The 288,358-nt window shown below is 32.9% G+C and overlaps 9 protein-coding genes across 11 annotated transcripts; 5 read left to right on the top strand and 4 right to left on the bottom strand.

Annotated features, from left to right (window-relative positions):
• Positions 1 to 93,748: 93,748 nt before the first annotated feature.
• alpha-Catr (alpha-catenin related) lies at positions 93,749 to 126,562 on the top strand (the record flags this gene model as incomplete). The annotated part of the gene is made up of 10 exons (XM_088230027.1): positions 93,749 to 93,954; positions 96,764 to 96,973; positions 100,265 to 100,411; positions 106,526 to 106,834; positions 115,524 to 115,769; positions 116,917 to 117,195; positions 117,729 to 117,904; positions 118,000 to 118,153; positions 118,235 to 118,441; positions 120,856 to 126,562. Coding segments are annotated over 10 exons (2,069 nt in total), but the record flags the coding sequence as incomplete, so codon positions are not given.
• A 975-nt stretch (positions 126,563 to 127,537) lies between these two features.
• On the bottom strand, positions 127,538 to 204,859 carry pnut (septin 7-like protein pnut). 3 transcript variants are annotated; one of them, XM_088230030.1, is made up of 10 exons: positions 204,577 to 204,859; positions 149,515 to 149,784; positions 145,190 to 145,349; positions 143,144 to 143,354; positions 141,950 to 142,202; positions 140,510 to 140,720; positions 136,253 to 136,418; positions 130,391 to 130,484; positions 129,368 to 129,573; positions 127,538 to 129,285 (listed from the first exon to the last, which is right to left on the bottom strand). In XM_088230030.1, exons 1-10 carry the CDS (start codon positions 204,664 to 204,666, stop codon positions 129,234 to 129,236), a joined length of 1,713 nt encoding a protein of 570 aa, XP_088086156.1. In that variant the 5' UTR covers positions 204,667 to 204,859; the 3' UTR covers positions 127,538 to 129,233. The 3 variants fall into 3 exon arrangements, with proteins under 3 accessions (XP_088086156.1, XP_088086157.1, XP_088086155.1); XM_088230031.1 differs by lacking the exon at positions 204,577 to 204,859 and adding an exon at positions 204,364 to 204,446; XM_088230029.1 differs by lacking the exon at positions 204,577 to 204,859 and adding an exon at positions 187,097 to 187,755.
• Positions 204,860 to 234,562: 29,703 nt separating this feature from the next.
• Positions 234,563 to 239,429, top strand: LOC148279438 (regulator of microtubule dynamics protein 1-like). Its single transcript, XM_088230042.1, has 4 exons — positions 234,563 to 235,075; positions 235,170 to 235,376; positions 236,475 to 236,735; positions 237,611 to 239,429. Exons 1-4 carry the CDS (start codon positions 234,959 to 234,961, stop codon positions 237,959 to 237,961), a joined length of 936 nt encoding a protein of 311 aa, XP_088086168.1. The 5' UTR covers positions 234,563 to 234,958; the 3' UTR covers positions 237,962 to 239,429.
• Positions 239,430 to 239,968: 539 nt separating this feature from the next.
• On the bottom strand, positions 239,969 to 240,559 carry mRpL42 (mitochondrial ribosomal protein L42). The gene has a single exon (XM_088230043.1). The coding sequence runs from the start codon at positions 240,414 to 240,416 to the stop codon at positions 240,054 to 240,056; it is 363 nt and encodes a 120-aa protein (XP_088086169.1). The 5' UTR covers positions 240,417 to 240,559; the 3' UTR covers positions 239,969 to 240,053.
• Positions 240,560 to 243,346: 2,787 nt separating this feature from the next.
• TyrRS (Tyrosyl-tRNA synthetase) lies at positions 243,347 to 248,782 on the top strand. The gene is made up of 7 exons (XM_088230040.1): positions 243,347 to 243,524; positions 243,675 to 243,818; positions 244,880 to 245,022; positions 246,255 to 246,409; positions 246,498 to 246,638; positions 246,782 to 246,967; positions 248,453 to 248,782. Exons 1-7 carry the CDS (start codon positions 243,432 to 243,434, stop codon positions 248,686 to 248,688), a joined length of 1,098 nt encoding a protein of 365 aa, XP_088086166.1. The 5' UTR covers positions 243,347 to 243,431; the 3' UTR covers positions 248,689 to 248,782.
• Positions 248,783 to 252,083: 3,301 nt separating this feature from the next.
• PolZ2 (DNA polymerase zeta subunit 2) lies at positions 252,084 to 252,921 on the bottom strand. The gene has a single exon (XM_088230041.1). The coding sequence runs from the start codon at positions 252,776 to 252,778 to the stop codon at positions 252,188 to 252,190; it is 591 nt and encodes a 196-aa protein (XP_088086167.1). The 5' UTR covers positions 252,779 to 252,921; the 3' UTR covers positions 252,084 to 252,187.
• Positions 252,922 to 255,486: 2,565 nt separating this feature from the next.
• Positions 255,487 to 259,047, top strand: LOC148279434 (gamma-butyrobetaine dioxygenase). Its single transcript, XM_088229953.1, has 2 exons — positions 255,487 to 255,566; positions 257,466 to 259,047. Exons 1-2 carry the CDS (start codon positions 255,502 to 255,504, stop codon positions 258,226 to 258,228), a joined length of 828 nt encoding a protein of 275 aa, XP_088086079.1. The 5' UTR covers positions 255,487 to 255,501; the 3' UTR covers positions 258,229 to 259,047.
• Positions 259,048 to 259,802: 755 nt separating this feature from the next.
• On the bottom strand, positions 259,803 to 263,155 carry ND-MWFE (NADH dehydrogenase (ubiquinone) MWFE subunit). Its single transcript, XM_088229954.1, has 3 exons — positions 262,033 to 263,155; positions 261,749 to 261,835; positions 259,803 to 259,921 (listed from the first exon to the last, which is right to left on the bottom strand). Exons 1-3 carry the CDS (start codon positions 262,129 to 262,131, stop codon positions 259,892 to 259,894), a joined length of 216 nt encoding a protein of 71 aa, XP_088086080.1. The 5' UTR covers positions 262,132 to 263,155; the 3' UTR covers positions 259,803 to 259,891.
• On the top strand, positions 262,314 to 286,428 carry TppII (Tripeptidyl-peptidase II). The gene is made up of 20 exons (XM_088229952.1): positions 262,314 to 262,492; positions 262,604 to 262,732; positions 262,838 to 263,024; positions 264,838 to 264,982; positions 266,135 to 266,298; positions 267,956 to 268,199; positions 269,005 to 269,135; positions 270,427 to 270,660; positions 273,029 to 273,346; positions 274,952 to 275,117; positions 277,181 to 277,526; positions 279,152 to 279,366; positions 280,182 to 280,293; positions 280,371 to 280,493; positions 281,166 to 281,321; positions 281,399 to 281,487; positions 281,879 to 282,096; positions 283,355 to 283,625; positions 285,323 to 285,485; positions 285,567 to 286,428. Exons 1-20 carry the CDS (start codon positions 262,328 to 262,330, stop codon positions 285,774 to 285,776), a joined length of 3,786 nt encoding a protein of 1,261 aa, XP_088086078.1. The 5' UTR covers positions 262,314 to 262,327; the 3' UTR covers positions 285,777 to 286,428.
• Positions 286,429 to 288,358: the final 1,930 nt, after the last annotated feature.

Here is a 288,358-nt window from a genome sequence, read left to right as displayed (position 1 = left end):
TTTCAGAGAAATATAGATCTATGCGCTGTGCGTGATATTAAAATCTCAAATGTAAGAAAGAAGTAAGGAGCATAAATGTTTTATCCATCGATCTACCAGGATTGCATTCGAGGAGAATGCATTTACAAAAAAAATAGAAAGATGTTGGTTTTTTGTGTTTAAAAAAAGTTTGTTTTTGAATATTTACAAATAGCGTTAGTTTTTTTTTTAATCTCTATCAGATTCTTTCCTTAAATTCCTTATAATTTCTACCCGTTTAATTTTTGGTAATACTAAAAAATATTAAATTCAATACATTTTTAAAAATCGTATTCTTCTTCGTCTCGGAACAATATCCTGTCCTACAAATTGCTTTTTACACATGGACAATGGTCAAGTGCTGAGACAGAACACTGTTGAATTGTTTACGTGTAAACGGCTTTTAATACATATTATTTCTATCTCCACTTGTTCTACATATTATATTTTTTTATGCCAGTTAGACACCAGTATTTTCTCACATAAACGTATACATAATCAATAGATGAGGTATTACAAGCTAACTTAGAAATCTCCACCAAAAACGGAAAATTAGTTATTGATGCCAAAATAAAATATATATAAAAACCTACCTACCTGAATAATTGAGTAATTCAAAACCGTCTCTAAATCTTTCAAAAATATATTTCAACAGGTTCAGTTCCTGGTATCTAGATTAAGAAAACTGTGTCATGTCTTTAGCTCACTCAGAAACATCCTGGACGTCAGCACTCTTAAAAATGTCTACTTTGCGCTTTTTCAATCGGTGGCTGTTTATGGCATAATTGGCTGGGGAGGTTGCTCGACAGTTGTCATGACCCCTAATCAAGACGCAAAAACTTATTCTTAGAGTTATGTTTCGGTGCCCTCCGACCTACCCATCTGAACCATTATTTCAATTGTTAAAAGTTCTTGATATTCGTCAAATCTATATCAAAAATGTATTGACCGTTTTCTGGTCGGGCGACTACGGAAGGAGGTCCCAACAGAATGCCCGTACGAGGTTTTCGCGTAACCTAAACTACTTAATACCGAGAACGCGTACGATGTTTGCTCGCAGACACTTTTCATATATAGCTCCAAGAGTGTTCAACGTCTTGGATAAACATATTAAGTTCTCCAAAACAACGTCTTTATTTAAGATGAAGATCCATAATTGGATTGTATCGAGGGGTAGAGACCACTGTATGAGATTGCTTCGGGAATAAATGCATAACATCGCTGCTGTTTTCATTATTATCCATATACGTATATCGTATATGTGTATGTCATCACTGTCATACGTATTATTATATAACTTTTGATTCCATTTTCGACATGTATTATCAATTTTTATTATTTTTATTTTTCTATTATTATTTTGTATATTGTTTTGATTACCTGTATTTTGTTTTAATATATAAATAAATATTTTTGATTTATATATCGAAGAGTCCCGACTTAACACGGAATTTACCAACAAGTCGGGACATAAAAAACATATAATTGTGTCTATGTAAAATTGTGTATTTTGTGCATTAAATAAATAAATAAATTATATTACTTGACATCACAAACTAAGCATTTTCCATTGAATTGGTGAAGGATAGTTAGAAATCTCACAATTATTTTTTCATAGTTTTTTGCAAATATCTCAATATCCAATGGACATTTCTCAGTTTGCTTCTAATACTCTGAAGTATCGATTTTTCAAGAAATAAGTACTTTAAGACTCTTAGCGTGCACTTTCAGAAACAGTTCAGTATTTAAATTGTTTTCATGGAATCGCCACCAATACTCTATTCCGTTTACCTGCGCAAATTTGTTTGCACGCGACCAGGTAACACTTGGAAATTAAAAAAATATTTTATCGTCACGATTATAATAATTTTGAATGATATTGTTTTGATACTATCAATTTCTAAAAAACATTGTCAGAAGTCAAATGGTGGCGGCGAAAAATATTCTCACTATACACGCTTCATTTTTTTTTAAGCCATTTTTGTCAAGTCAGGTCGTTATTAACTGTCCTAAGAAAAGTTAATCAAATTATGGCAAAATAGGGTTTAATTCACGGACCTCTGATCTGTAAGTCTACGATACTTTCACAGAACCACAACCTGCTTCAAAATGTATTTACAACATATATTTAAAAAAAAAAAAAAAGTATTGTATATGATTAAATGTATTTAAAATAGCGTTTGTGAAAAAATGTATTTAAAATAAGGTACATAATACAATGTATTTATAATAACGTTCATTATTCAATGTATAAAAAAAACATTTGTTGCACAGTTTATTTAAAATAGCCTGTAATATACAATGTATTAAAATTTCTACATTATTATGCAATATATTAAAAGGAATGCAATGTGTTTAAAATAACGTTTATTTTATTATGTTCTTAAAAAAACGTTTACTACATAATTTATTAAAAATTAAGTGTATTTTGCAATGTTTTCAAGTTTATTACATAATCTATTTAAAATAAGGTACATAATACGATGTATTTATAATAACGTTCATTATACGATGTATTTAAAAAAACGTTTGTTGAACAGTTTATTTAAAATAGCCTGTAATATACAATGTATTAAAATTTCTACTTTATTATGCAATATATTAAAAGGAATGCAATGTGTTTAAAATAACGTTTATTTTATTATGTTCTTAAAAAAACGTTTACTACATAATTTATTAAAAATTAAGCGTATTTTGCAATGTATTCAAATTTATTACACAATGTATTTAAAAGAAGGTTAAGTTTTCATTTTTTCAATGTTTATTACACCAATGCAATGTATTGTAAAAAAAACATTGGTTTTACAATGCATTAAAAATATTGTTTGATTCTAGGTCTTATGCGACTGAAACTAAAATTATTAAGAATCATAAGCCCTGCAAATGCCTAGACTTCCATATTCCCTTCTAAAAAATGTTTTCCCTCTCTGTTCCAATCAATTAAGATCTTTATAACTTATAGTCTATAAACATTTTGACGTATTCAAAACGTCGTTCGAATTGTTTATTTTTATTTTACCTTGCTTTTTATAGCTGAATCACCAAAAACTGCTTTCAAATTTATAATTCAAATAAAAATAAAACTGATCATCATCATCGTGTCCCTATCCTCACCATGTGGTGCATAGGGTACTGCATTGGTACACCAAATGCAGCGAGTACTGGTCATCGGTTACACGGAGGTAAGGTGATCAGTCTTACGCTTCAGGTTCAAAAACTAATCATGAACCCTAAAGTATGACGTATTCCTTAAACTACTTAAAGTATAAAGTATGAGTATCTGTCTAATCACGATTTGTGTTTTATTTAAAAGCTAGTGAACAAAAATGTGTAGGTAATGTTTTTTTTAATATTTATTTATCAAATATTTATTTAAGCGTACTTTTACTGTTACAATATAATCTTTCTTAAAAAACTGAATTTATTAATTAATAAAAAAAATAAGATTGTTTTGCCAAAACAAAGTTTTCAAATTAAACGGTTAAAAAACTTAACCAATCAAAATCGTTATTGTTATTGTAAATCGTCTTAAAGCTTATTTTTGCGCTTACGTAAAATATACAAAAATAATCGAATATTTTTTTTTTTTTTTAAATAAAAACCTTTATTAGCATAAATAAACAATTAACAATACATTCAGTATAAAAATGGGACACGTAAGGTTGAACTTGCCAAAAAAGAGTCTGGCTCTTGTGTTTGGCAAGTTTACAAAATAACATAAAAAAGAAACAAAAAATGCAAAACAAAACAATAATATAATAAATAAAAAATTAAACAATTTTTTAAAAATTGAGAAAATATAACACTAAAAAATATTAAAATAAAAACACTAAATTTATTAATTTATAAACACAGGCATATATTAAACATACATCTCCATTTTCAAAATACAGTTCATGTTTATTATGTCAAGAAGCTTTTCTTTAATTTATCCTTAAATTTTCCGTAATTTATTTCTTGACGTAGATTTTGTGGTAAATTATTGAAAAGCTTCCGTCCTATGCAAGTATAATGATTTTTGGCTGTGGTAGTTTTAGTTCTCTGTAGAGCAAGGCATCCTGTTCTTAACCTTCCCGTAATACGCTCCGATGGGAGGCTCTCCTTACGCACCTGGAGCATGCAACACTTTCCGTAGATATCCTCCACTCTTAACATTAAATTTATTTAATAGTTCGGTAGTTGAGAACAAGGATGGTTTATAAAGTATTATTTTAATGATTTTTTTCTGTAGAACTTTTAAGGGTCTAAGATGAGCGTTATAAGCCCCTCCCCATCCAACTATTGCATATTGAATGATTGACTGTACGAGAGCATAATAAACTGTCTTCAATGGATTCGTCGATAAAATACCTCTAAGCTTTAAAAATATGTGGAATAATTTTCTTAGTCTTTTGCACATTGAATCTATTTGTTCTTTCCATTTAATATTTTGGTCGATTATTATTCCCAGATACTTTATCTTAGATTTTTCGGTCAGGGTAACACATTGAGAAGAACAGTTTGTATGTAAATATAATTAAAGAAGAAATTATAAGTATTCTAGTAGAACAGTTATTTTAATTAGCAACACCCGCTAGGCTTTAATCACATTTCATTTCGATTACATACAAACTCCGAAAGGGTGAAAATGGAACCCTTTCTGTAATAAATAAACGCCCACGAATCCTTTAACGCATTTTTATTTTCGCAAAACATTCCCTTTATTTCACGGCTGGGAATTTATGCGGTGTACAGACTATACGGGCTGGCTACAGCTTGCATGGAGAATGGAAAGTCATAACCTTAGTCTGACACGGGGAACGAACTATATTTATCTATCTATCTGTCTATAGGACAGGGATTGTCAAACCCGCGTTCAGAAACCGGCCATGTCTTGCTTCCGGCACTAATTTTTAAGTAAAAAAATTATTGTTACCTCAAATTGATTTTAAAATATGGCAACTATAAAAATATTTAATTGTATAAAAAAAATATTAGAATAATATTTCGACTGGATTGCTTCTCTTAGGAAAAATCGCTCTCTAGAAAAATGAAATCAAAATCCATGTATGAACATTAATAGACAGATTTTATTGAAGGAAAGAGACCACTGTTTAAAATTACTGCGAGAATAAATTTATAGTGTCGATGCCGTCTTCATCATTACTCTTATATGATATGTATAAATATGCTCATCTGGGTCATTATGCCGTTTGTCGTTCGAACTCTTTATCTACATTTTTAATCGTATTACAGCGTCCATCATCAGGGTTGTTGTTATTTGTGTAGATAGATGTGTAACGTTAAGTACTTAGGATTGTACTCTGTCGCAGTCGTTGCTGTCAATGGCTTGTATATTTAAAATCTGTGATGCTTTACAGTCTAAAATAACCAGGGTGATTTTAAACGCATCCCATCATCTCTGTTTATATTGTCGGGATGTTTGTAGATTTCGATCGTCTCTCGAGTTTGATGACTTTTAGTCTCCCTGAGATTATCTATCGGCTGGAATAAAAACTTATGCCCCGTCTCTATGTGGTGTTCAGCCAAAGCCAATTTTTCGGGGTAGCCGAGCTTGCATGCACTCATGTGTTCCTTTACTCCGGATGTAATTTTTCGTGCAGTTTGCCCGATGTACACATTGGGAAAGTTTTTACAATTCAGCTTTTAAATATCAGTTTCAAGGTGCTTTCGCTCTATTGCTGATTTTAGACAATCTCTAATTTGTGTTGATGTGCTGAAAACGGTTTTGATGCCGTGTTTTTAAAAATTTTGGAAATTCTAACTGTAATATTCTGTATATATGGCAAAAAGTTGTCATTTTTATCTATATGGGTCCTGTTTGTATTTGATATGGAAGCTATTATATTCAAAATATCATTCTTTTTATACCTGATTCCTTCTAGCGCATTCGTAAAAAAATATTTAAATTATTTTCTATGTTTTAGTCTTCACAAAGACGCGTTACCTTTTTGGTAAGTGTATTTATGAGACCCAGTTTTTGTGATGTATGGTTGTAAGAAGTAGAATGAAGATACAGATTAGTATGGGTCGGCTTTCGATGTGCTTTATGCCCCAGACTACCGTTTCCTCGTAACTTCCACATCAAGAAATTGAAGGACCCATTCCTCTTCTATTTCCTTGGTAAACTGTATAACAGGTTGCATGCAGGCTATTCAGGTGTTCTAGAAACACGTTCAGTCTCTCCGGTCTGTGGTCCCAAATCACAAATCACAGAAATATCATCGATGTACCGTCGCCAGACCTTGGAAAGTAGGAGGCAGAATACAGAGCGGTGATGTCAAAACTAAAAGTTCACATTTTCGGGCGAAGGGGGATTGAATATAGATACTGCTTCTACCAGTTTATACAACGTTACACATCTATTTACACAAATACCATCAACCCTGATGACGGAGGGTGTAATGCGATCCGAAACGTTGGTAAATAGTTCGAACAACACACGGCATAATAACCCAGTAAAACTTTTTGTGCATCTGAATAGCCGTAAAAATCTAAGAAGTTTAATGTTTATCTTTGTGAATGAACTTAATAATGGTACTTGATAATTCCTAAATATGTGCTTCAACTTTTAAGTATTGCTAATTGAAACATAAAATTATTTATTAATCTGTTTACTTGATTATTAAATGAAATGTAATATTATTATTGAATTTTTTAATTCAAAATAATTTATTAATTTGAATAATGAAATTTTTGAAGAATTCAATTACAAATTTTAGATGCATGATCCTTATTTTTCTATACCGCATTGTCCCCGTTCAGGCAAAAGTCGCTAACCCAAAAAACATCATTTTTAGAAATCACAATTCGAATACTTGGAGAACTAGGAAAAATCAGATCTTTATGTTTTAAAAGTTTTATGTATAAAACACAATTCCTTCACGTCTTTTTTTATAAATTCTTTCTTTCAGATACATTTTCATACTTATTTTTTATTTTATAAATTTATTGCAAAAAAGTAGTATCCATACTTTAACAATGAATCTATATAAAACTAATTAATGTAAAATGAAAACGGAGTGTTCTCTGTTTATGATAGTCTCCATCTAACATGGCTCAGCCTTTTCTAAGATGGAGACTTTTTATCTTTAGAGCAAAAGTAGTCCTATAAATATAAAAAAGAAAAACTAAAACAACTTACTTATAAATGCCTAGCTAATCAAATGTAAGAAATTAAAAATCGTTATTATACAAATATAAAGTATATATATATGTGCCAAGAATACATGTTACTTTACCAGGTGAATTTATCAACAATATTGGTCCATGAAGAAGTAAAGAAATTTAAAAAAAAAAAAATTTTCAGGCGTTGCCTAGTGTGTTGGTGAAATAATTCAATTAGATGAATCTCACTTGCATAAATAAAGGTTTCAGCTCTTAAACCTCACAAACATCAACAGATGAAAGAATTGAAGGAATGAAGATGTTCAGTTTCAGTGCTGCAGAGCAGCGTTTATTTTATAATAAAAAAATACATTTAAGAATTTGTTACCCACTAAGTCTAAAGACTTTTCGGTGGGAAACATTTTTTTTATTTTTTATGACAGGTTTATATTACATTTATTTTCTTTGTATTTTACAGATTTATTTATAAACAGGCACTATAAAGTATCTAGAAGATATTTCTTCAGTTCTTTTTTTTTCATTTGAAGATTTTTCATGTTAATGATAGTTTGTGGGAGATCATTGAACAATCTTGGAACAACGCAATTTAATGTTCGCTCTCCGAAGTAATTTGTAATTCAGGGAATAGACAGGGAGCCCTTAGTTTTTAATCTAGTGTTGTGAGTGTGAGAAACTCTTTTTTTATATTCCGGATCAACAAAGTGATCTACAATCAATTTGTAGTCAGAAAGTTGTTTTACTGGCAGGACATTACAGAATTTAAAATATACACTTTCGCCCATATGTTTCGCCTCACGGATTATGCTATCCGGTACATTCCCCCTCAACAGTCTCACCTGAATATCATAAATTTTACCCAGATGAGACTGGAAGGTGAGACCCCAGACATGCACTCCGTAAGATATAATGGATTCAATGAACGAGGTATATATGTATCTTAACGTTTTGAAAGGTAGTATGCTTTTTATTTTATAAATCACCCTAAGCCAGTACCTTGATCTGTCGCAGATTCCATCAATATGAACACCCCAGCTAAATTTAGAATCAATAATTAATCCTAAATATTTATGATTATTTACAACATCTATAATAGGACAATTACATTTATCTGATTCTATATTTAAATTTGAATGAAGCCAAAAATTTATATGAGCTTGTATTTCTTTTTCAAATTCACATTAAGTAATGGTGAGCATACATGAACAATTTTAGTTTTTTTAGAATTTATTACTAAGCCATAGTCATACGCCCATTTAATGAGATTTGAAAAATCTTCTTGAAGCATTTTTTGGGCAGTTTTTATATTTTAATGGCTTATTACAAGGGCAGTATCGTCTGCGAATTGGAAGCAATTCGAAAATTTTACATGGTTTTCCATTGAATTACAATATATTAAGTAATGAATCTGTGGCGGGTCGACAACGACGGCACGAGCCGAACATTGCCGAACGCCGACGTAGAGCGTACGAACGGGCCAAACCGACCAGGAGAAAACTACCGGATTCCGACCTCACCGCACGCGTCTTCGAGGCACAAAATTACCGCCAATTTAGATTTACCAACTTCATTTTATTTTGCCTAATATAGTTATTAGAATCCTTCTTTCAATGTGTTAGCTTCAGTAGTTTAGTTTCGTGAATAAATCTTGGTGTAAAACGTAAGTACCCTGTTTTACTTGCTCTCATTCTGTGCACCCACATAACTTTGTACATCACAAAATTAGGCCACCAACTAGGTGCCTACATAAAGGTGGTAACAACACAACAAAGTGGTATACCCCGACGTTTGAACACGAAAACACAACATTAAACAATCAATCACGGTGACCCCATTCAAATTCCATAAAAATTGCGCAAAATTTCAGACAGAAATATCTTCGCTTGACAAAATTGTACAACAATTACTTTTTTTCGGTCGGTACATGAAAAATTTAAAATTTCATTTTTAATTTGATTGCACTTTTAATTTATTTGTAATTAATCAAGGTTAATCTATTTCAAGGTTAACTTATTGTAAGGTTAATTAATTTAGTATAATAGAATTATATTATAATAATTATAATATATAATAGAATTAGATTTTTCAAAGACCGAGCGAATCGAGTGAATTTTTCTGTCGGTAACAATCTTCAATGTAAATGTAACTAATGTAAATGTAATTAATGTAACTAGTGAATTGATTAAACTGTGATTAATTTCTTAACAATATTACTCGGCCGGGATTAATTCAAACAGGTGATTCATAATTTAACTAAAATTATTATAAACAAACATAATATAATACGTTCGAGCGACTCGCTCACCAAAAATCGCACGCCGAGTAATACATTCCTACAACACATATAAATTTTATTTTTTTTTATTTTTCTTGAGTCGAACACACAAACAATTCACACGAACATTTACATAGGGTGCCAGATTGAGTAGAGGTACTTACAGGGTACCGGAACATAATTATTTTTGACAAATATTATATGGCGAGACAAGCGTGACGTAGGCATCCGAAAGTTTTCTCCTTGTGAACGCACTGCGGGAGTAAGTTTTTTTTTTACCAGCGAAATCTATCGGAAATATTTTTCAGCTGGCGCAGTCGTGCACAATACTTGCAATTTGTAAAATTTTATTTTTGTAAACAACTTGAAACTATCAAACAAACAGATATTCGGGCGGCTAAGCCGACGAATGTTTAACTTAGTACGTGGACATTAGTATCCATACTTTTTTTCTATATACATTATATCGTGTGACTGTACTATATATGTTTATATTTTTAACCTAGGCTATGCATGTTATTATGTGTTACAGATTTGAAGTTTTACCATAAACATTTTTAAACTTGATATATTGTACAACGGACAATCAAAAGGAATATTAATATTGAGGGGACCACTCAGGCTTGGAGAATACAAATACCTAATAGTTGGAAAATGTGTTCCGCCGTATGGTAAAATAATTATTTAAATTTTCTGTTTTTAATTTTCTTTTCTATAACTTGCACAGTACATACATAACAAATAGTGACTCTGACATTTAAAAAATAAATATTTTTGTTTGAAATTTAAATAAAAATTTAAATTTAAATCTAATAATTTAAACTTAACTTTTTAATACAACTACACTCATTATTGAATACTTTTATTTCAATATTTTAACTTATACTGTAATCATTATTACATACATTTTTCTGAATTTTTTTTTAAAAACGAATATTTTTAAACTGTAAACAATGGCTAACAAGGACAACACTGACTTGACAAATATCAACACAGCAAACAACATGTTCCACACGGATAGGATTAGCGTTAAACTACCACAGCTATGGGTGAACAACATCGAACTTTGGTTTAAACAGATAGAAGCACAATTCGAGTTGGCAAACATAGTTTCAGAAGACGCACGTTATAGTCACTTAGTGTCAAAACTTGAACAAACGCACATAGAACAAGTTTCAGATATTTTACTCATGGAACCGAACCGAGCAAAATATACGAGGCTGAAGGAAGCTATAATCCAACGCATGGGCTGTCCACAGGACAGAAGGAGAGAAAAACTGTTTTCTTCCTTACAGCTTGGGGATCGAAACCCATCCAGCCTACTTAGAGAGATGCGGACGCTAGCAATAGGTTTACAAATAGACGAAACGACGTTGCAATACTTGTGGATACAACAACTGCCCAAGACGATCCAAGCGCATTTAGCCATAAGCGAAGATGACTGGGATAGGCAAGCGACGATAGCAGATCGCCTAATACAGGTGTACACACAGGATAATGTAGCGGTAGTAGGTACCAACAATAAAAATAACATTTGTAGTTTAGAACAGTCCGTACAAGCTCTAACCCATAAGGTAGAGAGTTTATTTCACACAATCAACAAACAGCATAGTCACAACAACAATAACAATAGATTCAAACACACAACAAGTAACAGCAGTAACAATTTCAATAACAACAAATACAACAACAATTTCAACAAAACAAGCTATAGGGCCAACGGAAATAACAAGAAAACTATTCTTTGTTACTTCCACACAAAATTTGGCGATCAAGCTAAGAAATGCGTCACACCATGTGAATTTAAACCGCATCTAGCTTCAAAAAACTAGATGGTCGAATCATAGCGGAGGCGGCTGATTCAACCAACACAACACGTCTCTTTGTTAAAGATCGTGATACCGGTGTGTCATACCTCGTTGACTCCGGATCGGAAATATCATTAATTCCTAGATCTTTACACAAACGCCATGGAGAAAAGTCTAAGCTAATTCTCTATGCAGCGAACGGGACTACGATCCAGAATTTCGGAGTTACCACGGTAACACTGAATCTGGGATGTAAACAAATGTTTACATGGAAGTTTATAATAGCGGATACGACACGCCCTATTATAGGAGCAGATTTTCTCCACAACTTCCACCTGTTAGTAGATGTTAGGAACAAACGGTTAGTAGACAATACAAACGGCAAGATAGTCAGAGCATTTGACATCTCCACAAACAACAACATAACATGTTCCATATCATTAACAGACAAAACCAACATTTACCACTCACTCATATTGAAGTATCCACAACTAGTAGATATCAATAAACCATACGCAGGGCTGGATAAACACAACACAATCCACCATATAGATACCCGTGGCAAACCCGTTATGTGTAAGACTCGTCGGCTGTCCCCAGAACTACTGAGGCAGGCGAAGCAAGAGTTCGATCACATGGTGGCTCAAGGTATTTGTAGACCCTCCAAGAGTGAGTGGGCCTCTCCATTGCATATGGTGAAGAAGAGCGATGGTACTTATCGCCCTTGTGGCGATTACCGTAGCTTAAACGCACAGACGGTACCTGATCGTTATTCCTTGCCACATATCCACGATATATGCAATGACTTATTTAACTGTAAAATTTTTTCCAAAATTGACTTACAACGAGCATATCACCAAATTCCAATTAATGAAACTGACATTAAAAAGACAGCTATAACCACACCATTCGGGTTATTTGAATTTGTAAGAATGCCATTCGGACTATCATGCGCTGCACAAACATTCCAACGTCACATCAACGAAGTCACAAGAGGTCTAGAAGGAGTACACGCATATATCGACGATATATTGATCGCTTCACCAGACGAAGAAACACATGTGGAACACTTAAAAGCTTTGTTCCAGCGACTTCAAGATCATGGAATGGTGGTAAACCCATCTAAATGCGAGTTTGCCAAGAAAACACTGTTATTTCTTGGTTATGAAATTTCGGCTGAAGGCATCGGACCCTCGCCAACAAAAGTGGAAGCCATCACGAACCTCAACAAGCCAGAAACCATTAAGCAGTTGAGAAGATTCTTGGCCATGGGAAACTTCTACCGAAGATTCATACCACGAGCAGCACACAAATTGATACGACTACACGATTACCTCAAGGGAGCAAAAAAGAATGACAACAGAAAAGTAGAGTGGAACGAAGTCACTACACACGATTTCGAAGAGGTCAAGAACTCGCTGATCAACGCCACTAAGCTTAGCTACCCAGAGGAAAGCAGCAAGATGTCAGTGTGGACAGACGCCTCAGATTACGCAATCGGAGGCGTGCTACAACAAACCACAGACGGCATCAACTACAAACCGATAAGTTTCTTCTCAAAAAAGTTGAACAAGGCTCAGTGTTCATATAGTACGTACGACAGGGAACTACTAGCCATTTTTGAGACTGTAAGGTACTTTCAACATTATCTGGAGGGCAGAGAATTCTGTATATACACGGACCATAAACCACTACAATTCGTGTTTAGAAGGAAAAGTCACGACAAAGAAAGCCCCAGACAACTCAGATATCTAGACTACATCTCACAGTTCAGCACGGACATCAAATACATAAAAGGAGAAGACAACGTCGTCGCCGATACCTTATCAAGAATCGACATGATCGAACAAGAGGCAAACATATCGTTCGAAAAGATCCATAAAGAACAAAGGCAGGACAACGAACTACTCGCACTCTTGGACGACAAGAACACTGCTCTGAACCTGATCAAAACCAACATGCAGGGACAAGAAATCGTCTTCGATCTCAACAAAGGCAACATGCGACCGTACATCCCAAAAACGCTACAGAGATCTTTCTTCAACCAAGTGCATAACCTCAACCATGCAGGAGCCGACGCCACGACCAAGACCATCAGTCAAAGAGGCGTCTGGAAAAATATGAAAGCAGACTGCGCAGCTTGGACGAAGGCCTGCATACCCTGTCAGAAGAGCAAAGTCAACAAACACACGAGGACACCGATCATCAAGATCGACATGCCGAGACAGAAATTCTGCGTGGTCCATGTCGACCTCATCGGACCTTTTCCACCATCAGAGGGACTGAGGTACTGCCTCACATGTATCGACCGATACACTCGATGGGCGGAAGTAATCCCTATCGCAGATATCCAGACCCACACAATCATCAGAGCCATCTGGGACAACTGGATTGCGAGATACGGCGTACCGGAGAAAATTATAACTGATCAGGGTAGGCAATTCATGTCTACGGACTTTAACTTGTTTTGTTCCAGATCAGGCATAGCACACTCCAACACGACGCCTTACCATCCACAAAGTAATGGCATGATCGAGCGATTTCATAGAACGCTGAAGACGGCCATTAAAGCTCACCACCCTGTTCCGTGGACAAAATCGATCAGCACCATACTACTCGGACTGAGGGCCACACTGCGCACGAATGCAGAGCACTCAGTAGCAGAGATGCTGTATGGGTGCAAACTAAAGTTACCAGCAGACATCCTGGAGCAGACGAACGACTACATTGACCCGGACTCCTACACTAGGCAACTGGTAAATTTCATGCAAAACGTCAAACCAAGGCCAGTCGAGCACCACAATAAAGGTAACGTTTTCATCCACCCGGAACTAAAGAGAGCCACACACTTGTTTCTGAGGGACGACAGAGTGTACAAACCCCTGATGCCGAACTACAAGGGGCCCTACAAGGTCATCACCAGGGCGGAAAAGACGGTAACACTGGACGTGGATGGCGAACATAAAAAGGTTTCGCTGGACAGGTGCAAGCCGGCGTTCCAGACAGCGGAAGAACGAGCCAGTCCAGCAGAAACGGAAACACCAACAGAACAACCGGCATACACAACGCGTAGCGGCAGGAGGGTGATACAGCGTCAGTTTTGAAAAACAGATTTCAAAACTTGGAAGGGGGCTGTGTGGCGGGTCGACAACGACGGCACGAGCCGAACATTGCCGAACGCCGACGTAGAGCGTACGAACGGGCCAAACCGACCAGGAGAAAACTACCGGATTCCGACCTCACCGCACGCGTCTTCGAGGCACAAAATTACCGCCAATTTAGATTTACCAACTTCATTTTATTTTGCCTAATATAGTTATTAGAATCCTTCTTTCAATGTGTTAGCTTCAGTAGTTTAGTTTCGTGAATAAATCTTGGTGTAAAACGTAAGTACCCTGTTTTACTTGCTCTCATTCTGTGCACCCACATAACTTTGTACATCACAAAATTAGGCCACCAACTAGGTGCCTACATAAAGGTGGTAACAACACAACAAAAATCGGTCCGAAGACTGATCCTTGAGCTGTTCCCATAGACACAACTCTTTCATTACTGAATATGGGCAGAATGGTGAATTTTACACAGTGTATAAAGTGGCCACTTAAACCAGCCAATGACAGGTCATAAGCCCTGTAGATGCCTAGACTTCTATATTACCTTCTCTAAAATGTTCTTCATCTCTGTTGTAATGTGTTAATGTTAACAGCTCCCCAGGGAGTTGAATGCCGTCCTTGTCTACAAAAATTTGGACAAACTCAAAATATTGTTGAAAATAATAAACGTTGATTTGGTATTGTCCCACCAGGCTTCATGAAACCGTCAATGTGTCCCTAGGACCAAAAAGTTTAGAGACCCCTGGCAGACGACTCCGAACGTAGAGCCTAGGGGTGGTTCGTTCAGGGGCGTGCTAACCGCGAATTTTCTGCGCTCCGGGTAGCAGAAACCAAATTAATAAAATTAATATTAAATACATTTCACATGTTCTGAAACACGCCACCGCTCTTCCCCACTAACAAGCTAAGGGCCAGTTGCACCATAAAAAAGTTATTTAAGTTGAATAAAGTTTAAAGCTATATAATTCTGTGCCTTGCGTCTAAAAAGGCCAATGTTGGATTTCATTTTTTTCTTTCCAACATTTTGTAGAGGGCTGATGTCAATAAAAAATATATACGTATTCAACAAATTTATATGCACGCATATGCGTGATATTCGTAGTCTTTTTTGTAAATAATAGATTGAAACAGGTTATTAAAACGTCACAAAATAGGTTTAAAATTTCTCTTCTGTAATGTTTTGATTTATTGCATTGGTCCTTTTAGACCCAAGCCACAGAATGGTGGCGGTTTCCTCAAAATAGGTGAAAATGAGCTGCTTTATCTTATCACATAGCAACTCATTTCGTTCGTTTTGACGAAAACGCGAAAATTTATTTAACTTAACTGTTTATGATACAATTGGCCCTTACTCTTCTTTTAATTCTTTTTAACTTCCTGCCCTCTGATTTTTTATATAATTTCTCTAAAATACCTCTTTTTTGATAATTTGACTCTGGTCAAATATTTTAATTGTGACGCTTTTAGTGACTATCTTTAAAAATATAATTCTTCTGTACGTGTGATGCCACTGAACTCTTCCTTAACGGCATAACCGATTTACGTGTGGTTTTCAGCGAAATGTAGATCTTTGCGCTGCGCCTGTTCGTAGATATTAAAATGTTTAATCGAATCTGTAAAAAAAAGTTAGGAGCATAAATATTTTTTTCATCGACCTACCAGGGTTGCATTCGACGAGAATGCATATACAAAAAAAATGGAAGGATATTGTTTTTTTATGTTTAATAAAAGTTTGTTTTTGAATGTTTACAAACAACATTCGCTTTTTATGGATCCCAATCAGATTCTTTCCTTACATTTCTTATAATTTCTTATTTTTACTTGTATTTTGGTAATACTAAAACAATATTAACTGACAATTCGTAAATACATAAATAAATACATTACATACAACGGAATGCTATCTTTGTTTAGTCTTTTTTTATTTTACTTTTTGTGCTATTACATGTTCACTTAATTGCCATACTTACTAGTTCTTTGCTCGATGTATTATTATTATGTTTTTTAAAATTATTTTTTATTGTTGACGTTTTATATTCATTCTTATGTTGTTGAAATTCTACTCGTCGATGCGTTTTGTAGCTGCAAGACTTTTTGTAATGTTAGTTATCATATTATATTATATTTATCATATTATGTAAATGTTATCAACTATCTAAATTTGTAAATGGGGTCTAGAATTTCAACCGTCCATGCGCTCAGTAGCTGTAAGACTTGTTGCTATCTAACTTTTTTTTTTAAAATTTGCTTTTTATTTCGTTCATCACTCGTATCACTTAAACTCTAAATTTCATTGTCAAATAAAATATTTTAAAAAAAAAGTAAATAGGGGCTAGATTTCTCACTGTACATGCGCTCTGTTGCTGCAAGACGTGCTGTTATCTAGCTCCTATATATCATAATTGTTATATATCATAATTGGAGACGAGTAACTAGAATCCCAATTGTCTATGCGCCCTGTAGCTGCAAGACGTGCTGGGATATTTATGTATTGTACGGCGCCCTTGAGGTGATTTTCATATAAAATGGCTTTATATAAATTATCCAAAAATAAACATATATTAGAATATCAAACCAATGTATACCCACGAACAGGCCATGCCTTTGTGGGATTTTTTGTTTACTATTTTTCTATTAATATGTACTTCATTGATATGTAATTATGCTTTATTTTTTTAATACTCTGTTTTATTATCGTGTTTATTGTAAAAAAATATATAAAAAAAATAAAAATAAAATAAAAAAAATAATAAAAATGTATATTTTTGTTTTAAAAATCTACAAGTAGAAATATCTTTAGTTATTCAGAATTTTTAATGTTTTAAGGAACCGCTGTTCGCTTATGGAATTCCAAAAGAAATATTCCACAATATGACGTATGTAAATTCGTACTTTGAATTTAAATAAGAATAGACATTTTCCGACTGCGGCCCTGAAGTACACCTTTTTATATTTGAGATAAGGACCCGAAATGGTTTGCCGCTCTCCCGAGAGTCCACTTATAGAGATCTGTTAGTGAATATCTCGCCGAGATCTGACTGCGAATACCTGTGTGAAGATCCTGTGAAGATCCTGTGAAGATGTTCTGTTCGTGAGTAGATTAGAATAGATCATTCGAATGTAGAATATAATGCATTCTATTATTCAATTCGTTCGAATGATTGTTCAAACGCTGATTGTCATTCGAAAGAAGTAGTAGTACCTAGTAATGAATAAAAATCTCGTACATCGTGTCAACTTCGTAACAATAATTTCGAATGAAAATAGTATGTAGCTTCACGACGCCGACGAATGAATTACTTGACTGCTAATGCACTAGAAGACAAATTGCTTCCGTTTCACATCCAATGAAAACAAGTAAAATTTATCTAAATTAATCATTTGAATTTATTCGAATGCAAATTGGCCTGTCAACAATGGACAAATATTGCTCTAACTTCACAATCGTATTAAAATAAGTAGAATTTGTCTAATTTGACTTGATAAGTATATTTGAATGCAAATATACCAATCAAAATCAAACGTTGTTCTAACTTCAAGCCGAATAATTTCATAAGATTATATATATTTTCAAATAAAAATTTGGGTTTTATGATTGATCCAAACATATAAATTTTTAGAGCATTTTATTTTAGTCGTATATAACCGTGTTAGAAAATGGGAAGCCAGTTGTGGTAGAGTGGTATTCGAACCTCAGACATGCTGATCCGGAGTCCACGAAACTACCCACGGGACCAGAACCCGTCTGTTAAAATTTGGCTAGCAAAAAATTCGAATACTATTCGATTAGAATATTTATTCGATTATTATTTCATTATAATTGGATATAGTGCCTCGGGTCTTGTAAAATGGAGTGTTTAAATCAGCTTCGTGCGACGCTTTACGATTCTCTACGCAAGCAAAAACGACCGTCAATACCGAGAACTTTTCCAAATAATAACAAACATTCTTTTGTTGTGCTATCAGGATTTTTATTATTATTTATGTATAAAATAAAAAATCAAGAATAAGCTAAAACATTATCGTGATTTGAAAAAGCTTATTATGTGTTTCTTTGGCCATATTGAGTCGTTTTGGACTCAAATCGTAAACTGTAACTAACTGTAATTAAAAAATATATTCTGGATAATCTTCCAACGGAACTTATTCCAACAGTGGTGATCTCGTACTTTTGTATAGGCATCTTTAATCATTTACATAATGAAGAACTTCAGCCGTATGGGAAATTGGATACAAAAAATGTTTTCTTGCGCGCGGTTAAAATTAGAGCATTTAATTGTACAGCAAAGTTTCTTGAAAATGTACGATTTTTTTTTTTTTAAAACGCACTTCTTTGATCGACGTCACTGGTTCATGTGAACCAACCAATGTGATATAAGAGCTGTGAAGGATATCCGGTTGGCTTACCGTAAACGAACCAATCGGAAGAACTGACAGATAATAACCTCTGACGTCACACGCGGAATAATTTCAGAAATACAAAAATTTAAAAATCATAGCGCTGATAATACGATATATGAAAAAAAAACATTTTTAGCTTAGTTTAATAGTCTATTAACAAATAAAATATATAAAAAAGACACTGAACATCCTCATTGCAGTTCAATAAAGAGAGAAATTCACGTTACCTAACCTAGTGTCAAGAAATATATTCTTCCATCGGGATAATCTTTCAATGGATCGTATCCCAACACCTCTATAGTAATATGTCATTGATAGACTTAATACAAGTAATAGATAATTTTATATCCCATATCGAAATTTAAAATATTATATTCTGTTTTGTTCCTTACACGCACACTGTAATAGTTATTCAAATTCTTTTTTTTTCTTATAATGTTTGTTCCAAAATTTATGTAAGATTTTAATTTTGCGCCATTTGTGCGGTAAAATGTTGCCAACCAAAAAAAAAAAAGCTTGATAGCTGACAGTTCAGGGTTATTAAAAATGGAGTACCAAACGAAAGAACGAGGCGTTTTCACTGTTGAGCAATATTTATTAAAAAAACAGGTTTGGCAGTTACAGTCGGTAATTTTCGTAGTAAATATGGTCGGAATAGTGATTTAACTTCATCAATTGTGAAAAGATTAATTTAAAAACTCGCCTTTAACTACTCGTTCAATACAAAATATCAAAGCATCTTTTGAGACTGTTGCTTAGAGTCCAGGAACATCAATTCGGCAACGTGGGCATGAATTGGGCATTCCGAGAAGCTCTCTGGCGTGTTCTCACGAAAGATTGGCATCTTCATGCTTACAAAATTTAATTTACTTAAGAACTGAAGCCTACTGACCACGCACCGCGAAGAGCGTTCTTTGAATGGATTATGGAAGAACGTGGATGCTGATTTTTTTAACAAACTCATTTTCAGCGATGAGACTCATTTTAATATTGATGGCTTCGTTAATCGTCAAATTAGTCGCATTTGGGGTTCATAAAACCCACGAGTGATTATTGAAAAACAAATGTATCCACAATGTATCGCGTTTGGTGCGGATTAAAGGCTAAAGACATTATTAGACCATTCTTCGGAAATGGTCAGGCAATAACAGTTAATGGCGCTTGCTGTCGCGATGTGATAATCCAGCTTTTTGTGGATGACATGTGGTTTCAACAAGACGGGGCCACATGCCATACAGCCGGAAAAGCAATTCAATTGGTGTATGAATTATTTCCTGAACGTGTAATTTTCGTTTTTGGTGATAGAATTAGCCGCCCAAATCATGCGATTTAACGCCGTTAGACGCCATCTTTGGAGTTTTTTTAATTCTAAGGTTTATGCCAACAAACTTACGACCACCTATGCTTTGAAGGAGGAAATTTCTGTCAAAGTGTGCGTATGTTCCAGCAAAGCCGTGAAGGCTATTTATTCGATATGCTATTCCAAACATAACTCGATAATTTACCAAACAATAAAAAAAATGTTTTGAGTATGTCCAAATGCCTGCAGACTGGCTGAATTTTCTCCCTAGGGAGTTGTTCATATTTAAATTTGTTGCAACAGAGAGATAAAACATTTTTGAGAAGTAAATATGGTAGTCTAGGCATTTACGGGGCTTACCTTTGTTTTCAGGCGTTGCCTAGTAGGTGAATTGGTTCAGCCGGATAAATCTCACCCACATGATAAAGGTTTCAGCTTTTCTACTTCACAAAAGTCAACAGATGGAAGAGTTGAGGAAATGTGGATGTTCAAACATAGGCAGAATGGTGAATGTTACACAGTATGTAAAGTGGCCACTTAAACCAGCCAATGACAGGTCATAAGTCCTATAAATGCCTAGACTCCCATATTTCATTCTCAAAAATGTTTCCCTCTCTGTTGCAACAAATTTAAATATAAAAAAACAATGTTTAATTAAAACCAATGTTTTCTATCAAAATTACTTCTCGCGTGAAATTTGGGACACATTTAGTTATTTCATGAAAAAAATAAAACAATGTAGATATAAATAAAATAGTATTTTGTGTGAACCCACTTTTTTGACTTTTTATTTTTCGGTACATAATTTTGTTTGTGGTCGTTTCATCGAATAAGTTGAAACAATAAAAGAAAGCTGTAAGTAGCTGGCAAAATTGTGGCCAATTACGTTTATTGAAAACATAAAACTTCTCACCGAGCGAAGAAATATGGTCATATCCTTAGAATCTTAATTTAGAAAATATGTAAAATCGTAAAAATTCTCTCGTAAAGTTTTATGCTTCATTTCAAAGTTTGAATAAAACATTTTTCGGTGTAAAATGTACGTGCGTATATACGCTTTTAAAAATTTCAACATTCTTCCGTGTATTTATATTTTTACCAAACGGCTTTTCATTTTTAAATTGTTACATTAATAAAATGTTCATTGAATCGGAATATTTTGTTTGTACATATTTACGATGCACGACGTCTTAAGGATCGGTATTTCGAAGTTCTAATGCGTTGAAATATTTATTTATCCATCCAATTTTCAGCTACGTTTTTTGCCTGTTGAGATAAAGCGATTCGGAACACAGATAATTGTCTTACAGTTAACGACGCCGACGGCCGCAAGAAATCAATGGCGCATGAAATAATTACCTATTTATAACTAAGGACCCCTGGGTACTCATAAATTTCAAAAGTACTCTGATTACCTTTTTGCTTAAGTAAACTGAGTACCTTCAGCTCGAATGTTTAATGAGTCTATGTTAATGTGCTAATTCCTGTTGGTTAACCAAGTAAACATACAATTTTTGCTTGTGTAAGCGCGCACATTTGAATGATTTTAAGAATAGTGTTAATAATCATGGTTTATTAACAAATGGAAAGACAGGATATTAAAGATGGATGTAAATTTTTATGTGTTTTGAACTAATAAATTCACATGATGTACATTTCTGTTTAATTAAAATTGACATAATGACTATACTTTTTATTTTATTTACTTAACTTTTCGTACATAATGTTAATTGTACATTGACGAACGTATTGTCTAATGGCATTTTCTTCCGACCAACAAACAAAAACGTTTTTTTTTATAATTCAAATTACAAAACATATTCAATAGAAATTAAAAATGAAATAGCTTAAGACAAACAAATATAGAAATAACTGTATTTGTACATAAATTACCTTAAATCAATACTATTACTCCACGGAAAAAAGGAATAAAGAGGAATGAGGGAAGGAGGAGAGATTAAGGAAGAGAAAAGAGATGTTTCTTCAGGCGTGATTTAAACAGAGATACTGTAGTAACATCTTTGATAGTGGATGGGAGATGATCCCACAGTCGAGCCGCATGAACACTATACGAGTTAGCAAAGAAAGAGAAATTGTGGATAGGTATTAAAAGGGTGCTTTGAAAATTAGAATTACCTACTTTTCAAAATAATTTAACAAGAACAAAAATGGATACAGGGGACAAATTCAATTTATGACTGGGAAAGGGGCGATAATTTAATTTTAATGGAAACCATTTTAGGTTATATTAAACAACAAGTATAGGCCATTTATGTTAAGCGCGTTCCTTTATATTTATAAGTTCATTTTAATGTCCAAGAGGTTTTAAAACTTTCAAATCTCCAAAATTTCTTTTTTGAAATTCAATCATTGTACCTTTTAAATATAACAATTTATTTATCTGCTACATGTCTTCGATAAAAGACGTCTCTGGCTTATGCGAATTTTGACTAATTAGGTACAAGCATTTTTAGGGCCTTTTTAAATAAACAAAACACGACTATCTACAAATTAATTCAATTTGCATTGATAAGAAAACTTTTTGTTACAGACATATAAGCAAATTTTAATATATATTTTAATGGACTAGCAGGTTTGTTTGACTTCCTCAAAATATAAACGTTCAATTCTAGTCATTTAATTCTTATTTGCTCAACATAAATCCTTTACGCTTAACGTAAATACGTAATGTTTTAAACTGTCTGAACATTTTGTTATTTCTGTACATTAAGTCTTCTTTGTGTATTCTCACATGTAAAAATGTTTTTAAAAAGCATAGTGTTAAGTGTCCTCGGCACGGGTAGCCCCAGTGAGGTCACATTATTTTTTTTATTAATCATTGTTTATGATGCGAAAAAAATCTCTAGGAGTCCTAACGCGCGCGCCTTTATTTTTTCGTCATTTATTTATATATTGATTTTTGTAAGCAATAATAAATATGTATATTTATTGGTTTATTTATTAATATACATGGCACGCAGTGCCTTTTACCTTAAAAAGATACATATTAAAAAAAAAAAAAACATTTCAATATAACGTGAAAAACTTAAAAATTTAACATATAAGTATTATTTTACATAAATACTATATATACAACACAGCAGTTTTGTATGAAGAACATATTTAGATATAAAAAAATAATTAAACAATGTGCGCAGATAAAATTTTAAAAGGAAAATAATTTATATATATTTTTCTTTTAAAGGTACAAAATATAAGTATATTAAATGCAGTAAAATTATTTTGTAAAAAAAAAATTAAATTAAAAAATAGTTATAATAATGACAATTAAAGTAATTTAAAAAATAAGTATACAAGTAAATATGGTACACAATAGTACGCTTACAAAAGTAAACATAGAAAGCACTATAATCTAAAAAATGTAAATTACCGTTCATCATCTTTGAAATGATTAAATAGAGTTAATTTATATAAGCTATACTTTAAGTGAAAAATATCAGCAACGTCGGAATAGTTATTGCCGAGAACATGGAGTGGATTCAGAATAGCATTATACGAGTATACGGTACGTGAATTGTTGCAACTAAACGAAAGTACTTGACGAGTCATTCGTCCAGGTACCTTGAAGTTAATGAGCGCTAAAATATTTGGGCAGTCCCATGTAAAGTTGACAATCTTAAAAAAATTCAATAAATCTATAATTTGTCTTCTCTCAGCTAGTTTTAACAAGTTCAAAGTATTTAATAGGAAATCATAGTTAGTAAATTCACATCTAATTCCGAGTTTACAATTAACGTATCTAAGGGAGGCTAAAGGGAGTAGTCAGATGTAATATGACAAAAAAGTAGTGATGGCTGAAAAATGGTTAAAGGTTTCAGACGTATCTTGAAAACCTGTATTTAATGTGCGTCTTTCAGATTTAAAATTACATGATTCCTAACGTAGTCTTTCAACCTGAACAGTCAACGAGTTTATGAAAAACGAAGTGTGCTGATGTCAAATGCATAGTTAATTGTTTTCTTTGGTATAGTAAACTTTTAACTGTAAAATAAAGTGATGTCTTTTAAAGGAGGCGAGACTCTCTGAAGGCATTTGTAGCCCAGCGAACCGAATAGACTCCTTTAATGATAGTCAATTGTCACGGGAGGTTTCTTCGTTCGCTATATACGTCCCTTATTGAGTTTAACCACCGCACCACACTACATAAATGGATGAAACATATTGTTTTACTTGAATTTATGGACCTATGGCAAATTAAACTGTATTTAATAAAATGCTCGAAAAATATAAACGGTAAATGGGGCATATAAAAAATCTAAATATAACATTCTTAAACCTACATAGTTTTCAAGAAAAAAAAGGAACCCGAACCGCCCTAATAAATTTAATAAATCAAACAAACATGAATGCTGGAATTCCAATTACGGGAGTAATCTTAGATTTTAAAAAAGCCTTCGATGCGGTGCTTGTTGAGACCATGATAAAAAAATTCAATGACATTGGAGTAAAATTTTAAGAACCTTAACTACTGAAATCATACTAAACAAATCAAAAGACTCGGACAACATTTATAAAAGATGTTTCAAACATCATCATTAACAGTAGAATACGAATTTAAAAAGTAAAAAATATTTTGTTGAATGTATTTGACTCGTGATAGTATAAAAAAATTATAAAAAATAATAATAGGTTAATTTTACAAATTGGGAATAACGCTGAAAACACAAAAAATGTGCAAAGCAGATTTTTACGATTTTAATGATATTGCTATCACTGCATAAAAAACATGTTTTCATTCATGGTTTTTAGGTTTGAAAACGAGCATATACAAAAAGGCTCGAAGTTGGCGTCACGTCACTTTGACGTCACATCGCATGCGTACCAAGTTCGCTTATTACAAACATTGCGTACAAGCATGAACATGCACAGTAACGCGCGAAACGTCTCCTTTTCAGGTGATTCAAAATATGCGTATTTTAAACCACCGTAGAAAATTTATCCAACAACTTCGCGCGGACAAAACCATAATTAAACTATCATCGTACTTTTTTTTCTTATTTGAAACTTATAAAAAAGAATTGAAGGGGCCCTATTGAGTAATTTGTAATATATTAGCGCTACTCAACATATTGTTACATTTATTCCCTATTTTAAAACCTTATGATAACGCCGTTTTAATATTTCAGCAGATGTTTTTTTTACGAACTAAAACATTCTGATACTGGTGCAAATATACTTTCTCTTGCTTTAAGATTCTTTCAAAGGGTTATTCTTTCAAATAAGAATATTAAGGTAATGTTATCCTTGATCTATTATAAAATTATTTTCTTGTTGTTTTCTCTGCTCTTCGTCTGCTTTTTTTTGTTCTTGAGCCATCTGTTTGGACTCAATAAAGAACCGGAAATATTACCATACTTAAACGAACGAAAAACATTTTTGCGAAAAATTCGTTCCGGTAGTAATCTCTAATGTTTATCAACTTCAACAAAAAACTCAGCTCTTTTTTTGAATATGATGTACGTTAAACCTTATATGATATTTGTATGCAAAAAATGTTCTGTATTCGTAAAATAAATGTCACATCATTATTAACGTTTTTGTTTGACCCTAATAAGCTCGGCGGATTTGCAGAAAGTACTAAACCATGTTTTTACCATTTTTTTTAATGGACTTAATTTTTTTTCTTCCGCAATTTACAAATATTATAATTTTTTTCTAAAATAATATATGTTATCATGAGTGATTTAAAATTTGACGTAATTTAAATGAAAAATCAGTTAAAATTCACATAAATATAACACATGCCTTCGTGTATGCATATAATGAGAAGAAAACAAGGTTATTAAGTGATTTCAGAACAGTCAGAAGAAAATTATTTTCAGGCAACTTCTCTTAGTTTTGTTTTTTATTCAAAGGTATTCTGATGAAAAATAAACACACGCTAATTTCAATAAAAAATCTAAAAATGTATGGAAAGCCTGATATTTATTTTTTTATCTTTACTTTATCCACATAAACAGAAAAATAAATGTAAAATAATTAAGGATAAATAGACTAAAGATATGTAGCCCGTGAATAATTACTGATTTATATAAATATTCATAAATATTCAACAATAGAAAAATATCACATACTACGAATACCGATAAAAATATATGAAATGGATTTGGAATAATTAATTGTATTTTCAAAATCGATACGGATATCGTGGAGAAATGTTTTCATACATAAATTTTAGATTTTTTTTAATACGTGACTAGAAAAAAGTGACATGTTTGGCTTTGATGGTTGTGACGTCAAGATTTGTGAAAATGTTCTGAACAAATTTGAATGGTCAGGAAAAAATAAACATGAATCGTGACGTATTAGGGGCGTGGCCAATGGAATGGCCGTTTTTGCGGGAATTTAAAGTAAACAAATTTTTTTTTTTTTACTGGACAGTATTTCTTGGACCTTTATTACTTTAAAAATGATAAAAAACGTAATGTTTACCTATTAAAATAACTAGCTAATTTATCATAAAATTATGTAAATAATTCCTTTTTTAGAGCATAAACTTCAATCACTGTATTAAACCTAGCTGCTCTAAACCTTTAACTGCATTTCTTTAGCTTATTTTTTTAAAAAATGCTTTTTTATTATTTTAAACCAACTAAACTTCTAAACACAGTTCTATATTTTATAACTTTATATTGTATTTTTTTACATTTATGTTGTTAATGCACTCATCTTTTTATTTTTATACCAACTATACTTAACACTGATCCTATCTTTTATTTCTTTATATTGTATTTTTCTTAAATTTATGTTGTTTATATACTCATCTTCTTTTTATTATACCAATTTTACTTCTAAACACTGTTGTATCTTTTATTGCTTTATATGGTATTTTTTATATTTTATGTTGTTTATATCCTTATATTTTATATAACTTTCATGTATTTAAAAGCCTTATAGGCGTGAAAAATTGATAAATTTAAAAAATTTAAAAAATTTAAAAAATTACAACACAGGACATCCATACAGGAGAGTTATCGCATAATAAACTAACGTATACAGAATACTAAATGATAAAAATAGATATGTAAGTTAAATAAGTGAAAATATTAGTTTATATACCATGTATTGTAATAAAAGCTAACTTAAGAAATAAATAAAAAAGAAATATGTACTTCAAGTTTAAAATAATTTTCATTTTTGTTTAAAATTTCAGAATTGCTTTATCTACATTTAGAATGAAAAGTCTTAGTTTAAATTGCTCTTTATTTCAAGAAGTTCTAAGCGACTTTACGTGTTTGAAAACAATTGAAAACGGTGTAGAGGTTTCAGATTTCAGGCGGTGATCAGATTCCCCGTACAAATACTTTCGCTGTACTGAAATTCACTATTTAACTACTTATTGTTTGGGAGTTGTCTACATATGAACTATTTTATTACAAAGTTGTTCATTTCGTAAATAAATGTGTGTAAAGTTTGTCTGATGGGAGAACTTAAAGCTCACACGTAGACCGTGCAGAATATTAATGTTAAAAGTTAAATTAACTAATTAGGACGGAGCGGTGACCCAGTGTTATAAAAGTAAACAACGAAATTTTCAATTTCTTCAAGCCAAACAAGCCGAGGCTTTTGAATTGATAATTTCGTGTGCTCAGGCTTAGAGTAAACATTTGTGAGTTTTAATTTATACTTTAACCAACTTTACACTGAAAACAAATATATCATCTGAGAAACAGTAGTATTTTAACAATATTAATTTCAAATATTAACAGATCCTTGTAGACTAACACTGGAAATATTACCCGCTTGGGGTTATATTATATTTAAATAGACGACTTATCTTTAAAGGGTATCACATTCCCAGAAGTACACTGTGGTGTGTCTAAATCGTCAATTTTGCAGACGACCAAAAACAAACATTAAAATTTATTAATGCTCGTTTCTAAATGTACTCGTATATTGACATAACAAAGCCCAGCATTTTTTTGTATTTGGTCATTTGAGTGTTAAAATATGAGAAGAACACTGAAGAAATTATAATTTGTGATATATCTCGTTCCAAAAAAATCGTAGAGATTGTATGTAGTGTTCTCTCGGATTTTTATTATTATTCTTATATACTTCATTGTTCTTACAATTTTTTTTTTGTGTTTTGGCAAGACCTTTTTTGTAACACGCGACTTTTCATTGTGTGGTGCTTAAACAATTCTATACCACAGATTAACCACGGAATTTACATTGAACAAAATGTTCAGGAAACAAGATTTTGTAATTGTGCAATTCCCAAAACATTTAAACCAAATGAGATAATTTCAAGATATAAAGAACTTTCAATATAAAATATAATTATTTTGATAATAGTAGTACATATTAAAATAACGTATCTGGGACACTACTGATGTTTTTTTACATTTAAACAAAGTTTTCAACTTCTGATTTTTATTTCAATTTTAAAAAAGCATTTTTATGACAAAAGTGGACTTTTGTGTTCTATATACGAGTAGGGGAAGGTGGGGCATGATGGGGTAGTGGGGCAAGATGGGGCCCTGCGATAAAAGCCGAAATCTGCCAAGTAGCTCTGAGCACATAACGCCATTTGATGCTCTTCTTAGACCCCCCACCAATGATGCAATTGCAGCGGACATGCATGCACGCTCTGATACGCAGCGATACAAAACGTGTTTTTCGCAAATTTTATGTTATTTTATCGAGTTTTGCTGCTTGTGACATTAAAAGAAGCATATCGTGATTTTAACTGGCTGATGGTCGCTTTACAAGCTAAAAGTATTGTGATTTACAGTAAGTTCATTAATTTTTTCCAGAGAAATTGTATTTCGTAAACAATAAGCGTTGTTAACAAGCATAGTAAAAGGGGCAAGACAGGGTATCGGTACCCCATCTTACCTCATTGCTTGAACCCAATGTAGTAACAGTTTTTATTTTCTTTGTGTAAGCAGAATATGATCCGAAACTACGTTTGAAAGACCAAGAGGGGGAGTTGGTCAAAGGAATGCATGAATCGATATAAAGAAGACATTTTAAAAGAGAGAAAAGGATATAAACTAGCTGCAAGATTTTATTCAATTCCTCAAACTACTTTGGAGCGAAAAATTATGTTGGCCAGGCAAAATAATAACAGGATAGATAAGGTGAAGGTTTTTTTGGGTCCTAAACATACAGTTTTTAATAAAAATAAAGTAGCCATCGAAACAATCCAGACGTAACTCTTCTTCCATAAATGATGAAGATGATACAGGATGCCTGTTTTGTAGAGGGTCATACATTGAGTCAAATAAAGGCTGGATAGCGTGTCAAATGTGCCAGAGCTGGGCACACTGTTCATGCGCTAGAGTAGACGAAAAAAATCAAGACACCATCCTTGTCTGTCCTAGTTGCGAACCGCAGTAGGCGGTACCCCATCTTTCCCCACCAGTGGGGCAAGACGGGATAGTTACGACTGTTTTTAATTTATTTATTTCATTAGTTTTTTCAGCTTTTTTATATTTTTTTATAACACGTTTGTTAGATTAAAGATCAAAGTTTATAAATATAACTTTTTTTAAAGGATTTAAAAAAAGAAACGCGTTTTATTGACGTATTACCTTAAAGGCCCCATCATGCCCTGCCCTCCCCTACGTATAAAATAGCTTATTGCGATGATTTCTGCATTTTTAACTTCAATACGACAAAAATAGACTCACGTGTTTTATCCTCTAAGATACAGGATAATCAATAATAATTGAAACTTAAATAAAAATTACAAAATATACCAATAACAATGAAAATCGAAACACAAATGTAATGTAGGACATAAAGGTCCAAAGTTAGATAGCTTAGACATTTTAGAAATAAAAAGGATAAAAAATAATAAAGATAAAATTTTAATAAATTAGCAGATAGAATTCAAAAACTCACCCTTATTAGTCTTCTTAGTTGGACCCTGTACATTGTAATAAAACAATAAATATTCTCATAGAATTGAATGCTCACCTATTACGTATTGTATCTCTTTCAACTTATTTTTAAATGTACCTACACTTAAGATAATATTTGGTTTTACATAAATTATCCTTACACTGTATAATATTTACCAGTCGGAAAATGCCCATTAGAGGGTGAAAGCGCTAATTGGTCGAACAAATAAGTGGAAGTAAACCGAGCATTTTTTAAATCAGTAACTTATATGTATGTAAATATAGGTTATTTTATAAAACAACAGTTTTTACATATGTAGCATACATAAAATTTGTACATAAATATGTAAAGTAAAATTGTGAAAACCGTTAATATAAATTTTCCACAGCGATAAAAGCTATTAATGAGGTACATTAAAGGTATCAAAATAAAAGCAATTTAAAAAATTGAGAAATGTTAGGCACTTAGAAGTTGCAAATAAAAAAAATACTAAATGTAAATATATATATATATATATATATATATATATATATATATATATATATAGTAATAAAAATAAAATTAATTTAAAGAATACGAAAAAAATACAGTTTTATAAAAATAATGTAAAAGGTACAAAATATAATAATTAATAATATATTTTTTAATTATTATTACATCATAAATTTTAAAATTGCAAGAAAATAAATAGTTTGTATATTATAGGTTATAACTACCTTATTTTTGGCATTTTATTGTATGTATCACTCTTTTAATTTCAAAGAAAAAGGGATATTTCTACCGTCCGTGCTAACAAAAGACAAAAGTAAAATGAATACGAATACAAAGCTCTCATTTCCCGCCAAAGTGTGATCATTTTGTATGGCATTTTAGGGTAACGATTTCATTCACTATGTATCTCCCGCTTTCCCGTTGCGTTCCGACGCCCTACCCCCGCACAGGAAATGACGTCATCAGACCCCAATACATTCAGAGTACGCAATCTCCGCTATTGAAGGATGTTTCCATCGCGAGTACATTGTAAAAAGTAGCGGGTTGCTGTTTACAGCCGGTTTATTTATATAAGGGTGTTAAACGGGTGCGAATAGTTTCCTTTACGGCAGTTTTATTACGGACCCGTATAATCTTGATCCCTCAGGCTGCTTTTTCTAAATAGTTTTTGTGTAATTATTATTTCTCCCATAAAAAGCAAACTTAAATAAATAGAAACAATATTAAAGAAATGAATAATTAAAATCAGTTTTATTATTATTTTTATTTGCACCGCATTAGGCCAGGAGGCCCAATTACAGCACAGAACACCCAGGCATGCAAAGTATCGCATTAAATAATTGTTTTCTCACCGGAAATCGAACCTGGAACTTTCCGTATATACATGTTAGTGCGTATGTAAGTGCGCCTTAACCCCTACACCACGAAGACTGTTTATTTACATTTTAAAAGTTTAACATAATTGGATTCGAAACAAGATACTCTTAGAAACAAGAGACAAAATGATTTCTTAGAGAAGAAAATATAAAAGTCTTGGAACTTTCGGAACTTTTCACTGTATATATTTTTTATGTAAATATTGAAAATCAATTTTGGTATAAATTTATTACATCACATGGAAAAAATAACTGCCCGTTTTAACGCTCTATTCGCCTTGATTCTGATTAAAATTATATTGCTTTGAGCATTCACTGAGCTCAACAAGTCTAATACGCCTGCATTACGAGTATATCTGAAAGCATTAGTTTCGGCTACTCAATAAACGAATTTTATATTTTTTTATAAAATATAGTGCATTAAGTAATTTTTCGATGATGTACCTATCCGAATATTGCGTTTCAGATTGATTTTAATATGTTATTCCTAAGGTTTTTACTCTTAGCACTTTGAGCACCCGCCGAATACACATAGAATTTACCCTGTGCCCGGCCCATTTTTGTGAAATTTCTTGCTTCGTGAAGGGTTTCTTAAAAGTGTCATAATTATGAAAATGCTAAGTTAAATCAAGTGAAACTTCTCATTCTTATTTGAAACAATTTGATAAGTCATTTTTGTATGAAAGTTTTGCCAACATTGGCCTTTATGGAGAGTACGGAGAGCCGCATTGCAATGTTCACACATATACAGGGTCTCACTCCTTTTTTTGTGCTTTGTATCCCGGAGCCGTGTAAACATGTGATTATAATAACCACGCGTTGTGTTCCAGTCCCGTGTTTTCACTTGGTTTACCAGCAGCGAAAAAGTACTAATAAAAGTCACTAGATGTCAATAAAATGTACTTTTTTACACAGCTGGTAAACCACGTGAAAACACGGGACCGGGGCAGAACGTGTGGTTATATAACCACGTGTTTACACGGCTCCGGGATACAAAGTGTTAAAAGAGTTTGTTTAAATTAATATTTACTACCTACTTTGAACAATCTTTTTTATTTAAATATAATGAGTCGAAATAAATAAAAATAATTACGCGCTTATGCGTCAGTAAATAATCTCTAGCAACAAACGAAACGCGTGAATTTTTAAAATTTTACTCTACAATATTACTATTTTTACAATTTTTCCACCAGTTTTATCAACTAATCCTGATAGAAGGGAAAACATAAACTTTTTTGCCTTCCGTACCGTATTTCCGTATAAACTTTACTAGGCAATTAAAAAAAACGTGTTCGTGGAATAGAACAGGTAAAATCCTAAAATGGTATATTTTATTTATTTATACATCAACGGTTTAAAGAACCTTTTACAAAAAAAATGTTTTACAAAAATAATCACAACAGTGAACAATAATGATGTATACAATATGCAATGTAATAGAATAATTAAAACTAAACAATTTAGTGAACATAAAATATAAAATAAAAAAAGGTAAAAAAGAAACATAACATCTCGAAATAAAAGATAACAATTAACATGAGAAAATTTTATATTCTAAATATAAATATAAAAATATAAGATACCAATTCTCAAAACTCAGTATTTTCCTGTTTTGAGTTCTAGTGAGGTGCCACGATTTGCATCCGTAGAGGAAAATAGGTGTTATGCAGGCGTTATATAGTTGGCATTTTGTTTTCACTGAGTAAATATTCGATCTTCAGACAGCCTTCATACTGTTGTCTCAGAAGAATCTTGGGTGTGCGGTGGTTTGACTTTGTGAGGAATTAAGTAATAAGGGAGCGGACGCAGCAAACTCCGGTGACAACTGTCATCAAGCGGAGGCGATACGGTTGACTGGGCCATATACTGCGCATGCCTTGGTTTTTCGAACTTCCAATCTTTCACTGTTTCGCTGTTCAATCTTTCACTGCTCAATCTTTCATTTTCAATCTTTCACTGTTTCGCTGTCCAATCTGTCACTTTCAATCTTTCACTGTTCCTGGATTGGCGCCTGGGCTGGTATGTCAAACGTTCTCGCAACTATACTCTTTATTTACACACAAAATACACGCGATCAAGGGTTTTCTGCGGTCGCGAGAGCTGTTCAGAAAAGCATCCCTGAAACTGATCACATCGCCTTCATGTAACGAATGATCGAACTGTGCTAGATTTGGTTTACTAATACAGCGCCATATGCACTACTGAGCGCGAAACGGATGACGATGAATTCATCGTGAAAATGAAACACAACTATTTATTTTTTTGACTCTAAAGACTCAAATTTGATTTATTCTTTTAATATTTACAAATTCGTTCATTAATATACCTTTCTTCTGATATAATATTTAAATGAGCAATCCTTAATAACGTTGTGATCCGTGGAACGATTTTTCCAGTAAATACTGAATTCCCGGTATCTTAACAAATTGGTTGCAGACGTCCGTTTTCCGCCCAAACACCACCGTAAAACTCAATAAAGGCCATTTCAAACCCATCACGTAGTCATAAAGGTACCTACAACACCCTTAAGGCAAGGCCGCACGCATTCATTACTTGGAGTAGGTAGCTTACGACATTTTAATCGTATTAGGAATCTAGTCATTTTCCAAAAGCATTTACGGTAATTACAAATTGCGTTTTATTTTTTTTATCCGTGTAACAGCAAAACTACCGTCATAAGTAAAAAAGCGGTTTTTTAAAATAAAAATCACAATATGAGTTAAATCTGAGGTAAGATTTATATTTTGTATTTTTTATATATTTTGTATGCTGACATACATACATGTATATGTGCATATTTCTTGTTATTCTTATTTTTCTTTTTATACCCATGTTTTAATATTGTTTTTTAGTTTTTAATTTTTGTTCATCTAATTAACTCATTAAATTAAATCATTAAATATAAAACCAACGCCTTTAAAGCCTTTATTATTTGCATGTAAGATTTCAACTCCTGTATCATTATTAATAATATCTTTATTTTGCACATATCGCTAGCCCTAATCGAAATTTATTAACAAATCTACATGTGTATCTCAAAATCGTAAATTTTACTGTTCCTGTTCCTTTGGACTAGCGATATAGTGAATATACCGAATATAAATTCTTGAATGGAACTTATTATCTACATTGTTATAATCATGGTTTATTTATTTAAATGCTCAAATTTAATTTAATAGAATCACAACTGAATGAGATTAAAATAAGTATAATCTTGTTTTTTTGATAAATTATTTTTCGAATTAGTTTCTGTTGCCACAATATGAATAAAATAAAGTGTACATTAATAGTCGTGATAATGATTTTACTGGTTGCCAAAAATAATGAAGGGGATAAAGCTTATTCTGCAACTGTTGGCTTTATCTTCACTTGAAATATAACCTATATTGAATATAACCTATATTGTCAATTAATGAAAGCGAGTAGGTACTTTTTGTTATTCCTATAAACAAAGTACCAACGTAAAAGCCTTTTGGAGGTGTTGGATAAATAATAGATTATTAAAGAATCTTGCCAAAATATTTTCCATCAAGCTTGAATCTTTATTTCTCGGGGTGGTTAGGGTGGTCCTTATTGTACCTTCGTCCTGGGCCTAGGACCTTGCCCTATTTCCGCGCCCTATAAAGGTTGTACTGTTCGGGGCACACGATATAGCTCATGCGTAAACTCTACTCCCCCGGAATACAACCCTGGCATGAATGGAGCGCGGGCATTTTTAGGCTTGAATCACAGCGTAGGGCGGCAAAGGGTGGCTCCGGAACCTACCCCTGAATTCATTCTGTATTCCTGGCAACTGTAAGCTGTACTTGAAATTTTGCTGCTGTATTTGCATTTTTCAAATTATCGGAATACCTGACAGCTTTATCATGGCGCAAAGCTCGCTAAACCGTCTATTTTTAGTGCTTTGGAAATAAAAAGCTTTTAGCACAAAACTTCGTTTGTGAATTTGTTGAATTTTAAAAACAATTATTTCGATTTATTTTGTTCTTATCTATAGCCAGAGAGGATCAACGATCAATTATTGTAGCAGCTTTAAGCTAAAAATACGTTCAAAATCCATAATAGCGATTAACCTCAAAAACTAAAGAATTTATATAAATATAAAAACCTCGTGAGTACAATGATCGTCACTTATTTTTATTATATGGATTTATTATATTTTGTCCCAACTCAACAAAGAAAAAGATCCCCACGAAGCTGGATGATTGGTTTAATTTCAGCTTAATCAAATAATTAAGAACTAAATTTACTCAAGATTGAAATTTATTTCAACAGATATGATTTTTGTATTTATAAATTGATTGAAATCTATAGTCATATAGACAATAACAGTTAAATTATAATAGATACTTAATACTTTTTTTATATTTTATTATTTAAATAAAAGACGAGTGATACTTTAATCCACAAATTTGGAATATCCAGTGACCGGTTTCATCGCTTTCGCGACATCTTCGAGACTGGTATCTTTATTAAGGAGTTCAATGTATTTATACAAAACAGAGGAAAGGATAGATAATTCAAAATTATATGAAAGTAAATTAACTTAAACTTCTCAATAAAGATACCAGTCTCGAAGATGTCGCGAAAGCGATGAAACCGGTCTCTGGATATTCCATTTTTTGGATTAAAGTATCACTCGTCTTTTATTTCTATAATAAATTACAATAAACTTCCATCAAGAATTTTCACTTACAAACTTAAATGTTTTAGATACTTAATACTGTACTAAAAATGGTTTCAAATTTATAATGAATAACATACGTAATGTGTCATAAGTTTAAAATATACAAAAATGGAATTTGAAAAACAAAAATGTAATATTTGTTCATATTACATACATTTGTAATTTCAAATGAGAAATAGTATTTACTCATCATTACTCACCTACAAAGTTAATTAATTCCCGCATGCTGTTGCCGATTTCCTTTTTGAATGTATTATTATTGAAGTTGAATATATCGCGCGCATTGGCTCCAATAATGTTATTATACAAATTGCGAATTCTACGTATGCATGATTTTTTGTTGCATTAGTGTTTACGTCAGCACAATAAAATAATTTGGTGTGTAGGGTACGTTTAATGAAAATTAATTAAGCTAAATAAGTTAAGGCGGTCAGTAATGCCATTTAAAAGCTTGAATAAAAATATTAAGTCAGCAATCTGTCGTCTTTTATCCAAGGAGTCTATTTAAAAATATCTTCTCGCTTTTTTGTTATTTGTAAATTGGTAATTGTTTCTTTACGATATATATTTTTGGGAAGAGAATATGGATATCTAGGCATTCACAGCTCATATTAGTGGCTATACAAACTTGCTTTTTTGGCATTGTAATTGGCCTTTAATTACGGTTTATTTTTTATTTAATTTTTAGTCTCCATTTCTTTAAATTTAATTCATCGGAAAAATATTTTAAGGGCTATCGAATTACATCAACAAAATGCAATTGCAAAATAAAGATAAATGTTCACATATAATTTATGCATCCTAAAATGTGGATGCATACGAAGGAGACCAATTCACTTCTACAATTGTTTTTAAAAACAATTATAAATCCAAAGTATTTCTCGATGCATTCTTGTATTTTTAATAATCCAATATAGCTCAATCATTACAAAAATATTCCATAAAATTAAAAAATGCCTTCTGCCACATGGTTTTGTGTTTTAAAAAACGCCACAAATGTTTAAGTTTTTTTTAACGAAGAGTTTATGTCAAAATGGGATTTTTATTTAACATTTTGAAGCAACAAATTTCATCAGTTTTGACAAAAATGGAATAATTATACTTAAGCATAAATTAAAACTTTTTTGTGTGTAGCTGGCCCTCACTTGTCGTAAATTGCCTCAAAATTACATATTTATAATAAATAACGAACACGTAAAGAAGGTTACGAAGCAATTACCTTTTAATTGAATTTTATCTTTTATTTTGTGCGACTGATATTGACCTGATTAGTAACCGAAAGCACCCCTTTTCAGTTTACATAAATAAATAAATTACATTCTAATATTTGGCACTTACACTTTGAAGGGATACGGGAAATGGGTATTGGTAGGTGGGGGTAGAGGGATGAGGGTGTAAAGAGAATGTCAGGTTCACGATATTATTGACAGGTGGTTGATCCGCAAAGTCTGCTGAACGGTTAGATATAAACCATATAGTGCGACGTTACAAGACCTAATCATATATGTATATAAAATAAAACACATACACTCTCGCGCATTACGGATTACTGCACGCATTTAGAAAACATTATTAACACTAAAATCGTGAATGAGACTTATTTTTGCCGTTTGCAAAATGACATAAACTTTGCTAAATCAAATAATGATAACTCAGATTTTACCCCAGTCTACCATAATTTGATTACCATTTTCTAATGATAAGTTATTCACAAAAATAATTGTAATAATACGATATTTCGTTTAATTCCACTTTTATTTTTTATTTAAATTAAAATTAAATTATAACACAACTAGTTTCAGGTATTCTGAATTACCCATCATGAGGTGTAAAAATAAACTATTCAAAATGTTTTCCCACAAGGTAAATGCTGAATCAATAAATAATTTATTTTTAATTTTCACCAGTTAACAGTTTTTGACCAGCAGACTTATTCCGTCAAAATTTTGCTTCGTAAATTCGTTCGTTCGTCATATATCCATCTCAATCCAACTAATTCAAAATCATATTTTGCCCTTGTTCCCTCTCATATGATAAGAATGAATTTACGAAATTAATTAGTTACAGAATAAGGCCACTGGTCGGTCACGACGACTTCTGGTCAACTCGTGAAAATTATACGTGGAATAAAACTAAAATGCAGGTCCACCTATCAATAGAAAAACTCAATCTAATAAAAATATAAAAGCGTTGGTGCTTAAATTTTGCTCTTATCCCTAAATAGCGATAAGGGTATAAATAACAAAGTATTAAGGGAGTAGATAAGTTAAGTTTTCGAGGGCACTGCTTTCTAAATCCTTATAATAGGACGTAATTCTAAGCCTAGAGGCGTCCTATATAAACTTCATTAGGGGAGATAATACACCACGCGAATGATTTCGTTCTCACAAGACCTATACGCAATTTTTGTCTTTGAAGTATGAAGCGTACATAACGCAGGTACTTTATTGCATAGGGCTATAAATATTCTCTTGTCACTCTGAGCTTACATAATACATAGTATGTGTATATAAATATAAAGCCTGTTATAAATCTACCATTGTCGAGCTGTGTGAGGACAGAGCGGGTGCTTAATTGGGATTTACTTAGGATTACACTCCAACAGTTAATTATTGTTGATAATGAATTGGTGGCACATACTTACATACATACGTATGTATATTAATTATTATTATCCTACATAGATGACAAAATATAGGTAGATATCATTTACAAAAACAAGTTCGGTGATTTCGGGTAATATTACATTTTTTAAATTTTATTTTTAAAAAAATAGCCGTTCACAAAGAAATTAAACTTTCGAAATTCTAAAATGAAAAAAGAATAATCATAAATTTTTCATCAAAGCAAAGTCAAGAAATCACACGATTTTTCCATTTTAAAACGCCGTTACTTTAAAATCGTGCCTTCAAAAATTTTGAATAAAAAAACATCATCAAAAAATATTTTCTATAAAAAAATACACTTAAAACTTTAGTATAACTAAACTTTAATTACTTTTCGACCGGAAGATTACGTCTCTCGAAGTAAACTTAGGTACATTGATATTTGTATGTAAAAACAAAGTATTTGCATAAGTAAAATTTATTCTAATTGTACAAGAAAATCATCAGCAAAAAAACCTTTATTTTAGTTTTTATAAATAAATACACACATTTTTAGTGACGCAAATATTGTTTTATTTTTCTCGATTTCTTGGTTAAATTATGCCTTCAACATTTAAAAAAAAAAACAATTTATGGAAATATGTTTTTTCTCTATATTTTACAGATAATATTTTAATTGTAAATATTTCCACATGTACATAATGTTAATGTCTCCACTTTCCACTATGTTGTATCCCAACTAGACACAGGGCTCTTTGCCTCATAGAGTTAGGGATACATTTTATTTTTTTTTTTATATATATGTATTTGTATGAATAAAATTAATCAATAAATTATTACATATTATAATATACTACACGTGTAAACTTGACATCATGAATTTGGGATGTGTGAAGCTACCTTTATAATGATAAGTCACAAAGGGAAGGAACACTAATACTTATGCACGGATTAAGGCATTAAATTTATGACTGGTGCTTAATCACGTGTAAACTGGTAAAGGACTAAGGAAATTGAGAGTGGAGGAAAGGGAAAGGAATGAAAAGGATACTTTAGGAAATAATAATTATATCGGCAGAGCCAGTGCGAGAAACACGTCTCCTGGCAGTAATGTACATATTATAAGGGTCTTTCACATTCTTCTTTTTCCCACATTCACTCCCAAGTGCAGCATGAGGAAATCACCAGGCGTCTCCAGGATACTCTATCGCCAGCCATTTCACTTTTTCCGCGTCAATCCCGCGTCCGTTAGTTCTGCCAAATAAAGCCAAAAGTTCGTCTTCGACGGCCTTCCATGTCTTGCAGGTGTGGAAGAAGAGCCAACTTGTGTTAAGGCACACGTCAACTAATTCATATATTACACGCAGTATAACAAGTGTGCGAGGACTGGAACTGCGCCTCATATCCTCAGCTGAAGGGTGCTGCAGAAAATAGACGAGATGCAGGAGTTTGCTGCAAACCAATTAAATCGAGTCCCATCTGCGGATATTATTTTGTAAAATCAACATTATTTCATATCATCTCGAGAAGAAAACAATCAAGAATCTATTTCACTTGTCACTATTATTGTTGCAAATATTTATTTCTAAGATAAATTTACTGTCAACCACTCATTCATATTAGCTAGGCAGGATTCTGAACTTTTATATCAATTAATCTTGGTACATTTGTAGAAAATTGCTTCCTTTATTAAAATTTTGTATTTCACTAACGAGTTGTTTATTTCGTAAAATCCAGATCTTTAAGTCATATTTGTTCCATTTTACAGTAAGGTATTTTATAGATAACGTTTTTGATTTCATTTATAAAGTTAAATCGATACAACATAATCTTATTTTCTTGGAGAGATCTCATGTTTTTGCCGATTGAGCGAAACTGGTGAAATGGTAAGTGTTTGTAGGTACTTTATTTGGTTATCTGCATTATTCTTTTTAATCTAAAAAATTTGCTTATTGAATTTTGATAATCTATCTCTATAATGTAGCCCACTTGGGACCAAATAATTTTTATTTTCAAACTACACTGAACTTTACCGTTTACAATGGCAATAGCATTGAGATGACGAAGAAGAAATGTAGGTACTATTTAGATATTTTTTCAACAGAGTTGAACCTGTTGAATATATGGAAGTCTAGGCGTTTGGAAAACTGAGTCACATATTGAAAATAAAAAGAGTCCAATTTGTCTGAAAAGGAAAACATACGAATCCTGTGTACTGCCAGTTACTACATACGCATGAGAGACCAAGGCTTAGCAAAATTAAATGTGGAAAAGCTCAAATGCACACAGTGATCCATGGAAAGACCCATGCTTGGTATAAGCCTAAGAGACAGAGTAAGAAATGAGGAAATTAGGAACAAAACCAGTCTAGCGGATATCATGGATCGCGTAGCAAGACTGGAATAGCAATGGGCAGGACATGTTGCGAGACAAGACCCCACAAGATGGCCCCTAACATTTTAAGATGGAGACTTTGGGAGAATAAGAGAGGCGTCGGAAGCCGTCAAAAAAGATGATTCGATGACATAGCCGCTGTGGGTGGTAAAAATTGGCTGCAAGCAGTGACCAACTGAAAGAAATGGAAGGGTATGGAAGAGGCATATAACCAGCAGCGGAGGACAGAAGGCTCAAGAAGAAGAAGGCGTTTACAAAGCTTGATCTATCATCTGCCGAGTTAAATTATCATTTTTCAAACGGTAACATTCATCTTTCTGCCTATCCCTCCACTATTTGACTTCCATATTTACGATCTTGTTTTTATGATTTTTCTGTGTCCGTGCGGTTGAAGGATATTGGTTTGTGCGTGAAGAACCTGAACCTTTATGATGCTTAAGCTCTCAGATGAAAATGATTCTAAAAAATAAAATCAAGCTAAGATAAGTGTGCCTTGTAGTGTAGTGGTTGACACGTTCGTCTGCCATGCTTGGTCCTAGGTACGACTCTTGCATGTAGACGTGAAATATTTGTTTTAAAGGTGGTTCTGAACTGCAATACTTAATTGTTCCGGGCTGGTACCTGAAGCGTAAGACTGTTTTTTCTTTGTTTGATCTTTGCTGACCTTTATCCCTTGCATGCGTTTTTATTCTTGTTCAGATATCCTGGAAATTACACCCTTAATCTCAAATTTTATTGAACAGAAATATATATCATGAGAACTGCTGTCAGATGCCATTATTAGTTTAACACGCATAAAAATTGACATTGATATTTTACATTCTGTACTTTTTCATTGTAAAAGCCCGCTTAGGGCGTTTAAAATAAATAAAACAATAAAAATGTTATGCTGGGTGAAATTGATTTTTATTTTCGTATAGTCTTTTTTCGCAGTTTCTCTGATATTTTGATGATACAGCTAGTTTTTTTTATTTCAATAAATCTGTTTCTTTGATCTAAAAGGAACTATGTCGGTGTTTTTTCTTGCCAACGCGTTGAAGAGGGTTGGTGCCAATTAAAAAATATACGTATTTAATAAATAAAATAATAATAATAACCTAGAATATATAAAAGTATCTTTAATGTAGCAGATACTCTTGTTTTATAAAAATATGTAGATTGTCTCTCTCTTTGGCGTAAAGAAAACTACCTTTTCTTAAATGTTAGTAAGTGTCAAATAATTAGATTCTTTCAAAAAAGACGCATACTTTTCCTTCTTCACTCGACTGCGTTACCCTTGCTTCTGTAAAGAAAATTAAAGACCTCGCCATCATATTTAATGAAACACTTAATGTTAATTGTCATATTAATTCTATATATCTATCAATGAAGGGTATGCAAATGCTCGGATTTGTATTGAGATCAGCAAAATATTTTAAATTAATATAATCAATCAAAAAATAATATTATTCATCGGTTAGGAGTCAGTAAGAATACAATTCTTTGTATTGGTCACCTCTCTATGCTACCCATTCTAATGAAATTTAAAGAATCCAACATAAATTACTCCGGTTCGTCAACTTTAAACTGCATTTACCGCGAGAAAATATAAACTATAATCTTCTCTTATATACATTGGATTCACTTTTTTTATTTTGTTTTTCAATTAATTATTTATTTTAACAATAAAATAGTATTCATAATTGTATTGTTGTTCCCGCAAAGCCAAGACTTGTCTGTGGGTTACATTACATTTTTATTTTTTTATAAAAGGTAGGTACAAAGTTTAATAAAAAAATGAAGAAAATATTTATGTGCACACTTAAGATTCACTTGTTCTTTTGAATAAGTTTTTAATGATTTCCAAAAATGTATTTAAGTTTTATTCCTCTCGATTTTCACTACGTATTTAGTTAAACAATTTTGGTACTACACTCCCCATTGTTCTATCTCCATAGTAGTTTTTCCGTCAAGGCACCGTCAGCTGCTGTGACGATACTTGTCGGGCACGATCTGGTGGGTTACTTTGAATTTAAAACTGCAGTCGAGGAAATGATCTGTTACTATCTAAGACTGACACTATTTATTAAAAGGCAAAACGTTAACATAGTCAAATAATACTTTTCATTCTATCCTTAAAATTAGTGATAGAGGAATAAAATCTGATCCGTTTTTTTTGTTGTATTTAGTTGTAAATAATCTTTTTGGTGTTGCTGATTTGGTTAAATGTATATTTTTAAATGTATCTTATTGAATGAGGCATGATATTTATTTAAGATATATTTATATACCTCAGTCAAATTTGCACATTAATTCTCTGTTCCCGAGAATTCACTCTCTCGGGAACTAACACACAGACGACCAAAAAATACATCAATTTGCTATAATAATGTTAATAACCTCTGCATATGTAAAAGCTCTTTGAGGAAATCAATTTAGTTGTACACATATTTGGTAGTGTTTTTTATTGATTATAGTTTGATTCGCCTCAAATAGTTTATTAAAACATCACAAAATAGCTGTAAAACTACTCTCCTGTAATGTTGTGATTTAATTCATTTTTGACACAAGCCACAGAAATATTGCCGGATTTCGCATTCAGTTCCTCCCCTGATATATATAAAATAACTCATCCAAAAGTAAAAGTGAACTCTCGTGATGGGCGGGGGGTTCTAGGTGGAGGACGATGGGCGGGCTACAGCACTCATCGCTACTTCTCGCTGATTACACAAAAACAATTCCTGGCTAGTTACACAACGTGATCTTAAATGGATCGGCATAGGCGGTTACCTTAAGCGGTAGTTATACAGGACATTCTTAAATTAGTGTTATACGAGTACGAATTAGGGATGTTATGATCCATCAGTTATTCGAATGATTCGATTATTTGTAATATTATTACGAAACAAAAATATTTTTAAATAGGTGCGAAGGTTTTCACGGTCGCTGTTATTAATATGTTTCTTTTTTGGGTAATACTGTGTGTATTGGATTTGTTCCGACGTTTCGGCTACCATTGCAGGAGCCATCTTCAGGGTAAACTGAGTGGTTTACCCTGAAGATGGCTCAGGCAATGGTAGCCGAAACGTTGGAACAAATCTAACACACACGGCATCACCCAAAAAAGAAAAAAAATAATAATTTTAAAAATAAATGCACAAAGGTATTGTCGATGTTGAACGAATTATAAATACTAACATATATTCGGTGATACTGCAATACCGCATAGCTATCAATTAATTCATTTAGCAGGGGGTCCGAAAAAGCATTTTGTGAATATATTACTTACTATTTAAATCAACTAAAAATACCGCTGGAGTATCGGAAAAAAGTATCTTTTGACGAAATCTGGCAATAATTTAAAAGAAACGACTCCAGTCCCTGTAAAGAATTTATTTTGGTAAAATATTTTCGTAAAAAAAAAACAGGTTACGCGGTATTTCAGTATCACCTACGATATAGTTAGTCTATTTTTTTGCAGACAAGGACTAGATTCATCCCCCTAGGAAGCTGTTAATATTAATATATTGCAACACAGCTGAAGAACATTTTCGAAAAGATAATATTTATTTATTTATTTATTAACGGATATTGTCCATGTTTACAATTTATAAGGTTTAAATATTTCAATAAAAGAGTAGTTTAAAACATTTAAAGAAAAAAGAAAGAAGCATTGACAAACATAAGGGACATCGAGACAAGATCTGGACTATTTATTTAGTGCTCGTTGAAATCGTTGTAAACTTAAACCAAAAAAGTCCAGATCCTGTCTTGAGTTAATAATACGACAAAGGCGGGTCATTGGAGAATTTAGGCCATAGTTTGTTCTATGCTGATCGATGAACAGTACTTCATTGTTTCTCAATCTACGAGTCGGAATATTGAATTTTACTTGTCCCAGTAATGATGGAACATCGATTATACCATTTAGTATGCCGAACATATATATGGAGTCAATATTAGTTCTACGTTTTTGTAGACTAGAAATATTTAACATCGACTCTATTTCAGCATAAGAATAATTATCTCTCTCTAGTCCAAGCATCCACGCTATTTTTCGAAGCAAGCGATGTTGGACTGATTCAATGTGATTTATGCGATTGACATAGAATGGAGACCAGACCACTGAGGCATATTCAAGAAGAGGGCGAACAGTTGAGCAATAAAGAGTTTTGATTGTACGGACATTAGTAAAATCAGAGGATATTCTGTTAATGAAGCCAAGTAATTTCAGTGATTTATTTACTATATTATCTATATGCTCGTTGTATGTCAGTTTATAGTCCAAAACAACTCCTAAATCTCTGATGGACTTAACTACATCAATTTTGGAGTTTTCTAATATAGAAGTCCAAGCATGTACAGGGCTTATGACGTATAATTGGCTGGTTTAAGTGGCCACTTTACACGCAAACTCAAAATTTTGTTGATAAATCCACCTAGTCTAAGAAGTATAAAAATAGAAAAATATTTTCACGTATTGCCTGGTATTGATTAAAGAAATCATACAGTCTTTATATAAATACAAGGTACAAAAGAACAATTAAAAAAAGTAAGACCAATTACAGATTTCATATTAATTTACTATGAATGCAGGAGGAGAGGAGAACAAATAATTAAATTCTCAAAAACTTAAAATATAAATATTAAATAAAAAGTACATAAAAGGGATAAAACATTGTATAGCTCCAACTCTACTATCTTCCACTCTCTCTCTGCTTCCATGAACATTTATATTTCTTAGTAAAAATTCACAACCAACAATAATGAATTAGATGCAGGTAGTAGATGTACATATGAATAAGTATAAATTAAGAGTTGAAATTAAAAGCTAAAATTAAAATCAAAAGTAAATGTTAAAATTAAAATTAAAGGTTTAAATTAAAATTAAAAGGTAGGTGTAGGTGTAGGTGAAATAAGAACAAAATAGATGACTTTCACCCGCATCAATAAAGGTTTCAGCTCTTTAACTTCACAAACATCAAGAGATGGAAGAATTGAAAGAATATAGATATTCAAATATAGGCAGAATGGTGAATAGTATAAACACAGTATGTAAAGTGGCCACTTAAACCAGCTAACGACAGATGATAAGCCCTGTAGATGCTTGGACTTTTGTATTCACTGCTCTTAAATGTTATTTATCTTTGTTATAAGATGTTAAATAATAACTTACATCAAGCAAATAATATTTTACAGTAGCATGATATTTTTGTATAAAATTACTAATTTTGAAAAAATACAGTATTTAGTAATTTCACTCGAATCAAAAAGAGGTCACTTGAATTTGATTTTATATTTGGCACTAAAAAATATTATTAAATATTAATAACGTTAATAATATGTGTGCACTATTACAATATTTCATTTTTTTTTTAATGAAAAATAAAATAAATGAATTTCTTCCTATATGTGCAAGTACTGTATTTAGCTTATAACGATAAGACGAGGATGACCAAAAAGAACGCGACATAATCGGGTAAACCAAAATGTCATGTCCGGTCATGTCAAAAGCAAACACTACCGAAGGTAATGACAAGATGTATGAATATAATGTAGAAGAATCTAGGAATGTACGTCGGGATCGACGTGTGTGGCGGTTCATCCTCCATGCCTACGTAGAAAAAAATATTTGAGTTCTCATGATTTACTAAATTACTCAATCTGCCCATTTTCAACGACTACTACTACTACTTTTCAACGAATTAAATAACTCACTATTGAAAAATCGGATTCAAGTTGGGTTAGAGTGCAATCAAAACCTCGGACCTCTGTTCTCAGGATATTTACCTGAGCATAGCCATCGACATTAGTCGAAAACACTCGTCCAGTAGTTTTCTTGCATTTCACACCCAAAACTGTGCGAAATAAAAACAGATTTATCTACCTGGATACCGAGAGTTCAGTCGTTTTCACACAATATAAAAAATCCACCTAGCCCGATAAAATAGCAAAGAATGGATCGACTTTTATCGTATAATATACTTTTACCTACCTACACTTAAATAATAAAATACCGATATTGTATACACCATGATTGGTCCGACGCATGTTTTATAAATCCGAATTATGTTTTCAATAATCATGTGTTCATTGTACTATACGACATTTCTTAGGCATCCAGATATTTACTAACTGAGATGGATATGTTCTCATCATCACTATGGGTGCATCATCTGCATGGCATGTGATGTTAATGACCTTTTCTCCCTTAGTAGATTCACAATTTTTTTTTACTCTTAAAAGCGTTTTTTTTATATATTTATTCTGCTTGTGTAAGAAAAGGTTTTTAGCGTATATATTGTTGTGCTATATTTAGTTATAAAGGTGCTAAACTTGCTTTGTTTCTTTGATGTTCTCAATATGTGTTATTTTTTAAATGTTAATATTATTTATGTCCCGAATTGAGTTGTTGTAACTCCTGGGAATGTAATTCAACGTATAATACATGTAAAATATTTTTTGTTTTATGATTAATAAATAAATAAAACATAAAATATAAAAAAATAATGATCATAAAAATAATTTTAAAAAAATCTATTGTTTTCTTATTTATTTGCCTAAAAATTTTTGATAACATTTAATTGTGTACCTGTCTACTTTTATAAAATATTTCATTTACTTTAATATATAACATGTAAAAGCCTCCTGGGTGTATATAAAATAATTAATTAATTAATTAAATAATTATTAATTTTAGTCAATTATTTTAATTATTAAATGAGAGGTAAATGCACGATTAGGCCGACTAATCTCGATTTCCTTTAGCAAAATATTCGTCCACAAGCAGAAACTAAAGAAATGTAATCAAAAAAGAAAATAACAAATAAGTATCCACGTACCCTAATTTTACCGGGCCTGGTGGATTGCGGCGATCCATGTGAAATGGGTCTTTTTCTTAAGCAGTGATGAATTATTCGAAAACATCAATCAATCGGTTATGCACATCACTAGAACGGAGTGATCTTTAATCGCGTTCTCTTTCCCACAATAGCCTGTTGCTCTTTCCGCCTCCCCGCCCTCCTCCCTTCCTACCCACCAGCCCATCCCGCCAACAGCCGCCCTTGGCAGCCGACATTCGACGGGGTAGAGGTCTCTCTGCGAATGAATCGCTCAGTCATTAACAAAGCAGTAAGGTTATTGTCCCTGGAAAACTTAAAATCTTTTGGTATGCCACGCAATCAATAATTTAATTGTTTTTAAACTCCATTTTCGATATTATCAAAAAAGTAGGCAAAAACTCTCCTAATTTTAACTATTTTTACCATATTTTATATCAGACGAATGCAATTTTTTTCAAAGAAAAAAATAATATTTGCGTTCTTTTAATTAACTAAAATATTTCAATTTTGGAGGTCATATTACGATATTATAATCTTCAACGAGTTGTAAATAACTCACCATTAGAAAATGGTAATCATGTTGGGGTCGAGTGGGATTTGAACCTTGGATCTCTGATCCTTGAATCCACGACGCAAGTCACGGAACTACAATCCTCATCCACTTTTGTATTAAAATATACTTTTGTATTAAAATATACAGCCTTTACAAAGCAGTAAAAACTGCTATTTACTTTTTGCAAATTTTCTTTAAAATAAGCGCTTGAAAGGATTTTACATAAGTATTTCAGTCGAGGTAGGTTCACGGGCATGGGTCGTTCCTAGTTGTGTAACTATAAGCTGCGTCTCTATACTAAAAAAATGAAAATATATCAACTTAAAAACCCATAAAATCTGGTGTTAATAAATCATTTAAAAAATGTATCAATTAAGAAAGAATGTCTCTTTACTGTTAATAACAAGAATATACTCATCGACAAATTCGAAATTGAAAATCCAAATTAGCTGCAGAGAAGTACAACAGGGTTTTCGGAAAAATGGGTCAACTACAGATGCAATATTTATCACCAGATAAATTTAAGAAAAGGCAATTGAATACCATATCACTGCCTTTTATCATTCACCATTCTGCCCATGTGTTATACAGTGTGTTAAGTGGCCACCTTAACCAGCCAATGACAGGTCATAAGCCCTTTAAATGCCTAGACTTCCATATTCTCTTCTCAAAAATGTTTTCCCTCTCTGTTGCAATAAGTTTAAATATGAATAACTCCATAGGGAGAATATCCAGCTAGTCTGCAAGAATTTGGACATACTCAAACATTGTCCTCTATAATATTTTAAATCGTGATGAAAAGTTCAACTCATAATTTTATATACCAAATTCAAACTTTTTGTAGAATTTTAAACCGTTAAATTCTTCTACCAAAACAGATATCCAAGATTTGTTTTGTGAACTTCAGTTCAGTTTTCCTTTCACAACTAAAAATAGCTTTTGAATTCAAGTTCAATTCGTAGTTTTGGGCAGAATTCACCGCGCGCCGCCTATCTAAATTTAAATCAAGTAACATGAAGTTTTCAAGAGCTTTATTTCTGTCTAGTTTATCAGGGAGCCTTGGCAGGGGGGCAGGTGGGGAGGGGGGTAACGGGGGCGGACTACCATGGTCTAATAGCCCCTTAACAAGCAAACTTTGATTGGATCTGAACATAATGGCCTGGATCGGACGGACTGATGTGAAGTGAGCCGATGTTTGCCTTGGACGGAAAACAATCGATCTTACTAATGTAAACGAGATAAGCACAAATCTACTCCGTATTCACTCGACTGGGTGAGGATATGGTATTTACTGAATCCGGGTTAAAGCAGCACTAAGTACCTAAAAGTTAATTGGGGTATTTGTTTTAAAAATCACGATAACTAAGCTGAAGAACAAAATTTAAGCGTTAGACTGATCACCTTACGTACACATTTTGTATTTTGTTTAAGATTATTTTATATTTTGTTTATTACAAAACCCTCGAATAACTAAATTAAACAGTTTAAGATAATATGCAAAATAAAACGTTGACCTCCTAGCCTAACTCCTTACGTTGACCAAATCCAAGTTGAAGGACGAGGGGATATAAATATGTTTGGGTGAAATATGGCAAAATTCATGCACGATTGAATGATACCACAAGTGTCTACATTATAAACACTGAGACCGATTTAAACAAGTTTATTTAATACGTTTTTATTATTTATTTCGCTCGCATTTACTGAGATTTCTATATTTATTTTTAATGTACTCGTATTACCATCAACGATTGTTTTTAATGGGTTTATAACCCCTGTTTCCGAAAGAAAATGCTCGCTTTATTATATATTTATATACTCATATGCTTACTTACAATTCAACATTATTTATCTACGACAAATGTCTCTCCATCTTTATATCTCTTTTATTCTTATTTGCGAAATTACTCGCATATGATTACATAATGACGTGCGGCGTTTGCTTTCGAAATAATTTATAGTGTTTTTTTTCTATTTTTTTTTTCTTGTTCATTTAGATTATTGTTTATTTTATGTTTGAGAATATTTGTTTACATACTGTGGAAAACCTGTATTTGGCTTAGTTGTTATTTGTTTTGTTTTTTATATATGATAGTTGTTGCTGTTGGTTATCCGAATAAAGAATTTTTAAAAAATTTAAAAAACGTGATGATAAAATGTTTAACATGTCCGAAGAATCGGCGATGCGCTATATTACTGAGGCAAAAGAATTAATTACGCAGTTAAGTATTTTTATAAATGATCAAAATAATAAATTTAACAAAAACCATATTGCTAAATTGACGCCGAAATTTTCCAAAACCATGGGTACTTCCAAAACAAGGCACAGTCTAGGGAACCTGATCAGTTGTATTGACATTTTTCACATTATCCAAATGAAGTTTAAACTTACTATTAAAGAAATAGTTTAGAATTTTGACTGATGTTTAAGCATTTATGTTCATTTATAAAAAAAATAAAAATAAATATATAAATAAAAAAATGTCATAGATATTTTTAAATGTACGACTAGTTATTTGTTTTTTAGTTTTTAAAATTATTTTTTTTTACATATTTAAAAAAAAATATATATTTAATTTTTCAAAAGGTTTATTATTTTGTTTCTTTTTATATTTTATTTTTAAAAACGGTTGAGAACCCCTGAGCTCTTATCAGGAGACAGTTTGTATTATTCCTAGGGCATTCAATATACATTGCAACACTACCAACAAATCAATGATTTATGATTTTTGCTATTTCGAATACACCGCGTTATCTTTATTTTTATTATTTTTCTACCTAAGTATGTTAAGTATTAAAATTCCAAAGTTATTGTATAGAATATTTATGAAACAACTGTGTAATATGTATGGATATATTGTTATTATATTATTTCATAATTTTGTAATAGAACACTATATGTTAATTGTATTTATAATTATGTTTTTAAAAGGCATTTGTGCCGTGTACACTAATAAATAAATAAATCAACATAAAGTTTCAATGTAAATTATGCCAATTTTCGAGGTAATTTGTGTACACGGGTAACAATTTTAGCATTAAGATTACTCAATCATTTATTATTCTCATTGCAATTAAAAACGACAGTTAATCAACTCCAGATTCAGTCCGATACACGAGGTAATTCTACAAGTATTTAAGAATTATCATTCCCCATTACTCTTTAGGTAGGTTATTCTCTTGAGACCACCCTTTCCTGCCTGGGGATGCAAGGAAGATTTATTTCCCGTTAATCTCCCGAATCCAGGATCGTAAGGTCGTCCTGATAACCTGTTTAGGGGATCTTCCAAATTACCTCGCTTGGTAACCTGTGCACGAAAGATTTATGGACACGGAAATTAGTTACGAGTTTGTGATTTACATGCAACTATTTTTTTATAAATGAGCCACTGTATAAAAACCTTTTTTTTTGGTTTGAAAGTATGTTAAAGAATGTAAATTGATATATAGAAAATTAGAAGGTTATACTTCTAATACTAAATACATCTTTCCTTTGTGTGAAAAATAATCGAGATACGCAACAATTGTGTACCAAAACAAGTGCCTTAAGCGTGTTTAGGGCCTCGATTATGATGGAAGGATAAAGACGTCATACCTTCACCTTGACGGTATAGTTAAAGACAAATTCCCTCTAGCGCTTACAAAGATATACTACCTACCCCCCCTCCTTCAAGTTTTGGGTAGGTACATCGATATGAAACAAGGGGAAGCGTACGTCACGGTACACATATCTACGCTCTAAAATAACATAGCTTCAGTATGACGTCATAGTTGAAGATAAAAGTCTCCCGACCGACTACAAAGATATACTACCGATACCCTCACCATCAAGTTTTGATGAAAGTTCATCGGTTTATACCGACGGGTCTAGAATCCCTCGATACGTTTATCTACGCATTAAAAGTGTCAAAAATTTTGTTCCACCGAGCAATTTTTCCTTTGATTATGATTTATTAAAATTTTAAATCGTCTTGAGATTGGCACTTTTTTTCTTAAAAGCATATTAATAATACGAGAGAGAAATAAGTAAATTTTGAAGTCGAATTATATTCCGACATAATTGTCAGTTTAATAAAACGAACGCTTAGGTGCGAAAATAATGTCGTTAGGTTATGTCTTATTAACATTTAAGAGTATCTAGGCGTTAGAAAGTTACCACTGTAAAAAATAATTTTGTTAATATAATTTTTCCATCTGCTTTACTATCTTTCTTAGAGAACGTATCGAGAGTCGGCCTTGCAATCGCTCAGTACTACCTCAGTAGATAAATGCAGACGATCATTAAGCATATCGTTTTGGCTGTGGTTAAAATTCATATAAAAATCATATTTAAGCGAGCTTTTTTGCTTCAATTGGGATTTATTGAAGTTTATGATCGCTTTGAAGTGGACACTTTCTATCACAGAAGCCTATTTAAAATATCAATAAGATATATTTTAAATGTTAATGACGTAAGGAACGCGGACTAATTGTTTGCGGTCATTTGTTTCGATCATATTATGATGTCGATATGGCAAGTAGGTAGAACATACCGAGGTAAGATACAAATAGTACTGAAGTCAAGTATACCGTCTCGATATATACAGATGAAGATAGCGTTCATAATCGAGGTACAGGTGCGTATAAGAATTGAAATAAGAAGAAAAATTATATTTTTATCGGTAGTGTTTTTGAATGATTTTTTGTCTCTATCCATAACGTCTGGAGATACTATATCACGTTGATAAAGTAATCCATTTTCTATTTTAATATTCGCATCACGACCCTCCCTCTGCCAGGCCAGAAAAGCTGTGTGTCCGAAACCGAACACAGAAAATACAATAAATGCTTTATTTATTATGAATATGTGACGTAAATATTAAACTTCCGACTCTGATCGAAAAATATTTCCGACGTTTGCTTCCGGATTGTATTTGTGTGATAACATAACTTGCCTAATATTTTCTTGTGATATTGCTCGTATATCGTACCATAATACCTTATTACAGAAAATATATTGTGGTTAGGAGAAGTCATATAAGATTTTCGAAAAAACAGTGGATGTTTTTACACGTCTCGTTTAACATAATTCTATACGTAGATATTTTTTATTTTATTTATTTATTTACGATAATTCATTTTATAATTTATTTTGAGACCTACGTTCAACTCCATGGGACCAGAGTCTTGTGTTTAGTTGGGACGAATAATGAAAAAAAAATTCCAATGATTTTTTTTATTATTATTAAAAAATATTATATCCAAAACATCAAAAATTAATACAAGGCAAATTAATATAAAAAGAACGAACCAAAAAGTTTGGTTAACATTTAAAATAACGAGTAAAAAGAAATTCAAGAAATTTGAACATTTGAAAAATAATTTTGAGTTGGATTTAACCTTTCCGTTAAAAATAAATAAATGTATTATTACAATTAAATACGTATTTTATTTCTGTAATATTTATTATTCTCATATTTAATACATAAATTTATACATGTATACAGAGTTGCTTTTACTATCTAACTAGGGTTATTTACCCCATTTTAAGCTAGTCAAAAAAATATATAAAAAACAGTAATCAATACATAAAAACAATAAATAAAGGTATAAAACGTAGTGAAACACATAGTCAAATACATGGCAGAAAAATTTAGCAAAAAATGTAGTAAAAACATAGTACAAATATTTTTTTTAACCCAGTAAAATACGTAGTAAAAATAAAATAAATTGTAAAAGAAATAGTAAAAACATGTTTAAAACCCAAAAAAATCCGTAGTAAAAACAAAATATGTAATTAAAGACATAGTAAAAAAAATATGTGTGCATAGCAAAAAACGTAGTAAGATACTAAGTAATAAAAAAAATGTATCGTAAAAACAGAGTAAAAAGTAATCAGGATCTTAAAAAATTCAATCAACAAAAAATAACTAAATAAATTATGATTTTCCCATCAAAACTTTTACTAACAGAATAACATAATACTGAGATTATTTCTGTAAAACTTTTTACTGTAAAAAGTTCTTTGAACCGTTGATGTATAAATAAATAAATAAAATATAATAGAATATTTAAATCCCATGTTAAATTTGGTTGATTGGTATATTATGTACAGACAACTCTCCTATAATGCGGTATCCTTATAACGCGGTTTCCATACAACGCAAAGCTAAAATTGTGAACAACCCTCCCATAACGTGGCTTTCATATAACGCGTATTTTGAACAAGACAACATTCCAACAACGTAAATGACTTGAAAATACTATATATTGCTCGATATGGCAAAATTACAAAATCAAATTACTTTCGAAAACCAAGATGAGCATTTTTAAAGTGAACAGGATTTTCGGCCTATTAGAAAAAAAGGGTTAGGCCAATAATATATGACGGAAATGATGAATGAAAATAATCTAATATGTATGTTAATTAAGTTTTTTTGTTTTATTATCTGAATTATATGTCATATTTAATAAACCTACACTCAAATATGTAAAATGACAAATATTCATTACCATTTGTATTATGTTTATTTAATTTACTTTAATTACTAAACGTATTCTTCAAAACTTGGACTTCGATTTTTTTAGTAAATGTATGTAATGCAAAATAAATCTGTCTAATTGATGTATAATTTCATCGTTTCTATGGTGGTTTTTATATAACGCGGCAATGTTTTCTTTACAACGCAGTACGAATAATCTGAAAAGTTTTTTTTTAATTTTTATTTATTTTAACAAATAAAATAACATACATAATTGTATTTTTGTTCCCGCAAAGCCGAGGTTTGTCTGCGGGTTACATTGCATTAAAAATATACATTTACAAAAGGTAAGTACATAGTTTAGTAATAAATGAAGAATATAATTTATTGATGTGCACACTTAAGTTTTACTTGCTGTTTTAAATAAGTTTTTGACTATTTAAAACAAATGCATTTAGGTTTTTTAATTTGGGTTTCTTACAGCGCGGATCCCATATAACGCGGTACGAATTAATCGCGTCATAGGTGTGAGTAATTATCGTAGAATGCTAAATATGAATGAATTGAGAGTATTATAATTAAATAAATTGTAATGATTGCGATTCAATCTACATTGGAAAAATTAAAATAAACTTTAATATTAGAGGAAAAAAACACTTAAGATGCTTAAATAATAATCATTTTTCGGGATTCGCAAATCATCTGATAGAAAATAATCTTAACTTCAATAAAGACACTGGATTAAAAGTACTTCATGTTGAAAATAAAATATTAAAATTAGACAACTTAGAAATCAAAAAAGCGATTCATAATAAGAAAACAATAATTAATAACCAAATAAACAATACTTCTTTTAGCCCTCTCCTGTCTAACTTCTAAAATATTGATATCAAATTACCACCCGTGTAAGGAAAAAACGACTTATTTATTGAGTCCACGTGTAGTATTTAGTAAACATGATAAAAATAAAAAAGGAAACAATTCATTAGTTACGTAAACCTTGACGAAGAAACTTGTTTGCTTTGTGGAAAATAAAAATTAGTGGTTAAAAACAAAATTTATTTATTTATTTTATTATTATAAATAAAGTTTCATTAATGCACAGTCTTTATTAAAATCAACAGAAAAACGGGCATTGTCAAAACCAAGCGTAATTCTGTGAAACCATATTAAATAAATACATAGAAAATTAAAGCGCTTCCTCTGAACTGGAATCCAGAAATTAGGGAAAACGTTTATTGATATTTTCAGCAATCATTTTCACATTATCTTCAGCGTTTATTTAGTCTCAACCAGAAGCTCGGCTAAGCAAAACAAACTCTTCTGAAGTTTCTCTTCACAGAACCACCCTTAATCCAACCCCCAGCCCCACCTCCTGAGGCGGAAGGAAGTAATATCTATCCAATCTCACAGCAGTAAGTAGGGAACCGTAAGCCCGCATCTTTTTCCATCCCCTATCTCTACTCTACATTCAGTATATGGACGAGTATTTCCAGCTACACGAAAGCAAAACTTTTGAACCAACACATTTATTTCCTAATCATCATAATTTAAATTGCTCTTACATAGAAGGTTGGATGATCAGTTTTACGCTTCAGGTGTTAGTCCAGGAACAATAGGGACGAGGTTGTCAGCTTCGAGTTTAGCAATTAGCAAAAATTGACAAATCTGCTTTCCTTTCATACTTTTACATTTATTTGCTTTTTATATATTTGGATATTTTTATGTTTTTTTTTAATATGTATTTTTAGTTTTCTTATTTTGTATTTTTGTATTATTTAATATAGCACTCAATCTTATTTCGCATATTATTTATTACTCCTATTTCTTACTACAGTGTATAGTGAGTTTATAGAAACCATATCTCAATTATGTTTTTACATATATATATTTTTTTCTATTTATTTTAATGATACTATTATTTTATTTTTGATTTCAATACTACTGTTGATTTCAATGATACTGTTATTTTGTATATTTGATTACGTATGAATATAAATTTGTGTAATTTATAATTTACATTTTATTATTTGTGTCTGATTATCTTTTTTAAATTGAATTATTTGGAATTTTATTATTTATTAGTTATACCTTTTTTCTGGATTTTTAATTTATTGTATCACACGTCATTACATTTGAATCTAATTAATTTTACTATGTATTTTTTATTGTTATTTATTATGACCTGACACGGGCATAGCCTAAAAAGTCTTAATAGGTTCATTTTTAATTAAATTAGTGTAATTTTGAATGAATAAATAAATAAAATATTCCAGTCAAAAACAAATACTTCACGTTCAACTTTCTCGAAATCGAATCCATGGTAGGTGAATGTGCAAACCACTACATTCTATGACAGACTTATCTTCCCTCGGTTCGTTCCTGGCAGGGTGGACGTGAAACATTGGCTTTAAATGTGTTTCTACACCACAATATTTCATTGTTCCTGGACTGATATCGGAAGCGTAGGACTGATCCCCTTTCCTTTCATGTAGCAAAAAAGATCCACGTACGCTGCATTTGTAGTGCCAATGCAGTACCCTGTACACCACTGGGTGCGGACAGATAAATAATGGTGATGAAATGTAAAATCAATTTTATATTACTGTTGCGGTGTATTTTTTGCATCATCAATAAAAAAACAAATATTTTTTTTGTTTTTTACAATCATTTTCAGCACTGTATAAAATAACCTTTCGAATGAAACCTGAAATTTAAATTTAAAGGGGGTGGGTGCTATAATAATTAGACATGCTATAAAAATTGGACACTATATGCAATTGTCAAAAATAAGTAAACTTAAGAATTTATCTCCTCCATTATTATACATTTTTTATTGTTAACAAATTACAACAGAGATCGAGAATACCTTAAATAAGGGAATCTAGAAGGAAGTCTAGGCATTTACAGGGCTTATGACCTGTCATTGGCTGGTTTAAGTGGCCACTTTACACACTGTGTAACATTCACTATTTTGCCACATAGCGTAATACTGATCATCTTACCTTCATGTAACAAAAATAATCACGTTACGCTGCGATTAATGTACTGATTTAGTGTCCAGTGCACCATTAGGTGCGGAAAGGGAACGATAGTTATAATGAATTTACACTTCAACATTTCATTGTCTCTGGACCGGCACCTAAAGCGTAAGACTGATCACCTTACTGTTATGTAATAGATCATTAATATACGCTGTGTTTGGTGTACCAACTCAATGCCCTATGCGCCGTCGGGTCTCGACAGGGACGTGATAATGATGAGACTAAGACGTGTTTTATATTTATTGTGCTGTAGTACAAAACTAGAGACTGAATCTCTCTTACCGCAGTACGAAAACTAAGCTTGCCATACCAACTATTAGTCTTAAGTTATTCTACTTCTCTGTTGTTCACACCACCTGTCAAGGCACCAATCTACATATTATATACTTGTTAAGTAGATCACGAGTCACTCCCTGGGTGCGACTAGGGTGCCTCAGGGGTGGTTATTGGTCCTTCTCCTTTCTTCCCACATTCATTCTCTCGACAGACACTTAGATTTAGAGAAACTAATAATATATTATTTACATCCTTTTCAAATCCATTAATATTCTCATGTTTTAAATAAATTAATACATATAAAAATAATTATGCTTCTACTAGTTAAAACATCAGAATATATGGTTGCATAATAAATCATGTTTGATAGGTATCAAAATTATTTCAAAACGAAACATGCATATTTTTGGTGGTAATAATTTACATATTTATTTATTTATTATATATACGGCCTAAGCCAATTACAACAGTAACATGAAGAAACATAAATGCAAGAAACTGAACAAAAAGAACATAAAACTATTAAGCAAAGACAAACAAGGGCAAAACAATAATTGTATACGATATATTAAAAAAACAAAAGACCTAAAACTTTGAGCTAAACCATGCCAATCCAACTTCATTCCACACTGTTTAGTCGCGAAGAGATCGTATTGTATGGCTTGCATTTTATTCCTCTTATATCTTTAAGACATCTTCCTATACTCTTGACAAACAAATTATTCACTATCAAACAACATGGTATTGATGCTAGTTTACATTGTGTAATAAGGAAAACAAAAAATATATGTTTCAGCAAAAAAATATTAAACAATGAAACATCAAAATGTAGAGCACAGACAACCCGTCTGTCAGCGGCCGTCGAAGGGCCCATATGAAAATAAATATTTTCCAATAAAGATGTATTATAAATTAAATATTTACAAACAAAACGTTCTTCTTTAAAAAAATTAAAAAACACAATTACATATTAAAGATTTGAATTCAAATATTTGATCAATTTTTTTTTTTAAGGATTATGCGAGGCACGATTTAACCTAGAATATAAGGAAAACTAATGATTTTTCTTTGATATCTTTTTTATTCAAACTATTTATCTTGAAATCATTTAAACAAATTTTAATCTTATACTTAGTTTGGTATACATTTTTAGAGGCGTAATCTGCCGGTCGAAAAGTAATTATTCTTTAGTGACGTAAATCTAAGTATATTTTTAATCGAAATTCCTTAAAAAAATATTATGTCTTTATTTTTTTAAATGGCGCAATTTTAAAAAAAGCCATTTAAAATGGTGAAATCATATTATTTACTTGCATTTTACTGGTCTACATCATCAATAATTTGAGAAATTTAGATGGTTTCCTATTTTAGATAAATTTTCTTGTTTGCTCCGCATAATATCTACTCGTATATATTTTTTTGTATTTTTCTGTCTTTTTGTTGTTTTCTCATTATTGTCTAATTTAATTTCCTAAAACGCTTCTTTAACCAACTTTTAGATCTTAATTTTCAGAGTAAAATTTATCCAATTTAAAAAACCGATCATAATTTATCGTAAATATTATATTTGTACTTATAGAAAATTGACAAAATATCCTAGGTTATTGTACTTTTATTAGTAATCCAGTAATAGGTGTAACATTATGTATCGAGAAATGTAAAAGGCACGTGAAATGAAGGTGTTCCCAATAAAAAAACCATAGGAATAGTTTGAATAAAATATTTAACTTTTCATGTAAACTATAACATACAACTAACATAAATATGTGTATCGCAAGCTTTACAAACTACGCAAAATTTCTATACAGCCTATAAAATGGACCACAACATGTACCGTTTTATAGTTGTGTTTAAAAAAAACATCTTTTGACACTAATACTGGTTACAGGTGTTCTTCCCTCGAAGGAATCGTAAAAACAATTTCAACAAAAAGGAGGAAAAACATATTCCCGAAAGAATCGTCCCAGATCCAAGAAAAAATTCTAAATTTCCTTTTTACCGTCTAAATATTCTCTCTGTAGAGAAGTTTTTTATACTGTCGATATTTATTCCTTTGTTTTATTAAAATATTTATTCAGATTTATGTATTATATTTTCACTTTCGTGTTTTCTATATGAAAGCCTCAGATCCCAAATGTTCGAGAAATTTTATCCTTCAAGCGGTTATATGAATTATTGCTAATAACTAGAAATGTTTATTTCATGTTGATAACCTAACGTACTCGTATAACAACTCTTTAGACCTCCATAATATCCTTCTTGCAAAAGTTAATGTTTTTAAATAATATATCTTACGCAATGTAGATGATGTAGATTGTCAATAATTTTTAAAACGTGAAAAATCTGGGTTTACAAGGCTTTAAAGCACCTCAGAGAACCCTTAGATTTAATAGCACCACCTTGCTTGTATTTCTTTGATTGTTGAAAACTATATTATTTGTTACAATTTCACTTTGTTTACTATTTTCTCAAGCACGTGAATGTGCGTGTTTCTCGTAAAATCAATATTTATTATTTAGTTGAATGTTCGTACGTTAGCAAAGTAAGTAAATATTGATCTATGTATAACCTTTACATCTCGAGCGGAAAATAAACCAAAATAAATTATTCATAGATTAATAATATCGATGATCATGTTGTTCTGTAAGTAGATAAAAATAATAGCTAATACGGAAGTCGTATAAAGTTTCAGTAATAAGACGTCAAAATTTGGTATTCAGATTTGACGTTCTAACCCCGGGTAGCCGATATTCCTTATTTATATCCGCGTGTAACATATAACGACTGTCCCCATTAGACGGCACAGAGAAAAAAGTTTCTGTATAGAATGTCGGAGTCTCCAATCAAGCTGCGAAAATGTTTTTACTCCTTCGAATTGTCGGGATGGATAAACCCCGGGTGTATCAGAAAAGGAACAAGAATTCTAGTGTTTATTTTGACTCTCTTACTCCTGTGGATGACGTCACTGCGACCTCCCCCCTCTGCGTCCTTCCGACCCCCGCCGCAGTGGGGTTACAGGCGAGCTGAACTTTCCACTTGTGCCGCGTATAAATTTACATCTTTAGTGCTCGAATTTACGACTTTTTCATTATGTGAAGGCTCCTTCCCGGGAGCTAGAAACTTACCTTTGTGAACAATTATTATGAATTATCCCATTTAGTTCAATGCAATTAGGTACTCAATACTCATGCCAGCCAATTGGAAAATAGGTTGCAAAGAGATAACTTTTATGCCCGAATCTTTACGCTCCGCGCACCGTACTGCGCGAGTTTCTATCCGACTTTTATTACACATTTTACCTACCATATTTATATTTGTTAATTAGAAACTTTGCCCAGCTTACAAGAGTACATACCCCGTTCCGAGCTAGGCAATTACATTTTAATATATATTATCGTTTACAAGTTCGTTTATTTTAAAGAAAGAAGAGACACTTGCCATATTCACCTTTGAAAACAATTATAATGAATTATTCCATTTAGTTCAATGCAATTACAATACTCATGCCAGCCAATTGGAAAATAGGTTGCAAAGAGATACCTTTTATGTCCGTATTTTTACACTCCGCGCCTAAAGAAAGAAGAGACATATTGCAATAAAACTACAAAACATATATATAAATATATACAATTTTATCATTATCATTCCCTTTCAGCACCTAATGGTGCATAAGGTACGACATTAGTACACCAATTGCAGTATATCTTAATCATACTTTTTTTGTTACATAAAGGTAAGATGATTAATCTTACGCTTCAGGTACCAATCCAGGGACTATGAATTATTCTAGTGCAAAAACACCTTTGTTATTTCATATCAACCATGCCGAGAATCGAACCCGAGACCTCTAGCAAGGTAGGAAAACGCGCAGACACGAACACGAATTAAATTGTGTATCACACATATAGGATACACATTTTAAAAATATTTTATATAGGCGAAAGTTTTTACTAATTATTTGTTTTTTTTATATTTTATTTTCAACATCGAGTAAAAATTTTCAATCCACAGCTGCCTCTGAGCATCAAACTTTCTGACTCCCTACCAATGACCGATGTCATGAAAGAGCATGGTCAACTCCTTCAACCTGACAACACTTCTGCCTTTCCATAATGGGGAAATATCACATACTACGAACACCGATAAAAATATATTAAATGGATTTAAAATAATTCATTGTAACTTCAAAATCAATGTGGATGTTGTGGATAAATTCAATTTTTTTTTAATACGTCTAGTGACGTCAAGATTTGTGACAATGTTCTAAACAAATTTAAATGATTAGGAACAAATTAACATGAATCGTGACTAATAAGGGGCGCGGCCAATGGAATGACCGTTTTTGCGGGTATTCAAAATTACAAATTAAAAAATATTTTTTATGCTACTAATAAGTAACAAAATAGATTTTTTTTACTGGACAGTATTTCAGAGACCTTTATTACTTCAAAAATGTTTTTGCAAAAACGTGGTATTTCCCTATTCCAGTAAAATAAGCAGCTTTGCATTTTTTTAAAACTTAATAAATCAATGGATTGTAATTTTTTTCATCACACTATTTGTAAGCAAAATATTAACTTCCTAGTGTGTTTGACCAACTACAATTGGTTGCGCGAGTGGTTGATGGGATTGAGTGGTTTGTGGCTGGATGGACCACCAGCGGATGAAGGTCCACCTATCCTACCCATCTTGTGATCTCCCAACTTTCAATGTTTGTTATTCTCCTCGTCTTTTTGGCCATGGGTAGCTACGGTTGCTATGGGAACAATTTTCCATATCCATAGCAACCAACATCAACAAACACACATGTTTTTTTCTTGATAATGTCTGCCAACTACGGCATGTTCATAATTTTATCTGCCCGCATCTGCTCATCCTATAATCATCTGCCCGCATCTGAATATATTTACATCATCTGACCGCCGCTCCGTCACATTCATCTTTATATTTTCCAAATAACTATAGTGAAAGTGCCGTGTTCACCAAAAAGGAAAAAACTACCCAGAAGCCAGGACTTAGAGATATCATCCGGATTCCTGTCCCTGATTCCCTTTCCTGTCTTTCTAAAGGTAGGATTTTTGTCTACTGAAGTTTGTTTTGCCGCATACTGTTCGGTTCCACATTTTCCCCGCAAATTTTAACACAGATCAACGGATTCAGTCAAATAATATCCACACAAAATTATAATCGCCACCCCAACTATTTTAAGCAATCCTAATGTGTGTTATTTCCTCTTAAATGCCATAGTGAAACATTCTGCGAATCCATGTCCTTATTTAATTAGTGAGTTGAGTTGAAAATCTACTAATTTTCACATTTCAAGTCTGCAAATTTCGCATTAGAAATACCGAATTTCATTTATGTTCCCTTATATACGAAAACTTCAGTCGGATATAAGCTTACGCAATGCGTTTTCTTAATCTATGGTTTCCTAAGATAGCGGTGCCGTTACCTTGGGGCTGTCATGTAGGAGCGGACGACGACATTAAGACATTGACTGTACAAACCGCGGCCTGTATTACAGTGGAAAGTTAACGTTCATCTTCAATTTTATGTACAAAGTAAAATTACGTTTTCTGTACGAAAAGTAGAATATTTTTACATTTTTATTTCTTAACATATTCAATAAAGAAGTTCAGTGTTTTTTTATTCTATAAATTGTCTTTTAAAAGGAGCCGATTTAAAAAAAAAGAATTGTATAAGCGCCGTGAATTTTAAAACTTTTGTATTTCTTAAATTACTCCGCGTGTGACGTCTCATGTTCTCTTTCCCTTCTTCTCGTTGAGTTCTGCTGATTGGCCAGTTGACTAATCGTAAACCGGAAATCGATTCGGAAGAACTAGTTACATCATTCAAAGTAGTTCGTTTTTATTATTTTTTCATACATTTTCAAGATACTTCTCCGTACATTTTAATGCTCTAAGTTTTACTGTGCGTAAAAATACATTTTTTATATCCCACAATATGGCACATTTTAACCCTCTTGCAAGAATGTTAAGACTCTATAACAAAATGGAACAAAAGTTAATATTGACGTTTATCATGATAGAGCTAATAATCATAAAAAAATATTACTCTTTTTCTTAAATCAAATGTCCAATCTTTATTTTTGTGTAAGCAAATTAATTTTATTTTATTCAGTTACTTCTATTTTTTTCTTTTCTTCTCTCAATTCAATTAACTCAATTTTTTTTTAACTTGATCTTTATTCTTATCTTTAACTTTATCTTTATTATTACTCAAACTGATTTAATTTAGCTACACACTTATTTTACATGATTTATGAAAGATGGTGAAGTACTATAATTGAGGATGTATACGGAGAATGATACCGATGATTACTTACAAATTGTATGTATTTTATGCATGATTGTTGAACTTCCAAATAAAAAAACAAAATGATTTCCCGTTGGGCTGAACTTCCTCATTACAGGTTACCGACGATCAAACTTTTACAGTTGTACCGCAATGACGGCCGTCCTGCAAATAACGGCACCGCGCGCTGTTTGGCGATCTGCTCTCAATCAACCCTCTCTAGGAAATTGACGCTATCATTGGAGCAATTACGAACTCTACCTTCATCGATACATATCGAGACGGTATAAAGTAAAATCGATATTTATGTACGAAAATGTGGATATTTGTATGAAAATTTAAAGTATCTTCGTCGGTAACCTGTAATGGAACGTGTTTAGAAAAAAATGTATGCATATTCTATTTTTTATACAGAAAACTTAATTTTACTTTGTAGATGAAATTATTACTAACTTCCTATTGTAATACGGAACCTTGTCACCGTTAAAACGGCCGTCTTGTTACGCCTGCCGCATCACAACCTATCATAGCCGCTAGATAACGGCCCCGCTTTATTAAGAAGCCATAGTTTTAAATGGGCAAATTAAATACGCAGCAGCGTTGGGAAAATCATTACCGCACTTTTTCTACAGGTAAAATCACTCAAATGTTTTTTCCAACGCTGGCTGATGCAGCAAACTTCCGTCGTCATCACGAAAGTACTTTTGAAACGACCCAAATTTTTACCGGACACGGAGCTATGAGAAGTTACTTATTTGGGTTTAAATTAAGGAATGATGACTATTGTCCATGCGATGATATTTCTTCACAGGGTATCGAACATCTGTTATTTCAGTGCCCATTTTTCAATTTACAACGCTATAATCTTGAAGCAGAATGCAGGAAAGATGGGATACTTTTAACAGATATCCACACTGTTGTTAAAAGTAGTTATCACGCGCCATTGTTCTTGGACTTTGCAACAATGGCGATTGGACTCTTAAAGGTAATAAACCAAAATCAGTGATCGAACATCCCATTTCCAAGATAACAACAAAAAAAAAATCCGAGTACCTTAGCCTTGTACATGACACGTAAGGCTACTAAATACAGGGGTCCAAATATATAAAAAAAATAAAAAAATGATCAATCAAGGAATCTGAATAGTTTGATACAATTTCATAGCAATATATGAATACCCGCCTGTTTTTCGCTAAATAATATTGAAGTTCAGCAATATAATGTAACAACGCTGCAGTTTGGTCTTATTAATTTCTAATAAGTTAAGTCACGTCATCGTGTTTCGTTCAACACTAATGGCTTGGCAGCTGTTAACATAAACGCCTCTATTATTTCACAAACTTTAACTTCTCTGATTTTGTTCACAGTTCAACAGTTCGCTGTGAATAAGAAGGGTCGGCTTTTCTAAACTCCATAAACTCAAAATAGCCACCGAATATTAAGACGTTTTATTTTATCGTTTAGACAAATTCTCCCTAGTTGGAAGTGAAAATGGTTTTATTAGTCGTAAAAGCGTCTTACAACCCAAAACTTCACTTTGTTTTCGCCCATAAAGATTTACATACTCTAAATGAGTTTTTCAGTTCGTAAATTAGTAAAAGATTTTTACGCACTTGAACATAACTGCTTTAAAAATAAGTCAACATAAAATTTATCGTGTAAGGGAAACTAAAATGTCATAACCTTTAAAAAAACGAAATTGTTTTATTTTAAATATCTTTAAAACAGATGGCAGACGATAAAAGGATAAAACTATAAAAAACATCATGGCTATATTAAAAAATATTATGGTTTCCGCTTTTTTCAATTATTGTATATTACATATATGCACTTTTAGAACAGATATCTATAATATACATTGTGAAGCTACTATAAATATTTCCTTGCAATTTTACATGTCAATTTTTTTTTGTTAACTACCTACTTTATACCAAAAGCACTTATTTTTATGTAATATGATTCAATGGTAGTAAATTATATGTATTGCTAGTAAATTATATGTACCTTTTTTTTCAATGTATTTCGCACTTAAACTGAAAAATTAAATTTGATACTTAAATTACAGTTTTAATTTTTTTAATAATAGTCAACACCACCACAAATGTTTTGAGTTACAAACTTGTTTAATGTAAAATGTAAACATACATTATACGTGTATTTTTTTACTTTTCAAATATTGAACGGTTTGTTGTTAATATCTTAAAAACAGACAACATTCATTATAAATCTTAAAGTAGAAATATACAAATTTGCCTTTTTATCAGAATATTATCAAGTATAGTTTTTTTTGCAAAGGATATTCGACTATGTCTATTATTATTTAGGATAATTTATATAGCGCTATTTTCAAAGCAAAGGTGCAAAGGTGCAAAGGGTGCTTCACAAAGTCCTCTACTGTCAACGCGTTGTTTGGACGTTGCGAGTTCCACTCCCGTAAAGTGATGTTTTACTTTTTTGGATTTTTTTCAATGTTGCGTCAAGAAATTTTGTTAGCGAACCTCAGATTCAGATTCAACACCCCAAAAAACATATAGAATGGAGTAAATAACTCAATAAAATAGGAATAAAGTTGATGTAGAGCGAAGTGTAAACCTCGAACCTTTGATCCGTGAGTCTACGACACTAACTACGGGACCACAACTCTTAAAAATAGCAATTTTCGGAAATCTCCGGGCCTGCCCTTTTTGAAAGGTGGCAGCCCTAATTGTTCCACGATCAAAAAAGGTTTTGCATGAACACATATTTTGAATTGTAGGAATTGGTTTCATGAACGATTTTACATTCCATTCCGCAGTTACCTGTAAATAACGATTGCCGAATATTACCTTTGGGACACTTCCCTTCTATTTATTTATTTATTTATTTATTTATTTACGGACAAAGTCCATTATAAACATTACAATTAAAAGAAATTTTTACAAAGGAATAAAAAAATATAAGGAACAGAAATAAGCAGCAAAGACAGATGATAGATTTTTTAGATTAAGTAAAAAGCATAGGCTAACTATACAGATTCTTTAGCTGATTTGTAAAGAAAGACATCCTTACACCATAATAATCAAGATCTTGATGATCGTTCACCCGCCTGATCATTCTGGGCAAAGGCGACTGTGCACCATAATTGGTCCTGTAGTGACCGAGGAAAAGCATTTCATTATTTCTTAGTCTACGGGTGGGAACGTTAAAAAGAATCTTTTGCAAAATTTCAGGGGCATCAATGAGACAGTTCATAATTTTATACATGCAGATTATATCTGCAATGCATCTGCGTTTTTCAAGACTTGATATGCTTAAAAACCTCTCCATATCAGAATATGAATAGTCTCCTCTTTCCAATCCCATCTTCCATGCAATTTTTCTTATAAAACGATGTTGAACTGATTCAAGGCGCTTGATATGAACAGCATAATGAGGGGACCAGATTACAGATGCATATTCAAGAATAGGGCGAACTAAAGAGCAATAAAGTGTTTTAAGTGTAAGCATACTTTGGAAATCAGACGTAGTTCTATTAATAAAGCCTAAAATTTTTAAGGATCTGTTTACTATATTATCAAAGTGTTCCAGAAAAGTTAGTTTATTATCTAGGATCACTCCAAGATCTCTTATAGAGGTGACAATCGAAAGAACTTGGCCATTAAGTTTATAATCAAAAATAAAAGGATGTTTACATTTATGGTATGAAATAATTTTGCATTTATCGATGTTAAGTTCCATGTTATTAGTTTTGCACCAAGTATGAAATGCATTTATGTCTTCTTGGAGTCTGACACAGTCATCAATATTTTTAATTAGCTTAAGTATCTTGTTATCGTCAGCAAAAAGCCAGAATTTTGTAAAGAAAAAACATTAGCAGCATCATTAACAAACAGATTAAATAGAAGAGGGGCCAAGTGGGCACCCTGTGGTACACCAGAAGTTACTAGGAAGCTATTTGATATGAAGTTATTGATTTTTACACTTTGTTTTCTATGTGAGAGGTAGGATTTTAAAAACGATAAAAAGGGATCTCTAATGCCTACAGCACGAAGTTTAGCACATAAAATGTTGTGATCAACTTTGTCAAAGGCCTTGGAGAAGTCTGTATACAGTACATCAGCTTGAAGATTATTCTCGAACGCTGTAAAAATAGTATCAGTAAAAGAAAGCAAATTGGTCGTCGTTGATTTGGCTGTCCTAAATCCATGCTGCTCCTCAATCAGCACATTTTTAAATATAGGTGTTATTTTTTTGTAATAATTGATTCGAATAGTTTAGGTACAGGAGAGATATCATTGAAATGGGTCTATAGTTAGTTACGTTAGATTTATCACCAGATTTGAATATCGGTCTTATTATAGAAATTTTCCAAATATTATTTTTTATCTTCTGTTTCTTTATATTCATCCAGCGGCCCATGAAAGTGTTTTATTCCCACTCTGCATTATTCCTCATCTCCCACCCTCGTTCTTTATTCTCTGTCCACCAATACGGGGAATTGCCACAACTCTCAGCTGTTCAACGAATACTCTCACCATTATTACCATTGCATTTGATATTTGGAAAGCAGGAATGCCGGCTTTACACACACAACAATTTGGAATCCATTCTAAACTCTGATCAACGTTTTCAGCATAATTACAAAGGACCCACAAAGACTTATTTTATTTGTATTTTTCTAAATTAAACTTTCTTGGAATTAATTTATATTTCAATAACAAAAACATTATTTAAACTTATAATTTAAGAAATTACACACTGATTTGAGTCTACTAAACACTTTATTTTATTTTTACAAATATAAAAAAAAATCGTGAATTGTTTCGCCTTGTTAGGGCATTTTCAACAAATGTGAAGATTAGATGGATTGAATGTCCTCATATTTATTTTTATTTATTTATTTATTCACACTCTTTATCAAAATACAATTCCATATTCACTTTGCCCAGCTAACAAGGGTACATACCCCGTTCCAAGCTAGGCAATTACATTTTAATATATTATAATAGTTAACAAATTAATATAGAGCACAGACAAACAAAATATAAACTTATTCGGATACACATTTTGATTCATATACATACAGACATACACATATATACACACATATATATAAACATACACATATTTACACATTTACATACACACACACGTACATACACCTATGCGCATACACATACATACATTCATATAAACATAGACAATTTATTTATGCGAAACTTCATGGTTGTCATCTATAAATATATTTTCCTTATTTTTTATATTTTATTTTTGACATCCAGTAAGGTTCTCCAATCCGTGGCATGCATCAACTTTTCTGACTCCCTACGACCAATGTCATGAAAGAGCGAGGTCAACACCTTCCGTAACTTGACAACACTCCCGTCTTTCCACTATTCTGGCAAAAGGTTATGGACCTTTTTGCCTACGTAATAGTGTTGTCTCGATGCCAGAACAATGTTGACCCCTTCACTTAGTATCAGATCCCTATTAGAGTATCTTGTATTATGGTTGTGGTTGACGCTTGGGTAAATGTCTCTATTTATGTGTGTAATATATATAGTTATATAATTCAAGTTACTTAAGTAACAAATAAAAATAATCTTATGAACTATAGCATGTGCATCAAAAATAATTGCGGGGAAAACCAATAGTTAATGGCAAGGCTAAGGGCTGGTTGCATCAAAGTTGGTATAAATTTAGTTTAAAGTTCAATATTTAAACTTAGTTAAGGCCCAAAATCTGGTTATTTTAGTTAAGTTAAAGTTAAGAATGTTGCCACTGTAAAGGTTCAAGTTTCACCTTAAAAATTGTTGGGATTTTTGCGCAAGCACGTACATGTTTATTTACATGTAGCAATACACATGCCCCGCGACGCGTCTTAGGGCACAAACGTTTAAATTTCGTTCCAATTTTCAGTGTGTGCGAAAGGGCGAAGCAACACTGCGCATTCGGAGAAGAAAAGAACAAAAGGGTCATCGTATCGTCCTTTTTGAACTAGATTAAAAATTAAAAGAGCAAAAGCTAAAACAAAACGAAGAACTTTTTACTCTAGAAATAGAGCAAAAAAAATCCATTTTTTGGGCAACTATGGCAGCCTTAAATGCCCAGAAAGAGTTAGCTAAGCTCAATCTAGCTCTATTTAAAAATAAATAAACAGCATTTCAATACAGTGATGATTTAGATTTATTTTACACCACGCCGCTGATGATCAAGTCCTGTGTTTTGAAAAATAATTAACAATTAAAAATTCAAATAAATATTAGTTCTTCACTTTTTTGACATTCGAAATCTTGCGATAAAGTCGGACTCTTCCCACAAAAAATGGTCCGTTCGTGGTTTGAACAGTTTATTTTTTCGGTTTAGAATATACTCGATGATAAATTCGCCATCGGAAGACGAAATGTCAGATAAAATGGACATTTTGTGCAACTTTTCACAGATCGATCAATAGATTTCAACACTCACGACGCTTTTTTGACAGATGGCAGATCGCATTTAACTTTAAACGGTACTCTGGCGGTCGGTCAAATAAAAGTAACTTTTTTCTTAATATTTAGTTAACTTTTTTTGTTGCAACGCATTTTGACATAAAAGTAACTTTTATTTGACTTTAGCCCTGACTTTAACTTAACTTTTGTCGATGAAACCGGCCCTAAGTGTTAAATAGGTAATGGGGATTTTAGGTATTTATATTTGAATTTCGGAAAAAATTTAAAACAATGTAAGTATTTATTGACATACAATGAATGTATTGTAAGATAATAAATTAAGCTTTATAGTTTTATATCTTTAGATAATATTGTGGTAAATATATGGTAAATTATAGGTTAGTGATTTTAATATACGATTGAAATATTATGAAGAAATTAATATAAACAAAAATGTATTTATTATGATTTATGCACATGCTTATATAAGAATATTTATATTTGTTACTTAAGTACCTTGAAATATAAAACTATGCAAGGACATTCAATCCATCTGATCTTCACATTCATTTAAAAATGCCCTAGCAAGGCGAAACAATTATCACGAAATTTTTGTTTTCATATTTGTAAAAATAAAATTAAGTGTTTGGTAGACTGAAATCAGTGTTTGATTTCTCGTTTTATAAGTTTAAATATGGAGTTCTACAAAAAAAAAACAATCAATAAAACATTATTTACTTTGTGGTATGACATTTTATAATATTTAACAGATTACAAAAGAACAGTTTGAATTCTCTATCCTTACCTCTGTTTTGTATAAATACATTGAATTTCTTAATAAAGATACCAGTCTCGAAGATGTCGCGAAAGCGATGAAACCGGTCACTGGATATTCCAAATTTGTGGGTTAAAGCATCACTTGTCTTTTATTTCTATAAAATATTACGACAGAGATGGAGAACAAATTGGATCACTGGTATCGCACAGAACCACAGAAAATATAGCGATTTATAGTATATATTACTTATATTTTGTATAAATACAAATTAATGATATTTATTTCGCTACTGGAAAGAGCTCCTATGCATCTACATGCATTCATTCTTTCAGGATCACGACGAAAGTCCGTTAGAGAATGAAGGCAAAGGAGGCGATTACCCACGAATTAAATACTATCTACCACGTGCTCACAACGTGTCTATTGAATTATACATCTATGATATCTACAATTTATCTCTTTATTCAAAAGCAATCTTGGTAATGATAGTTGAGAGTAACTTCCTGAGGCCATTATGTTATTATTAGACTTAATGATTTCTTCCTAGAACTCGCTTCTCGTCCCATGTGTATCCCCATAACTGCTCCCTCTGAAATCGGAAAGGAGATCAACTTTAAATGAACTCGACGATAAATTGAGAAAACTAGATTTAACTTTCAACTGTAGGTTTTGACATACTTTAGTACCATTGAAGAAAAATCGTTGCGTTCACTTTAAAATGGCTGCAATAAGTAGCATTCAAATAATTAGCATTAATGAGTAAGGACAGACTCAGAATAAATTAACAATCGTACAATTATTGACAGCAAGAAGTTCAGTTGTTTTTTTTTTTAATATTTGTTAACAGACTATCAAACTAAGCCATTTTAAAACATAAATAAATCGTGTATCGTATTATCAGCGCTATGATTTTTAAAATTTTTGTGATCTCGAAATTATTCCGCCTCTGACGTCACAAGTTCTCTACGGTGATTTGTCCTGATTGGTTGGTTACCTTCCCGGTAACCGAAAATGTATCACAACACTCTGGCATTGGTTGATTTCGGAGAACTAGTGACGTCTTTCAAAGTAGTTGATTTTTTTCAAAATCATTTTACTAAATTTTTTCATACATTTTCGACAAACTTCGACAATTACACTCAAATATTCTATTTTTTACCGCGCATAAGAAAACATTTTTCACATCCAACTTCCGTTGGACTGATTTACTCATTCCTAAAATAGTATTAATAAGCAAAGAACTATATTTTATGAAGGAAAATTTTAATTTTTCAATTGTGTTAATTTCAACTTTTAAGGCGCAGTTTTGGACGGCCCATATTTAACCGAAATGTGGGGCAAAAAAGTTCATTGTTTATGAATATAAAGGTTTTTTAGTATAACTGTTTATGTTAAAATTTACGCCCCAAAAATGAGTTATTATTGAAAGAAATAATAATCATTAATAAATCATATTAAAGAAAAAACTTATTATTGTTCTCTGTTTAGACGGTTGATCTGTTTTTGGCTAGACTGTTATCCTGAGACGCTGAGTTCTATGTGGCTTTCCATCTCTGTGGTGATCTTCCAGGCAGAGGGTGACCAGCTAGGACTTCATGGGCCACGGTATATGAGATTTCAAAGCTGTCAATTCTATCGACGTGACCTCTCAAGAATCTTCTTCTTGTTCCGCTTCAACGTACTATGTCTTGGGTATCACAAGTCCGTCGAATTTCTTGAATCCGGATGCAGTCCCGTGGGGTTTCCCCGCTATTGCCCTTAGCACTTTTATCTCTGACGTTCTGAGCAGATTTTTTGTTCTTACCATATCTAACTTCGTCTCTACTGCATACGTCATGATTGGTCTGACACACTTTTTGTATATCCGGACCTTGCTTTTAATTCGCGTGTTTTTATTGTCATACGATGGTTTACAAGCATCCAGATGTTACCGAGGTTTTATTCGTTTGTTCCCTAACTTTGGAGTATAGGTCAAGAACATAAAAAAAAACATAATTATTATGCATCTAAAACTGTAGCTATTATAATATTGTTGTGCATCTTTCACATATTTATTTGAAAAACGTTTATTCTTAATCACAATTAATACTTTTAAATCGTTACCAAAAGGTAAAAAAACTTATATTTCGTAATTGTATGTTTTTTTATTTTTTTATTGAACAGATGAATTGCCATTTCATTCTGTTTTGCCTCTCTTTTAGTTTTAGTTCAAGGGATTCAGTACCTGCAGAAAAGAGAAATAATTAACTAGAAGAGATAAAGCATTTTACCTTTAACTATTTTGTTATTTTGCTGACCACAACTTCTACGATTAAGCATTATCCACCCAATTTACAAGCAAAGTTGATCGGCTTATCGATGAATCCTGCGAAAAGGTGAAAGAAGAGACATCAAAGTATTTTTAGCCGTCGGAATATTAAATTTCAGGGACTAAAATCTCATTAACTTGGAAGTAAATTGGCCGTATCAAATATCCTGGAAATGTGAATATCGCTAAGGAAAGTTAGGCGTGGTAATAGAACTAACTAATGTTCCTTTTGGCACACCTGCTGTCGACTTATATTCGCTTATATTATATGATCAGAAATTCCTTCCTATAACTTGTCCCAACTTTACCATTTTGAAAACTTTTCCAGTTATTTGCCGTTTCTAGGTTCCCCCGTCTTTAAGCAAACTTCCAAATTAAATGCATTGTACACAAGTATGAATAAAAGGCATTCATGTATTCCAATATGTTAAAACAATAAGCAGTAAACAGGCGAATTGTTGTTTCTTTCGGAGTACCTATATACATTCGTATTTACTGTATCAGTTTCACATTTAAACATAGAGGATTTTCAGCGATCTTTGTTAAAATTACGAATCCAATAATTTATACTAAACATGTTGCTATTAGTATATATATTATTGTTATTTTTTATAAGTAGGCTGCCTTTGCCGGTGCACGTATAACTTTTGTACTGCTTTTTGTCTACGTTTTTCATCCCTCAAAAAAAACATCCAAACGGTTTTTGAACTGGTTGACCAAAACGGAATATGGACAACTAGGTTTGGCAATTTATTCCAGTCTGAAATCACCCTGCTGGAAAGGAAATTTTTATTGGGATCAAGGTGGAATTGGGGGTGATAGAGCTTCCAGCTTTGACCCCGTAAATTGGTGTCGGGATTTAATTGATAGGTACATCTCGTGCTAGGGGCAGTCATAGTAATCATTTACTATCTTATTGGTTTCTATCAAGTCCCCTCTCTTCCGTCGTTCTAAAGCTGCCAAAGCCGCTCGCGATATTTGCGCTGGTACGGTGAAGATGTTTTGAATTATTGAAAAATTTATTGTATTTTTTTTGTTGTGTCTTCTTTTTCTCTTCATTAAAAAAAACGGACACAACTTATATTAACACCTGATATGTCAGGATAGACGTGTGTGGCGGTCCATTTTCTTTACCTACCCCTACGGAGAAACGGCGCGATGGAGTTGTAGTACAATACATTCACCTACATTTAATAAAATGCAACAATTCTCACTAACTTAAAAACTAATTATTTATGTGTTTGGACTCGCGTAGCTAACTTTTAATGTCGCATGTTCAAAAAACAAATTTTGTATGCGTGAAATATTTTTTTCTTTCTTAATTCGATTTCATTATTCACCATCCACTTCACACGCCAACTTGCTCAATCATTCTCCCTAAGCTCGTTACGTATACAATATAATTATATATTACAAAACATTAACAATACCTTTTTAAAATTTTATTTTTACGCTTGTTACCCATGCGATATTTTGGAAGTTCTAAAAATCCGATTTATGGTGTTTTAAACTATCGGAAGGTTAATAACGGCTTTCCTGCACTACTGCCAAAACTTTCTATTGAGTTTTATTTTTAAAATATGTGAACTTGACAATGAAGCGTTTCTTATTTTAATATTAATTTTTCTCGTGCTGAGCATTTTCACTGCCAAAATTAGGTTTGGATTAACAAAAACTATTTCCGGTTGGCATCCTCAATCGTGTTCAAATAAATATTTTAAAATGTCACCCAATAATTCCTTTATAAAAAAATACTAGTATGTATTTTATTCTTACATATTGTAAACGTATATTTTTACGTGGTGTAAGGGAGAAATAAGTTAATTAATTAGTTTTGTCGTTTAGCAAAAAGAATTGTCTAGATGGAATGATTCGTTTTTTTAAGATTAAAAGTAGCCTGTATCGATTGCCGGTTCTCAACTATCTGCTATAATAAAAACTACCATCTGCTAGTCTATGACGACGTGGTATCGTTATTTTGTTTTAATATTAATTTATTTTTCCACTTGGAATTTTCCCTACGGAATGATGTTTTTTTAAGATGAATTGTAATACGATTTCGCACGTTTCCCGTACAGTTATTTCTGACCCGGTCGCGCAGACTGTTTCCGGTAATCGATCTGAGAGCCTCATCTCTGACGTTTTTAACGGGTTCTTTGTTCTCGTGGTGTCTGCTCGTGTTTTTACAGAATATATCAAGATGGGTCTCACACGTGTCATATGTATTCTAACTTTGCTGTGAATTCACCATTTAATTTTTTTCATATTATCTCTTTTAAAAATCCTGAAACTTGAGAGGCTGTTGACTTGATCTCGGAGTTGTACGAATCATTATTGCTGGATATATCAATTCCTAAATAACGGAAACTTGCTACTTATTCTATTGACTCGTTGTGAATAGTCAGTTTACACCTTTTAGGTTGTCTCGCTATAACTAAACTTTTTGTTTATTAAAGATACAAAACGCTAAAAATTATGAATGAATGGTTATACATAGAAAATGGTATCTACTTTATTTATACCCCAGTGGAATCTACCATCATTAGCATTGTTTAGCAAGTTTTCGGAATTCAGACATTGATATATATTTATATACCAGAAGCGAATCACCAAAATAAGCGATTATGCACAGCTTACCATTATATTTGACTTTCGATAATAACGTTTTATAGTAAATATGTTTATGCAAAAATAAATAAAATAATTGTTATTTATTATAAATCACCACCACTATTTATCTATATACTTTTACAAAAAAATGTTTATGAAACGCGCCCACCGCCCGTTTTTAGCTAACGATGCAACTAGATGATTACCTTAGCTTATTACTCCATACACTATATTACATATTTAACTCAATTCAGCTCTTTAAGTACTAAAACAAGTTTATAGATTACAAATATTATTTGAAGATTCTCTATTTGGGAACTAGTATTTCGAACATAATTTCCGAAGGACCATTTTCCTTTGATAGGATTCCGTTGACATAATATTATGTATCACATAGGACATGTGGCGTTCGCAGTGGCCGTTTTTGGCATTATTCATTCTAAAGGGAATCAGCCAGTGCTCAGTGTTGACAGTTACTGCTGAATGATTTGTTAATAAACTTTTGTACATTAAAATAGTGTAGAATAACGCTACGTATATCGCTTGGTCAATACTAATTAACCTATAAAATAAATCAGGGCTTGCCACTGGTGTACACTAGATGCAACATTGAGCATCCGTCTTGTTTTTCATACAAGTTAAGTTCCGGAACTTAATGTGTAGTCAGTAAATGTAAAGCAGCGTAAAAGGGCGCGATATTCAGCTTTGAATTCATAGTAAACTAGCATAGACAGTCCGTCTTTTTTACTCTACTACGCGTTTTGCGCGGCAATATTGACGCGACAACGTTTATTTTTTAGAGAGCCTTCATTAATTTCAAACTATCGTTCTATGAAGCGTCATCCATTTTTAATCCATTATACCTCAGTGGATTCAGAAGAATTTTTTTCGTATTTTGTTTTTGAATGTCATTTTTCAACGTAATTACCTATTCAGTTTTTAATCCATCATCGTTCCAATCTGTCTATATCAAAGCATCAATCTTACTATGTCGGTTTTTTTTTATTCGTACACGTACAGAGTCTACGTGACAGATTACATTTCGGAAGCATATTGGTTACTACCAGTAAATTTAAGAAAACTTCCGAAGACCATTTTCTAAGTAACAATCCAACGTTGGTAATCCGTCACTAGTCGACCCTGAATTAGTGCCAGTACCATAAACTAGGAAAGTCAACAGTCAACAGCACTGTTCATTGGTTCAAATTATCTCAATCCACTAATGAACCAACAGCTCGCTGTCATGTGCAGTTTGGCTTGACGGAATGGAACATAAATTGCAGCAATGCTTGTCAAACGGTGAAATAAAGCTACGTCTGTGCCTATAAACATGTACTACAGGAAAATTTCGTGTCGTATTTTTCCGTAAGTATGTTATTTTTTCCGCTATTTATTAACGTCACATTATTGATTATTTAGTAAGTTGACAACACTGATAATTTTTATTCGACTGATATTTGGACTAAAATGACCATGCAGTGTTCAATATGTGTAAGCTCTAAAAAAAATAATGACCAACCATTTACAAGCATTAATGTATCTTTAATGTAATAGGTTCGAATCGTCTTTTTAATTAAAAGAGACAACGGTTTTACAAAACGCTTGGGAAATGAAATTAATTTTAATGCATTCATAAAAGGCTGACATTTTAGGGAAAAAAAATCGTATATTGACGTCAAAAAAAATAAAAAAACAAACAGCCAAACATTTAAAATAAGTTTTTAAATAACTTATTTTAAGCTTCTCGCTAGGCAAAAAAAATATTCTTACAAAAAGTCACGTTTCTTAAACACACAAGCGATTTCTGGCCAGATTTGGCGTTTCAACTACTATGCTGTGCGTCAGTAGGGTTGCAGTGAATCACATCTTGCTGGGAATGCCCAGCTGCATTCCACCGGCAACACTACTGACTAGTCCAACGCGTTAGCGTCTACCTCGTGAACCCTGGGCAATGGGATCACATTCATAATTGTGTGATCACAGCAGGATAGCGAGAGGATGAAAGGCGAGTTTCTGGCGCCTCCAAATCAGAACCAGCCAGCTAAGGAAAGGTAACCCCGACAGAAAAATCCACCAGAGAAGGCAGACAAGCAGTTGTCCTGGCCTCGGAGTAGCGCAGGACCGAGATGCTTTAGCTGTAGTGATCGCCAACGTCGGGGGACCTGATAAGGTCCCGCAAGAAGAAGGAGAATGTATCTACTTATTCATTTTTATGTTTATACAGCTGAAATTTTAAAACCATGAAACTATTTTAATGGGTTTTTCTGCTGTGCCTTGCGTCAACAGAACCTCGCACGTTTCAACATTGCGGCGTCTTTTATCTGAATCTGAACTAAAATTATGCACAGTGCGTTTGAATGTTTAATAACCCTATGTTAATGTGTTAGTGCCTGTCGGCGAACTAAGTAAACAAACAATTTTCGTTTGCACACTAGAATGAATTATATGAAAAATTATTGTAACGCACACATATTTGCTTTCTTGTGATTTATTTAAATATTTCAATTTTGGAGGCACTTTTAACTCACTATTAGAAATCGGGAATCAAGTTGAAGTAGAGTGGGGTTCGAACCTATGACCTCTGATCTGTGAGTACAGAACACTACACGGGACCACAACTCGATAACACTGATGCCATTGATTTAAAGCATAGTTTATCAAAGATTTGAATGGACTGTAGTCTATAGTGTATGTATTTAGTTTTATAATTTAATTTACTAATAAGTTGCACTATGCGTGCACGGTTTTATTTTAACATAATTTAAGTGAAATTTAAAAACATTTTTTTTTAATCATCCAAATATTAAGTTTATGAAAATAAATATTTTTTTCCCCCTTAATTTACCAATATTACAGCAACACAGTATGCCGTGCGAGCATTACATCAGCCGAAATGATAGAAGACGCAAAGCTATTCAAAACATCGTAACATATCGACTTATGCATAAAAAGATATCACTTAATATATAATTGAACAATTGAATATTTTCCTCACAAACATTTATTTGTATATATTCTTATAGATATTACAATTTATATATATTACGTTACCTTTCATTTTGATAATTACGCCTATACGAGTAATAAATAGTGAAAAACAAGCATTGAAGAAGTTCAGTGGTTTGTTTACATTTTTTTATTTCTTAATAGACTATCAAACTAAGATCAAATTGTTTAAATATATTTTTTTATGGACCGTATTATCAGCGCCATGATTTTTTAAAGTTTAGTGTTTTGAAATTACTCCGCCTGTGACACCGCAAGTTCTCTACGGTGAGTTGTCCCGATTGGTGTGTTGGCTTTCCGGTAACAAAAAATGTATCATAACACTCTGTCATTGGTTGATTTCGAAGAACTAGTGACGTCGTTCGAGGTAGTTCATTTTTTCAAAAATCGTTTTTATAATTATTTCACACATTTTCGAGAATCTTCGCCGTACAATTAAATGCTCTAATTTTTACCGCGCGCAAGAAAATATTTTTGTATTCAAAATTCCGTCGCACTGAACTTCCTTATTCTATAAATGTGGAATTGACACAATTTTATTCTCCTGGTTTGTCGTGGTTCAAAAAAAATGCAAAATGTAAAATAATGAATGTTGCAGTTATAAAAACTATGAATCACAATTGTGTATTGTAATTGCATATATTATATAATAAATTACAATTGTTGAATTACAAAATAAATTCATTAAATAATTGTCCTCTACCTGTCTCTTTTTTAGCATTTTCGTTCCATCATTTCTTTTTTGTAAATTATTTACAATTATAAGTAGTTTTCATGTATTGGTAATAAAAAATATGACCACTGCCAAAATTTTCAAAATCACGTAACTAAATATAGTATTAGAAATTTTAATTTTGAGAACCAGTGGATTGAAAACTCAGTACTCGGCAGCTGAATCCGCTCCATACGATTTTACGTTGAATTAAGTTAATACAAATTATTATCCACCCTTCGCGTGACCTGCAGCGGCAGATTCTAAATAGTAGGTAGGGTAGGTGCTAGGTGGGTAACTGAAAACGCTACGATTAGATATAACGTCTCACGGCAGTAATTAACAACATCTCCATTAATACAATTCCATGCAAAAGCAATTTCATTTCCTTGTCTCATAACCTTTGCGTTCGTTTGTTTTCTAAATTTGTGGTTGATAATTAATTATTATTTAGCTATTATCAATTATGATTTTGAATGTAGTTTCGTTGTTGTTGCGCTTTTAGTTTAATTTTTCTTAGTAGGTATTCATTTCTGTAAGCTTTTGGAACTAGAATCAAGTTCATTAAATATTATGTAGGTACGTACTATTTCTTTAATTTTTTTGAACACAAAATGTCTCCTTTATTTTTCAAAGACAAAAGTCGCTCTTTTTTACTTTTTTTAAATCAAAATCGATAAATTAATAATTGACAATTAACAAATGTACGACTGAAAATAAAGATAAAAATTGTCATTCAATACTGTTAGGTAAAAAAAATACTGATAACATAATTGTGTTCGAACGGTTATAAAGAATTTTTCTTCGTGTGTTTTTTGTGTGTTTATTAAAATGTACACAAAATTTAAGATTTATTTAATTTAGTTTCTTTTTTTATCAGTAAGTACGTCTCATTTTTTCTGCTTACGTTGGTAGGTGGAATAACATAGAAAAGTTTTTTTAACACATTCATAAATTTTGACCATTATTTATCAGTTTAAGCCAGTGTTTATTTAACATTAATGTAAAATAATTTATTGAGCAAAAACATGTTTTTTAAGTACCCGGAATTTTCAAGTTTTTAGTACGTACAGAAAAAAATCGAGTCTGAAAAGGTTGATTACGTTGCATATTTACGATTCACGCAATTACCCGACGCACTAAAAGGTTGAGTTTTGTTCAGTATTAGGATTACTTCTCCCCGCGCTCCTCTCGTTCTCTGGCAGTATCAGAAGTACCAGTTGCCAGTGATGGAATATAAAATACATCAACGCCTTCTATCTCCTGGATATAAATTGCACTTGACTGGGTTTCAGAGAATCCATTATTTGGGGAGAAGACAATGTTCACGACACGTAGCTTCCCGCCTACTTACGTCAGCGTCATAACGCTTTTCAATAAACCCATCGGATGGAACTTTCAAAAGAATTTGTGTCTTTTATTAGTCAAATGCTGCAGATTGCCGTTTATGGAACCATCGCTTTAGTTATATCACTCAAAGGAGCTTTTAGTGGGTACTTTTATTTAGTAAAACATACATTTTTTATTTATTTATCTGTAAGGAACATACAGTGACAATTTTATTTTAATTCCATAAAAATACCCTTATATTATACTGAACAAGTGAAGTTCCCGTGTGTTATAGGCGTGTGTGTTTTTGTGTTGGTGTATAATATTACAAACTTAATAACAATGTAAATATTTGAGAGAAGAACTAAATTGGTTTTATGTAGTAATATAAATAAATATATTTTATTTAGATAACCGACATGCCATGATTAAATTCAACAGTTATTTAATGATGGACACGTCAAAAGACGGAATAATCGTCGTGCGTGCATGAAAAGATGTATGAATGTAAAGAAAACGGGGTCCGCATGCAAAGACATAGTGATATGGAGCTTTGTAATGTATTTATTTTTAGAAAATTATACAAATAAAATTTTAACACCTTATTATACCTTATCTTATAAACAATATACACACAAAAATATTCTTTTTAAATAGACATTATTATAAAATCCAGACGCTTCCCATTGACATTCTATCTTTTTAACAAAAACCTTCGCAATCCCACGAAACTATGCGATTGACCCTGCATCCCTAATCTCTTTTGGCGACTCATGAAATATCTGAAGTCCTTTGTGGTACAGTTATCTATCTTCTCTGCCTACTTATAAGATGATGGTTTGATGTTTTTTTGTTTGTTTAGTTAATCAAAAAAAAATATATTATTTTAATCGCCGTTAAATGAGGACAATTTGGTTATTTTTCATTTATGTAACTCATTTGAATTTTCGCTTGAAAATATTTCGTGAAATTTCGCTAACTTATCTATACATATTAGTTTTGACCTAATAAAATCTGCGTAGCATAATCTGCGATGATTTTCCGACAAATTTTTAACCTTTTAGTTTCATTTTGTTTGAAAAAGTTTTAACTAAATCTAATTGGCGGAAATTTTATAACGAACTTTGGAACAATTTGTGGGGGCAAAATTTCCGGTCAGCAGTTCATCATATTTTGAAAACGTTAGAATTAATATTTTTGTTCTTGAAGCACCGACACATTTTGTACTGAAATAACTTTAAACGTACATTTTTACTTTTCCATCTAAAATCTTATTGAAAACAACCATTTAATTAAAACGTGCACAATCAAAATGTATTTATCTAGTGGTATTTTCAAACTCTATTGGTCCACGGATGGTATTCCAAACGCTCTCGTGGCCGTAGAAAAACCATTTATCTCGTGTTTTTACATACAAAATACACGAGATAAATCTCTGGTTAATTTCGTTCTTCTTTCCGTAGTGTTGACACTTTGAGTACCGCCAAATACACATAGAATTTACCCTGTGCCCGGCCCATTTTTGTGAAATTTCGTGCTTTGTGAAGGGTTTCTTAAAAGTGTCATAATTATGAAAATACTGAGTGAAATTAATTGAAACTTCTCAGATTTATTTGAGATAATTAAATAAGTCATTTTTTTATGATAGTTTTGCCAACATTGGCCTTTATGGAGAGCTATATTGCGCATTGCAATGTTCGGACATAAACAGGGCCTCACTCCTTTTTTTGTGCTTTGTATCCCGGAGCCGTGTAAACACGTGATTATAATGACCATGCGTTGTGTCCCGGTCCCGTGTTTTCACGTGGTTTACCAGCAGCAAAAAAATACTTATAAAAGTCACTAGATGTCAGTAAAATGCACTTTTTTAGACAAGTTTAAAGTTATTTCAGTAAAATGTACTTTTTTAGACAGCTGGTTATATAATCACGTGTTTACACGGTTCCGGGATACAAAGTGTTAATTTAGTTTCTAGTAGTTATTGCACGTTGACATTACTCCTCTGTTGGAACACTCATTTAACATATTATGATCCTTCGAACAGGGCGGTCAAACTGGAGATTGGGTTTCAATTCAACATCTTTCAGCAGTGTGATTAAATTGTGAACAGTGGAAGCAGTAAGAGGGTTACAATCTACAATTTCAACACTTTGGTATTGTGTATTTATGTAGCATTCTTTTAGTATTTCGTCGTCGGAAATATTTATTCATTCTAGATCTTCATTTTGTTAGAAAATCTCAGTTGGTATTATTTCTTCTTCTATCATATTACACTTCAATCCTTTAGGTATTAGACATGATTTTCTTTCTTTTATATTTTCGATAGTCACTTCGCTTCCCATATTTTTGTTGATTTCATGGACGAGTTTATCGGCATCTTATTTTTTAGCGAGTGAGTGAGTTTTTCGGCAATTTAATACATCTCCATTATGACAATTTTTAAAAGATGCGTCGATTTTTTTTAAATTTCTACTGCTTTTATATTGTTTTTCGTGGTCAACCGTAGTTTGCTCTATTACTATTTTTAAATTCAATTCCACAATAGTTTTTAGTTCAGAGTCTTTAACCGGCGTATTTTTTTTCCATTTGAACTGACCTACCCACCCAACTGGCCACGCGGAAAACAAAATTCGTTAATTTGGTACACAATACGCGACTTTTTCAATCAACTGTGCAATTTGTTTTATGTACCAAATTTCGTATGTCATCAATCTAAAGGCGTGGTGTGCATTAGATGTATTTTTACCTTTATATATTTTGACTTTATCCTTACGGATTACGAATACAGTTCTGTATTTGAAATAGATCCAGAATATATAACACTTTGTATTATGTAGACCACACACGAGTTATTATAACACAACTAGTTTCAGGTGTTCTGATTACCCGTCATCAGGCGTAACTATTAACTGTCAATATTATAACACAAATAGTTTCAGGTGTTCTGATTACCCGTCATCAGGCGTAACTATTAACTGTCAATATTATAACACAACTAGTTTCAGGTGTTCTGATTACCCGTCATCAGGCGTAACTATTAACTGTCAATATTATAACACTGGTATTCTGATTGACAGTTTAAAGTTACGCTTGATGACGGGTAATCAAAATACCTGAAACTAGTTGTGTTATAATAAAAGTGTTTTGTTTTAAATTTCACTAAGTAAATGCTGAAACAATAAATAGAACCAGATTTCCGGACGAGTGCTTTCGACTCGATGGCTGTCAATATATAAACGTAACAAATTGTCAATATTTTACTAATGTCATATGTATTGTTTGTTGACCATAATAAATCAAATAAAATAAATGGGAAACGCGATCTGACATTTCTTTATACAAACATATTCCCGTATTTTCTCCCTTGATTATGGAATTAGAGCATTGGTTTTTTTTTCACACTATAGATATTTGCCATGGGCGTCATTTTATCGTTTTGTTTTTTTTTGATAAATTTGACTAATATTATAACACAACTAGTTTAGGTATTCTGATTGACAGTTAATAGTTACACCTTATGGCGGGTAAATACCCAAAACTAGTTGTGTTATAATATTAATCTCGTGTGTAGTCTATATTTACAAAGTATTTTATTTTAAATGTTATTTTACAAAGTAAATTCTGAAACAATAAACAGAACCAGAATCCCGGACGAGTGCTTTCGACTCAATGGCTGCTCTCAGGTAAAAATCCTGATAAATAAAATCGAATGGAGATAAGTCCTCCTCATTGTGCAGTGGTTGATGCCTTCACCTACCATGCTTGAAGTCCCGGGTACAATTTCTGGGAAGATCAGTATGAAGTATTAATTGAAAGGGTGGTTCAACACTACAATATAATGATGATAATTTTTAAAATACCTAGATTGTAAAATCAATAAAACGCTTTGTACTCACAGCCAATCTACCAAACAAAATGGATTTTTTACCCTTGAAAATAGACGCACTGTATCTGAATAATGCTATTTACACAAATTATTAAATATTAATGTAGACTCTTTTAACCTACTCTCCAAAACTAATCTTAATGTCCCCTTTCGCGTGACAAGAAATAAGTATTTATTCCATCTGCCTGTAGCACTAAATATGCACAACACTCTTTCCTCTATCATTCTTGCTCTAACCATAATGTTTTTTTTTCATCCATTGATATATTTTACATGCCCTTTAATTTATTAAAAAATAAATTAAGACTTATTATTTCTGGCTGCGATACGATCCCACTTACTATTTAATGATGCACACACCTGAACTCTTACTCTTACTCTTGCTTACTCCCACACTAATACACATAAACAAATATCTACACTTACTCTCATACAAATACACATAAACACATCCTTTTGTTGTAACACAATTTAATGATGTGTATAATTTTTATTTAGAAACTTCGCTAGTATGTCTTTAAACTGTTTTTTTTTTTTAATGTTACTATATCACTGTCGACTGTTTGTTTATTTAAAATAAAATAAAAACATATTTTACGGTGGCAGTTAATAAAATAAAATGTAATTTACTCATGACGATGTGTATGTAATTTTTATTTTTTTTTTCCATTTGTAATTTTTCACTTTTCTGCGGTCGTTTTTAAGGGGAAGTGGCCTGAAAACTGCTAAAAGGTGATATTTTGATGGGATATTTAAAGTACTTGTAATGATCTTAGCCAAGTTTTAAAAATACCTTGTCCAAATTCAAACTTTCTTTTTAGGGCTAAATATCTTTTGTTTTTTATTTTTATCTTGTATGTTAGTGAAAAAAATTCTCAAAGATTATTAAATCCCTGGAAACAGTATTTTTTCGAATAGGTATTTAACGTATTTGTAAATATGGTACGACCTTATTTTTTAGTTTATCGTAATGCTTATATCTTCTTCTAAGTCTCAATGTCTCGTTTTTCTTTAAAATAAGTTTTGTTGGGTCATTATATCGTATAAACTGTAGCTATTTTAAGGGTGTAAAAATCCTGTACAAGTCAGATTACAAACGTTTATACTTCCCGAAAATATTCAAAAGTCATAATGCTTTGTTTTCTTTGTACAACTGTGTAAGAGGTCCTACCTCTATTGACCCGGCACTTGACGAGAACAATCCAAGCTACATGGGTTCATTCTATTTTCTCTTTGTTGCTAACACCTGCAATGTGCCGACTTTATACGGAATACGGACGCGGCTTTTCTTATTGCTCGGGTTTCATACTTCTGTGGCCTTATTGTATAACTAATTCTTTTTGTAAATTCATTCGTTTGGTACATAGAATTAAGAATAGTTTAGAAACCGCATACGCACATCAAACAGAAGGCGACTCATAAATGAGTAGGTTTACGTTTTGACCAATTAGTTTCATCGTAGACGTCGCTCAGTACGCAACTCCTGATTTGAATTCAACTATGCCGCGTTGTGTCCTTTTAAAGTTTAGAAATACTAATAGGATCTTAAAGAAACAGGATGCGATCACATTTCATCTGTAATTTGCAAATGAATGTGTATATAACAAATGCATTACTTAAAAATTGAATTATTTTTCCATCTGTCAGATTGTCGAAGAAACAAAATGGAAATTTCGTTAGTGTTGGCAGGGTAGAATTTTTTTTTACCCTACTTTGCTCATCTAATAAAAGAACTAATGAAAATTAGACCTCGGATTAAACAACGCCATGGGGGACATTTGAACGGCATTATCTTTAAAACATCAAATATTATTTAACATGATATAAAAATATCAGTTTTATATAAAAAAAATTGTTTTATATTTTAAGTTCAAAGTTCATTAATTCAATTACTCTTACTAAATGACCCTTTCCTTATCTAATCTGTTGTGTAAATCAATGTTTCCGCGTGCACAATGAAATTTTAGAGAATTTAACAGATTACTTTTTTTTAACCTTACATTGTGTTATGATTTTTTTTTCCCATCAAGCAACATTACCCGGCGACTTCACGAATACGCGCGGCGAAAGTAAGCTGGAGAGGGGGAATTATTGGACACAGTCCGATGTATTCAAATATGATTCTACGCTCCTTCTGGACTATTCTTAATTCTATGGTTTGGTATGAGAGGGAACGAGAAAAATACGACTTTTAATGCGTCAAAGTTAAATGAATATAATATTACGAACGAACGAACTTACGAAACAAAATTGTGACAGAAAAAGCCTGAAGTGTGTAACGAAGGGTAAAGTGCTATCAAATCTCGACATTTTATTACTACTCATATTTAATCATATTGCAATAAAAAACCGTGGATCTTTTTGGATTCTTCTTTTAACGAGTCTGTTTTTTGGTTAGCTGGAAGACATCGGCTTTAGCAATAAGTCATGTAAAGTACTTATTCTGTGTACTTGAAAGATTTAAAATAAATATAAAAAAATGGAGGTGTGGGACTAGTGAAGATTTTTTTACACACTACAGATATTTACCATTGGCGTCTCTCAACCGTTATGCTTTTTTGATACATTATTTCTTATGGGAACTAAGACCATCCAAAAACCCATAAAAGCGCCCAGTTTTATCTGCTTCTTCTTCGGACGTACGATAAACAAATACTATTAATATTTTTTTAAAATAGTAAAGGTACCGACGCAGAAAATTTCATTCTATTTATAAGAAATAAAACAAAAGAGGTTCAATTAATATATTACAACAGACAAGAAGAATACTTTATATAAGGGAATATAAAAGTCTAAACGTCCACAGGGCTAATGACCTGTAATTGGCTGGTTTAAGTGGCCACTTTACACACTGTGTACTGTAACCTGTAACAACATTCACCATTCTGCCTATATTTAACATCTTTGTTGTTTAACTTTTCCATCTGTTGACGTTTTTTAAGTTAAAGAGCTGAAACCCTTATTGTTTTCTATGAGATTTATGTGATTGAATTATTTCACCTACATACCAGGCAACTCCTGAAAATAATTTTCAATTTTTATACTTCTTCTTGGACCAAATGGATTCATCAACATTTTTTAAATAAATTTATTTACATACATAAGTTTATAGTACATTGTTTAAGACATAAGTCCCAACTCCCAACAATCATTTTAGTTTGTCAAAATTTTTGTAGACAAGGACTGGATTCAACCCCCTAGGTAGGAATTTTGTTAATAATGTGATCATTTAGTGTGTAGGCGTAAACTAGCCTAATTTATGAAATATTTACTAAAGATAATAAATACTAATTGACATTTGCCGATGTTATTTATATTTTTTTATGAGGAAGTTCAATGCTACGAGAAATTGGATGTAAATAATGTTTTCACGCACGCGGAAAAAATATAACATTCAATCGTACGGTTTATTTTTTTTTGAGAATGTATGAAAAAAATAATATGGTTTAATTGAACGACGGCAAAAGTTCTTGCGAATCAAGTAATCAAATACAGCGTTGACATGTGCTGTGATGGATTCTCAGTTCCCGGAAAGCCAATTTTTTTTAACGTTTAGAATATGTTCAATCAAATCAGCTATCCTATCCATCGAATGGCCATCCCCTCAATTCTCCCCTTAATGCGCTTCTCTACAAATCTTCACTGTATTTCCTTTTCCTTTCTTCTTTCTTTATTTAAAAAAATAATAATTACATGTTTCGTGTAATAGTCATGATTTTATTTTATGTTATTTTCTATAATGCTTTATGTACTTTTAACTGTATATTGTAAAAGCCCTCTGGGCGTTTATTAAATAAATAAATAAATGTTGACAGCTACGGGGCTATACTTTTAAATGTCACGACAACTCACCGACGAGAACGAGTGACATCACGGGTGGAGTAATTTCGAAATTACAAACCTTTAAAAAATCATAGCGATTAAAATACATAAAAATGAAAAATGTTGGCTTAGTTTGATAGTCTATTAACAAATAAAAATAGGAAAAAATACACCGAACTTTCTCATTAACTTACTAAAACCAGTCTTTTTCTTTTATTCGGCTGGTTTTAGCGATATGTTTTTCAAGATAAGCTTTACGGAATGAAAATACTCGAGTCGCGTTCATGTGAACATGTTCTTTTTACGGAGACATTGTCACGTGACGGATTTTTCCTTTTTTAAAGCTTCGGGCGGAAACAGAATAAGTGTTGGGGCAGGGGGCAGCGGGCAAGGGGGGTCAAGGTGAAGCCAATGGACCCACGGAGGGTAGGAATAGCGCCATATTGACACATTATGCTAAACATTCAATGAAAATTTTGCCTTTCGCAATCCCGTTGCAGTTATTATCAATTTTTTCGGGAGTTAAATATTGTTAGACCACCCCTTTGTATTTTGGGAGCTTTAATTTTATTGTGAACAAGTATTCCAATTATTTGCTTAATAATAACTAACGCATTTAAATGTATGTTTATTTTTAACTATGTAAAACAAAATAATAAGGAGAATAATGACTCGACCAGGGCTGCGATTGCATACGCTATCTTCATCAGTACATATCGAGACGGTATAAATTAAAATCGATATGTATTTACTAATTTGTGTATATTTGTATGAAAATTAAAAAAGGTTTCGTTAGTAATCTGTAATTGAACATGTTTAGAAAAATAATTTGAATGCATATTCTATTTTATACAGAAAACTTAATTTTACTTTGTAGATAAAATTGATGATAAATTTTAACTTCTCATTGTAATAGGAGTTCAGGGCCTCGATTATGACGGGAAGATAAAATTTATCCTCAAGTTTATCTACAAAGTAAAATTAAGTTTTCTATATGAAAAATAGAATATGTTTACAATTTTCGTTCATAAATGTCGATATTATTTTATACCGTCTCAGTATATACCGATGAAGATAGCCGCTCATAATCGCGGCACAGGGCCGTGATCACAAACGCTATGTCCGTCGGTACACGTTGAGACGGAACAAAGTAAAATCGATATTTATTTTCGAAAATGCCTATATTTGTAATGATATAATAACTTATATTTACATATAAGTTATTAATTTAAAAAATACTTGGTACACTTCCACTTATTTATTTTGACCAATTAGCGCTTTCACCTTGTGATTGGTCAAAATAAATAAGTGGAAGTGTACCTAGTATTTTTTAAATTAATAACTTATATGTAAATATAAGTTATTACATCATTACAATGGAATTCCATCAAGAATTGTCAACAAATAATTTAAATGAAATAAGCCTATATTTGTATAAAAATTTTAAGTATCTTCGTCGGTACCCTGTAATTGAACATGTTTAGAAAAAAAATGGATACGTATTCTATTTTTCATACAGAAAACTTAATTTTACTTTGTAAATAAAATAGATGATAAATATAACTTCTTCTGTTATTTTTTATTTTTTTTATTTTTTTTATTTATTTATTCACACTTATTATCAAAATACAATTCCATATTCACTTTGCCCAGCTAACAAGGGTACATACCCCGTTCCAAGCTAGGCAATTACATTTTAATATATTATAATACTTAACAAATTAATATAGAGCACAGACAAACAAAATATAAACTTATTCGGATACACATTTTGATTCATATACATACAGACATACACATATATACACACATGTATATATAAATATACACATATATACATATGTACATACACACACACGTACATACACGCATGCGCATACACATACATACATTCATAAAAACATAGACAATTTATTTATGCGAAACTTCATGGTTGTCATCTATAAATATATATTTTTAAAATTTTTCTTTATTTTTTATATTTTATTTTTGACATCCAGTAAGGTTCTCCAATCCGTGGCATGCATCAACTTTTCTGACTCCCTACGACCAATGTCATGAAAGAGCGAGGTCAACACCTTCCGTAACTTGACAACACTCCCACATTTCAAGACGCATTTTCGACAAAAAGCGATAATTTGATATTTATTATTTTTTTACTGTAATTTTCTACTTTAAAATTAATAATGTTAACACTATTTACTTTAAATTAATGTAGTTATACAGAAAACAGCCAGCAATAAAAAGGTGAAACTTAGATAAAAGCACCTTTGTGAAAAGAGTGGATGATCAAATCTACACAACAGTTGGAATGTTTTTGACTTTGACAAATGATAAACAATAAACACATTAGTTTTTGTATATATTACAAACAATAATCTTGTTATTCATTTGACTAGGTTTAGTGATTTTTGAAGGGACTTAAGATTTTTCTCTCGCTTTGAGTGTTTTCTGCTAATTGAGAAATACCTTTTTTGTCATTAACACCATTTTCAGTAGGTGATTAATACAGTTTTTTGTATCAAAAAGGTCTGGCTGTTTTTAGCAGAACATAGAATTGACCTGACTGCACCCGATAACATTAATATCTAAATTGTTCGAAATTGTGGACTGGCTGCTTTCTGCATAACTAAATACAATGTACATTTCGAGGGTCCCTACGTATATTATCGAAACGCATTTTTCAAAGTTAACATGAGAGAAAAAACAAACCTTGGGATTTTTTTAAGCTATTAGATACTGTGGAATTGCCAAAAACGTATCTATCGTATTTCAATAGCTTTGTTTTTGCTCTACTGTAAACCTTGCAAAATACAAATTCGATAGTATACGTCGGGACCGTCGATTTGTCTTGGGTCCTGACGAATGATATAATACAAACCAATCAAAAAAGTCCTCTGTACACTTTGTATGACTTGTCACAGTTTTTATAGGTTATATGGCTTCCTCAATACATACACATTAATTTAGTTGTACCTACTCGGGCGCCTATAACAATGTTTTTCTGTAGCGATGGAAAAAATATGTCAGAATCATCGAATAATTTCAGTAACCGTTTATGATTTACTAATCACAATCGATTATAATATGGGTTATAAATTTGTTCAATGCTGTCCATTTTTTTTGCACAACAGGCCAGGAAGCCCAATCACAGTGGTGAATTACACCACAAAACATCCAGGCTTGAGAAAAATCACATTTGATTTTTGTGTTCTCACCGGGAATCTAACCCGGTACCTCCCGTGTGTAAGTCAAGCGTCTTAATTACTACACCACGGAGGCCGCCACTTTTCGAATGATCGTGTTATTTACCGGTCGATGTTCAGTGTTTTTTTTATTTATTTTTTATTTGTTAAAGCATTGTCATAGACGCGCCCTTTAGAGTAAAAGATTTCAAAAAGTAGTGACACGAAAATGTACCCAAGTATTTTTATTTATACCAGCGCTGCATTCAGCGAGTATGCATACGCTACAAAAATTGGAGGATACTCATTTTTTCAAAAAATGTTTTAATTCTACCGTTAACAATAAAAATACGTTTTTGGTGGATCCCAATCAGATTCTTTCCTTAAATTCCTTTATAATTTCGAACCATTTATTTCTTTTCACTGGATTTTGAGAAAGCAAAAATAATATTAAATCACATTTATTATATTTAAAAAACGTATTCTAATCAGTTTATCACTGTAACTAAGAAAAGTTTCGCAATTGCGCCGCTAGGCTTAGTTTGACGTTTACAATAAATAATATTTATATTTGAATATTAATTGTTTTAAGCTTTGTTAATCACTCGTGAACAAGTATTTACCAATGAAAACACACAACCCTTTTTACAATGTTTATCCGAAAGGTTTTTTTGCATATTTTCACGACACAAGTAGGCATTTTTGTTTTGATTCTAAACGTCACGCATGGCTGGCGGTCGTAAAACGACTAAATACGCGTTGGGCATGATTGAGCAATTGGACATGAGTTCAGTGTCATCATTTTTGACAAGCTCAGGGCATATCTATATGTGTTAATATGTCAATAGTCAATATAATATTTAACTAAGCAAGATTATTTATATTTTTAGTGTATCGTATTATTACCGCTGCGATTGTTTAAAGTTTTGTAATTTTAAAACTACTTCGCCCGTGACGTCATTGCAAAATGGCAAAATCGTGTGATTTCCTTACTTTTATAAGACTTCAACGTTGAATGTATGTTGTAAATTTTTGTTTAAAGATATAGCTGAAATTTTATTTTCATGCATTTAGGTACAAACTAACTAACACAGGGAAAACCTTAAAACTTTTGTTAGATTTAAATCTCATATTGTTGTAGATTAATACAGAGGAAACGTAGTAAAAAAAAAATTCAGTCGTACGAAATTTATAAAAAAGATGCATTTTAACTTTTATTATTGGCCTCATATTCAAATGTATAATGATGTGTTGTTTGATTGCAGGGGGCAGTATAGAGCGGTTGTGCGTGGCAGCCAGCGCCGTAGGCGCGGGGGCGCCGTGCCCGGTGGGCGGAGGCGGGGGCGCGCCAGACTGCAGCGAGCGCGCGGCCATGGTGCGCGCGGCACGCGGCCTGCTGGCCTCCGTGACGCGCGTGCTTTTGTTGGCCGACATCGTGGTCGTCAAGCAGCTGCTCCTGGCCAAGGACAAGGTAACTATCACACAGATAAAGTACCCCCCACACCCCACAAAGGATAAAAACTCGATAGGGTCAAGTGGGGAACAGTGTAACACGGGGTACACTATAACAGAAATAATACAATGGAACCTCGTTTTACACTTTTTCGAAATAACACGGTACAAACATTATTGAATTATTTTCATTAATATTTATTTAATAATGCCTAATAAAAAAATAACTAGCAGCTTAGAAAATTCGACCCCTCGAGCTTCATGTAATCGGCCCTCCGGGCCCCACATGATCGGCCCTTCTGGCCTTGGTTGATTAGGATCTCGGGCACCTAGAAATGTCTCTCCTTTGGGCCGCACAATTTATTTTTTGTTGTTCGGAGCATTCTTAATCTGATAAAGAAGAATTTGTCACTCAAAATAATGCTACCAAAACCACACAAAATGAACATTTACATTTCAATATGTTGATTTTGTTCAAACGTTTATACATATATAGACAAAAGACTGGATTTTACCTTATTTCACCCCTTTCACTTAAACCAGCCAATGACAGGTCATAAGCCCTGTAAATGCCTAGACTTCCATATTCCCTCCTCTAAAGTGTTTCCTATCCCTGTAGTAATTTATTAAAGAAAAATATATGTAATATCTACGCAAAAAGGTCGGCTTGTAGGCGATGAAAATGAAATAATTAAGAATCTGTTATTTATAATAATAACCGTCAGCTGTTGGCGACTGTTACATGCTAGTACAGTAAAACTCCAATCATCCGAATTAATGAGTGCCAGATTGTATTGCTTTTGAAATAATACAGCGAATTAGAATCGCATTAAAAACTTACTAAAACATATTCAGCAAACTTAATTGCACAATTAAATTAAAGTTAAAATCTTTTACTTTTTTTTATTTCCTTATAACAATCTGAATATTTGGCAATCCGGATGACTGGAGTTCGGATAAACGGAGTTCTACTGTAGTAATATAATTTACTATTCGTTATTGGAATGCCCTACATCGCTCTTTTACTTACTTGGCGTATTATATTATATTATAATATTATGATGTGATAGTGTTTAGTGATAGTTTATATTTAACTGCAACTAGAGAACTTTTTAAACAAACTAAGCAATTAAATATAACTGAACTCTTTAAACTAGAATCATTAAAATTTATCCATAAATTAGCCACTCATGTAATTGTAGACGAAGAACTAAAACTAATAAAAAATTGTAGTCAACATGGACATAATACGAGAATATCAGACAAATACCATATACAACTTTCTAAAACAAGACAAGGACAATCAAGACTAATGAACCAGGGACTGAAATTATACAATAAACTACCAGACAAAACTAAACAAAAGACTCAGACAAACTTTACAAAAGATGTAAAAAATATTATTTTGAACAACAGAGTATAAATGAAAAATGTATATATTATTTTATGTAAAATGAATGTTATAATCCGTAAGGGTTTATAAATAAATTTTCAAATAAAAAAAATATCACATCTGAAGAAACTTCTGCTTTCTCTTCCTTAATCTCTCCTCCTTTTCTCTTTTTTCTTTTTTTCCCATTAAGTAATAGTATTGATTTAAGGTAATTTATAAACAAATACGTTTATTTCTATTTTTATGTAACTTCATTATCTTTTATTGAATATGTTTTGTAACTTGAATTATAAAAATAAAACTATTATTTTATTGGTTGGTTGGAAGAAATTGCCGTTTGGCAATAAGCCCGCTAATGTATAAATTACATTATGTATAAAAAGTTAAATAAATCAAATAGTAAATGACTTTTGCTGCGATTTTTTTATTTAGTTACTCATAAAATGTTGTGTGTCCCCATTGACATATTAATACATATACATACCCTGAGCCTTCAAAAATGATGACACCAAACCCATACTCAAACTCTACGTCATGCCCAACGCGTTATTTAGTCGTTCTTCGACCGCCAGCCAAGCGTGACGTTTAGAATCGAAACAAAAATGTACATATATAAATATAAACATTGTAAAAAGGATTGTTTAAATTTTGTTTAGAAAATATTTGTTCATGAGTGATTAACAAAGCTTAAAACAATTCATATTCAAATATAAATATTTTTCTTGTAAACGTCAAACTACGATTAGAGGCGGAATTGCGAAGCTCTTCTTAGTTACAGTGATGCACTAATAGGAATGCATTTTTAAAATATAATAAACGTGAGTTAATTTTATCTTTGAATTCCTAAAATTCCAGTGAAAAGAAATCAGTGGGTTGAAATTATAAGGAATTTAAGGAAAGATCCTTATTGGAATTCACAAAAAACATATGTTGATTGTTAACGTTAAAATATAAACTTTTTATGTACCAAAAATGAGTATCCTCCAACTTTTGTTAACATATGCATGCTCGTTGAATGCAGCCCTGGCTAAATAAACAAAATTACTAACTATGGGTGCGTTTTCGTGTCTATGTAGTATATGTCAATGTATGTCCCAAAATAAAATACTCTCAATATATATCTCCCAAAAACCTTGTAAAAAAATATTATGAGAGTTGAAAATGTTTTAAACAATTTACCAGTCCTAAGATGCCTACTTAGGTGAAAGCGCTTGTCTGTTAAATGAAACAAAGTAAAATTTAACCGAGGAATATTGCTGATATTTTTACCAAAATCGTTGATGTATTTTTTGCTAACAGATCAACATAATATAAGTCATTTGACTCAAGTCTTTTCAACACCACGACGACGGTATAATAATTTTGGACATATACATAGTTCACCGCGTTAAGTTAAAACGTCAAATTACTTTGCCTTTTTGAATTTGTTCCTCAGGTTGCTCGAAGCCTCGGCCGCCTGGAGTCCGTGTCCAACTTCACGGAGTTCGTGAAAGCGTTCTCCATGTTCGGGGCTGAGATGGTAGAGCTGGCCCACGTGACTGGCGAGAGGCAGAACGACCTCAAGGACGAGAGGAGGCGAGCCCAGATGGCTGCTGCCAGGCAGGTGCTGGAGAGGTCCACCATGATGCTGCTCACTTCCTCCAAGGTATACTTGGCATTCTCAAAAATCAGGTTATGTTGGCATTCGGGAAAGAAACGAATGCGAGTGAACATGTTCCTGGACAAGGCCAGAGACCTTTTTACAGAACCTAAATCTAATGAAATAAATACGAATTCCTCAAATTATAAATCGAACGGCAGTTTCCGAGGAACACATACGGCGCCTTATCATTTTTTTGCAAGGGGTCCGTTTTATTTCTCGAGAATTATTTTCCACGTTTCGTATCAAAGATATAATCTGTATTAATCGTAATCTGTATTAAATTATATCGAGATATAATTTAATACAGATTACGCGTCATATAACGCGAATTTGAAATCGTGTTGTAAAAAATATCCAGTGACGTGCAAAGGCGGCCTCCGTGGCGTAGTGGTTAAAACGCTTGACTCACTCACAGGAGGTTCCGGGTTCGATTCCCTGTGAGGACAGAAAAATTAATGAGATTTTTCTCAAGCCTGGGTATTCTGTGTTGTAATTTACCACTGTAATTGGGCCTCCTGGCCTGTTGTGGTGCAAATAATAAAATCAAAAAATTGAAAAAATATTTTTTTTAAATATGTATTTTTTTTAAAGTCGCGCCCTTTCACACTGCTTCACATTTGCTTAGCGTATACAAATAATAGTACTATTTCCCACCAAATACAAGATAAGCTCCGGAACCTATGTTAAATGGAACACAAGTTGGGTGCTTAGTGCCGCATCTAGTGTAAACACATTTTTTTTATTTCAATTTTTTGTTTTTTTTACAATACACATAAGAGGTAAAACAGAGTATTCAAAAAATAAAAGATAATTACATAGCAATGAAATACATATTAACAGTAAAAATAGTAAACAAAAATCCCAAAAAGGGATGGCCAGTTCGTGGGTATACAAGAAATGTATCATATTTAAATGCTTTAAATAGAAAAACGTAAATATACCGCACCCCCTAGAAGTACACTGTCGTAAGTTTAAATTCGGTTATTTTGAGTTATGAATGCAGTTAAACCATTTTTTTTCTTTCTTAGGAGATCTCACGTATCTCTACGATTATTGTTTTGAGCGAGATATGCTACAAACGTTGGTATGGAAGAACACTGCAGTAATTAAGATGCTACAGTGTTATTTTGAAAGTCAAATGAGCAAATACTACCAAAAATACCGGGCATTATAATAAGTCAATATATTGGATGTGCCCGTGTTTCTTTTTATTTTTTAAATGAACACCACAAATAAAAAAAAATGTTAGAGGGCGTATAAACGTCGTTCGAAAGAAAATTTTCCGTTCTACAAGATGTTGTGTTTGCTTTTACGTTACACAAATTATGTTATTTTATTACAAGCATTCTAAATGGAATGCTAAGCGGACGAAAGTGAGCATTTTCGACACCTCCTTTTGTCGTATTCAGTCGAGGGAAAAAAGGAGAAAACAAATAAAAAGAATACATTATTGACTAATTTGGTGTAAAATAATGAAGGAGAATTATAAGGGTCGGTATTAAATAAGAACGCCTTCCTCGCAATCCGTCATGAAAGTTTTATTTTAAAACTTTTACATTAAGTTAACATAAGTTTTGTCCATTTTTTTAAAAACATTTACCAAAAACACTGATACAACTTATGTTAACTCTTATTAAGTTAAGTTTCGAACATTAACAAATTTTAAAAAGTTGGTTTTTGATCTTCTGCGAAATGGCCAAATTGGCCAAATTAAATTGTTTAAATTAAACATATGACAGTTTACTTCTGGGGGTGCGATGTAGGTATATAAAATAATCAAAACAAAAGATCAAAATAACAAAATGAAGCGATTATTAAAATAATCAAAATGTTCTTACGATAAAAACTTACTAATTTCAAATATATAACTTTGATATTAATGTAAAATATTAATATATTAATGTTAAAAATTTCAATCAAAGAGATATAGCTTTTTCAAGGTTTACCTACCTACAACAATCAGGGTCTTAGGTCATGCAGGGACCCTTGGGCGAACAGAGTTTGGGGTTTCTAAAAAGAAAGGGGCCATTTTAAAATTTCGAAGCCTCACCAGGCCGAGGGCCCTGGGTCCCACATGCCCTGACAACAATCTTTAATTTTCTAACTTTTCCAACAACCTTTAAATGATAACTAATTATGTTTCTTATGCTCACACGGGTCGTAGCCAGAGGTACGCCAAGGCAAGCTTTGTATATCCTGGGCTGATATTCTGAACGCAAAAGCGCGCGTAGAAAACGTATTTTTAACGCGTATTTACGTACTAATTACACGCTAACAGAACGATTTCTTTGCGCGCAGTCCATTCAGAATACCAACCCTGGAAGAATTTGTGCCTGCCCTAGCCGCTAGCTAAAACTTGATATTTATCGAAATATTATTATCAGAAATTATCCGATGAATTTACTTATTTAATTATTGACGTCAACGTTTCGAAGATATTACGTGAAATCGGTCGCACAATCAATTAAATTTTTGGTTGTTAATAAACTAGCATTTTGCGGTATATATATAGCAAAACATCACGAAAATTAATTATTTGACAGTATTTTTTAATATATAAAATAAAACTTGCGGATCGCTCGAAATTCATACCCGGGCCGCTATTCCAAACGCTCTGGCGGCCGCAGAAAAAGCTTTTATAGCGCGTGTTTACATACTAAATATATAAAAGCGCTATAAAAGTGTTTTCTACGGCCGCGAGAGCGTTTGGAATAGCCGCGCAGCTAGTGCTACCATTGAAATATTGATTAAACGTAGTTTTTAACTGCAATATTTCATGTTCTTGGACTGGCATCTGAAGCGTATGGCTGATCACCTTACCTTCATTTAACAGATTATCGATATATTCTGCATTTAGTGTACCTATGCAGCGTCTTATGCACCATTAGTTGCGGATGAATGATAATAATGATATTTTCCAATACGTACGTACTTATATGCGTATAAAATGGCAAAAATTCAGCCTGCCTTGATATTTTTTGAACCTGCCCTGGGCCTCGATTACAATGGGATGTTAACAGTTATCTTCGACTTTATATAAAGAAAACCCGATAACTGAGTACGAAAATGAGTATATTTGCATGAACATTAAAAATATCTTCGTCAGTAACCTATAATTGAGCATGTTTAGAAGAAAAAATTGTATGCATATTCTGCTTTTCATACAGAAAACTTAACTTTACTTTGTAGATAAAATTGAAGATAAATGTTAAACTCCCATTGTAATCGGGGCCATGATTGCAAAGTCCGGCTACGGCGCTGATCACACGACATGTTCTCGCTTGCGATTTCCAGGTCTGCCTGCGACACCCCGAGTGCCCGAGCTCACGAGAGAACAGAGACACGGTGTTCTGCCAGATGCGGAGAGCCATGGACCTCATCCACTACGTAGTCAAGGATGGAGTGCTGGACTGTCAAGCTGCTCTCTCTCCCAGAACTCAGGTAGCCTACTCTTCAATCAAGAAACCCTGAAAATAGCTAATTCTTATCCTTATCCTTGTCCTTATATTATTGACACTTACCCTCTAAAACCTACAGGAATGAAGTTATAAATAAAAAATCTATTTCAAACACTGTTTTTGTGGTGTATTGTTCGGTAACTTCCTTCCACGTCCTCTCTTTACTATCCGGGGTGTTATTCTGAATCTTTTTCGTGGGAGTAGAGAGTGTTTCATTTGTAGTTTTTATTTTTTGCATGCGACCGAATGCGCTTCATATACGGCCGAAATGATTATACGTCAAATTACGTAAAATAAATATGAACACTTGAAACCAAACATGATTTTTATTTAGAACATTATTGCGACCATGCCAAAACACTTATTCTTCCAAGTAGGTCCCTCAATGCTGAGGATCGTGATCACCATGAACACCTTTAATTAGTCTGTTCCACTCCAATCTGCCCGACGAACTGACTCATCAAATTTTAGCCCCGTAGCCACCTTTATTTGGTCAGTCCATCTATATGGGATTCGACCCCGGCTTCTCCTACCTTCAACTTGGCCAGACATTATTGCTTTTTCTAGATTGTCTGGCTCACGTCTAGCAATATGTCCAAAGAAAGTCAGTATCCTTCTCAAACACACCACTGATATACGAGTTGTAATATGGAGCTTTTCTAGTATCGATGTATTCATCCTTTTGGCTGTCCAAAGCACAGGCTGCAGCCTTCTCCAGCACCACATCTCGAATGCATCGATCCTCTTCCTCTCGTAGGCACGCATTGTCTTTATTGATGTTACACGCTATTTTGTGTTTATTGATATACCTCGATCTCGCCAAATCTTCTCCAAACGGTTTATTGCTTCTTTGGCCATTTGAATCCTGCGACCAATATCAGGCCTGCAACTGCCGTCGTTGGAAATAAGCGAGCCGAGGTGCACAAAGTCATCTATCAGTTCAAGGTCTTGCATCTGTCTTATCCTTAATAATAATAATATTTGGCTGATTTAAATAGCGCCATTTTTGTAAAAAATCACCTCAAGGGCGCTTTACAATTGTACATCTAAACTTACATTCTAACTAAACTTAAGTGAAACATTCTATTTCCAGATTTAAAATTGAGGGTATGATAGTTTAAAGAAGTGGGATTTTAGTTGGGATCTGAACTGACTGGGACTGTCGATGTTTCGTAAGTTTGAAGGCAATTGGTTCCAGGCAGAGGGGCCGGCGGCGGCAAAAGCACGATCTCCAAATCTAGTGTTTGGGGAGCGCCGGATTTCAACAAGTTTTCCTCTTCCTGAATCAAATGCTAACCTAAGAGTAGATTTTTTTTGACATGTATTTTCTCTAATACAAACGTCCGATAGGTATTTTGGAGCCATTTCATGAAGGGATTTGAATACTGTCCAGCACAGCTTGTATTTTATTCTCTCTGGGCTTTTTAACCAGTGCAAATCTCGAAGGTGTTGTGAGATGTGAGAATATTTTTTTACATAGATGGCGCTCCAACACGCTTGTGAATGGTTTCTCATTTAATAACATTTATACAAAAATCAAAAAAATGTTACCTGTGTCGATATTCGCTAATAAGCGGAATGGGGAATGTTGTAAAACGTAAAGTGGCCACTTAACCCAGCCAATGACAGGTCATAAGCCCTGTAAACGCTCGAATATCCATAATCCTGAATTTGAAAAAAATCTACCTCATCTCTGTAGGGATATTAATAAAAAATATTTTTTTACTCCCGTAATAAGCCTTGCTGCTGCATTGAAACTGCAGGAGACTGCCATCTCTGCCTATAATCATTAGTTTGTCTTAAAACAACACTTAATTTTTAAAAAAACACTCAATTAGGTTGAATTGACCAAACCGTACATATTTTTACAATGTCGAACTATTAAATGTTAATTTTAAAACCGTTTATTTTACGTAATTTGACGTTTAATCATCAGGGTGGCTATTTATAAAGCAAACTTTAGTAGGGAAAAATAATGAAAAAAAAGTTTTTTTTTGCAGTTTTAATTTCATATTTTATTTGTGGAAAATATGCTACATCGGGGATTAAAAGGTTAAGAAATCCAATAATGTAAGGAATACAAGAAATAACGATTCTTTTGAACATCTTTTTATATAATAATGAAAGTTGCGGAAACAATTATAGCTTCAAATCTTTAAAAAAAAAACAAAGAAATCACCCCTTGAATTTTAGCTAAATTCCCCTTTGACAGAATACCCAACTTTTTGTTTAAAATTTTTTCGAAAGTTTCTCCTGGTGTCGACTTTTTAAAATAAATTATGATGGCTAGTATGTATACAACAAAGAATTAAGAATAGTCCAGAAACCGCATACGCGCATCAAACAGAAGGCGACTAAACTACTCATAAATGAGTAGATTTACGTTTTGACCCATTAGTTTCTTTGTGGACGTCGCTCAGTGCGCAACTCCTGATTTGAATTCAACTATGCCGTGTTGTGTCCTTTTAAAGTGTTGAAATACTGCTAGGATCTTAAAGAAACAGGATGATATCACATTTCACGTGTAATAAGCAAACGAATGTTTAAGTAGCAAATGCATTACTTAAAAATTGAATTATTTTTCCATCTGTCAGATTGCCAAAAAAACAAAATTGAAATTTCGTTAGTGTTGCCAGGGTAGTATTTTTTTTTACCCTACTTTGCTCTAATGAAAGAACTAATGAAAATTAGACCTCGGATTAAACAACGCCGTGGGGGACATTTGAACGACATTATCTTTAAAACATCAAATATTATTTAACATGAAATAAAAATATCCGTTTTCATTTTTTTCATTTTTCATTTTCATTTATTTTTGCACCACTACAGGCCAGTAGGCCCAATTACAGTGGTGAATTACATCACAGAACACCCAGGCTTGAGAAAAATTCATTTTGATTTTTGTTTTCTCAACGGGAATCGAACCCGGAACCTTCCGAGCGTGAGTCAAGCGTCTTGACCACTACACCACGGAGGCCGCCATTTTTATGTCAAATTAAATTTGTTTTATATTTTATGTTCAAAGTTCATGAATTCAATTACTCTTATTAAATGACCCTTTACTTATCTCCCATCGCCGAGTGATAAAGATGTGTGAAATCACTTTTATACACCGATTATCGGTATGCAGCAGATCGTCTAGGGTGGGCATTGTTGATTGTTGGGTTAGTGATAAATTAACAACGGCATATCGAAGCTAAATACTATTATAAACATCCTCAAGATAGAAATAAGATACCATGGGGGAGACTGAATAAAAATTAATTTATTTCAGCTTGATCGTTTATCATGATAACATATTAATTTATCCCGTTGGTTAAGATTTTTTTATCAATTAATTTGTTTATTTAACGCTCATGTTGTGCACGCAGATTTTATACATTATATATACTTACAATATTACCATATACAAAAAAATATTACAAAAAACATTGACTAAATGTTATTAAATATTTGTATATAACCACTTACCGACTTTTCTATGTCTACCGGTTTCGAGACGTACCCGTCTCTTCGTCAGGACACCAATTAAACCAACATGCAAAACCCTCTATACACCTTCACCATAGTTGTTGCACAACAATATAAAACCAACACGACGTGCATTTTATTAAGCTTACCCCCTCCCTCCATCCCCTCTACTTTTTTCATTAATTCTCAAAAAACAGAATATTTTCATGATTTAATTAGTGCATGTGCTTATTAAAATGCATGTCGTGTTGGTTTTATATTTTTGTGCAACAACTATGGTAAAGGTGTATAGTGGGTTTTGCATGTTGGTTTGCATGTTGGTTTAATTGGTTTCCTGACGATGAGACGGGTACGTCTCGAAACCGGTAGACATAGAAAAGTCGGTAAGTGGTTATATACAAATATTTAATAACATTTAGTAAAATTTTTGATCACAATGTAATGCTTTAAGTATTAATAAAAACATTGACTTGACTCATCATCAATTGCGTACACAACACAATATACCTACAATACAAATTTTTAATAAGGACAAGATGAATGAGAATATAGATAATTATTATTTATTTTATTTATTATTAACTTATTTTATGATCACATGTTTTTTTACAAAAATTTACATTTTTTTGTTATAATATACAGTAGATTTATTGCGTAGTAAGTATACATACATATTTTTTGGTTTTCACAGGCGATTCTGATTCCCCGATCTAAGACATTAATTTAAAAAACCTTTTTTTTATCAAAACTCCACATAAAAAAAATATTGTGTTTGATGTGTGGTGTGGTGTGTGTTTGTTATGGGAGTAGATTCAACTTTAAAACAGGCTAATTATATTTTTTAAATCTCTATAGGAAATCAAGATTTTATATCAGCAAGGAATACAAACTGAGAGTCAAAACATTTTTGAGAAGGAAATATTGTTAGCCCAAAGCAACAGTGAGATATCTCTCAAGAATATATTCTGAGATAATCGAAATTTGAGGTTCTGACTGAATTAAATTATTTGAAGTACCGTATTTTTGGATCATAAGACTCACTTTTTTTGTTTAAAAAATCCACCGAAAATTAGGTGTGTCTTATGGTCCGAAAAGTCTTATCGTCCAAAATAATATTTTTTTCAAAAAATTTAAAGATTAATTTTGGGGTGCGTCTTATGAACCGATGCGTCTTAACGTTCGCAAAATACGGTAGATTATGAACACTGTATTCTTACATAGGTTAATAATAATCAATAATCTAACTTCTTTTTGGAAATTTATTATTTTGAAACGTTAATTTATTTATTGTGTATGCAGATAATTGGTAGAATTCTATATTAAAAGTTGGTAAGGTATCTAAAATACTAGTATTTTTTTATTATTTTAATATTTGTCCCAACAAGAAGAAACGCGTCACATTTGTTTTTTGATTGCTCAATTAAATCCAATAAAAGTGTTTTATTTTGGATACCTTACCAAACATAAATTGCCTTAATTTACTAACATATCTGCATGTGTATCTCAAACGGGTTTATATCACTGTTGCTTTGAGCTAGCGGTATGGAAGTCTAGGCAGTTACAGGGCCTACCTGTCATTGGCTGGTTTAAGTGGCTACTTTACACACTGTAACCTCTCCGAGCTTGAACGTGAAAAAAATCCCCGTGTTCTTGAGGAGGGTACTAAGAATACCCCAGCTAAAATGCTATAAATACGGCTTTAAAATAATAAAAATTAAGTCATTATTATTGTCATGATAGTGTTTATAAATCTGTTTCATAATATTTCGAGTTTTCTGCGAAATTCATACACTTTTTCATAAACTACTATTGCGAGAGGATGCTATATAGTATCGTGCTGTTCTCGCTGTGCAAGTAAAATGTAAAACACGAAATCCGGATTTTTGTAGTTGTGTCTGGAAAAAAGCAACTAAATAGCAAAAACCACACGTACCAGCTAAATAACATATCAATGATTATTAAACTGTAGAGCGATAAATTGTAATTTTTGTTGTTCGCAGGTGAGGAAAGCAAAGCCTAATGTGATTTTTTATTGATAGAATTGGGCAGAAAAACATTTGAATAATTTTGATGCATTTTTAACATGCAAAATTTATGCAAAAAAATTAATCAATGTAAATATATTTTTTTTTAATATGGCAAAAATATGCTACCGGGGGACCCTAGATACCTCCTTTAGCCGAGGAAGAGTTTAAACATTCACATTTATTTATTTTCAATAAATTTATTTCTATAATATAAGTATACATATTTAATAACAGGGAATCTATATAAAACTAGTGAATAGAAAATGAAAACGGAGCGTTTTCTGTTTAAGATAGTCTCCATCTAACCCAAGATGGAGGTTTTTTAGGTTTTAAAGTATAAATATTTCTATACTAATACAACAATAACAATAAAAAATTAAAACTGCTTAATTATAAATGCCTAGCTAATCAAATGCAAGAAATTAATAATCGTTATTATACAAATATAAAGTATATAATTGTATATGTGACAAGAATACATGTTACTTAAACATAAATAATATTGTATAATATATAATATACATTACCTCAACTCTTCCATCTGTTGACATTTGCTGAGTAAACCAAAACTTGTATTAATATTGCACGGTCAATCGCAGGGTTGGGATTGCGAGGAGGCGCTGGGCGGCGGGGGCGGCGGCGGGAGCGGCGGCGGCGGCGGCGCGGAGCGGGGCACCGTGATGGGGGCGCTGCGGCGGCTGGGCCAGCTGGTGGGGCGCGCGCGCGCCGCGCACGCCGGGCCCGCGCAGCGTGCGCAACTGGCGCGCTCGCTGGAGCAGCTGATCGAGCGCACGCACGACTTCACAGACTCGGCCTACACGGGCCACTCATGCCGCCAGAACATCCTGCTGCTGTGCGACCGCACCAAGCTGGAGCTCAACCAGCTACTCAGAGTGGCCGTCAACATGGTAAGCCACAACTGGAGACAACATCTTCTCATGTTCAGTAATATTCCGCATAGTAAAGAAATTCAGGTGAATGTTTCAGACTTCCAAAAACGAAAATCAAGGCAACTCGGAACTATCTTTAACTAACCAACGAACTTCCGTCATCAATTAGAGTTATAAAACCACTACAGAGGTTATCAAGAGCTGTGGCGATGTGGCTGTTAGACAAGGCACAATGCCCTTAAAACAAAGTATTTTATTTATGTATATTTTTTTTATTTGTTTAAATTTAATGTTGTGCACACAGTGCTATGTTAATATAAATCTAGACAATATTACAAACAAAAACTAAACCTAACACAGCACCAATTACGTACACAACACAATATATGAAATAACTATCTAACAATACAACAAGATGTAAGAAGAATTTGTGTAACTTTAAACTTTGAAGTAGGGCACACATAAGCAAATTCCCTTATGTGCTCCAATAATAACAATAATAATATTAGTGATACTAAACATTAAAGTCTATAAGACTCAGTTTCCGTTTGTAGCAGAGAGCTGAGTCGTTAAAGATGTCTAAATTGTACATCTTCTCAATTTTAGAAAAATTACAAACTGCTCTTCCTAAGAGCGAATTTTGAGCTGCTCTGGTGTTACATTTGTTGTAGCTCAGTAATACAGTATGTCGAGTGCGACGAATAGGAGTATTAAAGTTTATTTCAGACAGCAAATCGGCACAATCAATCCGATTATTTAGCAAATTATAAATAAATAATTGATCCGCAATCATACGCCGTTTATGAAGACAAGGTAACTTTAAATTACTGACATTAGGGAATTTACATTGGATGTACTTATGAAATTTATTTTGTACTTTGTCTATTAAATTTATATAAATGTTGTATTGGGGATTCCAAATGCAGGAAGCGTATTCTAAGTGACTTCTGACTAATGAGGTGTATAGTACCAAGGTCGTGCTTGGATTTTTGAATGGTTTACAAACTCTCATTAGGAAGCCTAACATTTTACATGATTTAGATAGAATAGCCTCTATATGAGTATTAAAATTAAGTTTTGTGTCCAAAATTACTCCCAAATCCCTGCAGCTGTTTTTTTTTTGGATATTAATATTGTTAAAATTATAGGGAAAAGTTATTGTTTTTTTGTTTCTAGTAAATGTCATTTTATGGCATTTCGAAACGTTTAAAGCTAGGTCGTTCTCTTGGCAGTAAGTTGAAAACCGGTTTAAATCGTTTTGCATGGCATCACAATCAGAAATAGAATTAATAGAACAGTATATTTTCATATCATCGGCATATACACTAAATTTACAGTGAAGAAAGCATTTGGAAATATCATTGATATAATAAATAAACAGTAAAGGGCGCAGATGGGATCCTTGTGGCACTCCTGAAATTACCTCGACAGGGTTAGACTTAACACCATTTACAATAGTAATTTGGTTGCGGTTACTTATGTAAGATTTTATCCATCTTTTCAAGTCACCGTGTATTCCCAACGAAGAAAGTTTATTGATCAGGATGTTATGATTAACGCGGTCAAATGCTTTTGAATAATCAGTGTAAATTGTGTCGATTTGCTGTCTTTTATCCATATTTTTATGCAGGAAGTCAGTAAATACTGCAAGATTTGATGTTGTTGATCTACAACGAACAAAACCGTGCTGGTAAGGGACAATTAGTGAACTTGTAACTGAGTATAATTGGTCGTAGACGATCCTTTCTAGAACTTTGCTTAATATTGGCAATTTAGTTATCGGTCGATAGTTAGTGACGTCGTGTTTATCTCCACTCTTAAAGATTGGAGAAATAAAGGCTGTCTTCCACCTATCTGGGAAACAACTTTGTTTTATAGATTTTTTAAATATTGCACAAACGGGTGGAGTCAAATTATGAGCACAGTTACGTATGAAAATACCCGGCAGACAATCTATACCAGGTCCCTTTTTTGGGTCTATGCTTAGTAGATATTTAAGCGTGTTACTTTTGTTAATATTGATTGTAGAGATTTCAATAGATGCAGAATCAATAAAATTGTTACGAAAATGTGTTGCCGTTGGATTTGAAAATACCGATCCGAAATAGTCCGAGAAAAGATTCGCTACCCCAGTGTTATCTTGTGCTGTTATAGAATTATATGTCATGTGATCGGGAATTGTTGGGGTTTTTCTTTTTGATTTCACGTAGGACCAGAATTTTTTAATATCCATTTGGATACCGAGTTCAATTGAATCAATATATTTTTTATAATCTGACTTTGATATTTTTTTCTGCCTATTTCGTAACAGAGAAAATGATTGATAATCTAATGGGTTACGGGAAAGCTTCCATTTTCTATGAAACTTTAGCTTTTCTTTTGTGACGTTTTTTAAGGCGGGAGAATACCAATCAGGAAATTTTCCTGTTAATATTTCTTTTGTTGGGATATAATTTTCTATGACATCCTCAATGATTTGGTAAAAATTATCGACAGCTGCGTTAACATTTGGGGCATTTATAACTAGTGACCAATCAGAATCTTTAAGAGACTGATTGATAGCTTGATAGTCTGCTTTGTGGTAAAGTTTTACAATTTTTTTATTGGTTTTGGTTTGATTAGGTTTGGAAACTCGATGTTTATAAGGATGGCGCTATGATAAGCGTCTTCGGGAACGAGAGGAAAATCCGATGTTTCAATTGAGACAGGAAAGTTACTAATGACGAGATCGAGTATGTTTCCGTGTGAGTTCTTGATATCATGAAACTGTTTGAGGTTAGAGAAGGATAGACAATCAGTCAACGCTCTTGCGCATAGATCATTACGCGCGAGTGGTTGACTGAAAGAGTCGTCGGTATGACATGGGCCATCAGTAATTATATTCCATTGGATATGAGGTACATTATAGTCACCGACTATTAGGAATAAATCGTTTTGGAATTTAGAGGTAAGTTCGCAGATTTGGTTTGTGTGGCTTGAGAATATTGCAAGTCTTTCAGACGCAGTTAGTTTGGGGCCAGTACCCGGTAAGTAAACACAACACAAGTTTAGTCGAAAGTTAGATTGGTTGAGTTTTTTTAAGTTTATAGAAATCCATACATCCTCTGCATCCGAATTCCAGGATGAGTGTGATTGAACATTGAGATTTTTAAGGATCCCAATTAATGCTCCACCTCCTTTTTTTTTACCTTGTTTATTATTAATGTCACGATCAGTTCTATATACATGGTAACGGGAGTCAAATAGCTCTTCGTCGGCTATTCCTTCGACTAACCAAGTTTCTGTTATTAAAATAAAATCAAAGTTGTTGATTAGAACATTGGATAGGAACTCATGCGTTTTAGATCTGAGTCCCCTAGCGTTTTGGTAGTAGACTGTAAGTAACTCAGGCATAAGTAATATTTGGATACAATAAGATAAACAATGTCTGAAGTAAAAATACGAAAATGAGCAGTATTAAAATATTGAAATTCGAATGAGAAGTATTTAACTCAGATTCAAACACACATATAATATTAGAACGTATAACACATGTGTATCTAAATTCTGTAAAATAATGAAAATCAATGATATAAGTGGAATCAGTTGACGATAAAAATATTGGTAAGTAAAATTCCTTATGACTAAAACATATGAGCATGTAATACTGTAATAAAGTACTATAATATAGGCGGTGTATACTTATTAAAAGAAAATAAAAAATAACTAAGACAGGTAATATTATGCCCGTTAGAAAAAATGAGATCGAATTTATAAATCGACAAAGAATAAAGAAAATAAAAACCTCAGCCATAAACATATTCAAGTTGGAAGAGTGTTTTATGTTACAGTAGAAAAAGAAATTGGTAGTGTAGTGTATAATAATGTGTATTTGAGTATCAAATGACAGTGAGTTACAATCGGTGACACAAGCGCCGGCTAAAACGCCAATAAGTTTATAAGTAAATTTGAGAAAGTTAAAAATAATTACAACCTTTCGGTGAGGTTTTTTAACACTGTTGTGCAGTAAACGTAAATCGCTTCTGAAGTCTCGTTTTTTCGTAAGTAAATTTTTGAGTTTTTCACCCACAAAAAATTGAATTTATGTTTAATTTTAATTTCTTTAGCGGACCTCAGAAGTGATTTACTTTTCCTTGTTAGGTGATCGTTAACATAAAACTTCTCTGCACCCGACAGTCCGATTTCTTCCAGCGATACATCCTTCTTCTTCCTGATGGCTCCAAGTAGCTCGTCTTTTTTAGTTCTCGACACGAGTTTCACGATAATGTTTCTGGGGAAAGATTTCGATATATTCCGTTTTTCTACAGGTCTACGAGTCACGCGATGGGCATTAATAATATCTTCTTTTTTTATTGTACATCCGGATGCCGCTCCGATCTTACTGACGAGGTCAGAAAGTATTTCATTGCCGGACTCCGGTAACCCGCTTATCTCAATGTTTTCATATTGCAGCTGTTGTTCCCTCTCTAAGCTGTCCCTTTCTAGATGCATGAGATTTATTTTTAAATTTTCCACTTCTGTTTCCAGGGAATCAATTTTTTTCAATTTGGTCTCAAAGTCTACAATCTTTGAGGAAAGTTCCTCTATTGTTTTGCAATTAAATGCAATGGTTTGTTCAAACGCATCTAACCGCAGATTAGTAGTATGAAGTTGGAAGGTTAATTTTTTCATTTCCTTTAACAACGTTAATTGAGAAGATTCCAGGTCATTTGAAAAATCGTTATTCACTGTATTTTGTGCCGAATCTTTGCATTGGTCGCATTTCCAGTTAGCTTTTCGATCAGTTGACATTTTTTTGAAACTATTCTCCGAAATTTTCATGCAAGAGAAATGAAATGTTTTTGTGCACTTTGAGCACTTGAGATGCTCACTGCTTCGAAGCGGCTTAATGCATACGCTGCAGTTTGTATCCATAGTATCCCGGATAGTTTAGTTAGCACCAAAGGGTCAGTGTGAAAGAGATAACACCAGTAGTGTTAGTAAGTGGCGCGGCGTGAGTACTGAATATTAAAAACTATATGAATACACAATAGGTTGAGCAGCCCTGAATTTGTCGCTCCTGCCGTATGAAGTATGTAGTGCGTAGTGAGTATCTACGCACCTAGCGTTGCACGGGTATATGGTGGGTGCAAAGTCCAATTCCTCAGTAATATGAAGCGGATTGGTTGTTGGCGAACACAAGACTATCACCAACCAATCACGAACACACAACAAGTTTACAACGATCTAAGAATATTGGTTGAGTATTGTAATTAATAAAATTTTCAAAATAGGTTTAACAATTGTTCGTTAGAAATCTGAATTTAATTTATTATTCTTCTGTTCACGCTGGTAGTTATTGTTCAGTTAAAGTTTAGTTTATAATGAAAAACGTAGTAAATATCACTGTTTTTGCTATTATTTTGTGACAGCTAAACGAGTTAGTATACACTTCGAACACTGATGTGGATATGTGTATTTAATGCGGATATGTGTATATGATTATATACTCGTGGGAGGTATAGTGAGCGGTGATAGCGGGGTGATCCGCTGTCATTCGGGTGAAAATAAAAATATTTGAGCGAGTGACCGTGGGTCGCATTGCTGTCGCTTCTTGCTGTGCTGCCTGCGGGTGCGATAACCTACCGTCACCACACCATAATGATACAACTTGCATCTATCTTGGCGTACCAAGCGTAAACCCGTAGGTTTACCTACATAGATAGATGTAACAAAAAAAATATATTGGAAATATACAAAGAACATTGTAGTCTTAGGGATTACATATAAATATTTTTGAATGTAAGTATGCGTTGTATTAATATTATTTTCAAAATGTAAATGTGTTTTTTTTTCTTAATGCCCAATAAATATTACTATTATTGATATAACGTTTTCTTCATATTTTTGTTTATTATTCTGCACACAGTGCTATGTTGGTATAATACAATGATATTATAACAAAAAAAACATAACACAGCACCAATGAGGAACTTCAGCGGGAAATTGGATGCGAAAATGTTTTCTTGCGCGCGGTAAAAATTAGAGCATTAAATTGTACGGCAAAGTTTCTTGAAAATATACGAAAAAAATAATAATAACGCACTACTTTGAACGGCGTCACTGGTTCATATGAACCAACCAATGAAATGAGAGCCATGAAGGATATCTGGTTAGCTTACCGTAAACCAATCGGAAGAACTGACAGAGAAGAACCTCTGATGACACACGCGGAGTTATTTTAGAAATACAAAACTTTAAAAAATCATAGCGCTGATAAACACGATATATACAAAAAAAATAAAATCTAAGTTTATTAGTCTATTACCATTTTTTTTTAAAGACACTAAACTTCCTCATTACGTGCACAACACAATATATAATACAATTTCTGAACAGGACAGCAACATTTAACGAGAATATATATAACATGGGAACTAGGACTATCCAAAACCCCATAAAAGCGCCCTGCAGGCTTATTCTGTCACAATTTCGTTTCGTAAGTTCGTTCGTTCGTCATATAGTCATCTCAATCTAACGCATTTAAAATCATATTTCGCCCTCGTTCCCTCTCATACGATACGGATTAATTGACAAAACGAATTGGTTACAGAATAAGCAGTGGTGTAGTCCTAAATAAAACAGTACCGGAGCGCACCGCCACCACTTTGATGAAGTTGCAGGGAAGTGGGACGGGGGAGGGGGGGGCATATATTTTGGCTTTTTGCCAGTTATCGGCAATAAATATTTTTGTTGTTATTTCGAATTGTTTGAAGCGACTAAAGTAGACATATTTTTGGAAATTAATATTTGTTCCTGACCAGAGCCGGAGCGCGGCTCCGCTCAGATAAAAAGTGTCGGAAAAGTGTCTAGTGCTGGCGCGTTCGCAAAACTTACACAAACACATTTTTAATGTACAGAATATCGCTTTACAAACCCTTAATATTAAATTTAACTCAAATGTGCGATGTTCTTTAAAATCTCTTTTTGATTAGAGCAAAACAAAAACAATCAGTTAAGAAAATGCCATATATTATTTTTTTTTTTTTTTTACATTTTTTTTGCACCACAACAGGCCAGGAGGCCTAATTACAGTGGTGAATTACATCACAGAGCACCCAGGCTTGAGAAAAATCACATTTTAATTTTTGTGTTCTCACCGGGAATCGAACCCGGAACCTTCCGTGCGTGAATCAAGCGTCTTGACCACTACACCACGGAGGCCGCCATTATGTGATAATGTGCCGCTCCCAAAAAAAAATTCTACTGGAAATGGCGGCAGAAAACTAGCCTTTTTATTTTTTAGTTCGTCGAAAATGATGAACACAAAATATTATTATAAAAACAAATAAACTCGTGTAAAAATAAATTATATTACATTTTCTTAACCCATTTTTTATATTTTTATACAAAACCCTCTGATCCAAAACAGTTTTTTTTTTAAGATAGCATATTTGTTTTAACTTAATACAACCTTTTTTAAATCAACATCCTGTTGATTTTAAATGTGTCTGTGTAAGTTTTGCGAACACACCCGCTCTAATTAATCGACCAGTAGCTAGAGTGTCATCAGAAAGCGTCTGAATAAATGAAAATGTTTTTTAAACCATTTATTTAGAGATTACCGGTTGTTAAAATTTATTTAGTACAGCTATCTAAATAAATTACATTACATTACATTTATTTTTTCTCAGTTCCAGGGAGTCAGTGTCGAGTTTCAATTTACATTAATATTTAGAGGATTTATTTATCGTGATCGTAGAACAACGATGTATGCGATTTTATTCAACTTAACATCATTAACATTCCCTTTCCGCACCTAATGGTGCATATGGCACTGCGTTGGTACACCAATCGCAGCGTATCTTGATCATTTTTGTTACATGAAGGTAAGATAATCAGTCTTACGCTTCAGGTACCAGTCCATGGACTATGAGACATTTTAGTGTGAAAACACCCTTACATGAGAGCGGGTTAAATCATTTTATGTCACAACTCTTAATGTGCAAAAGTACATTTTTTGATACTTGGGTTAGTTACATTTTTTTAAAACCAGTCCAGCGGGGCAGTTATAATCGCAAGTTAATCTTCAAGTATCTATAAATTAAAATCGATATTTGTGTACGAAAATGTTTATATTTTTATGTATCTTTGTCAGTAACCTGTAATTGAACATGTTTAGAAAAAAATGTATGCTTATACTAGGTATTTTTCATACAGAAAACTTAATTTTACTTTGCAGATAAAATTGAAGATAAATGTTAAGGCTGTAGTCTGGTAAAACGAACGCAAAATGAGGAAATCATACGATTTTGCCATTTTAAAACGAAAAAAAAAAATTATATTCCCATTTTAATACGGGTCGGAATATTCTTTATAAAACATTTTCAAGATCAAATATAAATGTCGCATTTTTCGCATATCCGTCGTTGTTCTACGATCACGAGGATATTATTTATTAATAGATATATTATTACAACACAGATGAAGAACTTAGAGAACGGAATATGGAAGTCTAGGCATTTACAGGGCTTATCTGTTTAAGTGACTATTCTTCCATCTGTTAATTTTTTATGAAGTTAAAGAGCCTACCTAGGGTGTGAAATGTGGAACGCTAACTTTACTCAATCAATTCTTCCTATGAATCCTTTTCATCTTCAATGAAAATAAGACCTATCCTAAACCAACTTGTTTCAAGTATTGAATAATTTGCTTCTGAAAATTTCAGGACGACGTCCTGCACGAGGGATTACCTGAATACGGTCACGAGATGGAGGCGGAGCTGGAGGCGGCGTGCGGGGGCGCTCTGGAGGCGCTGCGGGCGCTGTGGGCGGCGCTGGTGGGGGCCGCGAGGGCGCAGGCCGCCGAGCTCGGAGGCGCCGCCGCGGGTGCCGCCGAGCACGCCGCAGAGCTGCGCCATCGCCTGCATCCGCATGCCGATTTGCTACTGGAGCATATAGACCACATATTGGAGGTTTGTCGCGGCTACAAATATTGCATTTCTTCTAATTTTAATACTCTTTATTTTATCTCGCCGATCTTATTTATACAATATAAGATATTATGCTATTATAGCTGATACTGCTAGTCATCCGCAGCAACTTTTTGACAAGGTAAATAATGCAGGAAAGCATTATTAGGAAAACTATAGTGGCCAGTAAATGGAGAGGTATTAACATCCATCTCACTATAGACTGTACCTGGTGAGATAGAATAGGTTACGCGTTTTAAAAATTTAGGATGCTGGCTAAATATTTAGGATGCTGGTTAAGTAAAAAGTAGCCGGCTGTAGCCGCATACTTTGGTCACGTATTGCGCAATGAGAAATGTACTTTTCTCCGACTTATTGTGGAAGGAAAGATAGATGACAGGCAGGGTATGGGACGAAAAAAAACATCATAGCTCAGAAATCTCAAACAGTGGTTCAGTGTACCAGATGCAACAGCGCTGATCAGACTGGCCCTGGATCGTGATGAGTTCAGGGTGATGGTTGCCAATCTCCGGTAGGAACGGCACATGAAAAACTCTTTGTTAGGAAAAAAAATTGCATGATAGTTGTTACATACATTTTTTAATTTCAATCCATTCTACAGTACCTAAAAGAAAAAACAATAATTGGGGACGCTTAGAGTAATAATTCTCTCCCGCTTAAAAGGAAGTCCTTTAGCCTTATTGCTTGGAACAAAAGCGGTCCAAATTTTTGGTTTGGTTTTTAGTTTGACAACAAACATGTAACTGATGGTTTCGGTTTGCGCTTGCAATTCTCAACCTGAGTACATACGGCCCGTTGTATTTCTGTAAACTAAAGCTAACTTCTTAATTGATAATCAAAGAATGGTTTTTGTCCATATGGGTGACTCTATTAGCCAGTGGCGTATTATTACTGTAAGAGGGGACGTCTTACAATGATATTTATTTATTTGTTTACTGACTATACAGTCCATTTAGTAACATACTGGAATTCAACCTTCTTGGATTTTCATTTGTTTCAGCTAACGATAGGCCATGTTAATGCCTTTCCCAAACAATTCCTTTATCTTAGTATAGATATCCATCGTATTATTTCCATTAACTCTGTTAAGATATCGGTCTTTTTAAATAATTTATGTATTTATTTTTAGGTATGCAAACTGCTGCGACATATTGCCTTATCAGAAACATTACAAGTGACCGCCAAATTCACAGAGATAAACCTTCGGATTTACGGACCTCAAGTGGTGACAGCAGCTAAGACCCTCAACCTTTACCCCGGTAGCAAGATTGCTAAAGAAAACCTCGAGGTGTTTGTGGATATGTGGCAGTGGCTTTTATCTGATGTTACTGCCGTGGCTAAGGAAGTTCTAGAGTTAGCGCAAGGAAAGCCCGAGAAACAGGTGTACATGTCGCTTCCAAGACCAGGAGTAAGTTAATTGTCTAATAAATAATCAAAACTTTAGGTTATAGAATCTTTTTAAATATATTTACATCTTTCTTTGACACTATATTTATATTAGAAGGGTCCTTAAATTTGCAGATACAATATTTTTTCTTGTAAATGGTGGTTAGTGCCAAACAAGCTCCTGATGTCACTACAACATGTGTAGATCTATTTTGACGGGTCCCCATAAATTAATTCTCACCCTCCAAGCCTAAGTTATTGAAAATCGTGGCTACTGAATGGAGGGCGAGTGCTCTCATATCTATTCCTAAATCCCCTGCTCCAAGCCCAAGTCCCTAAAATAACAGGCTATTAGATAGGGGGCGAGTACTCTCACACCCTCAGGTCTAACCAATGGTCCACCGAGAATGTAGCTTCTTTGGTGACATCCAAAAAAAAACTTCTTATTACATGTAAAGATGTTAAGTGTATTCGGGCATTGTCTTCATCTGCACTGCAGAAGTGGAAATTTCAGAGAGGTCACGTGATATAATATATATATTTTATTCATTTTAGAAACACGGAACAACAAGTAAACCTTTAAAAGCTGTTAGATTAGACTCAGAAGAACAAGCGAAAATTGCAAAATCTGGATTAGAAATGAAAATGATGTCTTCAGAAATGGATGCAGAAACTGACAAGTGGCAAGAAAGTGGTGCAGCTCTCGAAGAAAACAATGATATTGTAAAAAGGTAGAATCAAAATATACATACTTTCCAACATACTTTAATCACTAAAAGTTGCATGACTTGTAATTCATTTATTAATTTAAATTGTACATTTTTAGAGCGAAGAACATGTCTTCCATGGCATTTGCTATGTACCAATTCACAAAAGGAGAGGGACAACTGAAGACTACACAAGACCTGTTCACACAAGCGGAATATTTTGCAGAGGAAGCCAATAGATTATATAAAGTTGTACGGCAATTTTCCTATCAGGTAATTATTTTACAAAAAGTGATTTTATCTAAATGTTTGGAAAATGATGGTTAATTGAACTAATATTTATTTGGTGTGTAGGTTCCAGCAGGCAGTAGTAAGAAGTTACTTCTAGAGCACCTAGACAAGGTTCCAACCTACGTCCAACAGTTGCAGTTCACTGTGAAGGACCCAACCGTTGGAAGAGCGGCTACCTTTAGTAAAGTTGATAATGTCATTCAGGAAACCAAGAACTTAATGAACATCATTAGTAAGCTTGTGACGACATGCTTTGACTGCGCTAGCAAGGTAAATAAATGTATTATATATTTTTTTATCAAAAGAAATATATTATATAAATTTTTGGTGATACTGCAATGCCCCTTAACCTCATTTTCTTAAAGAAAATGTTTTTACTGCATAAATTCATTCTAGCGACTAAGAACTGTTAGTTTAAAATTATTTACATTTTTACTCTAAATAATGTGAATTGTATTCATTAATTGTATTCATTAATTGTACTCAGACGGTATTTTTGGTTGATTAAAATCATATCAGTTAAATATTTGAGCTGTACTAATAATATAATGTTGTTTTCTTTTTTTTTTCTTTTTTTTTCTTTTTTTTTCCCCTCTTACTATTATATATGTATATACATCTGTGTGGATTTAAATGTGAATATGTAATATTTTATATGTATTTCATATTTATTTTTATATTAAATCATGTAAATGAATGCCTCGACACGGGTTGTGCCCAGTGAGGTATTCATATTTTTTTTTAAAAGTTTTATGGAAAATGTGAAATAATAAATAAATAGGTAATAAATAAATAAAAATAAAAAATAAAGTGGATAGTTACACGATATTTTAGTATCACCGAAAATATTCTTTCTTATGATTTACCCAAACATTTGAATTTTTGGGATCGTTTTCAATCAGTTGTAAATAGCTCATTATTAGAAAATGGCTTCGTGGTGAGGTGATCAGCCAGGTCAGTTTGCCTACCATGCAAGACGTCTCAGGTTCGATTCCCGAGATGGTCGATATGAAATATTTATTCAAAAAGGTATTTTCACACTAAAATATTTTATAGTCCCTGGATCATATTTCTTTCATGTAACAAAAAAGATCAAGATAGCAGTAATGCAGTATCACCAACGATATGAATTTAAATTTGCACACAACCCACTCACTCACTCCCTTCCTTACTGTTATTTTTTGTGCTCTTTGTTTATTTTGTTTAATTACTATTTCAGTTTGGTTTACATATGCCTCTGAGAATTGATTTAAGTTGGACGCCAAGTTTGACAAAAGCGGATATTCATAAAAGCTGCAATGCCATTTCAAATTAAGTATGATTAAAATTGCATAAAATTTCAGACCTTAAAGTATTAATCCAATAACCTGTGTTTTTATTAATACCTTACATTCAATAATAATAAAATACCTATCTCTGATGTATTTAATGCATTTTAATGTTTTCACTAACTTATTAATGAGGAAGTTCAGAGGTCTTTATAATTTTGTAGTATTTATCAATAGACTATAGAAGCTAAAATATGTATTTTTATGCATCGTATTATCAGCGCTGATATTTTAAAGTTTTGTGATTTTTAAATTACTCATTCTCTTCGGTGAGTTCTGCTGATCGGTCAGTTGGCTTTCTGTAAACCAGAAATCTATCACAAAACTTCTATCGTTAGTTGATTCGGAAGAACTAGTGACTTCATTCGAAGTAGTTCATTTTTATTCATTTTTTATAAGTTTTCAAGAAACATTGCCGTACAATTTATTGCTCTAATTTTTACAGCACGTAAGAAAACAGTTTTATTTCCAATTTCCCTTAGCACTGAACTTCCTGTTATTCAAAATGAAGTTCCAAAAAATAATAATACTGATTTTAAGAAACTTCTGTACATAATATTACGAATTACAATAAGGATGGTTACTAATTGTATTTTATAAATATTAATTCTGCGTCATAAGAAATTGCTACATTTTCTAAAATTCATAAAACATCATTTTGCATTTCTAACAATAATAATAATCTAACAAAATATTATGAAGATAAAATGTTTGTTTTTTTCTTAGTACCTATGACAGACAACAAAGTTACCAAGGCAACAAAATAAAATCATTAAAGTAATATACAACTTACCCTACTTGACCCTACGACTGAATTGTATGAAAAAACATGCAAGTTTGATATAAAATGGTTGACGAAAGTTGAGACGGTAAAAATTAAATACGAAATTTCATTGGGACATATACGACGACATGCGCATACATACACATACAATACGATGACATAACAGTAACCAAAAATGCAGACATACACAAATATGTAATATAATAACATTATTGGTGCTGTTAGGTTTATGTTTTTTTAGTAATAATGTTACTGTATTATACCAATATAGCACTGTGTGCACAACATTAAACTGGAATAAATAAATACCAGACAAAAACAACACTATCATAATAAAAAGTAAAAACAATGCAGGACAGTAAAAAATACTATACAATGGACTTCACTACAATGACTTTAAATTTATAAAAAAAATAAAACGCACATGATGACTTCATAACATGTTTTGACCTTAAATTATGTTTATCAACCAGGTTTTAAAATTGTATATAAATAAAATATGTAGGTAGGTACATATATCATTTCAGTTTATTTCTTGTACCTACTGTGGTTAATGATGAGTCTAATTTTAGTATAAGCTGGACTTCAGTGGACTGTCAGGACGAGGGGGCGGAGGCTCAGGCAGTGGGGGGCGCGAGGACGAGGGGGGAGGGGGTTGCGGAGGCGACAGCAAGGGAGGGGGGTCAGGCCCGGACACGAGCATGTGACAATTCGGCATGGGCCGCCGGGGCAAAGGCGACTCCCGGCGGACCAGGGTCAGCTTCCTCCTCTTCTAAGCTCGCCTAATCCACCACCTCCGGCACTGACACCGCCCGAGAAACTTTTCACTAACAACAGTCCACAGATATTTACTGCGCCATATTGCCACTTTAAGCACAGAAAGGGTGTCTCATTTAAGGGTATCTCAGGGTGCTTTAGCGACCCCCCAAGCATGGCCTTGCGACCCCCCTGGGGGTCGCTATCCATCAATTAAAAAACAACACATTAAAGAGTTGATCAAATGCGATATTATAAATTTATGCAAACTTTCGAGCATTATTAGCCGTACGTGTCAGTTACCTCTAACATGCCTTAGAAATTTTCGGCTATTGTTTAATCGCTAAATATTATGTAATATTTACAATTTTATGTCAAAAAAAAAAAAAATTATAACCGTTAAAAATTCCTATCAGTATCGAAAAGCATTAAAACTTAAAACACTAAACCCATCCACATACCCTCTTTGTGCTTAGCAAGGCAGTAATAAAGGTTTAACTCCACATATAGATTATTTGAGAGAAATTTGAATGTGAACTACATATATAATAACTGTGATTTTGATATGCTCGATTGCTATAATAAATACTTTTATTTAGTGATGGGTTGTTAAAACATTTAGATATTAAAAATACTACTCTTGCCTTCATATAGTGTAACAAATAAAAAACAAATGAATCTAGTAATACTTTTGTTATTAGATTATTTAGAACAATCACTCAATAATAATTTAAATGATAAATAGTATTTGAATACGTCATCATTACCGCAATATTAAGTAACGCCACTGCCTGTAGTAGTATAATACAATGTGTTACTAAAGAAAAGTTCTCCTAAAAAGAGTATAATAATTTGTACTCTATGCAATATATTTTACTATATAGATAGATTCTAAACTTCGGCAGCATGCTCTGCAGAAAACTCTTTCTTGCATCACAAATGCTCCGAAGTTAGTACTCTAGCTGTAATGAAAATAATTATTTCATCTATTATTCGCGCCATTTTAAGATCTGCAAATGTCTTTTAGGACATGCGTAATATACATAATATGTAATATGATCCACTGTTTTACTATGTAAAATAGTGAAGTTGAAAGCGAGAAGCCATTGCATTACGAATTGCATGTCTTGTGTTGGCTAATCACCCAATATAAAGATTGGGAATGCATGATAAATCTCGTCACGAGACAGAAGGAATATTCGACTCCAATGTTGTGATTTACTACTATTGTTTGATTAGAAAAAGTGTTGATGTTCGATTAAAAATTAAAGTACTTTACGAAATGATTAATTGTTAGAGGTAGCATCGCCTAGATAGAAGATACTTTATAAAACATTTTGTCTACATTTGTTGATAAAGTAATATTATCATTCTGAATGTAAATAAGAATTTTGTACTGGAAACTATAATAATGTATGTAGAGGTTGACGACTAATATTAATGCCATGGCCCGTATTTTTTTTGTACTTCTGTCTGTAAACATTATATAAGTCATATATATATTATATCTATGTATGTGTAATCTAATAAATAAAGTTAAATCTGAGGGCCAATGATATGGAAATTGATGGGTAAACAAATGACACGTATATGTAGTAGGGTATATGGAATCTTTTCATATCAATTCATTGAGTGAGTGGAACTGAGTGATGTGGATGATAAATATGCTAATATATTTCATTTTGATTTTATACTAAGATAATATTAAATTTACAATTATTCCTATTTTATGTTCATAGTTAAGGACATTTACAGAATGAAAACAATAATTTTCTCAAAACTGGTGAATCAATACACTATTTTGAATATTATGTTCAGAACTTGTTTTTACTGAAGGGTTTTTTTACCAGTTCTTGAACAATATACCTATAATAGTCGAGGGTCTACGTCTAAGGTGCACGGAAGGAAGTGTTTCAAAAATTAGCTGGTTAGCTAAAGGCGCCAATATTTATCGAAACTCAACCGGGCAGCGTCAAAACACATTGCATTCCTTCCGTGCGCCTTTAACGTAGACCCCCGTAGGATAAGCCCTATCTACCAATATGTACGTACCTATCAAAAAAGGATTGTATAATTTTCTAATGCTCAATGAATACTTTGTTTTACTTGTCAAAAAATGAGCATTTTATGCCCTATGGTCAGCTTAACTTTATCAAACAATTTTTTTTTGTATGAATTGTCCAGAACAAAAAAAAAATTGTACCAATACACATTTTTCAATAAAATTAGTACAATTTAATCGTTTGTTGATGATATTTACCTACGTATTGTTTATTTTTACCATTATTAAAATTTCCACAAATTGTACATTATGAAAATTGGGCTAACATTAATATGAGATGTCTCGTGCTAAGAAACTGCAATATAAATTATGTTTTTTGTGTTGATTTTTCATATCATAATTAGTAATGTGGATGCCGGGGTTGTATATAATATTTGTATCAGGATATTATTAGTAAATATACGAGTATGAATGTATGGTCAGGGCTTGCCAAGATTGGGTACACAATATCCATTGTATAGAAAATAATGTAGATACAGTTTCTATAAATTTGTCAGTGAAGCGGGTCATGTCATAGGCAAGTATTATACGTGTGGATTTTCCATTTTTTATCATATTCGGGTAAGAGACTGACAATCATCTTCAATAATTCAGGAATGTTCTCAAATCGTTCAGTCTAATACACCCATTCTGACTACTTGAGTATTGTATAAATAAATTATTTATGTTTATACATAGGTTATTTGCTTTAGTTTTAATTTTTTTAGTGACTGGGGTTTGAATTCTCTAGAATTAATTAAAACTATCCATTATTTTATCGTAACATTATGTATTGGAGTTCTGAATTCCATAACTAACATCAAATACATATGTGTACCTAACTGTTTTCAATTGTTTCCTGAACCTTATATTATATAATTTTATAGTCTCTGCCAACTTTGTACTTTGATTTAATATTTCATTATCAAAAATAATTTCTAGTGATTCATTTAATATCACATTAAAAGCCAATTTCTTAAAGATACCAACACAATAATAATGTGTATCAATTTTGCTGATAAAAAAACTGTAACGTTAAAGTTTTCTAATCATTATGTGATAATTAATTACAAATTATTTTCATTAATTATGATGCCCATCAATAACAAAATATGGCTAAAACATTCTTACCTTGTTATTGTGCTGATGTCTTCTGATGTCCTTATTCGGGAATTCTAATGAAAACTTGATAGTTTGATATTCAAACAGTAATATTACAGCGAACTATAAATATTGTGAGTGTATTTTAGTTGAAAATGATTTACTAAGGTAAAAGTCCCTGAAAATAGACCTATAAAATAATATTAATTGAAGGATATGGTTTGATTTATTTAATTGAAATAAATTGCCGATAATAATCTCAAATTCTCGGGGTTTGTTAGTCTAAGAATAAATTATCCTGGTATGCGAATTTTGCACCTTATCAATTTGTTATACATACTATAGAAATATGGAAATTTTTGCAATGATTTGATTAAAAAATAATGCCAATATGTTAACACCAATAATAGACGAATTTAATATATTTTTATGATGTAAGCCATACATATTATATTTTATCTTGAAATCTTATAGAGTTGAATAAAAGAATCCCTAGAAATCTTATGATACAGAATCGGTACTTGCTGTCTCAAGTGCATCTTAAATATTAAAATTCAAAAGTAATAATCACTGTTATTGTTATGTAACTATAATTTATTCTAAAAATCTAAAGTCTATTACATCGCAACAATAAGAGTTTAAATGTATATTTAAACATGTATTACTATGTGTCTCACAAGAGGTTGACGTAATATTTAGTATGGAATAGATCTATCCACATTGATAAACAAATCTAGATGTGTAAGAGAGCCATCCCTTAAAGACTTATTGAATAGTCTCTCGCAAATCCAATAATCTTCTTAAGAAAAGGCTTAAGGCCTAACACAAACACTTATTACACATGAGCACTTCACATTCACTTTTTATTCTTCCAAATTTTGTATAATGATAATAATTATTGTACCGCAATATTTTTAATAACTAATTTAATACGGCATATTTCATAATGAACTAAACTGATAATCACGCTTAATAGTCATGAGAACTAAACTAAGGACTAGAATATTAACTAATAAAATATTTTGTATTATCAAAGCTACTTTGTGCAGAACAATATTACAGTTCAAATAATAATATACTTATGTGTTCTAGAATACTGGATGGATCGTGCCTGTTTAATATACTTACATTACATAATATGACTTAATATCCAACGTGGAGGGACTGTAGACTTATCTGTTAGTGTCCACACTTGTGAATCCCTGGCCCCCGTATAGTACTCTGCTAGAGATCCCGGACCGTGTTACACATTACTTCCCTTCAGGACTCTCCCGCAATTTCTTGATAAAACTTGTGTCAATGTAATATTACTGTTATTTCTATGTGTGTTTGTATCACTATTGTAATGTATGGAAAGTTCTAAAATATCTCTTTTCAATGTTTCACTTATCAACCAAGAGTTATTAAATCTCTCAAAATTTTCTTAATAGAGTAGCTACTTTTATTATGCATTGTCTTCATGTTTTCAAAATATTTCATTAAATAATCTAGAGTTATCTTCAAATGTAAAAGGTTTTGCAAAATTGATCGCTTTAGATGGTCACCAGGGTCAAAATTATCCGATTGTGAACATAATATTTAGTTATATTCTATGAGCTTCCTTAAAGTAGAGACACATCTGTGTGTGCGTAGCCAAAAGTTAGAGGATTATTGTATCGGTGTATCTCCCCATCTGTTCTCATTTTCCCAACCTTTACTTGTAAAGCCCGTCATTAATACAATAATATACTGCGCTACCTGAAACAACGTTTTGCCTTAAGATCTATGGAAAACTAATGTAGTAATGGTTAATATAAATTTATTTACACATTATTATAGAATGAACTGCAGCTCGAATAATGTTATGTCGAAAGGAGAAGGCAATACATATAAAAATATTTGGTTAATATTCTTATCAATCAGAGAAAATTCTACTTAAGAATTTAATCATTTTGACTTTTTTTATCAAAATGTAAGAGATAACTTACAAATATGTTTATGTTTGATCCGTATTAGGAAAGAGGGCATAACATTTTAAAAATACATACACATTTAGTTGACAAATACAAATAATTATCTTTTAGCTTTTGGAAACAGATAAATGTATTTTGAGTTACTATTGAATTGAAAAATTCAAGTTGTAGTATAAATCGAAACAGTTGTTAATATATTTTTACTATGTAAAACTTAGAAATGATATAATTATGTTACCAAAATGTATCAATCGTTACAGATAGAGGTAAATAATAGTAATATTTTTCCAATAGTGCTGCCAAATTATTCTTAATACTTAGGTCGTAGTTAAGACTTGGAATAAATTTCATTTGTATTTTTTAATTCGTAATAGAATAGTATAATTTTTATGTAATCTATTTAAATATATAAAGGATCTGATCCCGAAACGTCTTTTTTTTATCATCATCCAAATTCCTATAAACAATGAGAAACTTTTAAGATGGTGCAATTTTGTGGATCAGCATTTTTATTGCTGTCTAGGTATCTTTTAAAATTAATAATATGTTAAAGAGGTGTGTACAAAAAAAACAATTATTTCAAATAATAAGTACAGACACAAAGCGTTCTTTGGAAAACTTCTTGAAATATTCATCAGTATTAAAAAGAAAAAAGATCTCTGGTTGATATTATTGAATCAGGGCCTAGATTTTTGGTATAAGGTTATTTTTTTTTATACCAATTAAAAACATATCACTGAATAGGTATTAAAATTGTTTTCACTGTTGATCTTGATCTAATGGATCAGTTTACCATATTATTATATCCTTTTTCTATTTTTTAAAAAAATACTCTTATTATTTTGGAAAGACTTATTCTGTAAATTCCACATTATGTACTTTAGTCATTAATAAAAAAACACATAAACAAAAACATATCTCTTATAAAATTAATGTTAATTTTTCTTCCTTGTGATACACAAATTAATAATGAGGAAACTCAGTGCTAAGGGAAATTGGATATAAAAAATCTTTTCTTACAGGAGCTAAAAATAAGAGCATTTAATTGTATGGCGAAGTTTCCTCAAAAATTTATGAGTAAAATAAATAAAAATGAACTACTTTGAAACGTCACAAGTTCTTCTGAACAATAACCAATCAATTATAAGCGTTGTTATATGTTGTGATCGATTTCCAGTTTCCGGTAACCATTTTTTTCAATGTAGTGTATTTTGATTCTTTGTTCTACTTTTGAATATCAGCACAACTCGCCAACGACAAATCGTGACATCATGGGCATGACAAAACTTTAAAAAATCATAACAATAATAAAACGATACATATTTTTTTAAAAATATTTTTGGCTTAGTATGTAGTCTTAACTTGATAGTCTATTAATCAGTAAAAAAGATTAAAAAAACACCATCAAGTTTTAAAATATTTTAATAAAAGATACTGTTTATATTACATCACTTCAGATAAGCAGTAATTAAAATTTTGGGGTTTACATTTTATACTTGTATAAAAGAATTACATACACAAGTACAAACTAAATAAAATAAGTCTATAAAACTTAATTAATGCCACAATACAAAGATACAAAAACATTTTTACAGGATAGTTGAGCCTTGGAATGAGAACGTTGTGCACCTGTCAAAATACAAGGAATTTATTTTACATCCGCTATTGAGTCAATATGGAGGCACTACATCCAGACTATAGGTACGGTGGTTCTGTATCTCCCTTCCCACCTACAGCTTTTGTGGGGTTTAGCAGGAATTAGACTTAACAACTACTTGATACTTCATCTCAAATGCTCACAATATTGTATATAAGAAAATGCGCACAATAAATAATGTCAAGTGATACCAGAAAGAACCCCACATAAGGAAACAATCTTTTTTAATACTGTTTAAGCGATAAATATAGTTTCCAATCAAGAAATATTGTAATAATATTAAAATCTTATATTGATTTAGAAAATCGATTCAAATAAATTATTTTACATAGCATTATAATTCTTACGTACATGAGGAAATATAAAAATGATCAACTTGCGATAGTGGAAAACAATAACTGGACTATTCCATTAGTATTAAGGTTCGTTGTTTTAAGTATCAACTCATTCCCATACGGCAGCTATAGATAAAGATTCTTATAAGAATAAATACATTCCAAGGTGAATGACTATAAACTATGGAGATTTACACAACAAACGGTTCGGACTCATAATCAACAACTATGGTAGATAAAAGATCTGAGGAAGGATCAGTCTACTTAATCAAAGCTAAATTATTGAGGAGAAAATTACTTTACATTGAATATGGTTGTTAAACCACTTTCTATCTCCGATACCTTAATCATAAATGGAATCCTCTCCTTAAAACACGGGGATAGCGCATAGTTATGTCTATGACGCTAAAGAATGTCAATCGTTTTAACCGAAGAGTTTAAACAACTCTTTTTTCGATACATAAATAATAATAATATTTATTTATACCAATCAATATTACATAGAAAAATTGTAGATAACATTAGTAATCTACTTTAATAAATACAATGGTGTTCATATATTATCCGACTACAACTATCAGAACAACATTCTAAGGAAAATGATTTTGCAAAGAGAAATGGAAATATTTTGAATGACATTGAAATATATAAATGTTAGTTATGAATTTGCGAGGCATACAATTCCAATTACAATGCTCTTCTACATTAATAAATGTTATGAAATGAGTTATGTTCCTTAGAATGCTTTTTTGCGTAATGCAAAGCCGAATTTAGTGTTTAAATAAAAATACAATTTACTTCTAAATACTTAAATATTCATATTGGCATTACCATCAATGACCATCACAAGGAATAAAGACCACGCTGCTTAGATATAATACTACGTAAGATAATATTTACCAACAGAGTCATGGTCCGTCAAATAAGAACATCTAATGGCACACACTTTTTACATACATATTTATTTTACCATTTGAACTGCGATGCTCAAACACGCAAAATGGATGTCAATAAGAAATGATTTGAGCAGTTTTAATCACTTTACCGATCAAACATATATGAAGTGAATACACATGCAACCAAAATAAATCTATTTCTATTTTAAATCTTAGAATAAGCCCTTCTTCTTTTTGTCCTTTTTCTCTTTTCCATCGACAGTTCTGAAAAGAAAACCAATGTTTAGTACGAGTGCCGCTCGATATTTCCATCAGTAGCCTATATGAGTAGTCTGCGGGTACTTACTCCTTGCTGTTGGCCTCCAACGACCTTCTCCTGAGGTCGTCCAGCGACACGCCGGCCTGCTGCTCCCAGGAAGCCACCTCGGCCTCGAAGGCCTTGCGCCTCTCCTCGAGCTCTCGCGCTTGTTGTTCCAGCGAACGACGCGTGGCAGAGTGCCGCCTCACTAGCTCCGCTTCACTGTCCTTCAACTTCTGTCTTTTTTCTCGCACCTGATACATTCATTTACATTACAACTCTCTTCCCTCATTTAACTTTTAAGAGAAAAATTAGTTGCTGTAATTTAGTTAAAAAAATTTAAAATATAAATTTTTCTTTTAAATATTAACACCAATCATCGACAGATGACATTGCCATGTCCTTTTTATGAATAAATACAATTAAAGATTTTTGACAGGCGACGCCGTACAATACTATTGGGCATAAATTATTTGAGACTTACACGGTAGGGCCATACTCGCTTTAAGGTACAGCGAGTATAACAGGTGTATTCTTGCATAATAATCCTAGTTTGATAGTAGTTTAATTTATTAATTAAGAAATTGGTACCCGGAACTTTTTTTTTTCTCCATCAAAATTAGTCTATATTTTAATGAAAAAAAATTGTGACATGATATTGAATATATTATTTGAAATACAAATCGCTTGGTTATTGAATTTTGTAAATCATGTTTACTTCTTAATTCAGAGCAGTAGTGGAAAAAAATACAAGTTTAAATTGAGAAAATCCTTAAGTTGCTAGAAGATTTATTACAACAAATTTCACATTTGTCTTCCAGGTAAATGTCATCATTCAAATATTTGGACTCAGATTTAAATGATCCTCGTAATATACTTTGTCACTCCTCATTATTGTTTAAAGAACTTTTTTTTTACTTTTACGTATGGTAAACATTAATTTGTATAAATTGTATTTTCATGTAGGTACCTAATTATTTGTTATGAATAGAGATTACCAGAAAAAAAATACAAATGATAATTAAATGAGCCAAAATTTTAAAAGATGCTAAATATAGCATAATAATGTACCTTCATCTCAAAGACTTGTTCCATTTCACTCTCCATTTTCTTCATTTTGTTATCATGCTCGCGTTTCTCTTCTTCCATCTGAGCTAGAGGATTCCTAGAAAGAGAAGAACAAATGGAAATATTCATGATATATAATATCCAATAACAACTTTTCATAGTTTGAATTGCAAATAAACGGTAGATTGCCTTAAGAAGTTATGTTACATAAAAATAATTCAGTTCAGTTTAAATCAGAAAAAAACCACAAATGGCTTAAGAGATTTTTTACTAACTGAACTTTATGTAAACTCCTCAAAGTATTCTTTTAACTCAATATTATTTAGCAAACACATTTTTAAAAGAAAACATCTTTGATGATTATAATCATCTTATTTTTACAATATGAAGGAAAAAAACATTGATCTGCAGTTTGAAAAATGTAATAAATATAATGTCATGGGCTACATTCACATAATTTATTTTTTTACATTTAGTTGTAAATAAAAAAATAACCATTTTTGCATTTATGAGAGAAAAAGTGTGCAACATTTTTTTTCATAAAAGTTAAAAAAGAATACAGAATTCCTTGATCAAGCATTCAAATCATAGTAGTAGTTTATTATGTTATTTATTGACAATTCTTGGTGGAATTTCATTGTAATTATGTAATAACTTATATTTTCATATAGGTTATTAATTAAAATATTTGGTACACTTCTGTTTATTTATTTGACCAATTAGTGTTTTAACTCTCTGACGGGCATCTATAGAGACTAGTAAATTTCTTTACCTAATTTCAATAGTAATCAATACTTCATCATATTTTCAATGTTCTCAAATATTTTTAAGTTAGTGACTTTAAACAGAATACAAGACATAAGTGATTTTTTTTTTAATTCACTAAATTTCTGATGTAAATCAAATATATTATTTACTAGGGTAACAATCTCCTAACAGCATCGGCATGCACAAACATATTCTGGTTTTTAATTTTATTTCACAAACTCGTCTTCTAATTTCTATTATTAATCAAAAAAACAGTTCTGTAACCCATCTAAGAAAATATGTTATTAGCAAACATATTGACAGCAAAAAATAAAATGGAGAAAACAGCTATATTTGTGAAATAAAATATAAAATTATTATAAAAATATGTCTAGACAAAACAAATAGTGAGCATAATTGAGGACCTTAGTATGAGAGTGGGACAATAGCCATTTTTATATTTTTTCTGTTTCGGATATACAAATAAATGGGTAGAGATTAAAATATCTATAATAAGTATTATTTAAATTTAAATTTGAAAATGTCTTTGTCAGATTTTGAGACCAAAACATGCAACTGTCCATTTTTAAAACCAATAGAACTGCAAGTGTCCGTTTTTGAAAGGATGTTTACTGTGGTCAAGATTCATAAAAAAATGATAATGAGGGGTTTATGTTCAGTGTACAGAAATACACTTTTGTTTTATACTTTTACTACATAGTCACTCTCTAAACTCTACAAATGACAAAGACACCCTCGCTTCGGCGGTCGATTTTAACTGTCAAAAGAAGATGAAATTACAGCCGCCATGTCACTTCAGGGCCCATAATGTATGGAAGAGGAAAAGATGGTGAAAAAATGTCCGTTTATGATATGCATCTTTAGTTTTTTTGTTAACGAAATCGATTTTTCTATCATAACCATTTTGAAAAATAGTGATTATCCGACTTTGATACTAGGGTCCTCAGTTATCTGAATATCTAAAACCAGACACCATTTTACCAAGACATATTTAAAAAAAATTAAAGTAGAATTAAATCCAATAGAAGTGTTTTATTTACCAAAGCAGAAACCATATTTACATTCTGATCAGGAATCGAACCCAGAACCCCTAGTTAAGTATCTGATTATTTTTTTATTGCTTTATTTTCAAATGAATTTGTATAAGTGTGCATAGTAAAAAAAAAATGCGTACTGATTTTTATTTAAAATAAAATATTAGTCAAGATCATTGAATAAAACATTTTTTTAAGTAAAACAAATACCTTATTATACATATTGATACTAAACTTCATAAAAAAATATTCAAACTATTTGATTAGGTAAATAAATCATATATATAAATACATAACTAGAAGAGACATTACTTTTTGTTTTCTAAACAATTCTATCAAGCCATAACATGCACATTATAAACTGTATCTGGTTCGAAAAGTGTGATGGATAGTGTAAATCCAATTGTTATTTTTAATGCGTGTATGAAAATATATTTATCTAATTAATATTACGAATACCATGATTTACCTGATGGATTTACTATGAATATTTTTTTTTTTAAATTGACTTTCCCCAAAATTATTTAGTATACATTTAGTGAATTTCAATAAATTGCACTATAAAAATAAATATCCCTTAGGGCCGGTTGCATCGACAAAAGTTAAGTTAAAGTCAGGGCTAAAGTCAAATAAAAGTTACTTTTATGTCAAAATGCGTTGCATCAAAAAAAGTTAACTAAATATTAACAAAAAAGTTACTTTTATTTGACCGGCCGCCAGGGGACCGTTTAAAGTTAAATGCGATCTACCATCTGTCAAAAAAGCGTCGTGAGTGTTGAAATCTATTGATCGATCTGTGAAAAGTTGCACAAAATGTCAATTTTATCTGATTTTTCGTCTTCCGATGACGAATTTATTATCGAGTATATTCTAAACCGAAAAAAAAAACTGTTCAAACCACGAACGGACCATTTTTTGTGGGAAGAGTCTGACTTTATCGCAAGACTTCGAATGTCAAAAAAGTGAAGAACTAATAATTATTTGAATTTTTAATTGTTAATTATTTTTCAAAACACAGGACTTGATCATCAGCGACGTGGTGTAAAAAAAATCTAAATCATGACTGTATTGAAATGCTGTTTATTTATTTTTAAATAGAGCTAGATTGGGCTCAGCTAACTCTTTCTGGGCATTTAAGGCTGCCATAGTTGCCCGAAAAATGTCATTTTTTTGCTCTACTTCTAGAGTAAAAAGTTCTTCATTTTGTTTTAGCTTTTGCTCTTTTAATTTTTTATCTAGTTCAAAAAGGACGATGTCCCTTTTGTTCTTTTCTTCTCCGAATGCGCAGTGTTGCTTCGCCCTCCCGCACACACTGAAAATTGGAACGAAATTTAAACGTTTGTGCCCAAAGACGCGTCGCGGGGCATGTGTATTGCTACATGTAAATAAACAAGTACGTGCTTGCGCGAAAATCCCAACAATTTTTAGGGTGAAACGTGAACCTTTACAGTGGCAACATTCTTAACTTTAACTTAACTAAAATAATGTTGATGCAATGGAATTTTTCAGTTACGCAGATTTTGAGCCTTAACCAAGTTTAAATATTTAACTTTAAACTAAATTTATACCAACTTTGATGCAACCGGCCCTTAGAAGCGTAAGCACAAAACAGATTAAAATTTCGGTTTGAACACATTTAAACTTTACTTTATTATGATAGAAAATCTAATTATTTTGGCAGTAACAAAACACAAATTGAATCAGATTGTGGTTCTGTGGCTAGTGTTGCGGACTCATGGATCAAAGGTCTGAGGTTCGAGCCTAACTCTACCCTAACTTGAAAAGCATTTTCTAGTAGCGAGTTATTTACAACTCGTTGAAAATGGCCCCAAAATTTCAATATTTGTGTAGATCACAAGAATGCAAATATTTCTTTTTCATTGTTTTTTTTTTTATCAATATTAAAAAAATATATATTTACATAACATACGGCTAATATTTTTTAGAAGTTAAGATTATTAAAATGATCAATTAAAAGCTGACAGCAGATTAAATGCTGTAAATGCTGTAATGAAAATTAAATGCTGTAAAACATTTTTTTTCCTAATGACACATGCGCTCCTTTAATCAAGTCCCTTAAAAAGTCAATATGTATCATGATATAATTATCAATATTATCTCTTAAAAAAAATGTTATAAAAAGTTTTCAATTAATTCTCTGACTTGCGTTAAATGCATATTTTTACTAAGTAAGACAGTATATTAGGATAGTTGTGTACCTTTAGATCACAAAATCTACACATGTAATACATACTAGAACTAGACAATAGCACTTGGAAGCAATGGTGAATAACAAACAATACAATGTTGAATGTTAATCAAAGTCACATGCTGGTATGCATCAAGTGATGTGCCTGTAACTTTGGCTAACATATTTGGCATCTAATACTAAAATGGTGATGTGTGAGTTTCTATAGACATGCGGATATAATACGGCTCGTTGTAAATACCTGATAATTTTGTCTACATAAGTTTTAACTGTCACCAAACAAGTACATAAACAAATTTACTTTTTAGAAAGAATACAAATAGCGTAAGAGTTAGAAACAAATATCCCAATTTCTCGGTACAAGCCTCGCGGATATTCGGCATACAAAAATGATGGCTCACGGGGATTTAGAATCACTACGACAGATTAAAACACAGAGAGAAAATTTAGATTTTTTTGTTTCGTTTTGGAGAACTTACCATACTGTCATGAAACTGTTCATGACTCCTTGAGGGCATAAACTGAACACCAAACTACCATTACTGATGGAATAAAGTAAATAACTACATTGTTTTGAGAGGGTGGATAATGAGGCTTTGTTGAGGACATCATTTTTGCATGCCCGCGTTTTATTGCTATGGGCAGATGCACAAAAATACTAGACTATTCAACTTCCAAAATAAAAATAACAAATCTTTACATTTACTATAGCATAAACTCGTTATAGTATTGTATATGGATAGCCAATCAATTTCTTGCATAAAAAATATTCTTTTATAAATATAGCAATATTCAAATACATTTTATAGTATCATCGGTGTAAAATAGTGTATGTAACCATTAACCCTAAATTCGAGAGATGGTGTATCAGGTAAAAAAGTGTTTCCAAAAAATAATCCGAATCCCAGGACTCAATTACTGAATAAAATGATAAGGGTCGTATGTAATGTTAAAAACAAATAAATGAATAACAAATGAGGAACATTCACAAACAGATGACAACTAGTATAATGGAATGTAAGGGAAACTGTTGATCAGCTGTTGCATATTATGATATAATTATGTATATGGCAATCCAGTCAGTACAACAAGGAAGAGCGCATCAGTCAACATTGCAATGTATCAAATTAATTGTAGTTTTACTGATAAAGAAGCAGTAATCAGAGGATAAAACTAAAATAATTGTTTTTAAGGCTTTTCAATTTGAATGATATTACTTTAAGATTTGCTGACACACTATACCTACATGAAAACCATTATTAAAATTATTTATTTTTAATTAAAATATACATAGATTTAATTATTGAAATATTTTTTTATTTAATTTTAAAATTTACTTATATGAGCAAACATCGGTACTCTTTTTATTTGTTTGTCTTCTGTAAATGATTGATAATATTCCGTAAACAAATACAAAATAACCAGAGAAAAAATGCCCGAGTGCTAAAATACAGTTTCGGATAAGAACCAAGTGTAATTTTAATAAACAGGTAAAAATCTAGTAATTTTTAATAAAGGTTTTAATGTAAACGTGTGTATTTATTGATATTATTATTAATCAATAAATAAAATGAAGTAAATATTGTATTAAATTAGTTATCTCCATATAAATAATCTTTGGACTTATATACCAGTGCAACATTACATTATTTCAATAGAGGTTTAGCAGATATATAATTATACCAAAAATAAATGTTTAAATTTAATACTGTAGGAAACTAAGTGGATAAGTAAAACATGACTCATAAAAAAATGCATGATAAAGTCCAATGATTATCAAAACAAGATAAAAAATTTACTGAGAAAATAGAAAAGTCTAGAGAACACAAAACGTGAAATAAAATAGAGACTAACTTGTTAGATATTCTCTGCGGTTTTCCATCGGTGCCGAGTCCGGCAAGTTTCCGACAGCGGTAGTTCTCGTAGTGGACATTACTCGTCACATCCCGCAGGTCCTGAAGATGTGTTCTGATCACCATGTTGCGGAGAGCGATGAAGTCACAGTGCTCCAAATTCTCAACTGGATAATATTATTAATTCATGAAACAAACGTACGCATAGAATCTGAATGCTAATGTTTGACTCAACAACTCATATTTACCAACTTTATGGAAAGTTTCTAAGAACACATAGCAAACAGTATTTAACTAATAAATCATTGAAAATCTGAATGCGAATGAAAGAGCTATTTGCTGCACAAATTTGTTTATAGAACATCGATAAGTAAGCTGTTTTTAAAAGAATAGGAAAACAGTAAAATTCAATGTTGGCAATACTGCTATCATAAGCAAAAAGGCAGTTTTTTTTACCTAAATCACAAAATGAGTTGAATATGAGGTAATGTTCTATGAGAAATTTCAAACCATTTGTTTTATGGCACTGAGCAGTACAAAAAATATTTCAGTGTGAAAAACAATATCGACGCTGGAAAAGCTATTTACTTTAAGCGATAACGATTTCCAAAAATGAGTTTTTATAAGAGTTTGACAAAAAAATATTTTTCTGCGTCGATTGCACCAGGTTTGGAGATGAAATATAACTTTCTGATATTTTTTTACATCAAGCGACATCAAAAACAGCAATTCTGTGTCAGGTGACGCTTAAAGAGCAAATTTTTTCTCTATTTTATTTGACAAAGTCGCATACAGTAAATAGCTCGCAATATTTTACAAGTTCCATGTCGTTTAATGTAATTAATTCTGTCGTTATTAAAACTGCAATGTCGTTTAAAATTAATAGCCTGTCTGTGCTTTAAACCATTTTGTCGCTTAAATCAAATAGTCCTACTGTGCTTTACACAGCAATGTCGCCTAAAGCAATTAAACCTGCAGTGGTTGGAGCCCCAAATCTGGCTAGTAATTGCTTGTGTGTTCAAGAAATGTGACTTTTAGTAAGACAATTTTATAAAACCGTTGTCTTATAGTTTAAATTTAATTTTACTTATAAAATAATAGTTAATACTTATCTTACATACACATAATGAGTTGAATGAGAATGAGAAATGAGAAAAATAGTTAATAGTCACAATTTAAAAAAAATCATTACATAAAAATATATTTTGTTCCTTAATGTTTTTTCTAATAAGTTCATAATGAAATTTGAGTTATAGAAATATCAATTGTGGGATTTTCTAAAACGCTTTATTAGAATGCATTAAGGGAATTTTATACTATATTTAATGTCAAAATTCCTAGAAAATCTAAACCAACCCTAATGATCACTAGGCGTGCGGTTCAGGTATGAGTAATTACTGTATAATAAGGCAAACAAAGGATTCATAAGGAAAACATTATGATATTTTAATAAAAATAGCTTAACAGTTATGCATTCATTTTAATAAACAAATATTATTCCTCGCAGTATGGTGTAATTAGGGGTAAAGCTAGGGTTTCCTGGGACAGCGGTGCCCGTATCTTAACGGCTGTAGTAAACGGTGATGCGGTGGACAGCCGACGAAGTGGTGACTAGAGAGTGGTTTTATTTATTAACGGTGTTATCAACATCGTTTTCCTAGGAAACCACTCTCTCGTCACCGTTACGACGGCTGTCCACCGCATCACCGTTTACTACGGCCGTTAAGATACGGGCGCCGCTGTCCTAGGAAACCCTAGCTTAAGAGTTAATAACCAATCGAACAACAAATATTACGACACAAATAAAATCCTCATTTATGTCACTTCACCCATTTAACTCGAAAGAAAAGTTTTTTTTTGGTTTTATTTTATTTCGGCTGATAAAATAACACATTATTTCCTGTCTCTTAATGAAATTTTCAGCCCGCACAAATCTTTCCACAAAATTGCTTAATGTATTCAGGTGGCAAGAACATTTCTGTACAATAACGCTTAATGTCTTTAGATCGCCAGAATTTTATATGAACGATAAATTGAATGCATTTAGGCCAGATGACAATAATTTCTCTAATATGTATGTCGCTTAATATATTTAGGCGGCAAGAAAATTTCTGAATGATGATATTTAGGCGGCAAGAAAATTTCTGAATGATGTCTATTGATGCATTTAGACCGGAAGAATTTTTTTCTACCATGTTGCTTCATGTATTTAGGTGGCGAGAAAACTTCTCAACAATAACGCTCAATTTAAATAGGCAGCTAGAATTTTTGTAAACAAAGTCTTTTAATTTATTTAGCCGGGAAGATTTTTCATGGCTTATCAGAAACAAACCAATTAAGCGACGCTTATTTTGTCAATCAAACAATTTGTTCATATTTTCAATAAATAGGCGAATACACATTAAAATATGATTTACCCCGTCTATAGACGATGTTCTAAATGGAGGTATAATTAATGAGATATAATTTTTTTAAATTTTGAAATGGCTCTCCTGTAAAGTTTGCAAAATTTCGCCTAAAGTAAATAGCCTTTTCAGCATCGATAGAATGTTTTAAAAGTTTTTTTAAGCAATAATACAATATCTAGAGATTCATAAGTAAAATCTCAGTGTAGATGTGATACACGGAGGTTTTATGCTTTAGAAACAATTGACATTACTTATGATTAATTAAAGTTTTATTTTAATTTGCTTAAAGTTGATAAATACTAAAAAGTGTCATATCTCAAAATACGAATTTTGCAAATAACTGCCTTGTAGAATCCGAAGTATATGTGGCTTTTTTTATCAATAATATCTTGAGTAAGTCCAAATGTTTGTACAGTTTGTAGTGAAATCCAGCCTACAAACTGTAGTCAATAATATCTCTAGGTATTTCACTACCTAGCGATATTATTTAGAAGTCTACCATTGGCTGGTTTAAGTGGTCACTTTACACACTGCGTAACATTCATCATTCTGACTATGTTTGAACATCCACATTTTCTCAACTCTTCCACCTGTTGACTTTTGGGAAGTAAGAGAACTAAAACCTTCATTGATGTGGGTGAGATTCGTCTGCCTGAATTATTTCACCTACTATAGTAGGGCCAATTTAATAGGTCACATTTGACATTTGTCAGTTTTAGCTTCATAGTGAGGTGACCTGCTTAAAAACATTGATTAAAGTTAATGAATCGATTCGGACTTCAAAAAGTAAAAAACACTTGAAAAAGTACTTATAGGTACTGTAATTTTATTTTGAAAACCATAAGTCAAATCCCTGTCCCATTATTACTTTCTATCGTAAATTTAAGGAACAAAATAATATAAGTACATAATTTAACAAAATTATCAACATTCGATTTTTCTGGGTAACATCCCTAGTGTTTAAAAAGAAAAAGGGTTCACTATTACAATAAATATGTAATCGCAATTGAAAAAAGTTAAGCAATTGTGCAGTTCTAAAGTCGAAAAAATAAATAATATTTTTTTACCGCCCTTACAAGGTTATGTTGTTGAATTTTGATGAAGTGTCAAATGTGACCTATTAAATTGGCCCTACTATAGGTACCATATTTTATGATTAGTTACTACACTGCGTTCATTATTATTAGAATTTCCAAATAAACAAATTCACACGGCACAGTAAAATTAGGGTGGATTGACATTTATTACATTATTTTGTATTTATTTTTCATTTATTCAACGGCTACTCTCAGGTAATTAGTCAGCCTCATGGTGTACTGGTTATTGCGTTTATCTGGCATTCAATAAATAAATCTAATAAAAATATATAAAATAAATATCAATCTCATCTCATCTTTCCCTTCCCACACAAACGGTGCATAGGACACTCCATTGGTACACCAATCGCAGCGTATATTGACCATTTTTGTTGCATGAAGGTGAGAAGATCAGTCTTACGCTTCAGGTGCCAGTCCAGGAACCATGAAATATTCTAGTGTAAAAACACCTTTTTTAATAAATTGACCACTTGCATGGCAGGCAGACGCATCGACCACTAGACCACGAGGCCGATTAATCCACCCATGTTGTTTTATCATGCCATATGGATTTTAGCCATGGTGTGAGGCCAGGCCAATCTCTATGAATGTACTTTAAGTCAAAATTTTATATTTCAGAAATGCTGTATTTAGAGTGTAACCATAAGAACACCAGCGTCATTAATTATTTTCTACTCTTTTTATAAACTGTATAGATGGCCAACAGATACATATTTTATAGTAAGGAACCATTTCTACGGTGCATGAATATACCTTCAGCTATGCCCCAAGGATACTTCCTCCCCCTGATCTTCTTCCCATCGTGCTCTATGACAGTGTTGGAGCCGACCACCGCAAAGGGAACTCGTGCGCGCAACCTCTGGGTGGCTCCGGCTTTCTGAGCACCGCCCACCTCCTCTTCCTCATCCCCCCCCACCGGAAACTCGTAGATCTTTATCTTGTGCTGGATTATTTCATTCATTATCTGAAATATTCAAATATAAACATATTTACTTTTTAACATGCTAAAAATCCCTCTTGAAATGGTGTTGTAATATCGTATTACATTAAGCAAAAGACAACATACTACGCATGTATTTCTAAAGTGACAACTTAAAAATCAGTGTTTTTTAGTTACCACTATATAGGAGATACGGAAATATTCCCCATTGAATCATTAAAAGCATAGTAACATGGTTTAAAAAATCAACAGACAAATGGCGCTAGTGTCACTTTTGTTGTTAAAATACTTAAATATTGGAAATTAATAAACTTAATTAATAAGCTTCTTGCTAGCAGCAAAGAAGACCTTCAATTCTTAGTAACAAAAGTCTACGAGGTATGCAAGAAAAGCGATTTGCTTATGAATGTTGATAAATCGAAAGTGATGGTTTTTGAAAGGGATGAAAATATAACTAAATGTGAGATCAGCGTGAACGGAGATATTCTGAATCAGGTAGAAGAATTTGTGTATCTGGGAAGTATGTTTACTAGGGACGGAAAGGCCGATAAAGATATTGAAAGGAGGGTGAGTGCCGGGAACAGGGTGAACGGTGCACTAAAATCTACTTTGGCAAACAAATGTTTATCGCAGGAGGCTAAACTAGCAGTCCACAACGGAGTTCTAGTTCCAACTCTAATGTATGGGAGCGAAGTATGGAATTGGAAAAATAATGATGAAAGTAGGTTGAATGCTATCGAAATGCAATCCCTCAGGCGAATGTGTGGTAAAACGATGTATGATAGGTGCACAAATGTCGAGATCCGTGAAGTGTGTAAGGCTGAGACATGCATTATTGACAGAATCAAGAAAGGGGTGCTGCGTTGGTTTGGACATGTAGAGCGAATGGACAGCGAAAGAATGACTAAAAGGATCTACGATGCAAATGTTGATGGATGCAGAAAACGAGGAAGACTGAGAAAGACATGGCACCATCAAATACTTGAAGATGGACATGTCAAAAGTAGAAATAATCGGCGTGCGTGCATAAGAAGATGTATGAATGTAGAGGAAGTGAGGTCTGTATGCCAAGATAGAGTGTTATGGCGTTCTATCCTCTCTGCCTACCCCTACGGAGAAACGGCGTGATGGTTTGTTTGTTGTTGTTGTTGTAATAAACATTATCGTAAATTAATAGCAAAATCACTAATCCTTGATAAATTCTAAATACGTAATAAAAAATGTACATTTTGGTAGAAATATAATATATTTACCTGTTTCTTAAAGAGCACACATTCCTCGGGAGTCATGGTATCAGCTTTGGCAATGATAGGAATAATGTTGACCTTATCACAAAGTCTCTGCATGAACTCTACATCCAGAGGCTTGAGGCCGTGTCCACTGGGAGCGATGAAGTAAAGGCAGCAGTGAACTCGGCTATCTGCCATTGTTTTTCTTGATACTCGAGACTCTGCATTCAAGAATTCTTCATATTTTGATTCCACAAAGTCGATCACAGGCACCCAACTATAAAAAAAAAAATATATATAATTGATATTTGCTCCTAAAGTGGTCAAAGCCAACTTAGCGTTTTATTAGATCAATGAGGAAGTTAAGTGTTTTTTTTTTTATTTGTTAATAGACTATTAAACTAAGCCAAAAAAAATATTTATCAAATTATGTATTTTTTTTAAATTTTCTATTTCCGAAATTACTTTGCGTGTGACTTTTCAAATGCTCTTTCGCTTCTTCTTGGTCAGTTCAGCCGATTGGTCCATTGAATTACCGTAAACCAGAAATCTTTCACAACCCTCTTATCATTGGTTGATTCATATGAACTAGTGACGTCGTTCAAAATAGTTAATTTTTATTTAAATTTTTTTTTTTTTCATACATTTTTAAGATACTTTGCAGTACAATTTAACACTTTAATTTTTACCGCATATAAGAAAACATTTTTTCAATCCAATTTCCCGCAAGGCTGAAGTTCCTCGTTGCTGTATGTAAAAAAAAAATGCTTTTGACTTAACACAGAAAAATACTAATATGACCAGAAACATAATTTTTATTTATATAAACTACGTTATAAAACCGTTTTCTCCAATTTCCAATTTCACGCATATTTATTACATTACAGCATGTGTGAGATTACACAATACATGTTGTATTTTTTAAAAATCAGGCCAATTAAATAGCAAAAAGATAAAGTATAAGGTTAGTAAGGTATGGCTTAATATTAAATGTTATCTACGAAAAAAAATATATTGGCAGCAATATTTCTTTCACATGTAAATATTTTTGTTTCTACATTTATGAATTTATTCATATTATTAAATAAATTGAAAATATGCACGAAGACAAAAACTTAGTTTTGCTGTTCTCTTACAAAGTTACACCTCGTGCGTGATGTTGTTCGACTCTGAGCCGTCGAAATGTACAGTAAGTTTGATCATTTATATTATATTTACCAATTACTATTGTCGACAGCATCGCCAAAGCCCGGAGTGTCCACGATAGTCAATGTGAGGTTCACTCCATTCTCCTTTAACAGAACTTTGCTAGTTTCAACTCCGACTGTCTTCTTTACTCGTAACGATGGTCCCGGGTGATGTTCTGAATTGTATATGTCCGATAAGAACATCGAATTAATGAGGGTTGACTTGCCAAGGCCTGACTCACCTAGAATTCAAATAAAGTAATTAAGCATAATTTATTATAGACATGCCAACATGACTTCAGTTAAATAGTGTTTTCTGATTTGTATTACATATATTGTCCTCCTGATGGTGAAATGGTCAGTGCATTTGCCTACCAATCAATTCAATTCAATTCATTTATTTAAAATAACATATACATTACAGACTAAAATTCAAGACGTACATACTATAAAAAGAAAAAATACAGAGACTCTTGACAAAATATTAGGAGAATCCTGCTCAGGAAAACCCCTTCCAATACATGGAACCGATCAACATGTAAGAGTTATCGGGTTCGATTCCGGACACGGGCGAGATTAAATATTTATTACAGTTTTAGTGCTGCAGAACAGAGTTTATTTGGTATTTTAAAACACAGTTTACAATTAGTTACCCACGAAGACAGGTTTATTTTACACACTTTAATTTTTTACATATTTATTTATTACCTTTTAAAGGACACTATAAAGTATTTACCAGATATTTCTTCGTTTTTTTTTTTTTTAATTGAAGATCTTTCATGATGGTTTGAGGGAGATCATTGAACAACCTTGGAAAAACGCAATATGTTTGTTCTCCGAAGTAAATTGTAGGGAACCCTTGGTTTTCAATCTAGTGTTGTGAACATGGGAAACTCTTTTTTATATTCTGGATCAACAAAGTGGTCTACAAATAATTTGTAGTCACAATGTTGTTTTGCCGGCAGGAGATTACAAAATTTAAAATATACACCTTCCCCATATGTTTCGCCTCACGGATTATGCTATTTGGTACAATCCCATTTATAAGGGTGTTTTTAAACTAGAATATTTCATAGTTCCTGGACTGGCACTTGAAACATAAGACCAATCATTTTACATTCATAAAACCAAAATTATCATGATACGCTGCAGTTGTCGTACCAAACGGTGCCCTATGCACTTTTGGGTGCAGAAAAGGAATGATGATGATAAAGATTTTTTTTTTTTAACAGAAAAAAACACAAAAACAAATTTATTTACTTCATTAAGGTTGATTGTAGAAAAGTTTGACACATTGTATAATATATTAGGGCTGGACTTATATCACAGAGATCTCTACAGTATTTTTACTACATAGTGGTCTCATACATTTTACTATATATAGATGATTTTTAATTTCCTACAATATATTACAACTTACAACTTCCTTATTGATTGACTATATTATCCTATTTTTGATAACCTTGATAAAATATTATAGTCATTTTTATGTGTGATTTTAATATTTAACATTGATTTCACAAGTATGAATACATAATTACTTCCTTGCATCAGTTAATGTGTTTCTCCAATCAAAAATATCACAGATATTATAAGACCATGCCAAGTCATTGTATATATGGCTATAAAGTATTGACAGTTTGTGAACAGAATGGTTTGAAATTATTGTCCCTAATAGATTAGCAGCCAGAGTATAAAATTTTTAAAACTAGCAAAATAAAGCGATAAAATCTGCACACGAGGATTGAAGAAGAATTTAAGAGGATTGAAATATGAATAATTTAATTAAACAATGTTTTAAGTATGCGCAAACGTTTGTAGACAGGCTGGATTTCCTCCCAAGGGAGTTATTGCAACAGAGAGGTAAAACATTTTTGAGAAGGGAATATAGAAGTCTAGGCTTATGACCGGTCATCGGCTGGTTTAAGTGGCCTGACAAGTGGATTAACATTCACCATTCTGCCCATGTTTAAACATCCATATTTCCTCAACTCTTCCATCTAAATGCCTAGACTTCCACATTCCCTTCTCAAAAATGATTTCTCTCTCTGTTGTAATAAATTTAATTAAATCTTACCAACAACCATGAGGGTGAAGTCGAAGCCCTTCTTGACTGCTTTTCTGTATACTTGGTTGGGAAGATTGGCAAACCCCACATATCCGTCTAGTTCTTTGGGCTTCGGTCTATCAATTTTTGGCGGTGGGTCTGGTTTGGGTGCCACGGGTGGATGATCATTCTACAATAAAACAAAGTATTTTTTATTCAAAGGCACTAAAAAATACACTTAAATGTTCAGAATACAACAAAAAACAGAGCAGAGGATAGAATGCCATATCACTATGTCTTTACATATAGACCTCGCTTCCTCTACAATCATACATCTTCTCATGCACGTACGCTGATTATTCTGACTTTCGACAAGTCCATCTTCAATTATTTGTTGAATTTGGTCATGCCATATCTTTCTCGGTCTTCCTCGTTTTTAGCATCCACCTACATTCGCATCATAATCGCCGTCCATTTGCTCTCCTTTCCCAAATCAACGCAGAACTCATTCCTTGATTTTGTCAATAATGCTTATCTCGTCCTGACATAATGCACAGATCGTGACATTTGTGCATCTACCTTACATAGTTTTAGCGCACATTCGCTTTAGATCACACTCCCACAACATTCAGTCTGTTTTCACCCTTGTTTTTCCAATTTCATACTTCACTTCTATACATAGGGGTCAGCAACAGGACTCCATTGTGAACTGCTAATTTCACCTCCGTTAAGAAATAAAAATGCAAATATGAGTTTATTTTATAAAGATCTAAAATATAAAAATTTTAATAAAAAAACATTAAGGTTAAGAAGCTTGTTATCGATGTAAGACAATTTATCCAGTATTTTCAATACACATTGGAGAATCAAAACTACATTTAAAAAATAAACATATACCTTGTATTAAATGCATTTCAAACTAATTACTTCTGAGTACACGGGTTTTCATTTTTAGGGCAAGTGAAACTGTTCCCGTACGATGCACAATAAACATAAATTAATTATACTTTAATTTATTCTCAGATTTGTACATGAAGATTGAAATTGTTTCTAGCAGCTTAATGATTACGTGAAACATTCATTCAACATCAAAATATTATCTAATACGATATTATGTATCTCAAATCACATAATACTGCGGAATATAATGTACATTTCATTTTACACTCGGCCCTGGTTAGCTGAATATGAATTATTCAATTATAAATTACTCGTTACATACAATTTGTACTCAAATATGAATGGAACTATTCGAATGAACATGCTTATTATTTTGGAGAGAAAAATAATAGTTCTTAAATTTGAACGCCAGTTTACTGAGAAAGTGTCGATCAGCACTGCGAGGTATTTTACAATTGGATTTGTCAATTCCTCATGGTATAAAACCCTTGGGGGAATGTAAATAAATACTTTTCTTCTTACCATCCACACCTAATGTTCTTATCGTTATTATAGAGGACGTTTGTAGCCCTAGACTAGAGAGCATTCCATGCCATAGGATCTGCGACCGAAAATGTGCTTTCCTTGAATTTAGTTACATACAAAAAAAAAATTGTCATCGACTAGATTAGGTGGCTATTCACTATTCTGTCTATGTTTAAACATCAATATTTTTTTATTCTTTCATTTGTTGATATAACTCTCTAGGGAGTGGAATCCAATATTTGTCTACAAATGTTAAGACATATTATGTAAAAAAAGATTTTCATTTTTAAAGAAAAAAACTAATATGTAATAAATAAAAAAAATCATTTTTAAATAAAAAAACTAAATTTCGAGATAAAGTATTCTTGTCCTTTTGATTTGCAGATTCGCACTTAGATTTAGATCCTCACTAGCAAATTAATTAGAAGAAAAAATATTTACTTAATTTTTCATCAAATTTACTCGACTTGCACAGCACAGGTATAAACTCCATGAACATATACCAAGATTATAATATAATACGAACGTAGTCATGCAGAAAGCAGCCAGTCCATAATTTTGAAAAAATGAGATATTGATGTTATCGGGTGCAGTAAGGTAGATTCTATGTTCTGCTAAAAACAGCCAGACCGCTTTCATACAAAAAAACCTGTATTAATCACCTTCTGAAAATAACGTCGATCACAAAAACGGCATTTCTTAATTTGCAGAAAACACCCACTGAACTAGAAAAATCTTACGGTACTTAGATTCTTGTTTGAAGTACTAAATACTAATGTGTTCACTATTTATCATTTGTTAAAAGTCAAAAACATTCAAACTGTTGTGTATTCGATTATTCATACTTTTCACAAAAGTGCTATTATCTCAGTTTCACATTTCTATGGCTGGCTACTTTCTGCATAACTACGTTCATATTATCTTAGCCTTTTTACATCTGTCAATAGTACAGCCAATTTCATTGTGAAGTTCCACCATTAGGCTTGAAATGACAGTATATGTTACTCCGCCGAAGTGTAAACTACATATTTTTTCATAGTGTTAAAACGGATTAAATTTTGTGCCAAAAAAAGTGTATTTTAAAGGATCTTTACTGCCTTACTTATTTTTTAAAAAATCTGCAGCTGAAGCGCATAGAATTCTTGTGGAGATTTACGGCAACCATGCTCTGTCCGAAACATGCAGATTGGTTTTAACGCTTTAGAAATAATGATTTTTATGTTGAAGATAAAGAACAACTCTGGTGCACCGAAAAAGTTTGAAGACGAAGAATTGGAAGCATTACTCAATGAAAACCCAAGTCAGACGTAAGACGTTAAGAGTTGATCACACAATACAATACTTTCAATGACATGTTCTTTACTATTTTTTAAAAGAAAAAACAGCGAAAACTTATTCCAGTCCCCAATATAATAACTTACATTCTGTCAAATAAGTAACGGGACTGAGTCAAAAAAACAACAATATATGGATTATTCTTCTAAAATTTATTGAATCTCCCTCAAAATAGGCTCCTTCTGAAGTGATACATTTTTTCCAACGAACAATCAAGTCATCCAAGCACTTTTTGTAGACATACTCCGGAATCGTCTTGAGTAATCTCTGCGAATTTTGTTCAATGTCTTTAATCGAGTCAAAACGAGTTCCACGGAGCGGTAATTTAAGTTTGGGGAACAGAAAAAAGTCACAGGAAGCCAAGTCAGGGGAATACGGGGGTTGTTCAATGACATTTGTTGAGTTTCTGTTCAAAAATTCATTCACAATGATGACTTTGTGAGAAGGTGCAGTTTCGTGGTGAAAAATCCAAGAGTTGTTCTTCCACAAATCTAGCCTTTTTCTGCGGATGTTCTCTTTCAAATGTCTCATAACGCTCAAATAATATTGTTTATTCACTGTTTGGCTGTCAGGAAGAAGTTCCGAGTGAACAATATAACAAATATCAAAGACAACAGTGAGCATGACCTTGATTTTCGAGCAATTTAGATGTGGTTTTCTTCAGTTTCGGTTCATTGGACAAGGACTATTCCGATGCCTGTTGGCTAATTTGCATGTCCTACTCATAAACCCATGTCTCGTCACCAGTTACGACATGCTCTATCGGGATTGATAGGGTCCATTCTAACTCGTTCTGGCATGTCCTCAGCCAATAGAGTTCGCTGCTGTATTTTGAAAAAATTCAGCGCTTTTAAAACAAGCTACTCTCATGCCCAAAACATCAACCAAAATCATTCGAACCGATTTGTGAGAGATGTTTGGTTTAGTAGTTAAAATTATTAGTCGCCGTATTTATTTCACAAAATGTACATTCGCATACAAGTTAAAAATTAAAAATACATGGCTTCAATTTATTTATTTTTTAAATTGTGTTGTGCAATTTAGATATATTGAACACTCCATATAATACGTACAGAATAGAACTAATAGGCTTGATTCAGAATAACAGAGAATAGACTTTTTGTCTCTTTTCTAACTCTTAATCATTAAGTCAAATGCAATTTTCCACTCCTACTTTCCTTCAATCATCCTTCACCACTCCTTATCAATTTCCTTTTTTTTCCTTCCGACTATCTCCTTGTTTTGTCCATATTTCTTGGTATATTTATTCTTTAAATGGTTTAAACGGTCGTCGCTTTATTGTAGTATAATTTAGTGAATACATATTATTGAATGGCAGGCCCTACTATGTATTCATTTTTTTATAGTTTTTATTTACTCGTATATTCATTTAACCTGTACATCTGTTTGTATTCGAAACAAATAAAATAAAAATAAAATTTCACCAATTAACGCTATAAGATAGTATTTTATTATGTATAAATGATCTCAACACTACGATATTTACCAGCCTGGAGATGCCCATTAGAGGGTGAAATGCACAGATGTCAACAAGTAACATAAATCGAATATACCAAGACAATGTCTCTAATAACCTTGAGGTTCTCGGTGTTCCTAAGCGCCACTTCCACCTTGAGGGGCGCGGCCGGCGCGGCGGGCGCAGCCGGCACGGGGGGCGGCGGCGGCAGCCCGTTCTCGTGCGCCTCCAGCGCGGCGGGGGCGCGGCGCGGCTGCGGGACGGAGGCGGGCGGCGGCGGCGCGGCCGTGGGCGGCGGCGCGGCGGCGGCGGGCGGCGCGGGCGGCGGCGCTAGGGGCACGCTGGACGGCGGCTCCGACTTGAAGAACAGCTCGCGCTTCGATTGCAGCTGAAATAGAACAATATTTTTATCAGTTTTTTATTTATTTACATATGTGGGGTTTATAGTCCACGATCGATGACACACACACGTGCTAAATAATTTCACCTGAAATATAGTGCGACGACCGATGAAGTAAGTCAGCGTTTTCTATTGAATTCAATACAACATATAATGCAAGTCTAACAGTATTGTATATTTAGCGCCCTTGGGGTGGTTTTTCACAAAAATGGTGCTATATAAATCAGCCAAAATTATTATTATTATTATTGCACATAACGACGAGAGCAAAGTCCTGCGGTACATTAACATCGTCCCTACTATGGAGACGTGAAGAACAAAGGAACGGAGCCTATAAAGAGACCACAGGGCGTGGTAACGCCCAGTCAATAAGTCAGTCAGTCAGTCAGTCCAGTCAACCCAGTCAACCCAGTCAACCCAGTCAACCCAGTCAACCCAGTCAACCCAGTCAGCCCAGTCAGCCCAGTCAGCCCAGTCAGCCCAGCCAGCCCGAAGACTCAGCTCAACGCAATCACTCAGTTCCAGCATGTAGTTCAAGTGCAGGCAGTTCCACTCCTCATCGCCGTAACACTCGCGCGACATAATACATTATTTATTCGCCATTTAATAAATACGGACTAAATAACAACCTCGTGTCTTCTGACAATCTACAACTGGGGTAGGAGCTCCATCCCTCAACAACCAAAATCATTTTTAAAGAGAGTTAAACTACTCGCCTAAATTAGCATATTTTTTTATCTGAAATGTAGATAGTATTTCTATAAAATGATAATAGTATGAATTTTTTATTTAATATTGTCAAAAAATTTACCCATGGCAAAAAATAACACCGATATTTTTAGTCTGTACAAGTACAGAATACATAAATTCGATGATGTAGTGATCTATTGCAAATGATCTTTCTTATTAAATATCGCAATTGTTCGTTCCACGAGCTGATTCGGTGCGAAGTTGAAATAAGACACAATGTAATGATTTCTTCCATTGAATAAAAAAAAAATTCTGTGACAATTTAGTTTTAGGAGAGAGATCAACACACGAATATGATAGTATAGTGCGTACGTGGGCAGTGGGTAGTCAGTGGGTAGTCACTGGGTACTCGGGAGATGAGGCAGGAAGATGGAATTATTATTTGTTAGTAATAAATAGCCGCAGCCTCAACGGTCCACTTCATGGCGTCCTCAAACTACTGAATTATCAATTTGATAAATTATTGAATTATTTCAGGCACGTTAAATATGTAGAGTGTTATTTAATACTTAGCTCACCCACATTGACCAATAACTAAATAATGAAAGCTTTATTCTCTAATATGAATTCAACTACACATGTCACTTCCGTAATATTTTTGTCAAATCAGTTGAATTAATGCAATTTGAAGTGATTTCGTTGATTACTTCAGACTTTTCTATGGGACACATCAAATGAATAGGTCAACTATAATGATTTTTGGATAACACAACCTAAATATTATTAAATAATCACCTACAATGCATTACCTATCAATAGGAATAATTTTATTTCTGACAGGGTTAAAAAAAACTCACCGATGCCATTACAGCTTTTATAAATTTTTAGATTATTGGCAAAGGTTATGCGTAAGGCACAGTGATTATTATGATTTTTATTAATCCCACGCTTGCCCGAAAACTGTACGACAGCATAATTCTTAAAAAAAGATTTTTTTACTTTAGCGCAACCAGCGTAACATAAACAGCAATTTTTTTTCGAGCACTTGTACCAATACTTCAATTTGTTTTCATAGTAATTAATAATTGTGTGTATTGAAATATGCATGTTTATTAATTATTATTGTTGTTAATTTTTTCTGCATTTTAATTATTATTTCCATTTGTAAATACTAACTACAAACTTTTTAATACTTTTTTTTACTTTGATTTTAATTTTTAAACAACTTCCATTTACTTATGTTTTTTTTCCTCCTCTTTTTTGTACTTATTGTTGTATTTAAAAACAGTTCATTGATAACCTTAGATATAATTATAATATAATATGGAAACTTCACTGGTCCATAGAGCTAAGTATAACTGTGTAAAATATAAAACTAAGTAACCGTACTGTATGTTTCCTGAATAAAAGATAATAAATAAATAAAATAAAATTACGCATAGGATCAAGTGTATATTTACACGCTTAATTATTGTCTAATTGAGTTGTCCTAACCAAATGAACAAATAAAAACAATCGAATTAGTTGCGTTAATTAAATTAAGTGATTTACAAGCTATCACTCGACAGTTAGCTCAATTACATTCAAACGGTCCAGAGGAAGGAGAATGGAGACTGAATCCAATTTGTCACCAAGTTAATCCTAAATAATACGAGCATGGAAGGTGTACTTGCATTTCGATGCATTAAATAATAATCATAAAGGAGAAGTTGTTATATTTTATAACAAAGAAAAAGGAAAGATTCAGTAAAAATGAAGTTACTAGAAGTTAGATTTTAATATTATTTTCTAAAAAAGGTTCTCCATCCCTGAAAATATCGGTCAAGTACATAAAAAAATAAATTATGTGCAACATCTTAATACATGGGTGTATAATATTTGTAGGGTTCTTTTCTAAAATTGACTATTTCCAAAATATGGAAAATCGAGTACTATTTCACATATGGATTTGGGGACGCAAAACATGTTGAATAATTTTCGCCAAAACGCACTAATTTTAAATGTATTTTTATTATTTTTCCAAAAAGCTGATTCAAACAATTAAGTCAGTTTTGGGAAAAAAAAAATAAAAAAAGGAATTTTTCAAACATTTTTTTATGTATTTGGTGGACCGGCCTAATTTTTTTAAGAAATAAAAATACTATATCCACACCTCGTCACTTTTTTACTTCAAACAGTATAATATGATAAAAAATATCGATTCCTGAAAAAGTTCAAATCTGGAGATACATAATCAGTCTTGGAAAAGAACCCTACATTTATTATGTTGAATACATTTATGTACTTATGAACCAACGAAATTAGGACCAACGGAAGTCACAACTAAAAACTGGGTAATTAATTACAAAACGTTAAAAACATATTGTTGTAAATATATTAAAAATTAGGTTATCTATTTTCTCTGTTTGAATAGCGTTGTCAATTTTTATTTGAATCGAATCAAGTAAATAATTTCGAAATCGTCAATATCAAAATCAACGGAATTTTAAAATAACTAATCGACTACTTAACATAGATTTTTATGGGTCCGCTTGCGTGATAAGCATTTTATCGATGATCTCGTAATAGAATGCGAGAAGAATCTAATTTATTGAATTTACATAATGTTGATATTTCATGTGGAATTTGAAGAAACGTTTAAATGTATCATGTTTCCATTTGTACGAGACGTAAGTAATTACTATTGAAAAAGTAGGATACATATTTTTTTAAATTGCCATACACATATATTATAACGATTAACGGTCCACAATGTGTTTATATATTAAAAATAATATCAATAAAGCAGGACATAGCGAATATATTTCAAATACAAACAAACATCAAAGGAATATATATTGATGTAAGCGAGTCCACATTATAAACAATAATATGAATTGGCACCTTTCAAATTGCACTGTTGATAGGCGCAACATTAATTTCATACTCGCATATCAATTTGCATTAGTACAAATAACTACGTAGGTATAATATTATATTTATGTATATCGATTGACCGTTGAAAAGTGTGGTGAAACTGGTGACGAATAAATTTACTCATTTATCAGCGAAGCGTATGACTCACTTTCTAGAGTGATAAACGGAATATGAAAAATAAAATCAACTTTATAAATTAATAATAACCCAGATGTAATTAACAGTCGTCGGCGATAACGGTTATCTGCAACGTATGAGTACAACAAAGTAAAATATTACGTGATCCACGTGGCATTAGTCTCACCTAACTGAAATATAGATAAGGATAGTAAACAAGTAACTTAGCTCCTTTAATATGTAATGAAAATCAAAATTGTATCTAACATTTATTTACAAGTTTTTATCAATACTTTGCTCTTTTCGGGATAGGACACTTCGTTCCTCGAGATACTCGTAGTACATCATTCTTCAGAAATTCCTTTTCTGTTCAAGGTGCCAGACTTTGGAACGAGCTACCTCTTCGTGTAAAATATTCACCTTCCTTGGCCACTTTTAAGAAACACCTGATTATTATATATCCGTAGAGCCCTAACTTCTCATATTTTTAAACTTTATAAACTCACAACGTGATCCCACATTTCTCATCACATAATGTGTAGAACAAAAGCATTTTTATTTATAGGTGTTTATGTGCAAGCTCGATCTACCAAGGCTGGTATTCCAAACGCTCTCGCGGGCGTAGAAAAATATTTATCTCGTGTATTTACACACAAAATACACGAGATAAAATGTTTTCTACGGCCGCGAGAGCGGTTCAGAATAGCACCGCAGATCTACCTACTAAAAAGCAGATGAAATTTGATAATAAATATGTGTATTTGTTATTATTTTCATTCAAGTACAATTTTTTTTTTTGATCTGTCTGTTTTTGGTCGGCTTCGTGGTGTAATGGTCAGCGCGTTTGCTTACCATGCAAGAGGTCTCGGGTTCGATTTCCGACATGGTCGATATGAAATATTTATTTCAAAGGGTGTTTTCACAACAGAATATTTCATAGTCCCTGGACTGGTACCTGAAGCGTAAGACTGATCATCTTGCTTTCATGTAACAAAAGTAATCGAGATACGCTACGATTGGTGTACCGATGCAGTGCCCTATGCACCATTAGGTGCGGCACGAGAGTGATGATGTTTTTTGGTTGGCTGAAAGATATTGATTTCAGCAATAAGCCTTAATTTTTTTAATAATAAGCCACCAAAATGCATAATTTTTTTTTACTTTAATTTTTTATTAAGGGTAGAATTAAATAATTCGTATGGCCTTATTTATTATTCAACAATCGTTATTTCGTAAAACCTTTCTCATTCATTTGTATTTTTATCCGGAATTCGCGATACAATAAAACCTTTCACGCTTTGTTGATTACAAAGTAATTGTTTAAATGCAGTGTTAATAGTGCTCGTACAAAGCGTTATTCAGTTAACCGGTCTATCCGGCACCATTTCTGTCTGCGCTCTGCCGCTGCCGGTGCCCGGTGCCAGAGCTCCAAGAGTGCTCCTAGCTCCTATATCCCGACGGCAGTTAGTTAGCTAATTACTTTACTTCTGTCTGGATAATTCCAAAATCTGATAACAGTTGAATGCAGCGCAACTGAGTGTAAAACATGCAGATTCGTATCGCCGATACGAGTATACTGTCGGTGTTTTGTGTAAATGAAGAAAAAAACATATCCAAATAAACATTTAGACAAGGCTCTATTTATTGATTGCAGCTATTCTCTTAATCGATCATATATTTTGACACATTGTAGTAACAAAAATATTGGAAAAGTTTTTATTTTAACCATTTATATTTCATCCCAGAGGGGTAGACACAGATCAGTCGTTTTTTAAGTGAATGCTAATTCAACAGAAAGAAAAATGTGATGGTTTTTGGAAGAAATGAAAGGATGACTAAATGAGGGTATTAGAAGCAAACTTGGAAAGCACAATTGAAGGAGTTACTGAGATATTTGCGAAAATCTTTGAAAAAAGAATTGTGAGATTTCTTATTATGCTTCACTAACTCAATGGAGAATGCTTAGTTTGCGGTGTCAAGTTGTATAATTGAAATATGTTTGCGCAAGATTTAGAGACGCTTTTGAATTACGCTATTATTTAGGTAGGTAGGTTTTTATGTACAGTTTATTTTGGCATCAATAACTAATTTTCCGATATGCTATTCTATCCTCTCTACCTACCTTTACGGGGAAACGGCGCGATGGTTTGTTTGTTGTTTGTGAAAAATGACATATTTGACAAGGACGCTAAAAATAAAAATTGGTAAATAATATCTAACCAATAAAAAAATACACGTGAAGCACTAACTTCGTAGGTATTAATTGTAATAAAATATTAAGCATACCTTGATAAAGAAGTTTGTATAGCTTTGAAACCGGTCAGTAGAAAAAATAAAAAATAAGTGGTAAAAAAAAAGTTGTTTTTATCAATTTTAATATCTAACCTACTTTAAGTGCATAAGTGTATCTATATAATAAAACAGTACATTATATATAATTTCACTTTCAATTAATAAACTCTTTTTACTTTCAATTAAGTAGTACCTAAAAATCTACATTTACATATGATTTAATTTGAGTAATTCATTTTATTATAGGCGCTCATTAATTCGGTTTCATTTGATAACAAAGTTATGCTTTTTGAAATCCACATGCGTTGCGTATTCATTAATAATAACCGTATTCTCAAAATAAACCTTATTTTTTCATATAAAATCTACAGTAGTAAAAGCTAAAGGTCGCAAAATAGTATAAAAAGCATCATAATAATCTGAAAATGGTTTAATGTTGAATGATCGTAATTCCCAATGTACCATATTTGGTTAAAGACAATACAATAAGTATGTCATACAATATTTCTGTCCTTGGATTAATTATTATTTTCTGCATTAATAAATTATTTTTTTGTTCAAATAACATGTGTGTTAACTGTGCAAATTGGCGTAGGCCGTTAATAGATAAATAAGTAGTATTAAAAGCCTTTGATTAGAGTGAAGGGTCTCTTGATGCCGGGATGTAGTACTCGAGTAAAGAGAACCCATCTACCTTTTATTGACTTCAATAGGAAGCGTATTTTTTGTTCCGCAGTTCCTGGTGTCCACACGCGATACGGTCCATTGTACGGAGTCATCGTTCCGGGACCGAGACTGCCAGGGAATAGTCGGCGGCCGAATAAGCCGAATCGTAGAGAGAAGTTTTACAATATCCGATCGGAGAAAATACTAGCAAATCTGTCGAAGCGAATTTCACCGCGGATAAAAGGCCGCATCACGATGAACGGGCGCCACGCGATGGAGATTATTCAAATTAGTATTAATTAAAGATAAGAAATAGACAGGCCGAACCTTCAAATCCCCAATAGAGATAATCTTAAATACCTGATTACAGAGAGCTCCTTCGGGCAGCTTTTCTCGTTCGGCAACGAGCAATCTTTCCTCGCACGTGGGCACCGCCAAGGAGACTTAAGTCCTCAGAGGCATGTGGTGGGCAAGCAAGCTGATAATCTTCACTAGTTCGTTTCGATTAATACCAAAAGAAAATCTTGCGATCAAAAGTAAAACAGCCATTTAAGCGTGAACCGCCAAACACATACCCCGAGCCTTGGGTCATCCAACGTGATAGAATTATTGCACGGGGTTCGATTAACAGGAGCAATAAAACCCGACAAACGTATATTATTCAAAGAACAATGACTAAATTTCACAGATGAGAGAACATATATAAAGGAACGATTAATATAGATTACTAGTGAATGATACTGCAGTACCTACAAAGCGGTAACCAAAATCGCCCCTCACTCGCCCAGTCGCCCAGACTGACAAGCAGACAAGCACACCTGAATAAAATATCATATTAATTCTTCTTTTCTTCTTCTTCATTCTCTTTTCCGCACCTAATAGCGCATAGGGCACTGCATTGGTACACCAATGGCAGCCTATCTCGCTCATTTTTGTAACATAAAGGAAAGATGATCAGTCTTACACTTCAGGTGCCAGTCCGGGGACTATGAAATATTCTAGTTTTAAAACACCGTTTTAAATTAAATATTTCACATCGACCATGTCGGGAATCGATTTCGAGACCTCTTGCATGTCAGTCAAATCTGCTGACCAATAACACCACGGGGCCGATCATATTAATAAGAGGTGGTTTAAAAAAAGTAACTGCTGTTTTAAAACTGCCTACCCCCCCCCCCCCTAAACACATAAAACAGTTTCACAAAAATAAATTAAATCGATAAAAAAAAAAACTAAATTATCAAGCGCAGAAGTAAATAAAAAAAACATTTCGCTTCGCGCGAAAAATTCAACGCCCCGCCTCACTCCGTACTGCGCTTCGCCCTAACTTCGAATCTTTATCCATAATAACATATTACAACAGAGATGAAGAAGATTTTAGGGAAGGTAATATAGAAGTCTGGGGAACTACAGGGCTTATGACCTGTCATTGGCTGGTTTGAGTGGCCACTTTACACACCGTGTAACATTCACCATTCAGCCCATATTTGAACATCTTTATTCCTTCAATTTTTTCTTCTGTTGATGTTTGTGAAGTTAAAGAGCTGGAACCTTTATTTATGCGGGTGAGATTCATCTCATTAAATTTATTCACCTAAATACTAGGCAACGCCAGAAAATCAGATTTTTTAAATTTCTATACTTCTTCATGGACCAGGTGGATTTATCAACAATATTTTGAGTTTGTCCAAATTGATGTCCAAATATTTAGGGGGGAGGGGGGAGGGGGGAATATTCTTTTGTCATAAAAAAATATAATTCTGTTATTTTATTTTATATACTCATATGTACATTGCTTTATAATTTTCCATCTTAGAATAGCGGTTCATTTTGAAAATTCACGTCGTGTCGCTACGCCGTTAGTGTTTTTTAAAAATACTTAATTGATGAATTCCGAGGAAAATTGCATGCCAACAGCGCGGTTAATTCATAAATGTCATTCATTTATTGTAAATTTAATGTCACCACGACTTGAAAAGTTAGATTCTGTACTGAGGAAGTGAGAGAAAAATCCAACTCGAAAATAACGCACCGTTGACATGTTTGTAAAAATTGCATTTGAAATGACGTGTCCAAATTTCGCGTCGCTATCACTTACCGTTTCGGAGGAGTTCCTGCGACGGACAAACCAACATACAAACACAATAATATGTATATTAACTTTTTTAATACAGATTATAACAGGCGCGGTTGGCTGCGGCACAACCGGTCCCGCTTTGCGGCTTCCTCGGAATGCTTATAGTCTAACTCTGGAGATATCTAATAATCTGGGGATTAGGGAACATTCCATCTTGCGCTGAGCTTTTTCTCCCCTACCACTAATAGCATAAATAATAACGGATAAACTAGAATCAAAATATATGTTGTTACGTTTAGTAACGAACAGAACCACGACATATTTATGAGGAGATCAGATAGTTTAAGATTTAGAAGCTAAAGTCTCTTTATTCCGCGAAGAGAACGTTAAAATTGACACAAAGCCTAATTAGTAACATGATAAAGCGTGGAAATATGGCCGATGTCAAGTACATGTCACAGTAAGTGAAAAGTGCTCTGATGATATAAAGATGGATACCACATAAATGCTGATTAAAACTAGTTATTTATTTACTAGTGACCGACATGTACATGTTGTGGGTACGTAGTAGACATGGCACTGATAACGGATACAATTTTCATTAATTCATGCGAATGCACACCTACATCTACACGATCATAAAACGGATCCAAAACACTTTCAAGTGGATTTGAAAGTAAATTTCAACAGCTGGCCCGCCACATACCACACACCGCATTTGAGGGCTTGCGTATCCATGGTAATGCCCACATACAAGAAAAAATTGCTCGTTTCCGAACGAGAAAAGTTGCCCGCAGAAGCTCTTTGTGCTGAAATAAGGTAATCCAGAAGTGCATAATATGTACTTCAATGGATTGAGGAAAAGAGGGAGGTAAATTCTTTACTGACTGGGATGAAATTGATTAGACATGATCATATGATCAATTCACCGAAATTATTGAAAACACTTTTTAAAAGGTGTAATGGCTGAGATGCTTGATACACGCATGGAAGTCCCCGGGTTCGATTCCCAGTGAGAACACAAAAAAAGGGATTTTTCTCGAGCCTGGGAGTTCTGTGCTTGGGCCTGACCCCTGTAATTGATCCTTCTGGCCTGTTGTGGTGTAAAAAAAAGCCTTGAAATTATTTTTGGAAGTCACCAGATCCGGTTTATCTGATAGGACCTAGACGTTATTTTTCAATAGGTATGTAATTTTTTTTTAAAACAAGAAATAAATAAAATTGTAGAAGATCAAATATCTACTGCTGGATTGCGATTATCAAATGTCTGCTACTCGGTACATAACGAGATGGAAATCATACAATTAGGGCAAGTACACCATAAAACCTTTAGTCAAAATTGGCAAAATGGCTTACTTTATTTAACTTTTTTTATGCAACTCAATTTCGAGGTCAATTTCGGAGAAAACGCAACAATTGTTTAACTCGAAACATTTCAACTGAACTTTTTTAAGAGTCATGCAATCGTCAATCAGATTGTTCGGAACTTCGGAGCACCAGCACCTGCTATTTTTACTTAGTTAAGAGACTGTAGGCATTAAAATTACGTCAAATTATAGTAGATAATCGAAAGTTATGTTAATAATTGAATAAAATCACCGAATAAAATCACCAAAAAAAAAAACCCGTCACCTCTGACCCTATCTAAATAATAGATGCAAATACCATATTCAAAATAACGAGTTTTAAGTGCAGAAGTAACAAAAGGGCATATCATTATAAAAGATGGCCAGTAGGATTGAAAATATTACTCATTCACAGACGAGACAGCATTAAATTATTGCGAAACCAGTTTTCGTCCAACGAAAGTACAAGTTGCAAGACTTCCAAATGTTTGTTGGTTCCAACACTGTAAAACTGTACACATACACAGTACACACACACTAGGTACTCCGGGTACGATGGGAGATGACTGGTGACGTCTGGGCCGAAAATAATGACGATTTACGTACAAGGAATACCGATATACTATTATACCGCGCACATACATATATTGCAAAAAGCAAAAGTATCGTAGATGCGTTTGAAAAAAAATACTGATAAGAAACTAGTTACAACAGGTACATAAAAACAAGATAAACATATAACATATTACAACAAAGATGAAGACCATTTTAGAGAAGGTAATATAGAAATCTAGGTATCTACAGGAATTATGACCTGAAGATAAACATAGTTTAACAATATTTTAGAGAAGGGAATATGGAAGTCTAGGTTTATAGGGCTTATGACCTGTAATAGGCTGGTTTATTGGCCACTTTACACACTGTGTTACATTCGCCATTCTGTATGTGTTTGAACATCTATATCTCTTTAACTCTTCCATCTGTTAATTTATGTGAAGTAAAAAAGCTAAAACCTTTATTGACGTGGAAACTTAAACAAGCCAATGACAGGTTAAGCCCTATAAATTCCTAGACGTCCATATTCCCTTCTCTAAAACGTTCCCCATCTCTGTAATATGTTGATCTTGCTGTGGTGGCCATGACATTTGACTCACGCACGGAAGGTTCCGGGTTCGATTCCCGGTGAGAAAAAAAAAGTGTTTTGTGCTGTAAATTAGCCACTACACTTGGGCCTATTTGGCCTGTTGTGATGAAAAAAAAAACTAAAATATTAATAACTATCTGGAGGGTTGAATCCAGTCCTTTTATACAAACAATTGGTGATGCCATCTTAAATATTATATCAGAATATACGGAATTAAAATGCCTATTACTATGTTACCTAATTATATATTAGCACTAAACATGATAAAAAGCTTGGTAGTAGGAACTTAATTAAACAATTTTTTATGTGAACAAAGGGTATTTGTGTAAAACAATAGAACAAAAACGGTATATTTTAAGATAAAAGGGTATTACAAAAAAACATACAGCAATGATTAAATTACTTGTTTATCTAGCTGAGTTATGTATTCATGCATTTATCGTGGTTGAGAAAGAATGTCCTAAAAAAATTAGCAAAAAGCTAAATATATTATGAGTACAAAGCCGAAGCCAAGCGGTGAGAAAGGTTAGCGCACGAGCAACATCCACAATCCACACATGAACTGTACGTAAACATTTTCCATTGTTCCTTATATTGACAATCGGATTGAAAATAACAAATCACCAACAGCTGGCGCCACGCGCAATAAATAGAGCTTTGGAGATTCTTTCTCACTAAGCTGTTATGTTTTAGTACATATTCCAAGTGTAAACCATTAGCTTTTGGGTTGCCAAAGCAGAATATAAATCATGGTAAGGTTTTGATACCGATGTATTACTGTCTTTGTAAAACTTTATTCGCTGAAGTTTTACTTCTTTAGAACTCATAAATAAGCCTCAATATCTTGTGTCAACTTTCCGAAATTGTAAACGAAATTCCCTTATGAATCGTATTCGGCGTGGGCGATGAGCTGTGTCAAGAAGAGTAAACTATTTTAAACGTTTGTTACGGAAAATATATTCTACTTGAAACATTTCCACAAATCAAAATTATAATATTATTAGGATTGCAAATAACAGAGCTAAATAATATTGACTTATCTTAGACGGAGAGAAGTAAAAACATTTTGTGTTGACCACTCCGGGACGTTAAGAACACGAGAATGAAGAAAAAGACAGTATTAAAAGAAAACGCTGTCTGGAGGCTTACTCTGTCACAATTTCGTTTCGTAAGTTCGTTCGTTCGTCATATATCCATCTCACCCTAACGCAATCAAAATCGTGTTTCGCTCTCGTTCCATATCATACGAAACGAATTAATTACATAATAAATCCACTGACGTCTCTTCATACAAACGTATTCTCATATTTTCTCCCTGGATTATGGCAATAGAGCAGTGATTTTTTCATACTATAAACATTTTCTATTGACGTGTTCTTACCATTTTGCTTAGATGATCAATTGTTTACTATGGGAACTAAAACTACCCAAAAACCTTTAAAAGCACCCAGTTTTATCTGCCGTCTTCGGACGTACGGATTATTTTTGAAAAAGACAAAAGGTACCCGACAACGAAAATTTCATGCTGATACACTTTCTTTAAAAAAAAAACACCAAATCGGTTCAGTTTCAAAGGGGTGCGGAAAACGGGACAGCAAAATTTCTAATTTGGCGTTTTGGTTACGTATAATCAGTCCGCGGTGCAGTTGTTTTTTCGCACAATATCGGGCAGACATTTACGAGAGAGTGAAAGAAAAATAATTTTCAAATACATTTTCATCAAAATTTTTAGCCACCACCACTTTTTTTTATTTTGAAGGAATAAAAAGCTAAGCCTTTATTTTAGAGGCTTGTCAGCAGGTGGGGAAGAGGGGATATGGAATGAGGTAATGAAAAATTCACCACAACATTCAGACCAATTGAGAAAAAATCTTTAATGGATTTCTTTCTTGCAACTGGCGGGAATCAAACCCGCGACGCCAGTTTCACAAACGGCCGTCTAACTAACAGCGCCACGACGCCTGTCAATTGAGAATAAATTATAATTCGCATAATTATTGACTAAACGTCACATCGTGCGATTAAGTTTCCTTACGCATACTTTTGACATAAGTTTCAGTACTTATAATGAAAATAAAAATATACAAACATTGCTTGGCCGCAATACTTGTGTACTTCAAGGATAGTATGACTGTTATTGAAGTGTGCAATGGTATGGTATAATTACCTACTCTAGAATCATAAACAACAGATACTATAACTCGTAACATTCCAATCCTGAATCCTGAGCAGTCTTTGCAGAAATCTGTTATGATTAATCTTGTAGATAAGAATCCATCGCGTCAACGATTATATTGTATAATGGAATAATAATTATATTCTGTGGAAATGTTGATACAATCGAAGTCGTACCAAAATCATTGCACACACAAATCAATAATTATTTTGATAATTTAAAGTGAGCGCTATTAAAACCACGTGAAATAATTATGGTCTTAGTATTTATGGCTGAAGAATACGGTTGAATTCTTGTATTCAAATCTCCAACAAATGAACCTTAATTATCCAGTAATATATAGTTACTACGAAGATTTAGTAGCACCCATTATGCCTGGAGTCAGAGTTTTTGCGTTCATATGTATCGATAGTTAAATTTGTTCGGTTTGATTTATAGGTAAAAGCTACTTCGAGTGAGAGAGGAGTGACCCAACGACGCCACTTAGCGGGATAAATTATCGCTTCTCCGGGAACCCGAAGCCTGACCGTCCAGCGTTAGTCAGTATTCAGTCACAAAACGACCATGACATCTCCATGTGGCCCGAAATAACATCCCACAATGGCCAAGTTCAGGGCGTTAAACGCGTCTGAAAAATTTCGTAGAACACTTCACAGCCGCGGCGAAGATTTTCAACGCTACATAAAAGTTAATCGACGACAACGCTTAGTCCTTTCAAAGACTAGCTTTGTACACAATAATTCGTGTAATAACTGCTAATGTTTACCAAGAATATTTTACTACGGAATATCAAAATAAATGGACACGGCTATTAATAAAGTAGTGATCAATATTTTATTGAGTTCTCTTTCTTCATTTTGTTACGGTTATTTTTTGTAAATAACTCTACGAAAACCAATAGAATTTATTTTTACTTAATTATTTTAAGTATTTTTTTGTATGGTTTGGGCCGTCGAGTAAGTTCTCATTTAAAACAATGAAGCAACTGACGAACTGACACGCAACGATACAATACAAAATTGGCGGAAAAATCCGTTGTCTGGCGGCTACTTGTGTACCTACTCCTCAGGTTTAGTTAATAACACACATCAAAATTCAGACTCGACTGTTTCTTCTTCATTTTTCAAACTTCTCGGATTTATTAACAGAAGCACACCTGACTTCAAACATGTAGGAACTTTCAAAACTCGCTTTTGTTTGTCCTCATTTAGAATAAATATAATTCAGTTATCTGGTCTCCCTACTACGATATTCACATGGAAAGTATTGACCCAGTTCCAACATCGCTTTTAAGAAAAATTGGCTGGATGATGGAGTTTTTAAGAAATGAATACACGTATAAAGACATAGAAATTGATTTGAATAATATAATATGTGTTCGCTAGACGATAGTCTTAAGAAATCCGATTTTGTAATCTTGTTAAAAATTTATTTTACGATGCTCTCGATCTTGTAAGCTCCATGTTTAAACATACATAACTTCCAGAAACCTGAGACAGGATCAGGATTTTCACACTGAAAACCATACGAAAACGAATTACGGTTTTCTACTCTTCTTTATCCAGAATCCTCAGAGATTAGCTAACAATAATTACCCGTTTGTTGACTCATTTGATAATAAGTTTTCTTTCTTCGTGATATCATAGAAAAAACTTCGATTACAATATTCGTTCTTTCCTTTTATATTTTATTGGTTGAATTTACTAGTTTACGTTCCTTATGTTAATGTTAATGCGTAATTACTTTCAATTTTGATAATGAACCGACCATATCAGCCTGATGTGAAAATGCCCGTTGAGTGCGAATAAACCAAATAAATTACGAAAATAACTAAATGTCTGGAAGAGATAAATAAATTGGATGCGCTAAATGTATACCTGCACCCTGCACCTACAAATATGTAAAATAATCTAAATCTGAAGATAGATAAATATGGCACGTACTGGTGACTAATCCGTACTGTGTACAAAAAATAAACAGATTCTCCTGCAGGTATACCTACTGAGATACCATTCAGGTAACGGAGATTAGCAACACCTCCCTTAAAAGTAGTATAAAGAATTATGATTACTGATTTTTACTATTTTATTGTACCTAACGAGTATTTATTTACGTATTTATTAATGGTAAATACTAAATTACTACAACACTCGTGTATATTTTTAATTTAACAAAAGTACATTATGTTAACTCTGAGTAGTTCGTTTTAACAAAATGCAACAAGCCAACTGTATAAATAATATCATACCTGTATAACTCACCCAACCAAATAAAATACACATTTATTTATTTATTCTTTTTTTTCACAAAACAAACAATGAGGGGTTACCCGTGGCGAGGACACTTAACAATATACTGTTTTAAAAATTATTTTTACATGTAAGAATATACAAAGCAGACTAAATAATATACAGAGATAATAAACAAAATGTTCTTACAGTTTTATACACTACGTATTTATGTTTTTATTTCACCTATATTATTTATATTGAAAAACGCACAATAAAAGAACAAAAACATAACCTAAACTATACATTTGTGGAGCAGTTGATTCAATATTGGTTTGGGCGAAGGAGACAATCCATTTTACTTCTACCCAGCTCCACTATCCATTTTTTATAGCCGTTTCGAACATTTTCTCGTTAATAATTGTTTTAATTGACAGTGGAGGCAGGTTATAGTTGCATAATACTCAAAATCCATTTTTTTTATTATTATTATTATTATTATTTTATGGCTACATAGTGCAGAGCCAATTCTACCATATAAACATAAATATAAATATTAACATAAATATAAACATAAAAATACAATTTGTCCAAGTGGTATTAGTTTGCATTTGTTTAAGTTGTCTTTGTGTTGAGGATCTTATTTGTGATTATATTATTCGTTCGTGTTGTGTTATGTCTTTATTATAAAATAATATGCGCTGGGTCATCCGATAATATGAGGTGGAATAACCGGAGACCTTTCGCTTTTCATCTACGTACTATTTATACACTACTCGAAGCTATTGCCAACGTTCAGTGACTGGTAACTAGACACTTTACATAACCAAATATCCAGAAAATAACCGAGGGGTGGCAATTTTTACAACCAAAACCACCGATCATATTAAAAAATAAATCAAAACCACTGAATGATAATAGTTGAAAATGGCCCCATGAAAAAAAAGTAAATCGCGCAGATAAAGATAAATAATAAGATGTCTTTCATTAAAAAGATGAATAAGAAAACAAAATATGAGTATTTGAGTATCAATAAATAGCTTATTCATGATCTTTATAAACAAAATCCTTATATAATTGACATCTGAACGTATGTGATTCACGTCAAGTGTAGTAGATAAACGTGGGTATGTTTCTTTTCTAATAATCACAAATCACAGCGTAACATTATGTGGCATTTTAATTACGTACGATAAAAATTCTATACAATTTAAAATACATTAATGATAACTTTATTTTATGAACATACTTAAAGTAGACTTGTTTTATATTTATATACAAATTCGGTGAACATTATTTTTGGTTGTGAAGAGTATCAAAGGTGGGAATGGCAAACTAAGGCACGAACGAAAATTTTATCTTAAAAATACAAAGAAAAACCGGACAGGCTTACAATAAAATGTTTTTTAACTGACAAGAGATAGAAACAAGTGGACCGATAATATAAGTGGTGAATAAGTAAGAAAGTAATTAGTAAAGTAAATAAATTTCGAATTGGTCAACTATAGTATAAAAATTACTCTCCTCCATTTATTTTTTCCGTCCCCAACCTTCTTACAGTGTTCTTCTTTTATTTTCTTATTTAATATTTCAGGTTTTTTTCCTTATTGTGTAACATGTTCTATCATTATATTAGTGAAAAAATTTTACTGGATATATTACTATTTTTAAATGCAACAATCTTCCTAATAAAAAAAAATAGTTAAATTAATTAACAGATACACTAAATCGAATCGCAATCGATTTATGAAAAAAAAAAAAAACGTAAATGAAATTGGAAAAAAAAACATTATCGAAGAAGTCAAGTTGTAGGCTTCAGGTGCCAAGTCCAGAACACTCACTACTTATTATTTTGTAACAATATATTTCATTAATTTATTTGCCTATCTGTAGAATTATATTTGAACATTGGCGGACTTATTGCTAAATGTTAATTTCTTCCAACCATTAAACATAATAAAAGGTGTTATTCGTGTTTCATATATGTATATGGAGAAAAAAACCAAATAAAATAGACACCAAAATATAACTAGCAATATGAGTATATAAATAAAATAATATCGATACTAGTATTTAAGGGAATAAAAGGAGAGAAAGAGAGAGAGTGATAAATTTTACTGCAGATTTTGAATAACTAAGCTTTTTTCGTAGATACAATTACTATTTTTATAATATCTAATACATCTATGTAATAATTTATTGACCTGCCACGGCGGTATAGGCGAAATGGCCAAACTGATCGACCAAAGGAAACGTTACTTTGATGTTGGTCTGTCTATTTGATTACATTATGTAAACAGGAAATGGAGTTCCTTACGCATTTCACTATTGACTATATCTGACTTCGTCTGATCTCCCCGACCATGATGATGAATACAAATTACTAATACGTAGGTCTACCTACACATAACATCACAGCTTTGACTATGCCTCCCCGCCTCGTGCTTACTGCTTACTCGCTCACTTACAGTTGCGGGTCCCCGCGCCTTCGGGCGGCATAATCTTATTAACACCACGGGTGGACTAGTGTGGATGGCGTTAAGCTCCATGATGGACAGTCCCGCAGGCCGGCAACTGGACTAAAGCCACTCGGCAGCACAGTTCCAGCAAAAAATAAGCCCCAATCACTAGATCATACTAAGGCTTACCATGTTCAAAGACTTGTATGCCGCATCTAAGTAAAAATGTTAACACTTAAACAGTATTACTTTTATCTATGGAATATTTAGAACGAAACGACAGTCTAAGTACGCGGCGCGGTAGTAACTGATGTAAGAATATTATATTGAATTGATCTTGAAATCGATTGACGAGTATTATAGATACGCGAACCAATATAATTGGATGCTCCGCTCCTACACTAAAAGTAACACCGGCACTGGCAATGCCACTATTCTAACGACTGCGGAGATCGTAGCAAGGTGTATAATAATATGATGTATAAAAATGTACACACATTGTACAATACGCGGTAGGTGCTAGGCGGCGAGGTACCGGACCCTTGTTCTTTGGTGTGTTACGGGTACTTGTACTTAGTAGGGCTGTAAAGCTAAACAAACGGAAAAACGCGGATAAAATTAATGCAATCTGTACTAACTTTTTACATGAAATGTATCGTGAGATGCTAGGCAAGAAAGTTTATGATATCCAATACATATTAGTTATCTAACGTTCCACGGTACTAGTAATTGAGGTATAAAACCGTGAGTCATAGATTTTACACCATGATTAATGGCGATTCTTGGTATACAGACAATATCGAGGTAAGCCTACCAGCTTCGAGTAGACGAGGGAAAAAGTCCACCGCATCTGTTCTTTCTTACTCGTTATAATAGCCGGAGATAATCACTATTACAATGGTGACCGTCGCCGAAGGTTTACAATACAAGCATTAGTAAATTAGCATATTGTTTTATAAAATAATATATTATAACATGACCAATAAATGTTACGTTGATAAGGAAAGCATAAGCTTACGAACTATAAATCCGACAAACAATATGGGTAACATATATATTTTTTTAAAACTAATGTATCCAGTTACCTCTACTTCAAGCGTAGTTTTATATACAAAAAACCGTACTGCGTTTGATTTAGGGAGTAAACCCACTCCAAAACAAACGTTTTTTTTCTTTCTTAAAAGATGCTTTAGAGTAAGCAAGAAACAATAGATTTTAAAATTGGAAAAATTCTAAAGAGGTCATTTTCATCAATTTCACGGCACCGATCGTGTGCTGTGCGCGTCTATCCCTATCGTACCGGTGCGGTGCCCGGCGGGCTTGGACTGATGCTGCAAAAGCTGCTCGACAATCCTCGAAGTCAATCAGGAACGAAGAAGAGGACAATGTTCATTTAAAATGCCAAATGTATGGTGCAGATTGAAGGTAAATCGAAAATTTAAATTGTTAAATGTTAATGCAAACTTTAAAAACCTTTAAACCTTTAAAAACCATATTCTTTAAACTAGCTGGAAATATAACTTAGCCAAATATGCACAGATTTATTGGAAATTTTAAACGCCTTCAATCTTTTAATCTTTTCAGACACATTTTCACTCGAACTGCATACGGTATTTGAGATTGGTTATTAACTTTTTTGTTATAAACAATTAACCTTGTGGTTTTTTGATTAAAAATGTAAATTTTCATTCAAATCGGCACGACTTTTTTTAAAAAGGGTATTTTTTAATTTCCGTAGGTATTTCCATAGCTTTTTTCATAAATTGGGTTTTTTGTTTTAGGTTGAAAACTACAGGAAAAATATTTCTGGCCGCGGAACGATTTGCACAAAAGATACTCTGCGATTTTGGGCTCTAGCGCCGGAATTTTTAATTTAAAAACTACAAAAAAAGTTTTGAAATTCGATTTCTTACTGCTCTAATACCCTTTATTTTTTTATTTTGTTTAATAAGCCTTTGTATTGAAGAGATGGAGTGGCTTTACCCCTTAAAGCTTCAAATACCGAACACATTAACAGGCGTTAATGCAACGTGCGACTGTGTCAGATATCAAATACATTAAAGAATTGCAATTAAAAATCTAACAAATACTTTAGGCGAGTACGTATGTATGAACATACAAATTGTTTATTCGTGCGGAGAGATCAGACAAAATTATTTTATTTAATCACATCGCGGCCGTTTTTTGCACACAGTTCTAAAGGAAATTAATTATTCTTTGTGTTTTTTATAGTACAAAAATCGCATATATCTGTTTAAATAAAAGTAGATATTGTATTTTTTTACGATAATCTAAACCGCGTGGTTAATAGTGGCGGGTATCGTTATAAATAATACATATAATGTTGAGAGCACCTGAGGTGACCAGCCCGCATGGGCCGTATGTATGCCTATGGCCTATCAAGTTACTAATCCACCACAGATGAAGGCGACACCAGCAGACCTTCTCTTGTCGGGTTTTGCTCATGCGCCGTGACCGAGGCGCAAACAGAACATTCATTTTATGGGACTTAGACTCACAAAAAGACAATATTTAAAATAATGCCTGGTAGGAGAATCGTGAATTATTATTTTGTTCATCGGCGACCAAAACTCTGAAAACCTGAGATTGTTAAATCTCTTAGCATTTCATAAAGCTAATAAATAACAAGAAAACATAGCTTATTTTGAATCGTGACTAAAAATCAACTTACATTTTTTTACCTAAAAGCGAGAACGACGAATTGAACAATTTTTCTAAATTTACAAAATTATAAATTATCTATACAGTTCGTTACTTGGTTCGCCTTCTAAAAATATAGCCTTGAAATATTTCGACAGAAATCAGAAGAAAAAAACCTAGCAGCGATACAAAACGAAGCAGAATAATGTCTGGTCGCTTAGCCAAAGAGCAGACATGTTAGGGAACCCTTGTTGAACCTCTTTCAGTCAGCATTGTAAAGATAAATACATTATTTATCGGAAAGATTTAACATACTTAGTCTTTGAGAAAAAAATATTTTAGTCATTAAAAAAAAAATTAATAAACCAGCAGTCAAATTAAGAGATCCATTATCATTCAACTGTCATGGCATGATAACTCGTACTAACGGACCATTGAGTATGCATTGCATTGTATGCAAATCGCGTACATTTTTATCCGTGACAGCGTAAATAATAATTAACTGAGATTTTCCGAGAATGGTGTATCAAATATTAGATTGTAATGTTTAATACAATTATGTATGCATATTAATTTATATGTTAGTTCAATGGGTTGAAGGGAAAAATAATTGTCGAAAAATATCAAGCTAAATTGAATATGTGCATTTTCAGGCAGATAAAGAATACAGTTGTTTGTGTGACATAGAACCAGAACCATGGACGAGAGTTGACTCGGATGCTCTCGTGAAAAGAGGTAATCGAGTAGCGAAAAGCCCAGTGATTGACGCATCGCCTACCATACCCGGGTTCGATTTCTGACAGGGTTGACGTGAAATATGAATTTTAAAGGGTGATTTTACGTTAAAATATTTCACTGCTCCTGTACTGGCATCTGAAGTATTGGAATTATCAACTTACCTTCCTGCAATAGATGATCGAGATATGCTGCGTTTGTTGTTCAAATCCAGTGCCCAGTGTATAGGGTGCGGATTTGGGTATGGTGTTAACAACGTATCGGTTGTTTCCGATATTTTTTAAAATTAAATATTTATTTATAAAAAATATGATAAAGGCAAATTTATTATGTGTTTCAAATGCTTTAATTAATGCTTTAAGTGATGTCCCATCTCTGTTGCAATCAATTTCTTTTCATGTTACCAACCGTGTCACCAGAAGTCAAAATCTGCTATTTATAAAATCTTCTAAGAGCAACTTTGGTTTTTATGCCCCAATGTCCAGAATGTGTAGATTAGTCAATTCATCACACGAATTTTTCGGGATAGATCTTCCGGCTTTTCGTAGATCTCTTCGCGACTAAACAGTGTGGGATGAAGTTGGATTGGCATGGTTTAGCTCAAAGTTATTGGTCTTTCGTTTTTTTTAATACATTGTATACAATTATTGTTTTGCCCTTGTTTGTCTTTGCTAAATAGTTTTATGTTATTTTTGTTCAGTTTCTTGCATTTATGTTTCTTCATATAACTGTTGTAATTGGCTTAGGCCGTATATATAATAAATAAATAAATTTGTCGAGTTACAAATTACACCGCTGGTAATCATACTAAACTTTGACGACAGAAATTATTTTTACCTACATAACAGCATCAGCACTCTATGAAAGTAATATAAATAAACTAATCGCTATTCCACTAACTCGTAGCTGAAGTGGAAAACCGCCTAAGTGCTCTCTGCCTGAAGGCCCTGAAGTATTAATGAACTACAGAGACCTGTGAATAAAAGCTCGACTTTAAATGGCCCGGGTCCCTCTCTCGCCCTCCCCCTCGGGCTTTTGGCACAAAGCGATCGCGGGGGAAACACCGCTCGCTGGATAAATACAACTGATGATTTTAAGTTTTAAGTACGCTTTAGAATCTAAATATTGATCCACGGCGAGCCTCAATCAAATAACAAACCCGGGACTTCCTTTCCCTTTATTTATTTATTTCATAATTATTATAAATGACGTAGGACGTAGGACGCATTAAAAAATATATATTATTGAATAATTTCGAAGCAAGAGTCGTCTTCGCGGCAGTTTATTTCCGAGTAACATTGAATCAGATCAAGTGCAGTGTGAAGGCGAACGAGGTTGGTAAAAATAGGAATACACACTTCAACGATGTCGGAACGAGGCCGCTTAACCAAACAGTAAATTGGAGCTAAGCAAAAAAGCATACGCTAGTTAAGCAACTCTTCCGCGAAACAAAAGAAATAATTGTATATTTTTACCATGCTCGTATTATTTGAAATAAAGCAAGTTCATAACATGATGAAAATGGCACTCGATTAAGTTGCACCGAACACTAACCGACCAACCACTGCAGTAAAAGTTCATGACTTCACGGTTAATGAGTGGGAGTAAGAACGCATTGAAATTTTGAGTATTTTATGTGTTTAAGTAAAAAATACAATAAAAATAGGTAAACAATATGAACAGAAAAACCAAAAAAGTAATAATATCAGTGTAAGCCCGAATTTGAATCTCGAAATTACGAAGAAATGTATTTTTTATGTTACGGACGTATCTGTAATATAACAATTTCATTTATTATGAGTTATTGTTATACATGATTTATGAGAGTATTTTTGAAAGTGATGATTACAGTACGGTGTAGGTTCTCATAGCCGATTCCTAGCAGCTCAAATGTTAATTTAATATTTACAATGAGGAACTTCAGCCCTACGGGAAATTAGATACAATAAATGTTTTCTTGCGCGAAATAAAAGCGGCTAACTAGGCAAAGTTTCCTGAAAATGTACGAATAAAATAACAATACTTTGAACGACGTCACCAGTTCATATAAATCAACCGGTTGTTAATAAGAGAGTCATGGAAGATTTCCGGCGGTTTGCTTGCCGTCAATGGAGCAATGGGCAGAACTGATCGATAATAACCGGAAGAAAACCTCTGACGTCACACGCTGAGTTATTTCAGAAATTCAAAACTTTAAAAATCATAGCGTTGGTAATACGATACATAAAAATTGAAAAAAAAAACATTTTTTAGCTTAGTTTAATAAGTTTAATTTAACTTTTAACAAATAAAAAGACAAAAAAACACTCAACTGAAAATCCAGCGATTAACGCTCATAATGCCACAAAGTATCAAGAAAAAACTTATTTTACTTTTGACCAAGAAAAATTGAGAATGTTTTATTTTAAATTCGATTAATCACGAATATATTATTTTAAAAAACATATGATACAAAATATTATCACTATTTTGAGATAATAATTAAAACACGAAAAGACACCGCATCAGTTAACAAAATGTATACTGCCCACGTGCCTACGTTATTGTGATAACGTGCATAGCAGGTAATTGTGAGCTATAATATACTTACATTAATTTACCTATCCAAAACCAATAGAAAATAAATTAGGAAAAAATATAGCTTAAAAAAGTTTCTTTAAAACACCAGCGAAAATAAGCGAAACAACAAATTTAATAAATACAAACAACGCGTTTTTTCCTACCCGTTTCTATATTTTTATAGGTAGGGAAACAATATGAACTTAATGATTTTGCGAACTTCTATTTACTTCTATGTTTTTTTTAAATTACTCATATTCGAGCTGTCGAAGAGGAGGTTTGCGTTGTCATTTATGGTATATACATGATTTCCTTTTACTAGATACTAGGGACGGCATGGTTTACAGCGTTTCACTGGAGGGCAAAAGTACGAGTAACAGTGTGGGTGGAAGAGATACAAAGGGGTAATGAGCGCCATACCCACACAAGAGACGAGAGGAGAACGATTCTTTTACAACAATCAACACCTACACTCGGATGAACGAGGAAGACACAAAACACCTTATTCCGAGAGAGGCGGAGAAAATGCGAATACTCCCATAACATCTCTCGGCCTCCATAAATTCAATAATAAAAACAAGAGATATTATAATATAATATTATGACCTCACACGAATTCGCAAGCGTGTATATGTTATACATAGTTTCATATCGTAATGAAACATAAATAAATCAGTTGTGGGTATACATATACACACATTTATATCTGAAGAACGTGTTCTCTTGTTACGTGTGTATTTGGTTCGATTTGAAGTGGCAAACTCAAAATAAAACCGGGACTAACCACAGATGTGTTGGGTTAGTAAATGAGTCACGAAATCTACTTCACATTTGAGATATGAAATTATTCAACTTAGCGAGACATCGAAAGGTTTCAAAATAAGGAGATACAATTTAAAATAAATATGTAAAAATAAAATTTACGTAAATAGCATGTTTTATATAATTTTAGTATCAATGCATTTTTATTTTATTTAAGTTTTAATGAAACATAAATAAATCAGTTGAGGGTATACATATACACACATTTATATCTGAAGAACGTGTTCTCTTGTTAGGTGTGTATTTGGTTCGATTTGAGGTGGCAAACTCAAAATAAAACCGGGACTAACCACAGATGTGTTGGGTTAGTAAATGAGTAACGAAATCTACTTCACATTTGAGATATGAAATTATTCAACTTAGCGAGACATCGAAAGGTTTCAAAATAAGGAGATACAATTTAAAATAAATATGTAAAAATAAAATTAACGTAAATAGCATTTTTATATCATTTTAGTATCAATGCATTTTTATTTTATTTTAGATTTAATGAGTAAATTAATTAATGAAATAGCTCAACGTACATTTTTATGTTCCGCTACTAGCAACTCACAGAGACTATAAACATTGTAATAATATCATTCCTAGCTACCGCTTAAATATTAAATAAAAAATACACGAATATATTCATCTTTTTACTTTTTTTATAAAATGATAATGATAAAAAAAAAATCTAAAAAAGAAGTTCCTTGGATTAAGAGAAATACGTGGTTTTATTCAAATTACTCTGATAATTATTTATCATAGTTTTGTTTGCAATTCGCTTTAGAAATTAAAACATCTTAAATCCAAATTACCGGAACACAAATATTTTATTAAATACCTATTTTTCTCGCATGTAGTGTACAGTATCACATAAAAAAATAAAAACCTATGAAATTGATCATAAACATTATTAAAACGTACTAATTCGGCTAACAACAGAGGTGGATTACTTTGACAGGCAGGGGGCATGTTACTTTATTACAGATTCGTGTTACAAGTCAGACATGCACGATAATTGTTTCGGCTTTTCACGCTCACTTTCAATACGAAGAATATAATATTTCCTCCACTTGTTCCATACCTCCTTTTTTCTATTCTCTTCCAGAAATGTTGCGTCCCCGAAATCAGAGCATGACACGAAGAACCGGATTTCTTTTGTCAGTAGAGAAAATTTCAAGCCAGGTCTAGCCATATGTGTCACTCTACGAGCTTTATCCGCTTTTGATTGTCTCAGCGATTTCGTGGCGGCTAATCTCATTGTACGGAGCGAGTCGTTTATGTTAGCTAAACAATATCAATCTGCCGAGCGCATTATTATATTAAAGCACGCTCTATTTACATTACCTACGCAGTGCACGCGCAACAATATGTGTTCGTTATAGGCTCCTATATAAACAAATTACAGAAATAAACATCTGAATCAATCAAATATATAGAATACTTCAAAGTCCAACCGATGTAATCTTGTCAAAAATGGGACAGTCGCGTCCCAGCACTCACTTACTATTAATATGCCCAATTCCAAGCGGAGTGAAAATAAAAAGTTAATTAGATTGATTAGACAATTGATTAGGAAGTTAAAGGTGCACCGGGACTCGCGAGGGCACGGGATTAATTGGAACGCTCGCCTTAAACGGTAATACCATAACTACTGAAAATACTAAATCAAGGATGAAAGGCTAAAAAGATATTTATTTTCAGCTGTATTCATAAATTTCAAATATGAACACATTACTAACTATCCCGAAGACTGAAAATATAATACGATACAAATGATGCTATAAATATAACGATTAGCACGTGCATACAATACGACCGAAATCGGGGAAACAAATGAAACGGTTGGTGACTCATTAATGAAGCAATGTATTTTTGTGAAATTTCCACGTCACGCGCTTTAAGCTGAAAGCTCCGAGTCTTGTATTAGTCCACAGTCCACAATCCATACACCGAGGGCTCACTCGGATCGAGGATGGCGTGTACCGTGTACTGTGTACCGACAACCAGTATCCACTATCCAGTACCGGTACTGGCATACTATTACTATCAACCACGCGGCCGCCGGATCGATTACAAATTATACCGGGACTATTGTTAAGAGAAACAGATTTCTAAACTCAAACAATTGATTAGAGAGAGTTTGTGACAAAAACACAGGATTCAAATAGGTCCCGCGCAAGATGAAGAATTACGTACTTCTGAATTATTTCGATACAAAGTGCGGTACGTCTACTTGTTCTCTCGAGACTTAGATAATAATTCGCTAGACAGTTTCCAGATACAAAAGGTCACGACAACGATTAATCACAAGACTTAATTAGTAATTCGTTATAAATTAACAAAAGAAACCACAATTTTAATAAATTATATGACAAAAACAAATCATATTCCAGAATGTACAAACAAACAGTCGGGATAAATTATAACTATTATCCTTACAGGAAATTCTTCGAACAGACTATTTTGTCACTGTCTATAATAAGATATCCCGCCTCCTGTTCCCACTTAAGCGCATACTAAAATGAATGTCTTCATGATCATTTTAGTTAAGTGAACGTGAAAACTAAATTAATTTGGTTACAATATAAAAATAACCATTGAACACGTTAATAAACAAAAATCATTCTCATAAAAACAGAAAGTTTAGTAAAACTATTACTACATTATGAATTATAATCATATTATTAACCAATTAAAATAAGAAATGAAGCTAAAAATTATATTTATCTTAGTGGTTAAGTCAATGAAAACGAGACACATTATAAAAATAACAATTTTATATTCAGAAAATTATTTTTTATGTACCTACGAGAATTTTACTCGTCACGAACGGTAATAGTAAGCAAATATTGTAATTAGAAACCATGGTGCTAATATTATAAACAAAGGTAAGATATTTATGTAATCAGGATAATATAAACATTAGTGAAGGTAAATAATATCAAATCATACCGAATTAATTGCTTTAATTACTTACAAAACAGTAACTACACATTTATTTAATGGTATATTCTAAACGAAAATATTTTGTTATGTGTAAAGAGTGACTATGCATATCGCGATAAATAATGGACTGAGAAAAGTATATAATTTAACTCAACCATAATAAGGAAGATTAGGGAGATTTTTTTACTCTGCAAATATGCGCTGATTGAATTGGATATTCTTGGCGTTTGTTTGATATGCTCTATGCTACGCATCTCTTCCTCGGGCCCATTTCACAGATATCACCCAAATCCACACGACACGGCAAAATCGGGGTAGATTGACATTTATTATATTATTTTGTGTTTAAAAAAAATATTCAGCGGCTATTCCCAAGTAAAAATCCCGCAAAAGGAAATCGGGTGGAGATTAGTCGGCATCATGGTGTGCGGTTAGTGCGTTTACTTGCCATTAAACAAATAAAAATAATTAAAAATTATTTTAAAAAAACAATCCACGCTATGTTTTTTTATCGTGCCGTGTGTATTTTTACACATGTCTGAAATGGGCCTAGGTTTATCGGCTGCGCGCCCGGTATGGCGTATGGCCACATTCGGATCAAACTCCATCGTTCAGTCTTGTCTTCTAAGACACGACTTAAGAAATTATGATAAATAAATAAATAAAAAAATGTTCCGTTAGCATTCTGCTATACCCGCTATTTTTCATTTATATGCACGTTAAAAAAAATATTTTTTTTTTTTTTTAAAGTACGGAGGGACATTTGATATGACATAAGAACATAAGAACGAAAAAAAATAGATCGAATAATGAATTATGTTCAATTAATGGATTCTTTATTTACAAGTTATTTCAGCAGTTTGAGAAGACCGCAATTTTCAGCAATTAAATGACTGTGACACAGAAAATGATAAATAATATTGTTTAAAAGATTTTTCAACAAATAAATAGATATGATAATAATACTCCCTATCGATAGTTTTTTTTTTAAAAAGATAAACTATAACTATTGAATGAATAAAAATTTAACAATAATGCATGTTGAATAGATAGAACCGGGTTGTGGTCCCGTGGCTAATGTCGCAGACTCGCGTATCAAAGGCCACAAACACACAACTCGTTGAAAATGACCACAAAAAATTGGGTAAATCATAAGAACGTTATATTATTTTTTTAAAAAGAATCTCGTATCCGTTTTGATGTTTCGATAATAATTACAGAAAACGACACTGTTTGAAAACGACCCATGAAATAACTTACAGAAATGTGACCTTTAGCCCTTACTCTAAAATATTTACATGATTTGCCAATGTCTTTTGAAAATATTTTCTTGTATAAATGAAATAAGGTAGAACACAAGAGAATTTGACTCAAGACTTTGCAGTAGTAAATAAGACAGACATCATCTCAATACTACCGTAATTCTTGCCAGCTGTCAGAAGACAAAATAATGTAAGGAATAAGCAGTGAAAAATTATTGAAGTGTTGTTTTTTTTAGGGTTTGCACTAATTAGCTAATTGAAAAAAGACATGTCGTAATCGAAGCCACAATCAATAATTTATGATGACTAATTAATTATTATTCGTGGTCATTCTACTGTGTTATAAAATCGTGTCGAATCTTATTTTACTAAACAATGATAATGGAAACAAAAGAATGTGTTAATCACATAAATTTAAACATACATAGCTTATCATTATGAATACATTTTTATTTAATAATAAGTATTTATAATAGTTTGTGTAAAGTCACTAAAATACATGGTTATATTGTTTAACATTAAAAATAGCCAAGTGGTTAAAATACTGACTTTATTACATTTTATAAGGTTTACTTTAAAGATATTTAAATGCTATAATTCTGAACATTGCAATTAGAACTGTTTAGCTCAATTATTGAACATTGCAATTAAATGAATAAAATTAGAATACGCGCGGCAGTGATGGCTGACATCGTAAAAACCTCCGTAATTTTTGTATGAGGTGCAACGACCAGTGAAAAAACTTTTACAATATTTTATTTTGACATTTTTTTTTGTACATTTTTATATTATTAATTAAAACCCCGTGAAAGTCCCGCCCCAAGCACAAGAGAGTTGCCTCGTTTTTGGAGATAAACTGCACTAAAATTCATAATATTATACTGAAATGTAAGATACCCGTTTATCAAATATAGAAATTGAAAGTGCAAGAAAAAATGTATCTTAGCTGTATTATATTATATTAAATAAAATAAATAAATAAATGTTATTATTTTTAGATGATTAATGTAATACTAAAGCAAATTAACTGACATATTCACACATACGACTATTAAAAAAACAGCGACATGAAATATCTATTTTAAAATAATCTCGTATGTGTCGTACTACGAGTATGTACCTCATTAATTATTTAATAATAATTGTGTGCAATTTCCATTTTAGAAAATCGATGTAGGATGTGTGTAGGAAAAACGAAATAATATAATCTTCTTATCCATCTTACAAATTAATATAATCTGCATGATGCAAACATAATTAGGAAATCTTAATATTTACGTATTGTACTATATACATATGCAACACACAACACAGGTAAAAGGCGGCTGCAGCGCGGAGATTTACAGGGAATATTTTTCAAAACTTCTCCGACAGTCGTGGGCCTGAATAGTAATGATTCTCCATAGAAGAAAACAAGAAACAAGGAACACTCGACACAAATACAACAAAACTTTACTCTGGCAGAAGGTAGAACATGTCCCGTGTTGGAATATTAGGATATTCTTATTATATATATAGCGTCTCCCAACTCACAATACGTGACGAGGACTGTCGATACAAGCAAGTACATCTAATTATTTATAGTTCGATAAAGACGCTAATATTTTTTAAGCTGTCATGTTTGAAGGCTTTGAAGTAAATATCTCGAATATTTAGGTGCTCTGTTTGATGTTAAACGAGCACAACGAGTTTTAATTTGATTAATAATAACATTAATCACGGTGGCGATACGATATACGAGGGTCGTTCAATATATTCTCCATATTGATATGAAGGAGTGCAACTATGAATAAATAGTTAATTACTTCGTTTTATTGCACTAATTAGTAATATAAGTACCGAGTTTCATAACAAACGGATCATTTGTCATTGATTAGCTGTCCCCGAAACATAAGCAAGAGGAGTCATTTCGCAAAGTTAAACAAACTCGAGTACCGTGCCGTTATAAAATTCCTTACCAAACAAGGAAAAGATCAGAAAACCGTCCACAAAGAGATGTCAGAAGTTTACGGGGAGTCTGTTCCTTCATTATCGAGAGTTCAAAAGTGGCCCAGTGAATTTAAGAGGGGCAGAGAGAGCATAGAAGACGACGAGCGATTCGGTCGGCCAATCGAGGCCAGTAATGAAGAAAATGTGGAGAAAATAGAAAAATTCATATTGGAGGATGCCAGAATGAAGGTGAAAAAGATAGCCGAGATTACTAGCCTATCCAATGGTACCATTGTTTCTATTTAACACGACCGCCTACACATGTCAACAGTCAGTGCAAGATGGGTGCCGAGATTCCTAACGCCACTCTAAAAATCTCACCGCGTACAAAGCTGCAAAGGGTTTTTGGAGCTCTGTGTTGAAAATTCTAAAGAAACTATCGACAAAATTGTTACTGGGGATGAAATTTGGGTTTATCGCTATGATCCTGAGAGTGAGCAGGATTCCATTCAGTGGCATCGAAAAGGTACAGAGCACTCAAAGAAGTTCAAGGTGACACAATACGCAGGGAAGGTCATAGCTACAGTTTTCTGGGATTCCCAGGGAATTTTGCTGATAGATTACAAGAAAAAGGGCATTAATATCACTGGAAAATACTACTCCCTACTAACACCCTTCATCAATTGAGAGATGCAATCAAAGAGAAAAGGCGGGGGAAATTGGCCAGAGGGATCCTGCTCATCCACGACAATGCACCGGTGCACAAGGCTCAAGTTGCAAAGGCTGCAGTTCGTGAATGTGGTATCGCAGAAATCAAACACCCACCGTATAGTCCAGACCTGGCACCTAGCGACTTTTTCTGTTTCCAAATCTAAAGAAAGACATTCGTGGGAAACGATTTGACGACGATGACTCGAATGAAGCGGCGATTAATGAGCATTTTAATAGCAAACCGGAATCATGATATTTGAGGGTTTAAATAAATTGATTGCTAGAAGTAAGAAGTGCACAGATATTAAGGATGACTATACTGTGAAATGAAAAAAATATTTTTAACCTAAGTCTTTTCCTTCATACCCATACCGCGAATATATTGAACGCCCCTCGTAGGTACAGTATACAGGTTTAGTAATTACCGTATCTAGTGGAAACTAGCGTGGCACCGAAAAGACGATGACATGGTCCCGACGTTCGTTTGTTACGAACATGCGTGGTGTAAAGTGACGAATGGTAAAATTACATTAAAATATTGAGACACATTCTACGAATACCAATAAAACATGTGAAATGGATTTAGAAAAATTAATTGTTTTGAAAACAAATTTGTATATTGTGAAGAAATATTTTTACACATTTTAATTTTTATGAAATATGTCTTTACAAAAACGCGACATGTTTAGCCTTGACAGTTGTGACGTCAAAATTCGTGACGATGTTCTATTTAAATTTAAACGGTCAAAATTTAACCGAATCGTGATGTATAAGGGGCGTGGCCAATGTAGCGGGAATTCAGAATTATAAATTTAAAAATATTGTTTATGCTACTAATAAGTACAAAAAATATTTTTTTCACTCGACAGTATTTCTTAGACCCTTATTAATTTATAACAGCAAAAAAACGTGATATTTCACTATTAGAATGATTAATATAAGTACATATATTTATGCATTTGATAAAGATAAAAGCGTGAGGTGCACAGTATTGGGAAAAAAATATGAAATATATTGGCAAAAAATGATTTGCAGCATTCATATCAACTAGTAACATTTCTATTTCACTACATAAAAAAATGCAAATATTATTTTTATATCCAGAAGCCGGTGTGTAGTATTATTTTAGTTCGAAATATTATAAAAAATATAAGCAGTGTAATTTTTCAAATTTAAAAAATAAATATTGGTGTTCCTATGATTGAATAAAATATTTTATTTTAGAGGGCATTTTCAACGACCTGTAAATAACTCAGTATTAGAAGATGGAAATCAAATTGGGATAGAGCCTCGGACCTATGAACCGTTAGTCCGCGGCACTAGCCACGGGACCACAACCCGATTAAACTTTAGTTACCAAATATTTTATTTTAGTACTACAAACTGAACCACTCAAATAAATAAAAAAAACACACTTATTGTACGAAATCTCTCATCGTTTGAGCAAAGCCTAAATATCTTTAGCCACTTTCTCCCCTCGGTTTACAAACGAAGGCAATCTAGACTTGGCTCGTTTTTTAAGCAGTCTCGCTTGTATTTTTATATTTCTCCCCAAATCATATTATATAGTGAGTCAACCACCTCCTTTCTTACGGTGATTTCACCCTCCTTATAACAAACTATGTACCTACATGGGCTCACAATTCGTCCCCGAAAACGCCTTCATTCGCGTACTGATTTAAGACCGATACCCAAGAAAGATAAACAAAAAGCATTTGCATGTTGTGTGTTTTATAAACCGGTTATGTATTATGATATTTATTTATCCCATTTATGTTTACGTTATTCCACACTTTCAGTTTTTTCTATATGGAGTTCTACAAAATAAACACCAAATCAATCAATAGGTTTTTTAAAATAGTTCTCTCTATATTCATGTGGCTACTTTTTACTGTAAAACATGTATATAAAAAACATATATATCATGATTGTAATGTATATCGTCCTTATAAATGGCCACTGGGTGTACCTACATAAAAACGAATCAATAAAATAATATAACCAAATATAAGTGTCAGTCGAACCAAAATATCAAGGCGTTGACAACATTATTGAGGATCGAATCGGGGGAAAGTAGTAATAACATGAAAGTCAGTATTATTTCTCTTCTGAAAATAAATTTGATGAATATTTTTTGCGTATAACTTTCGGATTGCGATTGTAATTATTCTGTCCAGCTTGTGGCGGCAGCGGCAGCCCGCGGACCGGTTGTCACGCCCCCTCCCTATCGATCCAACACCGACGGTGAATCACCTCCGAAGGGATACGGGTACAAGGTACTGGAGTACTCTCCACACTACACACTGCACTACTCACTACATCGTCGTACAATAATACCCGAACCCAAACTTCTTCGAAATTGGAAAGTTTTCCATTTCCTTTCTATAGGATTCTCGGAACAAAGCGTCTTCGCTGTCGACATTTGTTTGGTAAATATTGAACGACAAGTGCATTTATATTATCACCTACTCTTGGATTCTTCTTTACTCGGTTAAAATCGAAAGCAACGCGTTTCGCAAGAGATCGTGTTATAGAAATACATATTATTATTTCAAATACAAGATACAAAAGTTGTTTTATATTTATCATCATTAAAAAATAAGAAATATTCATCATACCCCTCCCTATCCGCACTCTAAAGTGCATGTGGCGCGACATTGGAACACCAAATGCTGCGAGGAATTGAAGAAATGTGAATATTCAAACATAGGCAGAATGGTGAATGTTACACAATGTGTAAAGTAGCCACTTAAACCAACCAATGAAAGATAATAAGCTCTGTGAATGCACAGACTTCTATCTTCCATTTTTTTAATGTTCTCCGAGTCTGTTGAAATACGTTAATCTTGATAACTCCCTAGAGCACCTAGGGAGTTAAATCCAAACCTTGTCTACAAAGATATCATTTCACAGATAGAGAAAACGTGAAATTAATTAATTTTTGTTACATACGACCCTAATAATATTACTATTATTAACAGTATTCATAAATGTATGAATAGGTACTGTTTACAGAACCAAATGGAAGTTTAATGACTTCCTTGATGAAATAAATGTGTAGGAAGTTTTTTTTAATAAAAAAGGATATACAAAAATCGCGTGAGAAAGGGATCAGAACATCAAGTAGACAAGAATATGTGTAGCCGTCATTTAAAGGGTATTTTTTACAAAATGGCAGAAGAGTTGAGCTTTTTCGGCGCCGTTGGAGCGAAGCTTTCTCGGTCATATACTACCATGTGGCCGCTTGCTGGGTGCACATTGCACATATGTTGTCGACATTATGCGCAACAATCTCTAACCATTCATGAACCCGTGCAGAAAGTCGAGCTGCATCAAGACTCGACTCAGTCAACGGAATACAATGTATTTTGACATTCTGACGTTAAAAGGGGGCAAATGGCAGATTTCAGAAGTAGAGGGGGCTAAACAAACTTTAATGTGTAAAGTCGTATTAAGTCAAGGCGTCCGGTTGCACATTGCACATCTTATCAAATTATACTCGTATGTTGTGGTAGGTAGTAATAATCACACTTCAGTGCGCATTTCGCAAATCAAACCTAACATATTGAAAATGTGATTATTTGTTGCTTGGAGATAATATTACATTATAATTTGTGTGTATATATTTTACATTTTCATACATTAGTTTTAGAGTATCATTTTGTTCACTTAAGGCTATAATCTGATATAAAATGAGCCGTTCTTTCAAAATCACGTATTAAAAAAATTAATCAAATAAACATTAGACAAAAACAATCATTTTCTTAAGTATTTCTGATTAAAAAAAAAAAGTACTCAAAAATATTTTATATAATTACTTTTCGACCGGCAGATTACGCCTCTCGAAATTTGGACCAAAGTTAGGTACATTGGTACTCATATATAGTGTTTGCGTTTTAAAGTGGCAAAATCGAATGATTTCCTTACTTTTTATCAGACTACAGGTTTAATGCAACTGCAACTTTTTCACAACGGTAACCTTTTAATTGAATTATGTAAGTGCAAGCTGATCACAAGTATATTTTATGAATCCAGGACTCATATTTCAAAATACTCAGTCAATATGTTTGTCCTTGGTACGTGATAATATGTTCGTTCGCTGCCCCCATAAGAAACCTCAATACTAAAGCTTTCTTTAATACTTGCCAAAAGGCCGCAATTCACGTTTCTTGCTAATTTATTCCTCGAGTGAGTCACGTCTCACGTCCCTTGTGAATATTTCGGCCGACTATGGAATATTGTCTGGCCGTGACAACGGGTCCATAAATTCAATGCAAACAGCGGTAGGTAATAATTCTCAATGTTGTAGGGACTGGTGCATAGTGCATGCGTGCACTGTACTTAACATTGTAAGACGCGACAGCGACAGCACAACCCTATTTAACCCCACAATCATTCCGACACTCGCATATTGCAATCGTTCTTATGTAAATGTATACAATACGCACAATAAAAAGGGTAGGTTTGAATAATTAGCTACTTCACGCCCTAAAAACTATTTAATATTATTTGATATCACATACATAATAAATAACTGTGTTTTCGACAAAGCATGCATTGACTTTTGATATTAATTCGTGTGGGGTCTCCAATTTCATGTAAAATAAATAAGCTACGCGTTTGATGACCCCAAAAAATATATAAATAGCTTGCATAAAAATTGAATTTTTTGAAGATAAGCAACCCAAACATTGAATTTATATTTAGAAATTCAGATCACCTATCTAAAAAGGCTAATATTCTATATTTTTAGAAGTCGTTTTCCTTTAAAGATCAGCAGTTGAGCAATTTTAAGACATGATTTTTGTGATTGAATAAATATAAAACTCTAGGTAATGTGTGTATTTTAAAGTAGTAGAGATAGTCTTCAAATACAAACGGTTAATCTTATATTACGATTTATCCAGGTCAAATTGATAAGACTTTTGGACGTAAAAATTCGATAGATCTTTATATGTACAGGGTATGTATGGGTGGCAGATAACAGCTAGCATCTAGCACTAGCAGTTAGGGTGCGAGTATACATTGGGGTCGGGCAGTCTAGGGTCTAGAGTTTAGGGGATGTATTAATTCGGGTTGGGGCGGGGCGGAAGAAGTTACAGCGGGGGTGGCGCCCCCAACCGACAGCCGCTAGCTCACTGTCAAGGTAAAGTGCAACCAAACTTTAATGAAGGTATTCGAAGCGGGGAGTGCGGAGTGTTCTATAGCATTGTTAAAACGAATGAGCTTATCCGTGAATTATTATTGTATCAGTGTATATCCTTTTATCTACCCAGACCACAACCGCAAGATACGAGTTGTCTGCACAAATGATTATTTATAACTTATCTCGATATACTAACGATATCATTAGAGTAATTAGAAAGTGGTAAATCATTATATTCGATCGATTTCTTTCGTTTTTTAGCTGAAACACTCGTAATATGCAGCTGGCAAAATTATAGCGGCCGTTTTCAAAGTGACAGGTGGTTCACTTACTATTGTCAAAAAAGAGAAACCACAAAATGAACCTAAATCCTAGCGTATTTGAATAAAATATCCGTGTTATAAGCATCGAAAGTACGAGTTGTCCCGCTCACCACGGAATCCGGCGTGTCTATGAGCCGCTGGCGGAGAGCCAGGCGCTCCAAGCTCGCCAGGCGGCAAGAGCCCCCGGAGGGCTCGGCGCGGTCCCGCAGCCCGCCGTTGCTGAGCAGCCCCGCGCCTCCGTTGCCCGCGTTGAATGAGGCCGAGGAGTGGCGGGGCAGCGTGGGCGGGGGCACGGCCCTGGCGCGCCCCAGCAGCCCGCTACTGCCGTACAGGAAGCCCCCGTTGCTGGTGCTCCCGGGGCGCCCGTTCACGCTGTTCCCGTTCATTGCGGCTCCGAGAGCATCTCCTTCGCCGGTCGCCAGAATTACAGCCCCCTCGGAACGGCTAACGCCGAAGTTTACACTGCACTGATATCCACGAACTGAAAACTCCGATATGTCCGAACCGCGGTAACGCTATCAGACTACTAAACTACTAAACTACTAAACGACAAATACACAATTGACACCGAAACAGCTGTAAGACAGTTCGTCACTTCCTACGCGAATCGTGTGTGACTAGATCGCGAGTTCAAACTGATAAGGTGAAGGCACTCGATTGCACCGGCTACAACTCGCGGCGTGTGAGACTATGAGAATACTAACAGCAGTAGACCGAGCTGCGGCGGGGCGTCGGACGTCAAGCGGGGGCCGCGGCGTGGCACAGAGTGCCGCTTGCCGCCACCCCGCCCGACGCCGCCACCCCCTCCCGACACACTATCACCTAGCATATTCCTGGAAGAGGGAATCCAACGAGGAATGTATTATGATTGTACGCAAAGATACGTTATTTTTTTTATTTTAAACATATATATTTCTTACAGCTAAATCATATTTCACTTCGTATCACTTCATTATTTAGTACATGTTGTGAAATAATAAAAAAACACATGGATGAGTTAGTATTAATATTTTACTGAATTATAACTGCATACCTAAAATGATTTTTAAAACTGTAGATTTGGTTAACAGTACGATTTTGAACGTTCTTGAAATCATAAAGAAATTTACACTTTTTTTATATTATAACGTACTAAAATACAAGATTCAATAATAAATTATGTAGGTACATGCATATGTATTTGTTTTAAAACGAAGATATTTATTATTTTTATTTGTCCCCTTATATTGTGAAAGAAAGGAGCAGTAGGACGGAGTTGGATGACAAATATGTTTGTTTAGTACTTAGATAATAAAGGAAAGGAATTTCAAAGATAATTCTCTTATCATGTTTGCACCAAAGAGTTTTGTGAAAGAAAATGGCAAAATTGCACGCTGCAACATGTCGACTGAGCAAAGTGCATTCTTACGAGCTGCCTGAAAACGCATTTCACTATAGTATTTCCAAGCGTTTATTTAACTTTTGACACATGGGCGCCTATAAAGTTCCGTAATTATTGACAGGCAACCATAGACCGAAAAATGCAATACTTCATGTTTTTTTCATTACGATAGTGAAGCGACATGTTCTTTTGCTCCGATATTTATCGATATCGATGTTTATTGAGCCTACTTATGCAATGAGGATTAAACAAGTTGATTTTTTCATGAAAAAATATAAAATGTGAATTAAATTAAAACCAGAAATTAAAAAAAAAAAAATCTATCGAAAGCCACAGTATTTTATTCACTTAATAATGAATACGACTAATTTACATGAAATATAAATGTCTAACTGATTCAATATTGTGAAAATATCAAATATTTATTAAAAACTACTTATCGATTTCTGAATACGCAATTGTGATGCACGCCTTAGCGGTCAAAGCTCTACGCAACTCTGGAAAGAGGAGCCAACGCTATCTAGTATTATTTGTCAAAGTACAACAAGATACAAAAAAAACTCACCCCGTTTCAGATGCCCGATTGACTCTGACCAATAATATTGGTCTGTAATGCTGATAGTCGATCCACTACACTATCACATTAAATTTCTGTGTGCATTTCCAAAGAAAAGGGCAGTGAAAAATATTGATACTTTCTTGTAGGCTTACAAAAGATGACTTTAAATTAATTTTATTAAGAAAAATCGTCGGATTCTTCCCCATATGAACTGGAATCATCACTTGAATCCTCAGTAACATTAATTGTAAATTCTCCCGTATTAACAATGTCAAACGCAATATCACGATCCCAATCAGAAAATATCTTCTTCTTTGTGCTTTCGACGACATTCGCCCAGTTTTCAGGCGTCACATTAGCACACGCATTTTTAAGAAGATCTATCATTTTCTTAGCGGTAAAAGGAGGAGTTGTGTTGTTTCTAGCGGCGTGTCCTTTGACTTGTGCCCAGATAAGCTCAATAGCATTGTATTGACAGTGGTATGGGGGAATTCTGAGAACGATATGGCCATGTTCTGCTGCCATTTCATCGATCACGTACCGTTTTGGCTGTTTTTTTTTCTTCAGTATATTCAGTAACTCTATTTTTCGTAAGGACTCGTCCACATCCTCCCCATTGTCACGTAGCCAGTTTATGATAACAGCTTTTCTATTGGCCTGCGTTGGCATTTTATGAATTTGACGAGAGTGATAGGGTGCATTATCAATAAATATTATCGATGGCTCTTCGAGTGATGTCAGCATTTCTCTGAACCACTTTTCATACACGTCCGCATTCATCTCCTCATGATAATCTCCTGTTTTCTGGGATTTGAATGCTAATAGAGCGTCTGGCATAAATCCTTTTTCTGCTCCCGCATGGCAAATAATGAGGCGTTCTCCTTTCCCCATTGGCACTGCAGAAGTGGAGGCAGCAGTGTCGTCAGTCCAATTTTTTGACAGCGTATGATTCGCATTGAGCCAAGTTTCGTCTGTGAAAACCACATTCGACCAGTTTTCTATTTTCTTCGCTTGTCTTAAAAATTGACATCGAGACAAAGCAATATCATGGCGCTCCATCAATATTTTTCTTTTGTCACATTTTTTATATAGAAACCCAATCTGTTTTAACACCTTTGCCAAAGAAGATTTTTGACCACGAAACAAGCCACTATTTTTCAGAGATTCTACTAGTTTTTTTAATGTCGGAATCTCTTTTCTAAAGTAATAGTCGTATATATGACGGCGAATAGCATCAGCGTCAAAACTGTCAACTGCAGTCACTTTACGGGGCTGACGTTTTTTCTTAGGCGTAGATAGCGTGTTCTGTTCCATGCTGCTTCTGCCGTAGCTTTCTTTGGTTATTTTTGCCACTGTTGGAGCACTTATTCCCAATGCTGCTGCAACACGGTCTCTAACTTGCGTCACTGGTATAAGAGGTCCGCCATTACGACATTCCTTTTCAAAATATTCACGAAGGCGCAGCACAAGCTCTCTCGATTGTCCTTTAAGCACCATACCTTTCGGCATTATTTTGTAAGTATAAAGCTCACGGGAATAAAAACAATCAATACGGAGGAATATAAATACTCAACTCGACGTATAAAAAATGTGAATGAACTCTCAGCGAAAGGAAATGTAGTTACTATATAGCACGGGCGTCTCGTTGCAAGTGATGGCAAATTAACGCCGCCACTGCGTCATTGGCGACGGATTTTGTCTATGGCCAAAACTAATTTGACAGTTTGTCAGAATATATTGAACTTTAATGGCGCCGTGGTCGCTGTCATTTATTATTGTCGCCGACAAACTGACAGTGTCGCGACACAAAATTTCTCAATTTACATTACGACAATAAAATAGTCCGATGCATATTTGGGTTTTCTGTAGCTCCTGCACCCAATGACAAACTCCAATTAAGGAGTTTATCGAGACTGTATTTAAGGTTTCTTTTGTAAAGAAATGATGTATTTTTTGCAATATTTTTTATTGAATGAAGACTTTAAAAAAAAAAAAGTTTTACTACAGCGCTTTCGTAATATAAACTCTGCTTTAAACGTCTGGGTATGTTTATAAGCTACAAAATGTTGAGATTAAAACTTTTTCCTAAATAAAGTCGATTTTTATGAGAAATCGATTCGGTAACGCATTAGGACATCCCTAATCGATACATAATCGAGCTGTCAAAAGTTAAATAAATGGTTGGATAGAGTATAAAGTAGTGCATCGCACTGCTGACTGCTGATAGATGGCACGGTCGGGAGTTCAACTGCTCTGTATCATGAATAATGAATTATACGAAAACGGACAATCCGCGAATCTGTACTGCACGGAGGGCGGAGGACGTTTCACGCTGCACGATGCATACCGCTGAGCCCAGTATAAATAAAACTATATTTATTTATTTTATTTATTTAACTTTTTGTGCATAATGTTATTTGTACATTGGCGGGCTTATTGCCAAATGGCAATTTCTTCCAACCAACTAATAAAATAAAAGTTTTATTTTTATATTTCAAGTTACAGAACATATTCAATAGAAAAAAAAAAAAAAAAGTTAAAAATATATGAAAATAGAAATAAACGTATTTGTTTATAAATTACGTTAAATCAAAACTATACTAGAATAATAGAATCAAATGAGCGTAAATGTAATTCACACAAAATAACTAATCTTGTCTCAACACTCCGAACTCCCAACATAGTAAAAATTATACGAAGGTTCGCGTGATAAATGAAGATTAGCCGCAAGCAAACATATTTATCGCCTCGCGATTTACTTATAATAAAATGTTTTTTTTAGCTACAATAATATTTCAATTCGATATTCTATGGCCATTTTAGCAGTTTCTGACGAGGAAGGGACGCTTAAAACGATTATTTTGAATATTATATTAGATAGGTGGCGCACTATCTCACTAAACCTATAAAATACGTTATATATTAACGACTCACCTCAATTAACTGGCAAAATACTAAAATATCACAATCATCGGTAAACTATAATGTAGATCGGATTTATGCAATAAAATTTTAGACCGCCGCAATACACAAAACAAAGATAGACAATATATATATATATATTTTTTTTTTAAAAACCTTTATTTTAGCATAAATAAACAATACATTCAGTAGAAAAATGAAACACTTAAGGTTGAACTTGCCAAAAAAGAGTCTAGCTCTTGTGTTTGGCAAGTTTACAAAATAACATAAAAATAAAACATAAAATGCAAAACAAAATAATAAAATAAATAAAAAATTAAACAATTTTAAAAATTGAGAAAATATAACACTAATAAAAAAATATATATATATATATATTAAATAAAAACACAAATTTTGTAAACACGGGCACATATTAAACATACATCTCTTTTTTTAAAATACAGTTAATGTTAATGTCAAGATGTCAAGAGTTATGTCAAGAAGCTTTTCTTTAATTTATCCTTAAATTTTTCGTAATTTATTTCTTGACGTAGATTTTGTGGTAAATTATTGAAAAGCTTCCGTCCTATGTAAGTATAATGATGTTTGGCCGTGGTAGTTTTAATTCTCGGTAGAGCGAGGCATCCTGTTCTCAACCTTCCCGTAATACGGTCCGATGGGAGGCTCTCCTTATGCACCTGGAGCATACAGCACTTTCCGTAGATATCCTCCACTCTTAAAACATTAAATTCTTTGAACAGTTCGGTAGTTGAGAACAAGGATGGTTTATAAAGTATTATTTTGATGATTTTTTTTGTAGAATTTTTAAGGGTCTAAGATGAGCGTTATAAGCCCCCCCCCCCCCCCATCCAACTATTGCATATTGAATGATTGACTGTACTAGAGCATAATAAACTGTCTTTAATTGATCCGTCGATAAAATACCTCTAAGCTTTAAAAATATGTGGAATAATTTTCTTAGTCTTTTGCACATTGAATCTATTTGTTCTTTCCATTTCATATTTTGGTCGATTATTATTCCCAGATATTTCATCTTAGATTTTTCGGTCAGGGTAACACATTGGAAATAAACATACATGTTGACAAAAAGAAATAAAATTTAACAAATCTTTATGCTTCTACGGAACATTTCAAACTAAATACGACACGTATTAAAATCAAAGTAACTAATCGAAAAAAACACAGTAAGCATTTTTGCATGCAATAAGTGTCGCAATTGATTCATTGTAAGTAAACCAAAATTGAAATATTTCATTGGATCATTAATTGGACGTATTAAATATTTATTTTTTATTAGTCTATCCTGTGATAGACTGACCTCTTTGGAAAGACAAACTTACTACTTCAGACGACATTGACATTTTATACAGCTCGTATAATTACTGCACTTAAATATAACTCAATTAAATCGACTAACAGCAACATCTGTTTGGTCATTGATTAGATTCATCGGGGTATCGATAATATCATTTTATAATATGTATCTTGACCAGTTTAATAGCCAGCTCATGTATCATACTGAGTAGCCACTACCTACCTATCTGAGAACCGAGAACTGGGAACACAACATTGGAGACGTGTTGTGGGAACGAGCGCGGATGTTGAACATAAAGGCGACTTTTTACTTCGCGGATTGCCAACAAGTAGAATGTGAACGAGAGTACCTATTCAATGATCCTACACGATCTAGCGCGTACACCGACACACGGTAGATCTTCACCTGTTGCGCAGATTTTCAATATAATGTACCTAGTAGGAAACTAAATATGCTACCTACCTAATACTCCTAATACCTACTGTTAAACTAATTTTGCACAAAAAATATTTTATTTACTATATTAATAAAAAAATGAACAAATTACCGATTCAAAAGAATCGGTTTGTGGTCCCGTGGCAAGTGTCTCGGACTCACAAGGTCCGTGGTTCGAATCTCACTCTACCCCAACATGATTCCCATTTTCTAATAGTGAGTTATTTACAACTCGTTGAAAATGGCCCTTAAAATGACATGTTTCGGTAAGTTATAAGAACGCAAATACGTATTTATTATTTATTAATAAATATTAAAAAAACATTGTTATAATTTAATTTGTAACAATTAATTTCATTGTTATCATACATAGACTTTGAGATTGAGAATCGGTAGTAAAATATTACGAAGTATTCAGGTCAATATTGCACAAATGTAAACAAATGGTTTGTATGTATCAACATAAATTATAAGTTTCTCGGAAAAATATTACACGAACGTTACATATTTGCATATTTTATAATACGATGTGGATACATGAATGGAAGAAACGCGTTTCTTTAGTACATACGCTGTTTATAACACGGACGAAATAAAGCAGGTTCATTATTTTAATATTTGTAAAAATAATGTACAATATTATTTATCGTATGTAATCCAATGTTAGTAGACTACAGAATTTTTTTTTCAGAATTTTGCTTTAAAAGGGTAATAATAATAACAATAAATAACGTTATGTACACGCTAACTACTGATTATAAGTCAATACAGAGTCAATAACTACGGGATGACCCCTTTGAAACATTCACATTTTTAAATTGCATGTTTCAGAATCAATCAAGAATACCAGTAATTAAAACGATGGACAACAAACTGTGTATTTTTAAAAATGAATTAAGGTTTTTAATTCGAGGTGGAAACTAACAATTTTGTTTTCAATTACTATTTAAAGTAGATACTCAAATAAAATTTAAAAAATACATAGCCTCTCCCACTCTGACAATCGGAAAGGATGCATGACTAAAATCTTCCAGACAGGTTATCACATAGCAAATCAAAGTCCATTTAGTTTGTTATTCTACATAAAGTGGTAACAAGTAACAATATTTGTTTCTCACGCGAAAGTCTTATTTTTAAGGACTCTGAAAAAACTAGGTATCCAAAATCTTGTATAATAATAAATTATTATAAAGCACGCTGCACTTTCGTTCACCGAATCACACAAAGACAACAAAGGGTTCGCAAAAAATGTTTAGTAGGCGAATCCTGAATCATTTAAAATTCACTGTTGAACGGACGAAGAGATTGCTAAGAATGAAATCGTAAGGTATTTTGTGGTTTGGGTAGGTAATGGACAATGGAGAACACAATATCTATGTAATGGACATTCCGCCATATCATTAGGTTATCAACACTCCTAACCGAGGCGCAAGGGTGACGCCATACACAAACTGGACAAACCGCAGGCATGGGGATCACTCGAAAAAACCAATAAATGATCCATTTCGAAATTTGAATTGAAAATTGTATTTTTAAAATTTTTTATGTTTAAAGCACTTTGTGAAACATTATAATTTAATATATTAAAATAAAATCACTTTGTTTTTATGTACCACTTATACTTTTATAATTTGACGACCAACTTGTTTCGGCAACACTACGCCTTCTTCAGAGTTAATTACAAATTATTTTTTTAAAATACTAAAAAAATGTGATTTTTTTAAAATTTATTAGAAAATGGTATATGCTAAAGGTTCATACATAAAGGCACTGAATTCGCCTGATTTACATAAATAATGCAATGAGAACGGTACCGAAATAGATTTATCTGTAAGTGCATTATCTACTATCATCAAACATATTATGTATTTCAAATATTTCATGTCAACCTTCGCGGGAATCTAACCCTGGACCTTAATGATGGTAGGCGAACGCGCCAACCACTACACTACGAAGCGGACGTTTCTCTATTCGATTTCCTTTTTCAGGATTTTTACCCGAGAGCAGCCATCGACTATATACTTTATCTACTATATCAGATAGGTAAAAATACAAAGTGACTTTTATAAATAAAAAAAAATGTCTCTACATTGTAAAGGGGAAACAGCGAATGAAGAGAATATAATTTTAACCAAGGTAATGGTTCGGTATAAAAATATTATAGAATATTTTGAATTAATGCACATTTAAGTCTTAAAACTATAAGTAATATAATATTGTCATAGTATAAGAACTTACAAAATATTTCAAATAATTTCTATAGGTTCGAAATATTTAAATTAATACTATTCGGAATAATTTTTCTACAACACTAAATATATTACGAAACCTTAAAATAAAAGGCCTAAAAAAAGACAAAAAAAATATATTATTCCGCTAAAGCGTTTGAATAAAACATGAATCAAATTGAGGAGTAGAAGTTTACCCGGATAACGCGATCAACAGAACCACAGTAAGACTTATAAAAAAATAAGTATGTTTTCAGCAGTTTTCCATAGCAAAAATAAATATTTACGTTCTTACGATTTACTTATGACTTATGGGGCCATTTTCAATGTGTTGTAAGTATTAGAACTGAGTATTAAAACACGGGAATCAAGTTGGGGTATTAGGGTTTGAACCTAGATCCTCTGATCCACGAGTCTGCAACACTAGCCACGGGACTACAACCCGATTGATTCTTATAGTTATATTTATTTCAGTAACCAATCTAAAACTTGTACCCAATTTCTTGAAGTCCTTAACTCATCGGTGTGAGAAATATTAACATTTCGTTTAGTGGAATGTTCGGGTCGTCGTTCTTCAGAACGACACTTCTGCCTCTGCCTTGCATCAGGTAAGAGTGCAGACTCGAGAGTTGACCAGATCCACCCTACCTGAGCCAGTTACCAGTTAGTGGCGATAGCAACCCATGTTAGGAAGCAGTCGCCATTCTCGAGTACCGATCGATTCCTACTAGCGCCATATATGCACTTCCGGCAATGCGGATAGGAATAACATCATTAGGACATCAACCCGGCCTAAACTACCATGTATACTTCTAACCCGCGATTCCTAATATTCGATTACAGGTGTCTAATGTCTAATCTCGCGACATCGCGTGGTTTCCTCAAATGCAGGCGTATGGAATTAATTCGATAGTCAAAACGTTGCTCATTATCATTCACCCTTCCGTACCCAGAGATGCAAAGGGCACTCTATTGGCAAACCAAACGCAGCTTAGTTCGATTATCCACGAAGGCGAGGTGGTGAGGTGTTCAGTCAAGTGCCAGTCCAAGAACAGTGAAATTTTGCAGTTTGAACAATAATTGATCACAAAAAAAGGTGATAAAATTATAAATTGTTTTTTTTTTTTTATATAAAAATCTAACTAAAACACCTTAAAACCTATTTATTACCTTTGTAATACTAATAACGCGATAATATTTAAAACCATGTTACTTCCCCAAAAAATAATAATTTAATCAATGTAATGTCAGCCTCGTGGTGTAGTGGTAAGCGCGTTTGCCTACCATGCAAGAGGTCTCGGGTTCGATTCCCGACATGGTTGACATGAAATATTTATTTAATAAGGTGTTTTTACACTAGAATATTTCATAGTCCCTGAACCGTAAGACTGATCATCTTACCTTCATGTGACTAAAATTATCAAGATTTGCTGCGATTGCTCTATGCACCATTAGTTGCGGAAAGGGAATGATGATGAGAACTTTTTCCTTTTTTTAAGTAAGGTTATCAATAGTACATATTTAATTGTGATGGAAATTTCCGAGGAAAAAAAAAAAGCTTCGTGTTCTAAACCTGACATTAAAAATACCTTAGGATTTACTTGGAATATGAATCCCCAAATTACGAAAAGTTAGTCGCTAAACGTAACTTGTCGGCAATTTTGGCAAATAAAGCGTCATTAGCGGGGTTAACACATTTTTGCATTTGCATTTTGTTTTGTTATCATGCTACCCACATATTGATATTTTAATACGCAACAATGTATTTAGCATCTTAGAGCGTGTTACATTGTTTGTAGTCCAGTTGCGTGGTTTTTGGTTAACACATCGAGGTATTATAGATAATTTGTTCGTTCAAACTCATCAAACTATTTTTTCGAATAAATAATATTTCATTTAATTTATTTATTTTTTATTTACATTGAAAACATTACAGAGTATCCGATTCGTATCACTTTTGGATTATGATTCTGACGCTTACCCATTTTTTCGATTTTGTGGCTTGAAACATTTTTGCATAACACCATTCATTTTAGACGCAACCTAAGATATTACAAGAATTTTCGTGTTAGTAGCAAAATATTTTCCCATGTTCAAAAATTTGTTCCTATTACCAGCGATTTACTAACACTGAACTTTAAAGATATAAATCTCGTTTTAAACATTTAAGAGTACTAGAAATATAATCATTACTTTCTTTTCGAGAAATCAAAGCCTTTAGCATGTGCGAAATCGTCAGATCGCCCGACCATTTTTTTTGAAATTAACTTATAAGAAAATACGGAAAAATAAAAACGCAAACGTATGTAGTTTTGGTTTATTTAAGGATAAAGGAAAATTTGGAAGCCAATCTGGGTAATTTTACATTTCCACTCGATTGACACATTGAGCTTTTTATAGTTTGTAAAAAACTCAGCCCATTTCATGTTTTTACTATGTTTACTACCTTTTTCTAAAAATATTGTTTTAATTTGTTTTTTTTTTTGTATTGATTATTGTTTTTATATTTAGAAAGGGTGGTAAATAACCATAGTCAAAGCAAATTTCTATAAATGTATAATTTTATGTAAATGATTTAATAATAAGTAAATCTTTTTAACCGCCAAAAACAAGACAAAATATCTGTACCTCAGAGGCAGACGGATGCAAATCCAGAATTTGATGAAATGACATTTCAATTTTCGTATCCAGTTTGTGATCATGTCCATTGATTTTGAAGAAATGCAAGCCTTATAATGAAAGAAGCAATGTATTCAGATACTGAAAATACAAATTAATGTTCTGAACACTTAGAGAAAGTAGATTCTTTAGGCAATTGTTCAACATTTGACGTTTGGATTTGCATCCGTCTGCCTCTGAGGTACAGATATATTATACTCAATAGGTATCAAAAATGCAAAAACCAAATGACTAAAAAGTTATTATTATTTTAAAAACTTATAAAGGTAGTTATATATTTTTTTTTATTTTCGACATTTTTCAGTAAAATTTTATGATTATTTGTTAAATAAAAATTTTCATATAGATAAATCAATGGTCCAAAAAAAAAACATTCCTGGTTTAAAATTTTATTTTTCAGTTGTGTTATTTCCATGGTAATTATTAGGTATTTAAGCGTTTTCTATCATCTATAATAAGTACTCGAGTAAATAATTTATCTTCCCTATTAACTATATTTGAGTTTATAAGGAGTCGCTGAATGTTCACAGCCAAATATAACAAAATTAATTTTGTAATACTTTTCTTAAGCCTGCTTCAATATGAAAATATAAATAAAATAATGCTAGTTGAATTTTATGGATTTATTAAAGCATTTTTTTTTTCAATATAAAATAGTTAGGAAAGACATTCGTCAACAGACTTTGAACGGTTAACTTTATTCATGTGACTAAAAGCTTCGCTAACTTTCCACTCGATGAACACCAACGTAGAGCGAGCTTATGGAAATATTCCATAGATGTCTGTCAGACTTGTGTAGCTACATTTTAGTTTGTCTCGAGAAGTATTTTCAACGGTTCTTTTACTAAAGCAAAAAAATTCCTGACAAAAACCCATCAATATTTTTGGCACATTTTCTTCTTTAATATTTTGAGAAACTATTTATTTATAAGCGCTGGAAATGTACAATGGGATTTTTCAAGTATGGTGTCATTTAAGTGCACAGTGCTTAAAATGTACTAACATAGTAAACAGTGTATGTATTTTAGTGACGTAATAGTTTGCAGAAAATAATCGCACTATGCATAAATATACACATTGTGCAGATGTATTTGCAATGTGTAAAAAAAATCGAAATTGATCGCCAAAGGCCCATTCCATCGTATCACCCAAATTCACAGGACACGGCAAAATTAGGGTGGATTAATATTTGTTAGTTTCGTTTTCATTACTTTAATTTATTTAATGACTACTCTCAGGTAAAAATTCCGCAAAAGGAAACCGAGAAGAGATTAGTCGCCCTCGTGGTGTACTGGTTAAGTTAGGTTAGGTTAATGTGTTTGCCTACCATTAAATAAATAATAAATACTTTTTTTTTTAATATTCATTAAGTATCAATCCATTCTATGTAATTTTATCGTGCTTTGTGGATTTTTACGATCAAATAAAATCGGATAAACGTGAAATACTATACTAGACTTGCAGAAGAAAATTGTGAATATTGATTTTATCTATACTTTTCTAACACTACACATAGTTATAATAATTGCCAATTTCCATGCTGATAAAATTGACTCGTGAGTTATTTGTATTTAATAATATAGAAATAAAATGAAGAAGTACAGGATGATTTTTTCGGTGGTAACCGATGTAAAACTGCTATAAAAATGACTGCTGGTTACAGATCGACTTATGACAGAGCGCGTTGGAATTGTGATTTTGGTACAATTTTTACCATGGACACACAAACCAAAACGACGCTCCGAAATTGTGAAATTTTCTTTCCAATATAAGTCTTTAGTTTTGTTGACGCAACGTGCGTAATTAACGTAATTATTGTGGTGTGCCTACACCGAAGACAATAAGAACACTGGTGGCCAAATTTGAGGATTCCGGTACTGTGACAACATCCAAGCCAAAGAATCAAACACGTCAACGCAGAAGCAACGAGGCTATAGCCGCTGTACGGGATGATGTTGACGAACACCCAGAAACCTCATATAGTCGACGCGCACGGCAATTTGGCATGCATCCATCGACCATGTGGACCATTCTGAAAGTCGATTTGAAGGAATTTCCATACAAGGTACAGACAACACCGAAAATGATTGCCATCCGACAAGCCCAGACGTGCTCAATACGCCAAAATCATGCAGAACATCGTTGAAATCGAACCCGATTTTTGGCAGCGTTTAATCATGACCGACGAAGCACACTTTGCGCTGTGTGGAAGCGTCAATACGCAAAATTGTCATTACTGGGGCACTGAAAATTCTCAAACCATTCACGAAGTGCCTCTGCATCCAGTAAAGGTCACCGTCTAGTGTGGTGTAAGTGCCAAGAAATCATCGGCCCGTAATTAAAGACTGAGCAACAGAAACGGTCAATGGGGAGCGCTACTGCGCCATGTTAACTGGTTATTTGGCAACACGACTGGACGAATATGACATATAGCATTATTGGTTTCAACAGGACGGCCATAGGACGAGCCATACCACTCGCGAAACGAGAACTTTAGTGAAGCAAGTATTCCCCGATCGTCTCATCGGAAAAGTTTATGCAAACCGGCCAGACACCCTAGAGCAGCTAGCTCAACGCTCATAGCAACGCTCAAAAAAGTTATAATATACTGAAAAAAGGGCTAATCTTTGTGTGCCGACCGAAGGCGGACATCTGCCTGGCATAGTATTCCTCGAGCAACCTAACAAATCGTGCCGGACCAAATTAACTTCGAATAAAATAATTTTCCAGATTTTTTGTGTTTTACTCAAGTTATAAAAAAAAACATCGGTTGCCACGAAAAAAATCATCCTGTATAATATAAACATGCCATCGATGTCTTCCACATACTCAGCTGACTATAAGATCATGACACATCGTGCAACTGATAATATTATTAACCAAAAGCATCATAATGCACGATGTCTATTATGGTAACACAGAGAAGATAATGCGAGGATATTCACCATATAGTCAGCCTGGCATGTAATATTCACCAGTAGCCGGTAGCAAACTATGTATCGCGGGTTTAACCGAATACAGTCTACATTTTTTTCACAAAGACAACATGTATAATATAATATAATTATAATTAGTGTACCTAGGAATAAATACCTATGTCGGCTCTTTAGGCGGTCTGTAACAGAAACACATGCAAATATGAATAAGGATAACACACATGATTAGGTATTACACACACATAATATTACATTATACACTCAGGAGAACATACATACATTTAGGGTTGTTGAAGAAGAATAACATTGCCGGAAAAAATGGCATATTACATGTATGAAAAACAAATTCAACGGTCGGAAAAGCGTATGAGGAATCTGATAATATCAACAATAAAATAACTGTAGGTATAGATTGTTCAATTCCCAGCGTCGAGATCATATATAGACACAAGATAAAACCAGACATTCGAGTAAAATTCAACGGCTAGTAGAATAACATCTAAGTTCATTGAGGAGAAAAGTGTAGGTAGAGTGAATGATCTCGTAACTTTGTGAAATCGTTCGGATTAAAAAGCCGTAGAGCGATCTGAATAATAAATTCAATAAATTGTTTACTATTAATTGGCAAGGCTTCATTTATGATAATTTGGGCTGGTTCACTTTCTCATCACGTGAAACTAGAAAAGCGAGCCATCATATTTTGTGGCTTCTTAACAACTTGTTATGCACGTACTTCGATCTATTTAGGTGTAGAGGTACTAAATTACACCAATTAGTACTTTCCAATAATTCATGCGTTACGAGATAAGTCACCTTCCCTTCTGCGTACGTCGTACATGAGAAGTAAGAAGTGTGGTAAGTATTTGGTCAGCGATGATGGATTCCTAACGAAATGTGGAACATTCACAGTACGATGACAGGCTGCTCGCTTGTATCGTTACTCGTTACCTGAATATTAAAGAGAATTACGGTTGTGCGGGACGTGAGAATGGCGAGTTTGTTTCGCGCCAGATTCATTCGTTATTCGCACGCTTTTTGTTATTCGGGCGCATCATTGCTTTAGTTATACATGCACAGATTAATATCTTATTGTGTGGATATAGAATATACTATTATTATTTTCCATAAAGAGGTTACCTTCTAAATATTCGTGGGTGCGTACCTACTACCTACCAGAAACAAAACATGATCCGGTATTGATTAATTACAGGAAACGTAATTATGTACTAAAAGAACCAAATTATTTACTGGCGTGTGGAGTGCCTAGAATGTTTTTCTCGTCTTGCACAAATAAAATAGAACCAGATTTTATATAGCGATGCACCCATTTTTATTTATTTTATGGTTGTAATCGATGATGATAATGATGATAGAATATGTTACTAACCACTGGCCTAAACAAAATAGTATTCCCACTCATTAAAATATAAATATATTGTTAAATTCAATAAGACCAAATTAGAGAAATATATTATGTTTCTTTCAACCGACACGCCGGAATAATATCATCACAAAAGCTATATTAGATATATGTGCATATTTTACCATAAACAAATAGAGTGCTAACACACCTCAACATCACGTATAATAATTATACGTGCAAATCAATAGCTTACTCACTGGAACGACAGAGATTAGAAACATGATAGGTAAAAATGGAAAATATCTAGAGAAAATTTTCGAATTATCAACAGCTTGTTAGTCAGCGCAAGATAAGGCAGAATTCAAAATCCACATAGAAAACTAATTTATTACCTTATTACTTAATGAATTGTATTAATTGACGACCCATTATTGGCACCCAACCCCGGATTGGGGGAATATCTCACTATTCAATAAATTAATCCCACCCTTGAATAGCCAACTGATTCAATGGCATTCCGGACCAGCAAGTCCTTATGCGACAGTAAAATTCATTAAAAAATAAGAATAGGAAAAATACTCCGAAAAAATACTGAATATCGATCAGCATGGGCACCTTCGAAGAATAAATGCAAAGTAACGGCTAGAAAGAGATATTCATTTTATTTTTCCGCAGGCAAAGAACACGAACGGATTGCATTAATATCGTTCGATTCCAGCATACTAATTCTTTCAAATAGACTATCGGTCACAGTAAATGTTGTTGAAGGCACAAATATACCAGCATAACTAAGTCGCTTCGATCGCTGCCTTGGTTGAAGTCATCTTATCACACGTCCGTTCTGCGGTTTACCCACTCGATCCAACACGATATTATATACTACATACTATAATATTGTGCTTGTACAACGTAATTCGAATTATCGAGAAGTTTCTCCATTACTGTTTAATAATATACGGCGAACGATTCGTAATATTTATTTAATGGAAATGTCAACACATAGATAGATTTTTAATGTAATCATTATTCAGGACGCGAGATCGACGTTCGTCCATTGTATCCGAAATGTATGACAAAATATGATAAAAAGCACTAAATGAATTCTTTCATGCGCCTTACAATAGTTGCGTACTCAATCTAGGGTATGTGTTGACGAATTGGTCGGGTAACTAACTGTTCGGCGCGTGCCATTAGAAATGAATAAACACAGTTTAGGAGCTGCTGGACACAATCCTGACATTCCACACACTCCATATGCGAAGTGAACCATACTGTCGGCAAATTAACCTAATTTAAACCTCCCGCGCTCCCGCGAATGCAAGTATTTGATGAACTGACGCAATTATGATTAATTTGACTGAAGGAACAACCGTTAGTGAACCGCGAAAATAAATAATACAGGGTAATAAACCCCGAAAAATACAATAAGATTCGCTAAGCGGAAACCGATTGAATTAACAAATACAATGGTAAACCACCGTTAATGAGGAATGATTGAAAAAACAATTGCGAACTTCAGGTGTTTAAATGAGTATTTACAGTAAAAAATACTTTACCCATCGTCGAAACCCCACGATTATAGCAACTCTTGAGCAGCAATAGCAGGAATGAGTCATAGTTTTAAGGTTGAAAAGACAACTGAGTTTAGTAATTGAGCATTCGCGAAACTAAAATCGTCGATGGAAAACATTAGCACGAAATTTGCAGACGGACGAAAAAGAGCACTGGGGTCCGAGCGGGCCGAGCTAAAGACTATTCGGAATACAGACCTTGGGGACAGGCGGACGGTACCGCGCGAGCACCGGCCTAGCCCTACTCCTCGGTATGGGCACCTCGGTGTCCACTCCGCTCTGGGCCATGTCGACGCGAGCGAGGGGCGCAGGCACGACACAGGACAGACGAGGCACTACAGACGTCCGCACTAATCGCCGCACTTGTGACAGATGAGGTCCGCGGACCCCCCCTGGGCGAGATAAGCGTCGCGCAGGTAAACGTAAACAACGCTCGCGGGCCGCGTCTCTGGGACGACGTGTTAGCGACACTCCTCGGGTAATAGTGCAATGGTACTTACCGCTATGTGGCAGACGTTGTGGCACGTTTGTCCGAGGGGCCGCGAGAATATCGCACCACCGGAAGCAGATAGTGGTGACGGTGCAGGGCGGGCGGGGCAGGGCGGGTGGAGCAGGGCGGAAAAGGAAAAAATACATTAGATTATGTCATGCCAAAAAGGTTTAGGTAAAGGACTTATCGTCGCCTTAATTTGAATACAGCATAAGTCATCAGTATTTGAAATTATGATTGAGTATTATTCACCGTACAAAATAGTATCTATATATGTCATCGGAACGAAGAAATTACTGACATAAAAGAGGTAAAACACATTTTTAGAATAAGGCGTATCTCAAAGAAAACTTGTATTATTTGGAATACAGCGTAACTCAGTAGGTGGATAATATTACAATAGTTTACATTCGTTTAGACCAAACACTTACACAAAATATTTTGGTAAAAAAAAGAAGTTACATACAAAATTATTTAATTACGAAGTTTTTCTTGTGTTATTTATTATTATTATTATTCCTGTAAAATAATATTTTAGTGACTTACGTTGTATTCAAATTAAAGCGACGTTACATTGAAAAATATAAAACAATGAGATTAAGGGGATCGATGATGTAGGTGACATAAAACCACAAGAGAAAAATTACGTTAAATTATTGTGATCCCCGGAGAATCAAACATTCTCTGTTCGGTGTGTTTGTGTTTTTTTTAACTTCAAATGTTAAAATTTTTTTTTTTTTTTTAAATCCAAGTAACATGCTGCGCTGTAAGTAAAGGGTTGAGTGATGGAATGTCCATCGAAATATGACACTCGAACAACAAGAACTCGCTTTTAAAATTCTTCGTTTGTGAGTGTACTTTGTTTCTAAATATTCATACTGCACTAAAGATAAACCATTAGAGCATTTGGATTTGCATACCGCAACATGTAATACAACTAACTTTATAATAGTTTATTTTACCGATTTATTTATTATGCTGTACAAGTCCCCTTTTCTTAACAAAATATAACAGTTTATTGAATAAAGTTATGCCTTTAAAAATGAAAACCAATATTAAAAACACGAAAAAATAACAAGAAAATTTTTAATAAGCTTATAAAGATAAAATAAGTAAAATTTTGGAAGCTATCATAGAAGAATATAAATATTTACTCTGTGAAATACTAAATATTTTCAGTTTTACAGCCACAATCGGCAGCTTGCCCACCGCACACCGCACCTGAGAACTTGTCTCCTTGGCGGTGCCAACATACAAAAAAATTGCTAGTTGAAAAACTGCCCTAAGAAGCTCTCAGTGCTCTGGTAGCCTTGGCATCTTTATGCTGAAAGAATGTTATCAAGAAGTACATAACATGTACTTTAATGATCTGACGAAAATCACGATGGGCGATCCATCCCCTCGACATAATATATCGGAAATAACACCCTTCTTCCTATATGAGAAGTCTATAGATGAGAAAATGCCATACCGGGCGGGACCAATTTGTACCTTTTGAAAGCCTTTTTTTTTTCAGCCACCGCCCCCTAAACAGGCTCAACGCCCCCCAATTTTCGCTGGGCCTTATACCGCCCCCCTGAAGGCCTTCAGCGCTCACAAGGGAGCGTAATTGCTCACTTTGAGAAACACTGTACAGCGCATAGGATACTGAATTAGTATATCAATTTTCGGCCTCGTGGCGTAATGGTCAGCGCATTTGCCTACCATGCAAGAGGTCTCGGGTTCGATTCTCGACATGGTTGATATGAAATATTATTTAAAAGGGTGATTTTACACTAGAATATTTCATAGTCTGAAACTGATCACCATACCTTCGTGTAACAAAAATAACATACATAATAATATTTTTTCTTAATAAACAAAATAAAATAAAAATAAAAAAAAAATAAATAAAATAAAATAAAGGCCTGTCTGTCTCGTTAGTGCTTAGCGTGTTCGGCTGCCATGCATGAGGTAGCGGGTTCAATTCCCGACTAGGTCGACATGGAATAATCTTTTCAACTAGACTGGCACCCGAAATTAAAGACTATCCATCTTGCCTTTATATAGCAAGCGATCGAGATAGACTGCAATTGATGTAACGGAAAATAACGCTGTATTAAATACTGCATATTGATTTATATTATTTGTTCGATTTTCGCACCCCAACACGCCGGAAGGCCTTATTACTGTGGTGAATTGCAGCACAGAATATCCGGGCTTGAGAAAAATCACAGTCAATTATTGTAAGCACACCGGTAATTAAATACGAAATTCCTGTGTGTAGCACCTTAACAATAACACCACGGAGACCGCTTCATAATAAAGTGAATATTATGTCATATTTTAAATAATATTTATATCATAATCGTAAGCTTTATACTTTAAAATATCATAACCATCCCCTTGCCGCACCCGGTGGTGCATAGAACAGTGCATTGGAAACCAAATGCAGCGTAGTTCGATCATCTGTTACATGAAGATAAGGTGATCATTCTTACGCTTCAGGTGCCAGTCCAGGACAATTAAAATACTTTAACAATGTTTGAGTATGTCCAAATGCTTGCAGACTGGCTGGATTTCCTCCCTAGGGAGATATTCATATTTAAATTTATCTTAATGGAGAGGGAAAACATTTTTGAGACGGGAATATGGAAGTCTAGGCATTTACAGGGCTTATGACCTGTCATTGGCTGGTTTAAATTGCCACTTTACACACTGTGTAACATTTACCATTCTGCCTAAGTTTGAACACCTACATTTCCTCAACTTTTCCATCTGTTGACTTGTGTTATACATTTACAGAATTTAAATATGAATAACTCCCTATGGAGGAAATCCAGCCAGTCTGGAAGCATTTGGATATACTCAAACATTGATGAATTAACTACCTGGTAAAAGAAGAAGTATAAAAATTGTAAAATTGTTTTCAGGCGTTGCCTAGTAGGTGATTTGGTTCAGCCGGATGAATCTCACCCACGTGATAAAGGTTTCAGCTCTTTTACTTCACAAAAGTCAACAGATGGAAGAGTTGAGAAAATGTGGATTTCAAACTTGGACAGAATGGTGAATGTTACACAGTGTGTAAAGTGGCCACTTAAACCAGCCAACGACAGGTCATAAGCCCTGTAAATGCCTAGACTTCCATATTCCCTTCTCAAAAATGTTTTCCCTCTTTGTTGAAATAAATTTAAAGAAAATACTTAAGTTCAAAAAACCTTCAAAGTCGTAATTTGCAAAGTTTAAATTCAGGACCTCGAGAATGGTAAGCGAATATGCGTGATGCGGACTTATCTCAGCTCGATTTCCTTATTCAGGCTTTTAACCTGGGAGCAGCCATCGAGTCGAAAACACTGCGCTGTATTCTTCGTGCGTCCGGACACAGTACAAATAATGCACAAAATGTATACAATACGTGTAAGATAAGGTATGTAGTACAGTAAAGAGATGGATTATTTGTACATATGTATATTATAACGGTTAACCCGCATTTGTATCTACACGTCACTAGGACAAATCAATAATTACTAGAAACAATTCGAAATAATGTGCTAAGTGTCCAATTGTACTAAGGACGAACGGCAATTTAAGGAGCGGAAGTGAAGTAAAATGCAAATTTAACTGCTCGGCACAACGACAAACCTAAAGAAAGCCATAATGTATATACCTCCCTATAAGTCCAACGGTGACACTCCAGTTAGCCGTACTATTTTGGTACAATGGAATTGTACCGAAATATGAAAAAGGTTTCAGCTGTTTTAGTTTACAAAAGTCAACAGATGGAAGAGTTGAGGAAATGTGGTTGTTCAAACATAGGCAGAATGGTGAATGTTATACAGTGTGTGGGCTGCTAGAATTTAGAAACGAGTCTTTAGAATATTTTATTAGTGTTATGCGACTAAAAGCTGGAAGTCAAGAATTATTTTGTTTGCCTGATGTGCCGGATGTATTTTATATAAAAGAACAAGATATTAAATGTGTTCTGCCGAAACTAACTGTATCTGGTAGCACCTTAAGACTGCAATCATATTATAAATTTGCTTAAAACTTTATTTTTTTTATTTATTTTCTTTTATTTTAGGAAACATACAGTACAGTTACAAAGTTTAATATTTTACACAATTAGACTTAACTCTAATGGACCAGTGAAGTTTCCATATTATAAAACTGAATATCCGTTAATTTGTGTTTTGATAACCCCGATCAAGATTTTATGTAGTTTATTATTTCGTCATTGTTTTAATTAGGTGTAAACATCACTATCAATACTGCATTTTATATTTCTAAAACTAGTTTTAGAAAAAGGTGCGATTTAAAATGTTTCCTGTTTTAAAGTAAAAGTCAATACCCGAGTACTCAACATATATATATATATTTATTTTGAATACAATTTCTTTTATGTTTTATAAACTATACTATTTGTCTAATTGAATAAAATTAAATGACGTTTTTCACATGTTTTATATTATTAAAAAATATTAATGCTGATCATTTTCTGCGAATTACATACTATGGTTAAGTTATTGGCTGATATGGTTCACTGTTCACCATAGGCTTGGTTTTCACTGTGTACCATACCAGTACACAGTGAATCAAAAGGCCTTTTTTGAAAAAAAAAGTACATGACATTATAATCCTCTAAAGTACTGAAGTAAGTAAAATGCAAAAAGCAACTTCGGTGAACACTCAGCATCTCAATAAAAATTTGAGGTAACTGAGATTTTTACTGCAGACACAGTGTGATACAGAAAAAAGGGTGGTTCACTGTTAACCCGGTCACCCTAATTATATTTATTTCGGCGGCATCCGTGGTGTAGTGGTTAAGGCGCTTGACTCACACAAAAATTAAATGTGAGTTTTTCAAGCCTGGGTATTCTGCGCTGTAATTCACCACTGTAATTGGGCCTGCTGCGGTGCAAATAATAAAAAATAAAAATACATTATCATTTATATAGCGCCATTTCTGTGAAAATCCGTCACAAGGGCGCTGTACAAAAAACATCCTAACACGTCTTGCAGCTACAGAGCGCACGGATGTTTAGAAATTTAGCCCCCATTTACACTGTACAGTAAGAAAATTACTAAGAATTATTAATTAATAAATTATCGTTTATAAATCAAATCCAGATTACATGTCCTGCAGCTACAGGTTTTTTAAATAATATACTTGAAGAAACAAGTTTCTGAACTGGCACCTGAATAATAATAATAATGTTTGGATAATTTATATAGCGCCATTTTTGTGAAAATCACCTCAAGGGTAAGAAAGCGTAAGACATACCTCTAAACCTGTCAATGACTGGTCATAAGCCCTGTAAATACTGAGGCTTTCATTATTCCCATCTCTAAAACGTTTTCCATCTCTGTTGCAATACGATAATCTTAATAAATCCTTGGGGGTAAAATACAGCCTTTGTCTGCAAACATTTGGACTAATAAAAAATATTGTCGATTAAATCAACAGGTCCAAGAAGAATATTTAAAAATTTTAAATACGTTAAGGCGTTGCGCCTTTCCTAGTGGATGAAATGATTCGATAAGATGAATCTCACCCACATTAATAAAAGTTTTATCTCTTTTACTTAACAATGGATGAATTATAGATAATCAAACATAGGCTGAATGCTGAATGTTAATACAGTGTGTGAAGTGGCCACTTAAACCGGCCAATGACAGGCGATAAGCCCTGTAAATGCCTAGGTGTACAAATTTCGTTCTTTAAAATGTTATCTGTTTAAATAATTTGTTGCATAATTTAAACACATCATATTGCAGTGGGAAACAATATAAGAATTTTACTAGGACACAAAATAATTTCATACTAAAACCAACAATACAATCTAATAATTGAAACAGGAAACTCATATTTAACATAGTTTATAGTGGGATAACTCACAAATTGAATAATTGTATGCATTAGTCATTGGCATGTTAATGTAGGTATTTATAATTTGTAATGAATAAATGTGTTTTATAAATGCATTTTTTTTATCAGCGCTATGATTTTTTTAAAGTTTTGTATTTCTGAAATTACTCCGCGTGTGACGTCTCAATTTCTCTTCCGCTTCTTTTCGGTCAGTTCCGCCGATTGTTCCGTAGACTAACACAACTCTCTTATCATTGGTTGATTCATATGAACTAGTGACGTCGGCGTCGTACAAAGTAGTTTGTTTTAATGAAAATATTTTTTACTATTGTTTTCATACATTTTCAAGAAACTTTGCTGTAAATACATTGCTCTAATTTTTACCGTGCTTAAGAAAACGAAAATGAAAAAAAAGCTGCAGAAGACCGCAACGTGTAGAATGAAGAAGGAGATGAAGGTTTTTGCTGCAAATTAATAACTAGGATAAAAATTAGGAGAATGTAATAAAAAGTTAATATTGCAGGAAGTGGAAACGAGCCAATTGTTAAGATGCATTTTTGATAGCGTTCAATAATCAATTCGTAAAGAGCTTTATTGATTTACTTAATTCAACTAACCGCGAAAAATAAAAACAAAAGTGTAACAAAACAAAAACGATACTGTTTAAAGCGAGATAATATGGGAGAAACGCGAGATAAGCGTAAATCGATGCAAATTTATAAATAAATTGATTATATCTGGAAAAGTTTGCGGAAGCTTACGCGAAAAGCCGACGACAGCGCACACAGTTTCCATGACGATCGCGATGCTCTTTCGCGCAGATCACTCGAACAGCCAAAATTATCGCCGACTACCGGCGTGCGCATGCGGCACGTTGCACGACCAACACTTCTACACTACTGCGTGTTGTCATTACTCAGAGCTGTGGACTGCCGCGGAGACTGGACTCGGAAGCTCTCGGCCCTCCATACAAGAGAGTGCAGGAAGAGAGAGCAAACAGCCAAGAGCGATGGAAATTATTGCTATTTTCCATTTCATTAGCACGCGAAATGTATTATCCTTCGTGTGTGGAATGCTATTACTATTATACGACATTGTTTACATAAGTTGTAACATCCGCATTCTTCAATTCGGCTTTTTAGTCCCTATCGAGTTGGTGAGCTGTATTTTGAAATTACGGAAAAAATGTTAAGTCAAATTTTAAAGATATTTTTTTCTGATTTTATCTGTTACTTTCCCAATTCCAGTTTTTTTTCGTGTCATAATTTGAATATTATTAAGATATATATTTGCACTACAACAGGCATTGAGGACCAATTACAGTAGGGAATTACAGTATACCCAGACTTGAGAAAAATCACATTTAATTTTTGCGTTATTACCTGGACCCAGAACCTTCCGTGTGCGAGTCAAGTGTTTTAACCATTACACCACGGAGGCCGCCAATTGTTATGTTATTTATTTGTATATATTATTTTATTTAAAATTATACCAAGCATAGATATATAGAACAATTTGCTATGTTTAAATTGCCTTGATTCAATTTCACTAAGATTAAATTTAACAAAACTAAGGCATCAAAATCATGAAAAGTGAAGTCCCTGAATAAATGAGACGGTCCATATTTATATATTATTTATTTAGGAAAAACAACAGATGTTATTTAAGAATATAAAATATAAAAAACAGTACATACATCCAGTAAAATGTTTTTACAAATTTAATAAGAGAACATGTTTCACAGTAAAGCGAAAAAATAATATATATTATTTAAGACAAGAGAAAAAAGAGCACATAACAAGGTTAAGAGATGGGGAAATATAGTAGAGGAGTGGAGGAGGGGGATTTTCGTAATACAGTTGACCTATTGAAAATTTTGATATGATAAACATAATTAACAAAGACAGACCGAAGGGGGGGGGGGATTCGAATCCCCCATAGACTGATTTGGTCAATGTCACTTTATGTACATAAGCATTCGGCAAACTAAAAAAAAAATTTAAAAATACACGAATGAGTAAAATATGTGTACGCGAAAACATGAATAAATTATTGCACGGTCATAAACACTTCCAACGTTTTATTCTTCTGATGCCATATACAAGTAGGCGCTGGGGTCGTTTGGTCCCCCCATTCGGATCATGTGTAATTTTTGGATGCTAACTTAGGGTAAGATTAAAGGAATAAAATTTATTACACACTGACAAATTAATGTTTCATTTTACAGTGTCTGAAAAGGTTTTTATCTACATTATAATAATATTTTGCATAAAAATAATAAATAAATAAATAAAATAACACTTTATCAAAATAAGTAAGTAGTTTTAGCAGTTGCTATTGTAAATTTATTATGAATTCAGAATGCTAATGCTAATTATACCATCACTGGCAAACACTCGCCAAAAACGTCCCCAAATTCGAAGCAAGTATTCTCTAATCACGGATCTGAATAACCCACGTTACTCTGTGCCCCTCCCAAACGGATTGTGGACTGGAGTACACCGGCACGCTTCGGGTGAAATGGCATTGTACTCAGCACTTGGTTCACACGCCGCGTTCATTTTCAGCATTGACACAAAGATTATTCTAATTACATTTCAAAATTCTCCATGATTGATCTACATACCTAATAACATGTTAGTGTTCGTAGTGCGTGCACTGAACTTCTGCGGCGTTTCAAAATGGATGAAATTTCAAATGTCGTGAAAAAGAAAGTTTTTTTAAAAATGTAAATACACCGAGCCTACATTAAACGTGCGCAGATACCTAGTTAATACTACTAATTGACAAAAGTATGTATACATGTAATTCAATTTGGATCTCGAAATTGCCTAATGCACAAAGGGATAAAACATTAAGGAATTCCAGTTGAAATGAAAAAAAACGAAAATAATAAAAAAAGATTAAAAAATCATCGTGTTGTAAAGATGACAAATCATAAGCCCTGTAAATGCGATGACTTTCATATTCCCAACTCAACGAGATTCTCCATATTTGTTTAAAATAACTGGTAATATAGATAAAATTCCCAGAGGATCAAATTCAGAACCTACTTGTCTACAATAGTTTTAAAAATTTCATATATGTATTTCGTTTGAGTTAGTAGACACAATTTATTCGAATACGTTATGTCACGCACACATAAACAAAGTTTATTAAAGATTTGAGTGGAGTGTAATTGTTTAAATAAATTAGTATTTTTTTACCGACAGCAATAACTTGTGAATTTGACTAACAACCCCTTTACGGTTTAACGGGCATCTTTAAACCGGTGAATATAAAAAAGCTTTAATAAATAATAAACAAGTGAACGTGTCGGCCTTGTGATGCAGTGGTCAGCGCGTTTGCCTGCCACGCAAGAGGTTTTGGGTTCGATTCCCGACATGGTTGATATTAAATATTTATTTAATAAGGTGTTTTTGCACTTGAATTTTTCATAATCCCTGGACTGGCTCCTGCGTAAGTGTAATACTGATCATCTTACCTTCATGTAAGAAAATTTATCAAGATACGCTGCGATTGGTGAAGTAATTCAGTGCCCTGTGCACCATTAGGTGCGGAAAGGGAATGAAGAATAAAGAAGAAAGTGTTATTATTGTTATTTTTTACACTTGCATCTGTTGAGCTGATGGGTGTACATCATCTAATGCACGTGTTAATTAGAAAATATGAAAATTAAAAAAATATGTGTACGTCCAAGGTCCGTATCCCAATGGAAAGTTAACATTTATCTTCAATTTTATCTACAAAGCTAAATCAAGTTTTCTGTATGGAAAATATAATATGTAAACAATTGTTTTTAATGTGTTCGGTTACAGGTTACTAATGTCAAGTTACAGGTTAAATTTTCATACAAATATACACAGTTTTGTACATACTCTACATACATGTCGATTTTACTTTATACCGTCTCGATATGTACCGATGAAGATAGCGTTCATAATCGAGGCCCATGCGGTTCTTAACCTTTTAACTGAGTTTAGTTTTAATCCTTTCCTCGGAAAGGCAATTCCATTGCTCCACAAATCGGTTTGTCGGGAAGTTCTTCCTGGGGATGGATGAGAATGAGTTAGGTAGTGTTTAACTTCCAATAATGACCTCTGAGTTGGCGGTTATTATTCACAGTGAACATTGATTTTGACGTTACATTATATTGTTCTGTTAACTCTCCCTTCCCGGTGATGTGTAGCTAGTACACATCATTGCATCTAATAACTTTAATATCTCCATAAATATAACAAATAATAGATTAAGATTTTCGGTATTCCTCCGCTATACATTTACGAAGCTGTTTAAATATATTGTAATTTAAAAAAAATATGCTTGTTGGGAACAGAAAAGTCATTTTATCAAAATTCTGAGATAAATCACCAATACATTAGAAAGTTTATCAGTGTCACATTTTACGGAGTACCTACGTAGTAAAAGAGTAATCCTAATATATAATTGTCTCAAACACTCTTTACGTCTCACTCCGATAATTCAGGTATATTCAGGAGTGAGAGACAATTTCGCGCGTCACACGCGCGAACAGCAAAGTTCCTAGTACTTTCCCAGACGCCAGTTAAAAGTTATCCGGCTTTCCTCAAGAGCGGTTCTTTAGCCCGTGCTGCGAGCATGATCTAATTGTTTTTTTCTTGTTTTAAGCAATTAGGTTAAAAACATTATTACTTTTGACTTCAAATATAAATAATTCAAGCAATTTCCAATGAATATTCCAATTAAAAATTTCTCATTTTTGCATGTGTAATAACTACACAGCACCGTAATGCGCGGATGTTTTCTTGGGACAGTAAGAGAAGTTAAGTTATATAATTCAATCATAAACGAGTACATAGGTACCTACATACCAATGAAAACTTACACAATATTTTTACGTTTATCCGATCGGATTTTACACACTTTCACGACACATTCAGGCATTTTGGTTTCGAATTAAATGTCAAGCTCACCCCAAAACCTGGCTGGTGGTTAAAAAACGACTAAATACGCGTTGGGCATGACTGAGTGTTTGGACACGAGTTAAATGTCATAATTTTAGAGCGGTCAGGATGCGTCTATGCGTATTAATAGGTTGATGGTTTTGTTTAATACTGAATCCGATTCTATGGTTACGTAAAAGCATTATGAAGTTAAGTTCCGTAAGTATACTTTTAAGAGGAAACACGGTCTAACTTTTCTTCATACAAACGTATTCCCGTATTTTCTCCCTGGATTATGGCACTAGATCAGATTTTTTTAAAACACTATAGATATTTTCCATTTGTTGTGTCCCTATAGTTTTGTTTTTTGATAAATAGTTTGGATTGGGAACTAGAACAATCCAAAAACCCGCTGTCTTCAACCGCATGGTATAAAAAAATGATAACTATTTTTGAAAAATGCAAAACGCACCGACATAAAAAAAATTATTCTGAGATTTTTCCAAATACCTATTAACCTAACCTAAGAAAAATTCCTGTCACCGCATATTCGCACAATTTATGTAACCCGAAACACAAACATATTCATGTACGAGTATAATATGTAGGTACATACATTACTGATTTGAACTAAATACAATAATTAATATCAAACTTTCGAAAGTGTTCATTTTATATATATACGAGTAAATATTCAAATCTAGCAATAGCAAAGCATTACCGGGTTCGGCTCATTAGGTATAAAAGTGAATTGGCGCCAACCCCTTTGTATGGGAGCGAAGTATGGAATTAGAAAACAATCATGAAAGTAGGCTGAATGCTGTCGTCTTATCTGTGATCTCTCAGGCGAATGTGTGGTTAAACGATGTATGAGGTGCCCAAATTAATGTCGAGATCCGTGCACTATGTAAGGCTGAGACAATCATTATCGACAAAATAAAGAAGGGGGTGCTACGTTGATTTGGACATGTAGGGCGAATTTAAATCGAAATAACGGCTAAAAGAATCTATGAAGCGAATGTTGATGGATGCAGAAAAGAAGGAAGACCGAGGAAGAGATGGCACGACCATTTTTTTTAAAGGAATAACCCGCTAAGCCTCTATTTTGAGGCTTTTCAGAAGGTGGGATAGAGGGAATATGGAAGGAGCTAATGAAAAATACACCACAACACCCAGACCAATTGAGAAAAAAATATTTCTTGGATTTTTTTCTTGCCGGGAATCGAACCCGCGGTGCCAGTTTTACAGTTGGCCGTCTAACTAACTGCGCCACGGCGCCTGTCAACAAATGCTTAAAAATGGACAGGTCAAAAGTCGAAATAATCGGCGTGCGTGCTCATGCAGGCATCATCGTCTCATGACGATGAATAAATGTAGCGCAAGCGAGGACTGTATACAAAGATAAAGTTATATGGCGTTACATCCTATCTGCCTACCCCTACGGAGAAACGGCGTGATACTTTGTTTTTTTGACAATTTCGATAATACCTATGTGATTCCCATTTACGATCACAAGTTATCACAACTCCGAGATATCTTTGTGAAGTCACTGCTTGTTATTTTATTTATCATCACCATCCGCACCAGGTGACGCATTGGGCACTGCATTCGTTCACCAAATGCAGCGTATATTGATCATATATCGACCTTCCCAGGAATCGAACCCGGGATCTCAAGTATGGTAGGCAAATGCTCCAGCCACTACACTACGAGACGGACTTTTCCCCCACACGTTCCGGGGGGATGGAGACTACAATTATCTGTGTGAAATAGAACCAGAATCCAGGACGAGTGTTTCTGACTTAATGGCGACTCTCAGGTAAAATCATGAAAAAGGAAATACGTTATTACCTACCTAATTAAAAAAAATATTAACAATATTTGAGTTTATTGAAATCATTGTAGGGTACACAATTTTTGGGTTTATGACATCCAGACTCGACGTATACCATGTCTATAGGAAATTTTATTTATTCGTACAAATATACATATTGCAAAAAAAATAATAACGTATCCCTAACTCTATGAGGCCAAGCGCCCTATTTATAAAATTACTTTAGTTCATGGTCAGCACGTTTGCCTATGATGCAAGAGATCTCGGGTTCGATTCCCGACATGGTTGACACAATATTAATTTTAAAAGGTGTTTTTACACTGGAATATTTCAAAATCCCTGGACTGACATCTGAACCATGTAACATAAATTATCAACATACGCTGCGGTTGGTGTACCAATGCAGTGTCCTATGCACCATTGGGTGTAGAAAGGGAACGATGCCGATGATACATGTGCATGTTGGCATTCCTTGTAAAGGATTGTTCTTTATTTACTGCAGAGCTCAAAAGAATGTGTGGATATTTCGGTCCATGTATAATCTGAAATTCTGAACTAAAGTCTGAAGTCTTCGGGACGCGAAATTTGAATTCAATGGATTCTGAATAACATATACAATACTCTCGTACATAATATATATGTAATATATTTTACGTGTATGGATGGCGAGTAAAATATTATTGAAACAAAGCTTTTTTTTATTTATTTATTTATTTATCATAATTTTACAATTTGTTTTTGTACTACCACCGTCACCGGTGAATCTGTGGCGACGCAGGGCCCCGATTATAATGGGAAATTAACATTTATTTTCAATTTTATAAACAACGTCCAATTAAGTTTTCTGCATGAAAAGCAGAATACGCATACATTTTTTTCTTTTAATTTAATCATGTTCAATTATAGGTTACCGATGTAGATACATTAAATGTTCATACAAATATACTGATTTTCGTACACAAATATCGATTTATCTTTATAGACAGTCGAAGATAACCCTGTTAACTTCCCATTGTAATCGGGGCCCAGGAATTACACTTTTGCATCTTCATTTTATTTATTACTATCTGAACACGGCAATGATTTGCGATTGCTACATTAAGTTATATTATACAGCTTAAATGAACACAATTTATTGAATGTTTGATTTCAATTATTGTAAACCCTCCTACAACACGGTAGATAGGTTCCTATAAAATGCCGCGTTATGAGTGAGGTAAACGTAAGAATTTGTTTGGTAGAATGATAATATCATTTGCGCTTTCCGCCTTCTTTAAAAAAATGTGATTTTGGTTTGCCTGCTGTTCCTTAAAAGGTCGTCGTAATTTTTTTGGTACAAAAACAGGTAATTTTCCAGTTACCTTTCGAATTTTCGACTTCTTTCAGCGAACGGTCCTTTATTTAAAAATAAATATCCTAATTTTTTGCTAGTCTTAGGCCCTCTTGTAATTAAAGTCAATTATTTCGTTTCACAATCTTCATGTCTGTTCAACCTTGAAATCGATTCGAATGTCTCAACCCATTTCCAGCAAAACTGCTTCGTCAATTTCGTCCTCCGAGAACGTCCTCAATTCTTACATCGTCTAAACTAATATTGGACATTATAAAATTTACAAAACAAAAAACGCAAAATTTCATGCAAAAATAAGAATGTAAATAAATCCAATAATTGCTAAAAAGAACAGCAGTACCTATCAAATTTAATTCAAACCACTATCTTAACGTAACCATAGAAACAGGCTGGGGTGTTCGATTATTTCAAATCTAATCACTTTGTCCATACAAAATTATTATCTTTTCATAATTATTGTTACAGTTTGTTAATAGCTTCAAACATTTCCAAAACAACGCTGATCATTTTGAAAAAAATCGTGCGTAAATCAAGGCCAGTAGTTTTTTTTAGTTCATCGCGGACAAATAAACAAACATTTTTTAAATTTATATAACATGAATCTAAATTTTTTTTTATACTTTCTCAAGGTGAACTTGTGTTGAAAGTGACAAATATACGTATTAAATTATAAATAAATAAATAAATTTAATTTGTCACAATGTGTAAAACTAAAACATCTACGGAAGAGTATTTCCCAATCTCATAATCAAATCATCTAATTTTACAGACTAATAAATATGTGTATTTTTATCAGATAGTGGCAAAGTTTAGTAAGACGGTAAGAGCGTAGACATAATATTATAACCAAATGAAATGCCTTCTTTTTAGTGCTGTTATTTTCTTCTGTTCCTAATCTCTTAGTGGTGCATAAGATCATAATCTGTACATTTCAGATACCAGAGTAGAAACACTATAAAATAATACACCGTACATGCTTATTTTTTTAACTAGTTTCTTTAGCTTTTTAACATTATTATTTTTATTAATTTATTATTTGCAACATTTTGCATGCCTCAATAAAATAAATAAACAAATATTTCACTTAACGCATTGTGTGACATTCACAATTCTGCCAATGATCGAAAAACCACATTCCTTCAATTGAAAATAAAAGAGTTAAACTTGACGGATGTCAGTGAAATTTCTCTAGCGAGTCTCTTTTATATATAGATGAATAATTTATATAGCGCCATTTTTGTGAAAATCACCTCAAGGGCACTGTACAATTAATAAATATCCCAGTACGTCTTGCAGCTACAGAGCGCATGGACGGTTGGGATTCTAGTTCCTCGTTTTCAATTAAGATCAATCAAAAATTATAACAGATAGGAGCTAGATTACAGGACGTCTTGCAGCTACAGAGAGCATAGGCAGTTAGAAATTTAGCCCCCATTTACACATTTTAAAAATTGACAAATAAATTTAGTGTATTAATGATACTTAAATTAATAAAATATATAAATAATAAAAAGGAGTAAGATTACAACACGTCTTGCAGCTATTAAGCGCATAGTTGATTGGAATTCTAGACCCCATTTACAAAATTTAGGTATTTTAAAGTTGATATATATATGAAAGCTAGATAACCAATCATCGTGCAGCTACAAAGCGCATGGACGAGTGGAATTCTAGCAAAATTAAAATTATATCAATAAATTTACAAAAAATAGAGCATAGTAGTAAGTTTGTCAAGTGTTCATGCCAAGAAGTGAGCAATAAAAAACTAAAGAAATAAAACACTGTTCGACTCCATAGTTAACAAAGGAAGATAGATGTCCGAAGAGAAGCTTTTGTAGACAGTAGGTAGATACCGTCGCCATGTGGCCTTTGTGCCCTTATTATGTACTGTTATTATAATTTTGTGCAAATAAATTCTAAATATTTTTTTTTAAATGCGGGATAGTTATTGAGTCATAAATGTGGATATAGTTATATTTATTTTTAATGTCATTCATGCATAACGTGACTATACATCCCGTTTTGAACGGGACCGTCTCGTTTTAGAGCAGCCAGTCCCGCTGTCCCAAAACACAGCTTCGGGATGCCGAAATATCCCGTTTTCAGAAAAGCATCAACCAGCAGTACTAATTTTTCAAATCACGAAAAAAAATTCATTTGACATATATGCGTACCGTGATGTACGCGTACCCTTGGTACATATCGAGGAACCTACCCAAAACTTGGGTGTTGATAGTGTATCTTCGTAATCGCTCGGGAGAATTTATCTTCAACTTACCGTCATGGTTAAGGCATGACGTCCTTTACTTCCGATTATAATCGCGGTCCTGGTGGGTATAAAAGCCGGAATAATTCAAATATGTATATTAATAAATATGCGCTTTCTTAAATACACTACTACTACTACTACTACCATCACGCCATTTCCCCGTAGGAGTAGGCAGAGAGAATGGACCGCCACACACGTCTATCCTGGCATACACTCCTAGCCTCTTCCACATTCATACATCTTGTCATACATGTCCTTCGGTTCTGTCTGCTTTTGACATGACCAGACTTAAGATTTTGGTTTATCTGATCATGCCACGTCTTCCTTGGTCGTCCTCGTCTAACGTTGCCGTTCATTTTTGCCATATATACTTGTTTTACCATTCTCTCGTCGTCCATTCGTTCTACGTGACCAAACCATCTCAGAGACCCTTTCTTAATCTTATCAATTATACTTGTCTCAGATTTACACTCTCGCCTGATTTCATCATTCGTAACCCTGTCATACATTGATTTCCCACACATTCGTCTAAGAGATCGCATTTCAACCGCGTTCACTCGGCTTTCATCCTTCCTCTGCCAGTTCCATGTTTCACTTCCATACATAAGTGTTGGGACTAAAACTCCGTTGTGCACTGCCAGTTTAGCTTCGATTGACATATTTTTATTAGAAATTACTGTGCTTAGTGCTCCGTTCATTTTGTTTCCCGCATTCACTCTTCTTTCAACATCTTTTTCTACTCTTCCATCTCTTGAAAACATGCTTCCCAGGTACACAAATTCTTCTACTTGCTCGAGACATTCGTTGTTTACATTTATTATGCAGTCAGTAACCTCACTATCCCTTTCAAATACCATCACTTTTGACTTACTTTCGTTCATCGCCAATTCACTTTTGACTTACTTTCGTTCATCGCCAATTCGCTCTCCAGGCATACATCATACATTCTAGAGACTATTTGCTGCAAATCAGCCTTGCTGCTTGCTAACAGAACTGCATCGTCAGCATACAACAAGCAGCTTACTGAAAAATTATCCTTAAATACACCTTATACATATTTCGTAAAATATAGCAGATGTTCCGTTTTGAGGGAAAATATAAATGGTCACGTTATTCATACACTTATAAAATTATCATTGTTCGTATTGTAATGTCAAAGTTATTTCACATTCGTGACTGAAAGTGAATTATTGACCCAAAAGTATAATTCTCAGAATCATTAACGAACCTACAAAATTGTTTGTGGTCACTTGAAGTCAGCTTTGAGAACTGTAATGATTCACTAAAACAACTAACTAACCGTCATGCCATCTCCCAGTACGAGAAGGCAGAGAAACTAGAATTCCAAACCACTTTTCCTTACATTTCAATAATTCCTACTTTTGATATGTCAACTGTCACGAATTTATTGGACGTTACCGAGTAATGTCTTTCTCAGCATTCTGCATCCTTCAACATTTCAAAGAAACAGATCACTTTCCCGGCATTTTCCCGTAAAGGTAGGCAGAGAGGATAGAACGCCACATCACTCGGTCTTTGCATACATACCTCGCTTCCTTTTCATTCATACATGCACGACGATTATTCCGACTTTTGGCGTGTCTGTCTTCAAGTACTTGTTAAATTTAGTCATGTCATGTCCTTATCGTCTTCCTCGTTTTCCGCATTCATCAACATTCGCATCGTAACTCCTTTTAGCCGTTCATTTAAAATGAAATACTTTTAGCTTTTATTACGTAGTACGAACGAATTCTTGAGAGTTGTAGCATAAGAATCGACCGAGTTTTCGTTTGTATGTAAGTGAAACAAGTGCGAGTGCAATTTTGATAGAATTCAGAGTGAGATAGTAGAATGGGATACGAACGAACCTGTGAAACGAAAGCACGACATGCTAACTACTTGAGAGTTGGAAGGCAAAATAATAACCGTATGCATGATACGATGCATGAATATGGATAAAGTGAAGACTGTTATATATGTAAAGATAACTCCCCACGTGCCCATCTCCATATTATGGTTTTAGGGTTAGTTCAAACAAAGGGATGGCAGTAGTTAGTTAAAACGAACATCACACAGTTATGAGCTTTCAATAGTTAATAAATCGCTACACCCATATTCGCGCCTGATGATCCATAGGGCAATCCATTGGGTCACCTTTTATGGAGTATCTCAATCATAAGTTTCATATAGGTAAAGTTATCGGTCTCACTGTTGAGGTACCAATCAAATGACAAATAAAAAATTTAGTATCAAATATTTCATGCTGACCTTGCCAGGAATCAAACACGGAACGTTAAGTTTGGTGGACGAACGCGCAAAACACTACACTACGAGGCCCACTGAAATCTCCGCTCCATTTCCTTTTTCATGATTTTCGCGTAAATACTCATCCAGGATTCTGGTTCTTTTTCACACAGAGAACTGTAGTCATCATCCGTCCGGACACAGAATTAAATTAAATTTTCAAAATACTGCTGAGATATCCATCATAATGAAATATGTACGATGCCTTCGGGGTTACGAAATATTTTGATGTGGAAATATATCATGCCCTATTTGTACTCGTATATAGACCCGAGAATTATCTGGTAAAAATAGCGCGAGGTAAATAGTGCGGCAGAAAAGGCAAAAGTAAAATAAACCAGACTCTCACACACGCCATGTGGAGCGAGGGCTGTGAGCGCGCAGTGGTGGATGGTGCCTGGTGGCATGATCAGGGTTGTCACCTGTCACCCGCCCCGATATATCGGGACTATCGCGATTATTTAGCATCTACAAACCATCACGCCGTTTCCGCGTAGGAAAAGGCAGAGGATAGAACGCCATATCACTCTGTCTTTGCAGACAGGCCTCGCTTCTTCTACATGCATACATCTTCTCATGCACGAACGCCGATTATTCCTACTTTTGACATGTCAATCTTCAAGTACTTGTTGAATTTGGTCGTGCCATGTCTTCCTCGTTCTTGGCATCCATCAACATTCGCATCGTAGATCCTTTTAGCCCTCCTCTCGATGTCCATTTGCTCTACACGTCTAAACCAACGCAGCACCCCTTTCTTGATTTTGACGATAATTATTGTATCAGCCTTACATAGTGAACGGATCTCGACATTTGTGCACATCGTTTTAGCACACATTCGTCCGAGAGATCGCATTCAACCTACTCTCATCAGAATTTTTTCAATTCCATACTTTGCTCCCATAAATTTTGGTTGCTGCTAGTTTTACCTCCTGCGACAAACATTTGTTTGCCAATGTAGATATCAGTGCACCGTTCACCCTCCTTTCAATATTTATCTCTGTTTTTCCATCCCTAGTAAACATACTTTCCACATACACAAAGTCTTATACCTGATTCAGAACGTCTCCGTTCACGCCGATCTCACATTTAGTTATACGTTCATCCCTTTCAAAAACCATTACTTTCGATTTATCAACATTCATTAGCAAATCGCTTTTCTTGCATACACCGTAGACTTTTGTTACCAAGAATTGCGGGTCTTCTTTGCTGCTAGATAAAACCAATAATGTTTAGATATAAAGTTGCACAATGCAGCAACGTTGTTAACAAAAAACTTGCACGGCCGTACCGACTACGAACGAGTAGATTGGGCGACAAATGCTTCCAGCAATTTATGCATCATAGAACTTGCCACGATACGATGGAACGAAAAGAACTGCTCAAATAAGTGTGGTCAGCGAGTGCTTCTTCCGCAAGAACTTCTTCACATGAAATGCAAGAGAAATATTAATATTTATAAAATTGCTTTTTTGCTACTTCATCTCCCCGTCCCCGAACGTCTTGACAAGACCCTAGCCGAATATGGCAACCCTAGGCGTGATGGCCCTCCCCGGTATTTGGCGACTTGTAGACGGATCGGATCATAAAAATTACCTTGTATGGATTAATTCTTGTTGGTTTTTTTATAGAATATAATATTTACATTAAGTGGTGAAATCGGATTGAACTACGCCGAAAAGATTCCCGTGGCCGGGCGGAATGAAGAATCCAGTTCTATTTGTAAAATATGGCGAGTGTTTAAATTTATTGCAACAGAGAGGGAAAACATTATTGAGAAGGGAATATGGAAGTCTAGGCATTTACAGGGCTTATTTTTTTTACATTTACATTTTTTTTTGCACCACAACAGGCCAGGAGGCCTAATTACAGTGGTGAGATACATCACAGAGCACCCAGGCTTGATAAAAATCAAGTTTTTATTTTTTGTGTTCTCACCGAGAATCGAACCCGGAACCTTCCGTGCGTGAGTCAAGCGTCTTGATCACTACACCACGGAGGCCGCCTTATGACCTGTCATTGGCTGGTTTAAGTGGCCACTTTACACACTGTGTAACATTCACCATTCTGCCCATGTTTAAACATCCACATTTCCTCAACTCTTCCATCTGTTGACTTTTACACAGTGTATAAAGTGGCCACTTAAACCAGCCAATGACAGGTCATAAGCCCTATAAATGCCTAGACTTCCATATTCCCTTCTCAATAATGTTTTCCCTCTCTGTTGCAATAAATTTAAATATGAACAACTCCCTAGGGAGGAAATCCAGCCAGTCTGCAAGCATTTCGACATACTCAAACATCGGTGACGAGTGTTTTTGACACGATGATGAAAATCCTGCAAAAGCAAATCGAGTGGAAATAAGTTGGCCTCTTAGAGCATTGGTTAGTGCGTTTGCCCGCCATTCCTTGCCTAAGGTTCCGGGTTTGATTCCCGGCAGGATCGACGTGATTTGTCTGATGGGGGATTTTAACCTAAGAGTAGCCGCTTCATAAATTAAAAATATATAAAGACACAATAAAAATGAACCCACCCTAATTTTACCGTACCGTGTGGATTAGAACGATTCGTGTGAAATGAGCCATCCTGGCGAAGAAATCGTTTGATAAAGTGTATATTGGTTTTAACAAAAAACTGACAGATCACTATACACACACGCTGCCACACGAGTGTTTATATTATTTAACAAAAAAATCTTCGTAAGCGTACGGAGAATATTTTTAAAAAAGTTGATTTTAGACGAAACGTATTTTTTTTTATTAATTGCCAATACATGTGCACATGTAAAACACGAATAAATAATGTGTCCTTACTCGGGTAAGGACTTAGAACTTTAATTTTCTGAGCGTATCTTGAGTCTTGAGGTGTAAATGTTTAACACGAAAATATAGTAATATAAAATACTTTTATACTATTTAATTCATTAATACTTATTTAAAAAAAACAAACGAAAACCTGAATTGAAAAATAAAAACAACAATTCAATTAATACTTTATTTTATTTTTTTATTATTTTTTATTTATTTAATTTTACAATACGCCCAAGGGGCATTTACAAAAAATATACAGTTAAGTACAAACATAGTGCGTAAAAATTTAAAAGATAAACAATGCTTTTTTGTATACATTTAGAAACAATAAGAAGCATACTGCCATGCAAAATAAAAAGTGAAACTTTACATAGTAAAAAAGAAAAAAAATATTTTAGATGGATATAATAAAAGTAATTGAAATAAAAAGCAAATTGTAAATAACTTCTAAAGAATTCAAACAAAAAAATATATACATTTTCATATACTTATAAGTATAAAAAAATAAATGGTATCAAAAATTTTTTTGTTAAAAACAGATAATAAAAATTAGTTAACAGTAAGTATTTTTGGAAAATAATATAATATACGGTACACACAAATATTTGATAAATTAATATCAGAAAGAGATAAGATAATAATAACTAATAATAACTATGTTTAATATAAAATTGTGTTCTCTGAAAAATACTTTTATTATGATGATGGTAAATGACTCCACAGTTTGTTATCAAATATATATTATTTCACTTTTATATTTTTATGTGCCAGTATTATAAACAGTTTAATATTTTTATTATAATTTATTTATTTTTATATTTTTAATGTGTAATAATTATTCTAGTGTTATATTTAAACAGGTACAATATTTTGAGTTTTTTCAAATATTTAGTAGAGCTTTTAGTATATTTGTGATGAATAGCATATAATATAATGGAGAAAATAAAGGTCTATCTAGTGGAGAGTAATCCACAATGGGAACTATAGTTGTGTTCTATATATAGAACAAACGTTTGTAACACTACAAAGTGATAACAAAGTTTTTATTTTATAACAATTTACTTCAATTTTAAACTTTTTATACTTCATCTGGAACCATCATAATACATTTGAAGAAATTCTAATATGAAACAAGATTATGAACAATATTCAAATATAATTATTGGATTTAGGTGTATTTACAAGTGATGCAGACATTAACTAAAAAACTGCAGTGCATTAAAATTTGATTTTGTTAACATTTTGCCAATTAACAGTGTCAGTATAAGATAATGACAGATCATTTCCTCGATTGCAATTTTAAATCCAAAATAAACCACCAGATCATGACCCGACAAGTATCGGCACAGCAGCTGATGGTACCATGACAGAAAAACTACTATGGTGACAGAACAATGGGTAGTGTAGTACCAAAACTGTACAATTTAATACCAGCTAAAAATCGTGAAGAAAAAAACCTAATTTCATTTTTTAAAATAGTCAAAAAATTATTAAACAGCAAGTGAAACTTAAGTGTATAAATATATTTTATTCTTCAATTATTATTACACTATGTACTTATAATTTATTTTTTTTAAATGTAATGTAACCCGCAGACAAGCTTCGGCTTTGCGGGAACAAAAATACAATAATGTATGTTACTTATTTCTTAAAATGAATAAAACTTTTAAAAAAAAATTTAAAAATAAAAAAATTAAAGGATTCTAACTAATATTCAATCATTTTAATCATCCAATAGTGAATACGCATAAAACAAAGTAATTTCTCCTTTGCTTCCTTATACAATCTTATTTAACTCTCAGGGCTAAAATCTTGTTCTTGTCTTATTTTAAAAATTATTTTCAACCAAACCGAGTCAGAGAAAAGTATAAACATAGAAAAGCATTTACAGACGTTTCCTAGTAAGTAGATGAACTAATACGGAGAATCACATCCACATCGATAGAGGTTTCAGCTCTTTTACTTCACAAAATCAACTGATTAAGGAATTAAAATATAAGTTTTCATACATAGGCAGAATATTGAATATAAGTAATGACTTCAATTACCCAATGGCAGGTCATAAGCCCTGTAAATATTTAGGTTTCCATATTCCCTTCTCTATCTATTTTATCTGTTTGTAGACGGATGAAGTATACAGTTCTGTGTGTGAAATAGAACCAGAACCCTGGCTGCTTTCGGGCAAAAATCCTGAATAAGAAAATGGAGTGGTGATAAGTCCGCCTCGATGTGTAGTGGCTGACGAGTTTGCCTACGATTCTTGAAGTCCTTGTTTCGATTCCTGACAGTATGGATGTAAAATATTGATTTTAAAGATTGTTTGAACTATAATACTTTTTTGCTGAAATGAGACCTGAAGCTTAGTCTTACGACTGATCACCTTACCTTCATGTAACATATTATCTAATTATGCCGCATTTGGTTTACCAATGTAGTGTCTTATGCACTACTTGGTGCGGAAAGGGGAGTGATCTATCAAGCATTACATTAGTTGTTAATCACATAAAAGTTAATTAATCACTCAACGGAAACATAAAATACAACTAAAAATATTTTTTCATACTGACCTAGTAGTGGATTCAACCGGGGATTTTATTTTAATTTTTTATAAAAAATTAGAATAATATTCTCAGTTTAATGTTCCTACAGAAGTTGGTGCTACAGTTAATGGGTTATATACAGTACTTCATAGTTCCACTGAAATGACAAAACTTTTGTTTCTAGAATATACGGTGTAGTGGCGCCGAGTTTTCTTAACTATGTGAGGTCCTGGGTTTGATTACTCGACTGAGTCAATATGAAATATTTACTCCACGTAACATTACGTTTGTTGCCTTGAATTAATACCGAAAATCTTAACTTATTATTCCACCTTCATGTAAAGATTGAGATAACACTACAGCTGATGTTCTAAGTGGAAAATCTGGAGTAATTAAATACACTAATCTTCTTAAGCACTTACAGATTCATATATTTAATTAATGGACCGACAAGAGTGACACACGAGACAGAAACTTGCATCGACTACATATTTGCAAAACCGTAATCAGTGTATCTGCTGTACTTCGCACTTCTATTACCCATCATTACACTACTGCAGTTGGTATTAAAACCACAAATAACTACCTAAAAAAAACCATCAACCTGTGATAATTTACTGTGATGAATTTCACAAAAGCCTACATACAGAATCCTGGACAAAAATAATCACAGGAAAAGACCCAAATATATTAATGAAGATATTTATAAAAATAATCAAAAAATACCTTAAGCAACTCTCACACCAAAGTAGTAAAAATGAAATCACACAAAAATTTTGATACTAAACCATGGATTATTCTAGGCTTGGTAAACTGCATTCACAAGAGGAACGAAATGCATAGAAGACTAAATAACAATCCAAGCACTGAAAAACAGCACAACTACAAACTATATAGAAACCGTTGAAACATATTGATAACCCGAGTAAAAATTAAATTTTATAATACAAAATCACGGTAGTGCAATCCATTTCACTAATTTCTACCATTTTTCTATCATTTTATACCTTCTTAGAGTTTTTTTTATCTATATCCTTTTTTGCATTTATTTTTTTCAGTTTTACACACTTAACCAGTTTTTTTTTAGTTCCATCATTTTTTTTTATATTTCTATATTGAAATCATCTCTAGACATTACTTAGACTAAATATGTTGTATTATTTAAAAATAAGCACTTTAGGTGATTTTCACAAAAATGGCACTATACAAATTATCTATATTAATACAATAAATGCTGATTTTCGACACAGAACTGAACTGAAATGGACAGGAACAATTAAGAGCAAATAAAAGTACGAATGAGATACAAAAACAAACAAGTTATTGATTCACTAACAGTTGAATTAAAACACTAAAGGAAGTTTAAATTTTAACAAAATGTTTTAAATCGAATCATATTGCTGAACCTACATTAGAAATTATATTTTGTTTAAGTAAATTAAGATATTGAAGGTAACATCATATTTGTCCGATCAATCTAAAAAGAAAGGTACTTGAGGCATGTACCCTCGCTGTGATAACCTATGGCCTAAAAGCAATGACATCGACAGCCAATACCATACACAAAATAAAATGCACATAAAGATCTATGGAACCGCAAATGTTAGGCAATTAAGCCCGCAAAATAATACCAGAAATGAATAAATCAGACTAATAATCAGAATAATAGACCGTATAGGTAAATTGAAATGACAATGGGCAGCTCATGATGGGCACCCAAAGTTCTAAAGTGGAGACCATGAGATGGTAAAAGAGCGGTAGAACAGCCCCAGAAAAAGTGGTCCGATGATATTATCCTTGTCGCAGAAGAAAATGGGCAAGAAAAGTCCAAAATAGAGAAGATTGGAAAACATTAGAATAGGCCTACATCCGGCAGTAGAGAGATGGCTGATGAAACAAAAGAAAACCGTTTTTTTACTGTCTCCATCTTCTAAATCGATTAAATCACATTAAAATGTTTTTATTTAAAAACTTACCGAGCCAATATGCTCATGGCCTCTAACATCCAGATATTAAAGTAATTATTGACAATACAAAATTTATTCATTTATATCACTTAGCAAATATTGGAATACATCGATCAATTTGTATTAAGTTAGATTAATTATTACAAATTTAGCTGACAATACTATATGGGTATTTATGCAATAATAAATGGGATTCTTTCATGGAGTTAAGCAATCCCATATTATTGTTTTGAAATTCTAAACATAATTAAACAAAGGTGTTTTCAGTGTAGTGCAAGAATGATTAGAAGTTAACACATATTCTAAATTTTGTACTTATCAAACATCTTATCTGAAAGAATGATAAGATTTTTACATAAACAGGTAAACACTTTAAAGAGGCATTCACTTTTGTCATTACATAAAGGTGTGATAATTCGATTCAATGCATGAGGAAATCACTTTCCGAAGACTATTACATCTATAATACACATGAAAACACAAATGTTTACCGCGAAATCTAACCGCTTCTATAAAATAAGTTTTTGTTTGGGTGTTTGAGTAGGATTGACAATACAAAACAACTGATTTCTCTTGGCGCGAAGGCCAGTATGATTACGCGGATTACTCGGCATTATAATTCATAAATTAAATTAGCGTTATTTTTTCTTACCTGATCTTTGCATGTTGATTGTTTTAAGAGCCGGTTAACAACAGTTCATTATAACAAGCACTCACAAAATAAAAACTAAACTGTCAACTCAATATAATATCCGTCCGCCCTTGACCAGGTAACAAAAATTGATTTTTGAAAATGCGTCCTTGCCATATTGCGAGTATTCGCACCTATCTTCATGTTAAACATAGAATTTTTGCTTTAATTTATTTTTTTCTGGTAGGTACTAGTTGTTGCTTTAACCCACAAAACCATTTTTTGTAGAATTTAATTATTTATAAATGAATTGGTAAATAAATAATGTATTTATGTATATTTCCGCCAGCAAATATCGTTATATTTTGGTTGAAGGGGAGATTTTTTTTACCACACAATGATAATATTTTAGACAAAAGCAAATAAATTAGGTACATCTTTACAAATAAATATAGAAATAATTACCATATATACTTGAAAGAATGCTGTAATTTTATTTTCCTTTCGTTGACATGAATGCATCAATTCTGAAATATAATTATTTTTTTATAATTTCTTGATCTTGGCGATGCCAATTTTTTTTGTTTATTATTTCTTCCAATAATTATTTCTTATTTAGACGTCTTTTATAAAATATTTTAGTAGTATTTTACTTTTCACATGTACATTTTTTTCTATAATCTTTTTTTCTCTACCTTACCTAACCATTTGTTATTTTAATATTTTACCCTTATTGTACCCCTGGTGTTTTCATAGACCTAAAAAAGGCTTTTGACACTGTGGACCACAGCATTTTGATCGAAAAACTTCAGTATATTGGTGTAACTGGAATACGTTTAGAAATTTTTAAAGACTATCTTTCAAACAGATCATCTTTGGTAGAAGTTGGAGGTAAGTTTAGCAATTCTGGTAAAATCACCTGCGGGGTACCTCAAGGGTCTATACTCGGTCCGTTGCTATTTCTTATATACATCAACGATGTGACAAAATGGGGCATCAAAGGAGGAATACAGCCTTATGCAGATGATACGACTATTTTATATCTCACTAAAAACAAACAAGATTTACAGAAGATGGTTGAAAGTGACGTTTTACATCTGGCGGAATGGCTGCGTTTAAATAAATTGAGCTTGAATGCAAAAAAGACTCACTACCTTCTATTTGGAAACAAGAGTAATGAATCTATTGATGTCTTTATTGGTGTTGATCGTCTGGAGAAAAAAAATAGCACTAAGTACTTGGGACTGTTAGTGGACTCGCAGCTTACTTGGAATGAACATGTTGAGCGCGTGAAAGGAAAGATTGTCCCTGTAGCTGGAATACTGTACAGATTTCAGAGAATGCTTCCAGTTTCGCTGCTTCGAGCAATCTATTTTTCTATGGTCCATTCGCATTTATCATACCTATGCTGTGTTTGGGGTTTTGCAACTAAGAGCAAAATTTCTGAGGTGCAGATTATCCAGAATAGAGCGATCAGAAATGTGTTTCACCTACCGTATGATACTCATGTAAGGGACATTTATTTTGAAACAAAAATCATGCCTTTTAGCATGCTTTCCTATTTCGAGATAACTGACACTATCATTAATACTACTCTCGACTCAATGCACAGTAACATAAAGCCAGCTTTCATTGGAGACATCCATCGGTACAGTACTCGATCAAAAAACAATATATATATTGGATCTGTGAAGTCTACGAAGTTTGGTACTAGATCTTTACAATACATAGGTTTCAAGGAATTTAATAAATTGCCACAAAAATTTAAAGTACCTATTTCAAAATATAGAAACAGGACGTGCGAATTGAAGAATTATTTTTTCCAGAAGTACTTTGAATAAATAATGTTAGTTTATAGAGAATGCGCATCTTGAACATATACCTTTTAATATTTCACCGTTTTTGCTTGTATATGTAATTTTTAATACTATTTAAATGTTATTTGTGTTTTTTTCTTTTTATATACTTTTTTTGGCTTGTCTACATAATTTCAATTTTTTCAACGTTTTTTTGATAAAAAAAATTAACCTGTATTGGGTGTGCGCATATTTTGTTAATTAAAAAAAAAAGATTTTATTTTGTACTAGTTCAGTATGTATATATACATACATGTAATTTTTAAACTTTTTCAATTTTCTTTCCCAGATTGCATAATGTAAACATTATTTTGAATTTATTTCCATGCCTAGTATTCTGTTTATTCTGTTATTTTCAAGTATTTTTCATACCCTTTTTAATTTGTAGTATATCATAATTTTAATTTTTCTGCTTTTGTTAAATAATATTATAGTTTAAAATTTAAAAACATCTCTAAAAAAATATTATCTGTATGTCCCTAAATGAGTTTTTTTTTTAAAAACTCCTTGGGAATATTGTATATAATTATGTATAATATGTTTTCAATATAATAAAAAAAAAATAAAAAAAAAATTGTCTATCGGTTTATTTTAGTTTTTTAGAGGTGTTTTTTAGGATTTAAAAAAATCAATTCAAAATGAAAATTATACATGATATAAGGTTTGCTGTTATAAAAACATTATTTTTATAATTTTTTTTTTTAGTTTTCGTTTAAAATAAATCTGTTTGAGAATATTGAAATAAAAACAATCGGTAAATTGAAGATTTTAATATATCTCTTTATACAGACAAAACAATATGAGTGAGACCACACTCAAATTTGATATTATAACACAATTAGTTTTCAAGTATTTTAATTACCCATCATTAGGTCTAAGTATTAACAGTTAATACTGGAATAATAAAATACCTGAAACTAGTTGTGTTTTAATATTAAACTCTAGTGTAGTCTATAAGTACATATAAATAAATGTTTTATTTTAAATAAGTATATTAAAAATTTAATCCACAAAATAAATGCTAAAACAATAAATAATGTACCGAACAGTTTGATGTCTACAGAAACTATAATTTTAAAATAGTGGGATATCAAAATTTTCCGTTACGAATTATCTTACTCTCGAAAGCTCGTTTCATCAACAATATATTATGCCTCTGCTTTTCAAAACATTCGGTCAATTCGTATTTTCAAATTAAAGTTATTACTTTCTCCAGTCAATTATTCGTGTACATTATTTATCATTGTTTAAAGCGTACTTGGGGGACCTTCGGATGATTTTTTTTCAAATAATAAATGTTTTTCCGAACCAATTTTTTTAAAAACGATTTTTTTTTTACCAATGAACGTCCACGTAAAAAATAATGCAAGAACGTGCCGAAGAAATTAGAAATGTCAAATTGACAAAACGTCAAAATAAAAACATGAATATCCGAAAGATCCGGAATATCAAAATATGTCAGGATAATATGTAAAATTTTATGACAGTGTCCGTTTTTTTATTTTCAAGGCATATTTTGTCAAGTATCTTGGATTTTTATCATATTATTCATAGAATTATAATATATGATTCTATGATATTATTATTGATCTATGATTTGCGATTACAAATTACAATGTAAATTCATTCTATTAATTTTTAGTGGTTAGCGGAATCATGACTCATGACATCAGTGCTATATGTTGCTATTTTTCTTTTTTGTAAATTCAGGTTTCGTTATTTATTAGTATAAATAATTTCGGCAGCGATTGATTTTTATAAAAATGTCTCAACTTGTTTCACGATTTGAATCATTTCTAAGGAATATATATCGAAGATATATTCCTATTGCGATTCTCGGGACTAACCGATGTAGTGTAAAGTTTCCTCGAAGACCACAAGTAAGTGCACACATTTAAGTATATCATATTATGTTTACATTTGTCACTATTTATATAATAACCAGTAAATAAAATAGTTATCTCTTTATTCTAGAATATCAAAATCGACTATCAATATTGGAAAGTATACACATACACAGTGCTAGCATTATTTTGGCCCTTAAAAAAAGTTAATAAACCTGAAGTAGATCCCGTGCATACGAAGAGCACTAAAGTAATTCAAGACAAAATAAAAGAAGCAGATATTTTATTTGATAATGGACAATATTCAGAATGCTATGATTTTCTCACAAATCTAACTGTAAATAAGTTTTTTTTCTTATAATAATGATGTTTTGAAATGTGTACGCATCAATGATACAACAATGCTTGTATATTAAAGGTACATAATTAATTTCAAGTACCTAGGAGTATATGTTACGGAAAAGCTCTGCTGGGAGTGTGGCTAGGAATAGCAGACGCCGCATCAAACAGTATGAAGGCTGTCTGGAAATCTGATATTTATTCAGTGAAAACCAAATTCGGCCTATATAACACCTGCATAATACCTATTTTCCCATATAGATGTGAATCGTGGCACCTCACTGCAACAGCAAATTATTGGCTTTTGAGAATAGGTGTTTGAGAAGAATCTTGGGTGTTTATTTAGAATTAGCCTTTTTAATAGATTGACGTTCTCTACGACATTTCTTGGTAGAACTGCATTTAAACTATAAGTCAAATTTATGTTTTGAACAAATTTAATCAAATTAAAAGTAGTCAAAACTAAGTAGCGTGTTTTACTTACTCTAATAAGAACTAGGCTTTTCTTTAAGAGTAAATAAAAAATATTATGTTGACTAAAATTTATATTTGAAGCACTAACTTCGTGGTTATTCATTATAATTAAAATAAAACAACTTTGTTTTAAACCAATTGTTTTACAAAGATAAAACATCACATCATCATAACAAAAAGACTTGACTTATTACTTCCATGTGTTTAGATTTAATATTTAGTAGTAAAAGTGTTAAAATTAAAATAGGATCATATTAATTAGTAAAGCACACTTTGATAAGGAAGCTTGTGTAGCTTCAAAACTGGTCGGTAAAAAAAATATATAAATATTAAAAACATAGTTGTTTTATTTGAATTTTGTTTTTATCAATAAAAAATTTATCTAGTTTACTAATTGTCCAGTGAAGATTTCCACCAATTGATTGCTATCCATTATTTTTCACACATTAATTTTGAAATAGAACTTAGGGCTAAAAGGAATTAACTACAGAAGTAATATTTTATAACTGTAAGGTTTAATGTTTTCCAACATTGTTTCTACAAATAAATTAATTTAACTAATTATACTAAATAAGTAACATTTATATTAATAAAACTATGTTTTGCTAATTAAATGTTACAGGAACAATCTGATACCAATGTTGAAATTATGTGGAGGAAGTCTCGAGTGTTATATCAGTTAGCCACTCTGCCAGACGTTGATGTAAATCTAAAAAAAAAATTAGCTAATGAAGCTTTTGCGGCCATTAGTAAGGCTTTAACGCTGGATGAAAATAACTTTGCTGTGCACAAATGGATGTCTGTTGTTTTGGACTTAAAATGCTCTTGTGAAAGTATAAAAGAAAGAGTTAAACATCTAGAAGTTGTTAAGAAACACATGCTGGTAAGGTTCTTATTTAATAATTTATATATCGATATATTACAACACAGAGATTGAGAGAACAACATAAGCATTTCATAGTTTTCTTTTCATGTGACTATTTTATATCACTGTTATGAGAGCTTATGAAATGCCATACAAATATTCTGCCCCGCAAACCTAAAAGTCGTAACTGAATAGATATTTGATAGCCTCACATATTTACTAAGCCAACAAGTAATTTGTGCTTCTCAAATATGAAGTATTTTCTTGTAAAAAAGTTGAAAAATAAAAGAATTAGATTGGCAGAGCATAAAATAGTAATGTCCTGTAAAATTTTCAATTTAGCAGATATGAATTTTAGCCTTTGCAGGGCAGTATTACTCTGAAATCTTCCACTGCACTTGTGTTATTTTAAAAATATTATACTCAAATTTAAACAAAATGCAATAAACATAAAATATATTAATATTATTAAGTTATAATATATTTTAACAAATAATATAAGAGATATAAACACATCGAACAATTCACAAAGTCTTAACTCCTTCATGTATAGTTAACATAATATATTTACTATGTAAAATTAAGAATTAAAACCTGTTTCATGTTTTTTTTTTAAGATAAAGGAATATTTGCTTTCTTATGATTTACCCAAATATTTCATATTAAGGCTCATTTTTAACGAGTTGTAAATAAATCACTATTAGAAAATGGGAATCAATTTGGGGTAGAGTGGGATTAAAACCACGGACCTTTGATCTGTGTGTCCGAGACACTAGTCACGGGACCACAACCCAATGTTATTTTTAAGAAAAAGAAATCTCAATTACTCACTTATAAAAACTCACTCCCTTATAATATGATATGTTTATTTACTAATAGAAGTCATTATTTAGAGAGCAGTAGAACTAAACCCCAAGGATGCAACCACATTGTATATGCTGGGAGAATGGTGCTACCGAATAGCTGATATGCCATGGTATCAAAGGAAAATTGCTCAAACACTGTTTGCTACTCCTCCCACTTCTTCATTTCAAGAAGCTATTGAATACTTTTCCAAAGCTGAAGTTGTACATCCTCGATTTTATAGTATGAATTTGTTGATGCTCGGCAAAACATACTTAAAATTGGGGAAAGAGGACATTGGAAAATATTATTTAAATTTGGCCCTTTTGTACCCAGCTCGCACGAACGATGATCATCAAGCCAATAAAGAAGCCCAGGAAATTTTAAAACATTACAAGTAATTTATTACTCCATATTACCATGGGGTAATTTGACCCGTTGACTTAATTGATAATAAATCATGGAACAGGTAGTTTAGTTAAAATGTAATATTTTTGTGAAGTGCTGATATGGTGTAATTATAAATTTAAAGAAATGCAACAGATACCTGTATATTTTGTAGACTAAATCATAACTTACTTATCAAATTATGTACCAGTTTGAGTTACCAGACTGGTTGACATGCTTTTGTTAGAAACAAAATGTGATCTTGTAACCAGACTATCTACTGCACCCCAGTTTTTGCTTCTTTTGTTATATTTCTCTCTTACTTATAGCTCTCTCAGTTTAAATCATAGCCAATCGATGACCATCTCTCTCCTTCCCTAATTATGTTTCTCACGCCATCTTTTAGCCCCTATATTAAGGGATGCTGGACCAACTACAGGCAGAATGTGCCTTGAGCTGATTCAACAGTGACAGATTTCCTAACGAGGAACATTACACCTGAACCGCCAAGCCTTCTCAGGTGTTTTAATATTATTTAATTGAATATAATCCCGCTACAATCTTTAATTTTAATACATTATAATTATGTTGTTCTTAACCGGTCGCTACGGTTAGTTGGACCATATACTGCGGATGCCTCCTGGGAGCCTTAACCACGCTTACCTACCTTACAAGGCATCGAGTTCTCAACGTCCGCTGCTGACTGTTCGTCGGCAGTTTATGTCAGAGCTACAGGATGTAAACCTGACTTCGGAGGACGCAGAGAAGCTGGCGGCTGACAGAGATGCCTGGAGGCTCTTTGTGGACACCATATGCTACCAACTAGGGAGTGGACATGGAATGATGATTATGAATACTGGTCTAAGACTGAGCATCATAAATTACATATAAATGCTGTCACCGGTGTTTAAATGTACCTAACTACACAACACAAGTCAAAACAGATAATATAACGTAGTTAATTTATTTTGTAATTTGGTTTTCTCTTAGGGTAATAATCTAATAGTCGTCCATATGGAGAAAAACCATTCTATGATTATTGACCACAAAGTTACCTACAGATTACAGCAATATAACAGGCCATAGGTACTTGGGTTGAGAACTGTGAGCGCTAACCGAAACCATCCATTACACCTTTGTTGTTAAACTAAAAACCAAACAAAGAATTTGGAACGCTTTTAGAGAATTATTACTCTGAGTTTTTCTAGTGTTGGCAGCATAATCATAAGTTCTTTCTGCCATTAAGAGTTTATAATACTTATGCATTACCAATTGGAAATTATTTTAGGTTTTCAAATAAGCGCAGAAGAATCTGGCTTTTTGAGTTACATATTTTATATGGGGGTAAATAATAGTAGGTGGAGTTAGTAAAAAATAATTTGGTTTGTATTGGAATAATTTTCCCTATTTTTTTCATATCTCCCTAAGTTTAATTTACAAATATTGTGTATTTGTTAAAAATAAATATTACCTACATACAAATACCATGATGTTTTTATATTTTGTTATAATGAATTGAAGACATGAGTGGATAAAGGTGTTATGTGATGGAACATTTAACACCAGTACAATTATTCATAAAATAATACCTTTATTCGCTTTCAAAATCGATTTTCTGCTACTTTTTTATGGTGTAGTTAGATTTATGTGAAAGGATTGTATATAAAATCTTCATTTATGTAATAAAAAAGTATTTTTGAAAAATAACACCATCCACTCGTGTTTAATTGCAAAATGGCTTTTGGAACTGCATTATTACTTTTTATAGCATAAATACTCTTTATGTCCAGCAATCTGCAGCTCCCCGAGCAAACTAATATTAATATCGATAAATTGTACCAATAACATTGAAAGATGCATTACACTTCTGCTGTCGACCGGAATGAAGGCAGCCATTATATAAGCAGTACCCATAACTTAAGAACCATAGTTTATCTGCTCTTTTTGGTGAAGTACCATCTTCTATTATGATTTTTAATATTATAATTATGTGTAGTTCTAGTTGATAAATAGTACAATAATGAGGGTGGGTTTTTATTATTTTTATTCAAACATGTGTCTATAGATAACATTTTTTTCTTTGATCTAAAATCAAGCTATAACAGACTATAAATATTGTCTATCCATCGACGTACTTTTCCTCTTCCTATCCCTAGCTCTCGGATACCATCGATGTTTTGTTGTGAGTGTCATTTTCATGAGCTGTTCTCGTGCAGTATCGGGAGATATGTCTTTAAAAACTCGCATAACTTCTTGAGCATCGTCCATTTTTAGAACCGATTTACTATGTGTTGAAGCTTCTTCTGGCATTGGTCGTGAATATTCATAAGGAAACTTTTTATCTGGGTGAAGAGCGACAAAGGTGCACCCATCATCTGTAATGGTTATCTTGCTAAATGCTCGAAATGAGTCAATATAAGATTTTCTGAGTCTCACTGTAGTTTGAAACGTTCGAAAAAGACCGGACATAGCTGGAATTATTATTCGTTATCACTTATTACCAGGTTATTATTTTAAATAACCTAACTTTAGTGAACTCTTACTATGAAATTATAGAACGTAGACACTAGACACTCATCACCAGAGATTATACACACTTAGTCTGTGACACTCATCACTCATAGAGATAAAAGGTAAAAGAAGAATGATCACAGACACGGGTTGTTTGAGTTGCGTTCCATAACATTATCAGTTCCATGCAGAGTTTCACGTTCTACCTTTGTTCTATAGGCAGTTGATACGAGCTAAACATACCTGATTAAAATATTCAGGAATTAAAATCTTTTGTCCCCGTAAAAATAAGCAGGTATTTTCGTTTTAGATTATAAATGAGCCTTTGCTTGTATTGGGAAAAAACGCGGCGATGTTTCTAAATATTTCAATACGAATTTAAATATAAATTTCCAATGCATTCTATTGTTTTCTCTAATCTGGGGTTTCTCAGCAATAATGCATTTAAATATAACCTTTTAGTTCATGCCAGCCAATTCTCAAAAGAACCCCATTTTAATTGCCGCCTTTACAAATAAATACATTAAAATAAATCCCAATTTACCAGAGTCGTTACAAGGTATCCACAAATATTTCGTCCATTGTTAATGTCAACTACAACCTCGGGTTAAATTCAAATGACCGAGCGGCAAATTACCTGGAATTCCAAAACCCTTTCTATTGAAAACAATAACTTTAACAATAAATATTGTCCCATGTTTTCCGCTGGGGAAAAACATAACCTTTTTAATAATAATTCGCAAACCGATGGCCATTAAAATAATATTTGTATTTTAAAAACTTATTTAAAAATAACAAAATAAAACGCATAATTAATTATTTTGTGATACATACAAACCTTTCCTTTTCAATTTTCATACATCTTCATTTGTACGCGCGCCGATTATTCCAACTTGCCACATATTAACTTAAAACCCTAATTAACTTTTGCGCCATCTTTTCTAATCCGCGCCCGTGGTACATAAGGCACTGCACCAATGCGCCAATCGCAACGTATCAGCGATTATTTCATAATATGTATAAAAGTATTTTACATCCAGCTTGCCAGGAATCGAACCCAGGACCTCAAGTATGGTAGGCGAACGCGCCAACCACTACACTAGGAGGCGAATCATTTCCATTTTTTTAATTGATGATTCCATTCTAATCTTCATAGGTATAAATTAGTTTGATGATTTAATTTTCTATGTTTAGTATATATTTATTTTAATTAATTAGTTTTAACGTATTTAATATTATATACATTCTAATCTTAGTTAATTATAATTTTATTTTATAAGAAACAATATGCAGAACATAGTATTTTAGTTTTAAATATGACGAGGTGTTTATTAATAAGTGTGGAAAAGAGACAATGAGTTTTAGGCAAAAAGTGAAAGAGAAAAGGAGAGATCTCCTAATTTGGGAGTTATAAAACCACCCCAAACAGTCTGAACAAACGAGTCGGAAAATAGCCGGGAAGCAGAGTCGACCAAGAGTCGGTCGAGAGTCGGGAGAGTGAGTTGGGTCGACGCGATCGTACCGTCGATCGCGGAGACGATGCAGCGTGGGAGTCGAAGTTAGGGAGTTTAAGTGCAGTGAGTGTACGGGTAGCCAGTGCTACGTAGCAACCTCGTGGAATCCGACTACTCCACGAGGGTCATCGGAGGCCGCCTTCCAGCCGCGAAGATTCCTCCACATCCAGGACATCCATCGTCCTCCAAAGGAACGCCAGTTCTTGCACCGCCAGCGCGTGTGCCCAACCCACGGCCGGCCAATCTTCCAGTTGGCTGCCGCCGTCACCATCGCCACGGGACCGAATCCCGAGAGCCACCCAAGGATCTATCCATAGCAGATCTCCGCCCAGGACATCGCCCAGCATGTGTTCGTCCAAACACAGCATCCGGACCACCATCCGTCATCTCTCCACATAAGTGAAACCACCATTGCGTTAGAATTAAGATATTAGTGAAGAGTGACTATTACGAACTGCATTAGTTAAGGACCTAGATCTGTAAGTATTTTCTTTCTCTCATGTTTGTAACTAGTTCTAAGATTATTATCACGTTCTAATTTAATAAACATAGGTACATAAAACATTCAAGCTTTTTAAATTATCTTCCAATTTACTCGCTTTCAGAATAGATTTAAGTTTTCTTTATTTTCTTTTGGGCTTTAAATTCAGTTAGTTTTAATTAGGATTATATTATCATGACGGGGAATAAAAATGGGAAACACATGGCGAAGTAACTTACTATTCCACATATTCGATAAGGCACCAGGAAGACGCGATCTTCCAAATTCATCTCAAGTTTCCGTTCGGCTGATGTTCCCGCATTCTCTCAGTTAGCGGAGAGACGGACAGCTTCCGTCTATTCATACGTGCGAACGCGGAACTTGATTTTTACAGCCTTCGAGATGATCAAATCTCGTCTATAATTTTTCTCCCACTCCACCACTCTATCAATAAACCCAAAACCCCCCAATTAAACCCATTATTTTCGATATTCAAATTTTACCCCCCGTGATACAGTCAAAGGTATTCTATGCAATTGATTTGAAGTGACCCCAGCCCCCAGTAAGATAAAAACTCAACGCCATCTAGATATTAACAAATGTGGAAATAACTGTAATAATGCATTTTTCTTACTATAGTTAAAATGCATTTTATCAATAAACGTCAGCAGATAAACTTAATCTATCATTAGATATTTTTTAATTGTTTCTAAGGGGTATTGACATACCATTTTTTTTACAAAACCTGGGGAAATCCTTATGAGTAACTGAACACATCTGTTTATCTGTCATTTAAATCTTTGTCTTCGTGTTTCATGTCTGTTTCTGAGGATTAATGGTTTAATCGAGTATAGTTTGTGGTTTAATCTCTTAATTAGTGCGATTAGTGCTTAGCTTAGACTGCTTAGGCGGGTTCGGCGGGTTCAGCGCGTGCTGTCATTAGGTCCATATTGCAGCTAAATTAATAAAACATATAAAATGCCGACTGAGGAACCAAATAAAACGGAAGACAGCGAGGTGTCACTGGAACAACAAAATAAGAAGTACTTGATTACACGAAATTTAAACGAGGTAATTAACCAGTGATGAAAACCTATTTTAACCTCTAAAAGAGAAAGTTTGCCTTTTATTAACACCCCCGAAAATAAGCTGGTCTGCAATTTATTCCACGAATTATTATTTTATATTCATATTCCTAAATTATCTCGATTTATTTTTCAGGTATTAGGTGAAAATCAATTGATTGAAGTACTTAAAACTCGAGATGTCCGAATATATTGGGGAACTGCTACTACAGGAAAGCCTCACATTGCTTATTTTGTTCCCATGATTAAGATAAGCGATTTCCTCCGTGCTGGATGCGAGGTTAGAATTATTAAATTAATTTGTTCTATTTTTTTACAAATATATGTTTCTTTTATTCAATATTCCATGTCCGCCCTCTAGTTAGAACATATGGTGTCCACAAAGATCCTCCAAGCATCTCTGTCGGCTGCCAGCTCCTGTGCATCCTCTCAAGTCAGGTTCGCGTCCCGTAGTTCTGACACGAACTGCCAACGAACAGTCGGCAGCGGACGTACAGGACGTAGGCAAGCGTGTACAAGTGTCTCAGTCTGTGTCTCAGGAGGCATCCGCAGCACATGGCCAAGCCAACCGCATTGCCTCCGCTTGTGACAGTTGTCACCAGAGTTTGCTGTGTCCGTTCTCTTATTACTTAATTCCTCACAAAGTCAAACCAACGCACATCCAAGATTCTTCTGAGACTCCTATTCTCAAAACCCAAAATTTGACTGCTTTGGGCCCTAGTGAGGTATCACAATTCGCATCTGTAGAGGAAAATAGTTGTTATGCAGGTGTTATATAGGCGGCATTTAGTTTTCACTGAGTAAATATCTGATCTCCAGACAGCCTTCATGCTATTGAATGTGGCGCCTGCTATTCCTAGCCGCACTCCCAGTTCTTTTTGAAAGCTGCCATTTTACGTAACATATTCTCCCAGGTATTTAAAACTCTTGACCCTTTCGATGACTTGGTTTGACAGAGTCAGGAGATTTTGGGCATCAAGGCATGAAGTGTTACACAGTACAAGTTTTTGCAATATTGATTTTTAAACCCATGCATGCGGAGTACCTATTTAGGCTATCTACAGTGTAATCAAATATCTGGATATTATAATATAAGTGTATTAACCAATCACAAATTCACATTTACAAAGTCGTATTTTATATTTCATAGTCCCTAGACTGATCATCCTGCCTTCTTGTAAAAAATAAATATATATACGCTGCAATTGAAGTACTGTTGCAGTGCCCTGCGCACGATTAGATGGAAATTAGTGAATAACGAAGTTTTATTAAATTATTCCGATGATTCCTTTATGTGTATATTTTGTTCTATCTTTCTCAATGCTTCGTATTGTATTTTAGGTAACAATTTTGTTAGCCGACCTTCATGCTTACCTAGACAACATGAAAGCCCCGTGGGAGTTACTTGCGTTTAGAACCGATTATTATGAAAAAGTTATTAAAGCAATGCTATCTGCTATTGGCACTCCTCTTGATAAATTAAAGTAAGTTTTGTAAGTTTTTTTTACTCCATGAATTCCAGATTTTTTCTTAATATTTCTATAAAATCAAAATAAATGTGTCATCAGAATAAACATAACATTTGCAGTGGAAGTGTGTGATCGAGAAGGTAGGATTTCAAATGTCATGCAATTGAGCAATAAAACTATTCATAATAGTTTAAGATTCAACTTACAACTTAATCTTTGGTTAAAGCAGACATGTTTACTTGTCTCCTAAAATAAAATAAAAACTTAATTTTATAAATAAATAATTTGAAACCATTGTTTTAAAAAAAAATCTTTCATGATATGGGCCTTGAAAATTATTTTAAGCTTATTACTCAACGAAATAGATATGCTTAGTTAAATTTATTGAAATTACATAAAAAAAAAATATTTTACAATTTTGATTTATTTCTGTGTTTTTGTTTTGTATTCAAATACTAGTTGTTAAATTAATAAAGATGGGTTATGAATACCTCTGCACAGGTTTGCCTCTATAAAATATTTATAAAAAAATATATTTTATATATTATGTGGGAAACAAAACAAAATCAGTTTTACTAAAAAAACTAATAAATCCAAGTGGTTATGCGTAAATGTTTACTACATAAATAAACCAAGTATCAAAGGGCACTCATTGAGTTGTGACATAGAGTCAAAAAAAAAATTACACTGCTTCTTTTTTAAAGTGTAAGAAAATCACACGCGTTGTTCTACGATAATGACGATTTTTTTGGAACATAAAATATGTTTACCGCCTTTTTCCGTGATCACTTCTTAAAAGTGTCAATCACATTTTTTACCGTATTCATTATCCAGTTCGAACATACTAACACTACTGCATTTAGAAAGAAAATATCTGCTTCATTCTCGCAAATAATATTTTATGAATCGAGGGGGAATTCTTTAGGTGCGTCAATATCATTAAATGGCAGAAAATTCTGAGCTTGTTGGACCACCTTGTAGGTTCTATGCTGTAATGACTATCAAACAACATGCTTTGCACCACTAAAAGAGCTAAAACATCTCCAGTCAAATTATGATTCAAATAACAATTGTTGAAATGTATCACAAAAAAATTATCTTTTGCGAAAAACCTTTATATTTTTTATGAGTTTCTTCAAAATGTCCAATTATAAAATTTACTAATTCAAAACATAAATTATAAAATAAGTCTTCTACAACAACCCGCGGTCAAATAATCGTTCTTAAAAGAGTTTTCCTTTATTCAGGTTTGTTCGAGGTACTGACTATCAGCTATCAAAAGAATATACCCTGGATGTGTACCGACTTAGTTCCGTTATCACAGAACATGATGCAAAGAAAGCTGGTGCTGAAGTTGTGAAACAAGTTGATCATCCACTTATGAGTGGATTATTATATCCAGGTATAAAGTTGACATTGAATTTATTTATAATGTAAGTACAAAATAAGTATCGATATATCATAAAAATAAATACTTTTGATATTTTTAGGCTTGCAGGCATTGGATGAAGAATACTTGAAAGTAGATGCACAGTTTGGTGGAGTAGACCAAAGAAAAATATTTACTTTGGCAGAAAAGTATTTACCAGTCCTCGGCTATAAAAAAAGAATTCACCTTATGAATCCTATGGGTAAGTTGTTTGCTTGAATTTTTATGAACATTTAAATTTTATTTTTTATCGATGCAATCCCTTCAACTTGTGAAGTTCATCTCTTCGATTATTGTTTGATGTGAATAGCTGTTAATTCTGAATATTGGTTTCACTTTTTACAGTACCAGGCCTTGCAGGGGGTAAAATGTCATCATCTGAAGCTGATAGTAAGATCGATTTACTCGATACCCCGGCTGCAGTTAAGAAAAAAATGAAAAAAGCTTTCTGCGAACCAGGAAACATTACCGATAATGGATTGTTGGCATTTGCTCAGCATGTACTATTCCCTCTACTGAAAGAAGATGAAGGTAAACATTTTGTTTTCATCAATGCACTACTTGGCAATTATGTATGTATGAATCAATCAATCACTTATGTAATTCCATTTTGGCTTTCCAATGAAGAATATGGCATCCACAAATTTATTGTCTCTAGTCTTTTTTGTTATGACAGGTTCGGATTTAAGAGATGCCTATGTATTGAATAGTGGTTTCATAATCAGTAGATTTAAGGAAATAAGGTGGTTTGCCTTGCACTTTCGAGGCTCGAATTTGGTTCGACATATGGGTTACCTTTAGATCTCCTTTAGTTAGATTTATCAGCACCAACCTGTCTGACTTGTATGGCTTTTTTATTATTTACACTACCACCGGAAAATCTTGGTTAATCATTGAAATACTGAAGCCGGATAAGATACGGAGAAGTATATATTAACTTATACGTGCCCACTGTAGATGGGTCTGAATAGACCCAGTAGTAACGAATATGTGAAAATAAATTTGAATATGTAATTTTCCTTCCCTCTATTCGTTCTTCGAAGAAATAACTTGAATAGTTTAAATTAATATTATCAGATCAGATTTAAATGAGTTATTTTTAAAACAAGGTAAATGAAAGTGCAAAAAATATTATTTGCTAATCACTTAAGTCATACGCCATGGATCCCGCCAACCACATCCTTCTCTCTGCGTCTTTCTCACCGTCACGTCCTTATCCCCACTCTCTATATTCACTACTACAAGTGACTGGAGAATGCTATAAACCTTTGACATTTGTTTTAGAGTACCTAGGTACCTATTGAATTTTATAAATTTTTACACATTTTAGAATAAAATTCTTTTTAAAACGTAAAAAAAATGCTTTTATGTAATTGTGTTTACAATTATATATTAATTTTGATTAGTAAATTTTAACAAAGTTGTTATATACCTAGTCAAATAATTGTTTTATATTAAAAATAGTTTGAAATTTGTTGTAACAGCAGAGTTTTATTTTACAAAAGAATTTGTTTGATAATACTCCCTCGAAACAATTTCAATGTTTGTTTTTTTTTAAGTTAAAAAATATATTTCATAATGTTTATTTTACTCAGTGAAATTTAAAATGTTAACGACTACTGAAGTGTCTTCTGGATGCTGATCACATGCGTGGTGTGCGATCAGCAAGCAGTTAGAGGCTAGTAGATGGCGGAGAGAGCGTATCTGAAGGATTTCAGTGCACTCCGATATTTTGAATTATAATTTAACAAAATCATGAAATATCAAACACAAAACTTCACACGTCTTATAGAATCAGAGCAAATTTTGATGATTAAATCATATTGAAAAACCCACAAAAAATGTCTTAAGTGACTTATAAAACTTGGTCAAATCTGATCGACCACCGCCGTGTGCATGTTTTTCCGAGCCAGCGGGCTTTACGAGTTTATATTTCATTTAGAAAATCCTCAGTCTCTTCTAGAAAAATTTATATTGGACACAGTAAAAACTATGTAAATGTTTATATTTTTTCAGTTTTTACTGTCACCCGTAATGAAGCTTATGGAGGAAACATAACATTCTCCACCTATAAAGGTCTAGAAGAGGCATTCGCCAAGGAAGATGTCCATCCTGGAGACTTGAAAAATTCAGTAGCTGAATCAATTAACAAACTTCTTGCTCCTATTTTGAAAACGTTTGAAGAACCCTCCTTAGTAGAACTAATTGCTAAGGCTTACCCACCACCCACAAAGGCGAGCAAGAAAAAATGATGTTTACCATGAATTACACAATTAAACACTCCTTTATCCATTTAAAGATGCTCTTATTTATTATATTTTTATGATATTACACACTTGCAATGAATTGTGTTGTATTATTATTTTTATGTTTTTGATTTTTACCTATATGTACAATAAAAGTTGCTCTACTACTTTTGGCTGTCGGTTTTTCTGAAAAAGTCCGCCTTGTGGCCTAAGTAATATTCAGCGTTTTTTCCTGCAAGAGGTGTCTGGCTCGAATCTTAACATACATACTTGTAAAATATTAATTAAAAAATGTGTTTGATTATTTGAAGCATTAGACTGATCATCTTGCCTCAATGTAGTAAAATGATTGAAATGCGATGTAGCGCACCATTATGTATGGTCTGTATGGATAATGAATAATGGTGATTTTTAACTCAATAGCCTAAAATCTTATATGGATCTTGTAAATTGAAATGCATATTATTTACAATATTGGAGTAACCCTCAAAGTTAGAATTCAGTATTTGAAAAAATGGGTTATTGTCACAAGTGGTCAAATCAACTGTACAAATTTTGTTTGTTTGCTTATCAAGTTAATTCAATAAGAATTTTATATAGGTACCTACCGTCAACATTACCGATAACCACATATTTTAGATATTATCAATAGTTTTAAAAATATGATATCTGTAAAATTCGATTTTAAAAAAATATCCATTATCTACCACAGTGTGAACATTGCTTATTATATTTAAAATATACATGTTAATTTTTGACATAATATATAAAAGTATAGTGTGGAAAACTGATGCATCCCAACAACAAAATTATGTTTTTAATGCTTTACAGAAAAAACTGACATATGAATGACAATAAAATAATCGTATTAACGATACTTTGGATTATTTTTAAAAATTTAATATACATGTTTTTTTTTTCTATTACAATTTCCTTTAAAAAAAACAGCTCTTGTGTTTGGAGAGTGGCTTACACTGTCTTAGTTATTGTAGATTTAAAGTTATATAATTTTAAATAAAAAAAAATAGTGTTACAAATATACACATATATATACACACATACATATGAGGTGTGTTCAGAAAATAACGGGAATTTTTTAATTTTGCGGGTTTGGAGAGTCCAATTGTCAAATTTTTATCAGGTTGGTATATATGCCCCTGAAGTATGCTAAATTTTTCAGTTATATTCATTGTTTACTTTGTCTGGCAGCCGCTAAGGTTAGTTTTTTTTTATGAGCCTCAGCGATTTTCGTTTGTTGAAAAAAATGGACCAAAGAATTTGTATCAAATTTTGTGTAAAACATTAAATAAAGTGTAGCATAGTGTGTGAAATGTTAACAAAGACCTATGTTGAGTCTGCTATGAGTAAAACAAGAGTTTACGACTGGTATAAGCGTTTCTAAGATGGCCATAAAGACGTTAAATATAACAAATGGCCCGAACACCCGCAAAACTAAGGCTCAATCGTCCCAGTGGAGGCATTCTGGACCGCCAAGACGAAAATCGCCGAGCACGCCGGTCACGTCTAACTTTAGCGGCTGCCACAGACAAAGTAAACAATGAATACAGCTGAAAATTTTAGCATGCCTTAGGGGCATGTATACCAACATTTTTTTTTTTAAATTTGACAATCGGACTCTCCGAACCCGCAAAATTAAAAAATTCACATTATTTTCTGAACATACCTCGTATATATACACACATACATGCATGCGTAAAGTGACTTGCAGTTCTAATTTTCTTTGTAAAGTTTGATAGGGTCTTTTCACATTATTTTTTATTATTATTTTTCTTGAATAAGCAAACAAATACATTATTATTAATCAATATTTTTTTCATGCAACATCAGATAAATTTTATACAAAGGTTTAAAATTAGCATATTTTGAATTACCCGAAAACGAGATGTTTCGCGCCCTATGGGATTTTTTTGCGACATGCTTTTATTCAATGTTTATTAGAAGTGCAGTTGACAGGTATGACGTGAGACATCAAAATGACTCGACGCCAACTGTGAGAAATTGGATGTGAAAAATGTTTTCTTGCGCTCTGTAAAAAATAGAGTATTTAATTGTACAGCGAAGTTTCACAAAAACGTGTGAAAAAATGAATAAAAATGAACTACTTTGAACGACATCACTAGTTCTCCAGAATCAACCAATGATAGAGTGTTGTGGTAGAATTCTAGTTGAAGCCAATTCTCCAATCAGCTGAATTCACCGAAGAGAACTTGAGACGTCACAGGAGTAATTTCAAAATGACGAAACTTTAAAAATTCATGGAGCGGACAATACGATACATAAAAATATTCATAATTTTTTTTGTCTTAGTTTTATGGTCTATAAATAAATATTTTAAAAAACCACTAAACTTCCTTATTTATAGAATTGATTGATCATATCAATCGAATCATGAAAATCTGCTCTAAATATACATTATATTTTAAACGTTATTCCTGATTTGTGAAAATACTCTATGGTGTTTTTCAAGCGATGAAAGTGATGTTGTATCCAATGTGCGTAAACGGGTTCATCCGTTGTCTGATAATGAATAATCTTTGTTTTAATCTTTTTGATTATTATGTCATTTTATGGGAACAATAAACAGTCAACAATTTAATTTTTTGAAATCCCGAATTGATTTTTGTACAAGAAAACTTATCCACCACGGTTCTTTTTTACACAGTACTGTGTGGAATGTATGCACAGAGTAAAAAGAGGTTCCAGTGTATGCTAATTATGAAATAAATTATTAAGATATATTGCAAGTATTTGTGTATTAATGTAGTACTTTATGCACCACTTGGTGCGGGTGAGGGAGGAAGGAATGTTATTAATATAATACTTCCATATAATATTTACTCTTTTTTTCTCACTCAGGTACATTCTTCTTCTCTGTTGTTCCTCAGTTTTGAGGGTAGTGATCGTTGGTACTCTACCCAGCCATTCCATTGACAATGCATCTCCACCCTTTGCCGCTGTGCGCCCTCTCCGCAGCTCCATATAGGGTCACGACATGGTTTTCACCTGGTTGATCTGTCCAGCTGCACCTCTGCCTCTGCTTCTTCGTCCTGGCACACCGCCTGTGATTATTATTTTCTCCAGATTTTCAGGGTCACGTCTAGCTATGTGCCCGAATAACTGCAGAATACGTTGGCAGCATATGGACAATAGGCGAACTTTTACGTTGAGTTCCTCCAGTATGGAGACATTTGTTCTTCTGGTAGTCCATGGTATTCTCAGCATTCGACGCCAACACCACATCTTGAAGGCATCTATTCTCTCCTGCTCACATGTTTTAACTGTCCATGTTTCTGTGCCATATAAGAATATTGGAATCTTAAGAAATATCAAAATTTAGTTATCAAATCAATTGTGCCAAAAGTAGAATATTTGAATAATTCTTACATTTCACCTCTCAATATTCTTTTATTCACATTACAAATATACATAATGCCTTATATAAATAAAAGTATTTGTGCAGTACTATTTTAATTAACAATACATTTCATTCATTTTGCTCTGCATAAGTTTGAATAATTACACTATTTAAATTTACAGATGTAATAGGAACCAAGACATTTTCTTTCACAGGCTTATTTAATTGTTGCTCAATCAGTGGAAAGTCCTCCATATCAGAATTCCTAGCTAAACTAATGGCTGAAGATTCATTAGTGTACATGTGTATTGAAAAACAACTGTTTTCTGGTGCAGTTTTAAGAGAACATTTCGCAGTAACCAGTTTTAAACAAAAGGCTCTCATGCTTTGCTCCAGTTTAATGAGATAAGGATCTGTATCCGGTGATCCTGAATGTTTAAGATCAATTTCAAATACAAAGCTTTGAATAACAACCTGTTTGTCATCAACTATATTCAGCACCACCTTGTCCAAGCAACCCGATATTAAAAGTTCCTTAATTGCAGTTAAGCATTTCACAATATAAGCATTAACCTGGGGATGAATAGAATACTTGAGTGGTGTACCATATTTTTTCCTATTTTCAAAAATTTCCTTTGGATATATACCAGACAAAAACAAAATATTGTGGATAGCTACTTCTAAAAACTCTTGAATAATATTGATGGTGGTAAGATCCATTGTAATCTTCACGTATTTGTAAATAGGTATGGTTAGTACATTGTGATATTCTCTTTAGTTCATAAAAAATATTTATATTCCGTGCTGTGAAAGTACCCAAAATGTCACGAGAGCATAAAAATTATTCATTTCTTTATTTATATGAAACTCAATTAAAGCAGCTCCCCATAGAAGTCATTAATACTATTGAAATCACAAGATCAGCTTGTGAAAAGTGAGAAAATATGTAGCGAATTTTATAAGAAAATGATAAAACGCAAAGTGAAATGTCAAACTGACGTAATCATAGACGAGAGTAATGTTAGGCGTTCACATATTGAAATATAGTATTACTTTCTTCTTAGTTTTTTTTTTGATTTTTACCTCTTAACTGGAATGTTCTAGCCAGTGTCGAGTTTTAAATCTTTATGCTCGAAAAACTATTCCCAATGAGGAGTGTTTTTTAAATTTATTTTTGTATCTGTTAAATTCAGCCAAATTAAAAAAAATTATAAATGGATCGTTTTATCAGCGCTATAATTTTTTAAAGTTTTGTATTTCTAAAATTACTCAGCGAGTGACGTCTCAAGTTCTCTTCCGCTTCTTCTCGATCAGTTTTCCCGATTGGTGCGTTGACGTACTGTAAACTGAAAATCTCTCACAACTCTCTTATCAATAGTTGATTTATATGAACATAGTGATGTCGTTCAAAGTTGTTAGTTTTAATTTTTTTTAAATATTTTTTATTATTAATAACGCATAATAATTAGAAGTCTCAACAATGTTCAAGTGTGTCCAAATGTTTGCAGACTGGCTGGATTTCCTCCCTAGGGAGTTATTCATATTTTTTATTCATATTTAAATTTATTACAGAAATAATTTTAAATAGTTAGTCTCGTTAACTTAGTTTTGATACTGAATTGTTAAGTATAAATACATGAGATTTTTTCACAATCTTACGCATGTTTTTTAAAAATTAATTGCGTGATTATATTTATTCGTAATGTTTAAGCTTATTTTAAGTTTATTTAACCATGTGTAATGATCCTTAAATCTGAATATTAGTAAAATACAAAATCCATCATAAAAAGTAAGTGTATATATAAGCGACATATATTTTTTCGGTAGGTAAGCTTACAAATTGAGAGGTAAATGTAAAAAAAAGACTGATACTTGTGCTGGATATGTAATAAGTACATAAATAAGATGTGTTTTTCTATACACATAGTTATATTTTCCCTTTTGGGCCCTCTATACCTTTCGGACTTACTCGTAATTTGTCAGATCCGATATTTGTTTGGCGCTATAATAATTAGTTGTGAGCTGGTGATTTATAAAAAAGCTACATTATTATCTGCTGTCTTCATTTTAAATGGTAAAATGAAAACTTGGTAGGTTTCCAAAGTAAATAAATTGTTTTAATTTTAATTTTATTTTAACGAGACGAATATCTTAGTGACAAGTCCGGGTTATTAGGTCAGTGGCATGACCAAATGACGCGAGGAGCAAAGTCAGCTAAGTCCGTAGTAGCTGAGCTGCGTTGGTCACTGCCGCTTATCACAAATAAAAAGATTAAAACGGAAGCACAAGGTATACATTATTATGTTTCGTTCAATTTATAAAAAAGTCAGGTCCGGAATAATTATAAATTATATTTTTTATATATGTACTCGAATTTTGATTGCTAAGTTCAAAATTTGTTTATTTGACTACAAATATCGTTGGAGAAATAAAAAAAAATCTCTTTATCATAAATATTGTGTTGCTATTATTATTTAATATTATCATTGAGTTTATTAGTGATGACAAACAACCTAAGCAGGAAGGGGCTGTTTACCCCGAAAATCGAAATGATTACTTGATTATTTACGAAAATAATCATTTTATTCTTTATTTAACGCATATTTTAAGAACAAAAATTGTTTTTATGTTTATTTTATTTTATTTTGAATCTTGAAATAGAGCCCACATAAACATATTCTTAATTCTTATGTGTGCTCTAATAATAACAATGTTCATATATTTCATTTATAAGTTTTGTGATTTCTTAACCTCCTGCTTGAATTTTGCTTTTTTTCTTCGTGATTTTTTTCCCATATCATATTTTTTTACTGCCTTTTATTAAATTGAATTATGTGACTTGGCTTTTTTTAAACTTTTTTATTTTGGTATCTATTTTAAAGTCACCGATTCTGGGCTAGAGACCCGAACTCCCTAGTCTGCTACAACTAGGGTGACACGTTGGTTAGATTTAGGACTAATTAAAAATGGTCACAAAATCAAAATGAACAAAAACGTAAAATAAAAAAAGTTGTGGAGTGTTACGATTCACGTATTTACCTACGATTATAAGTTTATTTTAAAATCTCAAAACGTTACAACAAACGCAAAATTGATGCATAAAATTTGATTTAAAAAATTGGCTTAAATTTAAGGTTTCAAGAAAAACAATATTTTTTTTGATGTTTTAAAAATTTCCCCATATTTTTTAATTTGAAGAAATGCACTTTTTTGTGGTCTTTTACCAAAGAATATCTCCATAAAACCAATATGTATCTAACACAATATTTAGATTTTTGTACGATCCACCCGCAATAAATTTATCTATACTGTCGAAGTCTTATACATTATGTTGATTGGGTACGTGTTTTTAAATACCTATGTATATTATGCACCATTATTTTACTGCCCTTGTTTGCTTTGCTACATAGTTTATGTTTTTTTTTGTTTCGATTCTTGTGCATATGTTCTTCACTAAGCCGTGTATGCATATAATAGATATTGTATGTATTTTTTCTCATTTGAGCACGTAAGTAAGTATTTCCGCACATTTTAAAATGGCGAGAAATTTATTGTCCACGCTTTTTATATTCAATTGGTTTATTTGAAGTTTACGTAATATATATTATATACAGGTAACTGGAAAGTGGTTGAAAACAATGACAGTCACTACAGAACTATAATTAGTAAAATGCAACATTTTAAAGAATGATTTGAAAAATTAAAAATAATGAAACCAAATTTTTTTAGTAAATTAATATTACGTTTTCTTAACCCATTGTATTTTTTTATATACACAACCCTCTAATCCAACACCAGATTTTAAAAAAAGGTAAATTTAGTTAAAATTGAATACGTTTTTAAAAACCAACATCCTGTAGATTTTTAATGCATTAGTGTGAGTTTTCTGAATGCGCCAGCTGAAGTTAAACCACCTACGCGGTAACTTGTCGTTTGTCGTCCGATTTCGTTCTGATTTTGGATTACAGTCATGTCTCTTCAGCGCCAAGGTGTTTACATAAATACCTAACATAATTTACATGAACAATTATATATATGTACAGAAATAAAATATTACGTACAAATCCTTCCCATAATCTTGAGAACCTAATATTGAACCGACTTGAGCTGATCGGATCGAGTGCGAATTGGTAATTTTGGATAGTTAATAATTTTCTACACAGACACAGGCTCCTACCCCCGCGGAGGATGAAGTGTGCCTCCCGGAGCAAGGGGATATAGTGCTATTTTTACAAAGCTGACAAAAAAAATGGTGACCTGATTTAAAAAAAATACATAAATATGGTTGTGTTTTAACCCCTTACAATTAATTTTCCTTTTTTAAATTTTGTGAATATTATTTACATTGTGATGGAATACTTATCAAGTTAATATAAGTAGTCATTTTTATATTGAAATTACATACTTATTTTACAGAACTTTAATTATTATTTGCCTATTAGTACCTTCTTTATAAAGTTCCTTTAGTCCAATATGCAAAAAGTTTTGAATAACTTTTTGTGGCACTAAGTCATATTATTTATTCTAAAGATGGGTCGGTCAACCTAGTGGAGGAGTATAATCAATGCAGTGGAGTGAGTGTTCATAGGTTTATATTACTTTTAAAATAAGATTTTTATTTCATTTGTAAATGGTAAATTGCTGCTATTATGCCTTTATTTAATTATATTATCATTGTGTTAAGTGATTATAATCAACCCATATATAAAACACAAAATGAAATTATATTCCTTAATAATAATAAATATTATTCTATTAATGTTGCTACCAATACACTCCCTTGTTGTGATAACATAGTTATAAATTCCATTGTTCATATAAATATAAAAATTGAGGAATTTCACACGAAAGTAGTCTTTAAGTGTAGTGTTGCGTTGAAAATCTAAAAAAAATACGAATAAGTTCTCAGTTATTGTTAATGTTTAAAAATGCAAGTGTTTAAAAAATCCTTTATGTCTTTTGGATATGCTTCATTTCCAGTTCATGAACACTTAATGAGAAAATTTTGCAGAAAATTTAGTGAAAACATAAAATCAGTTAAAATTTTGGGGGAAAATCTAAAAGTACTTTATCAAAATTCTCAATACGAATATCCTTTTGTGTGGTTAAGGGATAATTGCCAATGTCATCAATGTTACCATCAAAATTCTCAAAGTAGAATTATTTACTGGAAAGATTTCAATGTTCAAGTTAAACCTGAATCTGTTACACATGATAAGACCGGTGAGAATGTTTTTATAACATGGAACGATAAGCATGTTTCAGAATTCAATAAAAACTGGCTTTATCACCATAACTTTACATCCACAAATAGGAATAACTATTTATCTACAATGTATAAGCCTAAAAGAATGCCTTGGAATAAGAACACATTTGAAAACATTTTCAAAAAATTTGATTTTTGCAGAATTATTAATGAAGAAAATCATTTGAAGGAATGGTTGGAAGCACTGAGCATTTACGGTGTGACTTTAATCACAAATGTCCCACTTGCTGAGGATTCTTGTAGAAAAGTTGCAAACAGAGTTGAATTTATAAAAAAAACCCACTATGGTGAGGAGTTTATAGTAAAAAATAAGCCAGAAACAACAAATGTGGCTTATTTATCTAGTACGTTGCAGATGCATACTGACTTACCATACTATGAATACAAACCCGGAGTGAACCTTCTTCACTGTGTCACGCAGTGTTTAGGTAAAGGTGGAGAAAATATTTTGTCCGATGGTTTGTATGCAGCGCAGTATTTGAAAACACACGAAAACAAGGCTTACCAAATTCTAACGCAAACTTTAGTAGATTGGGAAGATATTGGTCAGGAAGGGGAGAATAGTTTCCATAGCATTTACAGATCTCCACTTATTTGTGAGAACTCTGATGGTGAAATCATCAGAATAAATTATTCTACACAGCAGAGAGGAAGTCATTTTAATGTTCCCATTGAGCAAGTGAAACCGTGGTATGAATCAGTGAAAAAATTTGTAGATATTGTCTATGAGGATGCTGCTACTTTCAAAGTTTCCTCTGGAGAAATGTTATGTTTTGATAACAGAAGACTTCTACACGGTAGAAATGAATATCGTGATACTGTTGACAATACGAGACATATCATCGGAGTCTACTTGGACTGGGATTTTATATTTTCTAGGGTGAGAGTGCTTAAAGGGAAATAATATTCTTTTACTTAGACTCTAAAATAATAATATAAATTATGTTTGACTCCGCTGGTCAATAATAATAATAATAAAAATCATGGTTTATTAACAAAAAATACAATTTATTTATCTACTACATACATACTTAGGTAATGGTTTGAGTTATAGTATAAATTATTGTCTATGATATTAAGGGCAGAACTTATTACTATGAAGAAAGTGCTACCTTTCATTTGAGGGCGTTAAAAGCAAAAATGCCACTTTCCATGATCACTGTATGTGGGAAGACCAACAAAACCAAGGAAAAGACTGTTTCTTTTATGTTCAGTGTGTTTATGCTGTTGCTAATTGAATTTAAAAGAAATGAATAGCCTTTTTGCTACTGATTTTGTTGGTCTTCCCAAAAACAGTGATCATGGACAGTGGCGTTTTTGCTTTTAACCCCCTTATTTGTTCCACATTATTTTTGAATAAATAAATAAAAAATATTTTGAATTGATTCTTCTTCTTTTTTTGTGGCTTTTATGACCTCGCTACTGGGGTGTTCTAGCCCGTGTCAAGTTTTTTTTATTATTAGTTTTTTTTAAAAACTTAAACATTTTTATTAGTAAGTTAGAATCTAATATTACACTATCTACAACATATGTGTAACTTAATTCCACTAGTTACAAGACATTCACACAAAATTTTACTAGATTGGAGAGTTATAGTATTGGTAGGGAGTGGAATGTTAATATTGGAGAGATCTGAAAGGAATTCAAAAGTTTATTGGGCATAAAAGAAAAACGTGGTTTGTATCTTCCTCTTTAAGCTGACACACGCACATGGCAGAATCCCGGACATGGATTCAGACAAGTGATAACCATTGCAGGGCCGTTCTTCATATTGCGAGACTTATATTGTTAATAATTTACTAATTTTACTAATTTTTAATAAAAATATAAATATGTATTATTTTTAATGTGTCATGAGGTGTTGAAATAATAAAAACATTGTAATATTGAAGTTGTGTTCTTTTTCTATTCCCATAGTTTTTTTTAATTTTCTAAATGTGGATTCATTAGTACTCAATGTTTTTACAAATCAAGAGTTTAATCAACAATATTTCAAGTTAGTAAAAAAAAATTGTAGACATGGACTGGATTTAACCCCCTATGGAGTTATTAATATTAAAATATAACAACGGAAATGGAGAAGATGGATGTTAAGTTTAAAAAAAAACATTTTTATAGGAATAACCCGCCAAGCTTCTATTTTAGAGGCTTGTCGCCAGGTAGAGAAGAGAGGATATGGAAGTAAGTTATGAAAAATACACCATAATATCCAGACCAATTGAGAAAAACATATTTCTAGGAGTTTTTCTTGCAACTGGCGGGAATTGAATCCGCGACGCCAGTTTCTCAGTCAGCCATCAAACCGCATGTGCCACGGCGCCTGTCTTAATTTGATGTCATCAGCTTCCAATTCATCACATTTATTTTTGTTTTGGGCGATAAAAAAATTGTTTTTAATCATTACCTTAAAATGATCTAAAACAGTGTTTTATTAAAATCAATGATACCTTTTTGTCAGAGATATAAAGTCAAGTAAAATAATGTTTCAAGTTTTATTGATCATTAATATTAGACTGCATTACAAGAAGAAAATATCTATTTATTAACCATGGGAAGTGGAGAAACGATCATTTTTTATCAGGAATGGCTTCTAAACCCTGAAAAGGATACAGCAATTAATATGTGTATGTAAAGTTGATGATAATATAATTTTATACATCAAAAACTTCAAGGGAAAACATTAATAGCCAATAATTTCAATAGGGTGTTTAATGTTCTTTTTTAAAAATTAAAATCTTTATTTTTCAAAAAAGTTGAAATATTTTATTAGTATAATAATGACATGAAATGCGCATTAGAAATATGTTCAAAGTTTTTTTTATACGTTATAGAAAATTGTCTATATTGAGTTTTTCTAATGACATTTCATGGTGGAAATGTATTTTAATTATAATAATGAAAATACTTTTGTATATTTTGTTTTTTTTTTTCACTATGTTTATAAATAAAATATTTTTACTATAATAATACAATTAAATGTTGGTATTATCATGTACACAACAGTCTGTTTAACCGAATTTCCGGATCAACCGAATCACCGATATACTTTTTGTGTTACCATATTCTATACTGCTTTCATATAGTAAGCGTTGCGGATGCATGGACCGTATACAAACATTCAGCCAGTGCCAAGCGAGGCTGTCACGTTGTACTTGTAGCGTTGACTGTCCACTGACTCAGCCCCCTACCACGCTATTGTCGCTGTCCAACGACACCTGTCAGGTATGTTTTGAATTCTGTCTGACGTGGCTGGCTCATTATAATTGTTGTACATTAGTAGTGTATTGTTTATCGCGTTGTGTTTAGTGATCTACAGTGATTATGGCAGAAAATAAAAAAAAAAGTTGTGGTGACAATGCTGGGCATTTTCGCTCTGTAAATATTTTCCAGTTTAATTGAAACCTCATCGGTCCCATTGAATTTGGTTAAACGGGCTGTTTTGTACAAGTAAAAAAAGTTCGGGTAGCACTAAACTCCGTTATTTGACAGTTTTGTTAAAGTAGAAAATTCTGAGTAAAAAATGTTTCAGTTCCTTATTTCTCAATAAGTATACCTATATTGGTCCATAGGAAACTGCTTTGATATTTGAAAAGCAGAATAACCTATTACAGTTGATCAAAACGGTTGATTTGAACAGTCTTAAATTTCATGAACCAAAAAGGGCTAGGATATTATTTAACATTTTGTTATGTATACTGATCAATTTAGGAATAAAATCTGGGACCTCGTGTAATAATAGACCTCACACAATAAAAACAAAGTAAGATATATATTTTTAAAATCATTAATAAAAAATAACAACCTAAAATTCAATTGTGCACAGTATATTCATTTTGAATATAACACCCATCCTTGCTCTTTTATGCGCAACTTCTTAAAATAGTTGTGGTGTACACATTTTATTAGTTTGTATATTTAAAGTTGAAAGAGGGGTTCAGCATAGAAAGATAAATTTCCACCAGGCTGCCTCCACACACGGCTATTTTTATTTATTTTTCACATCATTAATTGTAGTGCTTTTACATTTATAGATTATGCAGATAGAGTATAGTCTAAGCTTAACTGACTTGCACAGTTTAAACCTGCGCTCTGCTAGCGGGTGTCCTGCAAGACCTCAGACCAGGCAAAGGATAGAATGCAACACCAATCTATTTTTAAATACAGACCTCGATTTATTTACATTAATGCCTGTTCTCATGCACGTACCGCAATTATTCCGATTTGCAAAAAGTCAATTGAGAAGTATTTGTTAATGCTATGTCTCTTTTCAGTCTTTATCATTTTCTGTATCTATTAACAATAGCATTATTTTATTTTACCGTTCTTTTGCTGTCCTAACCATTGTAGCACTGTAATTTGTCGACGATACTTGTCTCAGTTTTGCATTCTTATTTGTAAGAAATAAATTGTAGCTGGCAACTTACTCTGATTTTATACGCCGAGCCCGTAATCCTCTCATCTCTTTGGTACATAGCTCTATCGAATCTGTCATCTAATTTACGAGCATAAACCTGAAAGGAAAAATGTTTGTATATTTTAGGAACAATATGTCAAAATTATAGGTTATATTTTTTATTACATAATAATTGTGAAGAATCGTCTTCCTTCTGCAGCGTCAACTATCAAAATCCTTTAATGAATATTAATACGCATAGCATATTATCGGTGAAATTATTTGCGGGCATTCCATTTTTAAGTTGAAACTTACATTTCCGAGCAGCGATTTGTGAAGAAAGTATAAACCGTATCCAGGAAGAGACAGTGCTACTGTACAAATCATGAAACTTGGAAGTATTTCAAACCACATTTTGAAATATCGAATTCACTCAGTGTGTGTCAAGGAAATATTTAGATTTCGATCCGATTTTCCGAAATCAGAAATAGTATCCAGAGCCAGGTATCAAAATCCCGAACTGACGTCGAGGCGCTGGTGTCAATGTCAAATAATGCGATGTTTTTCCACCAGAGGGTGCGCGGGTGATCAGCTGTGTTTATCTAAAAATATGGCGGAGGGTGTGATCGAGTGTGAGTTCCCTCTCGGTGGTTTAATGCCAAAGAAAGTAACTGGAGTAGAATCATTTCTAAAAAAATATCCCGAGTATGATGGAAAAAACATTACAATCGCTATATTTGATTCGGGTGTAGATCCCGCAGCCACCGGCTTACAGGTATGAAAATTGACTTGTCATTCTCGCTATTTTTGTGTTTTCTTGTACTAAGAGGAAATAAATTTACTAAAACAAATTTTATTATTATTATTATGCACTCATTCGTCGTAGACTACAAGTTCAGGGGACGTTAAAGTCATCGAGAGATTCGATTGCAGCGGGTGTGGAGATGTAGATACAAGTACCACTTGTCAATTGAAAGATGGACAGCTGGTTGGAACAACTGGTCGGAAATTACAGGTTCGTCACTATAATCATTAATATTTTCTATCTATGCGAATATTTTCATAGACGAAAATTCTATATCCAAGTTTGAAACAAGTAATTTTACTGTGCAATTGACAGGTTCCAACAACATGGGAGAATCCAAGTGGAGAATGGAGAATAGGAGTTGTAAATCCTTATACCCTGTATCCTTCCAAACTGAAGGAGAGAGTACAGGAACACCGCAAGGAGTTCCTGTGGGATCCCAAACACAAGACTGCCCTGGCTGCTGCAGCTCGAGAACTACAAGAGTTCGAAGCCATGCATAGTAATGATTTCATTCAATCTGAATTTTTTGTTCATATCAAAGTATTCGGTACAGATAAGATAATCGGAGAGAATAATCCTATTATTGTCCTCCCATCATACTTAAATTTGTTCATAAATGCAGCCTAAAAGAAAAAATTAGAATTGAAAATAAAATAAAATAATATAATAATCACTTTGCAAATAAATAACTTTAGAATACCTTAATATCAATTAATTTTATAGACTTTTAAAAAATGCATGTACACAATTAAATTTGTCTTTGTTTATTTGAAAAACACAATTTTTCTACAAGATTCAACACAAGGCATAATAATTAAGAAAAACTCAATGTGCGTCACTTATTAAACATTTTAAATATTCATTCCATCAAAGTAAAACACCATGTTTTCATAATTAGTTTCCAAATTTGCATATTTCATTTTATGAGCAGAGGGGTTTTTTGATCAGTTCCACACAACCTTTTAGAAAGAATGTCAGAATAAAATCTGGTCCGAGAGAATTAATATTACTTAATTTTTTTATATGTATGTTTCTAACAATATCCCTAGAAATCCACTTCGGATATCGCCGACCTGTAATGCAACGTATTAAATCAAATAGTCCCTTGTGTTAGTTAGGTAAAATAATTGTAATGAACTGTTGGTATAATTGCACTATCCTGGAATCAAACTAAAGATATGAACTCTTTTTTTCTATGATTTATTTTGTTGCCCTTTAATAATAAGGAATATTTTTGTGTTTTTTTTTAAATATTCTTTATTTCCTTTTTTAATTATTAAAAAAAAAAAACATATTATCTTTTAAAGAATATTTCATTTTTTCTTTCTTATGTTATACAAAAATACTATAACTGTCCATTATTTACTATAGGAGCTAAAATTCATCACAAATCACATTATTCACAAAAAGGTTTTATATTTATGTTTAATTTAAACTATAACATAAAATAAGACAGGTTAATCTAATGTTTTGAGTATGACCCTAGGCAGTTATTTAGATTTAAATTATAAGAAGAAGTATAAAAATTGGAAAATTGTTTTCAGGCGTTGCCTAGTAGGTGAATTGGTTCAGTCGGATAAATCTCACCCACATGATAAAGGTTTCAGCTCTTTTACTTCACAAAAGTCAACAGATGGAAGAGTTGAGGAAATGTCTATGTTTAAACATGTGTTACACAGTGTATAAAGTAGCCGCTTAAACCAGCCAATGACAGGTCATAAGTCCTGTAAATACGTAGACTTCCATATTCCCTTCTCAAAATTTTTTCTCTCTCTGTTGCAACAAATTTAATCAGAAAAGTTTAACTGTCACTTATTATCAATTTATGTATTTAACTTTTGCTTAATTGCCTTTATATAATATTGATTAGTATAAGCGTTAGTTAGCTATAAAAAAACAGTAGTTACTGTTTTTTTACACAAATCAGTATTTTTGTACTTTTTAAATTTAAAATACTCTCGGAAAAAAATTTCCCAACCGTTCTAAATAAAATGTGAGTTTTTCTTACGTTGATAATGCAATATATGACATGAGTGAATAGTAATATCAGATACATAAATCAACACCTTGAATCTGGTCATATGTTGTTATAATCGAAGGACACGTGTCGTAAGATGTATTTATTTGATTACTAATTTGTTGACTGCATTTTGGTTTTGTGATTACCCGCCTTAAGACCGTTTGGCGGCAGGAATTTAAAAAGAAAGCAATATAAACATGAAAGAAGCGATGATTGTAAGTTTTGATATCTATGTTATAGCAAACCCTAATGTCATTGATTCTGTTAACCAAACAACTGTTTTACTTTTTAGCCACTTCCACTCTTTCTTATGATGATAAATTGCTGAAAGAAGAATTAGAAGTGCGGGTTGAAATTCTCACATCATTAGAAAAGAAGTTTAATGACGTTGGACCATCATACGACTGTGTACTCTTCCATGATGGAAATCTGTGGAGGTAAGTCTTGAAAATAGAAAACAGTAAAAATCAGAACTAAAGGTCATTTTAATGCTGACAACACAACACAACACTATGAGTGGCTTGTTATGTAATTGAATTGATTGTATTCTATTGCAGTATTGCTGTTTTTAAAGTGTATCCAAAAACGGAAAACTCTATAACACCTCTGAAGCGTCCTCTGTTAATTTTACTCTTTTTTAACACTATTTTTGAAATCTCCCAATTTGTTGTATTTCAGATGAATTTTACTTTAGATGTTCAAAGTAAAAAGGAAAAAATAAGAGAGTGGCTATTCGATTAGCAGTTTACATATCATACATCTGATAAAATAGAGTCTTAACTAAAAAAAACAGAATTTCGAGGAGAGCCAAAAAACTAAATTAACGCATTGTCTTAAAATCATGTATTTTTTTATTTTTATTTTCACCTTTTAAAGCAATGCCGATGTGTGATGATATTCAATTTGTCTTAAAAATGCTTTGACAATTTTTGAAAGAAACTCTCAATTTTCACAAATAAAATAGTTTAAATATGACACTGTTTGAGAATGGCTACGTTAAAATATGTGTAAGTATGTCATACAGCTATCAAGCGGGTAAATCGTAAAGCTATAATTAGGTCAATTTTATAGCATATGAGAGTTTTTCTGGATACTTAACTAAACATCTGATTTTTTGAGTTATGACTCTATTTTATCAGGTGTGCGATACGAATATAAACCATAAATTATTTGCTTTGTTTTTGTTATTTAGTTGCGCCGTTTCCTTTTTTATTATTGAATTTTCGCGTGGCTAGAAGTATTTAATTAAAAATTGTGCAATTAATATGTTGTTTTTTTTTTTTTTAAAAAGACTTCCACCGGCAAACCATATTAATTGGCTTGGTGAGACATAAAAAAAAAAGATTTTTCTCTGTAAAGATTGTATTTAAATCAAAGAAATAAATAATAACAAATAAAATGAACTTTCGCAAAATGGTGATTGCATGTATTGCAATCGACTGCTCGTAAGCCATGTAAATGTCTAGACTTCTGTATTACTTCTTCACAATGGTTCTCCATCTCTGTAATATTTGGCATTTAAACATTATCTCAATTTTGGTACATATTATTATTTTCGCTTTAAGTTAATGAATTTTGTGGTATTTCAGAGCTTGTATCGACACATCCGAGGAAGGATACCTGGCTGAAGGTGTTCTGCTTGCGGAGTATAGTAAAACACACGAACACAAACACCTGACAGAGTTAGACCAGATGACGGTTAGCATTAATGTTCACAACAATGGAAACCTTCTAGAAATTGTCGGAATGTGTTGTAAGTTAGATAAAAAGTTAAATATTTCAATCAATTGTACACAAATAGTGATTACTTTTTCTAAATCCCTATGTAATTTTTTCTAGCAATAGAATTTTCCGGAATCTTGCTCATCTATCTATGTCAAAAAAGTTTTAAACAAATATATTGGTGATTACAAATTAGATTATAATGTAGAATGGTTATATTCAATAATAAAATGGAGAGATATTAATAATGTCATGACCCAATAAAGAAAAAGTAGTTACAAAATGTAAATTACACATTATATTTTTTTTATACATATTTTTTTTCTATAAAGAAATATTTGCGCTCTGCTCTTATGATTTACCGAAATATTTCATTTTGAAGGCTGTTTTCAATGAGTTGTAAATAACTCGCTATTAGAAAATGGGAATCAAGTTGGTGTAGTGTGGGATTTGAACCACGGACCTTTGATCCCTGAGTCCGAGACACTAGCCACAGAACCACAACCCGATTTTAATATTTATGCTTTGTTAAGTTAGTTCGTAACATCTCAAGAACCATTAATCATAAATATTTAAAACAAAGATCATAATATCCTTGAGTATATTACAACAAATAGGTTTAATAGTAATAAGAGAAAAAAAAAAAGTTTAGAAGAAAATCACGCAACAGTTGCCAAACATTCAAAAGCATTAGGAAAGTAATATGTAATGTAATTATTTAGATAGTGGTAAAAATGAACAATAAAAAAAAGGAATGATTTAAAAGCAAAGAAATTTGGTGCCGTACAAATTGAACCTAAGAGACATTGAACGGCGTTTTTTCACATGTATCCAGCTACTCCAATGACAGAAAAGGAATGGTTTTCTCCATCCTATCGTGACTGGTGTGTGTGAAATCGTGAGGTAAGCCTGGCCATGCATCAACATCGACGGCAAAGCCGAATATCCATGGTTCCAAATTCACGCTCTGTATTTGATGGGATCAGCTGGGTGTAGTGTATTATAAGCTCCTTAAACCCGTCGAAACCATCACGGAAAATTGCTATCGACTACAATTGATGCGTTTGAGTTGAGCATTGAATAAAAAATGGCCACAATACGAGGAGATATTCGACAAAGTGATTTTGCAGCATGACAACGCTCGGCCACATGTTGCAAGGCCAGTCAAAATATACTTGGAAACATTCAAACGGAAAGTCCTACCCCACCGGCCGTATTCACTGGGCATTGCTCCTTCCGATTACCTCTTGTTCCGATCGATGGCTCATGGCCTGGCTGAGCAGCACTTCCATTCTTATGAAGATGACAAAAAATAGCTCAATTTGTGAATAACCTCAAAATATGAGTTGTTCTTTTGAGATGGTATTCGTATGCTGCCAAAAGATAGGAGAAATTAGTCGCTAGCAAAGGAGGATATTTTTCATGACATGTTCAAATATTAATTTTCACAAAAAACAATAAATACATATTAAACATAGATGATGTACTCACCTAAATGTATTAAGTGCCTATTTAACTATGTGTTTTTAAAAATAAGTATTTTTAAAGCTTGGAGATATTTTACCGACTCAACTTAAATTTATTTTTGTTATTGATTGCAAATTCACATAGTTATATAGACATAATAAACACAATAGTATTATTGTAAATTGAAGATTGAAGTCAGTAATACATTTATTTATTCACAGCTAGTCACGGAACTCACGTAGCTTCCATAGCGGCCGCTTACTTTCCTGATGAACCGGAAAAGAATGGAGTAGCGCCCGGAGCCAAGATTGTCTCCTTGACTATTGGAGATAGTCGACTGGGATCCATGGAGACTGGTACAGCGATTGTTCGAGCCTGTATCAAAGTAATGGAAATGGCTTCAACTTCTAAAATTGATGTTATCAACATGAGTTACGGGGAGCACGCACATTGGTCTAATGCCGGGTAGGTTTCAATCAATAGATTGTGTTGATAGCTAGCACATTATGTATAAACAACAAAGCTACAAATAAATATTTATTTAACTATAATAATATATACACATTCCTTCGCTAAAGGAATCCAATATTGAATGAAAATGGTTATTAAATATTGGATTCCTTTAGCCAAATTCTCCACATGTTGTTTTATTTTTAGTGCCAAGTGTTTATCTAATCTATTTTTCCTACTTAAGAATGTCACATTGCCTATTCTGATTTTCATTGAAAAAATTACTTACTTTGCGCATAATACTATGTACCCATCGACCTATAGACACATAGATGGGTCCCATAGAATAAAATATTCAAAAAAGTAGTGACACGAAAACGTTCCCATAGTTACCGAGTTTGTTTATTTTTATACCAGGGCTGCATTCTGGGAGACTGCATATGGTACAAAAACTGGGAGGATTTCAGGATTTCGGTTTCTAAAAGTGTTTATATTTAAATGTTTTGAAACAACATTAGTTTTTTATTGATCAGATTCTTTCCTCAAACTCCTTTAATTTCTACCCATTTATTTATTTTTACTGGATGTTAGGGAATGCTAAAATAAATTAACTCACATTTATTATATTTTTAAAACCGTATTTCTACCAGTGTTTGTAAGAAGAGCTTCGGTTTTGTGCTGCTAGGCGTAGTTTGACATCTGTATATATATATATATATATATGCGTTTTTTTGCAAAATAACCCAATTTATGTGACTTAGGTTTGTGAGTAATAATATCTTTAACATGTTGAATTTGAATTTTTTGTCTTTGGTTTCAGGCGGATAGGCGATATAATGAACGAGGTAGTGAATAAATACGGAGTAGTGTGGATTGTCTCGGCCGGTAATCATGGACCTGCATTGAGCACTGTCGGATCTCCGCCAGATATATCGCAACCTAACCTCATCGGTAAATCTACGTGTACTATTCATTTTACCAAATTTTAAAAATAAACCTATTAGTTTGGGAAATTTGAATCTGATTTTCTGACGTCAAAATTCTTTTTTTTGTACTGATGAAATCAACACTTATTTGATGTATTAAATGAAATCATTTTTTTTCTTCTTATAAATGATGATATCTTTAATCAGAACAGGTATACACAAAATAACTACCATTACTAAAATAACAGGGTCCAAAATCACTCGCAAACGAGTGGAGGCGTATAAAAAAAAAAATAAAAATAAAAAATAACAGGGTTGAAACCTTGTCAGTAATAATTTTAAAGAAGACCTAAAGAAAAGTAGATAATTAATGTATTTTTTCTATGTTTGAATGATATAAAGAATACAATTTCATATGTTTGTAAACCCAGAACCCTGGACAAGTGAAGACAATAAAAGAATAGTCGATCTCATAAATAATTTTACTACAAAAACTTCACCAAAAATCGACAGATGCCGCCCATGAGGAAGTGTTGCGAAAGCATGCCTATATAAAACTTCCATAAGTTGTGGAGATGTGAATATCACGAACATTAGACAGAATGGTGAATGTTGTAAGTGTGTAAAGTGATAACTTAAACCAGCAAAGTGACAGGTAAAATGCCCTATAAATGCCTAGAATTCCACAATAATCTATCAAAGATATTTCCTTCATCTCTGTTAAGATATTGATCTCCCTGGACAAGTGTTTTCAACTCAATGGCTACTCTCCGGTAAAAATCCTAAAAAAGAAATTGGGGGAGGTTAGTCTGCCTTTTGGTGTACTATTTTAGTGCATTTGCCTACTATGTCTAGGGCCCTGGGTTCGATTCCCAACAGGTTGACCTGGAATATTGATTCAAAAGGGTTATTTTCACTGTAATTTTTCACGCATTTCTTTTACCTTAACACAGACACTAGTCTAGAAAGGAAACTAAAGGGAGTAATGCACAGTGTATATAAATTAAAATAATATAACATTATAAGAAATAGGTTACGGAAAATGTAGTAGATTGTATACTTTTTTCTGTTACTAATGAGGAAGTTCAGTACCATGGGAAATTGTATATAAAAAATGTTTTCTTTCATGCTGTAACAATTGAAGCATTACATTGTACCGCAAAGTACTTGAAAAATAGTTCCTGGACTGGATCTGAAGCATGAGACTGATCACCTTGTCTTCATCTATTAAACAATCAAGATAAACTGCATTTGCTATGCACCATCGGGTGCAGATACGGAAATGATGCTGACTGTATTTTTTGTTTGCGATAAAGGGGTGGGAGCCTACGTGTCCCCAGACATGATGGCGGCCGCGTACTCAATGCGCATGCGCCTGGCCGGGACCGCCTTCACATGGAGCTCGCGGGGGCCATGCGCAGACGGAGCGGCAGGTGTGAGCGTGTGCGCCCCTGGCGGGGCCATCACTTCCGTGGCCCACTTCACGCTGCGGGGGACGCAGCTCATGAACGGGACCAGCATGTCCGCTCCCCATGTTGCAGGAGCTATTGGTATTATTTTCTTTCATTTATTTATTTATTAAAAGAAAACAACAGCCATTATAACAAGAAGAAAAAATATACAATATTTACAAATAAACCAAAATTATAGTTAACTGTATATAACTTCCATAACTCCTTTCACAAATACAAGAGTTACTAGATACTCCACTTTGATGCTGCAAAAACAATTAAAAATTAATATAACCTTCGGTCAAAGAGGATTGGCTTACTACTCGGTTAAAGTGGACAATATACTTCCATTGTCCATAAGGACAATTAGTAAGTACTCACAATATAAACTTGCTATTAAGAAATGGATATTGGAGGTGGGTTGCGCACGGATCGATGAGTGGATCAAGCCAAATAGGTGAATATTTGTGTACTGTTTATCAAATTTCATCTACAGGTCTATATGAATTGGTTATGTTTTTTATAATTATTTTAGTTTCTATTGCTGATTATTTTAATGATAATTAGGTTAATTAGATTAATTTCGTTTTTACTTTATTATTATGTTGACTTTGTTAAATAAATAATTTAAGGCATGTTTCACTTATTGTAAAATGTTTCCCTCGGCACGGAACACCCCCACTGAAGGAACATTCCATATAAAAAAAGAATACAAACATTGTAAAAGTATAAATAAGTAAAAAATAAATACAATGCCAAAAAATAAGAAAAAAAAGCGTACTCGTGTAAAGCCACTCCGTATCATTCCACTTGTAAAAAAATAAAGTATTACAATAATAATGAAATAGAATACAGTCGAACTCGGTTATAACGATCACGGAAATAGCGAGATCTCAGATGTAACAAGGAAACATTAGTTGACATTTTAGTTCATGGTTTTCTCCATACAATTATTCACTGTTATAACGAGCTACTTCTCGGACATACCAAACAAAAACATTGTCAAAAATTACACAAAAAATCTTCAATTGTTAAAAACATCATTTCGAAATAAGAACCTAAGTAATAAAATCCAAACGGTCGGCTAACGTAAATAATAAATACCGCCGGGCGTTGGGATCGGATTATGTTTATGATAGCTATGTAAGTGTCTAGGTACCTAATTGGATTTTTCACTGACAATATTGAAAAATGAACACACATGGTTTTTAAAAAAACGTTTTTAAAAAATCCAAGCTTTGTGAACTTAGTAAGTGTTGGTTCTGCACATTGTTACAATTTACAGCTGTTTTTGTAGTTTATGAATGACATGCTTGTTTTGGGGGTTTTTACAGGTTTTTTTTAGATTTTTTAATGTTCTATGCTTATTTCAATACACAATAAACATTACAAGTGGGTGATGTCAAATGAGTTCTAGACCGGATCAGTTAAAACCTAACCCCTGAATTATAAACATGTCTACTAACAAGAGAAAGTGTCTCTCAATTTGTGAAAAAGTGGCAATTATTCGTGAAATCGAACGTGGCGCGAAAAATGTGGAAGTGTGTACAAAGTTTTCTCTATCTTCATCTACAGTGTCAACATTGTTGAAAAATTAGAATGTTTTTTGTCTGCATTTGAAAAGAACATTACGTATACAAAAAAAAAATTGAAAGTGCAATCGTACTAATGTCGATGAAGCATTGCTCCAATGGTTTTGTATCCAAAGAAACGCAGGATTTTCCATCGATGGACTAATATTAAAGGTGCAAGCGGAAAAGTTCACAAAACAATTTGGAAACGACGATTTTAAATGTAATTATGTCTTCATGTGATATGTATGTTAGTAAGCATTTATTATAATTTTCCCTAACATTTTTTAAAAAATTTCTGTATGAATTATATGTACACATATGTATTTACTTGTTTACTTAGTGACAATGTGCAATAGCGATTGTATAAAAAAAACCCTTCTCTGGTATAACGAGTAACGCTTATAACGAGCAATTTCAATCTGTCCCATCTTCCTCGTAATAAATAACCAAGTTCGACTGTATATGAAAAGAAAAAGTTTTTTTTTTTACTCTGTCTTAAAAAATCTTTTTCCCAGCGGATATTTTAATCAAAGTTTATTGTGAATCGCGATAATGCATTCAATAATGAAAAAATATGGCAAAGTAGTTTTAACTGAATGCTGTATTGTTTGTGTTTTAGTTTATAAGAAAAAATGATATATGTATCCTATATGATACCTTATTTATGATTTTTTTATATTTATTTATTGCTATAAAACTTATGCATTGCCATGAGCAATATCTTCCAACCAACCAAATGCAAACCAGTGTAAGTTGGTCAAGATTTATACTAATAGATATTTTACAGCTATTTTTTAGTGTGCAAATAGTAAAAAGATTAATTAAGTACTTAGAAATACTTCTTCAGCATTTCATATGATGAGGTGTTGAAAATCACACATTGTTTTCTGTAGGTATACTTCTCTCTGGGATGAAAGCCAATGACCTTCCCTACTCTCCGTACAGTGTGAAGCGATCTCTAGAAAATTCCGCCACCTTCTTACAAGACGTAGAACCATTCGCTCAGGGCTGCGGTCTGCTTAACGTAGAAGGGGCTTTCTCCATCCTCAGCAAGCACTCCGATGCCCCAGAAAAAGACGTTAGGTTCGCCATTACGTGTGGAACTAACGACAGTAAGGGAATACATTTAAGAGGGAAAATGCAAGATAAACCGAGAGATATTAACATCACTGTGGAACCATTCTTCGCCAGTAATTTTGAGAACCCTCAAGGTATGTTGTGATATTATTACATTAATTTATATGCATGTATAATACTATACCCTCCACTGTTTTGTCTTTGTAGATCTGCTGTTATTGTCTATTTATTTAATACTATTCACAAGAATACATTTTTTTAATTGAATTAATGTATTCCTCACTAGGAAAACCAGTGCTGAGGAAGACATTTTACGATTTTAGTTTAGCGTGAACAGTTTTAAAATAGACTTTTTACATGTATATATGATAAATAATTTATTTCACATTTAAATATATTGTTACATATCTCAATTAAGTGTATGTAACTTAAATTATAGGGTGGCTGTAGTTTACGTTGTTATATATAATATCATGGGCATTCTGCGAAAAAGCATTAAGTTAAAATTACTAGTCTATAGATATTTGCGGTTAAATGTTTGTTAGGCATTAACAATTAATTTTATAACTAAATGTTATAACGCCAATTATAAGAAATGCTACATTGATCTAGCAACTACTATAAAAAAAAGAACATTTTATTCATAAACTTTTTTCAAATAATAGGGTATTGTTATGACTTAATGCATTTTCATGTCAAGTCACTTAATTAAGTCACTTTGTGTGACTTGTTTTATTTTTTTTTTAAATATTATAATGTATTGCTTAAATAAGTATTTTAAATGTGGAGTTATTAATAAATCAATAAAAACAAAGAAATAAGAATTTTAGTAAAACAATTTCATTGATAAAAAAAATATAGTTTTACTTGAATATTACATTATTCATTTTCATTGTTTTTCATCCGATTCCGTATTGTTTTCAGGAATATCAGTATACTTGACGGAAGGGATGCTAGCTTTGAAAATCGTGTGGAATATTTTTTTCACATTCACTGAATGGATTTATACTCTATTGCCCTACCACGGAAAATAATTCTGCCTGTAGTGTAGATAGGACTGTGCATTTTTGCAGATTGTAGGGCATTTGCTGAACAACCTAATCATTAAGTCTAAACAGCAAAATGACTTCGCAGAATGCCCACGATGTTATGTTTTATGTTGTTGTATAGATTTTCTCGATTGCTATTTGGTTGTTGTATAGTTTCCGAAATGTTTAGCAAGGCAGTGTGAATATTGGATTACATTAAATTGTATAAGGAAATGACGATAATGCTGATGAATGGATGCCCCATTCGGGATACATATCCCCCTTCCCCTAAATTCATTCCATGTCTTGTCAGTCTTATCCCCAGAAGAAGTTTTTCACTTGTCCTTGTATTTTTTTAAATTATATACATTTTTAAACTCAAATATTCTTGCATTTTTTTCCACAAATCATATTGTAAGATGGGTTGCCTTAACTAATAAAAAAATATAAAATTATGACAATAAGAAAATGTATTCAATAAGACTCACTTTGCCGTAATGGCAAGAAGTGCTGATACCACATCATCATCCTCATCCTCATTTTTAAACCAAATCCAACGTAGTTCGATCATCTGTTACACGAAGGCAAGGTGATCAGTCTTACAGTAGTCCGGGGTTTCGGTTCTATTTTACAAACAGAACTGTATTCTTCATCCACCTGGACACATAATGAATGTGTTTATGAATGTAAAAATCTGGATCATTTTTTTAGGTATTACTCAGAATCCTATGAAAATTGACTTCAACTTAAAGCTTACTCTGACGTGCGATGCAGCGTGGGTCAAATATCCATCCTTCTTGGACATGATGAATGTGGCCCGTTCCTTCGCTATCAGAATAGAACCAGAATGTTTACCACCCGGTGCACATTTCACTAGGTATTTATATGTTAAGATATTTATATTGTTTTTCAGTGATAAAGTTAAGATAAGTAAATCAACCAAGATAAAATGACGAACTAAAACATTTTATTATTTTATTTGTATCTTGTGATAAAATCAGTGCATGAAAAATATAGGCTTTAAAAAGTGTTTTAATTATAGCAAGTCAAATACAGAAATCTCCACTTTTTGCAGAAATTGAGATACACATTACAGGCATTAAATTGAGATACAGATACACAAACATTTATGTTACAAAATAATGAAATGATTGCGCATAATATGTAGTGATTAATTTTAATATAAACTATATAATTTTAATTTAAAGTTAATATAATGTCAGCTATATGTATGTAGTCAGCACGTTTGCCTACTAAGCAAGAGGTCTCTTGTTCAATTCCTGACATGGTTGACATGAAATATTTATTTATAAAGATGTTTTACATTGTAATATTTCATAGTCCCAGGACTGGCATCTGAAGTGTAAGACTAATCGTACCTTTATGTAATTAAAACTATTAAGATACGCTGCGGTTAGTGTACCAATGCAGTGCCCTATGCACCTTTAGATGTGAAAAGGGAATAAATAAAAAAATCAGAATTTTATTTTAAAAGCCTAATTCTAATGTAAGCAGATGCATTAAACATTTGTTTATCTAGGATGTTTTTTTCTCCATAGCGTGTTTACACAAAATACTAATAAATTGCTGGAAAATCCGGTGATATACTAGGTGGATTAAAAAGTTTGGAATAATTTTAAGAGATGGCGTTAGTATGTACTAATGTGAATCAATCATAAAAAGCTTCATCCTTCATTAAACGTCTGTCAAAATTTCAGGCATTTTTGTTTACGCATATACAAGTTACAGCAGTGACAAGCAATCAACCTCTGTGAATTTTATAACGGAAAAATCTAAATTGCATGTTCTTATTAAACATTATTTACGCAAGAAAACGATAACCGAGACCAAAGTCGCGCTAGATGAGTATTATCCGGACTCTGCACCGTCGATGAAGATGATTCAAAAGTAGTTTTCTGACTTTCGTTGTGAAGCACCGATGACGCTGAATGATATATTGAACGAAAAAAACCATGATATATTGAACGATTCCAAAGTGAAATTGATGCAGCTATTTGAGACCACAAAGATGTCGTATGGCAGTGTGTTCAATATCATTCATGACATTTTGGGTATGAACGAGCTCTGCGCCCGATGGGTGCTGCGTTTGCTAATAGTAGACCAAAAACGTGCTACGACTTCCCAGCAGTATATTGCAATGTTAATGCAAAACCAACGGAGTTTTGCACCAATTCATAAGCATGGATACATTTCTACACACCACAGTCCATGCAATAGTCAAAACAATGGGTTTCTCTGGGTGAATGTGCTCCGAAGCGTCCAAAAACGCAACAATGGGCGGGAAAGGTTATGGCCTCCGTATTTTGGGATGCGCATGGAGTAATATTCATTAACTATCTTGAAAAAGGTAAATCCATAACTGGCGCATATTCATAATTATTGGATCGTTTGAAAATTAAAATTGCAGAAAAGGAGCCGCATTCGAAGAAGAAAAAAATTCTCTATCATCACGACAATGCGCCTGCTCATTCATCGTTAGTTGCGCAAGTATAATTGTACGAAATCAGGTTTGAACAAATTTCTCAGCCACCGTATTCGCCAGACTCGGCCCCCAGTGACTTCCACCTGTTTCTAAACCTGGAGAGATGGCTCACCGGTAAGCGATTTTACTCAAATGAGGAACTCATAGCTGCAACTGAGGCCTATTTTGGAGAGCTTCTGAAAGACTACTTTTTGGACTGGATAAAAAAGTTATAAAATCGTTAGACATCGACTTAAAAGAAATGTATGTAGAAAAATGAAACTGAATTTGGCAAAAAACTTTTTTTGTTTCACTTATTCCAAACTTTTTGATCCACATATGTAGTATATAACTCAAAATGCCTAAATAACTGGTATATCATATTTAACCATCTTTCAACTGATCATAATAGTTATCAAAATATGCACATTTGCTTAGTAATAAGTTATTATTTTCAGTATCAAGGCATACGATGTGAAGTGTGTTGCCAAGGGCCCTGTTTTCCAAATTCCTATCACCGTGATCCAGCCCCAAGCTTTGTGCAGCGATGCTCCGGGAGCTCCCGGCTGCTCCGTGTCTAACTGCCTATTCAAGCCGGGAACCATCAAGCGCCATTTTCTCATTGTCCCCGAGGACGCCACGTGGGCTGTGCTTAAGTTGAGCTGCGCAGACAAAGACAAGAGTGGCCGATTCCTCATCCACTGTATGCAATCCCGTCCCCGTCAGAGCTGCAAGACTAATGAATACCAGAAAATGGTCAGCATCACCTCGCAGACAGACACAGTGCTTCCTTTTCATGTTAAGGTAAACTTACCCTCGCTTATCCTAATTTAAAATTGATTGGTAAATTCAATCGGAATGTTTGCATCTTCCTCAACTCATAAAAAATCATAACAATGAAGATTCTGCAAATAGAAAGCAATAAAATTAGCAATATAATTTAGTGCAAAGCTTTGGTAAGATTGAAAGTATTCATCATGTCTGCTCCCTAGTTGGAGCATATGGTGTCCACAAAGAGCCTCCATGCAGATCTATCGGCTGCCAGCTCCTTTGTTGCGTGTCAGCGTCAGCTGCGTCCTTCCAAGTCAGGTTCACGTCCCGTAGTTCTGACATAACTGCCGACGAACAGTCAGCAGCGGACGTCCAGGGCGTCGTGAACCTGATGTCTTGTAAAGTTGGCAAGCGTGGTCAAGGCTCTCAGGAGGCATATGCAGTTTATGGCCCAGCCAACCATATCGCCTCCGCTTGATGACAATTGTCATTGGAGTTTGCTACATCAATTCTCTTATTACTTCATTCCTTATAAAGTCAAATCACCGCACACCAGAGATTCTTCTATTCTCAAAACTCGGTGTTTTGCTATTTTGGGCTCTAGTGAGGTGCCACGATTCGCATCCGTAGAGGAGAATAGGTGTTATGCAGGCGTTATATTAGCGGCATTTGTTTTTCACCGAGTAAATATCTGATCTCCAGACAGTCTTCATACCGTTGAATGAACATACTGTTGTTGTGGCGCCTGCTACTCCTAGCCGAAATTGAAAATATTCAGTTTAGATTATTTTTACCAGTCTTGTTCCAAAACCGGTCGGCAAATTAATTTAAATTTAACGATTACATCGTCAATTTATTTCAATATAAATTATTTTAAATTGTTAAATTGACAAATCAACTAAAACTAAAATTTATATTGAGATGAAATGTGTAACCAGGCTGGTTCTGTAAATGCTTAGACTAAAAACAAAAATACTATTGTCGTCTTATAATAGTTTCTATATCTGCGGAGACTGAGCATAGATGAAACAGCTTCTAAGCTATTAAGTGAATGCAGCAAAAAATTAATGTAAGCATTATATACGCAGTCATCACACCAAAGTAAATTTAGGTGAACATGTAAAAAGGGAAGAAAATTATTTGAATTTATCATAAAAAACTAGCAGTTCACAACGGAGTTCTAGTTCCAACTCTAATATATGGGAGCGAAGTATGGAATTGGAAAAATGATGATGAAAGTAGGTTGAATGCTGTCGAAATGCGATCCTTCAGGCGAATGTGTGGTAAAACGATGTATGATATGTGCACAAATGTCGAGATCCGTGAAGTGTGCAAGGCTGAGACATGCATTATTGACAGAATCAAGAAAGGGGTGCTGCGTTGGTTTGGACATGTAGAGCGAATGGACAGCAAAAGAACGGCTAAAAGAATCTACGATGCAAATATTGATGGATGCAGAAAACGAGGAAGACCGAGAAAGACATGGCACGATCAAGTCCATCAAATACTTGAAGATGGACATGTCAAAAGTTGGGGTAGTCGGCGTGCGTGCATGAGAAGATGTATGAATGTAGAGGAAGCGAGGTCTGTATGCCAAGATAGAGTGTTATGGCGTTCTATCCTCTTGTTTGTATGTTTATCATAAAAAAATATTCCAGGGTGGCATTGTGCTGGAAATAGCTGTAGCCAAGTTTTGGGCCAACATTGGCGAACTGTTCCTGAACTACAGCTTGGAGTTCCATGGAATCCGTCCCGACAGCAGTCCCTTGGTGGTCCACGGAGCTGAGGGTCTTCACTGCATCAATCTGCGCTTCCTCTGCCAGGAGGAGTGCCAGCCGCAAGCTACACTGAAGAACACCGTTCAAGTCATAAGGTAGAGCAATTGAGATTAGTTTTTAAAGAAATTGCTAATTCCATACTACAGATCTAATGTCATAGACTAAAAAATATCTTTAAATAAAATGATATTACTCGGCCATAAATCATTTGGCCAATTAGCCTAATTGACGCTGTACCTTTTTTATCTTTTTTTAGTTTAGTACATACATACATAGTTCTTTTAGTTTAAAATTAGCATTGAAATAAGCAATGTTTTAACTATTTTACCATTCTTAAAGTTGTCTTCTAGCGAAAATTTCAAATAGCAATATTTTATTTATTTTATTGGGGTTTTTACAGCAATTACATAAAAAAATAAGTAGAACTATATTAACAATACTAGAGCCAATTAAAAAATCCACTGTAAATCTAATAATACATAATATATAAGAAAAGAGTTTACGTAATTGTATGTGTGTGACGTTTGTATTCATGTGTGTGTATGTGAATGTTTGTATGTGTAAATGAATGAGGGAAGGCGCGTGTGTGGTATAAAAAATAATAATTTTAAACTTGTTTTTATACTGAAAAGGGTACAGGAAAGAGCTTGGTAAGAAGAAAAAAAAATAGTATACCTACATTCAAAACCTTTTTGAAAACATTTTAGTCAAGTAATATTATAATAGTATTTTTAATAAGTATGGTAAATTTCAACACCTTTTTTCTGAAAAAAAATATTTTATTTTAAAATTTAATTAATACACTTTGAATTAATAATGTGCAACGAGTCCCATATAATACGGTATAAACTGATGAGTTTTATTAAACGTATTCGTTGTATTCAAATTATAAATATTGTTGTTATTTTAGGCCAGCTGAGTCCAAACTCGTACCACTCACAGAAAGAGATGTGATACCTCCGGGGAAACAAATATATGAAATAAATAATACTTACAACTTTCACATAGCCAAAGCTACTGAGGTAAGATGAATTGAACATCAAAATAATTTTATTAAATATCTTTAACAGTTTTTCAAATTTCTCGATTTTCCTTTCAGATAACTCCAAATGTGTCTCTTCTTAGTGATATGCTTTACGAATCTGAATTTGAATCCCAACTATGGATGTTATTTGACAGTAATAAGCAGCACATTTCTTCTGGCGATGCCTATCCTTCTAAGGTAAATGAGCTTTTTATGTAAAGTAGTACATATATTGTCTATGTAAGTTCAAATATTGCAGAAGAACCACTTGTCAAAATGTTCAGGAGGGACAAAAAAACCTTGCGATTTCGTAAAAAAAAGATATGAAATAAATTTAAATGCAGTTTATTCTGTGTTGTTATTTTATATTAGAAAATCTATTTTTACTATGCAAAGTTAATTGTGGCAGTTAAACTGGCAGTTACACATGGCGTATTCCCTGTATTGCCTTTACGAAAATTTATTACATCTCATCCATAATATTGGATTAAGGGATATATGCGGTATTACTTGCTTCTTTAGTGGGTATGATTCATTCGCAGTATTGAATTAAATCTAATGCAGTCAGTCAATTTCAAAATACAAATACACCAATCGAAGCGGCTTGTCCAATTTAATTGAAAATGCGGAAAAAACTTATTTTGATTTTTTTGGCTCATACGCGGTATTGACGGTTTATCATGTCTTCCTTGTAACATTTTGGACCCTACCCACAAGGACAGCAGTAACAATATTTTATTTCATTAATATGTAGTTTTTTTCTCAATATCTATCTAAATTTGTTCACGTCTTGTTTGATTTAATTTTAAAAATCACCTTAGAACTAAACAATGTGGACTATGAAATACTATTTACTGTCTTTATTTTCAGTATACTGTAAAAGTAGAGAAAGGAGATTATGTATTAAGACTGAACATCCGTCACGATCGTAAAGAAATATTAGAAAAACTGAATGAATTGCCCGTTTTACTGCAGCAAAAGATGGCTCAGCCCCTTACGCTAGATATCTATGCTACACAGTCACAGGTAAGTTAAAAATTGAATGGTAAACAGTTGCAATATTGTTTTATTTGTTTTGTTGCATCACTGTAATTTTATTATAGGCATTAACGGGCGGTAAAAAAATGGTTGGAGGATGTATTCCAGCAGGTATTACATTACCAATTTATCTTGCTCCATTGCCAAATGACAAGTAAGTGAAATTAATATCTACATGCACAATGGAAATATTTAAAAACAAAGCTTTTTTAAAATTTATTTTATTATAATGAATAACCACAAAGTTAGTGCTTCGAATATAAAAGTTATAATAGTTTAATGGTTTGTTTATTCATTTGCTATGTAACTAATAATCTTATGAGTTATTTAAATATTTTAATAATCTTACCGTTTCAATTAATCGTGAATTTAAATTCTTCAAAATTAGATGGTTTATTTTATACATCAATATGTATCCGCTTTATCTTAATTCTGTTACATTACCATTCAAAAGTTTTTTTTATAGATTTCTAGATGCTTCTTGAAGCATTAATCGGTTAACAGTAAATGTCTGGTTAAGTTATTTGATTTTATTTGTTCCTTAGAATTGGAAAGAACTTAACAATAGGTCAATACATGACAGGGAGTGTTACATTCGCTAAAGATGAGTACGGGAAGAAGGTCGACACTTACCCCTTGAAGTATATTCTGCCTGAACCTCCCAAGAAGTCGAGTAATGGATCCAAGGAAAAGGATAAAACCAAATTTGATGAGTATACTGAAGCTTTACGAGATCTCAAGACTAACTGGCTATCCAAGTTGGGTAAGTCATCTAATTCGATATTTGATGGGCCTGAAAACAAATTTAATTTTGTGTGTAATGGAACATGTTATACAGCCAATGATGAATAAATAATGTCAATACAGCAAGCATTGCATGTGAATAATTTAAAATGTTTAGAAACAATGTTTTGTAACATATACTTCAAAGTTAACTGTCATCAACACCAGTTCTATGTCAAATTTATATGTATTATATAACCTTAAATATTTTTTGCCTCAAACTTGACTCTTTGCACTTGGCACTTTGACTCATAAAGCGAAATTAACATTAAAAATAATTTAAAGTCTGAATTAAAAAATTGTTTATTAAAGAATATCGAGTTATTTTTAGTCCATCCTAATGCTATTATAATATTTTCGTTCAAACTAGTTTAAATTGACAATACAATATTTCAACATTGTTTAGGAACATATTTTTATTTATCACTTTTTAAATATCTGTATTTTAGTTTTTTTACCCTAATATTTAATTTTTAGGGCCATTTTCAACGAGTTGTAAATAACTCACTATTAGAAAATAGGAATTAAGTTGGGGCAGAGTGCGATTTGAACCACCTGATTCCTGAGTCCGAGACACTAGCCACAGGACCATAACCTGATTTTTATTTTGTTAATATTTTTTTTTAATATAATATAAAACATGAAAAATAATATGTCCTCACTGGGGTAATCCGTGTCTAGGACACTTTTCAATGTACTTTTTATTTATTTTTTACAAATAAAACATAATTTTTTTTACATACAGACAGACAATTTGCAAAATATCAAAACCATATTACCCGCTGTTTTAAAACACCACATATCTTAAACTTTTCTATGAATATAATTTTAATTACGGAACATATTTAAAAAAATTAAATAAATAAACTATGTAGTCATGGAAGTATTGTAATGGAAGAGATATTTCAGAATTGGTTTGGCCGAAAGACACAATCTTTTTTATTTCAATGTGCCTCCACTATTCATATTTTATTGCCTTTCTCGTCATTTATTGTTCTAATGGATAGTAAAAGTAGGTTATAGATTTTAATTTCTTAATAATACTCTGGCCGGATACTATGTACCGGATATCTGATAAACCCCTAAGCCGGATATCTGGCAAAGTCCCATTGACCAAAAGAAGTCTAATTTTGTATTTGTGTAAGTTGTCTTTGTGTCAAGAATTTTGTGATTATGTATATAATTTATATGTGGTGAATTGGTAAGGTTATCTATTGATTTTAACTTTCAATTTGTAGAAGGAGAGCAAGCTCAAACATTATACAATGACCTAATCAAGAGCTATCCGACCCACCTGGGGTGCCATACTGCCTTCATGCAGAGCTTGGATGTGAGCACAGATTTCCGGAAGCTACCATCTCCTAGTTGTGTTCCCGACATTACCGCACCGGCTTGTAATCAACTAATCACGATTGCTGATAAGATTATCTCTGCCATAGATCAGGAGAAGTTGCTCGCCTATTTTGGATTGAAGAATGACAACAGGCCAGATGCGGCTAAAATAAAAATGTAATGTATTCTTATGTATTATCCCTACTATTACAACATGGAACACAGAGAGAAAAAAGAGTAAAAGTTAAACAAGGAATATAATATATTTTCCAGTAGTTTTTCTACACATATTACTGTACAGAAAGTAAACAATTTAATGTTAAGTTTATATTTGAAGCACTAACTTTGTGGTTATTCATTATAATAAAATAAATAAAACAACTTTGTTTTTAACCACTAATTTTTATTTTTCACCGACCGGTTTCAAAGCAAACAAGCTTCTTTGTCAAGGTTTACGTAACTAATGAATTGATTCCTTTTTATTTTATTTCTATCATGTTCACTAAATACTACACGTGGACCCAATAAATCAAGTGTTTTTTTTCTTACACGGGTGGTAATCTGATATCATTATTTTCGAAGTAAGCCAGGAGAGGACTAAAAGAAATATTGTTTATTTGGTTATTAATTATTGTTTTCTTATTATAATTTTAATTTTGACAAAGAAGCTTGTTTGCTTTGAAACCGGTCGGTAAAAAATAAAAAATAGTCGTTAAAAACAAAGTTGTTCATTTATTTTATTATAATTTAATGTTGTTTAGAAAAATTTACAATGCTTTCCATGATAAAAAAATTGGCTATGTGTGTGAAATTGATTATGTGAACTTTTTTAAAAGTTACACTTAAGAAATCATTAATGTGATTTGAGCATAGCTTTGTACAATAAAGAATAAACAGTAGTGATCCCTAATGTTGTAACTGTGACAAAGCGAGCTAATCTAAAAGGTAACTCGTTGGTTGGATGCAGAACTTTTACAGTTGCATTTTTAACAAAATTAAGTTTTTGATGTATTTATGTCCGCGTTTATTTCTCTTTATGCTGTTAAGAAGTTTTATAAATGTATTCACAATAGTTAATCAATAATTCTTATTTGTCTACACTTCTACGAGTATTTAAATTTTTATTTTTTATTTTATTTATTTATTCACGCAAAGATACATATTACAAAAAATAATAATATATCCCTAATTCCATGAGGCTAAAAGTCCTGTGTCGAGTTGAAATACAACATTATGGAATAATGTATAATATTTACATTTCTAGCATTAACCTTTAAAACGCTCTTCTGAAAATTTTAGTAAAATGCAGTTAAAATAGTTCTGTATTCAGCTAACAAACTAAAATCCAGTACATAAAAATAGTTAATAATATAATATTACATGCAGTTCTGTGAAGTAGATAAAACAATTGGAATCAAAGTATTATTAAAATTTAATCCTGAAGACTTTGGGCACCACAACAGGCCAGGAGGACCAATTACAAGGTGAATTACAGCACAGAACACCCACACTTGAGAAAAATCACATTCAATTTTTGTATTCTCACTGGGAATTGAACCCAGAACCTTCCGTGCATGAGTCAAGTGTCTTGGCTATTACACCACGAAGGCTGCCAATGTTTTCATATTTTTTTTTAAAGAAATATTTGCGTTCTTATGATTTACCCAAATATTTAATTTTGAGGGCCATTTTCAACGAGTTGTAAATAACTCACTATTAGAAAATGGGAATCAAGTTGGGGTAGAGTGGGATTCGAACCACGGACCTTTGAGCCGCGAGTCCGAGACACTAGCCACGGGACCACAACCCGATTATTTTACTAATTTCTATTAAAATTGTATAATCTTATCAGTGATTGTTTTAATAATTTACAGACAACAAGAAAAGCAGCGAGGATATTTGTTAGAAGCCTTAAATAAAAAGGGAATAGCATTGTGTAGGCTGTACCTACTAGCTGGAAATTCTAAGCCTTCAATTGATCAGATCAAGCAAATTGCATCTGACATTATGAAGTTTTCGGATTTAAGTGACTCTAAGGTTAGTTCTTTGTTTTTTTTGAAGCTTTTCTTATTAAAAACATCCGTCTATTAAATATGTTATTGAATGTGTTCTATTTAGGTTCTGCATTTTGCGCTCTGGCACAGTATGGTGACAGAGCACTGGGGGCGTGCTATAAAGTTCCTCAACAAGATGGGAGAGGAACGCTGTACTTGTGATATTGACGATAGATTAGTTAAATTGTATTCTTCGCTGGACTGGACCCACGCCTCAGCCTTCACAACTAGTGCTCTTCCCATCAAATATCCTCCATCTTACAGATTATTTTAGTCAAAAGCCGTACTGAACTAATTATCATTCGCTTTGGCAAACTGATAGCAAATTGATTATAATTAACTAAATATATTACGAAGATTGTTCACTCGAATATAATTTGAATTTAGATTATTGTTATTTACATATTATGTAATAATTTAATAATTGTGACTTCATTGACAATACGGAAGATTATAAGTGACTACATATTTACTTCAAATATGTAATATGATGTTTCTATTCACACCGTTTGGCCGTGTTCATTTTCAGTATCATTAACATTTTGATACATTTTCTAATATTGAGCTGGTACATACTACAATACTTATCAGCCTGCATTTTTATACTGCGTGCAGTGTTAAACTGATAATTGTAAATTTAATTTTCAAACCATGTACTCTCCTCAATAAAAAGAAGGATTTATGTAATGTGACATGTGCAATTAATTTATCAGTATTTATGACATAATATGTAATATACCATTTTGTGTTTTCAAGCAGGGATGGTTACATTAGAATTACTGAGGGAATTTTACATGTATACACTAAAACAAAATTCTAATTTGTTTAGTATCACAAAATTGAATATGTATTTTCAAAATATTTTTTATAATCAATCAATTGACATACACTTTTTTCTTACATCCTTTTGAATCCAAAATAAAAAACTAAAGGAGTTTTTTTTCAGTCCAACTATTTATTAAATAAATAATGGAATATAATTGTCAGAAGAATATCTATTGATTGTTTTGATTTAATATTTATTTGGGGGTTTTTGTAAGACTCAATATAATACCTAATGCGATTTGGGAATTTTGCAATTCATATCTTATTTTCATTTATTTATGTATGTATTTACAAAATATATTTTGTATAAAAGTTCTTAATCATTTAGTCATTTTTGAAATATTGTGTTATTGTCTTTTTTTATAATAGGTATAATCAGAGAACAATATAATAATGACTTTGTTCCATAAAACTATAACTAAGAATATTTTAATTTCTGATTTTTTTTCTTGGCAAAATATTTACTTCTTCAAACAACTGACATGTGTGAAGTTTTGACTAAATGAAATATTCACACATTTTTTAAATGTTGTTCTGGACAGGTACCTGAAGTGTGTAGGACTTGTCATTCAACCTCCTATAATGATCAAACTCTGCAATGGTGTAACTTTGTAGTCCCATATACATCACTATGCATATATATCTGACAGCTGAGTTTATGCAATTGTTGTATTAAAAATTTACTTATGTTATGGACCTGGGTTGTTATTAAATATTTATTTCCTCTTCAATGAATTTACTGACACAAGATTTCACTATATTATTTTTTTAAGTAACACATAATTTTTATTAATGTGTATCCGTATAAAATATTTTCCTTATTTATAATTAAAGATTTTTCCAGAGACAGTTTGGCATTTACATAACTAGAGTTTATGAAGAAAAACACTTAAAATATATTTTAGTTATATAGGTGCTAAACTGATAAAATGAACGAAACTTTTGCAAAGACAAATATTATGCAATCTCATTTACACAAATTTACAACAGAAGATTTATGCTTAACATGCTTTTTTTACCGTCCATAAAAATAAAATTTATATTTTATAAAAGAATTGATATAAATTGGAAAATAATTTACTTTCTCTCATAAACAAATGTCCCAGAAATGGTTTATGTGTTTCATTACTTTTGACTTTTTATCGGTAAAATCTTCACATACGTTATACTAATAATCTGGCCGATATCTGCAAGTTAAATTCATACCTGAATTGTATTGTATTAAATAATATTTAATCTTATAATAAAGTATCTTTTTTACGAAAAAACACTTTGTATTAATCTCCACTTATTGTTAAGTATTGTAGAGGTTGTGGGATTTGTTAGTAAGAAGCAAAACATAGAAAGTCTCAATGGAGGATATATTATATTTTATGTTTTATTTTACACTACAAAATAATTTCGCCTGGGTCCGGGTGAAGAATACAGTTATGTGTGTGAAATACAACTGGAATCCTGGACTGCTTTTGACTATTGAGTCTTAGGTGAAAATCCTGAAAAGAGAAGTCAACTGGATGTTTGCCTCCACGCTTGTGGTCCCGGGTTGGATTGCTGGAGGTCGACATTGAATATTGGTTTTACACTGCAATCAATATTTAATTGTCCTTGGACAGGTACCTGAAGTGTAGTAAGACTGATCACCTCACCTTTATATAAATGGACAATCGAGGATATATGAAATTGTTGTGCCGATGCAGTGCCCTATACATCATCGGGCTCAGGTGGAGATATGATATGATGATGATAATAATTTTATCGCTACAAGTATGCGAGAAGAATTTAGCAGAAGTTTGTATATAAATGAGTTTTCACTGACAAAATTGGAGTGAGTTGTTACTAATTTTCGGAATAAAACTACCAAATTGGATAATATATAAATACATAATTACATGTAAGTATGTTGAATAACGTTTATCTTGTATACATAGATTATAGGAGTCTATGTCTCGAGTTTGAAATACTCTTAAGTGTGTTAGTGGACTAAATTTGCGGCACTTCCATCTTGTGGAATTTTAGATTTGTAATAAAAAA

Source organism: Micrasema longulum, unplaced genomic scaffold (assembly GCF_059751315.1).
Source record: "Micrasema longulum isolate JH-2025_06_02 unplaced genomic scaffold, ASM5975131v1 h1tg000725l, whole genome shotgun sequence".
Lineage (NCBI taxonomy): Eukaryota > Metazoa > Arthropoda > Insecta > Trichoptera > Brachycentridae > Micrasema > Micrasema longulum.
Note: the sequence above shows the minus strand (reverse complement) of the source record. Positions and strands in the feature narration are given on the sequence as shown.

Excerpts from the sequence above, each read along its gene's own strand:
- PolZ2 (XM_088230041.1), bottom strand. The coding sequence starts at position 252,778 with ATGGATCTTACCACCATCAATATTATTCAAGAGTTTTTAGAAGTAGCT.
- mRpL42 (XM_088230043.1), bottom strand. The coding sequence starts at position 240,416 with ATGTCCGGTCTTTTTCGAACGTTTCAAACTACAGTGAGACTCAGAAAA.
- LOC148279434 (XM_088229953.1), top strand. The coding sequence starts at position 255,502 with ATGTTCTTCACTAAGCCGTGTATGCATATAATAGATATTGTATGTATT. Across the intron at positions 255,567-257,465 it reads ATTTTTTCTCATTTGAGCAC|AATTATTAATGAAGAAAATC; the intron begins GTAAGTAAGTAT and ends TGATTTTTGCAG.
- pnut (XM_088230029.1), bottom strand. The coding sequence starts at position 187,372 with ATGAACGGGAACAGCGTGAACGGGCGCCCCGGGAGCACCAGCAACGGG. Across the intron at positions 136,419-140,509 it reads TCCTTGGGGCATAGCTGAAG|TTGAGAATTTGGAGCACTGT; the intron begins GTATATTCATGC and ends AATATTATCCAG. Across the intron at positions 130,485-136,252 it reads CCGCAGAGAATATCTAACAA|GAATCCTCTAGCTCAGATGG; the intron begins GTTAGTCTCTAT and ends TTCTCTTTCTAG.
- ND-MWFE (XM_088229954.1), bottom strand. The coding sequence starts at position 262,131 with ATGTGGTTTGAAATACTTCCAAGTTTCATGATTTGTACAGTAGCACTG. Across the intron at positions 261,836-262,032 it reads ACAAATCGCTGCTCGGAAAT|GTTTATGCTCGTAAATTAGA; the intron begins GTAAGTTTCAAC and ends TTTTCCTTTCAG. Across the intron at positions 259,922-261,748 it reads GCTCGGCGTATAAAATCAGA|GGTTTAGAAGCCATTCCTGA; the intron begins GTAAGTTGCCAG and ends TATCCTTTTCAG.
- TppII (XM_088229952.1), top strand. The coding sequence starts at position 262,328 with ATGGCGGAGGGTGTGATCGAGTGTGAGTTCCCTCTCGGTGGTTTAATG. Across the intron at positions 281,488-281,878 it reads GCTCCATTGCCAAATGACAA|AATTGGAAAGAACTTAACAA; the intron begins GTAAGTGAAATT and ends TTTGTTCCTTAG. Across the intron at positions 282,097-283,354 it reads TAACTGGCTATCCAAGTTGG|AAGGAGAGCAAGCTCAAACA; the intron begins GTAAGTCATCTA and ends TTCAATTTGTAG.
- LOC148279438 (XM_088230042.1), top strand. The coding sequence starts at position 234,959 with ATGTCTCAACTTGTTTCACGATTTGAATCATTTCTAAGGAATATATAT. Across the intron at positions 235,076-235,169 it reads AGTTTCCTCGAAGACCACAA|AATATCAAAATCGACTATCA; the intron begins GTAAGTGCACAC and ends TCTTTATTCTAG. Across the intron at positions 236,736-237,610 it reads TTGTTAAGAAACACATGCTG|AGAGCAGTAGAACTAAACCC; the intron begins GTAAGGTTCTTA and ends GTCATTATTTAG.
- TyrRS (XM_088230040.1), top strand. The coding sequence starts at position 243,432 with ATGCCGACTGAGGAACCAAATAAAACGGAAGACAGCGAGGTGTCACTG. Across the intron at positions 243,819-244,879 it reads TCCTCCGTGCTGGATGCGAG|GTAACAATTTTGTTAGCCGA; the intron begins GTTAGAATTATT and ends ATTGTATTTTAG. Across the intron at positions 246,639-246,781 it reads TCACCTTATGAATCCTATGG|TACCAGGCCTTGCAGGGGGT; the intron begins GTAAGTTGTTTG and ends CACTTTTTACAG.